Source organism: Cupressus sempervirens, chromosome 5 (genome assembly GCF_028749045.1).
Source record: "Cupressus sempervirens isolate cs-2001-9-10 chromosome 5, ASM2874904v1, whole genome shotgun sequence".
NCBI classification, from domain to species: Eukaryota; Viridiplantae; Streptophyta; class Pinopsida; order Cupressales; family Cupressaceae; genus Cupressus; species Cupressus sempervirens.
Window position 1 is genome coordinate 470,275,611 of NC_143122.1, and position 288,358 is coordinate 470,563,968.

The following is a 288,358-nucleotide window of genomic DNA, read 5'->3' on the forward strand; positions in this document are numbered from 1 at the left end:
CCTGATGACTATTAAGTTTAGCTTCATAGGAGGAGACAAAATCTTAGACAAAAAGACTTAGATGTCCAGGCATACACTGAGTAGTTTCAAAAGCTATGTTTGAGATCTAAGGTGGTTGAAGAGGGAAATATCAAGCTTGCAAGGTACTTGAATGACCTTGAGTGGTCTATTCAAGAAGAAATGAGTCTATTGAACTTCAAAACCATTCAAAAATGCTATAAAATGGCCTTGAAGATAGAAGAGAAAAGTAAAAGGAAACAAGAAACTTCTAAAGGTAAAGGTAAAGGAAAAGATAGTGGAGGTCAAATAGGTGGCTATGGTGGGAGAAGTTCTAAATCAAGGACTCAAGGAGACATGAAATTCAGTGAACAACAAGAAGGAAGCTCAAGTAGAGGTGGTAGAGGAAGAAAATCTAGCTCTAGAGGAAGGAATGGTGGACAAGGAGGAAGTGGTAATTACTTTTCCAATATGAACTGCTACCATTGCAATCAAATGGATCATCCTGCCTATAGATGCCTAGAAAAAGGTAAGAGAACTAACCTAGTCCAAGATGAGTCTAATGCAATAGAGAAACATGTTGAAGTACCATTGAATTTAGAGGAAGGAGAAAATATTATGATAAGGAGAACTTTGATCAAGGAGTTGGTGAAGGAAGAGCCAAGCCAAAGGAGGTCTTTGTTTAGGATAAAGTGCAAGATGATTGGTAAAGTGTGTAAAGTCATCATTGTCTTAGGGTCTACTAACAATATTGTGTTAGAGGAAGTAGTTAGGAAGCTAAAATTGACAAGAATACCGCACACCAATCCTTATAAGGTCACTTGACTCAATAAAGGCCAGCATGTGTTGGTAAATGGACAAGCATGGGTGGAGTTCTCAATTGGAAGGTACAAGGATAAAGTTTTGTGTGATGTGTTACCTATGGATGCATGTCACTTGCTCCTAGGTAGTCCATGGAAATTTGATCTCTAATATATCCATGATGGAGGAAAGAACTCCTATACTTTTAAGAAAGATAATGTGACTTTTAAAATTTAGTCACTGTTGGAAGATGTTGAAGTAAATATAGTAGGTCCAAATGTACTTATGGTGGGTGAAAATTAGTTCTTACAAACCATGAAAGAGATTGAAGGTGTAGGCTTTGCATTGGTGCTAAGACCAAGAGAGGGAAATGAAGACAAGGAGACTCAGAAGGCAGAGTAACCGAAGGAGATTCAAGGTATGCTGCAGACTTACCAAGGTATTGTAAGTGATGGACAACCATCAACCTTACCCCCTAAAAGAGACATAGGCCATAGGATAGACCTTACCCCAGGAGCTACCCTACCTAACAAAGCAACCTACAAGATGACCCCTCAACAAAATGAGGAAATGGAAAGACAAATACAAGAACTCCTAAACCAAGGCCTAATTAGAAAGAGTATTAGTCCATGTGTCATACCCATTGTACTTGCACCTAAGAAAGGAGGAACCTAGAGACTTTTCATTGATTCAAGGGCTATCAATAAGATAACCATAAGGTATAGGTTCCATATCCCTATAATTGAAGACCTAATGGATTTCATAAGTGAAGCTAAATACTTCATCAAGATATATTTGAAAAGTGGCTATCACCAAATAAGAATACATGGAGGAGATGAATGGAAAACAACCTTCAAGAAAAATGAAGGGCTCTATGAATGGCTTGCTATGCCATTTGGATTATCCAATGCCCCCTCAACATTTATGAGGCTCATGAATGAAGTTCTCAAAGACTACATAGGAAAGTTTTAGTTGTATATCTAGATGAGAGACTAATCTATAGCAAGACAAGGAGTGAGCACCTAGAACATCTTGACATTGTTTTCAAGAAGCTACATGATGAGAAGTTGATGATCAACTTGAAGAAGTATGAGTACCTCAAGATAGAACTAGTGTACCTTAGGTTTGTTCTAACACATGGAAAACTAAAAATGTATGAGAGTAAAGTGGAAGCCATACTCAATTGGCCTACTCCAAGGATAGAAACAAAGGTAAGAAGTTTTCATGGCCTTTCTCAATATTATAGGAAATTCATAAGGCAATTTAGTGAAATTTGTGCTCCTATGCTAGATACCATTAAAGGAGACATGAAGACTAAGTTTTTATGGAATGTGAATGCTAACAAGAGTTTTGAGTTGCTGAAGGAGAAGATAGCTACCCAACTTGTTTTAGTGTTGCCAAGCTTTGAGAAGCTTTTCACCATTGAGTGTGATGCTAGCAATGTAGTAACTGGGGCTGTACTAAGCCAAGAGGGTAAACTAGTGGCTTTTCATTTGGAGAAGTTACTTGTGAATCCAAGAAGAAGTAATCTTCATATGACCTTGAGATGTATGCATTGATGCAAGCTCTCAGGAAATCAAGGCATTACTTGCTTCCCAAGGAATTCATAGTGTATTCAAACAACCAAGAACTTAGTTTCCCAATTTTACAAGAAAATAGTCATAAGCACATGAAGTGGGTTGAGTACCTATAAGCTTATACTTTTAATATCAAGCACAAAAAAGGTGCCTTCAATAAAGTGGTAGATGCATTGTCTAGAAGAGATCTCACAATCCATGAAATTTAGTTGAAGAGCATGGGAATAGATCACTTCAAGGATCAATACAGTGATGATGAGGATTTTGCAGACATTTATAAGATATGTGTTGAATAAAAAAATCATTTTCATATTAGGTATGGTTATATTCTTTTCAAAGTGATCTCTTGTTTAAATGGAATCAATTATGTGTTCTTAGAGACTATATAAGAGAGAATTTGATACAAGAAAAGCATAGTGGTACTTTGAGTGGTCACTTTTGGATCACTAAGACCCAAGAACTTGTTAAAAGGTTCTATTATTGGCCAAGGATGAATCTTGATGTTAGGAGGTATGTGGAAAGTTGTGTTGTATGTCAAAAGGCCAAGGGAACTTTTTCAAATGCAAGTCTTTATCAACCATTACCTATTCCTACTAGGCCATGGGAATACTTGAGTATGGATTTTGTAGTTGGGTTACCCAAGACATGACAAGGCATGGATAATGTTTATGTGGTTGTAGATAGATTTAGTAAGATGGCTCACTTTGTGCCATGCAAGACCACTAATGATGCTAGTCAAATAGCCTCTCTCTTCTTCAAAGAGATAGTGAGAATCCATGGGTTACCTATCAACATTGTGTCAGATAGAGACACTAAATTCATGAATCATTTTTGGAAGATTCTTTGGAAAAGGTTAGGCACTAAATTTTCCTTTGGATCAACCTACCATCCCCAAAATGATGGTTAGATAGAGGTTTTAAATAGAAGCCTTGGAAATCTACTAAGGTTTTTGACTATGGAGTATGGTCAACAATGGGATTAGTTGATTGGCCAAGCTGAATATGCCTACAATAACACTATCAAATATAGAAAAGTCCATTTGAAATAGTGTACAGACTACATCCTAGAGGTGTTTATGAATTGAGATATTTCAAGGATGGAGTGAAAGGAAGTGGATATGCTTATTAATTTGTATATGCTATGCAAGAGATACATGAAACAGTAAGGAAAACCTTGATAGAGAATACCATGAAACACAAAGCCAAGGTGGATAAAAGTAGAAGAAATACTCAATTTAATGTTGGTGACTTGGTTATGTTGCATCTTAACAAGTCAAGACTTCAAAAGGGAGTCCCTCACAAGTTGTAAATGAGAAGGATAGGCCCCTATCCTATTTTGGCTAAGTATGGTGATATTGCATTTAAAGTTGGAATTCCAGAAGAGAGTGGGTTGTATCTTATTTTTAACATTGCAAATTTAGTCCATTACAAAGGACCACAACAAGATATAGATCAAATTCTTCATGAAGTTATTAGAGATGTGGAAGATCTACAATTACCTACTCCTACAATCATAGGAGCGAACAATGTATTGGACACTAGAGTCTAAAAATAGACTAGACATAAAGCCTACAAGGAACACTTGATAAAGAAGCATGGATAGATGGATGCTGATGTAGTATGGAAAAAGGAGTCAAAGTTCAAGAAGATGGGGATTGATCCAAGCATCATCAATCCAAGGGTGGATTGAAATTTTTACTTTGGGGAGGATGGTGTGGGAGCACACCTAGGCTAACATCTCTATGTCTAGTTATTTTGGCTTGTACTTGACTCTAGCAAAGTCAAGAAAGTAGATTAGTTTGTTTTAAGACCTTAGAAGGTCATTTTATATGTGGGCTAAGTGATTTAGTCACTAGGACTAATGCCACACAAATAACCAATGTTAGTTGCTAATAAATTTTCTTAGTGTTAGGAACTAAATTTGAGGTTAGCGTCTTAAATGTGTTGTAAACACAAAATGATAGTGCAAAGATGCCATAACGTCATTAATGGACTTAGATCATCAAAATGTTGGAGGCTAGTAGTCCTAAGAAATAGGATGATGGCAATTAAGAAAGATGCCATATGTTGTCAAGAATTTTTCATGACAACATTTGCAATTATTGCACAAATTTTGCATGTGTTAGATTGTGGTGACTGATCAAGAAAGTATTGTACATACTCCATAATTTTTTGGGGAAATTTTTTTTTGGGCCCTATTTTATCGAGATTTTGGGCCGACATGTAATTATTAATTATAACCCTAAAATGACATAAAATACTTGTATAGAAGGGTTTAGGGTTAGGTATTTAATTATTATGTTGTGATGCAAAATTGGTTCTTATGGCGGTATTGAGTTGTAAGGGATTATAGATTGTAATCAGGTTGTAATCACTCGATTGTAATAAGATCAGACTTTCTATTTGGTGGATGTAGCCCAGGGATTGGGTGAACCACATTAAATCTTGGTGCCTTGTGTCTATTTCTGTGTGATCTATTATTTTTCTATTATTGGTTATATTTGCATGTAGTTTTTATTTCTGTCCATGGTTTAATCCTAACAGCATGCAACTTGGAAACTTTGGATTCCCTTGTGGATAGGGAGTGGGAGATTAGACAATAGATCCTAGAATCATGGAGATGGCATCAAATACTACCTAAGAATTAAACCTAAAAGGAGAGAGTTATCATTGTAATAGTTTGTGAATATTGAATACAACTCTACAACACTGTTTCAAGGAAGAACTCGAGCTTTTGTGGTGATAGTGCCTTGAAATGGATTGAAAGTATCGATCTGGTGGTTGATTAGTGTTCTTTAATTAGTTCTATTTTTTTATCCAATAGGTAATTTTATTAGAGTATTTCTTGATTGTTGAATAAATTGTTTTTGTTCTAGTGACCTTGTTGGTTCTGTGCTGACCAATCTATACATTTATGGCTTCCCCATGAAATATAACCATGGAAAAAACCTAAGTGTAGATAGAAATTTTAGGGGAGTCATGAGTGTATATATGTTTAGGATTAGGAGTCATGAAATTTTGCGAAGGTATTTTTACTACTAAGCCCTAGGCGAGCAAACAACGCCCAGTTAGAGGTTTAGGATAGAAGAAAGAGAAGATTTCTTGAAGGGTAAATAGGTGTTGTATAAAAAAAAGTACAAATCTAGGTGAGATTTCATCATTCCTAATATGCTATGAGGATTGAGCCTATACCAATCCATTAGATCAAAATTTGAACGAAATTTCTAAAAATTTCAGTCATCCCTATAAACTAGGCATATTAGCCCTATTAGCGCTAGTTCATAGGAAGCTAGTGCATGAAGATTGTCAGACCCTAAAACCTATAGAATCTGTTAGGAAATCCAAAAAGGTACTCGAGTTTGGAATTAGTTTTCCAAGCTATTTAGAAAGTTTTGGCAAGAAAGTGGGAAAAGTCACTGTCAAGAGCTAATTGGAATTAAGCCTAAAAAGGCTTCCTAGAGATTAAATCTTAAAATCAATAGGAAAGAGACTTGAAGATCCTTCCAAATGGATCCAAGTGGGAGAAAATGGAATGTTTTCATGATGATAGATACCCATACAATAAAGAGTGGAGTTTGTGAGAAAGTAATACTTAGAGCTTTGTAAGTGAAGGTGAAGGATTATACGACCTAAGGTTGTTAGTCTTTCAAGGTTAAGCATAAAAGTTGAGAACTCTTTGAGAAGAGTTAGAATTCAACTTAGTTAATCACCTAAGTCAATTAGGACCTAGAGGAGAGTAGTTTCCTAGAAGAGAAAATCTAGGTCTCTTAGTAGTAGTCCAAGCAAGCCTTGGAACACTCACACCATGGTTCAATCCTAAAATTATAAAATTTCAATTTGCACCTATGAAATAGTATTAACTCTTTATTTTAAGACTAGTTAGTTAAATAGTATGTATTTAACTCTTAGATCAATAAATAGGTGTATCTTATTGATATGTACATAATTAATATTTTAGTAATAATAATAACTAAAAAAACTTTAAAATAAACTATACTATGAGAATGATTTTATTAACTTTTTCCTACTATTTAAAATGTATAATAAAGATTATTTTTGTTTTAATTGTATAAAACAAAGTAAAAGGATATTTCTTTTAATAGCTTGTCATTTTATGAAATATTAAAAATTTGTTTTTTAATTTTATTAAATAAAAATACATACAAACATTTGTTTTGTATTCATTATAATAAGAATATTACATTCTAATATTTCTTATCATTGCATAATTAATTTATAAATTAGATTCTAATTTTTTTTCTAATGAACAAATAAATCTTCTTCTTTTTCTTATTAAAATATAGAAATATCTCAATTAAAGGTTTTTAACTAATTTACAAAATAATGAGAATCAATGTCATATGATAAAATAAAAAGAATTGTATTATAAATTTTTACATGAACTTCATGATATTTAAATAAAATAGAACAAACAATAAAAATATCATTTTATTGATTAATTCAAATATAAAATAAAACATTTTTTTTAATCTATTATCATAAATAAATACAATTATACAAACATATGATTTGAAACCTTTTTTATAGAGAAATGTTATCCTTAGAGGTCAATATATATTTCACCATTATGAATAATGTAGAGAACATGGATGGGATGGTTCAGTATCATTAAATTATGAAAAGATGTAGCTAATAGAGTTTGCAGATGAATGAATATCAATTTTTTTTTGGAAAACTTCAATTAATTCAAACAATGAAGTTGTTGAGAGTAGAAATACTATCATTATGGTTACACTATGGACAAATCATTCTGCATTAAATCATGGACTAGACTATCCTCCCTACAAATTGATTAAATTTCAAAAAAATGAAAATACAATGATTTTTTTTTTTTTTGAAATTTTTAACATTTAATCTTCATGATATGTATGTTTTGTGATCGAAAACAACAAAATTTTTGAAAAAATTTCGGTGTGTTTTTCATGAATATGAAAAAAAATCATGTTTGAATTTTTTATTTATTTTTGGTACATTTTGTCTAGAGATTAGCCAATGCCTTAAATCACATACAATGGCTATCATGAAACTTCCACAATAGTGATTTGAAGGTGAGAAATCAATTTGACAGTCGATTATGATACTATATATGGCAAGTCAAATTTTTACACCAAATAATGCAACAATAGGAACAAGACTAGTCAAAAAATATGAGGTTATCAGTGAAGGTAATGCTCATTTAATACAATCACTCACTAGCAAGTAATGGTTTTCTTCGATCCATCATCTATATCATTCTTTCTTATTCGACATCATGTATATTATTTAATTCCAATACTAATGATTCCCTCTGTATAAATCTCTTTCAGTTCTTACTTTTAATCCTTAACTGTCGATGCTTTAAGCGGATTGATGGAGTTCTGTTGAATACAAACTATTGCCTATCTTTATCCCTTATTGAGTAGATATGATATGGGAAAGTGAATAAGAGAGAAGGATTCAATCTCAATCCTTATTTAAAAAAAATTAATTCCTCTTTTGCTTGTACCTTTTTAAGATTAAATAAAATGGTTACTAGTCTTATTATCAGTTTCTAAATTAGTTTGATTATATGTGGCTACCTTATAATCAATTTGAATTACTCATATTTAAGATATTGAGATACTCCAACATTTCAGGCATCCTAGAGTGGTGGCCAGAATGATAGAGGCATTCGCTATGATTTTATTAAACTCATTAAGCCTCTTTTTTAAATTTTGATTTGAAAAATCTCCTTATTGTGCTTGGACCATAAAAACCAAAGAACTTTACCAAATTAAATAGACCCAAATACAATGAGCTTATAATAAAAATAGTTAACAAACCTAGTTAATACTTCTATTGAAGACATATGAGGGGATGAGTTCTAAATAATAGGCTGACCCAAGAACAAGGATCCAACTATAATAGAAAAAAGGACTCAAAAAAAGAGGTGGGTAGCAATTTTAAGTAAATTACATAAAAAATAAGAGACCAATACAAGGCCCAAAGTAGACAACATACCACCATTAGCAACTTTATTGAGAAGGACCTGCAACCTAAGGGAAGTTTTTTGGGTTTAATAGTTCACTCTTTGACATCCTATATAACAGAAAATGCCACTTAGACTCGGGCCAAAGAAAACCCCAAGATGAATTAATTAATGCAATAATCTAGGAATAATCCTTCAACATTTGATAAATTTGTTTCACTTTGAAATCTTAAAAGATGTCTCATCTCTCCACTTTAATTGTTGAAGAAATTGGCCCACATTCATTATTTTTCCAAGCAAAAAAGAACCAACAACCTTGAAAATCAAAGAGAAAGTTTTCTTATGAGAACAAGGAATATCATATTTAGGGCACAAATCCTCCCAATAGAAGAGTTGATTTTTCACCATGATATCACCAATAGAAGCAAAGCTTGAAGAGTACCATGCTTTAGGTGAGAAACATTATGTAAGTGCAAGAGGCTTATTTTTGAACACCATCCCCACCATATTGACTATTAAAGATAAAATAGGTAAGGTTATGCCCAATGACATCTCTATGAGTCAATAAATGTCTTATCCATATCCATGCTTTCCAAAGTTGAGAAAAAGTTGGAGAGCAAAAAAATTTAACCTCAAAACTACCCATCAACATGTCACCAATGCCAATTTCTTTCTAAAACTTACCTTTCTTGGATCTAGAAAGATATATATTATTCATAACTAATGTTTTCCATGGCTCAATGCTAGAGAAATCTTACAAAAATTAGAAGCCAAGGCAACCCCTTGACCTTTCAAATCTCCTAGATGAAGCTCTCCCATGTGTTTAGGGACACAACACCAATCCAAGAAACATTGTCTTTTTTGGTTGCCAAGGCCATATGACTAAAGGAGTTCCCTACAAATATTTTATAATTTATTGATTTGGTAATTAGAACAAAATATGTAAAATAAATAGCACTGATGAGATAACATTTTTTACAACTTGAATCCTTCCAAATAGGGATAGTAGGTTGGTTTTCCATTTTGGGTGTTTCTTTTTAATCTTGACATATAACCAATTTAACATATCCATAATGGAGGGATTAATTTAAAAAATGATCTATAAGTACCTTTTGATTGTGTGTGGTGAGTCCACCCCCAATTTTTGTAACACAACCACCTAGGATGTGCCTCATCCCACCCTGTTGCAATAGATTTTTGGGGAGAAATCTAACTTCTAATGCTTTATAGGAAAATTGGGATCTATCAACAGTATGATCAAAATTATCCTCATCAATTTTAATAGATAGAGCAGTATCATCAACAAATTGAGCTTTGATTAGCTCATGTTTGTTAGGGAGTTTAATATCTCTAATTGGTGGACTAGTGAAAGTAGATCTTAGAATATAATACAATGCATTTGAAACTAGGATAAAAAAAGAAGTGGCTATTGGGAAGACTTCCATATCTCCTATATCTAATGAGCTCTAAGTGTTCCATTCATTCTCATGAGAGATTGGTTCTTGTGAACCACTACTCATGAAACATAGGTCAATGAGTTAGACTCAAAAACTACATAGTTGAATCCTGATAGCAATATCACAATTTGACTTGTGGAAAATATCTCCTACTTATCAATTAAAGAACTTAAGGAATTTTTAATCAATGGTTCATAAGGCACAACACTTGGTGAAATTTTTGCAAATGGAGTTGCAAGTAGAGTGTGTTTAACCATGGAGGAAACTCCATAGTTAAGTGCACTTGAGTTGGAGTAGTACATGGATGGGCAACCTCCTAAGAAGACCTTTTATTTCATCATTTTGAGCATCACCTAGATCCAATGAGTGTTATGTGTTCCATTCATTCCCATGAGAGATGGGTTTGTGTGAACTAGCTCTCATGAAACATGGATCAATAATTTTGACTCAAAAAATACATAGTGTAACCATGATAACAATATCACAATTTGACTTGTTGAGGAAAATATCTCAAGTAGAAATGTGGTCTATCCCAAAGGCTAGCGTACCATACACCTTATCAGTAAAATTCAAGATAACATTCTCATTACGGTTATTTGTTTTGGTCTTGATAGTGACAAGTATTTTTGGGATAGGTTTCACAAAGCTCATTTTGTGGCTTTTTTACATGTATCTTAGATAAATAAATTTACATCTCTTCCTGACAATCTATGAAAACTTCATCTTTATGCACCTAGTATAAAATTCTACAAAGATTGGGAACTATCTAGAGTTCATTGCTTTGGCATAATTACAAACAAAAAGTAATGCAAAGTTTTCTCATGATTGTAACTCAAACTTTTTATATAAAAAAATAGACTATATAGAAAACAATCTAAAGGAAAATTGTATTTGATTTTAAAAGTTATAAAATATTGAATAGTAGTTTGAATATTTTTAAAGGACTTTTAAATCTTTTGTCTATTTGATAAGATTAAAAATTAGTTTTCTACCATGTAATACAAGGTACTTTAGACAAGAATAGGGTTAAGGTAGTTATTTGTTCCTTTTATTTTGGATTGGTTTAGTTGGGGGGAATTATTTTATTTGGAGAAGAAATTTGATAGTAAGTACAAATTTTGGTTATTGTTAAGAATTTTGAGATGATTATTGTAAATGTCTAATGCTTTAATGTTGTGTTGGGATGGGTGATCTGTTGCTAATTCTTCACCTTTGTGAGCACCACCTAGATGAAATAAGTGCTAAGTGTTTCATTCATATTCTTTTGAAAGATGGGTTCTTCCTAACCATTACTCATGAAAGAAGAGCCAATGAATTTGACTTGACAAGGATCAATATAAGTATAAAAATATTAGAATTTTCTCATTGAAAAGAAATAAAGTTTGATCTTCTATAAGAATTCCTTATCATTCATAGCATAGTATGATTATATCTATTTATTTATGTAGATAATATTAGATATGCACATAGCTAACGAAAGATAATCTACCATGCATGTACCATAGTAAATATTAAGAAAATTATGTTTTAACCATATTATCATTTATATATATTTTAATTTATTATTAGTGGTAATGTAAAAAAAATAAGAAAAAGGTAAGGATCAAACTCCAACTTTCATAAATCATCCAAACAAAACTATGCATTGATTGGCTCAACACAAGCTTCCATGTCACTAAAGCAACCATGTAAGGTAAATCAAACAAGTAGTTCATTAATAGTCCATGTAAATCAGATTTATACATGTAAAACATGACATTATTTGCTTTCATGTTGGGATTTATATGTTGAAACTCATATTGATTCAAATGATAAATTAACTCTTTTATTTGGTCTACATGATATATATCTAAAAATAGAAATAGGGTATATTAGAATTATAGTTAAGATACACATGATACCCATGTTTATTATTTGAGTAGGAAAACAATGTAGAACATCAACCTTACCCTATTTGTAGCTACAAGAACATATTAAATATAATTTGGCTTGATTGAAGAAATCATGCCTAATGTCGAAAGAAAAATTACTATGTCTTAAGGTTTTGAATTATGTTGTATTTGGACGTTCACCCTCAAGTTCTTAAAATAATATTTTATGTGTAGAATTTTGAATGAGTCCTCATAGAATTTATCCTTAATTTAATATTCTTTAAACTCATTTTGAATCTAGAACTGAAAAATTAATCTCAGTTCAAATAGATGAGTTTTATCTTACACAGGTTGACGGTGGTTGATGACACAACCACAAAATTATTGGAAACCTAAAAGAAGGCAACTGGTTGTAATATATATATTTAAAAGAATCTCTTTCCCCAATTTCATTTGAATTATTTACTTAATCAACCTTTATATTTCATTTGTATCCATTTGTGACATGGTATTTGAGCAATTATATCCTTTCAATGCCTTCGATTGTCTACAATAAACTAAGTCTTCATGATGTTAAGAATAGTTCCAAACACACTAAAACAATTATAAAATCATCTTATGTAAATCTAATTTTTTTGGGGGTCATTATGAATGCTTCAATAAAAATCATGTTGATACTAAATCTATTTGATGATGTTGACCATAAACCTTACTAATAAGTAGCAGACTTTCCAAATAAGTCGTTCTAAATAATTTGGAGTGATTTGAAACCATTAAATAAGATTTTGAGAAGTATGAAATTAGGATTCTCAACTACTAGGTTATCTCCGTTTCCTAGTATTCTATCTTTAGCCTCATAGAAATTAAAACTAATTTCTTTCTTTCTTTCTTTACAAGAAAAATAAATAGGCCTAGACTAAATCTAAAGAGAATGTCAACTAAAATTTTATGCAATCTAGAGTTAAATCACTAGACAACCTTCATATAGAACCACCATTCTCCTTTGATCAATATTCAAGAATGAAAAGTAATCTATATACAATTATAAAAAGAAAGGAAGAGTCTTGATTGCAACAACTCTCAATGTGGTGTAGAAAAAAATACACAATCTCATTCTTTCTTTAATAATATATGACTCTATGTGTGTTCCTTCATCACTTTTTTATTGGCTACATTTAATCATTTCAATATCCTCCTTCCTTCTGAATAAAGTTTTTTTGTTGCAAGTATAGAGAGAAGATGCCCCTTATCGTGATGTAGATCATGTTTTTGCAAAGTCCATTTCTTCTTGTTCTAGAAACAATCTAAACATTACCTTGTCCTTCACACAATAGATTAAACTTTCAAACAAATTTTTTTTCTAAAAACATCTATTATTTTTCATCTAATATAGTTTTGTTTGTGGGAAAAATACATACCAATTGAACTATCTTTATTTTTTGTATTCCTCTTTTACATTTCTTTTAGTTTTATAAGAAATGTATATGAATTTAAGAAAATATAAATTGAACTACTTCAAATTAATAATGTTTTTTTTTTGAGCTTTTAAGCTTCCTTCACTTTATATTAAATGTCTTAAACAAATATATATGTGGACAACCATCTTATATAGAATTGCATCTTTTGTCACTATCGGTGTACCCCTTGCTCCTCTGAGTGCAAGTGCTAGTTAAAGTAATATGGAAGAAAGTTTCTTGGAAATGCTTCAATTAATAAACTACTGAGGTTATTGGTTCTCTATTTTTTTTAATATTCCTAAGACTTAGATATATATACATCAATAAATACTCAACTAGCAACATAGTGTTTAGAGAGTGAGATATGCCAAAACTAGTAGACCATTGGCTTGAGTCTTTTGAATGGAATTATTATTGCAAGAGTATATTAATGTTCATTTTAGAGTCCATTTACAAGGCATCAAAGTCTACACACTATCATCAGTATGTCAGCAAGGAAAATGAGTTATCAATGCAATGTAGGAGATTACCAACCATTTTGACTTATTGATTACATTCATTTGCAAACTACAAATTTGGAATAGAGAAGAAGTTATCTTTGTTATTTTATTATTTCTTCATATTACTAATATCTTTCTATAGTTCACAAGGTGACAGAAAAAGATAGGATGTTGGACATTGGCTATAGCAAACCAAGGGTATTAATAACTCTATTCATTAGATCAATCAAAGTTGCAATATAGTTGTTTTGTTTTGTTTTTGCAAAAATGTTTCTACTCAAATTATAGTTTCATTATAGATACTTGGTAATGAGATTATTTATCCATTTTTGTGATTACCAATTTTTTTCTTTATCAGAGTAATCTTGCCAACATTTAATATATTTGACATCTTGTATTTAACGAATTTCTTATGAATGGTGTCTTCTCTATACCATACCCTTAAAGCAACTAGAAGGATTGCAGGCCTATGATGATGGGTATTGATATTAGGCAAGATAAATGTACTATAAATAATTTCAATGGGTTAAATGAAAATATCATTTACTATATAAATTGGGAAATACTAATTGGTGAATGCATTCTATGGAAAATGTGAGGAGGAGATTGATTGTCACTAGAGGGTGCTTGCAAAACATGAAATTTGATATTAGAGTTACAAGGTTGAAGTTATGATGAAAAAATTTGTTACAAGCCATTGGGTTGAGAGTATATCATTAAACTACAATCTCAAACCAAAATAAAAATCTATACACTCTCATTTCTAGAAGAAAATAAAAATCAATAGCTGCCTTTTATTTTATTTTTATCATATGTCAATTCTAGTTTTCTTGTTGTTGACCTAGTTTGGATAAAGATGGATATTTTGAGTTCATATTTGAGATTTGAGCTGATAAACACAACATTTTGTATAAAAAATTAATAGCCACAATTTAGCTCATGTAAACTTAGTCAAATGAGAAAGATGGATTTTATTCTATTCCTATTTGCAATTTCATATTTGCATCTTTTTTTTTTCCCTCTTGTTTCCTTTGCACTTCTGAAATAATGCTTTGTTATTTTATTATTATTATTTACAAGATCTAGTTGTTTCATAATACAATTGTATAGTTATAAATTCATCAGAAATGGTTATGATTATGCTTAGATATATAACAAAAAAAGTATAAATATTTCTTTAAAAAAACAATAAAGGTAAAGTAAGTATGTGTGTGTGTGTGTGTAAAAGCTAGTTTATGTGATTGTAGGTTGCTAGAATTCATTTGTTTATTTATTTATTTCATACATATGTACTTGCATTATGATGAGGTAAATGGCACAATTTGATTATCACCTTTATCTAAATTATTCTCTAATTGTCTTCTTTAATAGGTCAAATGTATCTTCCCTGCTACACTCTTCTTTTTATTTGTGGAACCTCCTATAATAACATTGATAAACCTATTTTGGTTTGTGAGAATTGTCAAGGGCATGATAAAGACTTTGTCAAAAGGGCTAAACTTTTACTAATGCATAATTTATCATGCAACACTTTCATTTACTTTTTAGAATCTAGGGACCTTTGTCAACCTTCCCTTTGAAAACAATAGCATTATATATATATATATATATATATATATATATATATATATAACATAAGGTATATATTATTATTATAGAAAATAGTGCTATAATAATTGTATTATTATTATTATTTGTAATAATTTTATTATTAGCAGGCAAGAGCCTACAAACATTGGTAAATTAAGCTTCTCATCAAGGAGGTTTGGGTTTGAATCTACTTGAAATTAACACATAATAATAATTAATCTTAACAATAATAATAAATGTATAATAAATAATCTAGGCTTTGGTTGATTACCTATCAAAAATTAAAATAAAATAATAATAATAATAATTTTCTTATTCATTCATATTTAATAAAATTAATCAATGGATACCTAATTGCATTGAATAAATTTTATAAATCATTAGTTCTTTTTCTTGTATAAACCTGCAAAGAAACATAGTATTAAAATTGAACCTAATCTTTTACATTCCTTTTATTAAATACAACTTATTATGGAGCCAAACAATGTTCTACTCTTGCAAACCTAGATCTGATACCAAATGTAATGCCCAAAATTTTTAATGCAAAATGCACCTATAATTTTTTGTTTTTTTTTTACATATCCTTATAATGTTATGCATATAATACCAAATGAAAGAAAGCTTTTTATACAATTTTGTAAGTTTTTTTTTAAATTTTGAAATGTAAACAACATTTGAAACATATACATAAAATGATTACATAAACTCAAGCCTTTACTTATCTCAAATTTCACTTATAATACTTTTAATAAAATGCATAATACTTATGGGTAAATGTTACATTTACTAAATTTACAAATAGACATACTCTCAATTTGGCACACAAAAATCTGCACATATATTTTCTAATTTAGCTAGCCTATGGAAAAGGAATTAAAAATTCATATAAGGAGACTCCTCTCTACTTATTTACAAGTAACATAAATGGACATTATCATATTTACAAAAACATCCTTGGAATACCCTTATACAAAATATTTGGAACCAAGAACACATGCAAATATAGCTCCACACCTTTTTCCACACATTTATGAACCATCTCTTCACAAGACCCACAATAAAATAAAAACTCAACCATGGGATGCTCACCTCCAAATCTAGGCCTCTTATTACACCACATCCAGTCTAGGAGAACCAAGTTTGAAACAGGTGACTTACAAACTTACATACAACTAGATTTACAATAAGAAATAAATACACACAACTCCCACCCTACGCTTGTTCACAAAGGGTCTGTCAGAGGCCCAAAAGAGGGTGGAGAATGTCAATAAGATATAAAATAAAACATAATGACTTCAACAAGGCTCAAACATGATGAACAACTTTCTTCTTCCCTCATACAATTTATTCATTATCACCCGCAAAATCTCAAAAGAAAAATTGGCACATGGAGCCAATACATCTGTGCTTAATCCCTCTCCCACACATGGAGAGACTCTACACTTAGTGGGTTTTCAACCTCCCTCCATCACCAAGGTTAATCTACCCTTCCAAGGGTGAGCGTGTCTTGAATACCCAAAATAACAAAAAATAAAATTGGAGAACATAAATTCAATTACCAAAATATAACACAAGAGATTTCACATACTCACTTTTCAAATATAATAACAACATTTAACAAATTACATTATAGTTAGAATTTCAATAGTGTTTAATCCAAGCTACAAGAAAAGGAAGTTGTAGAAGAACTCCCTCCAAGTCTCCCACCAAGTTTCTCGGGACTTCTCCTATTTCTCTAATTCCTATCTATATCCAAAACTAGAGAGAGGGTGAATACCCAAAAGTGTCTCTAAACTTCCTCTAAAAAGGCTCGCCTACTTCTCCCAAATAACTCTCATAAATGAGTGTATGGTTTCCTACCTATAATAACTCCTCCTTGTCTCCCTCATAAGTAGGATGGTGATGTCCTACCTTCAATTTTTGTCAGTTCTCATAAGTACCCTTCTATTATGGGAACCTTTTTGACTAAAAATCACCCCCTAACACAAAGTACTATAAGTAGGATAGTTTATTTTAACCCTAACTACACCCTATGTCCCATCTAGCCCAGTAAAACCTCCCTTCAAGCTCACCTACAGGTTTACAAGATTTGACTCAACTTAAATGTCATCTAGCCATGTTATTTGCATAGGAAACAATAAGGGAAACTATTGTAGATTGGATTCCAACTCCTTAACCCTTGTATGGACATGTCATTGCCACCTCACATTACACATGTACAAATTGGAACCACAAAATCCACATCATGAGATACATTTGGCATATCCATCCAAGGTAGCAATAAATACAAAACAAAACAATAAATGCATAATAATCGTCCATCATTTTACATTTACAAATTAAACACAATACTACAAGGTTTTTTTCTCTTCATTAGATGAATCCTTGGCATAACTGATTCACATTGGTTCACTACAACATTTGGGGTCAATTGTGATGACAGTGTAATTTATGGTGATTTTCATATTTTTTTTTGCAATTGCCTCCAATGTCGTCGCAATACTAACTTTGACATCATAATTGTGATGCCTGCACAAGCATAAACAAAAAAGGAAAAGAAAACACAACATAAATCATTCACCATTTGTGTTTATTGTGGAGATCTACATGCAAAGAGGTGGAGAGCTCTGAATGAGGGTGGAGAGTTGTGAACATTGTCGTGTCCTTGTGATCGGTGCATTTCATTGGTGTGCCCTTGTGATCTTTGCATTTCATTGTCATGCCCTTGCTCTATGATTTCATTGACACATCATGCCCTTGTGATCTACGTGCCCTTTCTTTTTTATTTTCTTCAAGGGAAGGAAGAGGTACCTATTTAAATGTTCTTTAATTTCTTTTCTTTCTAAACATGTATGTTTTTATATTTCCTTCTAAACATGTATCTCTTTATATATTCAGAGAGATATTTTTTAAGGTGCTTATTACAGATCATCTCACAACAACAAAAATTGATCCAACTACATACATATTCCAAAATCAAAATAATAAAACAATAAAACTCACTCAACCCATGCTAAGTGACTTACCTCAAGATCCTATACAAAATTAATGCAGACAACAAAAAAAGGGTAGAGTTCACAATAAATTTTACAAAAACAAATCATAGGAGATATTTTTAGAAAGAAACAAGCCATAACCCAATTAAATTGGTCTAGTTACTTATTAGCTGAGTTGATTACAAATTCATGTAGAATTTTCATCAGATTAGGTACAATAAAATGAACAATTAGCCATTCCCAACTAGTAGGATCAAATACAGTTTTTGAAGGTGATTAAATTGCATATGGAAATGCATCACTTGCATGCTAGGAATGAAGTACATTCCCCAACTTATAATGAATGGGTGGATATAAAGGCTCCATACACTAGCCCAACAATGGAAGCCAAGAATGTAACCATGCATGTATTGGAGTCTCCCTATGAGGATCCCAAGTATCTATTGCTACCATTAAATTGGGCATTTTTATATGATCTAGAATGTTATGAAGTATTGAAGCTTGTAGTACCCTCTACCATGTCTCTAGAAAATGTAGCATAGGTTCAAGGTCCCTTGGCTCCCAGGAATTTGTAGCATCTATTGTCATTGTTGAAAGAATTACTTTAGTGAAGAGTTGAGTGTAAGGAGTTGAATAAGCAAGTTTTGCTTCTATACATAAATGCCATAATCACGAGGCTCATTCCATTGTAGGAGCCTCTTGCACAATGACATTATCTCTAAACCATGCAAAGGATGTTGAAGTGGTTCCCAACCTTGAAACACTCTTATAAGCAATGTCAAAGAAAATGTAGATGCAATACATGACAAATTGCACAACTTGTAGTCTTTATATATACAGAGAGATATTTTTGAAGGTGCATATTACATATTAGCACAAGATAAAATTGATCTAGTTGCATACATATTCTAGAATCCAAATAATAAACCAATAAAACTCACTCAACCTATGCTAAGTGACTTAGCTCAAGATCCTATACAAAAATAATGCAAACCACAAAAAATGGGCAGTGTTTGCAAGAAATTTTACAAAAATATATCATAGAATATATTTTTAGAAAGAAACAAGCCATAACCTAGTTAAATTGGCCTAGTTTCTAATTAGTTGGGTTGATTACAAATTCCTATAGGACTGTCATTATATTAGAAGCAATAAAATGAACAATCAGTTATTCCAAGCTAGCAAGATCAAATATAATTTTTCAAGATGATAAAATTGCATATGCAGATGCATCACTTGCATTCTAGGCATGAAGTGCATTCCCCAACTTATAATGAATGGTTGGATATAAAGGCTCCATATGATAGCCTGACAATGGAAGCCAAGGATGTAACCATGCATGTATTGGAATAGTCTCCCTGCGAGGATCCCAAGTATCTATTGCTGCTATTAATTTGGGCATCACTATATGATCTAGAATGTTGTCAAGTGTTGATTTTGATAATTACTTCTCCCATGTCTCTAGAAAATGTAGCATAGGTTTAGGGTCCCTTGGCTCCCAGGAATTTATAGCAGCTATTATCACTATTGAAAGAATAACTTTAGTGAAGAGTTGAGTGAAAGGAGTTAAAGAAGCAAGTTTTTCTTTTGTGTAAATGCCATAATAATGAGGCTCATTCCCTTGCAAAATCCTCTTCCATAATGACATTATCTCTAAACCATACAAAGGATGCTAAAGTGGTTCCCAACCTTGAAACACTCTTATAAGCAATAGCAAAGAAAATGTAGATGCAATACATGACAAATTCCAAGGTGATTAGATGCTCTTTCCAAGGTGATCATGAAAAATTCTAATATCTTAATATCTTAAATGCAATAAATTGGAGGGTAAGAATCTTGTGAGAAGTGTGTTTTCTTTAAAGATACAATGCACACAAACTTTTAAAGGAGAAACTAGATAAAGAATGTACACAAAAACCAACAAATGAATCTAACCATACCTCTCTCTAAGTAGAGAAAAACTTCATGAGCTAGCTAAGGGAAGGTAGCGCATATTACAATAGAATAATATATAAAAATCAAACGATAGACTTGAGACCAAGCTTACACATGTATTTTTCTCCTATCACGCATCTCTCTATATAGTCCTATTTTCTTAAAAAAATTGTAGATGAGAGAATGCAAAAGATTACCTTAAAAAGCTACCACTTTTAGGAATTTTAGCTATAAAAAATTGTGCAAAAAATGAAAATGATCCCCAAGAAATTACCCAATTCATTAGACATTGCAGAAACTTATGCAGCTATGTGCGTTGATATTTTTCTAATATTTTGAAATGGTGGATAGATGAGACGCTCCTTTAAATGATCTTTATTAACCTGTTGAGCTAAAGCTTTACCTGTTACATAATAAAATATCAATACCAATATGTATGTCATTCAGATGAGAAAGCTACAAAAAAGTCATGGTTAGAATTTATATAAAATGAAAAAAGGCTTACAAGGTGCCAATGACATATCATCATAGACACAGATTGTCCCTGCATGATCAAGCCCAAGCCAAATCCAAGAAAGAGCATTGTTTGACTACAAATAATTAGAGAACAAATATAAGCTCAAAAATTTCAAGAGAGTATGTTGACAATTAGTATGAATGAAAGTAGCAGTCAACTATAGAAGAAACTTATATAGTTGAGTTATTATACCCTCCAATTTATTGCATTTAAGATATTAGGATATGCTAGTTTAAGAAAATGTAGATGTTATTTCCAAGGTGATCATGACACAACAAGAAATAATGTAATTCCTACTATAGATTGGTCGAACAAAGATGAAGTTTTGATACAATAATGATTCATGTTCAAGAAAACAAGAAGGCCAAAACAAGAAGAAGAATGGAGGGAGTGACGAGTTACAAATAAGAGGAGTGAAGAGGAAGGGGATAGAGGAAAAGGGGCCACCTCAAAAAAAGCAAAGTTCACCCTTATGTCCAAGTAAGAAAGAGACAAATTCCTCCTCTAATGAAAGTAAAGAACAACATATTGAGAGACATTTTATTGTCAAGATTGAGGCCCTTTCAAATGATGATCAAATAGGGCCCTAAGGCACAAATGGCTTGGACATTAATTTGAGCACCCAAGATTGTGATTAAAGAATTCAAAGTCATAAGGATGAAGTAGGTGAGATCACCTCCTTAACATGGCTATCAAAGTAAATGTGATGGGGATAAATAATAATAGTCCAACCCATTAGGAGTTCGCAAGGTAGATCTAATATTTACCTTTGGATTTTGTTTTCTTCATGCAATGTTATTTACAACAAAACTTTCCTAGATTCTATCCAGTGCTCCCATAATATCCTCTATGTTGTCTAGTTGTTATTTGTGTTGTGTGGTCTCTTTCTGAAGCCACTCCTTCTCCTTTTGATATGTTGCCACATACTCTCTCTCATGCCTTAAATTTTGGTCAAACTTCTAAATATCTTCCTCCACCATATCTAAAATCAACTTCACATTGTGTTGTAACTATGGCATAGGTGTTTGATCCTCGATAGATTTTATTTCAGCATTCAAGTTTTCAATATTGGTCAACACCCTCACTTGCAAACCTCTCATGTCAAGCACTTTCTATACTATTTCAACACCATGTTCTTTCTTTTGAGCTAATAATTCTTCAGGTGCATTATCTTGTAAAACATTAATTTTTTTGAACAATTGTAAACTCTTAGAAAATGCATTCTTGTTTTCTATTACCATTGATGGGCTTCCCTTGAACAAAATCAAAATGAAGAGGCACAAATACACCAAATTTTTCTTTCAAAACCATATGTGCAGATATAAACATTAAGTACAACATGTCCAATATTTTTGTAGATATGCACATCAATTACACCAAATTTTTCTTTCAAAACCATATGTGAAAATAGAAATATTAAGTATAACATGTCCAATATTTTTGTAGATATGCACATTAATTACACCAAATTTTTCTTTCAAAACCATACGTGCAGATATAAACATTAAGTACGACCACTCAATAAGGGTACATGAATAAGTTATGCCTATGAAGAAGGATCATATCAGATAATACAAGGGAATTTGATCAAATTAGGGAGACAATTGCTAGATTTTTGTTTATCTTTCAAAGAGAAGGCAATGAAAAATGTTATTGTCCTTGCAAGAGTTGTAATGACTTAAAGAAAAGAAGAATCAAAACCAAAATAACTAAGAGATATTGTAGGGAGAATCGTCACACTGAAGGGGGGTTTTATTATCATCTATTGTTATGTTGTTTGTTATATTTGTTTTTGCAATTAATATACATATGAACCATGGAACGAGGGTTTGATCATCATCATTTTTATATAGGTCGATCTCCCTAGGATAGTACGTGATATGGATCACCACATCTCAAAGGAACATGGAGGTGTGAATATGGAGGAACATAGAGGAGAGTATTGAAGCAGAAGATCATGATCCCATGGAAGATGATGATCATGTTCCAGAAAATGCATTTAAAGATGATGGTAAAAATGCATTGATCCATGACACATTTGGTATTGATGTTGTCGTTGATGATGATGATGATTATGATGAGGATGAAATTGAGGCCATCCATGATATACCTATACTTGAGAAGGAAAACACAACCCTTTATGAAGGATCCCAATCAACTCTTCTCTCTATTGTATTATTGTTGGTGAATTTGAAGGTTATGAATGGTTTATCCAACATAACAATGTCATGTATGTGAAGGTTTGTGATATACATCATCATAGTCTATAAAAGGGGAAATATGTACCATTAAGATTGTTTATACTAACAACTTTTCTTTTCTTTTTTCTCTAGATTAATAGGTGACTATTTTTTACCACCATCAAATGTTCTCCCTCGCTCGTACCAAGAATTATGTGCCACTATGAAACATATTGGAATGGAGAATTAAGCAATAGATGCTTGTCTTGAAGATCATGTAATTTATCATTAAGAACATGAAAATGCAATAAAATGCCATATGAGTAGATATCAAGATGATCAAGTGACAAAAAAGGCACCTCTCAAGGTTCTTCATTACATCCCTATTATTCCATGTCTTAAATGATTATTTAGATGCAGTAGCTTGGCATAAATTATGGATTACCATGCATCCAATAGAAATTGAGATGACATTATTCAAATTCTTGTGGATGGTTCAACATTTATGAACATAGAGGTAAATTGGCCACACTTTAAAGAAGAACCTTAAAATCTCAGGCTTTCTTTGGCAATTGATGATGTCAATCCATTTGGAGAGATGAGATTTGTTTACTCAGTGTGGCCTATTTTGGTTATCAATAATAACCTTCCTCCATGAATATCAATAAAGAGGGAGCACATTATCTTGGAAATGATTGTTCAAGTTATTTTATTATTTTATTGTTACCTACATGTAATTATAAATTTTAGAGCGAAATGACCACAATAATTATCTAATGTTGTTCATTCAACTAGGTAAGTACCAAGTGAAAGATATGAATGTATATATTGTGCCTCTTATCGATGAGTTTTTGGTGTTATAGAATGGTTTCACTATATATGATATCTCTAGACCAATTGGACAAAAACAATTTCAATTCCATGCAATACTTGTGTGGACAATTCATGATGCCCTAGGGTTGACACATTTCTATGGTATGTTATGTTGAAATATGGTTGTAAGCGATAATACTAATTTAAAAAGTAAATATATTTAATCCAATTGTATTGTTATCTTGTAGGTCTTCAAACAAAGGGAAAATTTGGATGTCCAATGTGTGGTCCAAAAATGAAATCTCGTCATTCCAAAAGTTTAAGAAAATAGGTGTTTGATGAGAATAGGCACTTTCTCCACAAAAATTATAAGTATCAAAGTGGTGACACTAGTAAATTTGAGCCTATTTTTTGATGCGAGGTGGTTGAAAGTTCAACGCTTAAATGTAAGAAATGTAGCTAGAATTTTGTCAAAATTTTGATGAACTCCACAGCTGTGAATTTATCAATGGACAACTCTATCAAAAATCATTCCCATCTATGTCACATGGTCGCATTAGACAACTAGTTCAAAATGTCAAAATATCAACACTAGACATAGTTATTTAAATGAGTATCTCATACCATTGATAATAGGCCTTATCAAAATATCAACGACAACCAGAGTTGTTTCAACAAGTTTTTCATACCATCGACGTTAGGCCTTGTCAAAATAGCAACAAAAGCCAAAGATGATTCGAGGAATTTTTCATACCATCGACAACAGCCAGAGTTGTTTCGATGATTTTGTCATACCATCGATGTTAGGCCTTGTCAAAATATTGACAAAAGCTAGAGATGATTCGACCAGTTTGTCATACCATCGACAATAGACCTCATTGAAATATCAACAGTAGCTAGAGTTTATTAAAAAAAATCAAATAGTCTCACGATATATTAGGCTAATAATTGTCATTTGAAGTCAAGAACCCTTACTACATCCAAAAGTTTGCAAACTTGCTGGTATTTTCCTACTACCCAAACCAAAGGCTTCACAGATTTCCATTACAAAGAAGGCAAGAATATCAAAACTAAAGTGTCAGAGTTACCATTTCTATTGAAGGACTTTCTGGTTGTTTCATGTTATTTTTGCAATAAGTTTGTATTAGGGATACCAACAGTGATTAATCATTTTTCCATTCAACCAATGAAAGCGCCACAATTTCTCGCATGATTTTATTTTTCAAACCATGTTATGTATAACTTGCACATTTCTTATCTAAAATATTAATAGAATTATTTTGGAAATGTCTAATTGGTATTATAGATGGTTGATTCATAAATCAAACATATCAATGGAAGACAAGGCATGCATATTGAGATTTTTAGAAGCTCCGATGAACACTACAAGCCAATATTGAAGGTGCAAACACTTGTAAAGGTTTGGGCCATTTTTATTACCATTTTTACTATGTTGGCTACACATGAGCTTGCTACATGTCATACACAAGACTTTATCACCTAACTTATAGAGTCACATGTTAATTCTTGTTGGTTGTAAGTGACATCAATGCGTCTAATAACCAAGTCTTACATAATTTGCACCAATATTAGGAACAAGAAATGTTGAGAAATTATTACCTGTGTAGCTCCCTAATCATTTTTCCAACTCCCATAGTTGAGTTTTATATAGAGGCCATTGTTGGTATTTTGAGTTGTAATGATAATTCCGTACCATGGAAAATACAAATTCTTTAATATATTTATTTTCAAAAGTACAGATCAAGTGAAGGGATGAAAAGAGTTTGTATTCTAGTGAGATTAGAAGCTCAATTTCCCTTCCAATAATAGAATCATGGCATAGTAACCCACATTGTTGCCTAGATTTTTCATTCTAAATTATAGAAAGGAAATGAAATGGATTGGTTATTTTTATCTACTAATTTTGTGCACAATTTTATGTTGATCTTCCTTGGATAGCCATTAATCTAATAAAATCTCATTATGATTTCTCTAAATAGACAAGGTGAACAAATGAGTTATAATGTTTATAATATATAGTGTGCTTTGTTGCATTTGTTGGAAATCAACTATGTTCCTCTGCAATGTTCCTATCTTTGCTAAAATAAGACTATCTCTTTTGTAATGTTTTTCACTTATGTAAATAGGTTGCATTCAATTCTAGATTTAGAGTTTATTTTTTAACTGCATCCAAAGTCATATTGTTTAGTGTTAGAATGCAGACAGGTTTCCATTTGAGATGGTAAGAGATTTTGGAAGATTTTGCCAAGACAGGCCTTTTTTTATCAGTTGTTACATATTACTAGGCATTCTAGGTTGTTTATGAAAAAGATTTCCAAAATTTTGAACACAACACTCTTAAAAAAATTGAGCACTGCTCTATAGTGTATCAATGACCCTTTGAACAAATTTGGAAAGTTTGGTATTAATATTAGTATTATGTAGTGCCTACCCTCGTTCACATCTTTTTCTGGACATAATGTTGCTATTATTAGACTATGTTAGACTAGTTTTATGGTTGATGGATTAGTGGTTTCCTTTTGAGACTATCAGACATTATGTTATGGATTCAGTTGGTATATGATGAGATCATTTAGACTTTACATTTCATGTTGATGATTAGTTAGATGGTTTATTATCTCATGTGCTTTATTATGGATACTTACCCCATACTTGCATGTGTATGGTGTGCGTGTTTTCATATTGTATGGCGTTTCTGATGTGGTTAAGGAAGGGAGTCGTAGTCACCTGCTTAGTCAGGATCTACACGATGCACCACTTCTTGCCATTGTCTGTTTAGCTTAGCATTATATATATTGTATGTACATGCATGGTTTTTCTGCAGGTTGCAGGTACCGGGTATCGACTTCCCTGAATTGCCAGGATGAGCGTACCCTATTATACTATCTCAATGATAAGAGAAGGGAGATAAATTCTCAAGTCCAAATCCCAAACCCTTAAGCCAATTGTCCTAGTGAGGTAGGACAAGTATCTAGATATTTTACCCACCGAATGTGTTGGATGACATAATTCATGATTTTTAACCCTTTAGACTGATTTTGTGTGAATTGCTCTATGATGGGTTTTCATATTTTATCTTGGAGGTCTATGGTGAATTTTCTATTAATTAAGTCTTAATAAATAGATTTAATTAATTAATTAATTATTTGAGGAAATTAATATAAAAATCTCATAATCTTTGATATTTTGATTATAATTAATTAAATGAGAATTATTTGATAAAAAAGGTTTAAATAAAAGAAAATTAGAAATTAAAATTAATAATAATAAAGTAATAAATAAATAATAATAATAAAAGTTATAAAAATTAAAATGAAAGTTATAAATATTTAAATAGAAATTATATAAAAAGTAAATTGGAGTTATAAGCTTGCATGGGAGTTAACGCACCTTTTCATTTCTCATATGTCAACAACATGAGGGTTAGTGCATCAATTAAGCACATGGTGTCTACAACCCTATGATTCATCTAGAAGGTTGGAAAAGACACATGCTTAGTTGGTGACACCTTCTAGCTATTTCTAGAGGCATTATAGATGTTTCCTGAGAGCTCTTTATATTCAGGCATTCCTAGAAGCTTAGACACAACATTTGGAGTGCAATTGGAGCATTGGAGGATTCAAGAACTCTGAAGAAGGGAGCTTGCTCTGCGGGTTTTTTGAGGAAGATTGAATTAGCATCAGAATCTAGGTAGATTCTTGTAATTTTACTTATGCTATTTTCACATCTTGCATTCCCTGTCTTCTTCGTGTCTTCCATATGTCTTCTGAGGAATTTCATATTTTTATTGTATACATTCTCAATATGGGTAATTAATTTATTTGAAAATTTTATATGCATAGATCTTTAAAAAAAACACGGGGCTAGGGTTTAGATTCATAGTCAAACCCATTAGAGTAATTATTGGAAAATTTTTGAGATCAAGACTTATAGGAAAATTCTGAGAGTTGGAATTTATATATTGTGTATATATTTTTAAATCTGAATACATATATATATATATATATATATATATATATATATATATATATATATATATATATATATATATATATATATATATATATATATATATATATATATATATATATATATATATATATATATATATATATATATATATATATATATATATATATATATATTTTGAATGGGCGGGGGGAAACATATTTCCTCACCCCTGCCGACGGCCACATTAATGCAGACTGCGGTACCGCAGAGTACCTGTGACCGCAGTGTACCCTGCGATCCGCAGGTTATATATATAAACAATGTTGTATCGGCGGTTATTAAACTCGCCGTGTGTTGTCAAATAAAATGTTTTATTGATTCAATTTTTATGTAAATCATTTTGTAAGTTAATAATTATATATGTATATGTATTTATATATATATATATATTAATATATATATATATATATATATGTATAAATAATAAATAATTAATATATTAATATATGATTGGAATTTTAAAGAGTAATTCTTTAATAACAAGTTATTTTATATTGTTGAGCAATATAGGTTCAATATAAGCTCTTAATTTGGGAAGATGAATATGAAAAGAATTTTCAATTACTATTTGGAAAATGATGGGGGTCATTATCATCAAAATGTGTATATAAAAGACATTTAGAACATTTAGAAAATTGAGTCTAATGGTTTTTGGGGAGAAACTTTTATCTATCAATACATTACATGGGTTAGGTAAAACGTGAAATTTCTCCACTTGATATTTAAATTGGAAAACGTAAACTGAGACTTTTACATTTAAATTCAAGTTTGTGAACTTAGCAAAACCAAAACATGTGTTTGCATTGTGTATTCTTTATGCTATTGTTTTGGGTTTTGGGTTGACTAGTGTTGACCAGTTATAGGACGTCTACTAGAGGCTTGGGGGTTATGTGATTGTGATGTCATGATGATGTTTTAATCTTGATCTTTATAAATCCAACCATGGTTATGTGATGGAATGATCTATGTATTGGTTGTAATTACTGATTGTTATAGTTGAGGTTCTTATGTATGAGACACTTGACTTAACCATTTTTGGTCATCGATCAGTTATCCTGGGTTATTTTCTAGTCGCCATGATGAGACTGTAATGTGGATTTATTTTTGATGATGTCATGTTGTGACATGTTTAACTCAACCATTTTTGGAGTCTTTGATCAGTATGAATGAGATATATTTTGGTTATTGAGAACCATTGGATACTTTTGATTATCAGTGATACTTCAGTTGCCAATAGAGAGTTGTTGTGGTCATGATTTTCTATGGATGCTTGCTCATGGAGATTTGATGCTTTTGTGCATATTTGATGATTTTATTATGGATTATCTTTTGTTATTTTGATATTTATGATTCCATGAGCTTAGGGTAGGATATCTGCATGTAGTGTCGGGAAGTGGCTTGCAATGGGGGCCAGGGCCCTAAGAGGCTGCCAGGGTAACTCATTGTAAGTTGGATTAATAAGTGATAACATTCACACCTAATACTAACTAAATGAACCTAAAAATATAAGAGTTTTGGTTCTCGCCCATGCCTTGAGTGCTTGTATAGGCTAGGATGGGAGTAGTGAGAACGCATGGTTACGACCTTGCATTCCATAGTATGCCTTGTCAGTATGAGAGGATACTAGTGGCCGCATGAGATCAGTATGGACCCGTGGAGTTTAGCTAACTACTAGGGTAACTTGTACGTGATAAATGCGATGACACTTTCCCACTTGCATAGTAGGTTCCTACATGTCATTGTGTGCCTCTGGGATTAGATGTTGATTTTGTGTTTGGAACCTTTGAGTTAGTATACTTTAGGATTCCTGGACTTATAGAGATTTATGCTATGTGTTTTGGATAGCCTGTTTGGGTCTTGAGATTATCTCCTTAGCACGATGGGAGTGGACCACTTAGGTACCACGCGGTCGGGTGGTAGTGTATTTTCCACTCTTATCATTTGAGATTCATTGAGACATCGTGGCTGATGTACCCTTCATGATGGTGGATATGTATCCTTTCATTGATGATTAGTATATGTTGGATGATGTTATCTTATCCTTTTATTTGCATGTTAGATTAATTTTTGCATATGATATAGTATATGTTAGGAGTGACATTCCTACTATGTTAATATCGATGATCTCTTCGGTGATTTGGAATGTTACGCACAGAGGGATGGCTAGGATCCACGATGGTCTAATGATGCTATTAACGGTTGGCAGGAACCGTGCACTTAGTTTATTATGTTTGATCTTCTATGAGGATGTATCATGTATATCATGTGATTATCTTTATTTTGATGTATCATGGATTAGAATAGGATGATGTACCCTTATTCTACATATGTATATTCTTTTGAGCTTTTCATATCCTGTGGCATATACAGTGGATGATTGAGCATTTGGAAATGTAATGTATAAACATTGGACTTATCATTATTATTTCATTTGGATGTTGTACTAGATGGATTCATGTATGTTAAGTGTTTTAGATGTAATTCAGCATTAAGGGATCTTTAAAGAATGTAATATGTTATGTATGTTATGTTCACTTTTAGATGGATTTTGCTATTGCTTCCGTTATTGTGCATAAGTTATACATGGTATTTACTTTCATGTTAGAAAAAAAAAAAAAAAAATGCTACCAAACTTAGTGAAATTCTAGGTTAATTCTTTGGATCCCTTGGCGGGGCATTACATATTAGTAATGATTTATAAGGTAGAGTCATCAATTTATTTTTATATTGACATGTCTTTATTCTTAGTGAAGCAAAAATATTTGGAGTACTCATCAATACACCTATTTTGGTCAGAACTGAAGTTATGAAGCACTACCTATCTTGAAATGTGAAGAAAATCATGGAGAATTTGTCTATATTCTATTTTGTTTTAGTTGACATGTAAAAATGGAAAATGATGAAGGTTGTCTATGGCTGGTAATGGCTCACAATTATTGGAGTATGATCTTTGACATGACCATGCTCCAATGTTCTCCTTGTGCTTACATAAATCTTATCATGGCCAATATGAGATTAAGAATGACTTTTTTCCTTAACAGAAAATATTGAAAGTTCTTTGTTAAAATTACTAACTCTATCTTGATGTTTGCAGATTCTACTTCGACTTCAATACTAGAATTTGAATGAAAACTTATGCCTTCAACTTTGAGCTTGTGAGCTTCAGTTAACGACAAGGAATGAAGTAAAGAAGAGATCAATAAGAAGAGGGCTACAAATGAAGTATGAGGCAAAAAATTCTTCATCTTGCAACTAGAATTAATAAACATTAACAATGTAATAAAGCATGTAAAAATCCAATTTTCCTAATTAAAATTTCTCTATAGGTTTGTCTTATTTATAGTACCCACTCCTACTTTTTTCCATGCAACACTCTCCACTTTCTATCCATGCAACACTCTCTACTTTGCAATGAAAAATGTTTACTCTGAGTTTTCTTAGCCTTCTTAGCATTATAGTGGCATGAAGGCCAAAAATGGAGATTCTAAAGTGGCAAAGATGACTATTTTTTACAATGATCGTCAAGATCATTTATGTGTCATTCATTGTTTGTGTTATTAGTTAAAGTATTGAAAATCCTTCAGCATGAGCTTGTGTTATATGTTGGTGGCATTTTAGAGTTTGGGAGGTTTATTTCATAAATTTTTACATCAGTAACATATTACCTCTCCACCTCTGCATTTATCATTTATTAATATCTTATTACAACAACTTTTATATAGAACACTAATAACAATAGTAAAAATACTTTTTTAAAAGAATTAATTTAATTTAAAAAAACATAATCGAGAAGCTGCAAATTAATTATGTTTCTATACTTGGTATTTATTGAGATGGGCACTCCATGAAATAAATCCATGTCCCAAATCTTTGGTTTTCATACAACTCCTAATCAATAAAATATCAAAAAAATTATTGCTAGAGATTCTCATATAACATACAAAAATACAAAAATATATTAGAGAAGACTCCATGTGGGTTATCTTGTAAACTTGTTCTATTCTCACAAAAAGAAATAGAGATGCTAGTGGAGCTATTAGTAGACCATTATAAGTCCTTGCTCATTGTGTTGAAATCCCAAATTACCAATTAGTAGACCATGATTACCAGTTGTGTTGAAGTCCCAACTTATCAGTTATGTTGAAATCCCAACTTACTAGTTATGTTGAGAAGGTACAGATAAAAACAAAAACATAGTCTTAGAATCAAAGTTAAAAGGTAATTGATTTCTCAAAGACGTTTACACAATTTCCAAAACAAGTAAATTAGAAAAAATTATGATAAAAGCCTTTATACATTTAATGAGAATGGTATTATCCAACTACAAGAACTTATAATGGTCCACATTTATCCTTACACATGTTTTCCATGATGTTTCATAGAGAAAAAACAAAATATTGCCAAGAAAAAATTAAGAAGAAGAATCCTTCGAATGAAATATTTAAAAAATATTTGACTTAGGTAAGACAAAAAGATGGGAAGAAAGGAAGAAATGGAAGAAAAAATCAATACTTTCACTTCACTCATTCTATAGAATCAACAATTAGGAACATGAAATAATCTTTTGAAGTAATACTGTAGATTCAAATTGCAATACACAAAATAAGTCATATATCAATCTTTCATATTATATATAATATATAATATTTTTACATTTACCTTAGATGATCAAATCCAGAGTGGTGCCATTCTAATTATTTTGAGTCAAAAATATTTAGCAGCTCTATGTGCCATGCCCAAAAATACAGGGCAAAAATACACCAACAATTTTTTTAAATAATTAATTCACTATATAAAAGCATGCTACGCCAAAAGCCTTATGGAAAGTTTGACCAAGGATTAAAATGAGTTTCAAATACATGTCATAAAGATGTAGAGTCAGTATTCCAACATAATGCACAAGTTTGAAAACCTAAGTTCTAGTGTTATAGGAACACTTAGCTCGACTTGAACGAGTTGATCGATTAACATTTAGGTTCAATTTATAAGGGTACAACTTCCAATTCAAATTACATTTTAGGGTTTCCAAATTCATAAATCAACTATGAAGTTATCCCTTTTAACACTATACTAGATCAATCTCTAAGGGGGATCTAGTTCCATATTTAAGGTTAATCTATCATAACATACTAAAACTGAATTCCAAAGATGATCATAACCTATTTTAAACTAATGCAAGACATTAAATATTCATCATTAAAACAATTTCGACATACATTTACCTAGAAAAAATAATCCCATGCTACCCTCAAGTTGGTTATACAAGAACCCCTTCTATAACCCCTTCAAAACTATAACCTTAGTAGTTTGAATTAACTAAATCCATAATTAAATACAAAAATATTATAATAAGGCATTATTAAAGTTTTGTCCTAAATAAAATAATTTAATCTTACATAATATTTCGACCTTATAATAAAGCCAACCCATACACTTGCTTAAATCTTATTTACCTATATTTTCTAAAGATTCACTACTTACCCACTACTTCTATCTTAAACAGTTTAACGTTCATATTAAAAATAAATAATCATTTTCATTTAAAATCTAACTAATAACATTAAACATTCTTTACTAACCACAAAACTTTTTTAAAAAAATTTTATCTTAGACCAACTACTAATTTTAGTTTAACATTATTAAAACAAACTAATACTACATTATACTTACTATACCCTAAACCTTCATCAGCAAATACAATATATTTCAAACATAAAATCTCAACCTTATAATGAATAAATAAATTAAGCTCTAACATTCTTTCTTTATTCAAGAAAACTATCTACTAAACTTTCATTAACAACCACTAACTATAATACTAACTATGAACTATAAATTAACTATAAATTTAAATAAATAATACTTAAAAAAATTATTTAAACACTAACATCTAAAAATATTCTAACATTTAAAAATTAACAACAATTTTAACTTACTAACAATTAATTTAACTAAAACAATACTAATTTAACAAATACTAATTTAACAAAACAATTAAATTAAATAAATAACAACTAACAATCTAATTCTAAGCTATTTCCAAAAATTTTATTTTTATCAATTACTAAAATTAACTACCACTCATTACTAAAAATAATAATAAAATAAATATAAATATAAATACCAAGTCTTCTTATTTTAATTTCTCCTCCCCACAAAAATTCTCACCCATAAAACTTTAAGACATAACTCTTGAAGTTGACATGTTTAAATCAATAAAAAAAGGTAATAATTTTCACCTCCACATGTGATGACATCACCTTCTTCAATGCCTTGACTATGTGTAAAGTTATGGTTGTAAAGTTTATTAAGTAGAATTTAGGATAAGCTTAGGATATTTTATGTATTAATATTTTATTTATTTTTTTGAAAAAATTTGCTTCTCTTTTTTTTTAATAAAGATATTATATTAAATAAGTTAAAAAGAGAATATTAAAAGAATCTTTTATATTATGCTCTCTTCCAAAAAGAAGATTTATTTGCTTTCTCATACAAAAGACAGAATTAATTTGTCCCAAGGATGACCAATTTTTTTCAAGTCTTATATTTTTTTCTAAGTGTTAATTTTGATTGCAAATTATTTTTTTGACAATGGAGGTATATTTTTTTTCTAATTGGATTTATAGTGTATGGTTAAATGTAATGTCTTAGAATTCAAATAGGAATATTTAACTTCCTCATACTCATGAATAATTATGAAATTGAAGTACCAATCAAATACAAATTTTCTTTAGCATGGTTTGGTTTTGAAATTTCATAACTTTATATATTTCACCAGTTTGTCCAATGAACATTAATCAAATGAATACAATGTCAAAGTATATAAATGCCTTAGATAAAATATCATTACGTCAAAGTTCAAGTAAACATATGCAAAACTAAAATACGAGAATTTATAGGCAAGAATACTACTCAATTTTTTTATCAACATACATGGTCCAATCATTTTTCATTTATTTTATTGAACCACCTGTTTCAAAGGCTATGTCGGGAAAGAACCAGGAAGAAAATCTGACATTGTAGCCATTTCCACAATAAGTTTAAAATAACATATTTACACAAGAATATTATCCCGAGGAGAAATCTCCCAACATAATTGAATTTCAATAACAATTTTGAATTTTCTTCTTGGCTCCACAACAAGAAAACTATTATGAAGTCTACAACACATCACGATGATCATGGAGAGAACAAAAACTGACTGAGAGACAACCAATCTTAACATGAAGGCAATTTCAAACATTCACTCTCATCCAGGTTTGCACATCAGGTTCATCATTGAACTAGATGAGGGAGAAGGTGAATTTTTCCAATAGTAGACATCAGACACAACACCATAACAGTTGCCCTTTCGGGGCTATAGTCACAAGAACTTATGTCCTTTCATTTCTTAAATTCCAAAATTCAAAATATAGTTTGTGTTGATGAGTAGGGGCCCATAACACCTTACTCTCTCTCTCTCCTCACCCTGAGGAGAGACTCTGCATTGTCGGAGTCCAACTAAAGACCTCCTCCTATATATGACTATTTCTTCCCTATCCGAAGGTGAGTAATGCCAATACAACTAATACAATCCCTTCAAAAATCAAAGAAAAATACTAAAGAAAAAATATTTAAGAAAAATCCATTTCAATCTCTCCCAAACATACATATGCAAGAAAACTACTTAAGCATGAAACACATCATGAACAAAATGAGCTTGAGGGACTCCTACCTTCACAATAAGGTTATGACAACTAAACAATTTGAGATGAGCTTTCTTTCTTTCTTTTCTTCTCCTTCAATCCTAAATTGCTCTCTAAAACTAGAGGTTAGGTGAACACTCTTCCTCTCTCAAATTTGCCTCTAAATAGGATATTAACTCAACCACCTCTAAAATAAAATAACTCCCCCACTTGCCTAAAGGTTATAGAGTCTTCTAACTCAACTTGTTAGAAGACTAACCTTAAGGTGGAGTTTAACTTATCCAACTCATGGTGAAACATTCAATTTTCGCAATAAAGCAAAAATGAAATATTTGGGTAATCATAAAAGTCAACAAAAAAGGCTAGAGGGGTGGAAAATGCTCCCAACCCATACCTATACCCCTAAGGTACTTAGTTCTTATAAATTTTGGCCTCTAAGACTATTTAGAGACCTATCAAAAGGCTTGAAAATTTGGACTTCCTAACAACCCTCAAAAATATAAATTAATCACTAATCTTAATTAGAGTAATTAATCTCGATTACTAAATAATTAGCAAAAAAGTAACTAACCTAGTCCAACTTAGATCTTTAGGTTACTTGGTTAACCCTAACTATCAAGCTAAAATGCATATACGAGTCATGAGTGTCAAGTGACACTATAAAATCATTTTTATTCATTCAATTCATGATACAAATAAAATACAAACAATGATGTCTGCATCTTTTATTAGACTCAACCCTAGTTTTCACAAATGGTACATAGGGTCCAGTTTCGATTCTCCATTAGATTTCTTGGCTAATACATCCTGTACACTCATTTCACACATCAACAGCTCGAGAAAATCACATGCATATATTTAAAACTTATTTGGATAGTCGCATAAATCAAAATATAAATCTTTCATTTAAATAACCCTTTCTAATTTTGGCACACACATTTTGTCATCAATAATTACATAATAAATATAACATAACTTTATTCATTAATTCAGATTAAAATACTTGAATAATCATCATTAGGCTTGCATATATTTAAACATCATAAACATTGTCAATAGGGCATACTAAAATATCTCAATGCATATAACCTAATCATTAAGGTACCATAATCAATATCATCGTCATCAAGTAAAACACCTTGTATCATCATTAGTGCAAATTAATGTTTAAATAGTCAAGATAATGTAGTAGTTCTCGAATCACTAAGTATTTAAAGCATAAATATATATCAATTGATCTCAATTTTTATTAGGATATTTAAACCATAAAACGTTGCTTCACATCCATTACAATCTCTTATAATGGATTTAACAAAGAAATTCATATTTTTAAAAAGTACATGTTAGGAGGGACCTTACACTATGAATCAAACCTAGACTAGCAGATGTAAATATAGACAAAATATAGTTAGACCAATAAACATTACATAAAAATAAAAGATTCAAATAAAAACATAATGAATCAACAAAGAAAATGTTTTACAAATGCAATAGTGGTAGATTAAAATACTAATCTATGCATCAAAATGGGCAGTGATGACTTTGATTTAGATAAAATGTTTACAATGATGTAACATAAAAATTACACAATATAGTTAAATGATGTCCTACAATCAAAATATGAATGCTTGAATAGTAACATAACATGTCATATACAAATATAAGAAAAGTGCAAAAACATTGTTGCAGTTGTAAATAGTAAATTGCTAATTGCTAATATCAATACCAAAAGTAATATTACTTTCATTAAGTAGTTAATGTTTACACCTGAAAACATCTATCTCCATCCTTGTGTTTGAATAATGATAGCCAATCCTTTCAACATTCGATTTATTTGAGGTTCTACATTGAAGAGAAGTTGTATGGCCTTAACTAACTGACATTCTTTGTACCTAAGCATGACCTAGAATAATAATAATCAAAATGACATGATTCAAAAAGGATATAAACTTTGTGGCTTGAGATAAAGATCATTATTATAGATTTAAAATTTCAAAAGAATTATTCATGAATTTGGAAGTCAACCCATCCAAATTTTTTATATGTAGAATCAGATAAAATCATAAAAACATACCTGGAAATTTTATTTGACAACATCCACTAAATAGGTAAATGGTTGTCCTGGCAAACCCGTGAAGGCATGATAAGAAAGCTTCATTGAAATAGATGTTTAATGTTCCACAGACACATGCCTCTTAAGGTTTTAATATACATAAAATATTAGTTGTGCAAAATTTGATTTTGAAATCAAAATGAAATGTATTGCTGATATGGTACCAAGAAGATGTTTTTGATGATTATGAAGTTGATAAATGTGAAAGGTGCATAGTAGATGAACTTGGTGTCAATATGCTTACTGAGAATGTTCTTCCTTTAATGATCATGGACACAAATCTCAATGAAAGTGATGCATTAAGTATGAACAACCAAATCAAATTATTGTGAAGGTGGCAATTGATTATGACACTCCACTTTATGAATATTTACAAACAAACATGTTTAAATCTATAAACAAATTATTGTGATTTATAGTACTTATATAAAAAAATATTCTTCCTATTTGCATTTGCAATAAAGTTTTACTTCATATGATTGTAAAAAAGCCTAAAAACTTAGGGCAATTCCAGTCAAATAAAATAGGGCAATTATATAAATCAAGCTTTTCAAAGATATTATTTAGTAATGGTTATTTTAAAATGAAATTTTTATCTATAAACATTTTTGTTTTAAATTCTTAGATATTTTAAATTCAAATTAAAATGTTTAAAATATATGCTATACTTTTGTACAAAAGATTTTTTTTAAAAGCTATAAAAGCTCAGTTTTAAAGAGTGTTTATCCAAGTTTCAAAGTGGGAAGAAGTTTAGATTATGGCAAAAAGCTTCTAAATATTAATGACAATAGAAAACTGAAGGAAGCCAGACAATAAAATATTAAATCTGAAATTCAATTCATATAATATGCAGTTACAATTTTTTTTTTAAATTTGACGTTGAATATAGAATTGGAAAAAAAATGTAAGGCGAATATATGACCAGGACCGAGGTACAAGAAATTTTATTGTTCCACAAGAATGAGGAAGAAATTTTGAAGCAAATTCCTAGAGAGAAGTCGTGGCTTGTTTTAGTCTTTGTATACATTTTCTTCTTCATAACTAGATGTAAATTTCTTGAAGAAAATTAGTTATTGGAGAGATAATAATATGAACAAGGTGCCCTCCAAAATGTATACAAAATAATGTGAGTTTAAAGGACTATTTTAGGAACAACCATTAAAGAAACACCTTAATTGGATTGAAATCATTATTATCTAGTGAAGTTGTGATTTCTACACCTGCAATTTGAGTTGATATTCGTATATTACCTAGATAAGGTGTTGATAGTTTGTGGATGCTATCCACTTCTAGATTAGAAAATTTAAATTCCTCTAAAGATATTCATCATGGTTGTTTAGAAAAAAATTAAGATGCCAATGATAAGGTGTTGAAAGTGAAACCCTAGCTCAACATCAAACAATTTCATTACAAAAAAATCTCAAATCATCAACTTATTGTCTCTATACTCTAAAAAGCTATGTGCCAAATATTTGCAACAAACTTACACCACAAATTCAAAAAAGAGCTATCTAATGATAAATAAAAGGCATATAGATTAAATGCTAGGATTGCAGAGGGAGAGAATCAAATGGATTCCTATTACACAAATTGAGAAGGAATTAGAGAGAAAATTATGAAAAGAATAATGTAGACAAAGATTACCCTTTAAGGGCAATTAGAATCTTTTTGAATCTCATATTGTGTTACATGTAGGTGAGAGGTGGACTAATGTAGTTGAATATAATGTGCATCTTCAATCTCTAGTAAAAATATCAATCCCTAGAAATGAACATCCCAATAGCTTTATTGTGCCATCCTTGTCCTTTGCCTCCCCTATTCTCACTTGTGTAAGGACTCGCCTTGTACATACCTTTTAAATATGTTTTTCTCTGTGAAAACTGTTGTAGGAGATTGAAATGGATATGAAGTAATGTTTTATGTTGTGAAGGTCCTAATGAGATTAAGAGAAGTTGATACATCCATGTTTTAAATACTCAGTGATTCGAGAACTTCTACATTATCTCAACTATTTAAACATTGAAATTGCACTAACGATGATATGAGGTATTTTCACCTTATGATAAGGGTGTTGATTTCAGTGTTATGATGATTAAGTTTTATGTTACAAATAGTTCAGTATTTTTTTTTAATTGGTGTTGTTATGATGATTAGGTATATGCATGCCTAATGATGATTATTCTAGTAAGTTAATCTGAATTAACGAATAAGTTAAGATTTATTGATTTTGTGTTTACTAATGATTAAATGTGAGAAGAAATGAATTAAATGGTTAATTATATGAAGGATCCATTTTTTGATTTATGTAACTATATAGATAAGTTTTGAATGTATGCATGTGATTTTCTTGAGCTACTGATGTGTGCAATGAGTGTGTAGGATATTTTAGTCGAGAGATGTAATAGAGAAATGAAACTAAACCCTATGTATCAATTATGGAAACCAGGGTTAAATCTGATGAAAGATGCAAAACTATTGTTTGTATTTTATTGTATCGTGAGATGTAGGAATGTATCATTCTACAATCTTTAAATGTTAATGTTCATAACAGTATTTTTAAAGTGTCACTTGACACTTGTGAATTGTGTATGCATTCTAGCTTGAAGTTAGGGCCAACTGAATAACTTTAGGATCTAAGTCGGACTAGGTTAGTTACCTTTTTGCTAATCAGTTTATAATGGAGATCAATTACCACTAATTCGATTTAGTGTTTGTTTTGCATTTTAAGGGTTGTTATAGTCCTAAATTCTTTCTTAGCATTTGTTGGGTCCCTAACTAATCTTAAAAGCCTAAAATCACTAAATCTAAGTACCTAAGGGGTATGGGTATGGGTTGGAGACATTTTCCACCCCCTTAGCCCCTTTGGTTGACTTTTATGGTCACTCAAAAAGTCCATTTTTGCTTTAGTGCGAAAATTGATTGCTTCCTTCTTGAGTTGGTAACCTTGACTCCATCTTGGGGTTTACCTAATGTCTAGTTGAGTTAGGATGATATTTAGAGGCATCTTTGAGAAGTTTTGGTTGTTAACCAGTCTCTAGTTTTTAGAGAAAAGTTGAAGATTGAAGAAAAGGAAGGAAAAGCTCTTCTCAACTTGTCATTTTACCATAACTTTTTGTGAAGGTAGGGTTCTTCACTCTTTTGATCATGTTTCTCCTTATTGTTCATGCTTGATTCATGCATAAGGCATTGTGATGATATTTGTATTGCTTGTATGCGTGTTGAGGGTGTTTTGGGAGGGATCTTAACTTGTTCTTGGATGTCATTCTTATGCCTTGCTTTGAAATTTTGAAGGGATTTCATAGGGATTTTTTTGGCATTACTCACCCTTGGATAGGGAAGAAGTGGCCAAGTATGGGGGAAGGGCCTTAGTTGGACCTTAATAGTGTAGAGTCTCCTCTCATGGTGAGAAGGGGGAAAGAGGGTAGGGTGTATGGGCCCCTACTTTTCATCACATACCTTGTATGAAAATTTGAATTCTTTTAGAAGGGAAGGAATGAAAACTCCTTGTTGTATTGGCCTCGAAAGGGCATTTGTAGAAGAATGGAAGTTCTTGAATTTTAGCCCCGAAAGGGCTATGTTATGGTATGGTGATTGACGTCTCCTATTGAGAAAATCCACCTCCCCCCCTATTTTGGTTCAATTTTGAACCTATTGTGCAAAACTGAGTTGGGAATGCATGCTTGAATTGTTCATCATATATGTTGTTTTACCTCCGCGTCAGTTCTTGTCTTTCTCATGATTCCCTTGATGCATTAAAGATATTGGAAAAGACCTAGAAGAGAATTTAATTGAATTGTACTATTATGTAAAAATGTATTTTGAATTTTGATGTATTTGGAAAAGACGTCGGGTTTTCTTACTGGTTCTTTCCAGATGGAGCCTTGAACCAGGTTGATTAATAGAAAGAGAAAGATTTGTGTCATGCCTGACCACTACTTTGGGTTTTTCTGCAAATTAGGACTTTGCTATTTTAAGATTTCATTTTGAAGTTATGATTGATTTTTTGTAGAACTTGGTTATAATACTATTGTTGAATCATGAGACTAATGTTGAACGTATTTTTTGTGAAAAAACTATGTTTTAGCAATAAATGTGATTTATGATTTTATGAATTGAATTTGGCATATCTATGATTTCAAGTTGATAGATTAGTGATTATGTTATTATGTTTTTGACTCTTTGTTTACTGCATTTTGTTTCATGTTGTATGTAGACTTGATGTTGCAGATATATTTAAATGGTTATATGTTGTATTTATTCAGAATCCTTCTTTGTACTTTCATATATGTAACTAAACAAGGATTAAATATTTAGATCGTGTTAACCCTTAAGATGGTTTCGTTTCATGACTCATGTTGGATGGTTAATTGAGGGAACCATGGTTTGCATTTATATATAGTTATATAAGTGTTTTCTTATGATTAAAGGTCTAACTCCTTAGTGGAGGTTGGCATATACATTTGTATTTGTTTTAAAAAAAGAGTTAAATGACCTCTTAAGCAATTAGCATTGATGTGACCCTAAATGGGTATCGATTGCTATGAAGGAGGGTAACATTGTTATTTTGTTTGAGCCATATTCATGGCGGTGGACTTGGAACTGCCAAACTTATGGCACTGAAGTTGTAGTCGGCCATACCTTGATGTGAGTCAGGTTTTTGTTGATTATGGGCCGATTTCTAAGCCACATTGCTCTGTTGATTTTACATCTGTGGTTTTGTGCTGAGATATCGGCGTTTTAATGGAAGTTGGTTGGAAGATTAACTTGCTTATTGGGTATAATTCGATGGAGTTATTTCTCAGTAGTTGGCTGTTGTTGTTTATGGGGTTTCTGCTTCACTCCACTGTGAAGTCTTCTGCGAATTGTGTGAGTCGACATTGTAGAGTTTGCTCACCAGTGTTGGATTCAATTTTTGGGGTTTGTGCATCAGGTTGGATTGAGAAACAATCTTCCATCTTCAGTTGTTCAGGTAGGGGGCAATTTCTTACCCTACTCTTTCACTTTATTTGCGAATGCCATGTTACTTTCATTTTGCATAATGTAAAAGTTATCAGATTTGCATATTGTGAAATTTTACATTCAGAGATGAGTATATGCACTATGTGCGATGCAAAGTTTTGCATGTATTCACCTTTGAATGTGGAAGTTGTTGAGAGATATGACTGGAAGTTTCCTTATTTATGTTTATTTAGTTTCAACCCAAACATATGTTTCCCACCAAGTTGAGTTTTGTGAGAAACATATGGTTGCGGCAGTGAGCATGTTGGTTGTTGTGCTAATTTCGAGCAAGTTTTTGTGCTCCCTTTTGTATGAGCTTTGTGAGAACCATACCTCCAGCTTACTTGGTAATATATAACAAATTTTGAGAGGCTCGACCTCAGACTTGAGAATTTTTTTTTAAAATGGGCTCTTGTTTGCTGTCGAAGGCAGAGGCATTTTGTCAAATGGTTTGCGTGAAACCATAACAATGTTAAATTGTCATGGTAATTGCATGGTGTTTTATGGGTAACAAAATGTTTGAAATATCTTCATGATACATGGTCGTTATACAGTCTGAACATTGCTAGTCCGAATTTCTTATGACAGTTATCTTGTATTATGATATTGATGAGTAATTCGAGGGTTTTGTCATTATTTTTCTTTAGAAGTGTGTCAAATCCGATAAAATGATTAAATTATATATTGAAAATAGTAACTTAGTTAACAATTGATAATGGTTTTGGAAATGACAATTTGTCAAATGTTTTAAAAGGAAACTTGTTTCGAACAGAAACTCTGTGATAGTATAAATTTTCTTCATAATTTATGATGGAGATTAGAGTTATGAATAACTGTTGTTGTGGAATTGGTTGCAAATAAACAAGACATTATTTTGAGAGCATGGATATAGGAAGATGCTATTGTATCACCAAGGTCATTATGCGAACAGCTTGTGAGCATCTTACTATTTTTGGGATTTTGCATCTTATTCATTTTTGTTCATTGATGTAATGAAAGTTATATTACATATTTGTGAGTCGTATTTCAAATTTAATTCAGATAGTGTATTTTAAATGCTGATTGTGGTTATATCAGGGTGGTAGCTCACCATTAAATAGTGGTAAAACATTAGTAGACACTTAGATATTCAGTAACCTTGTAGGTTATCTTTTGTTCAACATTGACTGCACTTGGATTTAGTAATACTTGATTTTATTATGAAGTGTTTTAATAAGCATTTACAGATTGTTTTGAAATAAGATTTATTTCTATTCTTTGATCAAATGGAAAGTCGTTTTAAGATATGAGATAGATTATGAAATATGTTGGTGTGATGAAACAAGGGTATCATATGTACGTTGTATTAATATCTTGGCCAATTTGGAGGTTAAGCTTAGTTTGTTATAATAGTAGAGATAAGTAGTACAGTACTGCGACTGGTAAATATCATTCAACTGATGTAGCAGTTTAGTGATATTTACGAAATTGTAATATTGTAGTATTTACTTCTGTTATTAAAATAACCTAAGTTTACTTTCAAATTGACAGTAGAAGATGAAAGTTTTAAAAGATGAAGAATGTAATATCATGAGAAAATTGACTTGTTATTAGTTACATGTGCATTCTTAGAATATCTGTTTGATGTGTATGTTAAGGATAGCTGTAGTGAACATATATCGAGGTGGCTGAATATTGATTTATTCTATTCAGTTAATTAAATTCAATGATAATTTAAGATGAATTGAGAGGGTTAATTATAAATAAAAGATAATTGGCCTTACCTATGACTTAAACCAGTAAGGTTAAGTACGGAGAACAAGGCAGGTCTCTATGGCGTCATTTCACGAGTATTATAGAGAACCCCATTATGTGTTGTCTAAGGGCTTACCATATACGGATGCAATATCTTAGCACCATAGTGATGACACCTGAGTATATATATGGTTCATTAACTAGTTATTCTTAGTGCGAGTTTAATTTTGCATTGTTTAGAAGGTGTTACTTCTTGCATAGTAATATTAGAATTGCACTATGTTATGTGGTTAGATATCTGCTTTAAGGTTTTATATATATATGTTAATTCTGACATGTATGCAAGGGGACTACGCTTTTTAACTCAATGTGTATTGATCCCTCTGTGTGTTGTGATGCATGTTTGTGTTATTTTCAGGTGTTCAAGTTGAATATCTAGTGTGAAGGAAGACTGTTGAAGTTACTTCATGAAACTGAATTTGATACTTGTAAATTTCATTTGTGGGACCTAGGCATCTTGAATGATACTGTTCATTAATATTGTACTGAACTCATTATGTATAGACATCTTTATGGAAATATATTTTGATGATATATTCTTTTATGTTGAGGTTTATATTTCTAAGAATGATTCAATCTTTGTACTTGACCTTTAAATTTGATGATTAAATAAAAATTCCAAGGTTCTTTATGTTTGTTCATAGCTTAGTTTTATTTTTGTTTGTGGTGTGTTACAATTGAGTAATGTGTGTTTCTAACGGTCCTTCCATTGGATATATCTGGATATGGTCCTTCCACCACCCTTGTTCATGCTTACTATTGTACTGAAAGTAAATTCGATAGGAATATGTAAGGGAGATTTTGTTGTGATGATGTTGTCTCATCTATACTCATTCAGGAATTGTTGAAGAAGAATTGGTAATATGTTATACCTTGAAGAATGAACTGAATATTATCATTTAGTACCTTTAATTTCCCAAACTTCATGAAAATAATTTGGTTGGATTGGAATTTGGTAATATTCCTTGATATTGTGGTTAAATTATTTAATTGATTCAATTACGTATTGTAGATACTAGATTTGAAACTGAGTGCCAATAATGCATTTGATGCATAATGCTCCTGGTAATTTAGAATCAATGGATTTCATCCAAGGACATGTTAATGTATTTGTAAGTAGATCTATTGAAAATGATAGTGGTTTTATAATAGTTTGTTTACTTGTATGGATATTATAAAATAGAATATGATGTTGGAAGAATATCAACTCAAACTAAACTAATTGAGAGATACCATGAATGAAACTAGGTATGAAGTTAAACTTTGATAAAAACCTATAGAAGTATAAAAACTCTCTGGAAAATATATGGACAACCACAAAATAACCTCTCCCCATTATAGACATTAAAATATTTAAAAATTTATATAACTCTTAGATCACCATGTGGCCCAATACAACTTAAAAAGCATAGGTCACATTCGTAGTTATTCAAGAAATCATAAAATAGCCAAAAGAAAATATACTTATATTATTTTACTCAAGGAAGGTGAATGGGCATTAAATTGGTTTCAGGTTCTTGCTTTAAAAAAAGAAAGAAATAGTATTAAATTGAATTTTAAAAAATGGGATCTGCATATTATATGGGTTAAGTCACATCTTAACCCCCCCCCTTACCTGTATAGATTTATTAAGGAATGCAAGCTTAAAGGTTAAATTCAAACACCATTTAATGGAATCATCATCAATTTTATACCTCCACTCCATGTCAAATTCACCTTGGTCCTAGCGCTATACATGGAGTTTAGGGGACGTTGGAGTTGAGTTGGATTTTGTTTGAAACAAGTTAGCGCATGTAATGCAGGGACTTTGGGTAAATATGATTGGACAACCCCATGTCCGATTGGTTGGCGTGAGTAGCTTGGAAAGGAAATGCTTTGAAGAGGCCAATGCATGGGGGCTGCTTGGACAACGCGCAGTCCACTTGGGGTTAGCACCTAGCCTAGGGTGATAGGGGGAGTGGGTAGGTAGGATAGGTTAGTTGTGTTCTTATTAAGTTTTTTAAGAATTAAATAATATTTGGTTATTGTTAGCAAGTTAGTATGTGTTTCTTAATGATTAGTAAGTTTAAGAAATGGTTAATGTGTTTTGTTTTGTTAGTATTTAGTTTAAAATGTATATATAAGTTGTTTAGATAAAGCTTTGAATCCAATGCTTAAAATGGAGTAGTATAGGATAGTAAATAGTTGCTAAGTTATTAATTGGTTTTAATTTAAATGTTTAATTTAGAAATTAGTATTAGTAAAGTTATTCGTTGGTTTTAAATTTAATTTAGCGTTAGTCAAGTAAGTATGTTATTGTGCTTAAGTGCTTAAGTAAACTATATAGTAAAAATTGGTTAGTTAAATGTTCTAATTGATTTAAATATTATTACCATGTCAAAAGAAAGCCTTAGAGATATATGTTATTTTTGTTTTGATTATGTTACTTATTATTCAGTTAAATTGAGCTTATATAATTATCGTTCAATATTATTTGTATTTATTCATGTGGAAGTCCAAGGACAATAAATTTGTTCTAAATTAATGTTAGAATTGTTGTTTAAATTTTTAGTTAACTATATTGATTATTTCATAATGGTTCTGATTTAAAGATGTCTTGTCATGTTAGTATTAATAAGGTCTGAGTATTCGTACGTTAGGTGATTTTATTTAGTTAGTCGACCTTTGGTTTCAATGTATAGCAATCATTGAATTTATATTTATTTCAATTGTTTTTAGAAGAGTTCAACAATATTGGTTACCAATATTTCTATTAGTTAATGTTATAGTGGAAAACAGTAAGAGTTTTAAATCTTTTAGGGGGACCTCATATTTTGATATTAAGTTTGTCAAGAAAGGTTATAAAGTTAAATTAGTATTTAGTAAAGTCTTATGTTTTAGAAAAGTTAATATCATCTCATTGTCTAAGATAAGTTAGTTAGCTTATTAAAACCGTCAAAAAAATAATAATAATTGAGAATTATTGTAAGAGTACACTATTCTATAAAGCAAGTTAGTGTTATTTAATTCGCAAAATTTGAGTTTAGTAATGGTTATTAAGTTAAGTTGGATTTACGTCTTGTTTATTTTTATGTAGTTTTAAGCTATGCTAGTGCATATTATTAAATTCTAGAATCATTGAACTAAATTAGAATGTTTTATTAGTGGAATCTCGTAAAGATTATTGAAAGGAAAATGACAACAATAAATTGTTCTAAAATTAAAGTCATGATGGAACAAATGTCAGAATCAATTTAATATCGAATGTTCAAATTTAGTGATCTCATCTTACCCTTTTGGGTATAGATTGTTATAGAAGTGTCATGACATTGTTAGGAGATCATCGTACCTATTCCCTGTATACCTATACATTAACCTGTGCAAATTACATGTATCAAATGTAGTGGTGTTGTTAAATTTTTTTTTTAAAAATTGTTGGTGTGGTTTGCCCTAATTTCTCGGCATGACAACTTGGTAATCAAAAATGTCTCTGCATCAAGTTTTGACAATCTACAACCAGAATTCTATTGCTACTCCTTCTCTTTCCTAGGAATATACATAGCTTCTAAGAAAACTAGAATGCCTTTAATTTGGCCAATGGGAACCTGCCAGCTATCACATTTTATAGGCATTCATTAAAGTTTGATTGATTCTAAGTAATAAACATTGAATAATAATCAAAGAAAAGAAAATTTAAAAGATACTATTGGATTACGTCCTTTTAAAAGAATGACTTTATAAATGTGTATGACTTATATTTGGGTCAAATCCATTTGCATTGGTGTTATAAGGCATTCTCAAATGACTACATGGTTGGGGCGAGTGTTTAATTCCAAGAATCAATATTTTGTTGTCATGAATGTTATCCAAGATTGGTTGATGCAATTGATGAGTAAAAAAAAACTCATATATGATGGAAATATTGTTATAGAAGCCCTTAAAGGCTAGGGATGCATCTTCTTCCTGTTGGCATGAGAAGCATTCAAAGGTTGACAGTAGTCCTAAGTGCAAAAAGGAAATGTTGATGTGACTTTGAGGGATTTTCATGATCTAAGAGTGAAATTCCAATGTGTACAAGAAAACACTTCATTTTAGGAGGAATAGAGTTTGTAATGGGAATGTATTTCCTCATGAGCAACAATTTAAGTCACTATCTTATCTATGGGAGTTAGACATATAAATATGAAATCTAGGAGTTCATTTGAAGATCCAAATTTTTGATATAATTTGTATGATTAATTTAAATAGTTGTTTGGACCATTTATAAGAACATTGCAAAATGTAATAACATTCTAATTTTAAATGTCAGAGCTACAAAGGCTATTTCTAGGCATTCTAGAAAAATATGGGATCTATGTTGGGCATGGGAAGTTACTATAGTTTGCATTAAACTTAGAAACATAACATTCGATCATTGTAATCAAACACACATAAACTTGTGAATCTGAAATGCACATCCTTGCAAAAAAGGAGTACTTATGTTCTTAGAAACATGACAAAGGTCTTATGGTTAAAATAAGACAAAAGAAAAACTAGAAGCAATGCATATGGAAAGAAAAACACCCATTATAATTCTTATCAATTTATCTCCATGATAACACACAAGCTTCGGATAAAAGACTACAAAAAATAGGATTAAAAAAAATGTGGCTTACTTCTCAACATGTACAGTCCAAACTCCTGTATATAAATTCAACATATGATTACATAACTCTTGTTGTACACAACCAAAAATTAATAATGTCAATCAAAGTAACTTTACAATTTCAAAAAGATAATACAAGAACAAGTCTAAATATGCTTGATTATATCCATCTCTTCTCAAGCCTTATAAATTGTAAACCCATGACATAATAGACTCATTCTCAAATGACACAAAGAAGACAACTACTCATGATATATGTATAATCAAATACTTTCTCCTCCTTGGTGGAAAAGTGTGATACACAATCCATTGGTTAAGCCCACTGCATGTAATCTGAATCATTACAAATTGCCCCCTCCACATCATAGTGAGAAAATTATATGTTTTTAAGAATGGAAATAAACCATGATACACACACACACACACACACACACACACACACACACACACACACACACACACACACACACACACACACACACACACACACACACACATGCATGTACATATATATTTATATATATACCAATGAATTCTTGGAAGTACATGAATTCTAGAATTAGTTCCATTATGTTTTGAAGATTGGACTGCTAGACAACAACTAATGAATTTCATAATAGCTAGTGAGAGAAACAATGGAATGGTAGGCAAGCTAAGATAGTTGAGTAAGCCTTTGAATGTGTGTGTGTGTGTGTGTGTGTGTGTGCGTGTGTGCGTGTGTGCGTGTGAATTTGAATGGTAGCCACACTTTTAGTGCAACCACCATCCATTAACAACACTTTTCTAAAGAAGTTCACATGTCAAGATGAAGGAAAAAGATAGAAAACACATTCCTTATCAAGTATATAAAAATAACTGCTAAATAATTCCACATAGTCAATAACCTTTAGCATATAGACAATTTTTAATCATGACCCATTCTAGAAAATGTTGGGTATTGATCATCATGTGTTGCAATCATCCTTAACTACCCTAGCTAAGCTCAATCTCCAGACTAAACCATATATATCAAATTGAGAAGTGTCATTTATCCATGAACTGAGACATAGTAAAAGGGGTGAATATAAAGATAGAAAGTTGTGGATCAAATATAGACAAAGAAATATTGAAAAATGAAATAAAAGGAAGAGTGAAAGAGGAAGGAAGAAATATGAATGTAAAGAGAGAGGGGGGTGGACAAAGAGAGAGATATAAATAGAAATATAGAGAAAGAAAAAGAGTTTGGAAAGACAAAGAGGAAAGGAGATAAGTATATAGACTATAAGAAAAATAAATAGATAAAGAAGAAGATATCTATAGAAAGATATAAAGGAAGACGAAGAGTGAATGAGGGGGTCAATATTAGAGGAGAGGCTAATATGTTTGTAATTACAATTTTTGTATTAGTAGTCAACAAAACAATAATTTTATTCATATAAAATAATAGTCCAAAAGGCATAAAGGGCATATATGCAACTCTGTTAGTTCATTGTTCACAAATACATTTTTCTTAAATCTATTTTTTAATGTAACAAGCATTTCAAATTCAAACTTCTAAGTTATCAATAACTTAATAAGTAATTCATAGTACTTATGTAAAGGCTAGTTTAAGGCGTTCACCTGGAACCTACTATGTTCACCCACTAAAAGTAAGTTTATTCAAGTGTCAAGTTGGTAAGGCATTTGGGAAGAATTGATGGGACCATATATTGTTGTTTAATTTTGACAGGTTTAGTTTGAGCTTCACTTGGTTTCAAGAATCTTTTCATATTCTCTACTTAACAAGGCCAACCACATGAAGGTGGAAGCTCATTTGGCCTCCCTGTCCCCTTTAATAACTCTAAATTCCCCATTATCAACTAAGAAAATATTTCATTCATTCATTTTAGAAGTATATCATTGAATCATAATAATCACATAACATTCATTAACACAACATATAATTCATTAATCTCCTTGTTTTTTATTTTCATTTTGAACTATGTAACTTGTAGGTTCCAGGTCCTTGTAAAACTTGGTTGTATTTTTTGGCTACATTCTGTGGTTTTAAGTCCCTGTAAAACCTGATTTTGTGTTTTTTTTTTCAGTTTTTAGGAGTGTGTTCTCCTGGTGGATTTAGTTGAATATATTTTTTCTGTTGTTAAGGGTTTTAGGTCCCTTCAAAACCTACTTTCACCTTAATCTAAAACATATAATTCATTAATTCATCAATAATTCATGAACATGTCAATCATTATAATCACATAATAATATTCAATAACATGACATAAAATTCATTAATAAGCAATAATCATAAAAATTCATCAACACATTCATCATCAAATAAGGCTTTTAACATTCATTTCTTCTTTTGTTTTTTATTTTGTTGAAGATAAAGGCTAATAGGCACATCGTGACTATCTTTGGAATTCTCTTGTGGCTCTTGTGGTTTTGATCTTACGACATGAGGCTTCTTCTTCTTGTTTTGAGGACAAGTTTGATGGGCCCCTACAATAAGAAATAAATGAGTTTAATTCTAAACATTTTTTTAATGTTATAAGTATTTCATTAATCTAAAGAATACAACAAGGATTTTTCTTTACCTAATAGTGTCACATCATCTACTCTCACATTTTGTGCAACCCTAACCTCAACATGCTCAACACTAACATCACGCTCTACATACTCAAAAATTATCACATAAAGGTTACACAAATTGGAATTAATAATTACATAATTAATTTTTAATAGAAATTGAATATCTACTTGTATCATTATGATGCACATCAAGGACTTTGTCATGTGTAGGATCTATGACTTCGTCATCATGAGTAAGATCTGTGTTAGGAGTAGTAGGCTGCAGTGAAATGTCATGCACACATTGTTATCATTGTTCAAAATTAACATCAAATATATTATTTCTCATGAAGTTCTCAATTTTTTATTATTATTCATGAGGCCTATTTACATGTGTGTGAATCAGTGCACTAGAATCTTCTACATCTCTTTGGCCACTAATATCTATGCGATGGCGGGCAACCACTACATTATAGCCGTGCTTGAAGCCAATTTGTTTGTCCTCTTCTGTGGATGCTATATTAAATTCAATGCCCTAAATTTTTTTCATAATATCATCAATATTTAATGTATTTATTATTTGTAATTTTATATTAAAAAATTGACATGAAATTGGATTTACTGCTACATGAATTTTCATTTATCCACAAGAGCCAAGATGGTGTTGACCAACCTTCTCTTTCCTAGCTTGTGTAGCCTTTGATGTGTCCTATAGCTTGTATATGTAAAGTTTGAAATATGTTAGATTATATAAATCCACAATCACACTTCTAAAAATATCTACCAAAATCCACAATCCAAATAAACACACCATTGTTTCCATACTATGTTGATTTTAGGGTGGTACAAATATGGTGCAAATTGCATCTTGGAGTTTGTACTTAATGCTTCAAGCATATTGTAAGTGTCATAATGATATCTGATGATTGATAGCATTATAGAACTTTGCAAGGATCCAATCTACCATAAGTTTTAGCGTTTAAACAAATGATGTACTTCCAAATAGTTTTGTTAACATCTCGTGGTTGCCATCATATTTTAATCAATTCATTTTATGACATATTTGTCGTATTCCAAATGAATCATATTATTTTTGTTATTGTACAATCACGTGAGCATTCATTTGTGTTATTGATTAGCATCGGTCACAGACTACAGATTATATATGTATGTGTGTGTATATTTTACATACACTCACATACATATACAAATCAATATGATAATATATCAAGATTATATATGTATGTGCATGTATATTTTACATATACATACATTCGATAGGAAAACATGATGGTCTTATAGATTGATCCAATATGAATCTATAAATGAATAACATATTAACCACAATTAGTTAGTAGTAACTAACTAATCTGATCCTGTAGAAGATCAGATTTAGAAGAGTCAAGGCTTCACAGACACTCCAAGATAGTCTATTACATTTTTTCAGAATGTCTATATATTGACTTATTTTAAGAAACTACAATAGTTATTGTAATAAAGTCAAGCATTTTAATATAACTAGAGATCACTAATTTGTGCATAATTATTTTAATACTACCACATGCTTATTTTTGTTGGGTGGTGGGTTAATTCCTTTATCTCTTTGGCTCATCTCTTTTGCATCTTCAATGATTTCATTCCACTCCAACTGTGGAACCATAGGAGGAGACTTGTACTTTGGGTTGAGCTTTAGAGACCTTCTGTATTGGTCTCTCACAATCTTTAAATGTTTGCAAGCTTTTTTTAGAATTTGGACTATGTTCAAAATATTTTGACCAAAGAGCTCCTCCATAGTTTTTATGAGTTGATCTTTTAATTTAGAGCCTTTCTCATTCCACCTTTTAACAAAAACCTAAATTGTTAAATAAAAAAATTAGTTCAAGCTATGTACCTTGAATATATTATAACAATTGGATGAACAGAAAGATGTAGCAACTAGTTAAATCAAGCTACATACATTTTACTTAATTGGGCCCAAATATCTTCAATGTTAAATCATAAAAAGTTTCATAAAAAAGATTGTTTCCTACAAAATCATCATGGGATCATGAGTCAAAAATGAGTTATGAATAAGTAAACTACAATTACACTCTAAATAATTACAATTTTAAAGTACCCAGAAGCTTAGAAAATTTTAAGAGAATCATATCTTGCTCAGCCATCAACAATGATGCCTTCAATGATGTAGTAGAATTAACATAGGCTGCTCCAAGAAAGGCTAGTAAATTATCACCAGTATTGCTATCAGTTCTATTATCATGAGAAGGTGTACTTGTCCTTGCACAAAGTTAATCAATGTCATACTATAGTTAAATGAACAAGAAAGTACAAATCAAACCATATCTAACACATAACAAAATGTAGCAAAATAAGGATTTACCAGCTCTAGTTGTAGCAGGTGTGGATGTTTGAAAGCTCCTTGTTGTCGATCCCACAATCGGCAATCTCAGAGTGTTGGCTAGCTTCATGGAAGTAGGCATATGCACATCATCAACACCTAAAAAATAATCATACACACACACACACACACACACACACACACACACACACACACACACACACACATAATGTATTGTATTTTTAAAATATAGATTGCAAAAACATGACAACAATAATATAAATCTGTCAGTAATAATCATGAAGAAAATAATGTCCCTTCTGATGATTGAGAATTGAAATCACATACATGTATGAGGTACATTAGTACCCTTGTGAGGTGGAATAACTCAGTGTGGTCTCAAAAATTCCTATAAAAAAAATACATATTGTGGTTTATGATTCATAAATTAGTATAAAACATAAAACTTTATTGAACTATTGTTCTAGCAAAAGACTCATTGTTGTTTACTTCTAGACAACATGCTCTATGACAAAATTCATTTCTTGTGGCCTCTTTCTCTTCTATTGGATTTGGATCCATCACAAGCCTAAGAATTTTTAGATTGATGGTCTTGAGGGTCTTTTTACACATGGTTATAGGGTCATTACTATATGCAATGTCATCATCACATAATACTGTGGCTGCCATATCAGCAAGTAATTTTTGTTGTGTAATATGCTCTTTTCCATTTCCCTAAGCATCAAATTGTGACAAAAACATCAGTACAAAACAAGTCCAAAACCTTAACGAAAGTAACATAATAACATTTTGTAAAATTACAATTGCATATTTTTTTATGCAAAAGGTTTACCTATGTCAGAGAAGGGGTGGGAGCAACATCCCTAACTCTATCATCTGATAGATCGGCCATGTCACCCTATGACAAAGAATATATAAAAACATCAGCATAATGAAAGGAATAGTTGACTTAGCAAAAAAAATTATTAATAAAATGGTATATTGTATATTGGAGTTCTAATTGGAAATAATTAGTTTAAATATTGCATATATAGTACTTACAAGTCCCATGATAGTAACTTTCTTTATATCTATGCGATTCAAATTGTAATACATTAGCAACTCTTTTGCTAAACTTATTGATTTTATCACACATACAAAAACATGATTTCCCTCACACGCCTCAAAAATGCAATTGGGTTGCTTAATAGTTGACCCAAGATGCATACTATTTATAAAACCTGCAATGTTTTTTGTTACTTTTGGCCTTCCATCAATGTACAGAATAAGTCTTTTACTTTGATCATTTTCTTTCCATTGTAGATAATTTGTTGATAGTGCATACCTACACATACTTTTTTTATATTGAACTATCCACATCCAGTTATTGTAATTGTAACAAGGTCCTACATACTCTGTCAATTCAACAACTTTTTTATAACTACCCTTTATGTCATCCATGGAAAATAGGCCAAAACCATGTAATGATGATGGAGCTATGCGATATATCCTCTCATTAACACAAAATTTAGTCTTAATTGGAGGTAATTCCTTGAGTACCCATTCTTTCTCAAGATGTGTGTAACTCAAGGGAACCTTGGTGTCACCCTTAGTCTCATCATCATAAGAACATGAACCCCATGAGCAATGAAAAATTGCATGCATTTATTGAATTTTCTTCTAATATTTTGACCTCTAGTTTGTCTCTCTTTCATAGACCTACTACATTTCTCACTATCCTCTTCTGTACCCACATTTCCCTCACTCAAGGAAGACAAATCTAGCAGATACCTATTTGGTGGTACCTGTAACCCATCAAATGAGAGATATAGTTGGAGCAAAATATTTTTCTATAAAATGAGGCAAATATTGATGAAGTTTTCCTAAAGTTAATGTCGAACGTAAAGAGAAAGCAAGCATGTAATAAACTTATACCTCCTGATCCACGTCAATTTGTATGATCCTCGCATATGTAAATCATTTGTCTTAATTTAGTTACAAATTACATGATACTTATGCTACAAATTACATATAACATAACATGAACAATATGCATACATCACAAAAAATATAACATTGTATATTTTTTAATTGGTTACCTCTACACAAAACATATTATAAGTAATTAACACCAAGAATTAAGCATCACAACAAATATATAAACCTAATTAGCACCTAATACATTTCCATTGAACATGTCATTGATCATCTTCTTCGTCTATCTCATCATCATGATCATGATCATTATTTCTATCATCATCCAAATCATCAGAATGACCATCGTCAACATCATGATCATCACTATCATGACCATCATCGTCGTTGTCATCATCCTCATCATCACCATCACCACCACCATCATCTTCACCACCACTACCACCACTACCATCATCATCATCAATTACATCACCATCACCATGAACATCTTCTCCATCATCATCATCTACTTCATCTTTCACTTCTTTAGTATCTTCCTCTTTAATTGCATTATACTTTACAATCTTCCTCTTCGATCATTTCTAACAACAAATGACCAACCCAGTTTATGTGGAACACCATAGTAAAACACTTGCTCACATTAGCTTGGAAGAACATAGGGCTCATTTCCAACTAGCTCAAATGACCTTGTATTAATCATTTTATATCCATTATCATGTTTAATAATAGTTCTATCAGGATCATTTTGATTCAGTCGCAACTTGTACCATTTGACACCAAATAGAACTAGCTTGAAGGATTAAAGTTGCACTCAATTATATCATCCAAAATTCCATAGTATATGTTTTCAGATTGTTGAGGATGCATGTCATTTCTAGATGAAATATTGTTGACCTTGGAGACTACAATTATACAAAAATCACAAGTTCTCTCAGTCTTGTCCACCATTTTTATGCAAAATGTATGACCATTGTAGTACATAGCTTTGTGGTGCTTTACTTGTTATTTTTCAAACATTTCAAAATTATGCATCCATCTGTGAGTTGATATTAAATAAATGGGTCATGATAGATTAACTTATATGCACCTTTCCACCTCTTAAACTATTTGCTAGATCAATTACCATTGGCATAACATTTGGATCTCTATTACAATGGGCTTCTTTAACCATGAAGAAAAACCTTCCCATGTTAATGAGTGACCATTTTGTTGAGATCGTTCAATCTATACCATCGTCCAATCAAGATTATTTGCAATATACAAATAAAGTGCATCTCACTCATGAGAAACTATATAAAATAAATAGACCTGTTAGAAATAACTTATATTGATGATAGATAAGAATTAACTAACTGCAATAACATCTTATAATTACCTCTCAATTTCCTCAATCTACCTTTCCCCATCAAGTACTCCCCTTTAAATTTGTTAATGGAGTTGGGATCCCAAATGTGATCTACATGGATCTTTGATGCAAACTTGAGAAGATATTCACTAATGTACACCATGGTCTGGTAGACCATATATCCCTCGACCATGGAACCCTTAGGACATGCACTCTGTCGAACCAAGCCCTTCAAAAATTTCAAGTGCCTCTCAACCATCCACATTGACCTAGTTGGTATAGGTCCACACAATTTGATCTCCTTAACTAGATGTATGAGGTAGTGTTCTTGTGCATTGAAAAAAATTGAAGGTAGACACTTTTGCATCTCACACAAAAGCTAAAAAAAATTTCTCCTCCATTTCTTTATGTCTTTTTTATAAATTTCTTTAGATGACAACCACCTAGAAGATATTCATCACACAAAAACATACTAACAAGACTAATAACACTTCTATACAAAAAATATAACAAATAACACTTCTAACCTCATTTATTTCTCAAGATCAGATATAACATGTTTGACACTCATGTTGTCAAAGTTGTGTCGAAGAGATAGAGGTAGAATGTACTACAGTAATAATAAAATGATCTTTTCAATATATTATAATATAAAACAATCAAAAGTACATGATGTTTTACAAATTTATTGTAAATAGAGAAATAGATGACTTACCTTGACGAAGGTATGCCAATCATGCATTTTCAACCCTAACCTAAAATCATCTTTCTTTGAAATGAGATTTCTTATGTTTGCAGTAAATCCTATAGGAAATTTATTTATTTTATTGGCTTCATATATGGAATCAATTTGATTTTCATTGCTATTTAATTCAAGGAAAAACTTCAATGCATGATTGGATTCATCAATGTCATTACAAATTTTGACCAATTTTTATTTGTCATGCCTTCCATCCAATATTTTCCATAGTGTCTCTATTACATTCTTTCCAATATGTATAGTAGCAAACAAATGCATGATTGGGAGGTGCTCAAAATACGACAACCTACTAAATTGTCTAGGATATCTTTTAAGTCCTTTCGAAGTTGCTCATCGATTCCTCGATGACCTTCATGGACATCAAATTATATCATTACTTAAAAAAAAGATAGTATCAAAATTTAAATTTCATACAAAAACCTGCATCAAATGGAATGATATTACCTTGACGATTCATTCTATTATATTCCAACTTCCACATGTGAGGTGTCATTGTTCATGGCTTTGACGTTGTCTCTTCTTTCCCATTGAAAAGATGCTTTTTTGTCAATTTGATATTTATGATTTTTGTGGAGAAAGTATCTATGCTCATCAAACACCTGCTTTCCTAAACTTTTTGAATGACAAGATTTTATCTTTAGACCACAAATTGGACATGCAATTTCTTCCTTTTTCTAAAGACCTACAAGATCGTGTATAATTGGATGACATGTGTACTATAAGATTCATATTTCCAATTACCACACATAACTTAAACATACAAAAAAAATGTGTTAGCACTATTACATACCAAAAATATGTGTTAACAGTTTTACATACCACAAAAATGTGTTAGTCTAGGGGCATCATGTATTGTTCATACAAGCATTGCATGGAATTGAAATTTCCTTTCACCAATTGGTCTAGAGACGTTGTACATAGTGACCCCATTGCATAACTCCAACAACTCATAAATCAAGCACTCAATATATACATTTATATCTTTCACTTGCTACTTACCTAGTTGAATGCACATAAACAAAACATAATTATTACGACCATTTTGATATTGTGTTTATAAATTAATTTAGATAACTATTAAATAGAAAAATAATTGGTACAATAATTTCCAACATTATGTGCTCCCTCTTTACAGACATCCATGGAGGAATATTACTGTTAACAACAAAAATAGGCCAGACTGAGTAAACAGATCTCATCTCTCCAAATGGATTGATATCATCTTCTTCCAATGAAAGCTTAATATTACTAGGTTCTTCTTTAAATATTGGCCAACTATCTTCTATGTCTTTAAATGCAAAACCATTCATAGACATTCACATAATCTCATCTTGACTTCTATTGTGTGCATGGTAATCCATAAATTGTGCCAAGCTAGTACACCTAAATAATTGTTGTAGACTTGGAATAATGGGAATGTACCAAAGAACGTTGCAAGCACCTTTTTGATTATTTGATCTGATTGATATCTACCAATGTGACAATTAGAGCATTGTGTTCCAAATTCATGTTGTTTATGATATATAATATGATCATTGGGACATGCATGTATTGTTTAATACTCCATTCCAATATCTTTCATAATGGTCAATAATTCTCGATAAGAGCAAGGTAGAATGTTTGATGGTGGTAACAAACACTCATGCATCAACATATGGAAATAAGATGTTAATATAAAGAACATTAATGGTATGCTAACATACAAGATGAAAAAAATGACACTATACCTTAGCATACGTGAGATTGCTACATTGGATATACACCTGGAAGTTTACCAACAACAATACAAGAGAGAGAAGTATTGTTTGGGAGCCTTGGTATAGGGGCTCATATTTCTTTTCAATTACAGGTATATCAAGGCTCTCTTCATCATCATCCTTAGATGCACGACTATCATCATCTTTATCATCTTCATCAATTGTGCCAGTGACACCTTCTTCAATCCTATTCTCTGGCACATTATCAGTTGCACAAATACCAACATATCCAATTATGTTCTTTTCCTCAAGATCATCTTCTTCCATGGGAGCATTACCTTCTACTTTGATATTCACACCTCCATGTTCTACCAGTTTGAAATCCACATTCACCAAAGGATAAAAACCCTTTCCCCCTTCAATGTAATCATGTTGCCTACAATGTCTCTAAGTTTTTGTGATTAGAATTCTTTGATTCTTTAAGCCCTTGCATTTTTTTCAAGGACAATAACATTTTCCATCACCGTTTCTTTTGAACTGAGACCACAATCTAGCAATTTTTGCCTTATCTTTTTCTGGGTTCATATTGTTAGGCATGGACTTTCTTCACAAGAAAATATTTGGGCTATAAAATTATATCAAATATAAACATACAAGCATTAGTAGTATCTTTTATATAATCAATAATAATAAGAAAATTAAATATTATTATCTCTTCAGTAAAGATGACATCTAAACAAATCAAATGAATTATGCAATATAAATATTGGCATTGATTTTGAACAATATTATATATAGGCATTGATTTTGAACAAAATTTATTCGTTTATGTATCTTTTCACTTGAAATATGTTGCTACAACAAATATGAGTAAAGGTATGGATGGTTTTGGCAAGATTGGTAAGGATCAAGAAACATTGGATGGTGGGGTGAGGGGGCGTGAATAGGTGTTGTAGCTCTTTTGAACCAATCAATAATTTCTTAACTTAACCATAAATATCCACATAAAATTATATCAAAAAATAAATGATAGAACGGTAAAGAACTCATAACACAATGATTTATTTTCTAGGAAACCCTAGCTAAGTGAAAACCACAATGGGGTTGGTACCCAACTATGCACTAATATAAAAGTTCATTATGAAGAATTATGACCCAGCTCATATTTTTTTCCTTGTTACAAGACTTAACCTTGGTAGATTTCTCAACCCTCAAAGTAATTGTTTAACAAAAACAAAAGTGCACTTGCTTGATAAAGAACTCATTGTCCAATTACGATGAAAGTATACCAATGCCAAAAAAAACTATACTAACATGCCAATGCATGATTTGTTTGAAATGAAGCTTGCATATAATCTAATCTAGCATCAGGACTCACACATATAAAAAATAACATTGATCATAGGATCATAATGTATGCTCACATATAAAAACCAATCTTTATAGTCAACTAACAAAAACTCTTCACAAAATTTTTAGCACAAACTCTAATATGAAATATAAAATTATGCTACCCAAGGGTTAACATATGATATATCATCCCTATTATGCCAAGAAATTGAATTGATTAAACAATTCAATTAGATAGGCCAATTTTCCTAATCTCCAAAATTGTCCTGAACAACTACTATAGTCTATCATTTTTAACTCTATTCACCCAAAAATATGTGCTAATTAACACACTATTAATATTATAGATATAAAAAAATTGAGCTAGTTCTAAAAAGTATGATGTGCTTGCTAACCAAAACTATCTAACTATATACTTGTTCTTGCTCTATACTTAGGCATTTTTCGTGAATGAATTCCATTCAAAAGTTATTATCTAACCAAATGACCATACTAGTAATCTGTGTTTTCATCAATGAAAACATCTATAACTTCATCCTATGATCACATTCTTATATGTCAAGAGCAGAAGGAAAATGTATGTTAAAACTCAAAATAAAGGGTCATCCACATAACATTCAACAAGTATATTGGAATTGATGAAAATAATAAAGGAAAAACTTAAAATCATGTCAAAGTCCACTAGTGTACAAAGTCAAGGCATTTTAGTTGGCAATTCAATTCATAGGTTTCTATCATTGACATATGCGAAGACAATTACTTTCAAAGTGTCATCTCTGTAATTGTGAACTAGATGCAGACAAAGCCTCAGATTATGCCACTGTAGAAAATTTATTCACTATATATACTAGTCAATTGATTATAATAACATAGAATCTTTTGCGATATAGAAAATATATTAGAATGAATAATAGGCATCATGTCCTCTTCTCTACTAAAACCAACTTGTGATTACATATAGCCAAAAAGGCATTTTGACTTGATTGAGCATTAGCAAGCATTCCTATTTGTAAATGAAAAAATGTCAACTTGATTGAATTAGATTAAGTTTAGTAAGAAACTCTCAAAGAAAAGAAAATGGGCCTTTTGGGAAGGGCTCATAAATCTACTAGAGAACTAATCCTTATATAATGCATCAAGGGCCCCTATATTGACTATTCCTAGTCCCTCTCCCCCATTGATTTGAAAAAGAACAATTACCTTCTCAGCAGAAAGCATGTTAAAATCTAGCTCAATAATGTTTTTGATTCATTGACTTAGATCATGCCACTCTACTAAGCCATAGAAAAACATTATGCAACAATCCATTGCCTTCAATAAATCATACATAGAATGATCTAAAGTTTAATATGGGATTCCCTATGATAACTTTGTCAACAAGTATATTGGAACTGATTAAAGTAATAAAGGATTAACTTGAAATCATGTCAATGTCCATTAACTTGAAATCATGTCAATGTTCACTAGTGTACAAAATCAAGGCATCTCCATTGGAAATTCAATTCACTAGTTTCCATCATTGACATAAGCTAGGACAATTAATTTCAAAGTGTCATCTCTATGATTGCGAACCAGAATATTATTGATGGGGCAAAATAATAGACCTCTGCTATAAACATCGAATCCTCACACTAAATATCTAATATGTATTCAAAGCCCATCCACAAAAAAAAAATAGAAATGAATTAATCTGTCATCTACCTCTTCTTAACAAAAAAATATCATCAAAAAAATTCAATAGCCCATATCTTAATAAACCAATAAATTCGATATGCACGTTCAAAGAGAACATGCCTATTCTACATCAAATATACAAAATGACACTAAATATATATATCACTCAACCGAACACAAAATAACTATCCCTCTGCACAAAAATCCATCAATTAAAAATTAATAAAAATCCATCAACACATTGTAAAAGAGTCACCAATAAAGGTTGCATCCCCTATTTTAAAGATCAATTGTCTGCTTTCACTTGGCTTATAGCCTTAACTCATTCACACATCATGATTTTATATATATATATTTATATATATATATATATATATGGCTTCCCAAGTGAGATGAATTTATATACCTAGCCTTATTTGTATAGGCTCTTTAGAGATCTAAATATAAAGACCTATGCAGTGCATGGCTTGATTTTAAGAGTCATCATTTTTGTGCTTCTCCTCATTTCCTTGATTGTTATGTTAAGGAGCAAGACAACATCTAATGTTTTTGTTTCTACTAGTGATACTATTCAAGGATTGAAATATTGTTTCAATGACTTCAAGCCCTTTAGGTAAGCATATTATTTACTCTTTTTTTAATAATTCATTCTACTATTTAAACATCACAAACTAAGGCTTGATTTCTAAGCTTAAAGTACTAAATAATCAAAGTTGACTTACTTTCTAGATGTTTAATTTTTTTCCTTAATGTGTGATGTTTATAATCTTAGAATTTTTGTGTTGAATGATTTCATATGTTGCAGATTTGTTGTAGCTATCGACATGATAGGTTGTCTTTATTCCTTAGTTTGAGTTGTTCTTGTAATCAATGGAATCAATGGAGGACTTTACCCTCATCTCAACTACATCTTTGATGAGGCATGGCTTATTTTAGTAGCAGATTTTCTTAAGATTTTCCACTTTCTAAAAGTATACCATTCCATTAATTGTCTTTTGAGTGTGCAATTATATAAATGAAACTGCAAGTTGTGGCATATATAGCTTTATCTAGTGCCTCTATTGGCATAGGATGCATTATGATAACAAAGGAAGATAGTGGAAGATCATCTAACATTGACATATTGTGAAAATAATTAAGTTTTCCTCATCCTTTATTCCCTATGCAATTTCAAATAGTAGTTTGATGAAACAAGCACATGCATTTTCTATCTTTAATGGCTTCCCTATTGTGTGATGAACGCTTAACAACAATGGGGGTTTTTTCATTGTCACATATCCGTGCAAGAAATTATAAAAAGGTTTCTACTATTCTATAGGCCTCCTACTATTAAAGGGGCTTCAAAATGTATCATATCTCATTTAAGAGCGAGTAGAAGTAGTGATAGATTTAGCTCCATATCCATAACCCATTAGGAGATCCATTTTGAGATTGGTATTTCCAATGACACATCTAGTTTTTACAAGGGCCATTTTACCTCATTGAACCCTATACAACTACTCTAAAACTTTCACACTATAAATTAGGATCTAAAAATTTGCAATAAATCACAATATGAAAGTTGAATTCCTCTTTAAAAAATAAAACCTAGTAGTGTTTTAGAAGAAATAATAAGCATACTCTATTAAGGGGAAAAAAATTATGTTATTTCCAAAACAAATAACATTTTAGGTGCTCAAATACAACTTTCTAAAAGCTCAAATAACTTCTAGCCCTTATTTCGATCCTACGGTGATTATCGACAAGTATAGGGTTGCAAGATTAGTCACAAGGAGGAAGCAGAGCTATGCCTTTGTTTGTTGTCCATGAAAATATAATTCTACAATGGTCAAATGTTATGAGAGCTATGGCTATAAGTACTATGACAACTATAATGTTGATTACTATGACGAAGATTTGGATTTTGATTCTGATGGATATTGCAATGAGAATGTGAGTTCACTTTTCTATACCAACATTTTATATCTCTTTTTTTTGTTTTCTTATGTTATAGATATTGCTAGCATGCCACATTTATTGTTTTCCATAAACATAGACATTTCCATCAACATTTAAATATATTTGGGGTTTTGATGTTATGGATATTGTCAAATTTTGAGTTTTTGGTTATTGGGTGCCTTTATTTTGATATGGGGAATGGATTTGAACCTTTTTAATTTCATGTAGTCTAATTATGACCTGCTCATTTCTTATATCCATGGGTGGTGAAAGAAGAAAACTCAAGCCCATCACTTATGATGATGTCAAGAGAAACAAGAAGGTGTGGAGGATTTTGTGGAAGTGTGGGGTTACTAGTTACTTGAAATGCCCCCATGGTTCAAAATTCCAACCCAAAGAACCAAACTATTTTTGAAGGAGTGGAAAGATTGAACTCTCATGACCTATGGTAAGACTACGGAAATAAAAGAGAAACCCATTGCCCAAATGATTGGACTCTCAACTAAGGGGAGAAAATAAATTTAGGGACAAGAAATTACTAAAGACAATTGTCCAAAATTTCCTCAAATGCAAGGAAGGAAAGAGGTTGGTTAAGAAAAAAAGAGCATATATCAAGTTAAAACCCCAAAGGAGCTATGGGCTGAAGTGCTAAAGGTGATTCTAAATTATTTCACATTAGATGGAAGATTTACTACAGTCTTTGGTTTCCAGTTTTCCTTGTTGAATCACTTTAGGCACAAACAAAAAGTTTTTTTCCATAATGTTTGCTAGCTTCTCTTGAAATTGTGATTCAAGAACACAACAAACATGCAAGAAGCCCTCTTTTTCATGAGGTTTTAAACCTCCTCATTGTGGAATATGTCAAATACCTCCCAACCTGCTCCAATGATAAGAAGCAAGAGTGACTCCCCTATACTTGCAAAAGAGGAAGTTCCAGTGTTGAATCAGGATATGGGATAAGCATAAACTCTAATGATGAGAAATCCCAGGATGAAGAATGGGATACCACTAGTACATTTGAGACCATTTTTTGACCATTATTGGTCGAAATTTTTACCCAATTTTTTACCAAACTTTGACCAACTTCGACCAACCCATTGGTAAAAAAAAATTCGGTCAAAATTTTGACCATCCTTCTGGTTGGTCAAAATTTTGACCAATACGTTGGTCGAAAAACCTCCATAGCCATGGTGCAAGTTCTGCCAAGAATTGGTCAAAATTTTGACCAATGAAGGTAAAAAATTTCGACCAATAAAGGTAGAAATTTCGACCAAAGAAGGGAAAAAATTTGACCAATAAAGGTAGAAATTTCAACCAATGAAGGTAAAAAATTTTGACCAATAAAGGTAGAAATTTCGACCAATGAAGGTCAAAAATTTTGACCAATGAAGGTAGAAATTTTGACCAATGAAGGTCAAAAATTTTGACCAATGAAGGTAGAAATTTCGACTAATGAAGGTAGAAATTTCTACCAACAAGTAGGTGTAAGATTTTTTTTAGGCATTCTATAAAATAGTCACATGCCTTGCATATGATATGACATTTTGCATGCATCCTACACTCTCTCATCTGGCTGATGATGGATTACGGAGAGTGATCTGAAACCATGATGCTAAAAAACACACACAATCAAATCCAAAATGAACTTGCATTACAAATGGATTGTGGAAATCTAATATTGTTAATTTTGCATGCATGTCTACTAGGACAAATATATGTTTAAGTTGTGATTGTCCTGGTAGACATGCATGCAATTTTACCAATATCATATTTCCACAATCCATTTGTAGTGCAAGTTCATTTTGGATTTGATTGTTTTTTTTTTAGCATCATGGTTTCAGATCACTCTATGTAATCCATCATTAGCCAGATGAGAGAGAGTGCAGGATGCATGCAAAATGTCATATCATACGCAAGGCATGTGAACTGTTTTATAGAATTCCTAAAAAAAAATTGATAGTAACTAACATGAAAAATATATAATTAGTTATATGATTGAGACAAATCATGTACCAGTGATTTGGTCAAAATTTTGACCAGATAAATTTTGACCAATGGGTTGGTCAAATTTGGTCAAAAATTGGGTCAAAATTTTGATCAATGAAGGTAAAAAAATGAACCCAAATGCACTAGTGCAAGTATGCTCGCCAAGTTGACTCTTTGAGTTCGATCATCAAGTCACCCCACCAAAGTGCTTCATCAAGGTCAGTCTTTAGGTCCGCTCATCGAGCTTGCTCACCAAGTCAGCTCGTCATGTCATGTCTCTAAGTGGCCTCGCTAAGTCAGCTCGCCAACTTGCCCCACCAAGTTGCCACTTTAAGCCCACTCACCATGTTAGATTGCCAGGCCGACTCCCCAAGTCAACTCACCAAGCTAACAATTAAAGTACGCTCACCAAGTTGACTCTCTAAGTTTTCTCACCAAGTCTGCCCCCTAGGCCAACTCTCCAGGTCAGCTCACCAAGTCACCCCCACCCAGTCACCTCAACGAGTTGACTCATTAAGTTAGCTCACCAAGTCTACTATTCAAGTACGCATGCCAGGTCAGCTCGCTAAGCCATCCCACCAAGTCATGTCACCAACTCGATTGTTCGAGTATGCTCACAAAGTTGACTCTTTAAGTTCGCTCATTAAGTCACCCCACCAAAGCACCTCATCAAGGTCATTCTTTAAGTCCACTCACCAAGTCAGCTTGCCAAGTCGCCGCACCAAGTTTACTCACCTCTCAACCAAGTGGACTCGCTAAGTCGGCTCACCAACTTGCCCCATGAAGTTGACTATTCAAGTATGCTCGCAAAGTTGACTCTTTAAGTTTGATCATCAAGTCACCCCACCAAAGTGCCTCATCAAGGTCAGTCTTTAGGTCCTCTCATCGAGCTTTCTCACCAAGTCAGCTCGCCATGTCGCATCTCTAAGTGGCCTTGCTAATTTGGCTCGCCAACTTGCCCCACCAAGTTGCCACTTTAAGCCAACTCACCATGTTAGATTGCCAGGCCGGCTCCCCAAGTCAGCTAGCCAAGCTGACAATTGAAGTACGCTCACCAAGTCGACTCTCTAAGTTCGCTCACCAAGTTTGCCCCCTAGGCCAACTCTCTAGGTCAGCTCACCAAGTCACCCCCACCTAGTCACCTCAACGAGTTGACTCATTAAGTCAGCTCACCAAGTCTACTTATTATATTTTGTATCTCATAATGATCACTCTATAAGAGAGCATATTGCCTTTGGCACCCATTCAGTGCAGGCATATAAAGTCTACCATCAGAAACGACATCATCTTTGAGTATATTTATATTGTCATATCAGACAACTTATCACAATATTTAGAGCATAAATATAAAGTTATATCAGAGATGGCCTACATATTTGCAAATTCTTACTTGTATATCAGACACAACAAATAGTACAAGGTACTGAGAATTTCCTCATTCATTGCATGTAATTTCCTGTATATCAGAAATAGCAAATATATATCACCTTGATTGTTATGCAATCATAATTATTTTGATCTGAACCATACTATATATGCATTTGGAATTAAGAATCATTCAAATATTACTTTAATACAAGAAACTGTTTCTATATTCATTGAATTGTGAAGAATTCAAGTAGTATCTCGTAATCAGAAACATAAGGAAATTACAACCACCAAATTATGTGACTGAGAAGTGAGTCTGCAGAGTCTGCAATTGCTCATTTTACTATAGACAACATTTTCCTAAGAAGCTTTACCCCAGTCAAGAATTGATACTCCAATGACACATACTCACAACCACTAGTTTTCTGTCCACCAGGGTCCCTGCCAATATTTGAAGGTTGCATATGATGCATGACTACTACTAGGATTTTCTCCACAAAAAGAAATTCATGTTGTCATAAAAGCTATTGTCTAGTAACATCCTGCCAAATCTCGTGCCTCTAAAAATCTAATGATGTCTACATATGTCAGATCCCAATTGTGACGGTCGCAAATAACACATTACATATCTTCCTAGAATGTTCTTGATAGCAAGAGATCCCCTGTTTTAAAATAAGGCAAATCAGAGTCAATCCATTTAAAAGTCAGATATACAAATATAGATGGCACACAGTCTATTAGAAACTTAAGCTTCCACTCTACTTACCAAACATGAGAGTCACAGTTGTTGTTTTGATTATCGCCCATCACAAAAACACAGCCATGAGGCACATGCTGCAAATGGATATAACATGAAATATAGAGATTTTAGTTAACTTGTTTATTGATCGTGTAATCAATGAATAACAAAAGGATATGTGATGTGTGAAACCTCTATATTTATGGAACACATTCACACAATCAGCAAGGTTGGATTTTTAATCAGTTCAATGTTTACTTTGATATGAAATTTCAAAGTCTGGAAGGAATTACTCTGGTAAGAAGCAGAATTATGATTTGCTTGAGAACATCCACAATCAAAATTAGAACTACAAGGTTCTAGTGATGAATCTTTTGGTCCATCCAAGCTATATGGTGAAAAACTTGTATAGATGTCATAGATAAGCAACAGCATCCACTGCAATGTCATAGATGTCTGAGTAAATAATAGTTGATCCTGGCAGTGAGCTCTCCCAGTTGGAGAGAGCAGGTGCCCAGTTTCTGTTGAAGTAGAGTGATTCATCATTTATTCTTACATTGCATGGCCTCCCTGCCATAGCAAGAAATGTTCTATTTTAAGGTGAACATCCCAAGATCGACAGCCCTGCTACTATGAACTTTATGGCTCTAGCATTGTAGAGATTCTAGCACGATTACTATTAACATTTCCTATATTGAAGAAATAACTAACACCCCAATCAACGTTCCCTATAGCCAAGTACTAAAGCGCATTGCTTACAATACTCGAAGCATGCTTTGCCCCAACAATGGTTGTTATTCGAGATGTATATTCCCTAAAATATTGTACTTGCTTCCACAATGCTCATTTAACAATACCTACACCAATCAGCGAACACCAAAGAACCAGCAAATTCAGAGCCAGATGTTACAAACACATTGCAGAGCTAAGTCTTATATGACGAAGCATTATCTACAAAATTTGTGTTGGGTTCGTTTAACAAAATTTGGAAAGACTTTAGCAAGAATATGATAAGGACCAGACTTTTGCAAGAATGGGACCAGACTTTGGGCTTGCCAATGAAGAATTTGATAACATAGTACTCAACGAAAAATTCCTGCAAAATATATTCTTTCAAAAGAAATTTTGACCAGAAAGGCACCTGATAAGCTGAAGGTTCAAGACAAAATTTTGTAGGAAGATCAGAGCGGAAGGCACCACTTTCAAGACATTCAACATGGCCTCCAATATATGTTTCACTCTCAAGTAGATGCCCATTGTAAAACTTTTCTGGTTCAGATTGATGCTTGTTGGAACAAATGATGTTTGCCTTGAATGCCTGCAAAGGTTCATACATTAATAAAAATACAACAATAATACATGCATGTATCATATCCCTGTTGGATTCATGCATAGCATTAGATAAAAGCACCGTACTATTGTAAATATAGAATTGACTATTTGTTATATTGTATACCTTGTTATAATCCTCCAGCCAGACCTCCTCTTCACATGCAAATATCCATTTTTCAACTTTCTCAAGGATTTCCTTCCTGCTAAATGCCTCTTCTTTAGTCAAAGCAATATGTTCTTCAACAGTTTCAAGAAGTACTGATGGATCAACTAACCCTGAAAAAATTAAGAGATGAAACCAAAATCACATCAGTTGTCTGAGTGAAAATAGATATCTTTGGTTATATTCTAACATAAGAAGCCAAAAAAGCAGTGCCAAAAATGTACCAAAATCCAGGGAGGCAATTGCTTCATCCATAGCAATATTACTTTCTGAAAAAAGATGAGTTCTTCTACAAATTTCTTCCAACTCTGTTCGCTTCTTTAGAACAAGTTCCTCCATCTTGCTTCCTTTCAACTCCTCTAGCCTTGCAACCTCTACTTCAACCTGCAGAATCATAATCATATTACATATACAAAAAGAAAAAGTGAGCTTACATGCACAAGAATGACATCAATATCTGCAAACATCAAATTGGATATAGGTCAACCTGCATACATTTTCAATGAATTCCTCTGACAAAGAATTGGGAGAGCAAATTTCATGCTCTGAAGCTGCAATAGTGCAAGTAACACTCTGGAACATTAGTTGCTCTTCAACAGGTGTGTCCATTTAATTCCAGAGTTCAAGCATAGTAGTAGCCAAATCTTGAAGCTATAAACATCCACAGTAGAAGAGTTTTAGCACTGACACAGATCACAAAACACACAACTTGCACAAAACAATACAACAAAATAAAATAATTTGTGCAATTAAAACAAATGCCCTATTAAAGAACTTACCTTTTGCATTCTATTTCTTTTTTCTTCTTGCAATCTATGAATTGTCATTGCTAGTCTTTCAATAGTATCATCACTAATGCTCTTTGCCTATTCTAACTCATCCAAGCTTGGATGCACTTCTTTCACAGTGTATGAGAAATCTATGCCAAGGACCGAGCATAATTCATGAAGGGTATTACAATACTCAATTACTTTGAACAAGCGATTATTCTGGGGTAAAAATAAGTAAGAGTGAGAACAAGGAAATGTGGAACAGAGACAATGAATGTAATAAAGGTGTCAGGACACATTAAATGAAATGATGTGGTAATCAAGAAGAAGTTTACGGTAAATTAAGACAAAGCACAAGTAGGTTGACATATACAGTTTAAGAAATGGTATTTTGACACATCTTATGTTACTGGCCATCAAAATTCATCAAATGTTAGCAAAAAATAAATGAAAAACAATCAGTCTAGTGTCTGAAAAAAGCCCCTCATAAATGAAAAATAGACATCAATGACAACTACCTCATAATATGTTTTCAAGCTAGAATCAGATAAGAATAACTAGGGTCACATATTAGAACTTTATATGCAATCTAGAGAATAAATATTTTAAAAGGATCTCTACATATAAAATAAGACTTCAAACATTCAGTAAGATGGGAGAGTGAAGAAAGCATTAAAAGCCCCTTATAAATGAAAAATAGACATCAATGACAACTACCTCATAATATGTTTTCAAGCCAGAATCATACTAGAATAACTGGGGTCACATATTAGAATTTTATATGCAATCTAGAGAATAAATATTTTAAAAGGATCTCTACATATAAAACAAGACTTCAAACATTCAGTAAGATGGGAGAGTGAACAAAGCATTAAGATTAAAGCAACGTGTCGCTAAAAAGTAGGGAACTGTGAATTAACAACATGAAAAATTGATTGAACTGCAGTGATTACAATTTATCTCACGAGTAATAATATTACCCCATACTTGCAAACAATAATTCTATATCGCAGATTGGCCATTGGACTGAAGAAAGTTTGAATCCCTTAAAATCGCCGACATAACATAACAAAGCCTAGATGTTTAAGCAAAATATGAAATGAACCAGTCATAAAATCCTTACCTTCTCCTCTTGAAGTGCTTGGAGTTGCCTCTAGTATTCTTCAAGCTTTCTTATAGATAAATCGCTATAGTCTACACTAACAGTAGAAGGATTGAGCTGCATATATCCAGTAATTTCATTTGAAATCCTTTGAATTTGTGTCTTAACATCCACAATCTGCTTAATCTGATCTTCCTTTCTCTGTCGCATTCCTTCCAAGTGTGGAGTAATAGCTTCGAGTTGTTCCTTCAAGCTGCCTGGCTTTCTTTCTCCCTACATAATCAAAGTGTGTGCACATGTTCCACTTCAAAATTTTGACATAAAAGGTAATGATACAAAGACTCATAAATTCCATTAAGCCAGAGTGGTCTGAAGAGCCTCTCATAATGTGTTTAGGAGATTGTTTATCTATAATAATTAAGTAAGAAAAATTTTACTGAATCTTACAGCGAGTTATTACTGAACCTGCTTGAGAAGAGGGTGATCTCCAAGCGCTGAAATTATGGAAGCAAGCTCTGATTCATAATCTGCTATCATCTGATGAAGCTGAGCCCTCGATCAGTTTGCTTGATCCACTTTGCGTGTGTATACCTCCAAACACTCTTGTTCGAGCTGAAGCAACATTTTATCTCTTTCATCATGTGGTTCCCCTATTTCATCCCATATCAACTGAAATCAACCAACTGCTAGTTAATATCTCACCCAAATCTCTTTCAAGCTATTAAAACATTATGATTCATAAGCTTCATTATGTTATAATCATCACAGATATCATTAATACCCAGAAAAATAAACCCGTGTAAATCTGTGAATTCTTTTATCAAAAACATATTTCGGCTGAAAGGAAATAGACACAAAAAGTTAAAAGAAATTCAGCAAGGCCAACAAACTTTAAGATACAATTCCCTAGTGGGAAAACCAGCATGAATTCAACTAAAATAAGAACACAATTTATCCATTTTGTCAACAAAAAGAAAGAATCTCATATAAAACAATTTTACCTACAGCTCATATAGAAGAGAACCACAAGTTGTTTCCAAATGGTATAGTTGATCCCGTTGCATGCTTGACATTTTGAATACGCTACCAGGTGATTCCAAACTATTTTGTATCCGCCAACAATAGCAGCTTTATTAGATCAGGAATTTATGTAAAATAGATTTAAACATTTGTAAAATATGAAACCCTGCTTAATTTGATTTCCATGAAAAGATGCTTATTGTCAGGCCTAGACTTTCGGGTCTGGAAAAGATAAATGCTTGGTAATATTAATTTGCCACCAAATACTTGCATATTTCTGATTCGTTGTCTATAGCTTAAAACATGAATACATCTACTAAATAAAATACAAATCACTCAAAAAATTTGAATGTGGTAGAAGAGTGATCAACAACACAGTGAATCGAGTCTATAGGTTTGTGGCATTGACGACACTTGCTGGTTTGAGAAGAGATTCAAAAGGAGGCCTGGTTGAGGATGCATTTCAACAGCAAGCAAGAGCGAAGACATGATGCATGCATCACTCTGATGAAAAGACTGGCAACAAATAACATGCAAACATATGCTTATTTTATAAACTTCAATGAAATCTATTTTCTCCTTATCAGATCAAAAGACTGCAAGACATCACTCAAGGCATTCGCATCATGATCTTAGCCAAATTATAGGAAGTCTTTGTAATCAAATTACTTTCTTTCAATATAATGGGAGGAATCTCCTTTCACAACAATTCACCAAAAACAAAAAACTCAAAACATGTAGAAAACAAAAAGTAGAGAATGCCATTTAAAGAGCTTTTTCAGTGTGTTGAAGAAAGTTGGTAGGCAATACAGTACAGAACTACATATACCCACCATTTTAATCTCAAACAAGACATCCACTGAATTGTTATTGTTAGGATAAACCATGGACAGAAATAAAAACTACATGCAAATATAACCAATAATAGAAAATAATAGAACACACAAAAATGAACACAAGGCACCAAGATTTAACGTGGTTCACCCGATCCCTGGGCTACGTCCACCAAACAGCAAGTCCGATCTTATTACAATCCAGTGATTACAACCTGATTACAATCCGTAATCCCTTACAGCTCAATACCGCCGCAAGAACCAATTTTGTATCACCACATATAAAAAATACCCAACCCTAAGCCCTTTTTATACAAGTATTAAATCGCTTTAGGGTTATAACATGTCGTCCATATGTCGGCCATAATATGTCGGCTACCATGTCGGTTACTTCCCAAAAAAAAATTTTACCCCACTGTTTATGAAGTATGTATAGTACTTTCCTGATCAGTCGCCACAATCTAACAATCTCCCACTTGGAGACTGATCCTGTAGCAATACAACTACCGCATGGGGCTCCCACTGGATCAAACCACCCTGGACTCTGCTGTTCTTTTATTCTCATTTAGTCCAAAAGACCAACTGAAGGAAGAGGAGTTCAGCTTCTCCCTTGTTACAACCTTTGTCAACATATCTGCTGGATTTTCATTGGTATGTATCTTCTCTAGCTTTAACTGTCCATCCTCCAAAACTGACCGAATGAAATGGTACTGCAACTGTATGTGTTTGGTCTTAGAATGCAGAGCTGAATTCTTAGCAAGATGAATGGCACTCTGACTATCTGTGAACAAATAATTATCCTTCTGAGGATGTCCCAATTCTTCCAAGAAGAACTGAAGCCATATCATCTCTTTGGCTGCCTCTGTAGCAGCAACATACTCTGCCTCTGTAGTGGAGAGAGCATTAATCTTTTGTAGCCTAGAAACCCAGCTCACGGCTGCCCCACCAATAGTAAAGACATAACCTGTAGTACTCCGCCTAGTATCAATATCCCCAGCCAAATCTGAGTCAACATAGCCCTGTAAATCAATAGTAGAGCCCCCAAAGTGTAAACACTTATTGGATGTTCCTCTCAAATATCTGAGAATCCACTTGACAGCATTCCAATGCTCAAAACCTGGATGACTCATATACCTGCTAACGACTCCCACTGCATGTGCAATATCTGGCCTAGTGCATACCATAGCATACATCAAACTTCCTATAGCTGAAGCATAGGGTACCTTGGACATCTTATCCTCCTCTTCATGTGTCTTGGGACACATCTCCTTAGTCAATTTCAAATGACCAGGTAAAGGTGTGCTGACAGCTTTAGCATTCTCCATAGAGAAATGTTGCAACACCTTCTCAACATAATCAACTTGAGATAGCGTCAATGTTCTGTTCTTCCTATCTCTGCAAATCTTCATACCAAGGATTTATTTTGCGGCCCCCAAATCCTTCATAGCAAATGCATGTGCTAATTGGTATTTCAGCCCCTTAATATGATCCATGTTAGACCCAGCTATAAGCATATCATCAACATATAAACATAAAATAATGTAGCTATCATCATCCAACCTCTTAAAATAAACACAGTAATCTGAATGACACCTATTATATCCATGCTCATGCATAAAACTGTCAAATTTCAGATACCATTGCCGAGGTGCTTGCTTCAAGCCATATAAACTTTTCTTCAATTTGCACACTAAGTTCTCCTTACCTTTGACCTCAAAACCCTGTGGTTGAGCCATATATATTTCTTCATCCAAATCACCATGAAGAAAGGCTATTTTAACATCCATCTGCTCTAAATGCAAATCTTCAGTAGCCACAAGACTTAAAACAGTACGAATAGAAGTCATTTTAACAACAGGAGAAAATATCTCATCAAAATCAATTCCCTTTTTCTATGCAAATCCTTTTACAACTAACCTGGCCTTAAATATTTTCTTAACTCCTTCCTCTTCTTTCAACCTGTAAACCCATTTATTCTGTAAAGCCTTTTTACCTGCAGGCAACTTGCACAAATTCCATGTCTTATTTTTCAGCAAAGAGTCCATTTCATCTTTCATGGCAGACTCCCACTGAATCTTAGTATCCACCTGCACAGCTTCATCATAACTTTTAGGTTCACCAGCATCAGTAAGTAAAATAGAATACAAAGAGGGAGAAAACCTTTGTGGAGGTCTAATTGGCCTTGTTGACCGTCTAACATTCACTGGTGTGTGTGGTATTTGTTGTTGCAGTTGTTGCACATCATGAGGAATGGCTGGAACATCAGCTTTTGGAGTATCATCCAGCACTACATAATCATCTTCTTTCTTCTCATGTTGCTGCAACAGATCTTTGTACAACACTTTTTCATTGAATATGACATCCCGACTTCTTATAATTTTATGATTTTCAAAATCCCAAAGCCTATAGCCAAATTCATTAATACCATATCCAACAAAAACACATTTCTTTGATTTAGCTTCTAGCTTGGTTCTATTTTCAGAGTCTATATGAGTAAAAGCTTCACAACCGAAGGTCTTGAGAAAAGAATAACTCACCTTCTTAGCAGTCCATGCTTCCTCTGGAATACCACACCCCAAAAGAGTAGAGGGACCTCTATTAATCAAATATACTGCAGTATTGACAGCCTCTGCCCACATGTGTAAGGGCAACCCAGCATGCAACCTCATGCTCCTTGTGTGCTCCATTATAGTCCTGTTCATGCGTTCAGCCACTCCATTTTCCTGTGGAGTCCTTGGAACAGTTTTTTGTCTACAAATACCATTAGTGGAGCAATAATCTTCAAATTCATGACTACAATACTCACCACCATTATCAGATCTGAGACATTTTAATTTCTTACCAGTCTCATTTTCAACCAAGCATTTCCATTTCTTAAAAGTTTGAAATACATCATATTTTTGTCTAAGGAAATAAACCCATACTTTTCTAGTTGCATCATCAATAAATGTAACATAATAATGAGAGCCACCAAGGGAAGATACCTAAGCTGGTCCCCATACATCTGTATGCACAAGCTCTAATTTCTCATTTTTGTTTTCCTTCCCTGTCTTTACAAAACTCACTCTCTTTTGTTTTCCATACACACAACTTTCACAGAAATCCATATTCACACATTTTAGACCTGGTAAAACTTTCCTTGAATGAAGTACTTTCATACCTTTCTCACTCATGTGCCCAAGTCTATTGTGCCATAGCGCTGTATCAGAATCTACAACGGCTATTTGTTCTCCCTACTCAACTGCAGTAATTGTTCCTGAATATTCATTTTTCTCTGAAACAATCAAAGTAGAAGGAACAATATGACCTGTACAAAGATATAAGGTGCCTACTTTCACACCTTTTTCTACTACAAGGGAACCTTTTGAAACCTTCCAATTTTTATCATTAAAAGTAACTACACAACCCTCATCACCGAGTTGCCCTGCTGAAATTAAATTTCTACTTAGTTTTGGAACATGTCTTACCTCATGTAGTAGCCAATGATTCCCATTCTGCAACTTAATCTTAATTTTTCCCTTTCCAACAATCTGACAGGGTTCATTATCCCCCAAATAAACAAGCCCAAAATCCCCTTGGACATAATCAATGAAATAACCTCTATGAGGTGTAGCATGAAAAGAAGCACCAGAATCTAAAACCCATGAATCATCAACATTCTCTAAAGATAGAAGCAAAGAATCCTCTTCGGATTTGTTACTTACCACATTTGCCTCTTTGTCTCCATCTGATTTATCTCCTTCATTTTCCTTTCAAGTCCAGCAATCTTTCTTTTTGTGCCCTGGTTTCCCACAGTACCAGCAATCATTTGGTCCTCTCGATTGAGACCTCCTCCCCTTTGACTTTCCTCTTGATTTCCCACGATTTTCAGAGTTACTTCCTCTTTCAGTCGTTCTGCCCCTGCTTTGTGCATTTAAAGCACTTCCTGATGTAGATCCACCTGAGGATTTTCTACGAGTTTCCTCACTTAAAATAACACTGATCACATCATCATATTTTAGGGTACTAGATCCAGGAACAGAATTACTCACCGCCATTACCAAGCCATTCCAGCTTTCAGGCAAAGAACACAAAATCAAGAGAGCCCTAATTTCTTCATCAAAATTGATACGCACAGAAGATAATTGACTAGTAATAGTATTAAACTCATTTAAATGATCTGCAACAGATCCACCTTCTGCCATTTTCATATTAAATAAACGCTTCATGAGAAATACCTTATTTGAAGCGGAGGGCTTTTCATACAGTGTCGCTAGGGTTTTCATCAAATCTTCTGTCATCTTTGCTTTTGTAATATTAAATGCCACCGATGGTGCCAAGCATAACCAAATGCTTCTGAGTGCCTTTCTGTCCAAAAGATCCCATTCAGCCTCTGACATAGTTCCCTGATTCTTGGCTTTTCCTTCCAACGGCTTCCATAAATCTTTCTGATATAAATAGTCTTCCATTTGCATCTTCATAACTGAAAGTTCTGCCCATTAAACCTGTCAACCCTCAACTTACCCTCATTTGCCATCACTCCCACTCAACTGTGAGACTCCCACTTAACCGTGAGACTTTCCTGCAAAGGATAACTGAAAGACAACCTTGCTCTAATACCACTTGTTAGGATAAACCACGGACAGAAATAAAAACTACATGTAAATATAACCAATAATAGAAAATAATAGAACACACAGAAATGAACACAATGCACCAAGATTTAACGTGGTTCACCCGATCCCTGGGCTACGTCCACCAAACAGCAAGTTCGATCTTATTACAATCCAGTGATTACAACCTGATTACAATCCGTAATCCCTTACAGCTCAATACCGCTGCAAGAACCAATTTTGTATCACCACATATAAAAAATACCCAACCCTAAGCCCTTTTTATACAAGTATTAAACTGCTTTAGGGTTATAACATGTCGCCCACTATTTATGAAGTATGTGCAGTACTTTCCTGATCAGTCACCACAATCTAACAATTATCCTATCTTAAAACAAAATCAAGATTCATGAAACTACCAATTTAAAAGGTTCATAGTGCATTCTATCCATTAAGAAAAGTGCAACTTGAGATAAAATTGTTTGAAAAGTAACCTTCCAGAACACGTGTAAAATGAAACGTACACTTTCTGCCAAGTTTGGATCAGGGATGTTCTACTTCTAGATGAAGAGGTTCTGCAAGTCTAAAATAAAACTACAGCTCCAAAATCAATGACAATTTTTTTGTTTATAGTGTTACTGCTGCCACAAACATAGGAAATATACATAAGAATATGCCCACTATTTAGAAACATCAAGACAGTAAGACACGAGATCTTGAAGGGAAAAGAAGAGGAGGTTCATAGAATTAAAATTACAATTAACTAAAAAAAATCATTTTGGCATATATGTGAAAAAGAAAAACTCGCACAGTCTAAGCCAAGGATAAATTCCATTTAAATTTCAGGCTGGGCATAAAATGCATTCACCAAGCACAAATGATTAAATAATATCTGGAGCAAGTCTTGATCTATTTCTCTAATTTTAAACTCCTTCTAAACATAATATAGAAACTCTAACAAAAAGCTATGTAACTATTAGAAGTTACAGTGTTTTGATAGATAGAACTAGCACCTTCAGGCCCTGGCTACCTTGTGGTAGATAACTGTCACACTTGACCCAAGAAAAATAATATAGGTGGCATGCAAATTTAGCATGGCATTCACCTTGAATTTTATCACAATGGAAGCCAAGTTCCTACAGTCAACCAACAGTAATATCAGAATGATACAGTATCTTCACATAATGCAAACAACTTTAGGATAATGATTTACTGGAGATGAAAACTTATAAGCAGCCAAACACAAATTAACAAATCACTTTGATAGGGTCCAAGTGAGAAATTGCAAAACCTTCTCCGATTTGAAAACATAAATTAAACTTGAATTTTAAACTATATTAGTTTTCATGAATAAGGGGACTAGGTAAACAACATTAGAGTGCTAGTCTCAAATAACAATCAACTAGAAATGATATAGGAAGAGTTGTTCCTAGAGAAAGAGAATAAAATAAATCAAAAGAGAGAAATATACATACAACATTTTAAGTTTTAATTTTAATTTTAATTCTATCCAAACATAGGAAAAGTTAATTCTAAAGCTCGCACAAGTCCCAGTTAAAAATATTTTTTGTAAAATAGACTTAATTAATGGGGTCGTGAGACTGAAGCCTAAGAAGCATCAATGCATTCAAACCTAGACAAATGAGGTAAGAAAAGAGTAAAACATTCTAACCATAATTGCAAAACTTGTTTAGTACTCACAAGCCAAATTGCTACGCAAGTTGTTATTAAATTCATGGTGATTCTTCCCTATAAAACTGATTTGGCAGTAGGGAAAAACAATTTTTGTGCTAATACTTGTCCAAATCCACATTAAAACCTTTTTTTACCTACAATTTTTAAGAAAAACACTATTTTTCACTTCATTTCCAAACACAATTGGCAACTTAGTGTAATTAATCTTTCATATTTTACTTCATTTATTAATTTAAGTTATCTTGGCCGTGCATTTCATATTTTATATTTCAGTATGTCAGCAACAAAGGGTTTTTTATCAACAAAAGTATGAATAATATTTTGTCACATGCTTTTCCTAAGGTCAAATGGGATAAGTAATGGAATATACTTCTTTATACATAAGAACATAACAAACACTAATCTATTAAATAAAGAAATATCAACTTTCATAAATTTAAGATATTAAAATCTCAATTCTTATAATTTCAATTTCAATACATTGCTTACTTACAAATAATTTGTTTACTTTTAAATACTTTATAGAAATTATTAACTCCATTCAAAGTAAGAGATGCTTCTAACATGCACCATCCAATTTCAAATTTTAAATTGGGCAGCCATTATTCTTCCCATAAAATATGATTTCTATCAACTTTTAGTAGTTACTAAATTTGAATATAAAATCAAATGTCAATATGATACTTCCACATGTCAATTTCTAAGCTAAAACATGATTTCATAATGTTTTCCCCACTCAACCTATTGCTCAAACTTTTAGATCTTAAACTATAAGAAATCCACGAAAAGAGAAGCTCGGTGTAACCATGTGATTAGTTCAAATCATACTTTAAAATACATAATACTTTTTATAAATTGCAGGCCATGTAAACCTTGACATTCCAACTAATAAGTCAAAATCATTCTTCTCCATTGACAGAGCTTTCTATGTCTAGTCTTTTGGTTGGTTGTCAAAATAGTGGTTCTCCATTCTTATTTACAAATATATTTCTTCTTAGCTGTGACATCAGCCCACAGCTAAGTAGAATCTCTATAAATAAGAAAAACGTTTCCATCCATTCTCTGTTATCTATATAAAAGAGTGGTAGGGTTGCTAAACTCTTAAGACCCACATTTCTGGCTACATCATCATTCTATTCAACTTGTCTCTACCAATGGATGAAAAGAAGAATAAGGCATGTTTCACTGAAACACTCTTTTAACATTACCATATACATTGATCGACCCATATTTTGTAGACAATGAAGTTGATTAAATGATCTTGCTTGGTTTTTTGTATGTGCAGTATTCATGGCCAAAGTTGGTTGCCAGGAAATGGCTAAATATAAAGTCAAAACCTAAAAAGTTTCAAGTTGATGGATTTATTGAAGGTAATCCCATTCTCACAAGGAAGAATGTGCACCTGATTTTTATAACTGTGGTTCAGTTTGTCCTTTTTTTGGATGTTCATGGTCGTATTGCACTATTGCTTTTACTTTTGAAAACTTTCTAGCTTGCTTCAATGAAGTGTAGTTTATCTTAAGATATTTCAAATTTCTCAAGGAGACCTCTAATACTATAGATCAGTGCTCTTAAAAAAAGTTAATTTTTCTAGTATAAGGTCAAATATTTTGGTGCTCAAATCACTATTTTGAAAACAATGATAAGTTGGCTGTTAATTTGATAACTTACCAAAAGACATCAACTCATTGGGAACCACTCTTTCCTATCTTTCCATTGCTGTCAATTGTTATTAGATTTTCTAATGAGGGGAGGTCTATTTAGTGGCCAAGTAGAATTCAAGTTTTCAAGGTTTCATACTTGATACAAATAAAAATGATAAGTTGGTACAATTAGATTTTGAATCAGGTTCCATGATCCTATTTGTATATCTGAATTAGCACAGTTGTAATTCTTACTACTTTTCTCGAACATGACAGAAAATTTGGTGACCAGACCTACATATGACACACCAGAAAGACATGAGCCATATATGTCTCAGTATACAAACGTGCAAGATCTAAGGTATATCACTCATTAAAGTGGATTCAGATAAATTCAGCTGAGATTTGATAAGGTGTTACTGTTTTGTCACTGCCTATAAAATCTTTTCTTCTAAAATACTGAGCTATCAATTTAACCCATGTTGCATTACAAGAAAAATATGACTTCAATTTTTTTTTTTGGGGTTGCAGGGTATTTGTGGGAACATGGAATGTAGGAGATGAAGTACCCCACAGTGGCCTCAATTTGGATGAATGGGTATCATCAACTCCAGCAGATATCTATGTTTTTGGGTAAAAACAATATCCTCTCATCTCATTCCAATCAGTTGTATCACCAGAAAATGTGTTTACTCTTCTTTTTCTAGTCAATTGGGTTTCAATTCATGGGTAAGTCATTTTTTTAGGTGGATACAGGTAATCCTATTCCTATTGGGCCAGGGTGATTCCTCCTTTGGCTAAGTGTTCATCCAATCTTTTGATTTGCTTGGAAGTGGCCCTTGATCAACTATCTTCTAGAGATTATCAAGTGGAATCTCATCTCACTATCTTTAATTGCAGGTGTAGTATAACAACTGTGCCTGTGTAGTGTGCATTTGAGGTCTAAAAATAAACAGCTTTCATTTTACTTTTTTCAGTTTGATTACCCCAACATGCCAGTTAGTTGATTTTACTGCATGTTGACCATCAATAGCTAACAATAAACAAATCAAATACAAACTTCACAAGCATAGATAGCAGCTGCCAAAAGACTGAATTTCTTGGATAAAAACCTGAGTCAGACTAATCAAAAGCTTGGTGTCTAAACAAAAAAGATATCATGAATGAAGTGTATATTGAAAAATGTTGGCAATAGGAGCTGTATTAAATGTAATTAGCTTGCTGTCAATCAGTTTCAATTAGGAACAGCAGCTTTCTCCTACATAATATTCTGTTGCATTTTTTCTACTGTTCATTTTTATAGTTCAAAAAATAACTGCTTAAACTTAGAAAATTATAGATTGCACCGGCAAAACTAAGATCTCAATCTCAAAATCTGAACCTTTTTCTCAAAAACTTGGAATCTGAGCATTCAATACACTGATAGAGCAACCAATAAATTATGAAATTCCATGAACCTTAAGCAGTGTCTTCCATAATGGGAATCTTAGTCACATAAAGCCATCAATTTGTGGATAAAAAGGAAAAAGATAAAAGTCATGGTAATACTCTTAAAAAATGATACAAACATCACTGATCAAGGCTTCACAATCCCTGAATCCCATATTTTATAAAACCTCTCTTTCAAAAGTAAAGGATCCATTTAATTGCATTTAGTTACTACGTCATATACATACATAACTAAAACTTTCAAAAGATACTCATTTTAACATTTAATTATTAGTCTATTTATGCTTAATGCATTTGTTATCAAAATTAATTATTTTAATATAACTTATAATTTATATATAATGAATATATTTATATAATTAAAAATCAACTAACTAATTGTTCTCCCCAAACCACTGAAAGTGAAAGATATTCATCGAACATCAAAAAAGAAGTCTTCCCATGACCTTTTCATTTATTGATATTGATATTATCTCCTCTCAGAGAAGATGTTATATTCCTTAGTTTTAACCCCCTTTTTTGGATATCTCAATTGTTTTTGCAGGTTTCAGGAAATTATGCCATTAAATGCTGGGAACATATTGGGTATAGAAGACAATGGTCCCGCTACAAAATGGTTAGCCCTTATTCGCCATACATTGAACAAAGATAGAAATCAAAGCATCAGTTTTACATTTTGTAGAAAGGATGGGTCAATATCTTTAGAGGATCAAATTTACAGTTTTGATTCTAATTTTGAGGGTTCTCAAGGGCATAATAATTTTGCTCCATCTGGGTCACTTTCATTAGAAGATGAAAGTTCATTCAATGGGAGAGATTCACCATATTCTCTTTACCGTAGCCCAATCTCATACAGTTCTTCATCAGAAAGATCCTCATCCAACTTGGGTGAGATGAATTACAACTTTAATTCAAGTGGGCCAAATTATTGCTTGGCAGCTAGCAAACATATGGTTGGCATTTTTCTGTGTGTTTGGGTGTGTAGTGATCTGAGAAAACATGTCAGAGATATAAAAGGTTCTTGTGTTGGTTGTGGGCTAATGGGCTACCTTGGAAACAAGGTATAATTAGAAAACTTGTTTCATGTTTTCCACACTATTCAAATGAACTATTATTGTAGGGAATAGTTCATTTCAAGATTTTAAAAGTTGTTCAATATTCTTGTATCTAAGATTACTCATACTCTAGAGGAATACCTATTTAACAGATATTTTACTTGTTTACAGGGCTCTGTTTTGATCAGCATGCTATTCAATTAGACAAGCTTCTACTTTGTTTGTAGCCATTTGACATCAGGAGAGAAAGAAGGTGATGAGATATTGAGGAATTCTGATGTGAGGGAGATAATGAAGAAGACCCACTTTCGCCAAACAAACAAGATTCTCTCACAGAAAACCCCAGAGAGAATTTTGGAGCATGAGTAGGTTTTAATATTGTATCCTTATACTCCCAAATAGATATTGAATAACTCAATACCATTAAATTTTTAAAGAAAAAGCAAATGAGAAAACTTCATATGAGATCTTACAATTATCTATAATAATTTATGACAAAGGTTTAGGTAATATGTTGTCTGTCTGATTTGGTTCTATATTTTCTTTCCTTTTGCAGTCGAATTATTTGGCTTGGAGATTTGAATTATCGTCTTGCACTCCATTATTCTGATAATAAACAAATCATGGGAGAAAACAACTGGGAAACTCTATTCGGAAAAGATCAGGTAGATACATAATCTATGGCATTGGATTGAAATGCTAGGGTTTGGATTAATTTTATGACCCAAATCATAAAAAAATCATTCTTAATGAATAATTCTATGGAACATTCATAGATGTGCTAAGATTTTATTGAAACTTTTTTTCAAAAATATTTTTCTCTGTATATTCAGTGGGATCTGAATATCCAAGGGCGTGCAGTAAGGTGTCTTAGACTTGGCTCCTACTCATGGCCATGATGGATTTGATTTGAGGTAAGTCTTTCGAACCCAAACTATGGTCTTCGAGCACCAATATTTAAACAGGAGTTAACAGAAAGAAAAAAAAACTTTGAAAAATATAATGTTGCATTCTTCCTCCCCAAAATTTAAAGGCATCTATCGGTTCATTGGAAGAAACAGAAGTTTGAAGCTTAAAAAATGACAAACTAGGGCACGCCCACGGCTTCCACTGTTACAGCAAGTCATTCTTCCTCAATACTCCACCAATCGATCTCAGATCAAAAGGAAAATGGATGAATGAAGACAAGAGAAACTTAAAAAGAGCATCTATCGGTGTTTCATAGCAAGGAAAGATCTTTCTAAGGAGTTCAGAAGAGCGAAAACCATTTTTGCATGCAGCTCTGGCGCGCGGGCAAATGCATAACAATGAAATAGTGAAATCCCTCTTTCAGTTTAACATTATGAAGCCCGTGTTGGTTGAAATTTTGACCAACACAGAAATGGATTAAAAAAAAAAGATGTTTTTCCTTCCATATTTCGACCAATCTAAAACATTTTAATAGATGGTCAAAAATTTTGGTCGAAAAATAGGGTCAAATGTACTAGTGTACCACCATCCTCAACACCTCTAACACAATCACTCTAATTGATTTAAACCTTTTACCTTGAATAGTGCTGAACAAATCTTCATCACACCAGTGAACCCTCCAACCCACACTTTGTCGTGTGGATAAATGAAGTTTCACTTTCCTTTTTTTGTTTATATCCCCGACAACATCAAAATTTTGATGACAAACTTAAGTGGGACCAAAATTTTGATGTTATCAAGATTTTTTTTTTAAAAATGAATTTGACAAGCCAAATTGGCTTGTCATCGATAACATAGGTTGAAAATAGGACCCAAATGTACTAGTGTGAAAAACATATTTTCAATGAGAAAGAAGAGACTACATCAAAGCCACGAAGAATGACACCTCACCTATGAAAGTTGGAATATAATAGAATTTGAGGTCGTCAAGGCATCAATACTGACCACCTTCCAAAGGGACTAAAATGTTATCCCATAGAATTTAGTAGGTTTCCCTACTATGAGAAACTACAAATTGTGCATTTTTTTTGATACCATGCATATTGGAAAGAATGTAACAGAGACACTATGGAAAATATTGGATGGAAGGTGTGACAAAGAAAGACTTGCCAAAATTTGTGGTGACATTCATAATTCCAATCATGCAATGTAAAATATCATTGAATCAAAAAGCAATGGAGATCGGATGAATGCAAGTGTCCTTCCTTTGTTATTAACAGAGCAGCAAAGTGATGCCATAAAAGAAGTCATACAAACAATTTGATTTCCTACATGATTTTTTGTGAATATAAGAAATCTCATATCAAAGAAAAGTGAATTTGGCCAAGGGCTGAAAACACATGATTGACTTATTGTCATCAAGGTAAGTCACAGTCTTTCATATTTACAATATATTTGTGAAACTACATTCAATTTTCATTGTATTACATTAGGAAAAAATGAAATGACCAGTTGATAATTGTTGTAGTGTGTGTTACCCCTATCACTCCCAAATAACTTCGACAATAATATCAAACAAGTGATATATGATCTTGGAAAATACATGAGGTAAGCAGTGATTTTTTTCAATATATAAAACAAGTAATATATTGTAAAGTCTCGTATTTATATGTTTTTGTGGCTTGAATCCCTTGTAGGTGGTTGACATCAAAAGAAATCCATAAAGAAGATATAAAACATTGGAAGAAAAGAATTCGTCTACTAATGTGTGAAAAGAAAAAGTGTTTACCTTCAACTTTTTTCAATGCACAAGAACAATACCTCATACACCAAGTTGAGGAGACTGAATTTTGTGGACCTATACAGCCTAGATCAATGTGGATGGTTAAGAGACACTTGAAATTTTCTAAGGGTTTGGTTTGACAAAGAGCATGTATTGAGGGTTCTATGATTGAGGGATATATGGTATACCAGATGATGGTGTACTTTACTCAATATCTTCTTAATCTTGCAACACAAACCCATATAGATTGCATTTGGGATCTCAACTCCATTAAAAAAAATGATGGGGGTTACTTGGTAGAGAATCGTAGATTTGGGAAAGTGAAAGGTAATAAATTATGAGATTTTATTGTAGTTAATTAATAATTAATCTTCAAAATAAATTTGTTGCAAGTCATATATTTACTTTTGTACAACTGCTAAAGAGTGGGATGCAATATATTTGTTTATTGTAAACAATCAAGATTGGACGACGGTATGGATTAAACAATGTCAACATTCTAGTCATAGATTAAAATTGGAATTTGTATCTTTATTGGTCAAACAAGCTCATTGTAATAGAGATCCCAATGTTGCACAAAAGGAAATAGATTTAGTATATGGTTTAAGAGATCTCTAGGTACTTATAATTTTGTTAATCAACCATATGTTTTTGAACTCATGATGCAATAATTTATACATGTTTGACATTATTGTAGGTGAAACACCACAAGGCTATGTTATGCAATGGTTATAAATTTTGCTTTAAAGATTTAGATGACATGAAAAGAACTTGTGATTTTGGGATAAGTGCAGTCTTCCACGTGACCAATATTTCATCTAGAAATGACTTACATCCTCGAGAATCTCAAAATTGATATTATGGCATTTTTGTTGATATACTTGACTATGACTTTAGTTCCTTCGAATTAGTTCTCTTCATTTTCAAATGGTACACGCTACAACTCAATCAAAATGATCCTAATAGAACTATTATTGAGCATGAGAATAGATTTCCAATTATTAATACAAGGTTGTTTGAGCTAGTTTGGGATAAGTCATATGTTCTTTCAAGACAATGTAAGCAGCTCTTTTACTTAGAGGTTCCACATAGACTGGGTTGGTCATTTGTTGTTACACATGATCCAAGGGGAAGGCTAATAAAGTATAATGTGATGGAAGAAGAAGATACTAGGGAAGAGGAAGAAGTGGGTCATGGTAAAGAGTTGTTCAATGATGCTCTTGATGCTCCTGATGTTGCTACTGATCATGATGATGATGATGATGATGATGACGATGACAATGATGGCTAGGATAGTGGTGGTGATGATGTTGACGATGACGATGATCCTGATGATGATATGAATGAAGAATAGTATCAATGATGAGGGTTTTGATTAGCTAATATTAGATGTGGGGTTTTCTTATCAATGAGAAGAACAAAATTTACAGTTATGTGATCAATGTCTATGCTATTCAATATTTAGTTCTTGATAAATCAATGATTAATTTGATTCACTTGTCATGTACCTTGTACAATATATAATTCATATGTGATGTTGTAATTCAATGTAATTTTGAGTATATATATCATGAATTTTTTAGCTCATATAAGACAATTGATTTATTATTGTAGAAACTTGAAGCCATTTCATGTACATCCCACACAGTCTCATGGATCATTAGGTATAAGTCAGTACACCCCATAGAGATTAATGTATTTTACCATGTGTAAAATATCTCTATCATTGTCACCTATCTCTCCTATTTCATGGAGTGCAAGTACCAAAGAATAGGTAATTTTCAGATTTGTCTTCCTTGAGTGAGGAAAATGTAGGAGTGTAAGAAGAAAGTGAGACTTTTAGTATGTCTAAATCAAGGAGATTGACTCGAGGTCAAAATATAAGAAATAAATTCAATAAGCGCATGAAATATTTCCTTGCTCAAGGGGGATCATGTACTTATGATGATGAGAGTGAAGGCAACTCTAATGTGCCCTTTAGGTACAAAAATCTACAGAAACAATGGGTCCCTAATGAACTTCCTCCAATAAATACTAATTTTTGTGTTAGAGAGTAGATATATCATATAGCATCATCCCCATTACATGGTTTGGGCCTATTTTCCATGGATGGCATAAAGGTCTCTTACAACAAGGTTGTTGAATTGATGGAGTATGTCAGACCTTGCTATGATTATAGTAGTTGGATGTCAATTGTTAGATTAAAAAAAAGTATGTGTAGGTATGCACTCGTGGCAAATTATATACAACAAAAAGTTAGTGAACAAAGCAAAACAATAGCTATATACATTGACAAAAGACTAAAAGCATAAGGGAATATTATAGGTTTTATAAATAATACATGGCCTGCATCAACTAAGAAGTGACCCGATTGCATATTTGAGGCATGGGAGGGAAATCATGTATATGTATGTACGATAAAATCAATACATGGAGGCGAAGACCTTCTTATTGATTACAATTTGAATCTCACAGATACAAACAAAGACACCAACATGGGCGAGGTGGTATGTACTATGCACATTTAAAATCAACTACAATCAATGAATCCAACACACCATTAAATTTTTATATATTTTTTGCTAACATCGAATAATAACACATTTGTTTTAACATGTCTCAATAAATTTTGTTTTGAAATATAGGGCTATAGTATGGATCAACAACTACAGGATACACACAATGGCGATGGTTCTTCTTCCCAAAAAGTAAAACTCATTGTTGCTATACAAATTAGATACAAGAAAAATGTTAATTCTTTTTTTACTTATGTTTTATTCTTTACTACTCTTTTTGGATTGATTTTAAATATAGAGCTAATAACATTTCTCTTGTAAACGAGTGCTGATCGAGATAAGGGAAAGGAAAAAGTAGTCCACAAGAATGAGGAGCTACATGATGAGCTGGATGAATTTATTGTTAATTTTGCATCGGCCATTGATTTTGTGGTTTCAGTACAAAAGGTGATTCATGATATAGGAAGAAGGATAATGCAATTGGCATCAACTCAATCTCAGACTCCTAAATTAAAAAAGACGAAGGATAAGATGATGAACCTACTTTGTACATATATTATAAGTATTAATGTAGTTTTTAATTATAACAAAAATTCAATAAAAAAATTTCTAGTATACTCTTTTATTTATGTCATTAAATAAAATACATGTGTTATTTGTACAAAGGATGTTGAGGACGTAAAGGGGTGATGCCCCAGAGTGTGATACTTTAGGTGGTTCAAGTACATCACATATTGTATCCTACACTTGTGTTTTTTTTGAACAATATTTTTTTAATAGCTCTAAAAATATTGTTTTATTGTGCTCTAACAATCTCATTTTTTAGCTCCTACCATTGATTCTCTATTAAATACCCACCTGTTATAAGGAACATAACCGAAAAGGCACTGTTGATTGTGAATTTGGCAACACATACCATGATGATAGATATGGTGGCAACGCCTATTGGTAAGTATATTCTTCTTTTTCTCTCTCATTTTTCATGTGTTTATTTCACTTGACCTATTATTTCTTAGGGGGCATTTTGTAATATTGGATTCATTTTATGCAGGAGGCAGTAAGGACCTTCTGGGTGTACCTATGTTAGATGTACAAGAATAATAAATAATTGTGATCAATTGCTTGTTAGCAATGAAGATGGTCTTCCCCTAAAAGTAGCCCAACTTCCAGGTACTTTAAAGATTGTTCCTTTCTTTTACTATATAATCTTATACTCATAATCAAATTCACTTACCTCCCATGCAGTCCCTTGCAATAACTACTAATCCCATTATTATTTTGTAGTGACTAATCTATTTTATCAAAAACTTAATAATGAATGTTTGTGTATATTTGGGCCGACCATATGCATAGGCTATCATATTTTGATTTCATTGCTAGATCATGTTTCCTTTGACCAATTTCTTCAAGTAAATTAAAAGGTAACTTTAGTTTATTTACAATTTTTTCTTTTCTTAAAGGTGGAATTTGCAAATGAAAGAGTTAAAGGACCAACTCATTGATGCCATGAAAACACTTTATGGACCTAACATCTTTCAAAGACTTAGGCTCCTTGAGAAAGTGGGTCAAGCTTTGAAGTATATTAGGTACAACTAAAGGATCCAAATGAAAGAAAACCCCTTGTTATGAGTGTCCCCTATATTCCTATTATTGAGTAGGAGAATCTTAAAAAGGGTGTCACAGAGAAAAAAGTAATAGTTGATAGAGAAATGGTAACACTTGAGGAAAGAAGGTATGTCATAATATTAAAAATGAAATTATGTAATAATTACTCTTAATACTTATTTGATATAACATATTTCAAACTTCACATAGGCTTCCTGACACATCAAAGGAAACCAAAGGAAGAAAATAGAAGCACAGGCAACACAAGCTTGGCTTGGGTGGATATTCAAAACTTGTTGCATGAATTGTAAGTATAAGTAAATGAAAAATTATATCCAAATATTTATAACTTGTAAAAAATTTGGTATTGATGAAATTGATTACAAAAATAATTCATGGTAGCAAGCAAAAATGTATGCCATGAAATTTTTAAAAACTTCTCAAGAGGACAAGAAATTAGGCTACACAAAAGGCTATACAGTCATGGCTAAACAACTCCGAGCAATGAGTCCACAAGGTTCTTCTATTGGATCTTTCAATGAGATAAATAAGTCAATTGGTTTTTATTTCAAATTGAATACTTTAGTAATTACAGTATTTGATATTAAGTTCCAAAAATATAAGTCGTTATATTTGTTTTAAGTAAGGAAACAATGATTATATATTTGTTTAAAACTTTAAAGTGAATATATTATATGTATTAAAATGAATGATTAATATTTCTCAATATTTGTCTTGTATTTATATGTATATATCGTTGATAAATGTACTAATTATTTACATTGGATTGTAGCCTGTCGATCCTGATACATCAACCAAGCACTGTCGAGGTAGCGATTTGAATGTAGATCTTAATACTCAAGGTATATATTTTCTATTCAATTTTTTATTTTTGAATTATTAATACAAGTAAACTTTTTTAATTGAATTTGGTGTAGTAATACAAATTTAACTATAATACGTGTTGGGATTAAGAAAACATCTTGTATTGCAGTTGCAAGACATGCAAAGATTGTTCTTGATGAGGGTGTTGAGGTCCAAGCCAGCGGGCAAGATGATGTGGTTGGACAAGGTAAAGAGCGCTACAATGTTCTTTAAAATATTTAAAGTCTCAACTTTTTTTAAATTTAATCCTTTAATTTGTTATTGCAGAGGACTTTCCTTTGTAAAGGATAGTGAATGCATGCCCATGGGTGAGAAGAAATATCGATGACAACATGGATATGCCTCTACAACAATATAGGGAAGGATAAAAGAAGAAAAAAAGAAAAAAAAAATGATTCATGTGAACTTATGTAACTTATTTGATAATGACTGATGTTTACATTTAGATGTTTTATTTATGTTTTATTGAATGTTCTAATGAATCTTATGTTTTAATGTTAATGTGAATTTTCTAATGAAACTTATGTGTTAATGAATGTTATCATGTGATAATCTATGAATGTTATATTTTATTAATAGAATGAATGAATTTTAAATGTAATGGGGAATTTAGAGGTTGGGGGAGGGGAAAATGAGCTCCACCTTCACATGGTTGGTCTTGATTAGTAGAGAATATTAATCTATTCTTGAAACCAAGTGAAGCTCAACATTAGCCTATGATTGCATGATAACTAATTGTGTAAATCTCTTGGTTTCAAGCAATGCAGAAGGACGCCATAATCAAACTCATTGATTTATGAAATTTAGTTGCAATTTATGAAGTATTCAAAAGAATGATTTTCTATGGGATTGCCTCAAATTATTCCTCTCTACGATATTCTATTGTTTCTATTTATCTACAATCATGTTTGATTGCATTGTTATTTTTGCATCAATATTTTGGATCACATTCTATGATTCATCATATAAATAAGAGAAAGATATTAGAAAGCATGATCTAATGTAAATAACATAATTAAAGTATTTATCTTGATTTCTTCTTAATTGCTTACAAAATTGATGTTGTTGGGATTGCTCTCGCTTCTACTTACTATTGGGAAGACAAGAATTGCAAGGATTTGTATATCTATAGCTTAGGAGACTCTTTCCTTCCATGTCCAAAGAAGGAGGCCTCAAAAGAAGAAGAAGTTAGTAATATTGAGGAGACTAAAAAGTTTTCAATACATAGAAATCTCATGTTCATAGGCTCTCATGAAACACCATTAACGCAGAGGTTGGCAACAAATGGCATTGCAACTGGTCCTTGTTCTTCAAAGGTAGAATTTTTTTCTTGTATATTCATATTGAATGGAGCTATTTTTTCTAATGGAAAGAAAATTAAATGATCTTGTCCTTTGATATTTTGATGCAGGGGAAGGTTCCTCTTATATCACAAGATGGACTCCATCAACTACATATCTTCATTTTTGTATTGGCAGTTTCTCAAATCTTGTCTTGCATTCTCTTTATGACACTAGAATGGAAAAAGGTATGAGTCACTTGGCTTTCCTCCTCTTATTGTTATATGCAAAAGAAATTTGTGGTCATGGTTAAATGTTAGAATACCTTTGCAGATGAATAAATGGAAATCATGGGAGGAAGAGACTAAAATGTTGGATTATGAATTTGAATAGTGGAAAAAGATGATATTAGATCATTCTAAAGTATACATTGATTCGTGATATATATTTTTAATTTTTAAATAAATCTTGTCATACAAATTGACTTAATATGTTAGGAGGTAGTAGACTTAAAGGCCAAAAAAAATCTTCTAGGGTATATGAATACACCATTATTCATGTGCTTGTGCATTCTACTATTTCACAGTGTTCTCATGAACAATTCTCGTTATTTCTTTTGATTATGGTGCTATGTTGAATAATATTACAAGGAAGAAGCAGAGGATCCTAAATTCTGGTCAAAGATTTATCTTCAAAACATGGAAAAATTAGCAAAGGAGGCCACCACAATACGTAGTGTACTTGAACGTATGTTTCATTTTTTTGATAGTGGGAAACACTGGTCCCTTCAAAATGGACTCGCACTATGTGTTTTATATGGCATGCAATGCTTAATGGAGAAAGCTAGTAACATTTATAATTCCATAATTTATAATCCTTGTTACAAATTACAATATGAAAAAGTCAAACTTCAATGGCTACACTCTAGGTTTATATATGATATCTACTGATTTGACTTTTGAATTTTACTTTTAAAATACTTTGGTTAATTTATAATTTATACATGAATATTTTAGTTATTGTTTCCAAATGCCAAGTTCACCTTTTCATTTTAATATTTTATGATATTTCATGCCATTTTGTTGGTCAATTTGCAAGCCATTCTACTCATTTTCTGTTGTCCATGCTCATTAAACATCTTGATCACAAGAATGTGGTGCAACAACCTCAAATGCAGATTAATATCATTGAAATTTCTGTTATCCTTGCACAACAATCAAAATCACAAGCTTTTGTAGCAATGGTTGGTGCCATGTTTGATCTAGAAAGGCATTTTCACAGGAGCATGCATTGTACTTACAAGGCTTCCAATCTCAATGATGATATAAACAACTAGAACAAGTCTTTTTAGGCTGCAATTGAAGAGTGTCTAGTGCAATTTACAAAAAAGGTCATAAATTTAATAGTTCTTTTCCTTTCTTGAATGCACATGTTGTTAGACACATATGAAATTAGTATTAAATATCCACTAATATGTCAAGTTGGTCAATATAATTTCAAAGTTCAACTTGTTCAAATAGAATCCTAAAGAGTTGCCAAGAAATTGTTTGAAAGGATAATAAATGCCTATAGACAAGGAAAGTGGAATTTTTCCTAGAAAAAACATAAATGTTAGATAGTACAGGGGTTTCATCACAATAACTTCTTGCAATTTTTCTCTACACGAACCTACCATTACATCTTGGATTAACTTTTGGGTTTTCAGGTTGATGATGCTAGTCCAATTTTTGACATGATGGATGTCTCATTGGAGAATCTTTCTACAACCACTGTCATAGCCACAACAAAAAAAGGAACAATGTATCTTATTACACATATCATATCATCTATACCAAATCATTCATATTATAATAAGGCATGTCTTTGTTCCTTATATTCCTAGTTATTGCTAGCATCACTAGATAATTACTCAAATTTTTTAGCTTTTCTTTTTTTAGCATTTGAGGCACAAAGGTTCTCAAGACATAAGATCTCTCTTGTCCAAGCTTTTCCAGAGACTCTATTTCATCAATTACTGCAAGCTATGGCACATACAAATAATAAAACAAGGGTTGGAGCTCATCAAATTCTTTCAATTGTCTTTGTGTCATCTTCTACTTGTCCTCAGCCTGAGTCCTTTGTCAAGGTAATCTATGTTTTAACTTTTAAGTTATATGCCTAACTAGCTTTTTAATTGTGGAAATGCTTTGTTTAAGGAATATTGCTTACTTAAAATGCTTGTTTTTTCCTTTACAATTTATTGCATTAGTATATTGTGCATTTCTTTGCTTGGACATAAAAGTTGGATTATGGAAAATGATTTCCTTAGGAGTTACATTATTTATCACAAACTTGTAAAGGTAGGATCAAATTTGGCAAGTAGAAGCAAATGGATATCTATTTGTTTATGATAATTGATGGTAGATTCTAAATGTGTGACAATGATTACAATGGGTGGGATTCATCAATAAAGGTATACTTGTGTTCTTGTTGACCTATAATTTCAGTACAACATATATGTATAAGCTTGAAAAAGATATGCACAACATTGTACTTGTGCCCTTTCCATATGATAATTTAGACATTTTCAGTCCTTGGAATACCACTTTCTCCATTGGCACAATTAAGTACTGAAATAAGAGTATTACATTCTGTTTAATTTTTGTGATCTAATTTCAATTAATATTTGTTGAATATTAGTCTGATCTGTGTTCATTCACTAGGGAAAAGACATTTTTATATTTTCTTGATATGGTGTGGGTGTAGATGGAACTATTTTGCAGAGGGTAGATTCCTTGTTTTTCAATATGGCTCCTACATCTTGTCAATGATCCTTTTCAAAACTTACTAATTTAGAGATGGAATATACATGCTTGCTAAGTTCAATTCATAGTACACTAATTCAAAGTTTCCAACTTGCTTTCACATGAAGGAGCATTGCTCTTGATCATGAAAGTAAGTATTTATTTCTAAACTACTTTAGTTATTTGAGGACCTTCTATATGAGCCTAATACATGTCATTTCCAATGGACTTAATCAACAAAAATAATTTTATGTGATATGTTTGACATGTTTATCTCGAAATATGCCATCTAATAGTTTAGTGAACAGCAACAACATGCAACTCCAAATACATGTATGATCTATATATTAAATATATGTTTTTTAATTCAAACTAAACATACAAAAGTTATGTTTGGCCTTATTTGAGCAATCTTGTATTTTTAAGTGGTAGATAATGTGATCCAAAGGATGTAATCATTACACAAGTGTGGTCCTTATTTTTCTTAAGACTAAGTCACCTTTTCTTTTTAAAATTGTGATGTAATGTTGTTAGGCATTTTTTTAATCTCCAATATGATCCATATTGTTTCAATGACTTCAATCATGCTTTAAAAGATATTAAATGTTGATTCAAGGCTTGTCCTTTTGCCCATGGGTTGGAAGGAGATTTAGGGTGTGTCTACATGTATGGAGACCTCAATGAAGGTGGATAAAATGTAAGAGGTGGAAGGATATAACTTTATTCACTTTGCGCACTTTCCTACAATTTCACCTTGCATTTGAAATAAATGCTCGCAGGACAGTTTATCAAATGGTCCAGTGCCTTGTTCCTACAAAAAATAGAATGGAGAGAAGACATTTTAAGTGAGAGATCTACGTATGTTGCACACATGTTTTTTACATTTTCTACCAACTTCTTCATTTTTTCGCTACCAAAAATTTACAATTGAAGTCCACAATGATAGATGAAATAGGAAATTGAACCTATGTGGAAGTATGTTGAAGATGGTTGTGTCAATTTGGGGTATTCAGCTAAAATAGTATGCAAGTCAAATTTATGATTCCACATTTTGGATGAATTCCTATGAGAGCACAGTCATGAGGCATTGGCTCAAATAATTTACATATAATTTTTAAATGGCCACATTGATCATAGCTTTTCCATCCTAACCAGTGGGGTTATAGCCATTTGTAGAGCTCAGCGATACTTGGTCATTCATCCCATGTGCACATTCAAATCTTTCATCCATTGTTGATTGTACCTGCACATGCAAAGCATCCACTCTTTGTCTCAAGATGTCTATGCCTCTAGAGTTATCTACCATGGCATGAACTAACAATATAATACTGAAACTACAATTTTTTTTTAATAATTCAACAAGTCATTGCAATTGGGATGGTTTGTTTGACGGGAAGTCATCGCTCCAATAGCATTGTCATCACATACTGTCGTAGTTGCGACAACCACTTCCAATGGATGGTTGTCACTCCAACAACATTATCTTCACATACCATCATCGTTGTGATATTCTCATCCAATGGATGGTCATCATCCTCACAGCACAACCGTCACACTTGTGATGGTAGATTGAAAACGTAAGTCATTGTAATTGTGGCAGTAGACAGTTGCAAAGTATATGGCATGAAGAAGAACTCTTTCCCTTTCTTTCTTCCAAATTGTGATGGTAGGCATCCCAATTGTGACAGACAAGCTTGTCATCATAATTTATGACTGCAAAATTTTGATGCCCATCTAACAGGAGCCAATTTGTGGTACTATCGCTTGGGCGATGGGTGGCTATCACAATTGTGATCACCTACCTTCACAATTAGAGCCCAAATGTAGTAGTGGTTCAAACTTGACTCTTTGATTAAATATATTTCACACTAGGTCAAAGCATTAGTAGTTCAAGAAACACATAATTAAAATCAGCATGGATAACAACATGTATAATCACTTGCAAAGTGTCCATCAATATCAATCCAAAAAATTGTAAATAAATTTTCATATGCAAAACATGCATTTATAAAGTATATACGAAGTCAAAGCATTATGGTATCTTTGTTAAACGTTCATTTCATTCTAGAACCAAAATTCACTTGTGTAAAATAAGTACATCATGAAATTAATAATACAATTTCCCTCTACATAAAAATCATCTAAATCTATTAAGCATATAGAGTACATGAAGATAACCTAAATTAATCATTTAACTTCTAATTAACTTTCCACATAGTTGATCAATGTCTAACACACTATCTCAACATAATATCCTATGGAACTACTCGTACAATAGTTTACATTTAATACCTACCCTTAAGTTTCAATCCCCAACTTTTAAGAGTTTCCTTGAAATTAATTACCAAGATAGAACTCCAAAATAACCATTCAAATAAATTATCCATAGACTACGCACGAGATAACACTTTGACAACAACATTGAGTCAGAAATCATCATAATCCATAATATCAAATTCTTGTCAACAAAAATAAACTTTCATAATGTATCGACATACAATATCTAATTGAAAGTCCTTTATTAAGGAATTCAAAACTATAATGACCTAGGATATATGTTCACATACATTGACTTGGAAAAGGATACAAAATCCAAACATGAATTATATGAGTAATCAAAACCTTATTAGTTATTATTTCAAGATGCACTATCATTGAAATATAGTATGAGAAAAATATATGTGAGCACCATTCATATCAAATCTAACAAGAAACATGTTCCCTTTATAACACCTTATCTCACTCTTCTAAATCGCTCTAATCTCTTATAAGAAGACATGTTTGAAAGATAAAGATTTATTTAAGTGTTTGAGATGAGGGACATCACAATCCTTATCTTAAAGATGGCAGTGGGAAGTGTTTGATCTCTGAGATGGTTAACATTCTAGTTGTTGTGAGAGTAACCTCATACATCTTATATTTAAAATGTTTATATGATTTTAGAATCATGAACATGAGTTGAGTATATAAGAGCATATTGTTTATATGTATTAGTTACCAATAAAACAAAACTTGACCTTTTTGTACATAAAAGAATGGCAACTGAATTATTTTTTGGTTTGACTTTTACCATGATTCCAGTTAGTATTGTCTTAATCAAACACGGTAACCAAGTACTTCATTTATATGAGTTTCTAAACCCAATATGGATAGGGTTGACTCAATGCTCTGATACCAAAAATGATGCAGAGGGATTTTAAAACCTTTTCATAAATCAAAACACAACTTCATGTTTCACATGCATGCATGCAGATTCCATCAAACAAATAGAAATTTAATGAAATGAGGGTCAACACAAGAGGATGTTGCCCATTCAAATCTATATTAAAACTTGGTTTGCCTACAACATAGTATGAGAAAATAATAGAGAAACCAATAAATGGATGAAACTAAAGAGGATTGTCCAATGGCCGAAAAAGACCATTGGAGGATCTTTAGAAAACCTCCATGCAAAGGCCACTCTCAAAACAACAGAGAGATCTAGCTGATAGGAAATGAAAAATAAGAAAATGCTAAGTTATTAAGATCTAATTTTTAGATTTCTTCCAAAATGAAGATCTAAATACAAACAGAAAAATGCATGTAGAATACTACACAATCACATCCATACAACACTAGAAACTCAAGAAAATTACTAGAAAACTCAAGGACTTCATTCTATTCACTTTCTCCCCAAAAAAACTGTCCTAAAAAAATCTTTTTATAATATGCACTATTTTCTCCTTTTGAAAAATCCTTCTAATGTAACTCCCAAGAAGTCATCATAGCTTTATTGTGGCAGTTATATTTTGAATGCCAACACATGATGCTTTAGGAATATTTGTCATTTTCTACATTTTGATTTTTCCCCATAAAACATTTTTAAAATTAGAAACTTTTAACACACTCAAAATAAACTTCTCATACTATGTCCTAAGCGGATAATGTTGGTAGGCTTATAAGAATACCACCTAAACATTTCCACCACATGGAAACAAACTTTTATTTTTAAAACATAAAACTCTAAACTCACACACACACACACACACACACACACACACTAACATTTCAGATTTCGGATTTTAAACTCAAATCTTCCTTATTTTTGCTTTGTGTCATTGCATTTTTAGTCATATTGCATATTGTCTTCTTGTCAGCAATAGACTTCTTGTCGTAATACAATTCTACATTAATAATACTACATGATATCTTCCTATCACCACTAGACTTCCTGTCACAATACAATTTTGCATTAATAATGTTGCATGTTGTCTTCTTGTCAACCCTAGACTTCCTGTCGTAGACGTAGTCCTACGCTAAATTTTTTAGCTATAAAATTCTCAAGGTCCAAATTAAGGAAGGGAAAGGATTTTAAAATGGTATCAACATTAGAGACAAATGAGAAATATAGTCCTACAAACATTTAATTACATCAACAGATGGACTTTGAAAAACATCAAATAAATTAAGGCTTAAGGATTTTGAAACGAATGAAATTGTGCAAAGTCATAGAAACATATAATTACATCCAATTATGAACTTTAATAAAAATCAAATCCTTTGCATAAATTGCTTCATTGAAGACACTACTCATTTTCATGTATGGCTCTAGGGTCATGTTTGTGAACCTGTATAGGGCCAGTGTAGGAGGAATGTAATTCATTTTTCTTTTCTAATTGTGCATCCTCCTAAGAACTATATCTTTGGAATTTATGTTTTTTATATAATTTTGTGGCACTTCTAGCATAGGATCGATGTATGCAAGTTGGATAGTTAACATCACCCAAGAGCCATACATGACCCCATTTTGGACAAGGGCGAAGTGTCAGGGTGATAGAAGAAGTCAAAATTGAAAGGGAAGAATCTAACAATTGTAAATCACTTGTATGAAATGACCCAAGTGCTAGACAAGGATTTTACAAACAACCCTAGTAAGCCTTGGTCCAATTTGGTGGGTCTATGCTAAAATGTAGCTTGAACATGAATCGAGAATAGAGAGAGAGAAAGCATAACTTACCAATTAGTAGAGCTTCCCCTGCATGTACACTTGAGCATGAAGAAAGAAAAAACAGAGAAAGAATTTGTTTCCTATGGAATGTGTCTATTGTTGCCACTCGTCCACAATGATGCTTATAAAATATATGATGGATTTTTTTTTAAATGTAATTAAATTGTTCCCAACATCATCAAAATTATGATGCACTCGGATGTGATTTTTAGAAAAAGGAAAATTCACACAAAATGCCTTTTCTTCTTCGAAATTTTTTGTCAAAAATCTAGACTAAATGTATTAGTGTTTGTACAATCTACACAGTTTGGGACTTTTGGAATTGATACCATATTTAATAGAGTTGTCCATAATTATGGCATGGTTTGAAGGAAGACATTGATTTTCACAGGAATCTCTATCTACATAATTTGCCTTAATATGTTTAATTTGCCTTAATATGTTTTTCTCGGCTTGACTTCTTAGTGAAGTACCCACCATGTCATGTGTCTCCCTCCTCTCAACCATCATTTCCTTCTCAATAACTGTTTTTGCTTCTTGTACCCTCTACTTCAATGTAGGGGGATGCAGATATGTGGCCAACTTTTCTTACCCACGGGTGACTACCAACACCCCTTCCTTTGTACCTTCCTTTTCAATGTTTAACAAATTTACACTAGAACTCAAACAATTTGCATCCTAGTGGTCCCTCAAACCACACCATCTACAAAGAAATTATGTTTTTTCCTCCCTCAGGCAATCTCTACCAAAATGTCCCCATTGGCTACATCTACGACATTGTATTATTAGTTTTCCTTTTGCATCATATTGAATGTCATTCCAACCATTATTATTGTTATTATTATTTTTTCTACCCTACCAATTGTTCTGATAGCTACCAAATGATGTTGTAGTGTTAGTCGATTGTGTGTTCATCTTTTGTTGGATTGGACAATTATTGTGTCAACAAGACCTGTTGGCTCTATAGCTTCATATTATATGGGCATTCCTTGGTGGAATGTCCTATAATCAAGGAAATTTTGCAAAACATTTTCTTCGGGCATGCCCCTTGGTGTGGCCCTCCTTACATTTTGTATACTATAATTAGCAATCCTCATTTTAACTAGGGCTACCCTTCATTTTTTTGAACTCTCACATCATTTGTAGCATGTTTGTTTGGACAACTTGTATTTTTGTTATTAGATATGTCGTCACTGCTCTCACTTGAAGAATTGTCATCATTGGAAGATATTTTTTTTCTTTTCTTCAATTTTTTATTCACTTTCTAGATCCATCACCATGTTGTATGCATTTGTGTACATTGGTGGGGGCACAATCTTCATCTTTCCCCCAAGGGAGGGTTTCAATCCATCAATAAACTAGCACTTTTCAAGTCATATGTCAGTTTGCTCTCCCATCTTTCCTACCAACTCCTTTAACCGTTGATTATAAGCTCGAACAATTTCATCCTTCCATGTTTAGTGTTGTAGATTTCAGCTACAAACTCATTGTCATCTCAAAGCAGTCAAAATTCAGTCTAGAATTAATTTTTGAGATATATACATGTAGAAATTTTTGTTTGATCAACATCAAAGTACTTGTTTATAGCCACTACACGTAATGTCATTAGAAACTGCTTCGTCCATTCATCCTTATATGTTACCCTATTAGCATTCCAGATGGTTTTACATGTTTAATACAATGATATGGAATCCTCTCTCAACGCATGTAAACTTAGGCAACTTTTTCTTTTATGACAACAGTTTTTGTTAGCACTAGTGTTGGTGTCCTTGAGCTAGGTATCCCTAAACTAGAAGTATTTAAGTTGGATAGAATCTTTTGATTCTCAGACCCTTGTGTCTCCATGACACTCGTGGTTGCACTAGTATCCCTCACTCTCCCTCATACCTTTGGGATTTCCTCACCTCTGTGCATGGGCTAAGAGTTAACTTTTGAAACTTGCATCTATTGTCTTCAATCATATCCTTCCCTTCGTACACCTAACAATGGTCCTCTCTATCAAACTCCTTCGTGTGTTGCTCTTGACAAAACTCCTCACGTTCTTCTCTACCAAACTCCTCAATTTCCATGACACCAATTTGATTATAATCTACAACCTCTTCTGGTAGTCCCTTGGCAAGTCTCTTCAACCATTGTCTTCATTCAACCTAATGTTGTAACGATAATGCTCTCTAGATAGCCTAACTCTTTTTTATATGTTCTTTTTTTCTTTTAAATTTATTTAACAAATTTGGCATAGGTTCATTGTGTGCAGGCAAATAAAACAACTCATGATATAAATAAGAACACTATATTGATTCATTATTGAGTACATGTCACCCACATGACATAATCATAACACTCATGTTCTCTTTAATTTTTATTTCCCTTTGGAAGGTTTAGTTCTTGTATTGTTTCCAATGGGTTTAATCATGTTCCTCTTCTTCTCTTTAGTGGTGATAGTCTCAGAGAATTTGTTGTCTTTTGTTTTCATTTTTGACCTTCTCACGATGGTTCTGGAAGGCAAGGAAGTTTGCACCAATAATCAAGGGAGATGGCACATCAACCCGTACATTACAAGACTCACTTTGAAGACACTCCACATGACATTCTCTAGCACTTATTTTGCAGCTTCCTTCTGGATGTGAGTTTCAATGGATGCTTGTAGTAGCACAACAAAGTCTAAAGCCAACATCCATTCACCTTCAAAGAGTTATGGGTTTTCCTCCTTGTGCTCTTGGCAGCTACTTTCATTGTAGTCTATTGGTTGGCCTGTGATTTGCCCTTCACCTTCAACACTCTATCACTTCCCAAGATCCTCGTTGACAACACCATATGTTTACCACTATGGGAAAAGTGAATTAATACATAATACAAATAGAAAGAAATGTAACATAGACAATAAAGAACAATGTAATATTAGAGAAGTATCATTTCTTTCACTAATGTCAATCAAGTTTACATCTAACTATGACTCCATATATAATGATAATCATGATGTCCAGACATTTTATCTGAGAGAGTACATATAAACCTTGAGGGGGTGCAAGGTGAGCCATCGTAATCCATAACTACCTACCCCTTGGGTATACTTATGATTGACAACACACATAACAACATGTTGTTCTCTCATAAAGCACACCCCATTTCTCCTAGAAATGGGAACCCCCTAGTAAAGATTTTTCCAACTAGACTCCTACTTTGAAGTCTGGGTCACTTTTGGACTCCCCTAGCTATTAGATTATGGTGACTAATCAGGAAAGTACTATACATACTTCATAAATTCTTTGGGGCCCAGGGCATTTCCTCGAAAATAAATTTTGGGCCCTATTTTATCGAGATTTTGGGCTAACATGTAATTATTAATTATAACCCTAAAGCAATACTAGTATAAAAAGAGCTTAGGGTTAGGGATTGTTTTATATAGTTGTGATGTGAAATTGGTTCTTGCATTGATATTGAGCTATAAGGGATTATGGATTGTAATCAGGTTGTAATTATTGGATCGTATTAATATCGAACTTGCTGTTTGGTGGACGTAGCATAGGGATTGGGTGAACCATGTTAAATCTTGGTGCCTTGTGTTCTTTTCTGTGTGATTTATTATTTTCTATTATTGGTTATATTTGCATGTAATTGTTATTTTTTTCTATCCGTGGCTTAATCCTAACACTAGGAGTCTATGTCAAACACTGGTATCTGAATGGGGAAGTCTAAAGAATCAAAGTCTATAGGAAAAAGAAAGTTTTTGTGCTACAAGTGCTATAAGTGTGCAATAGCGCACTTGCACACAGTGTGCTTGTGTGCATTGCATCTCCTTCCAAAGATGCACACATTTGCAACTGTGCATGTGCACACCTATGAAGGTACACACCCACGAAGATGCACACTAAGTCAGGGTCTATATAAAACCTTGAGCCCCCTAGCACTTCTCATTAGTTCCTTACCTCCTCCTTTGCATGCCCCTCTGCACCCTTTTAATTTTGCTCCCTACTTGATCTCCTCGTGCACTTAACAACGAAAAAAGGTTAGCACCTACATGAAGGTGTGCACATGCACACCTCTACAAGGTGCGCACATGTGCACCTTCCCAAAACCTTTGCAAACATAAGACAACCTAAAAAATCTAACTTAAGCAATATAAAGGTGTGCATGTGCACACCTTCCCTCACAAACTCAAACAAGTAAAACAAAACAAATGTTAAATTGCAAGGCACTAAGGAAGTGCACACATGCGCACCTCCTCAAGGTGTGCATGTGTGCACTTTTTTGCTCATTGTAAAAACAAAACACTAGCTTAAGTCTCTCCCCCCCTAACTTTGTCATGAACTACATACAAAATGTCATATATGGGCTAAATTAGCACACATGTAAGGGTTCGCTAGATGTGCTAAAGTGCACAGTAGGGTATTTTGGGGGGATTGACTAGTTTTGATTGTATTCTCACTATTTGTTGTCCTATTTTTGGGGTCAATTAGGGTTTGTTTAGGTCAAATTTTAGCTTTTCAATTAATGTTGTCTTTATTGTGCAAATAAGATGGCATCATCATCCTCTTCAATGGTAGAAAAGATATCTCCAAAACTAGCAGTATTCAAGTACCAAGGGGCACCAAGAAAATCCTAGTTTCAAGATGGGCATGCTGAAATCAGAGACACAAAACTTGGGCATATAGACTGGAATGAATTCCTTACAATTTGTAACAAACCTAAAGAATGATCTGCAATGGTGTCAGCACTTATCTGGTAAGGTCCTATAAATGTGGTATCACATCCAGCATATGTTTAGTCCTCAAAACTCATAACGACTCTTGCAGAAAACTATGTCATTAAAGAGAAGGTCATTAAGAGTGTTATAGGAGAGATAGTCCTAGACCTCTAGCCTATAAACATTGAGAAGGTATTTCTTCCCAGTGCTAACCAATATTTGAAGATAACATATGACAAGGCAGAGAGCTGGTATCAAGAGAATGAAAAAGAGGCCAAAGAAATAATTCAATCCTTTTTCTTGATCGATCAAACACCAGTGGGTCGCAGAGTTGGCAAAGTGGATATGACAAGGAGATGTATGAAGGATGACATTAGATATGCAATTTTTCTTTTGAGTAGAATCATGAGACTTCTTGCAACAGGACACCTTCAAACCTAGATGGTCCACTTTATAGAATCCATTAGGATGACAAAGATGCAGATTGATTGATGAAAACACAACCCAAGAAAAAAATGAATGCAACAGGAAAAGGGGAATATTATTATCAAAAGTGATATGCTACTACATTCATTGCAATTAAAATAGACCCCAAGACGTGCCCTATAGGCTTACAATGTTGTATGATCCTAGAGAAAAACCTTCCTCCAATACCTTCTCCCATACTCCACCAAAAACTACCTTTACAATGCCAGAAATGTCCTTAAGTAAACCAAATTAAGTTTACAATTAGGAATACATTTTAGAATATGTCATTTGGCATCCACCTCCAAAATAGAAGGTTCTAGAAAACATGTCAAAAGTCGGTGTAAAATTAGAAGAATCCAAAAATGCATGGTAGTCCAACTTCCGGTAGGCATAACTTTTGATCTGGGACTCTGATTGATGAACCATTTACATTTCTGGAAAGCTCTCCAAGCTCTCTATAGACCTTTGGACCAGCTTTGCTTGTCCCCCAATTTTCAAGCCCATACAAGGCCATTTGGTGCCTCAAATCTGACTTTGAAGTGCTCTTAGGAGGTCTCCAAGCAATTTAAAGATGCAATAACTTTCAAACCATAAAGCCTTTTGACCTGATTCTTTTTCTGGAGTGCTTTAAATTAAAAGTATAATAATCCTTCCAACTTAGACACTCTAACTCATAATAATTATGGCTCAATTACAAAATAACCTATTTTTTTCATTAGCACATATCCTAAGGTGCTCAAAAATTCTAACCCAAAAAACAATAGTGGAGCTATGAGAGTTGGAATCTTTATTTGACCCAAATGGGTATCCAAAAATGAAAACACTTTAAACAAAAACTAACACTAATAATATATTTTTGGGTGATATAGCATTGCCCTTACACCACTGGATGCTCCTACATCAGACACCCAGGGTAGATTGAAAAGTGACCCTATCACTTTATAGTTGGTAGAGGAAAACCCAAATGGGAAACCTCCATTGTGGATATCCAAGTTGAGTCTTCTATTGGTCGTCCTTTCAACTTCACCAAGTATTCTTCATACTGCTTGTTTCTAGTACTTTGGCCCACACGACTATCCAAAATTTCTTCAATCTCTTCCTTCACAAAAGTAAGAATTGGACATGGCTCCAGCATCAACTCCTCATCTACACTATCATCATGATATTATGTTAAGTTTGCAATATTGAAAATAGGATAAATGTGAACCCATCTAGTAACTCCACCTCATATGTATTCCCTAAATCATGTTTCTTCAAAATTTTGCAGGGGCAAATTTCTTCATCTTCAGCTTGTTGTAGGTACCCACTAGAAATCATTCCTTCCTCAAATATATCATAACTTGATCTCCAACTTGGAACTCCTTATTTCTCCTCTTATAATCTACTCTAGCTTTATAATGTAGGTTCATCTTGGTAATATGTACTTGCACCTCCTCATTTAAGTTCTTGATATGTTCAGCAAAGTCTTCTGCCTTAGCACTTGTCCTCTCCCCTTGCTCCATCTTCCTCAGCTCTGGTGTAGTCCTTGGACTACTCCCATACACAATTTGGAATGGTGATCTACCAGTACTCCTATTTATAGAATTATTGTAAGAAATTTCTTCTTGTGGTAGAATCAAATCCCATCCCTTGGGTTTGTCTCCTACGAAACACCTTAGCAAATTGCCCAGACTTCTATTTGTTGGGTGATGCGACGCACTCCCCTGCCCACAGGTGGTTAATTATGTGGTGTTCCATGTTCACTAACAGTCATGGCTTTTGGTGCAACGGCAAATGGGCCTTACAAGTGGTATCAGAGTTATGGTTTTATTATTGTAACCCTAGATTGAATCCATGGGAATGCATGAGAGGATAAAAGAAAGGGCAAGATATATGAATGATTTATTGCAGATCTAAGGGTTTTGGGTTTGCTGTTATGATGGGATGTTAAAAGATTTGGGCATGTGAAATTGTTGGACAAAAGGATTTTTTTGGATGTTTCATTTAAATGAGGGTTTTGGGGGGTAGCTTGCATAAATGACCTCCTTGGTAAAAACAGACCTCACCATTGGATCTAGGTCGACATTTCCATAAATTTTGATATATAATATGCTCTAGTTTGGCCATGTTCAGAGGAAATGAAAGAGTTTTTTAGTTTCAGCCCATGATGGCCGTCAAATTTAATCTTGTCGGAATTTTCGTCACTGAAGAAAATTAAAAATGAAAAATCGTACTGAAAATGGTAAAAAGACTATCTTAGTAAAACGGCCATAACTTTCTCTCAGAATATCAGATTTCAGAGTTCTTACAAGCGTTAGAAAGCTAATTCAGAGCACTACAACATGGTGTAGGTTTGGTTCTATGATTTTAAAATTTTGTCAGGTTTTCAGAGCCTAGGTTTGGCTTGGTCATGGGTTCAAATCTCCCCGGTGCCTTCCCGACCCGCGTAAGTGTCTGATATGCGCGTCGAGGGGGAGATTGTTGGGTGATGCGACGCGATCCCCTGCCCACAGGTGGTTAATTATGTGGTGTTCCATGTTCACTAACAGTCATGGCTTTTGGTGCAACGGCAAATGGGCCCCACAATTGGTATCAGAGCCTGGTTTTGGCCTGGTCATGGGTTCAAATCTCCCCGGTGCCTTCCCGACCCGCGTAAGCACCTGGTATGCGCGTCAAGGGGAAGATTGTTGGGTGATGCGACACGCTCCCCTGCCCACAGGTGGTTAATTATGTGGTGTTCCATGTTCACTAACAGTCATGGCTTTTGGTGCAACGGCAAATGGGCCCTACACTATTTACTACTTCTGTTTGTCCATCATTCTATGGATGATGTGTAGAACTAAACTTCAATTCTATCTTCAACTTCTTCCACAAATTCCTTCAGGAACACCCCACAAATTTAGTATCTCTGTCATAAACAACACTTTTTTGGTAGACCATGCAGCCTCACCACCTCTCTAAAAAACAAGTCTACAATATGCACTGTGTCATGAGTCTTGTGGCACCGAATGAATCCTATCAACCACCATAAATACTGAGGCATTACCCCTTTTTGTTCTTGGCAATCCAAGAACAAAATCCATACTTATGTCGTCCCAAGGCTTCGATGGAACAGGCAATGGTTGATAGAGTCTAGTGTTTTGACTAAATCCATTGATTTTTTGACATACTTGACAACTCTACACAAACTTCTTCACATCCTGTGACAATTGAGGCCAAAAATAATGTTCTCTAATTATGGCAATGGTCTTATCTTGATCAAAGTGTCCTACAATCCCTCCATTGTGCTTCTCCTTGATCAAGTTCTCCCTCATGGAACTCCTTGGAATATACAATTGACTTCCCTTGAACAACATACCATCCTGAATCATGTAATCTAGCCACCCGATCCTATCTAGAGTAACAAGTTCTTTACAAGCCTTCCAAACCTCTACAAAGGTAAGATCCTCAGGGTACAAATTCTTGAGTTCATCAAACCCAACCACTTCAACCTATGTTACTATTAGCAACAATTGCCTCCTACTTAATGCATTTGCAACCCTATTATACCTTTCACTTCTATGTTTTAATACAAATGTATAGCTTTGCATGAACTCTATCCATTTTAAATGTCTCTAATTCAATTTACCTTGGCTATTTAGGTTCTACAATTTCTGGTGATCAGTATAAGAAACAAATTCTTTTTCCAACAAATAATGCCTCCATTTCTTTAAGGCCTGAACTATTGCATAAAATTCCTTATCATAAATAGAATACTTCTTCTTTGCATCATTCAAATTTTCACTAAAATAGGCGATAGGCTTACCTTCTTGGCTCAACATAGCCCCAATAGCACTGCCACTAGCATCACAATCCACTTGGAATACTTCATTGAAATTAGGAAGTGCCAACACAGGTTGCTCTATCACCTTCTTCTTTAGCAGGTCAAAACTCCTTATAGCTCCTATAGTCCACTTGAACTCTTTTCTATCCCCCTTACTATTTCAGTTAGAGGTGCACATATACTACTGAAATTTCTAATCAACTTATTGTAAAAACTAGCCAAACCATGGAATGACCTCACCTTAGTGGCAAACCTTAGAGTAGGCCATTCCAAGATGATCTTCACCTTCTTTGGGTCCATTTTGAGACCCTCAACTGATACAACAAACCCCAAATAGACTAACTCCCTTTTGACAAAGCTACACTTCTTCAAATTAATCAACAATTTCTCTTCCCTCAACCTTTCAAGGACACTACAAATGTGCAACAAATGTTCATCCAAAGATTTACTGAAAATCAAAATATCATCCAGATAGACAATAACATATTTTCCCAAAAATTTCTTTAGTACCTCATTCATAAGCTGCATGAAGGTGCTTGGTGCATTAGTCAATTCAAAGGGCATGACTAACCACTCATATAGACCCTCTTTAGTCCTGAATGCAGTCTTCCACTCATCTCCCTCTTGTATCTATATCTAGTGATAACCACTTTTGAGATCTATCTTTGTGAAGTACTGAGCTCCACTCAAACAATCCATAAGATCATCCATTCTTGGCAAAGGAAACCAATACTTGATGGTTATTCTATTTATGGCCCTAGAGTCTATACACATTCTCCACTCTCCATCCTTCTTTGGTGCCAGTACTACAGGTACTACACATGGACTCTGGCTCTCTCAAATCAAACATTTCCTCAATAGCTCCTGAACTTGTTTGTTTAGCTCCTCAGTCTCATTAGGAGTCATCCTATGAGAAGCCTTGTTAAGCAAACTAGCTCCAGGCACTAAATCTATTTGATGACTAAATTGCCTTATTAGTGGCAACCCTTCTGGAATATTATCAAAGATGACATCTCCATACTCACTTAATAGACCTTAAACTTCAAGTGAAATTTCACTACTACCTTCCTTGTCTTTTCTAGGAATTAAAGCATAACACATATGCTAATGTTTAATGCCATCCATAAATTTTCTTCCATCAACAAGACATACCCTAGCACTACTACATACCTTTTCACTCTCCTTTATTAAGGGCTTCAATTTGTGATGAACTCCATCCTTTGTCAGAGAGTATGTATTTGCATGACCATCATGTATAGCATGCCTATCAAACTACCACAACCTTCCCAACAATAAATGGCAGACATCCACTGGAATGATGTCACAGAGAGCCTCGTCATGGTAACTCCCAATCTTGAACTTTACCAAACACTGCTCACTAACCAATACCTTATGATCATCCTGCACCCAAGCAATCCAATAGGGTTGGGGATGTTTCTCTCTCTTGAGCTTTAGCTTTGAGACCATCTCCTCTGACACCAAGTTGTCAGTGCTTCTACCATCAACAATCACATCACAACATTTACCCTCGTAGTTGCACCTAGTACGAAAAAAACTCTTCCTTTGTCTAGGTTTAACCTCACCACTCAGTAAGACCCTTTCATTAACTAGAACCTCTCCTCTTTCTACATACTTTGAATGTGATGACTTTGCATCATCATCCATGCGAGAAACCCTTTCTTGACCATTAGCTATCCTCTCTATCTTCTCTTGGCGTTTATGGCATTCAAAGGCATGATGACCTTCTTCATTACAATGAAAATAGGTACCACGGAAGCCTCCTCTTCCTGAACCTTGTCCATGTCCTCTATCTCTTCCTCTCTGATCTCCAAAGTTTTGATCATAGGAGCGGTAGAAACCCTCATTTCTCTAATTCGGCTAGTACCCACATCTTCATTTTTCTTCTAGTTTTTATTTTGGCCTCCAAATGACTTGCCACCACCCCTTCCTCCTTGACTATGCTCTCTTTTCCTTCCATCAAACCTTTTGTTTAGCTTCTCCTCAACTCGCAAGGCAAACTGGTATGCCTCTTCAATGCTAGTCATTCTAACCAAACTTAACTCCTCTTGAATGCTAGGTCTTAACCCACTAAGGTAACATGAAAACTTCTCCTTGTTTGCTTCTACATACCCCACCCTAATAAGGACTCGATAAAATTCCTCTGTGTATTCCTAGACAAATTTTCCCACTTGCTTTAACCCTTGCATCTTTTTAAAAAAATCAAGCTTGTAATCAACAAGAATGCACTACTTCTTTAGTTTTTCCACCATGCGACCCCATCTTATGATTTTCTCCTTCCCTCTTCTATTTCTTTCCAATTGAACATCTTGCCACCATATTTTGGCATGGCCTTTCATTTTGGCTTTCACAAACTTAACCCTATCAGGGTCCCCAATATCCTCATACTCGAAACATTCCTCCAGCTCATTGATCCAATCGATCAACTCATCCGGGTTTAGATTTCCCAAAAACATGCCGACATCAATGTTGGGTTTTTTTCCAAGTTTGGCAATGGCCCTAAAAAGATTATCCTCTTCCTAGTTTAGGACTTCTTCATCTCCTTCCCCTTCCTACCCAAAATTTCCTTCTTCTTCATTTTCTTCCTCACTCTTGTTGCCTATGGCCACATTCATCCCTCTACGGATCTCCTCCTACAATGCTTGGACTTGTCTTTGGAGGGCTCTAACCTCAGGAGTAACAACTCTGACCCTTCCACCATGGTCCCTTCATGGAGGCATCTTCTTGTATCAAAACCCACAACCACATAGTCTTGGTGCAAACTACCTCGTAGTCGACACTCTATCTACACACTTAGAAAAACTCGATCTAATACGACTTGATGAAAACACAACCCAAAACAAAAATGAACGCAACAGGAAAAGGGGAATATTATTATCAAAAGTGATCTGCTACTACATTCAACACAATGAAAATAGACCCAAAGACATCCCTATAGGCTTACAATGTTGTATGATCTTGGAGAAAAACCCTCCTCCAGTACCTTCTCCCGAACTCCACCAAAAACTACCTTTACAATGCCAGAAATGTCCGTAAGTAAACCAAATTAGGTTTAGGGTTAGGATTATATTTTAGAATATGCCATTTTGCATCCACCTCCACAATAGAAGGTTCTAGAAAACATGTCAGAAGTCAATGTAAAATTAGAAGAATTCAGAAATGGTAGTCCAACTTCCAAGAGGCATAACTTTTGATCCAAAACTCCGATTGACGAACCGTTTACATTTTCGAAAAGCTCTCCAAGCGCTCTATAGCCCTATGAACCAGCTTCCCTCATCTCCCAATTTTTTAGGCCTGTATGAGGCTACTTAGTGCCTCAAATCTGACTTTGAAGTGCTCTTAGGAGGTATCCAAACAACTTAAAACTACAATAACTTTCAAACCATAAAGCCTTTTGACCAAATTCTTTTTCTAGAGCGCTTTAAATTACAACTATAATCATACCTCCAACTTACACCCTCTAACTCATTATAATTATGGCTTAGTTACAAAATAACCTATTTTTTACATTGGCATGTATCCCAAGGTGCTCAAAAACTCTAACCTAGAAAACCAATAGTGGATCTATGAGAGTTGGAATCTTTATTTGACCCAAATAGGTATCCAAAAATGAAAACACTTTAAATAGAAACTAACATTAAGCATATATTTTTGGGTGATACAGGATTTCCCTTACCCCATTGGATGCTCCTACATCATTGATTGGGCTACTATCCTTAGTGATAATTTGCATGAGCAACTTGTAGCCGTAAAAGATGATCCACGATTCTACATGACATCATATATGGTGTATTTACTAGTGGCAAGAACCACAAATTACCCAGGCCTCTACAGGAAAGGGAGTATGCAGGATGCTAATGCTTGGCCCTATGTAGTATATCCATAATTGGTGAAGAAGAAACACTCATAGAAGAGTGTGGAATATAGGGTGGTGAATGATGGCTTCATCTTCGCACTCATCATATTCATAGAAGGTGATTATGCAAAAATGATGTCAGCAGAAGCAACGGCCAAGATCATAGAGATCGGCATTTACTACATTATGTTTAAAACATTCGCCTATCTTAGGATAGCCGACACTCTAGAAAACCAAAAGAAGCTCCCAAGATATCCATCTGATAGGCTAATCTTGCTGGAGATTGCACACCAACTCACTTCTACATATGACAGTGAGAAAACAACATAAGAAGACATGTGTCTGGCCCATCACAATTGGTGCTTTTGAGGTGAAACAAAAGCAGGATATTATGACTTTTGATTCTAAATGAGATCAATATCCCTTGTAAGAGTACAACTCCCCTCGCCCCTACTTTGAAAACATTAGGATGGTACAACACTTGGCAAGGAAGCAGTTCGTACATGAGGATGCATTAAAAGATCATTAGATGAATGCAATATATGACTATGATATCTAGTTAAGAGATTATTGTAGGATGACTCTATATTTGGTAGAAAATTTGTTGAAGATAAAAATCCATCTAAAGGTTGTGGAAAAGGAAATTGAAGATATCTTGGATCCTTTATATAATAGGGACAAGATCTATGACCGGTCGATAATGAATGCAGAAATTGGAAGGGATGAGGATGCAGATATAAATCATTGGGCTAGGCATATAGTCCAATTGACAAAGGAATGGATCAAGAAGCCTTTCAAAATGGATCTAGTTCCTTAGGCTACTCCCCTACAACCCATTGCAAGGCCGATCAAAGGAAAAGTTGTATTAGTCATAGTGCCAACCTTCCCTGCTCAATCCCCGGTAAGGTCGGAAATGATACACCAACATGAGAGGAAGGTTGAGTACTTTAGGGCTAATAAGGGTACCAACAAAAGGAAAAGAGTACCTACAAAGGCAAAGAAGCATATGGCTCAAGCACAAGCCCCTCAACAAGAATAGGTATGGCCTAAAAAAGTTGAGCCTAAAGTACAAGAGCCACCAGTGCCTCCACAAATAGAACCAGTAGAGGAAGAACAGTGAGAGGAATAGAGTGTGCCACCAATGGCTACATAAGAGGAAGAAGCTTCCCCCTCGATTCCCAAAAGGGCAAGGGTTGAATCAATTGTGTTGGGAATAGAAAGCAGAAGATTAAAGAAGAACACTCTGTTTGCACAAGTGCCTAAGACAATTCTGGAAGCGAAGGCAGAAGAAGAAGGGGAGCAGATTAAATATGTCCCCCTAAGCCAAAGGTCTCGTTCAGCAAGGACAACGGAGGAGAGGAGAAGAAGTTCAACAATGAAACCTCCATCTGCTCCAAAAGAGCCTATCTAGGTATCAACATCAAAGAATGAACAACATAAATGGATAGCTAACATGGAGGGTCAAGAAACTGATGTCTTGGACTTCTCTGAATTTGACTTCATGCTAGTGGGCACTGAGATGGTGGGAGAGAAGATAAGAGATACTCCCATGAGTGAATCCTTAGGAGAGGATTGGAATCAATTCCGCCTCTACCTTAAGGACTTTTGGACATTTTGCCACCACCATCTCAGGATTTGACATTTTTGGATAAAGGCTCGGTGACTCCACTTCCCCAGGCTACAAAAACAAAAGAACAAGTGGTAGAGGAAGCAAAGCCTTAACAAATGCATGTTGATGAAGTATCCAAGGGAAAATTCCTAAAAAGCCTCAACAAACTCTTCATGATACAGAGGCTAAGATCTTAGCCCAACCAAATACAAAGACTCTGACTATAGATTTTTTTTCAATGAGAAAACACTCCAGAGAGGACTAATAAGGGGAAGGGGCCTGCAGTAGAAACAACCTCTTCAGCAAAATACATGTCTCCCATGGGTACCACACCGACATGGTTGAAAAGAGAGGTCATGTTCCATCAAAAAAGGCAACTGGACCTGATTGTTGAGGAGGGAATGAGAGAATTGGTGAAAGCAATCAAGAAGTGTGAGCCACCTACAGGTGATGCACAAACACTAGCCTTCATAATGAAGAACCAAGATCAGGACTTGCTTGCACATATAGTCATTCCTCCCCCATATGTTGACATTAAATGACTCCTAAGGACTATCAAATCAAGGAGCTCATGTTGGGGAGACCCACAGTAGACACTTGCAAAAGTGATGATCACTACAGGGATGGAGTTGTTCAAACATATGGACCAAGACGAGTCTACAGAAACAAAGTGAGCTTTTAAGAAGTTATTTGTATGAGGTTGTTGGCCCTATTGACCTAGATAATCCAGAGATCACTCTCGCTACAGCATTAGAGACGAAAGGCATGAGAATAACACAGTTAGACCCATTTTTGGAAGCATGTTAGCAATGGTGTGACAATTTTGAAGATAAATGAGTGCAGATAATACAGGGTAACTTATACCTGTTACACCACATCTAGTTGAATGCAGACAAGTTGGTTTACATAGTGAACCAAGATTTTGGGTTAACGAATGAAGTACATACCTAGGCAAGACTTACAAGCGTTGACATCAATAAAAGGTCGAAGGTATCGTATGTTGATGAAGGTATATACTATTGAGGAGTTAAACAAGCTCGATGATTGGATTGAGAAGATATCAATAGACAATAAAGTCATGGAGGGACTACATGTAGATATTTAGAGAATAAGAGATCAAATTCAAGAGCGAATTTTGGAAGTGGAGAGATACTACAACGTCGCTTGCCTTGAGATTTTCGATGATGAGTCTGAAACCAAGCTCATTCCTACACAATCAATAGTCCAACAATTCCAAAGAACAGTCGAGGATGCTTCATCAAATGAAGGCATAAGACAAGCATTTAAGATTGAAGAAGTATTGTTGGAGTTGGACACTAAACTTGAGGATTTTGTAGCAACTTGAATAGAAGTCAATAACTACCTGCAATTAGTAAAGGATAAATATGGAGCTTTAGATTCACTAAAAGCTACCCAAGTGGTAGATATTATAGATAAATTCAAGAGCAAACATCCAAACATCGTTTTGGTACAAAGGGGAAGAAAACTCAGATGCTAGAAATTTCATTTTGACACTTGGAAGAAATTTTGATTTTTTAGAACTTGTCACCAATGTGCGCAGGTGCACTTTTCACAAAGGTGCACCAACAGTTTTGAAGAAGAAGCATTGTGCTGACAGTTAATTACCAGTAAATAATTTAGAGCCTTCCATGCACCGAAAATACATTTTGATGACAACTCAACTCCTAGAAACATCTAGAGAAGGTTGAGCTTCCATTTTTAGAGCTTCTGAAAACTTCTAGATCATTTTGCAACTGCATTCTTCTTATCTTCTCATTCTTTTACTCTTTTTGTTATGTAAAGGCTCATGCACCCATCAATAAATATAAACAAGGGTGAAGACCTACTTAGCACCATTTAGAGAGTCAGTTTGTATATAATTAAATTTGTTTTATTAGTTTTTAGCATGTGTTTTCATTTTAAGAAGTCTCACTCCTAACACAAAGGGAAGAGATGATTTCTTATAAATACATGGATGTAATATGTACTCCAGGCCATTATTTGAGGCAATAATATATGTTATTGGTGTTCCCATTCTAAGTGTAGTTATTCTTGCCAGAGTGTGTTATTTTGTGAATGCATGTTCATGAATAATAATGGAGGCAATGGTTTTATTGTGTTGTTGTGATTGTGTGATCTTTTAGTCCTGTTGTTTGTCTCGTGTTAACGAATTTCGTTGACATAACAAATTGGAGAAAAGATCACCTATTGTTCTTGCATAGCATCTTGTCTCGCATGAGCGCACTTTCCATGGCCTTGCAGTTTGATGAATCGTGAAACATCTTTCAGTTATTATTGACTTCTCATCGACAATTGCATCAGTGGAATTGAGGAAGCATTGCTCCTATTTTCATTGGTTTTCTACCCAATCTTTTTGACGATCTTTTTGACAATTTAATTCGCAGATGTGTTGTTATCGTGGTTTATGTCCATTAAGAATTTCTCTTTCAAGTTATTTGCTTTAATCTCTCATTACCTTATCTTTGTTATTTGTTTTATTAACACTTGGTTAAAATAGGAATTCATTTAGTTACATCGACAAATTGCATTCATCATAAAACAAAAAATACCAAAAATACATCTCTTTTGTGGTTACTTTTTCAAACAACAATAGATTTTTCGAATTGTTCTAAACCAACGAAGGTCTCCTCGTGAACACACACATTTATCTTCAATTGAGCGGATTTCAGTAGGTTGCAAGATCGCCCGGAACCTTGGAGTTGATCCTCGATTAACTTTTCAAGAGAGTTCAAAAGAATTATTGTCATTCAGCATCATGCAAAATGACAGCTCAACACAACCTAGCCCATATTTGACAACAATATAATTATTCCTAACAATTTAATTCATCAATGCAATTGAAATTTGATGGGACCCAAATTCAAGTAGACAAATAAACACAACCCCGAACCAGATTAGTGTACATAACAAGAATAATATAATAGAAATTAAACCATGCAACCCTATCCATAAAAAGCAAAATTTAAAAATATATTCTCTAGAAATATAGATAAGAAGATTACAAAGAAAAAGAAAGAGAGCTCCCCACACGTCCAGTCATACCATACATGATTACCACTCAATGGGGTGTGCCAAATAAACAATCGTCAACCAATTGTAGTGGATACATAGTCCCTACCATCACTAATCTGAAAAATTAAATAGCACCCACATAGAAACATATGATTGGTCAGGAACATATTCTAAATTACTTAGTTGACATGGTTAACTAGAGCAAACTCATTGCTCAGGTTAAAAGCGTTTTACCTTAATCAATACATGAGTACCAAGATGACGCATACAAAACTCTAATTAATCACGATGTTGAAATTAATGCTCATTGGCCCAATTTGTTATTTACAATATTCCATATCTGATACATTATTAGTCTATAATAGAAAATTCCATTTCAAGTTTCATTCATATGCAAAATCAAGCTTTATTTCATAATGCAGTGACACGCCTTCGGCCCTTCTATTAGACACATTGAATTATAGATCAAACAAAAATTCAAAAATTTCTTGCACCCAAGCAAAAATCACAAGAAACAATACATTTGAAAAACACGGATCAACTATTTATTACTAGAGGCATATGATCGAATATACAATATGATATTTCATCATGATAACAAATACTGGGTTGCTGTTAAATTTGTTTCATACATTGTCATAAATAAGGAAACAGTTATTTCAACCAATAAATATTTACCATATGCTACAGCCAACTGTACACCTACATTCTGTAGTAGAAATGTCAACTAGAGAAAACCTGGCGATTATAGTTGTCGCTCTAAATATCGGTTATCAAGTTTTGATGTATCTACTTCTGGTTTAATATTAAACATCTTCAGAATTTACTTATGATGATGAAGTGAGCAATTGATACCCTTAACTTACAGTAGTTAAAAACTCCCATGTACTACTGATGATCTACCAATCATCCTCAAAATGCTTTTAAGGGAAGGTTGATCTCCAACTCATTTTCCAAAGGTACAGGTAAAATACAATTACTATAAGTGAAACCTTTGAACTCCAAAATTTCTGTGAAAAATGGCACAGATAACAATCTGTCAAAGTGCTTCAGGAGCGGCACGTGCCATTTTTCAAAGAGCTGCACCTGGTCCCCCAGAGGCCATGTAACACAATGGATTTAATAATTCAAACTTCTGTAGAGTGGTCTATGTCTGTTTCGACAGCTTTCTACACTCGTCCATAATCTTTTGAAGAGCTAATTTTGCCTCTTCCAAAGTCTCCACCTCATGGACACCTACAAATGATAGACGTTGGACATTGAACTGCACCCATAAGAAGATACCTTGACATGATTAAATGTTTCAAAAATCATTCAGCCCATAATCTGTGTATTATAAATCAACAAAAAGCATGCGTCACACTAATAAATCACCTGTGCTCCCTGACGAACACGAATGTCAGTGCCCTTGCTATCAATTGAAATGAAGGCTGCATCATCCACCTCAGTTTCTCTTGATAATAGCTCTTTCAATGGCTTTGAAAACATTGCATTCAGTTCCTAGTGAAGCAAAGAAAAACATGTGGTGAGTTACAGTTCTCTTTACACGAGCAAATGAATAATAAATATAAACTGCTAAGATTAAGTGAAATAGAAGCATGGATTTGAGAAAAAGAAAAGAAATGAGAATAAAATTAAAATGAACATAAAGACAAACAAAATGGCATTTTACAAAGATCTTCTATGGTATTCCTCTCATAGATCCCAAGTAAAACAAGAAAATAACCCGGTCATTTCCAACCATTATTAAGGATAGCAAATGAACCTTCAAATTTTGCTCTCCACCATCTACTGCAATTTTGTCAGGCTGTACATTTTCATACTCTTGAACATCAACCCATGCCACAGTCCCAAATCCTCCAATGAAGTAAACATCACTGCACTCAATCCAAAACAAAAATTAAGAAACAGTCATAATATCCTTTGGTGTATCATGCATATCACAATGTTTTAACTGATGCTTTGGTCCTCAATTGGTCATATTGTAATACTAGTAGTTCTAAGCTTGCCAAGCCAGTAAGTTGAAGTAATTGATGCATAAAATTTAATATCTTCTGCTGAAGCTTAAGTCCCAATATATGTTTCCTTCAATGCATAATAATTTTGCAACTGTTGATTTTGGAGTACCAAGCTGAAGTAAATTCATCTATATGCACTTTTAGCCTTTCAAACTCACAACTCAGCCTTTACTTCATTACTTACCAACTATAAGTAAAATATACTTCAGAAATGCAATAAACCCTTAGTGTCAAATAGCCCTCGCGTCTAGCTTACTGTTAAATGCTCTTGGTGATGTATAACTAATGAAAATTTGAACAAAAGTTGATTTGGAACAAACATAAATCAAATTGCATCAATGTTTTGATATATATCATGCATATACAACAGCAATATAAATAAAATGTTGCTTTATGAAATGTCCTTCAAAATCTAAATGACACAATGGATGCCTAAGGGAACACCTATATAACAAGTCATTATATCTTAAATATAGGATGTTATTATATAACAAGGGTGCATCTTAAAGAAGTGAATGTTAGCTCCTCCCAACCTCTTCTCTTGGCATTGCCAATACCACCGATAATGATGTCGAAGCAATTGTATTAAGTCTGGATCTTTGTTGTGTTTTACAAACAAATTTGAAAATTATTTTTATTGATGACGACTCCAAGGTCATAAAGTATGTTAACCATGTTTGCTACAAACCATGGAAAAATCCAGACCAATCTGGACCTATCCAAGCAACTCAGTCAAGGGGCGTCCAAGATGTACCCAAGCAGAATGGCTGAGCTTGGACAACACCTTGGGTAATCCTGAGAATCCACAAAGTTCCAAAAGAATGCATTTTGCAAATTATCAGCAGTGTTCCCAATTTTTGCCTAATCATGATTATTTTTATGCACACACACTTGCATACATATATACTCAGTGGACCCATTCTTACTGAACCCACGGAAAGAGAAAAATAATTAGCAAACCTCCAAACTCAGAAGCTGAACTCAATCCAGAGACAGATTATAACAAACAAAGTGCTATATACACACGTGTAATATTGGCACCTCCAAGTCTTGCAAGGAAGGCTTTTTCCATTTTTAATCAATTCCCAGTCATTCATTTTGGTCACATCTACCATAAAGCAAATAATCCTGAGGTCTTTCTTGCAAATTATGGATTAGATCTCGTTGTTCCTAGAGAAACTTGTGAGGTTATACCTCAGGGCACCCATGGAGATATCTCCCCATTTAAGATGTGAATCGATTTATCAAGAGGGGAAACCTCCTAACTATGACTCCAAGGTCATAAAGTATGTTAACCATGTTTTGCCAGAAACCATGGACAAATCCAGACCAATCTGACCCTATCCAAGCCACTCGGTCAAGGAGTGTCCAAGAGGTACCCAAGCAGAATGGCCGGGCCTGGACAACACCCTTGGATAATCCAGGTATATATCTATTAGCCTTATTTTTATTGATGACAATTCCAAGGTCATAAAGCATGTTAACCATTTTTGCCAGAAACCATGGAAAAACCCAGACCAATCTGGCCCTATCCAAGCCACTCAGCCACGTGGTGTCCAACATGTGCCCAAGCAGAATGGCCGGGAAATACTGAGGAGAACCTACAAAGCTCCAAAAGAATGCATTTTATAAATTTTGCACATTTTTGCCTAATCAAGATTATTTTTATGCACACACAATTGCATACATATACACTCAGAGGAACCCCAAGGAAAGAGAAAAATAAACAGCAAACCTCCGAACTCAAAAGCTGAACTCAATCCAGAAACAAAGATTATAACAAACAAAGTGTTATATACACACGTGTAATATTGGCACCTCCAAGTCTTGTAAGCAAGACCTTTTCCATGTTTAATCACTTCCCAGTCATTTATTTTGGTCATATCTACCATAAAGCAAATAATGCTGCAGATTTTCTTGCAAATTATGGATTAGATATTGTTGTTCCCTGAGAAACTTGTGAAGTTATACCTCAGAACATCCATGGAGATATAAAATGTCCCCATTTAAAATGTGAATTGATTTATCAAGGTGGGGGGGGGCGGGGGGGAGCGGGCTCTTAACTATGCCTCCAAGGTCATAAATTATGTTCACCATGGTTGCCAGAAACTATGGACAAATCCAGACCAATCTGGCCCTATCCAAGCTACTCAGCCAAGGTGTGTCCAAGATTTACCCAAACAGAATGGCTGGGCCTGGACAACACCCTGGGTAATCTGAGTATTATCCTGTTAGCTTAATTTTAGAGATGACAACTCCAAGGTCATAAAGTATGTTAATCGTGTATGCCAGAAACCATGGACAAATCCAGACCAATCGGGCCCTATCCAAGCCACTCAGCCAAGGGGTGTCCAACATGTACCCAAGCGGAATGGCCGGGCCTAGACAACACCCCTGGGTAATCCTGAGGAGAACCCACAAAGTTCTAAAAGAATGCATTTTGTAAATTATCAGCAGTGTTCCCAATTTTGTATTCAATTTTGTACATTTTTGCCTAATCATGATTATTTTCATGCACACACACTTGACTACATATATAATCAGTGGAACCCATTCTTATTGAACCTAGGGAAAGAGAAAAATAATCAGCAAACCTCCAATCTCAAAAATTGAACACAATCCAGAAACAAAGATTATAACAAAGAAAGTTCTATACACACGTGTAATATTGGCATGTCCAGGTCTTGCAAGCAAGACCTTTTCAATTCTTAATCAATTCCGAGTCATTCATTTTGGTCACATCTACCATAAAGAAAATAATTCTGCGTATTTTCTAGCAAATTATGGATTGGATCTTGTTGGTCCCTGAGAAACGTGTGAAGTTCTCAGGGCATCCATGGAGATATAAAATCTCACCATTTAAGATGTGAATTGATTTATCAAGAGGGGGGCCTCTTAAGTATGAAATTTATTGTAAAGTTACTTGATTTTTAGCTATTAAAACAGATATTTAAGGAAAAAAATCAAATATATATCTATTAGCTTTATCAATCAAGCAGTGGTATCCTGATGACTTGTTATTACAGAAACATCTTTTATTTAAGTGGAAAATATAATAGTTCTAACTGGGAAGGACACACTAATTCCACTGGTTATTCTAAATTGGACATTATATTAGCATTTTCTAAATTAATTCACCCAATACGATAAGGAAAGCTTTGTGAAAATTGAGAAAAACAGAAGTTCAGAATATATGCACTGACAGCAGGCATGCAGATTATGATAAGTAGATCTGGCCAGAATTTCAGCTAATAAAACAAAAGGGAGAAAGAAATCTGCAGTTTTTGAGCTTTGGTTTTGAGTTTAACTAAAAAAATTCTTTGAAAAAATAATACTTAAACTGGAAGATGGATCTTATTGGAGAAAACACAAGTACAAACTATGAACTAAATAATCCAAAAGCTACAATACCAACATCTAGTTACACAAAAAATTGCCCCATTGCTTTGACAGCCCCAGCTTCTTATATGGCTTGAACTATTGAGGCAGTTAAGTGATTTGTAAAGCTGCAACCTGCAAATCGAGTTCACTCAAGCTTAACACATAATAATAATAATTAATCTAGGCTTTGGTCAATTACTAGAAGAAAAAAAAAAACCTGCAAGCTGCAAATAAAATATATCTTTGTCCATTGTTCCTTAACAGCCTAAAAGCTCTGTTTAGCTACTGGAAACCATTAATAGCTTTTTCTTTGATCAACGCAGTGAAAAAAAACTTTGCATAAAAAGCTTTATCATATGCTAGCTCTCAACTGACACCAATTGTCCTCTACATGTAATTCTCCTTTAACACCAAATGGATCCCATGCAAAATCAACTGAAATACAGTATAATGATTTTCTTTTATGGGTAATGATTTTTTTATTGTTGCTGATGACTACTTGCAGCTAAGATTGCATTTTGATGGGAAAGTGCTTGCAAATCTTCATTCCATTCATTTTACAATAAACTAGCAAAAGACTAAAAGGGCCCATCAACATACAAACAGATTTAAAAGATAAAGGTAGTTTAAACTTCAGCAGCTTCTGTATTCCTCCCTCCATTTTACTGAATCAGTCAATTGCTTGGTCCAATAAAGCTTGTGGATACTTCAACAAAGTTTGTTTTCTTCTGTGGGCAATATAACTTGAGTAAATGTTCATGTCAGTTATTCCAATTGCAAACAGGTTCTTATTGGTCATCTCACAAACTGACTCCAAAATTTTGCTTGCATGATCTTCCCTGGCTGTTATTTTTGTTGTGTCTTTATTTATGCTGCCTCATCACCTATTAATATTGTTTCAAATGAACCAACGCATTCCCTTTCATGTGTCAGCTTGTGAATGTCTACTAATTCCTCATCCTGCCTCTTAACCTTTGTAGGGCATAATAAAACAATGATGTAATTAGAGATAGATAGTATTGGGATTGGGTAATTAGGTAGCAAGGGGATGTGTCGATTGGTCTTCCTAACCAACTCACCACTATTTAAGAACATTGGAATATGAATGATGTACTTGTTTTTGGTAATCAATAAAAAATATTGGTTTCCCTCGCCAACATTGGTATGCTTATCATTGGTAGAAAATGTTTATGTTGATATTGGTAAAGTGAACTCGTGTTTTAATATTTTATCCGGTAACCATTCTACATTTTGGCATTGTTGCCTAAGTTCAATCTTGGAGGTTATATACTAGACGGGATGGAGTAATGCAAAGACCAATTTTACCACAAGTACAGGTCACAAACAGTAACAAAGAAGAGAAGGAAATAAAAAAGGAAGATCGTGTGACACGAGACCCGATGGTAGCTTGAGAAGTTTTTGTTGACCAATACGAGAAAAGGGAAGCCTGAGAGAGAGTGGTTCCAAAGAGCACAATATGGGACAAACTTTCTATTCCACCAGCAATATATGACCTTGGACAAATACCTCAATTGTTGGCTAGAAACCAGGTATAGGTGGAGGAAGAAAGAGCTGAAGTACAAAGAGAGCGGAGAAGGCAACAAGTACTCCAACAATTTGCTTAAAGAAGCACTCAAAAACTTCAGGAGCGTGAAAATCCAAGGAGGACAGCCAGGCAATAAAATAATTCATACCCCTAATACCAAATAAGGACCCAAGGCAAGTACGGGAAGAAGAAATTGCATTGCAGCAGATTCTACATAATATAGAATAGGAAGAAAGACACTGTCACTTAAGAGAACTCGTTGATCAATCCTAAGGTTCAAACCAAATTGAACAAAATTTAATTGAAAACATAATAAAGGGCATAGTCGATTTGACAATCTCAGAAGGGTTGGATGTTGAATTCTAGGATCATTTCTACAAATGTAGAATCATAGCCATTGTTATTGATGATCACCAAATGCAGATTTGGATCTCATATAAATATGAGAGGAGACATGTCTCTATGATGTAAACATCATTTAAATAATATTATATTAACATGAATGATAATAATATGTATAACAACACACACACACACACACACACATATATGTATGTATTATATACGATAATATCTATTATTAAATGGATAAGTATATATAGGAAATGATGATTACCAATAACAATAATGTATATCTCATCGAATTAATCTAACTGAAGCTACAACTTTAACACTCCCTCTTAGTTAGGGAGGATTGATATAGAACACATTATGTTATCAAGTAGATGAAGAGATATCATCTCACCTATAAAAAAATTCATAACTTTAATATAAGATTAAACACCACCTTAAGTGTGGTCCATAATAGTAACTATGTCATGGTGTCCGACAAGATTCGGCCCAAAGAACCATAACAAGTTAGTTATCATGGTGTCCGACAAAATCCGACCCAAAGAACCATGATTTTGTCGACCCAAAGAACCATGATGAGTTGGTTATCATGGTGTCCGGCAAAATCCGGCCCAAAGAACCATGATGAGTTGGTTATCATGGTGTCCGACGAAATCTAGCCCAAAGAACCATGATAACAGGTCTACCATTTATAAAATTGCCACCTTACAATGGTTACCTTCTGTTTGTTCATTATCATGACTTCCAACACTATGGAAAAACAATTTAATGAAGTCTATCATGATAATAGGTCCAGTTATTGATAAGATCGTCACCTTTCAATAGCTCCCCTCTTAATATATACATCAATGAAAGATCATCACCTTTCATGACATAATCACAACAACATCATGAAATAACTTACATGATATCCACCATGACCCAAGTCAGAGGGTGGACCCAACATAGCTGCTACTAGAGGGTGGAACAAGGGTTTTTACCTCAGACTTCTCTCTCATAGAGGAGAGCACATTACAAAGAATTTCACTTAGAACTTCTCCTCATAGAGAAGGTATCATCCACAAAGGATTGCATCTCAAAATTTCTCCCTCTGAATAATGATCTTGGGAAGTCAGGTCATGTAGTTACTCCCTTTGAGACTCTCTTCACCCAAGGATGCCTCTCGGACTCTCTCTGAATCTGATATTAATCTTTCAATCTTTAGGTGACAAATCATTACTTTCTCATGATGTATACTGGAGTAGGCCCATAAAAAAATTATGCAATCACATAGAGTATTTTTAGACTCCCTCTAAATATCAATCTTCTGAACTCCTACGTTGCCTTTGAAGAAGTGTCAGACTCCCTCTTAATAAAGGAATACTCATAATCTCAATCATCAAGAATATTCAATTCAAGAACCTCATTGATCATCAGATGACTAATGAATTTTAGATCACAGTTTCTTTCGAGCTATAGTCATAAGATTGAGTCTGCACAATATTAGGTAGCATATGTAAGGTACCAACCTTCTTTTCGTGTAAGAATATCCTTAGACATAAAGGAGAAGATCAAAGCAAATAACCCTTATAGTATATATAGAATTACAAATAAGAGAGAGACTACAAAGAGTAAACAAATGTAAAAGATAAAAATACTTATCTGCATATGAAGATTCAGAAATTGTCTTTTTAGATTATTTGAGAATGAAGCATCTCCCCTCTAAATAAGGTTCAAGCTGGAAATGGAACATTGACTATTATTTCCCACACAATGTAAACTTTCCACTCATTCTTGTATTGTTGAACAATTTTGTATCAAATATGACAACTCCTTTCCGAGTTCCATCTTGCCTTTTTCATCCATTGAAGGTCCAAAATTTCATTTAGCTTAACAATAGTAGCAAACATGTCCTTCCGTTTTGTCAACTCATCCACAATTTGCCAATATCTTGATTGAGTATGATTGTGCCACATGAATGAATATACTTCTCATACGTTGAGTTTCATTCATCAAAGAGAGACTCGTAGATGGTTCAAATGAATTCTTCGAAGAGTCATTAACTTCTCACAACTCAAATTTCATTTGTTCATGCACAGGTGTTTGTTTGATCTTTTGATTAAACCTATATTATGCACATCTTGCGATCTATGTATTCCAAATTTATATCATTAGTGAATCTATCACAATGTGGTTTACTCCCTCTGAATTAATATGATCAAGATAACCAAAGGTTGACTAAATCATATCCTCTATCTCGCTCCCTCTCTTTGAAGGTTGCCCATAATGAAATGTCAATCTCCCTCTACCTGCAATAACATTCTCAAAGGAAAAGATCAAACCATATAGCTCTTATAGTACGTATACAAATACAAAAGAGTGTGACTACTATAATACTAAAGGATAATGATTATATTAGGAATAACAAGATATTCATAATAATTATAATAGTGTAATATTATTCCATCAAAATAACATAATTTCTCTATTCAAGATGACATCTTATTAACTATTCATTATTTTCCTTGTTTATATTTATATTTCATTATATTTAATAAAAGTATTAGTAATTGGACATAATACTAATAAATTCTATTGTATAACGTATTTTATATTACCAATTCCATTATATGTAACAATAATACATATATTATTATTACATATATTTAAAACCTTCCTATTATTTATAAAAAATATCATCTCATAAAGATTATTATTTAAGAAAGTATAACATACCTTTATATTTACTGTGTTGGGAAGGTACCAAAGGATATCACTATACTTGCGATTTGACTCACCTGGGGTTAATTCACCAATAATAATTCACTCATTGCTTCTAAAGTGAAATAAGGTGATAGTGCTTTTAACTCCTTTCATCACCTGTATGGCTGTCAGATAATGTATCACGTGGATGGCTTTTATTTGAATACCTTCCCTGTCGCTTGTCTTATGTCTTCTTCAGATACATGGGTCTCCTATCAGTACAAACAGGTGTAGTACACATTTCTCTAAACAATACCACACCTGTCTCTAGGGCTGAGATTAGTGCACAATCTCCATGTAAGAATCATCCTCTCCCACAATGTGCTCAAATGGTGACAAAGAAACCAACATTGGATGTAATGTCCCTAATTTTGGCAGGGCTACATAATGGACGAAGTTAGCTCATCATAGCGACTCTTGTGAGCTGATAGAGTGTTTTGGGGCTCTCAGTTGTGGAATTACTATTTTTAGTAAATATATTTTCAACAGTTGCTATTTTTGGCAGGGCAGTGGGTGGCTTCAGCGGTTGGTTGTCACCTATAGTTAATAATGTAATAAATTGCATGAGCTCTATTTATTTATTAATCATTGAGTTGCATTATTATTATAATGTTTATATTATTAATTTATTATAATAATGACTTGAAGAGATATTTCTTAAAAGCGAGTTGGAAAGTTTCCAGTGTTGAGTTCTTTTGGGAAACTTCCACAATTTCTGAAGTGGGGTTTTAAGGAAACTTTGGCCAACAAAAGCTTATGAATGGGAGCTCATTTCAGTGGGAAAGACACGCTTGAATATATATTTGCTTTTGTGCCTTTGTGGTTTTTTCCTGAGTTCTGAATTGTGAGCCCTTGCTGAAGTATACAATTGGCCAACATCTCCTACTGTTTTTTCTGTAGCTAGGGAGAAATTTTGAGTATTGCAAATCATTGCTGAGGTATAACGATATGCATTCTCCTATTGTTCATACTGTGCCTTGGAGATTGGTTTAAAATTATTGCCTGGATTGTGGAAAGAATTGAACTTGCTCATCCATACTGGTGACTGCAATCTGGAAATTTGATTTGTGGTGTCAAAGGACTGTCTATTGACATCTAGTGGCAGCATTTCATATAGTAATAGCTACTGGGCCAGTTTTGAGCTGAAGTCACCTACCAAAGAGCTAGACGGCATTATTTACAAAACCTGTGATTTACTACTAATCGTGTGGGAACTCAACCTTCAGCCATGTGGGCAATTTGCAGACCTGCAGTTAATGTTTATGAATCTGCCGTAGCTATCAGGTGTATGCGATTTGCTTGGATGGATCGGCTTGGCTTTTAAACCACCTGCATTTTTCTTTTGGGGGTTGTTGTGCACACTTGGCATCATTGCAGGCTCCTTACTGGATTACGTTCAGCATAATTGAGGATATCAATTTCAGCGTTTGAGCTCAAGACATGATCAAACAAAAGAATACTGCAATGCACGTTCAAAATCAGGTTCATCTGAATTTGTTCATTCCTTGGTTTGTGCCAGCAATAAATAAAATCATTTGATGTTTCTATTACCTGTGGTGTGAATTTCTGATTGAAGTAATTATTTTCTTTTAAGTAATTTCTTTATTCAAATTTGCAAAAATCATCAAAAAGAATTTTAATATAAATATTATAAATCAAGAAATCAGTCTTCACTTCAGTATCACAGCCAGAGACTAGTTTGGGTTTTCACATTAGATGATTGTTGTCCTTAGATTAAATGATTCCCCCTATATGCTCCTTTGTAAATTGCCACTGTATGATCTCTCTAAGATCTCTTCTAACAATGTCAGGTATATGCTCACTCCTACTGTCTATCTTGAATTCCTTACTCTCTGGAAATGAATGGTTGATTATTGTCTATGTGGCTACCATTCTCCACATCACCTTGACTGGTCGTACTTCCCTGAATCCTTTTCTTACTTTGGTCTGTGGTGATTATCTTATACATCATACCGATCATTTGTTACGATTGTCGGTCATCTTGTCTCTTTTGATATCCTAGAAAATTTGATGGATATGTCGTCTATGTAATTATTCATGTATGCAGCCTCATAACAATCCAATTTTACAATGTCTAATGTTTGTCTGATATTTCATTTACTCTATATATTCAATGTATATTTGTTCCACAATAATGCCCACCTTAGTGTTCCAAAATTTAGTTTACTTGAATCTATTTTATACGTCCATAATGAAGTCTACATTATCATTGCTTCCCACAAGATACTGAACAATTTCCTCTACTCTATTAGTGGGACATTTGATTGCCCTTTTTTTTTTAATATATAGTATGCCAAAACATTTTATTGACTGCATTTATTTCTATGAAACAGACCATGCTCAGTTGGCTTGACGATATTGATATCGATATGTCTTATGGATGCCGCTTGATATAAACCTCCGGTCAATGTATATCGATTTTGCCTCAATTTGAAATAATACAACTAAGATTCTCCCTTATATCATTGTTAACAATTCCTACGGGAAGTGATAATTCCAACAGACAATATCGCCCCTCCACTTGGAATATCTGAGTGTGATCAGGCAAAATCCAGTTGTGAATGGAGGGACTTTTCTAAGAGTTTCCATCTACCATGGAGACACATGAACAATCCCAGCGTAGAACATAGAAAGAAGGAAGCAAAGAAATCATCTTGAGTGCATGGTAAGGGATGATTGAAGGTAGAAAAATGCCTGCCAAACGATTTAGTCTGTGCCCAAGGTGAAAGTGAATTAAGAAGACAATATTGTACGTATTCTAAAATGTGTTCCAGCAAAAAATTAAGTGAGGGAAATCCCTATCCAAATAGAAAATCTAAACACCACCCATTTTGTGCTCCCAAGGCAAGTCAACAAAATCAAAGGGAGTTTTCCAAAACTTAAAAAATCTGCCACACCCTAAAAAATGAACTCAAGCACAAATTGACGTAAGTCAAGGAATGTTTAATGTTAAAATGTGATGCCTCCTAGTCTTTCATTGCAACATTGCTCACATTTATCCTTCGCTCGCTGCCTGCTACAATGCATCTATATATATTTTAACATTGATTATAGTATATTTTGTTGAAGAAGCCTCTGCATTTTTTATTTTTTTATTCTTACATTTGTAGTTGGCTCTAATACCATGTTGAATTCTAGGATCGTTTCTGCAAATGTAGAATCATAGCCATTGTTATTAATAATCACCAAATGCAGATTTGGATCTAATATAAATATGAGAGGAGACATGTCTCTATGGTGTAAACATCATTTAAATAATATTATATTAACATGAATAATAATAATATGTATAACAACATATATATATATATATATAAATTAACATGGATCAGTATATATAGGAAATAATGATTACCAATACAAGACAAGGGAAAAATGAATCTGTAAGAGCATAAAGTAGGAGGCTAAAGGAGTTAATAGGGAAATTGGATAACAAACCCATAGATGGGCTGAAAAAAAGGTGGTTTATTGAAGGGTTAATCCAATTGCTACGGAGAAAAATGAAAAGTATTCCCCCATCATCATTTGTCAAGGCTTGTACACACGTCATGGATATAGAGACCGAAAGAAAAAGCTCTAAAGGAAGGAGGCATAGAAGTGGGAGCGAGAGCTCTGAAGAAAGTGGAGAGAAGTCTAAAACCATCCAGGCATTGCGAAACGACATGATGAGGATGATGAAAGAAATAACAAGAAGCAAGGAGTAGAAAAGAGAAGGAAAAGAACTATGGTGTACAGACTGTGAAAAGGAAGGACACACAAAAAATACTTGCACCAGAAAGGCACTCTATGACATATGTCAGGTATTGGGACACTCCATCGAGGACTGTCCCTACAATTTGAAAGCATGTAATGCCCGGGTATTGTTTACTTAAGGAGAACAATCCACACCTCCTACTCCCTCATGCAACACAAACATGGATCCAACTTGGAGGGTACCGAAACAACAAGAGGGGTAGCAACAACAATAGTAATATCAACACACCAAGGAGCCAAATTCAGTACGACTCCAGGGGACGCCACATGATACAATGTAGAAGATGTGACGAATGGGACACTTTGCTTGTGGCTATCAAAGTGGACAGAATGGAGGGATGCTTTGCAAGTGGTGCGGACCTAATAATCATGAGGATGTCAACTGCCCAAACAAAAAAGTGTGAACATGCTTGAGGTGGCAAAATCAGAGGAGGAAGTATTAGCCATCACCCAGATGTAGGCTAAATAACTCACATACCCTAATCTAGGTACAAAAAAGGAGAGGTTGGAAGACATCACAAAACAAATCCAAGATTTCAAGGAGAAGGAAGGATAGGTTAGTACTTCTAAACCTTCCTCCACTAAGTCCACACTACAAACCAACATTATGAAGCGAGTCTTGGAGGCCATTGTACCAGTAAAGATTGGGGATCTATTGGAATTGCTACTGCACTTAAGGGTGGCAATAGCACAGGGAAACAATACTAATTAGGAACCACTGAAGGAAGAAGTAAAAGTAGGGTAGGATAATAACATTGCATTTACCATAGGGATGGGAAGGACATCGACGATGGTAGAAATGGAGATAATGGGGTGCAAATTGACCAATACTACTTAGGATGGAGGCTCGGGGGTTAATGTTCTCCCTGAAGAAACATGGAAGGCACTCAGAAAACCAATTCTTTGGCCACCCACTTTCCAATTGGTAGGTGCAGATCAACATGGGATCAAGCCCATAGGGACCTTGGGACAAAAAGTAGCGATTGGGACACAACAATTCTTCTTAGATTTTATGATGATTGCCCAAAAGAAGAAGGGTTACAATGCATTATTAGGGAGAGGATGGTTAGTCACAATAAAGGAAAACTACAAGTGGAAGAAAAATACCCTTTCCATCGAAGTAGACAGTCGGAAGCATGCAATTGACTTAAGGAGTCAATCCGTAAGTCACGAACTTGCATCAAATTTTGAGGTCAGGGCAGAAGATGGCAATGGAGTTGAGCCAGATGAATAAGACGTTCTACGGCTAGGAGAATGTTCAAAAGATGAAACAAGTTCCCTCAATGGCCTATTCGAATAGCAAATGGGGGACTATGAAGTGTTTCAACCAGATTGGAGAGATGGAATCTGAAGAAGAATATCCAGGGTGTTATAAGGAGCACAAAGAGGGTACAACCACAATTGATGACATCCCAACGCACACATTCCATAAGGGTAAAAAAATAGAGTACGAGCAGACTAAGCTAGAGAATATGAACCTAGGAGAAGAGGACCATCCTCAAGAAATTTTCATAGGAGATGATTGGAATCCCATATTGAAAGCGACAACATTTAGAATCTTCCTTGAGTATAAGGATGGGTTTCCATGGATGTACAAGGACATAAAAGAAGCGCCACCAAAACTGTGCGTCCATCGAATACCTCTAGTACCTGGAGCAAGACTAGTATGCAAGAGGCCTTATCGATGAATAAGAACTATGCAGCCAAAGTTCAGGAGGAGATCACTAAGATGCTTGATGCAGGCATTATGTTCAAAGTACAAACCAGTGAGTGGGTGTCATCCAGAGTTATATCCTTGAAAAAGGATGGGAATTAAATCCAGATTTGCGTAGCTAGAGTGCTTCCCGGGTGCTTGGGTGCGCAAGTGCTTCCCGGGTGCTCACAAGGTGCTCCCCAGATGCTTGCGGGGTGCTCTAAGAAGATGGCCGAAAAAAGTCAAAAATAAAGTGTTTTTGCATTTTTTTGGGTTTTGTTTTTTTAACATGCTAACCCTAATTAAGTGTGGGTCCCATGTGGTCTATTTGAAGGTTTAATAAGACCAATAGACGACGATTCCATCCTCATTATTGAAATTTTGTCATTTTGTTGATTGTACTCACTTTGATATGGCTATGATACATTATTATTATTTCACTGTTTCATGCTATTCGGCTCATTGTCATAATGAGCATCTATATGATATATGATATTCATAGAATCATATTTGGACAATAAATTTTGAATCTTGCATCTTGAACTACATTAATTTGTTAAATGGTCATCAATAATGGTTATGAAGTTTCAAGTTTCAAGTTTGAACTTATTAAATATTTATGGTTTGTGAATCACATTTCAATTTTCTCTATTCATTGTATTCAACTATATTTGGTATGTTAATGTTATATAATATATTAAAGTGTCATTTCATAATTAGCATTTTCAGTCATATTTATTATATATATACTATGCAACCCCCTCCCCCCCGCTCCCCTACCACCGCACCCCCGCCATCCCTCCACCATCCCCAAATTGAAGCCATTTTTTTCCTGCACCCGAAACTCGTCCCGACATCCCCCCGCACTGCCGCACCCCCGCGCCAGGGTAACACTGATTAATTGTTGATCCATACTTTCATCAGCAATCTCAAATGTTTCTAGACCAATACAATCCTACGGAACAGTGAACTTGACAATAAAATGTAGTTCTATAATGCGTCGCCCGAAGATCCTTGGAAACAAGGATAAATATAAGCCAAGATTAAAAAAAAATTACAAGTATGAATGCACACGGCATACAACATACGAGGATCACAACGATGGCAACGGAAGACTAACCAAACATCCTGACACCAACGGATCTCCAAACGCCACTACTTACCAAAATGATTGACAATGGAAGACGCATAACTGAATTTGAATCGAAACATTTCAAATTCAAAATGCGACACCAAACGATTGAAGAACACATAAGAGGGTACCTTAAACACTTCCAGAAAAGTTCAGGTCTTACCGAAAAGTTCCCGTTGTCCACCTAAACAGGTTTTCGCAAATACCAAGTGATACTTTAAATCAACACTGGGCGATACTTTCCATTATAGCACAATATTTCTAAAGAAGCAAGGTGACACTTTCAGGGATAGGGTGATACTTCTTTCAAGGGCATACGACACTTCTTCAAAGGGGATGAGATACTAGAAAGTATTGTACGACATTCCCATAAAAGGCGTGTGACACAATCAGGGAACACACAATAGAATCCTAATGGACGTGCGACATAAAAATTTATCGCTCCATGCTAACACATGGTCACCCAAGAAAAGCAAGAAAAACACTTAAGGGCAACCAAAAGGTTAAAATTGAGTTCGCAACCTCCACACCGGAGAGTACTAGATCCACAATTCAAGACACGAACACTCAAACACACTATTGAAAGACGTAAACACAATCTAACCATTTAACAAGCAGTGAAGGGAAAATACGAAAGGAAACATCGCAAAGTACTAAAGCAAAATCGCAATAACAGAAATAACATCACAATGAATAGTACAACCAAACTAAGTACGAGGTTCCTCCTAACCATAATAGCATCATAAGGCCATCGCAGACCCTAGTCATCCCCCGCATGTAACATCCCAAGCTACCGATCAGATCATCAATACTATCATATAAGGATGTCACTACTAAAACATGTTACAACATAAGCATTGTTACATCCCAAATTTTCCCCTTAGTTTTAAATTGATCATAGCCGTTGGTTTAATGAATTATTTCTTTCCTAATCATGTGAAACAAGTTAATTAATTATAGAAGCTGTATTATATTATTTCCTTCTTGATCATGTGAAACAAGTTAGTTAATGATAGACGTTGTATCAATTTATTTCTTTCCTAATCATGTGAAGTGAGTTAGTTAATTATATACATTGTATCAACTGATAATGAGTTATTTCATTCATGATCATGTGAAATGAGTTAGTTATTATAGATGATGAAATCTATAACTATCATTAGATGATCGACAATTGTTTTGAATTAACGATTAATATATCTTTGAATTAATGTCTTGGTGAGAATGTTTTGTAGGAAGAAGACTGAAGAGAGGGGAAGCATTGCTAAATGGGATCATTGGAAGGGAATGGTCGATTGGTCTAGTCATCAGGATCGACAGGTATGACTTAAGACTACCTTGGAAAGGATATGGAGACTTGACAACATGTTGCATTATGGGACCGCATGAGCTATTAGAAAAACAATATAATAAAAACTTAAATAATATAAATTAAAAATATAATTCATACCTTTGAAGATTTATTATTTGAATTTATTATTTAATCATTATTATACACCCTCAAATATGAACACATGCATATAAAAATGAGGTGAAACCAATAAATTATAAGTTTATAACCTAATGATGTCACTTCATCAATACGTACACATGAACGTTTATAAGAGTGAATAATAATAATAAAATAAAAAATTAACTCTTCAACTTCTTATTCTTCCCTCTTTATTTCTTTCTTTTAAAAATTCGACTTGAGAGGCATTTGAATGGCCTTTGTAACTGAGGGTAGCCAAAGAGCCAAGCAACCATTTTAATAGAGTCTCATTGGTTGTATTTGCCATAAACCTATCTCTCTGCATTTCAGTGGCTCTTCTTTTATCTACTTATACGTTTGAACAAAGGGAGGAGATTCAGAAAAATATACCAACTTCATTAACTCATCCCCATTTTCATTTCACCTTCACGGCTTCTTCCATCTGCGGGATCAATGCAAGGAAGTGCGAAGTCCATCTTTCCCGACCATGGAAGCTAGGAGCAGTCTGTATAAATCACGTAAGATATACAGAGTTCTACCGAAACATGTTATAAATCCATTAATTATTTTTATTCATAATGCTATGCCAATTGGTGTCCTGCTATATTCATCTTTCCATGTAGAAATAAATACTATTGCCAAATTAAATATAGACTAGATGGAGTATGCATATATATAGCTTTCTAGTCAGAATTCATAGGGTCTATTTTCGTGTCACCTATTGTTCTTTAAACATGAGATTGTCTCAACCATGAATATGGGAGATGAAATTATAATGATAACCATGAACTAATGATCCTGCCCGAATTTATTTCTTTTCTTTTATATATGATACTGAGATGAGAGTAATATCATGAAGTCTAAACACCGAAGAATTCACCGGCAAGGATGCCATCAAGGGTGAAGAGGTGTAAATCAAAATAAAGTGGATATCATCTCTCAAGCACCTAGGAATCACCGGCATGGTAGCCTTAAATGGTGAGGAGGTGTAGATAACCTGCACAATTCAAGAATGAAATCAGTTAACGAAGTAATAGAAAAATACTTAATAGCTCATGCACGTTCCGGTAATGAAATACGTTGTCAAGTTGAGTGCTAGAGATCATGTTTACAAACCCAATTTGAAATCCTTGGCTAGGGTAGAAATAGGCAGATGTGCCGATCATGTAATCTTTTTTCTTTGTCCAAATGCTTCAGTTATTTGGGAAATAACTGATGGGACACTCAAACCACCAGATTACTCAGATGGCTAGACCTAAGAGCATCCCAAGCCCGATCCCGAGGTAGGGAGGGTTGTTCTATTAAGTTAGGATGTGTGGGGATAAATATGGTCTGTGGTTGGGAGGTTAAGCCTATGTCAATGCTTCTCCTCTCACCAATGCCAAAGCTTGAACAATAAGACAAAGAAAATTCTCCATCATATCTATATGTTCTTTTACATTTTTACTTTGGAATCATGGAAGCATAAATAGATAGTGTAGAATAAATGCGTGAATTTATTAGAAGTTTTAAAATGGTAGTTGCTACTTTATCTTTCAGTTGAACATGTTAAATTGATTTAAATAATATTAAAATAATCAATTATTTATTTCCCTTACATTTGCTGCTTTTAAAATGCAATTAGATTAGGTAGCAGTTACTTATTTCTAGTTGTAATTAGATAATGGAAATCATTGTCATGTGAATGGGATTAGTTGATAGTCAAATACTATTTTTAAATTGGTTAGGAAAATTTGTATGTTACATATGGTATTAGAGCGCTAGGTTCGACACTGAACCTAGGGCACCCTACCTTCGTGAAACCTGAAAGATTCTGGACTGACTATGCAAATACGTAAAACACCCCGCAAGAAGACTCAACACCCCATCTTTCCCTATCTCATTAAAAACATGACTAAATATGATTACACCTGTTGTTCTATACCCTGAGATAATGAAACTCTGAATTAGGCAATTCAACAGATGAAGAAAGAAAGAGTCAAGTGGACTCCTACTAGCAAAGCAGCATATAGAAACAAGCTAATTCAAAGCTGAAACGCTCGGCAGAGCAATCCTCTCTTACAGTTTCATAGATCCTGGATGGTGTGGGATATGTACCAAGCTGAACCAAAATTAAGTGTTGCAAAGCAAGAGTAAATGTGATGTTGATGTAAACATCCTTGATAGAGGAAATTTTGTAAGTAAGGTTGCTTTAAGTGAAGCAACGAAATAATAAATTAAATTAAGTTATTTGAAATCATTTGTTTGTGAGATTTTTTCTTTTTTGTAAAAGATCTCTACTTTTCACATAATTGACACAATTGTAAATTAATAGGTGGGAACTATAAACATAAAAATGAACAGCAACGAAAACATTGTAAATCAAGACATAATATGTGAGAACCCTCAATTTGCAAATGAATTGCTACTCAAGATCTTACAGGAAATACAACTAAAGCTAGAAACCATGGAAAAAAGAATGAGTGAAATGGCAGCCCAGCTAGGGCAAAACCGTGAGGAAACTCAAACCTCACCACCAACTACAGCTAAGACAGAAGTCTCAGAGCATAACAAAACTCCCTCTCCCAAGCAATCGAAGAAACAAAAGAAGAAAGAGATAGTGATTGATTTATCAGCAAATATTAAAAAAATAAAACCACTTAAGTTTTTCGGTTCCGAGTCCAGGGAGGAAGCAGAAGCATGGTTAACTGAGGTGGAACAATATTTTGAGATTAAAAATTTCTCTGAAACCTCTAAGGCAATTTGGGGAATATATCATTTTTCCAAAGAAGCTACAACCTGATGGGGAAACACCAAGGTTGAACAAAACATAAGAACCACAGAGATCACCTAGGAAAAATTTGTGAACATATTCCAGATACGTTGGCTGCCACAAACCTTTTATGATCAAAAACTCTTAGACTTCCAAAACTTAAAACAAGGAGACATGTCAGTACATAAGTACTGGGAGAGGTTCACTCGATTGCTAAAATACACGCCACCTTATTAGCAAGACACCAATTTAAAGTTGAGGAAATTCATCATGGGAATGAACAATAGGATAAGAAGAGCTATTGATGTTCTCGCTTCCCGAACCATGGAAGAGGCCCTAGAGAAAGTTGTTCGGCAAGAACACATGATCAGAAAGGATGACTCCATCCGAGAACAAAAGGAAGACAAACTAGAATTCAGATAGTGCCGATTTCAAGCCTCAAAAAACACAATTTAAGGACTACAAAAACAGCAAACCAGAATTAATGGGCAATGGGGCTAATGCCAAAAGAAATTATTATATTAATAAAAACAACAGGAATAATGAAAAGAAAGGACCAACAGGAGGATGTTTTAACTGTGGAGGAGATCATTATGTAAAACAGTGTCCCAGTAAATCCAACATCAGCCACCCACAACGACCACCTTTACCACAACAACAGCAAGTCTTTCAGCAGAAGATTCACACAACTCTGGATAATAGGCAGGCAGAATAACAGATAGGCCCCATTGAAACTCCAGGTAAGATCTACGGAGACCCTGTGTCCTTATTAATTGATACTGGAGCATCTGAATGTTTCATAATTCATATCACCTAGACTGTTAAGTAGGTTTATGAAAAGATCTAAATTATGGCAAAACCATGGACAGTCGAGTATGCGAACCAGTCAAAGGCTAAGCTAAAGCAATGCCTATTTGAAGCTTAGGTTGACTTCCCGAATTTTTCAGTGCAACTAAACTTATATGTTGCACCCCTTGGGTCATACGATATTATCATAGGAATTAATTGGCTCAGTGAACATAAGGCCAAAGTAGATTGTCTTGCCAAAACTGTAAACTATGTGGATGATCAAGGTAGACCAACAAGCATTTCAAGGATTAAGCATGAAATTAGATCAAAACAGATTTTCGCAATGCAACTTAAAAGATATGGGAGAAAGGTTTGTGAGATTTTTGTAGTTAGGATTGAGGATACAAAGGAACCTAAATTCACCACTTATGGAGATGACTATATTTATGAAGACGGGGAAATCAGGCAAAAGTTAAAAGAGTCCTTCAAAGAAAAATACCCTTATTTGAAGAATTATCAAGATGTGTTTCTTGAAGAACTTCCTGGACTACCTCCTTCTCAAGCATTTGATTTCACCATAGACTTGTTACCAGGAGCAGAACCCATATCCCAAGCCCCATTTAGAATGACAACTACAGAATTAATGGAATTGCAGAGCCAACTTCAAGATATGCTAGATAAGAAGTTGATTCGGCCTAGTGTCTCACCATGGGGAGCCCCAGTGGTGTTTGTGAGGAAGAAGGATCGAACCATGAGATTATGCATAGATTATAGGATGCTTAATAAAGCCACCATCAAAAATTGGTACCCATTGCCGAGGATAGGTGATCTTTTTGATCAAATGAAGGGTGCAACAGTATTTTCAAAAATTGACTTAAGGTCAGGATACCATCAACTTCGAATAAAGGATGAAGATATACATAAGACCGCATTCAAAACCAGGTATGGACATTACGAGTTTACAGTGTTGCCTTTCAAGTTAACCAATGCCCCAACAGCTTTCATGAATCTAATGAACAGCATATTTCAAGATTGTCTGGACAAGCTTGTATTGGTCTTTATAGATGACATCTTAATATATTCTAAGAACGAGGAAGAACATCAAAGGCATTTAGAAATAGTTCTGCAAAGATTAAGGGAACACAAACTATATGGGAAATTATTTAAGTGCGCTTTTTACCGAAAGGAAATTCAGTATCTAAGGCACATTATATCGGCTCAGGGTATAGCAGTAGATCTGTCAAAGATAAAAGCAATCAAGGAATGGCCCATACCTAGGAATGTATCCGAAGTTAGGAGTTTTATAGGGTTAGCAGGGTTTTATAGAAAGTTTTTCAGAAATTTCTCAAGGATAGCCTATTTGATCACTTCACTACAGAGGAAGGAAAAGAAATTTATCTGGACAGAGAAGTGTCAATCAACCTTCAAATTTTTGAAAAAAAAATTGACTACAACACCTATTCTAAGGGTACCTAATCCACAAAAGCAATTTGTGGTTATAACAAATGCATCCGAAGAAGGATTAGGGGGTGTGTTAATGCAAGATGAACAAGTTATTGCTTATGAATCTAGGAAATTGAAAAACTATGAACAGAATTATGCACCCCATGATCTTGAATTAGCAGCAATTGTGCATGCCTTGCAAATATGGAGACATTACTTAATCGAAAAACCTTTTGAGCTTAGATCTAATCATCATAGTTTGAAGTATATTTTCACCCAACTGAATCTTAACACTAGACAGAGGAGGTGGCTGAAATTCTTAGCAGATTACGAGTTCGACATAAGTTATATTAAAGGTAAGGAAAACAAGGTGGCAAATGCCCTAAGCTGGAGACAACACATCTCGGCGATAACTACTGTAAACTTTAGGTTAAGGGACCAAATTTTACGAGACTTGGAGCGTGATGAGTTTTATACAGAAATCAGCTTAGCTCTTATCAGAGACCTGCAAGATCCTAAGTATTCAGACTTTAGCTTAGAAGAGGACGGATTATTAAGGTATCACCACAGAATCTATGTACCCAATGACCCTAAACTCCGAACACTGATTTTAGGTGAATTTCATTCAACCACATATTTGGGACATCCGAGAGTAGCAAAAATGTTATCTAATATAAAACCTCTATATTTCTAGAAGGGGATGAAAAGGGAGATAATTGAGTTTGTGGCAGGATGTTTGGAATGCCAGAGAGTAAAAGCAGAACATCGGTACCCCGCAAGCCTGTTGCACCCAAATGAAGTACCCGAGTGGAAATGGTAGGTAATATCCATAGATTTCGTACAAGGGTTACCTATGACACATAATCGACACAACACTATTTTGGTCGTGGTTGACAGATTGACAAAGGTTGCTCATTTTATACAAGGGAATTTAACTGATGGAGCACTCGAGATTGCCCATAAGTTCATAAAAGAGATTTTTAGGTTACATGGAATTCCGAAGAAAATTATTTCAGATAGGGATGCCAGGATAACTTCTAGATTCTGGCAAACATTATTTACAGCTTTGGGTACCAAGTTAAACATTAGTTTAGCCTATCATCCTGAGACAGATGGTCAAACAGAATGGATAAATCAAGTATTAGAGGATCTTCTCAAAGTGTAATGTATGGACCGATAGTATCAATGGGAAACATACTTACCCCTGGTATAATTTGCCTATAATAACTCCTATCAGTCCACCATTAGAATGGCTCCTTTTGAGGCCTTGTACGGTCGTAAATGCAGAACTCTGTTGAGTTGGAATCGGTTGGAAGATAGAATCATTATTGGGCCTAAAATGCTTCAGGAGATGAAGGAACAAGTAATTCAAATTCGTCAAAGGTTAAAGGACGCAAATGACAGACAGAAAAGTTATGTTGATGCCAAAAGAAAGTTATGTTGATGCCAAAAGAACACCTAGAGAATTCTCAATAGGGGACAAGGTGTTACTAAGGGTTAAGCCTCGAGTACCATCAAGTTTGGCAAAAATGCAACGCTAGCCCGGAGATATGTGAGACCCTTTGAAATTCTGGAAGTTGTGAACCCAGTAGCTTACAAGATTGTTTTACCACCAGCCCTTGCTAGGATGCATGACATCTTCCATGTGTCATATCTTAAAAAGTATATTAGTCACCATGAACATATGATTGATTGGAAATTATTGCAGGTGCAACAACCAAGGGTGGTAGAGGTAAAAACACTCAGAATACTCGAGGTACGTAAGCTACACTTACGAAATCAGGAAGTGACTCAGTGCAAGGTTCAGTGGGACCAATATGTTGAGGATAATGCCACCTGGGAGGATTATCATGACATTTTTCAAAAATACCCCGATCTTTTCTTTGAAATATTGCTTAAACTTTGTTGTTATGTTCCTCAAGGAGGATGAAAAATCTAAGGGAGTGGGTATGTTACATCCCAAATTTTGCCCTAAGTTTTAAATTGATCATAACCGTTGGTTTAACGAATTATTTCTTTCCTGATCATGTGAAACAAGTTAGTTAATTATAGACGTATCAAATTATTTTCTTCTTGATCATGTGAAACAAGTTAGTTAATGATAGATGTTGTATCAATTTATTTCTTTCCTAATCATGTGGAGTGAGTTAGATAATTATATTTGTTGTATCAACTGATAATGAGTTATTCCGTTCATGATCATGTGAAGTGAGTTAGTTATTATAAACATTGATGAAATCTATAACTGTCATTAGATGATCAACAATTGTTTTGAATTAACGATTAATATATCTTTGAATTAATGTCTTGGCAAAGAATGTTTTGCAGGAAGAAGACTGAAGAGAGGGGAAGCATTGCTAAATGGGATCATCGGAAGGGGATGGTTGATTGGTCCAATCATCCGAATCAACAGGTATGACCTAAGACTACCTTGGAAAGGATAAAGAGACTTGACAACGTGTTGCATTATGGGACCGCATGAGCTATTAGAAAAACAATATAATAAAACTTAAATAATATAAATTAAAAATATAATTCATACCTTTGAAGATTTATTATTTGAATTTATTATTTAATCATTATTATACACCTTCAAATACGAACACATGTATATAAAATCAGGTGACATGAATAAATTATAAGTTTATAACCTACTGATGTCACTTCATCAATACGTACACATGAATGTTTATAAGAGTGCATAATAATAATAAAATAAAAATTAAACTCTTCAACTTCTTATTCTTCCCTCTTCATTTCTTTCTTTTAAAAATTCGATTTGAGAGGCATTCGAATGGCCTTCTTTGTAACTAAAGGTAGCCAAAGAGCCAAGCAACCATTTTAATAGAGTCTCATTGATTGTATTTGCCATAAACCTATTTCTCTCTGCATTTCGGTGGCTCTTCTTTTATCTGCTTATACGTTTGAACAAAGGGAGGAGATTCAGAAAAATATACCAGCTTCATTAACTCATCCCCGTTTTCATTTCACCTTCACGGCTTCTTCCGTCCACGGGATCAGTGCAAGGAAGTGCAGAGTCCATCTTTCCCATCCATGGAAGCTAGGAGCAGTCTATATAAATCACATAAGATATACTGAGTTCTACCGAAACATGTTACAAATCCATTAATTCTTTTTATTCATAATGCTATGCCAATTGCTGTCCTGCTATATTCATCTTTCCATGTAGAAATAAATACTGTTGCCAAATTAAATACAGACTAGATGGAGTATGCATATATATAGCTTTCTAGTCAGAATTCATAGGATTTGTTTTCATGTCACCTATTGTTCTTTAACCATGAGATTGTGTAAACCATGAATATGAGAGATGAAATTATAATGATAACCATGAACTAATGATCCTGCCCGAATTTATTTCTTTTCTTTTATATATCATATAGAGATGAGAGTAATATCATGAAGTCCAAACACCGAGGAATTCACTAGCAAGGATGCCATCAAGGGTGAAGAGGAGTAAATCAAAATAAAGTGGATATAATCTCTCAAGCACCTAGGAATCACTGGCATGGTAGCCTTAAATGGTGAGGAGGTGTAGATAAGCTGTACAAATCAAGAATGAAATCAGTTAACTAAGTAATAGAAAAATACTTAATAGCTCATGCCCGTTTCGGTAATGAAATACGTTGTCAAGTCGAGTGGTGGAAATTAGGTTTATGAACCCAATTTAAGATCCTTGGCCAAGGTAGAAATAGGCAGATGTGCCGATCATGTGAGCTTTTTTGTTTGTTCAGATGCTTCAGTTATTTGAGAAATAACTTGATGGGACAGATTACTCAGATGGCTGGACCTAAGAACATCCCAAGCCCAATCCCGAGGTAGGGAGGGTCGTTCTATTAAGTTAGGATATATGGGAATAGTATGGTCTATGGTTGAGAGGTTAAGCCTACGTCAATGCTTCTCCTCTCACCAATGCCGAGGCTTGAACAAAAGGACAAAGAGAATTCTCCATCATTTTTTTATGTTCTTTTACACTTTTACTTTGAAATCATGGAAGCATATATAGATAGTGTAAAATAAATGCATGAATATATTAGAAGTTTTAAAATGGTAGTTGCTACTTTATCTTTCAGTTGAACATGTTAGATTGATTTAAATAATATCAAAATAATCAATTATTTATTTCCCTTACATTCGCTGATTTTAAAATGCAATTAGATTAGGTAGCAGTTACTTGTTTCTAGTTGTAATTAGATAATGGAAATCATTGTCATGTGAATGGGATTAGTTGAAGGTCAAATACTATTTTTGAATCGGTTAGGAAAATTCGTATGTTACAAGCATAAAGAAATCCAACATGCTAGGGGTAAAGCATAAGATAATCCTACAAATCCAAAGAACATTATCTATCATATGCTAATCATCATAATAAGAAAATGCGTCAATAACTAACATCATCTAAACATGATATACAAGCATTCCAATGAAAGCATAAATCACAAGAAAGCATACTCCAGAACTCGAAGTACCAAGTGAGAACATCCAACAACGGTTGCGCTAGGACAAGAAACCATCTCTGTACACTGGTCCCTAGCAGTGATATGGGTAGCTACGCCTCCAAACCACATGGCACCCGTAGGTCCACTCCCACCGTGCGGATGGAGATAATGGTCCAACCACAAACACACGCAAAGCAAACATCCATGGCTAACACACACGCCAAACAGTATGATGACTAAAACCAAGACATAGACAATGCATAATTACAGATCCTAGTCAAACACTCAATGGGCTACTAAGTAGGAGCTGACATCATGGAGAGTTGCTTGGCATCGACAAACCCAAGCTAGTATTGGCAGCTACTCTCCCCAACGGAAGGCGCACAATCCAGTTTTAACTATCTTAAATTTATTACCACCCAATATTTTTATTTAGTTATCACTTATATAAAACTTTCTATGCCAGTCGGGAAACGCACACCAGGCTGTGAGATAGAAACCCCTTCATATGCTACCCTACCCTACCCATGCTCATCCAATGATGAGTGCCTGTAGGCATGCAAATTCCCAACCCAACCCCAATAATCTTATTTCCGGAAGTACCACAATAATCTTATTTCTGAAAGTACCACAAAATATCAGGACTCGCAAGTCACTCGATAAATGTACGCGCACGAACTCATGTGTGGCGCACCACCATCACAAAGATCATAACACAAAGATTGGATGAGATCACAAAGTAGAAAGTCAATTGAAAATCGAATCGCGATGACGGATGCAGCATGCATCCCAATGCAACATAAAAGTGCACCAGTGGTCGAACTGACATCCAAATGGATCATCGAAGTCCACGACCCACATTGTGCCAAGAAAACCCGAGAAAACAAGTTGGCACACAAAACGAGGTAAAAACCCCAAAAATTGGAAAACTTCAAAATTAATACCCCATTTGACCTTTGGGTACAAAACCCTCGAAAATCCAATAATATTTGGGTTCAGATACCGTATGCAAAAACATCCAGCATAATGGAACGAAACCCTAAACCCCCATCCCAAAAAAGGGAAAATGTTCATACCCGACCAACCAGACAAAACCAGCAAATAGAAATAGAGGGGAACACTAGTTCTCAACCTCTAGCCAAATAGCTACCAAAAAGAAAAACCTCGAACGAAGCAGAAACAATAAAACGGGAAGGCCCTACCTGATAACAAAAGGGGCAGAAACCGAAACCCACACAATAAAATAAAACACCCGCCGAAGTAGCTGAAAATCATAGCAAAGCAAGGTCTACCCGAGCCGGATCCAACAAGACCAACCTCGTGAAGATCCCACGCTCACAACTCCCAGAACGAACAGAAATCCAATCCTTCAAGAAGAGGATTTCAGAAAGGCTCTCAAGATTTCTATTTTCAAAAAATGAGAAGTGACTAATAAAATCCCTTTTTCAATACTTATTCACTTTTCGAGTGAATAGTCAATTAGGGCAAATAGCTAATTATACTAGCTAGACTCCGAATCAACCCAAACGAAAACAGGTTATTCCTCATTACGAGAATTCACCTAAGGCAAAGCTGTCAAAAATTAAATTCGAAAAGATTTAAAGCCCAAAAACCCAAAATCACAGAAATCACTAAACAACTTCCACGACAATGCGAACCTCACTCATTGGTCTAATCACATAATGCAGATGAGTTCGGATTTAATAATCACCAAAAATTTTTACTTTAAACAATTTAAATAAGGATACGTCGACCATACAAGGACGACATTGGTAAATATGAATAGCTGAATCACTAATTCCATGAGCCACTACCAGGGATTTAATTCCTACACACTAAAACACACAATCAAGTGCAATTGCATATAATATCATAGCCGAAGCAAAATGCATTGAATACCTAAATAATCCATTTACATCACTCACATTCGCATAAAGCATAAAGAGACAAGAATGAGGTAAATCACCATAGCATAAAAATCTATCACATAACATAATCAGAAAAGATGTCCAACTACTAGATAATCCGATATCCTCATAGATCAACTGTCATCTCAAAATGGCATCAACATGCAAATATGATAAACTGAACAGCATAGCAGTAAAGCATCTATGGTACTAAATCAAAGTAAAACATTTGACCCTTAGGTCATCTCAAAGTACATAAAATAAGAGTATCAAGTAACTCTAGGATCAAAATAGACAAGGTACACACTGCAAACACGAGAGGCACTGCATATTCCCTCCTAGCCCTGTCATTGGGAGGATACCTTTGACTTGCTGCTGTTTCAACTCTATTATCAACATCATTTCCAGCTGAATAGAAAAAATTCTAGCATTATAGAGCCAGCCATACATCTCCAAACATCAGCCATACCAGTTAACCTCTATTTGTTGTTTACAATCATTGCAATGTCTGACCTAAATATAACTGGCATCTTTTCAGCAGGGGACAAAATTCTATGACAGCATATCTTATAAAATTTTGTTTTTTCCTTTCAAGCATCTTTGTTCATTATTTTCAGTGGCTATACTGTTCAAATAAATCGTTTTGGAAGATTATTTGGGTACCTTAATTCAGAATTGGCTTCATCGAACATTCAAGGGTTTTTATGACATAAATCAGAAAAGTTTGATGTTGTTTATTGCAATCATTGATTGCTTATCAGTAATTTCAGAGTATTCAAAAGCATCATCAGAATTTGCACTTATTCCCTCTCAAAAATATCGGAAAAATAAATAAAATGCAGAAGGGGACATTGCACTATTCTTTGACCCTAAAGACACTGATTTAAACTTTCTTTATTTGCTTGAATAATATGAAAATAGCTCTATTTAGGCATTTCTGGTTAAAACTCTCTCTGGAATACAAGTAAATAAAAGCAATTATTTTCGTGCATGAATAACTCAAAAATAATTCAGTTCACTTGCATACAAATGCAGGTATGTAATTGTATATGCAAAAACAAACTTTATTTACTTGATGTTTTTGAATACATGTATTCCGCTCGCTATCTTTAACAACACTTCTATCATTTATACATAAAACATACCCTTTCAAAGACTCTTGTTGATAAAATTTTCATTCTGTCAAGTTAAAGATGCCTTAAAATGCATTCAGCACTAAATAATAATAAACCATCCATGAACTTTGTGTACATATGTTCTACTCAAGATGAGTAGTCTTTATCATGCCATCTCTTCTAGAGTAAAATCAAAGAAACTAATCCGCAAAATTTACCAAACAATGCATTATCACTCCACAAAAGTGTATTTGAACCAGTGTTACCAGCCTCGGACTTGGTCAGGCCAAAATTGGCCTCAGATTCAGACTCGGTAGCCAGACTCAGCAAATTAAAAGACCCATGAAATTCAAATTTCAAGGATTTTAAGTTTTTTTCATACATCATTTAGCCAATTAACATCAAATACACAATAATCATGATCATCAGAGTCAATTCCATCAGTCTCGGCCTCAGGGTACTACACTGGGTCTCCTTGTGCTCTAGCCTCCTCCATTGCCATCGCCACTGTCAGATCCCAAAACCCCAATACTCTTCCCTCAACTCTTCTTTCTCTATTCTTTGTGTTTGCAAGTGATAGAATGACCTTTTTAGGTCTTACTCATGCTTCACATACCCAAAAAAACAAAAAACAAAAACATTTAAAACTTCTTTTTTTGTCTTATCTAGGAGGTCATGGGCTTGAATCTGCTTGAGCTTAACACATCATAATAATTAATTTCAACAAATAATAATAAATAAATAATAAATATTCAAGGCTTTGGCCCATTACCTGTATATATATATATAAACACATCATAATAATTAATTTCAACAAATAATAATAAATAAATAATAAATATTCAAGGCTTTGGCCCATTACCTATATATATATATATATATATATATATATATATATATATATATATATATATATATATATATATAACACAACTAGGAAAGCATAAAGCAATTAAAATGAGGAGGGAAGGGGCCAAAAACATTAATAGTTCAAGTGTATTTTGATCCAATGTTTCCTTATAACGTATTGCAAACAAAACATGGACTATAATCAATATTCAATACACAAAAGCCTTTTGAGGTCATCAAAAGACTTGTTTTATAATTTGAATCTAAAACAAAAGCCAAGAGAACCAGTATAGAGGCAAACCTGATCAACTCCATCCTATAGTAATAAAAGTTGCCCCACTGTTGAGATGCCCCTTGTTGGTGTTTTGCAATGTAATATGCATGTGCCCAATCCTACGAAAGCAAAGCATAAAGATAGCATAAATCTAACAAGCTTGTATAATTTAGATACTATAACATGTAAATTAAACATGCATGCACGCGCACACACACACACACACAGATTTGTATTAGTGTGCTTCCATGCACATGTGGACCTGCATGTAGGACTTCACTTTGTCATGCAATAGCTTACTGCATTCGCAAGCACCATCAGAACCAAGACAAGGATGGTGGTCTCCTTGCTATCCTGCAAAAGTGCCTGACTAACTGCTGATTGCCACCTATTCTACTCATCACTATACTCTTAATGCTTATTAATACAATATGAAATATGTTGTTCAAGAACAAAGTAAAAACTAAAACTAATTCTCTTGCACAGTACAACTTATAAAGTTGAATAATAAGAAGGTTTTCAAAATAAAACATCAGCATTAAAATAGTCCATAGCAACTTCTAAATGCAAGCAATTAACAGTCTCGTCTCGTTGAATAATAAAATGAACATTCAAAGTCAAAACTTTTCTAACGTAGCAGCAAATACTGTAACACTTTGTGGTCCATCCTTTATTCTGTAATTTTGTGGATTATTTGGAAGGCTTGTAATAATGATGTGCTTGCAGAGAAGGACAGGAATCTTACTTAGTCTCTACAGAGACTCATTTATCTTGATGTTGCATTGCAGGTCACTACTGTGATTAAAATGAAGGAGAGCAAATTCCTACAGATCCTAAGAGAAGGAAAGGCAACAGTTGATAAAAGGGACATTGCATATGGATATACCACCATGAAGGCTAAAGAAGAGATTTAACTTTGAAGTTACCCTTGCAGAATTCATTCAGCAGCTGAAGCAGACTGGGCAGTGGAGACCAAAAGCTGAATGAGCAGAGGACCTGGGATTCAGAGATTATGAGGTCATTGGACATAATGTAGTTTCACCCGACTCCAATAACACAGATACAGACCATGAAATGCCGTCAGACTGGGATGATCATCTCCTAGACTAGTTTGAGCTGCTGGTTTTTTGTTTAAGTATTTCATAGTATAATCGTGTTTCATCTGCTGCAGTAAGGCAGCATTACTGTACTTTTTGTTTGTACTCCTGATAGATCTTGGACAGCTTCTTTGCTGAACTCTTGAGCTCTCTTTTTTGATACTATATCTCTGATGTAAGAATCTTTTGATATTAATTGATAAGCAATAGAAAAAATAAACTTTTCTAAACATATTCCCTATAAATCTCATTGAAAAAAATGAGCTACAGTAAGTCATTGTCATTATTCATTGTTGTTGTCAGACACTTTCTGAAGTGTTTGTGTTCCAAATGGAATATATGATTAACAGAATCATTATTCAGAAATTTGTCATCCAGTTGATGCAAGTGTAAATGCTATATTTCAACATTTAAATCTACTCAGACACTACAATTTGGGAAATTTCAGAAGCTAAATAATTTCCTTAGTTATTGGTGTATTGGAAAGGGTTTACACCAGAGAAATAATAATCTACGAAAAACTGCAATTACACTTAATTAAATATGAGTCATGGAGCCAGCCGATTCTTTCCCTGAAAAATCTTAATTCGTTAAAAAAATCCAGATTCATGAAAAAGTTAGGCTCATTTTCAATGATTTTTCCATTTAAATCATCTTAAAGTCATGTTAAAATTTTAAAAACAGAAAAAGAAGTGAAAAATCGTTGCAATAAGCCGTGAATCCCTACAAAAACTCACAAAATTACTGAATCACTCAGAAATAGAGGCAATCTTGGTACGGAATCAAAGTCAATGTGGAATCAGCATAGATGAGATAAGATAAGATAATATTATTAATGTCCACGAAAAACCAACACGGTTTATGGGACTGAGCATACAAACAGAAAAGCCAGCCAAAGCAGAAGCACCAAACGGTGATTGAGAAGAAACAAAAGCAAGAGACAAACAAGAAAGAAGACAAAGTAAGGACTAAGGGTCCTTCCTTGTCACAAAGAAATCAGTAATAGAGAGGTACACCCGTGAATGATCCATAGCCTTAGAATGCCGTGAAGAACCGCTATAGGACTATTGCTGCCTGGAGAGACGGGTGCAATGTCTAACCGATCTGGAATGAGAAGTAGTGGAAGGCCTTTTCAAACCCCGTGGAGGAGACAAGGGAGAGAAAAAGGTGGTAATAAGCTGATTTGAAGTACACCCTTGAGGTATAAAAGACTGCAGGGTAATCTCTCAAAGATGAGTGGCCTCCTGAAGATAAAGTGCAAGACACCGTTGATCAATATAGTTGAAGAACATCGAAAGAGAAGAACAGTCTCTGAAAAGGCAATAAAATCTCCCTCTGATCTCATAGTAAAGAGGACAACGAAATATGAAGTGGATCTCAGTCTCAACCTCTGCCAAAGTACATAACTGACATAATTGATCAGCTCAATCCATATCGTGGTCAGTCTAAGCCCTAAGGCAATGAGAACCTACTCTAAAAGAGCCTAAAGAAAACCATAAGGCATGATTTCAGCGCTGATAGAGATAAGTAGGGCGAACAACAATACCATCCTAAATCTCAAGAAAATGCTCAACATAGAAGGCCATCCTAGGTCATAGACCCCTCGAGGGATTACTCCAGGTAGTGGTAATGTACTGTCTATAAATATCTTGTCTAACGTGCTCATTCAAATCCTGACGTGAGGGGAGAAGATGAGCAGGAGCATCCAGCAAAAACTGATAAGGAGGAAGACAATCAATCTCAATCCCGATCGAATCCAACAAAGAGGTGGCTAGAGCGTACCAGCATCGAGACCTAGCAAATGTGTCGGATCTCATAATCTCCACCGAAGAACAGTATGCTAGATAAGAGTATCTATGCTGGTCAACATATGTCTCCATAAAACCACGAAGCCAATAAAGAAACCAAATCAAGTCAAAAATGACGACAAGTTTGAGAGGATGAGCACCATACTTAGCCAAGGCAATGTTGTGGGGGGTGAGTCTATGACATCTAATGATATATCATAACAGCAAAGTCTGAACCCAAAATAATTTGTTATTTTCTCCTTTAATTTTCTTCCCAATCTCTGGAAAACCCTAAATTGTGACTTTGATAAGAACCTAGCTCTCTACATGGCCTGCCCCATGGATTCTGATGTGAACAAATATATAATTAGTATATGGCACTTCGACAAAAAATAAGTAAACCCCTATAGTTTGTAATTAATTTTCTTTTTAACCTCTATAGTTTATAATTAATTTTTATTCATTTTTTAAATCAATGCTTTTAAGTCTAGATGCTCCATTCTTTTTAAAACTCACTTCTATCATTGGTCTAGTTTTGATCTTCTAAGAATGAGTCTTCATAAGGGGTATGGTTGCTTGAAGTCCATAACAAAGTGTATTTCTCTCTTCCTAGCTTGGAAGTAATGATTTGACGGTTCATATCTTGCTTGAAGGGTCCCATATGCTTCATCCAAGGTAGTCCTAATATGAGGTCTGTGTTTCCAAGTTCCAATATGTGTAATTGAGTTGTATATGAGTGTTCTCCAAGTGCTAACTTGAGGGGGTTTTGAGTATTACAAAACTAACTTTGTGTCTTGAGTATTCCAATTTTAGCCCCTTTGGTTGCGAGATAGGGCTCTCTCATTTAATTGTTTTGGCTTCGTTTTAGCTTCCGTTTTTTATTGCAATTTGGTTGGAGGTTGAGAACTAGTGTTCCCCTCAGTTTTGTTATGCTAGTTCAACCCGATTGGGTGGGAATGAACATATGAGGGTTTTTGAGTGTTTTAATTTGAAGTTTTGTAATGTTTTAATGGGTTTTGATTTTGTCGAATTTTGACGACTTTGATTTTTAGGCAATTTTTGCATTGCCTTATTTTGCGCACCACCCAGATTTCTCAAGTATTCTTGGCACTAGTTTTTGGTCATATGCCTAGGTGAGTAAATTTTACACTTGTTATTTCTGGTCATTTCTCATCCAACCCTTATTAGTTATTGATTTCGTGATGTTGGTCGTGCCCACACACGAGCACATGCGTGTGCGTATGACGATATCTTGTGAAACCCGATCTCCCAGATTTAGATTGGTTGAGATGTGATACATTTGGTGTTGGGTTGGGAAATTGCATGCCTATGGGCACTCATCACGTAATAAGCATGGGTATGTGGGGTAAACGTGTGGAGTGGCTTTTCTCGTGTACCCCGGGTCTAGAAGTGGTCCAACAAGGTAACTTGAAGAGGTTCTAATAAATGATAATCATAAATAAATAAATGGGGTATAAAACTTAATGATAAGATAAGAGAGCACCAATACAGTTGGCATGCAGGTTCGAGGGTGTGTGCCTGTCGGGTTGGCCTGCGAATCCAAGGGCATGGTGCATGGCCTCCTGATTGGAGTTGAGATACCACACAAACTAGCTTGAGCTTCGCAATGCCAAGCGACCTACACTCCACTAAGTCCCTGCATAGTTATCACATAGAGTGTCTAACCATGACCTATTGTACTGCATTGTCTCATAATCTTGGTTTCAATCCTTGTTCTATGTGGTGTGAGTTAATGCCTTGAATGATTGTTCCTGTGTTTGTGGACAAATCACTATCCCCATCAGCATGGCAGGAGTGGGCCTATGGGTACCACATGGCTGGTAGGCATAGCTACCTATACCACTGGTGGGGACTAGTATACAGAGTTGGCCTTCTTCCAGTCTAGACCGTAGTTTGGTGCTTCACTTGGATTCTTAAAGGATTTTGAAGTATGTTCCCCTTGTGATTTACTCTTTTCGTTGATGCCTTATTATCATGTTTAGAGATAGCATCTTGTTGTTCTTTACTTCATTTCACTGGGATATTGCTTATGTACAACTTGTTTATCAATAATGTTGTTTAAATGATTAGATGTTTCTGTGATCTATATGTTAGCATGTTAGGGTGTTCAGATTCCTTTCTTGCTCTCAAGCGTTCACTCCTTGAGTTTGGTGGTTCCAATACTCCCTGGTGTGGAGGTTCTGAACCTATCTGCTTTCCATTTTAGCTTTTGGCCTTTCTCCCTAGTCTGGGCAACATTAGGACAACTAGTTGGGACGATACTAGCAAAATATCGCCTGGCTATATTGAAAAATATCGCCTCAACTAGAAGAATATCGCCTAGGTTTTCTAGGAAAACCTGTTGTGCCAAACAGCAGGCACTTCCCAACTTGTCTGATGGATCCCGATGGGTAATTTGGATACCCTTTTGGAAGTTCTTGCTCCCTAGACTTTGGCAATTCGCTTTTGTGAAGTGTGATGTTTGGAGGTTAGTATTTGGTTATCTTATTGACGTGTTAAAGGTAACTTGACTTGTATGGATTAAAAACTTTGGAACTTTGGATTTGGGTTTAAAATGAACACTTTTATTGAATGCTAGTAGATGGAAATGAACTTGTATCTCTAATTCACATATGTTAGTTTTGCGTTTTTTGGTTAGTAGCGACATTTGAAGATCTTTGGGTTTGTTCATTCTTGTTAGTCTTCCATTGCAAGCTTGTGTGATCGATTGTTTAAATAAATAAATAAAATATATATTGGCTTATGTTTATCCTAGTTCCAAGGATCTTTGGGCTGGGCATTACATCTGGTATTAGAACCCATGTTTCAACATTGGGATCTTTGTGATATGCTCCCACTATGATAGTAGATATTGAATTGCTTATATATTGATATCGTACTTAACAGTTTGTGACTTGATATTCTTGTATGCTTTTGTTGAAGGGATACTCGACAAAATAATCATAGAGAAGAACAAAATGAAGAGCACCATGAGGAAGAACGTGAGGACGAAGGGGAAGGACGGGAAAACAATCAAGGTGGAGTTGAGGCGTTGGTGCCTTTTCTACAAGAGCTTATAGCTCAATTGGGACCTCGGGTTGAGGATTCCAACAAGATGGTAGATGAGGAGAGGGATCACAGAGTGCAGAGTCCCACATGTCAAAGCACGAGAATAGGGAGGAGCGAGTGCACAAGCATGAGCGTAAGCGCACACTGCTTGGTGGTAGAGGGTACCATAGGAGAGCCTACGGTGAGGGATGCAGATAGATCACATTGAGTTTTTGTGGTGGTTGACAATCGTCAAGCTAAGCATTAGGGTACCGTAGTAAAAACTACAGGTATGTTGGCTTTTCCACCACAATACTTTTCGATTCTAGTGCTTAAAAATTCTTTATTCCACCATCCCTTGTTCAATGATGTGGGCTAGTGGCATCACGACAGGTAGATAGGTGGCAGGTTGAGTTAGCCACAAGATTCAAAGTGTCTGCAGATTCCTTGTTTAGTGGCGGTGTGTTGGTCTTGTGCACCTTCACCACAATAGTCAATCTTTGCATCCTACCCTTAGGATCTTACGGCATCGTGTTGGGTATGGATTGGTATGGATTGGTCGGCCTCCTATTAGGTGAGTATTGATTGCCTACGTAAGTAGGTTCAATGTGCTAATGACACAAGTGGGTAGATTGAGCTTGTAGGGGTCCAGAGGCCAATCTCACTTCCAATGATTTCAGCTAAGCAGCTGAAACAGAGTGTGTGACATGGGCAACAAATGTTCGTAGTCTCTATTAGTGACCTAGAAGAGGTTAAGAGTCGAGAGGCATTGCTTGAAAATCACCCACTCCTCCACGAGTATGGAGATGTGTTTTCTAATGAGATATTGAGTATGCCGCCGCAACCCGACATTGACTTTTGTATTAATCTCATCCTAGGAGGAGAGCCTATTTCTTGGGCACCTTACTGCAACGGCATAACTACCCATAAGTTGAGTGAGGTTCAATTGCAATTAGAGGGATTATTGGCCAAGGGCCATATTCATCCTAGTGTATCCCCATGGCGTGCACCAGTCATCTTCGTAAAGGACGGATCATTGCAATTATTCATTGACTACCAGCAGTTGAATAAGGTGATGGTGAAGAATTGATATCCCTTGTCAAGGATTGATAACTTGTTTGATCGAATAAAGGGAGTGAGAGTGTTCTCGAAGATTGATCTTAAGTTGGGATACCATCAACTTCAAATCCATGTGGTTGATATTCATCAGACAACTTTTTTGTACATGTTATGGGCATTATGAGTTCATGGTTGTACCCTTTGGGTTGACCAATGTGCCATCAGTGTTCATGAGTTTGATGAACGAAGTGTTTCGCACTTACCTCGATTGGTTTGTCCATGTATTCCTAGATGAAATATTGATCTACTCAAAAACTGTGGAGGAGCATTAGGTTCATTTGCGTCGGGTATTGCAATGCTTACATGATCATCAGTTGTATGGCAACTTGTGCAAGTGTGAATTCATCCAGTCTGAGGTGAAGTATTTGAGACACATCATTACGGGTAATGGTATTGCAGTAGATCCAACTAAGATTCAAGTTATTATGGATTGGTCAGCACCCACTAGTGTTCCTGAAGTTCGTAGCTTCATGGAGTTGGCAGGTTACTACTGTCGATTCGTGAAGGGTTTCTCACGTGTGACTCAACCTATCACATCTCTTCAAGGGAAAGGGAAGAAATATATCTGGACCGATCAGTGTGAGTTAGCCTTTGAGGCTCTTAAAAAGCGATTGACCAGTGTGATTGTCCTTGTAGTGCCCAATCCTGCGAGTGATTTCATGGTGTGCACGCATGCGCCGTTAGAGGCAGTGGGGGCAGTGTTCATGCAAGACGGTCGAGTGATTGCATGAGTCTAGACTCTAGAAAGCTCAAGGACCATTAGTTGGCTACTGAACTACCCCTCATGATTTGGACTTAGCGATCGTTGTGCATGCGCTTTTGTGCTAGATACATTTTCTTTTAGGACACAAATTTAAATTGCATAGTGATAATCGTAGCTTGCAATATATTTTTACTTAGCCAAACCTAAATGCACAACAGCGTCGTTGGATGGATTTATGTGAGTACGATTTTGATGTTCATTACATCAAGCGTAAGGAGAACATTGTCGCTTGTTCTCGCATGCCTTGAGTAGAGGGCATGAGATATCAGTGTGTCATTGGGGGGTGGATTTGCACAGTTATATTCTAGAGGCCTTCCCTAGTGAAACATGGTATCAGGAGGTTAGAGCAAAGATTGAGTCCGGACGTACCCTTGAGGGGCAATTTTCTAACTATTACTTAGAGTCTGATGGGCTATTGTGACACTTAATGCGCATATATGTGCTAGTGTTAGGAGATCTTTGCTCCTTAGTTTTGTCAAAGGCACATTGTGCATCGTATTTGCCACATCCTAGTGTCACAAATATGTATGCCGACCTTAGACAATTGGACTTTTGGGCAAGGATGAGATGTGATGTTGCTGATTTTGTTGCTCGATGTCCTGAGTGCCAGAGGGTAAAGGCAAAGCATTCGCATCCTACGGGTCTTTTGTAGCTACATTCTATTCCAAAGTGGAAGTGGGACACAATATCTATTGATTTCATCATAGGGTTGCCTATGTCATCACGTTGTCACGATGCTATTATGGTGACAATGGACAAATTGTCCAAGGGAGCATACTTTTCACCCATGAGAGCATCCTATATAGTTGCCTCGGTGGCTCATGTTTTCTTGGAAAAGGATGTTCACTTGCACAAGTTCCGTCATAGGATCATTTTAGATAGAGATTCTATGTTTACTTCAGCATTGTGGACATCTCTCTAGCATGCTTCGGGCCCACAACTCAATTTTAGTTCGGCTTATCGCCTAGAGACAAATGGTCAATGAATCAGGTTCTAGAGGACATGCTTCGCATGTATGTGATGGATCGAGAGACAAGGTGGGAGAACTATTTGTACTTGGTAGAGTTTTCTTACAACAATGGGTATCATAGTTCTCTTGGCATGTCACCTTTCCAAGCCTTGTACAATAGACCATGTTGTACTTCGTTGAGTTGGGATCGTTTAGAGAACCGAGTAGTTTTGGGTCCAAAGATGCTTTAGGATATGGAGCAGCACATTGTTCGTATTAGAGAGCATTTGGCCACCATCTGTTATGGGAAACGCTCCAAAGTGTCACATTTTGTTGGACCTTTTGAGATCCTAGAGCAGATCAGTCCTATTGCTTATCGTCTAGCATTGCCACCTAGCCTATCGCGCACCCATGTTGTTTTCCATGTTCCTGTTATGAAACAATATATTCCCAACATGACCCATGTACTTGATTGGGATGCTTTATAGGTCGAGGACTAGCAACTTTCTTTGGGGCTCATTTGCATCCTTCAGCATCAGAGGCTGACCCTTAGAGGTCAAGACATAGAGCAAGTAAGGGTCCAATGGGATTCGAGCGATGAGACTTCAACTACTTGGGAGGATACCACACGATTGCGAGAGATGCACCCCTATCTTTTTGCAGGCTTCCAAGAGTAAGCCCATACCTAGTGGGGGAGGATGTCGTGCCTCCCGCATTTGCATTCTCTACCATCACCTATTTTGATTCGAGAAATACTTTATGATATTCATGTATATGTGCATTGAGACGCTTTGATGATTTGACATTTTTTTGATTGTCAATATCATAGCTGATAGATATTAGATGCTATACTATTCACTTTGACGTTATCTGCATGATGATGCTAGCGATGTGACATGATGCTTTATGATGATATCTGGTTGTTTTTGTATTTGGTTATGAACTCTATTTATGGATATGATAGACAAAATTTGATTTTTGGCTGATGTGCTTGTGCTACAAATATTTGCCTTGTTCTTGCAATAGACTCTTATTATGATGCAAATGAATGATTTAAATGGAGTATTTTGATGAATTTAATTCAATGATTATTTCATGATGCTGCGCACTATTGCTTAGACTATATTATTTATTGTGCATCTATACTTGATCAGGTTGTTTACTGGGCAAGACTTACATCCCTGGTAGTGCCACATGGAGTTAGTGATTTGGCTATCATACTAAACAAATGTCATCCCTGTATGGGCGATGTATATGCTTTAATTAAATAATAAACCCTCTGGTTAATTGGTCATATTCATTATTCATTTGTGTCTAGACCTGTGAGCGTGTTTGTGGATTTAGGAGTCCACAATGGTCAGAAAATTTGAAAAATCAATGTGATGTAAATGTTTAAGGGAAATTTTATATTTGATTTAACTTATTTTAAATCCTGACTAATTTGTCATAGCTGAATTCCATTTAATTAGAATTACCTGATTTTATTTGGGTTAAAGGGGAATTAGTTTGTTTGTTTTAATTTATTTTTCCCTTTTATGTCACTTTGCAAAAGTGCATATCTTGGCCAAAAAGTGAGTTTCACTCACTTCTCACATTTTAATTCATAGTTTTTGGAGCAAATTCTCCAAAACCTTCTTGTGAGCATTTGGTTTTTTGTTCGTTGCAAAAGTTGTGCTCATGTGATCATTGCGAGACTAGACTCATTGGAATCAAAGCGGGGAACTTGTCCTTTGTCAAGCGTTTCATTGCTTTCCGCAGTCCCATTATTTTGTGGCGTCTATTCCTCTTTTTGCCCCTTTAGCTGCAAGGTAGGGCTCTCTCATTTAATTGTTTTGGCTTCGTTTTAACCTTTGTTTTCAATTGCAACTTGGTTGGAGGTTCAGACTAATATTCTCCATTTTGGTATGCTAGTTCAACGCGGTTGGGCAAGAATGAACATATGAGGGTTTTTGAGTGTTTTAATTTGAAGTTTTGTTAGTGTTTTGCTGCTCGATTTTGCATATGAGCTTGAAACTCGAATTTCATTTCATTATTAGGTGTTTGACCCCCATTTGGGAAATGGGTTTTAATTTTGTCAAATTTTGACAACTATGATTTTTAAGCAATTATAACATTGCCTCATTTTGCGTGCCACCCAGATTTCTCAGACATTTCTTGGCATTGGTTTTGGTCATGGATTTACCTTGTATTCATTGGGATTTGTGTTGAATCCGTACTCCCAACAATATGTGCGATTTACACTTGTTATTTCTTGTCATTTCTCATCCAACCCCTGTTAGTTCTTGATTTCGTGATGTTGGTTGTGCCCACACACAAGCACGTGCGCGTGCATATGACAGGATCTTGCAAGACTTGAACTCCCGGATTTAGGCCAGTTGAGATATTATTCAATTGGGGTTGGGTTGGAAAATTGCATGCCTACGGACACTCATCGCATGATGAGCATGGGTATGTAGGGTAGATGTGTGGAGTGGCTTCCCTTGTATACCCCGAGTCTAGAAGTGATCTAACAAGGTAACATGAAGAGGTTCTAATAAGTGATGATCATAAATAAATATAGGGGTAATAAAACTTAATGATAAGATAAGAGAGCACCTATACAGTTGGCCTGTGGGTCCGAAGGTGCGTGCCTATACGATTGGCCCACAGGTCTGAGGGCATTGTGTGTGGCCTCCTCATTGGAGTTGAGATACCACACAAACTTGCTTGGGCTTCCCGATGCCAAGCGACCTACACTCTACTAGGTCCTTGCATAGTGTGTGACCATGACCTATTGTATTGCATTGTCTCATAATCTTGGTTTCAATAACTTGTTCTGTGTGGCGTGAGTGTTAGCCTTGGATGATTGTTCTTGTGTTTTTGGACAAGTCACAATATCCATAAGCAAGAGGGGAGTAGGCCTGTAGGTACCACATGGTTGGGAGGCATAGCTACCTATACTAGCGTTGGGGACCAGTGTACAGAGTTGGCCTTCTTCTAGTATTGATCGGACTTTGATGCTTCCCTTGGATTCTTCAACGATTCTGGAGTATGTTTCCCTTGTGATTTATGCTTTTGGTTGATGCCTTATTATCATGTTTAGAGATAGCATCTTGTGGTTCTTTATTTCATTTCACTGTGATGTTTCTTATATACATCTTGTTTATCGATGATGTTTAAATGGTTAGATGTTACCATGATCTATATGTTAGCATGTTAGGGTGTTTAGATTCCTTTCTTGCTCCCAAGTGTTCACTCCTCAAGTTTGGTGGTTTTGGTACTCCCCGGTGTGGAGGTTCTAACCCTATCTGCTTTCCGTTTTAGCTTTTGGCCTTGCTCCCTTGGAGGTTCTAACCCTATGTGGTGCTCATGCATGCATGTATGTATGTGCAAGTGTACATTTATGTAGATAAATATGCACGCATCTGTCTATGTATATGCAGAGATGTATATATGTAGACATGTATGTATGTGAGTATGCATGCATATATGTATGTAGATGCATGGGTATGAGTAGATGTATGGATGTTCGTGTGTGTGAGGATGCATCATGGGTGAGTATACAATCGACGATGCCTAAGAATGCAAAGGCAAATAATGTCGCAGTAGGTGCTATATACATGACAAGGTATGTTTTTATTTCCCTACCTTAATTACATTTTTGTTTTAGAAAGCTTAAATTCGCTATAGAAAAGCCTTGAACCAGGCAATCAAGGTTTGAGGTGAAGGTCTACCCGCCTAGGTGTAGCAAAGCCTAAAGTGCAAGGGAATCAAGGTGATTCTTGTTCGTTGGCTAGAATTGATTGTCGAATCCTACCGGAGAAGTGACAGGCTCTTGGATTTCCAATCTGCAGATTTAGGAACCAACACATCCTTCCTCCAACTTGCTAGTATGACCCTACAAATTCCTCTTGTTCATACGACCTTCCTCCATCTTACTCGTATGTTTGCAAAGTTCTTCATGCTTGTACAACCCTCGTCCAACTTGTTCTACATCCATACAGTGAATCCCTTCTGCTACTACTCGTACAGACATACGATGCACTCTCCATGTTACCTTTTGTACATTTGTATGGTGAACTTCAACTCGTATGTCCATATGAGATGTTTGTCTTCGTGTATTCCGACCTTGGTCTATACAGTTTGTGCCTTGCCTTGCTTTGGTGTCTAGCCTAGTGTACGTCGGCTCTTTTCCACCTCTCTCCATATTAGCTAATGGCCTTAGATGTTGTCCTCCTTCCCTAGTGATTCTTCTTTCCGCTTGACAGTTGTTATGTTCCTTATCCTTCTCATCACTAATTCATTACTTGTCCATTCCAGGGTTAGGTTTCCTTTAGTGTTTTTTCTTCAGTTACCTTTCCCTCTATTTCTTTTTTTCACTTGTCCATTTATCAACTTCCTTGATGAGATTTATATCCTATATATTTCTTTAATTTGCTTAAGTGTCTTACCTCATTTTGCTTTGTAGTCCCAATTTCTTTCCTCGATTTCTTCTCAAGTCCTTCCTCATGTATATGCCTTTATTTCTTCCCTATTTCTTTTGTGTATCTAACTTTTACCTCAGATGCCTACTGCCACATACAAGTAGTCAAATATGTCTAATAACATTTGTTTTCACAGCATGTTCCTAGATACTCTAGGTCGAAGATTTATCCACCAAGGGGGCAATTCCCACGCCTTTGTAGTTACCATCTACATACCTTCCTATTTATTTTTGATACCATATGGCCTTCTATCCTTTTACTGTTGGTGGTCCTATCGGGTTAGGAATAACCCCCCATAATGCATTGGGTCTCTTTTTGTAGGGTGCTTCCTCTCCATCTCTTTGGCATTTTTCAATTACTTTGGTTACACAGCCATCCCCTTCACAAATGAATAGGTCATCCATTTTAACTATCACCTTGAAGGGTGGTCCTAGTGCTGCATCGTACTCTTCTAGGTCAATTTCTTCAGCATCTTCCTCATTTACATCCTTTACTAGTGGTTGTAGCTTCTTTATCGATGCCATAGGCCACGAATCCTTCCCTTCTCCCTTCATAAGGTGCTTTTAGTTTCCAGCAGTCATTAATCCTTACCCAGAGCGTCGGTGGGCCAAACAAAGCATTTCTCAAGTGCTTGTGAATCCTCGGAATTGCTATTCCTTCTACTTTTTTTCTAGCCATTCGTTCTTCTGGATTCATCATGGGTTTGGTCCAGTTGTTGTCGGGTCTAAGCTTATCAAGGAAGAGTTTAAGGAACTTGACAGCATACAAACGACTTATGATTTGCATAACTGTCCCAAAAGAACAAGGAATAAATTTTGGACAAGCCAAAACCGAAACATGAGTTGAGAGTAAAGGATAATGAGTAGTTTGATTTTGTGCACTTGCAGACTTTAGGGCAGCTAGTTACGGGACATCCTTTGAGCACAACTAAATTATTCTTCATGTCCACTTGGAAGAATTTTGGTTATTGTGGTCATTTCATAAAATTATGTGTGCTTCTAGATGATGATGGGTTGATTGTAATGAGTTGGATCGTTGGGATATTTGACTTCCCTATGGTACCACTTGCAAGCTATCTGTCAATGTCATGTTTTCAAAGTCTAACCACAGAAGTAATACTTGGTTATTTGATTTTACAGTTGGTTATGCTGACTTCTAGTGCAGTCCCTTGATGGTGACAAATCAGATTGTTGTTTGAATCTGCGTGAGGGGAGATACTAAGGTTTTTACTTTTTGGTTCAATGGATTATTCATTATGTTACCCAAGATTGTGATTGGCAAGGAGTTTGTTGATGTGATCTATCTTGAGTTGCCTTGGCAAGATACATTACATAGCATTCATTGCAGCCCGCTTCGAGTATTCAGACCTATGGGAGTTGTTCTAGTTTACACCAACTTAGGATGGACTGATATGACTTTTTGTATGGGTGTTTTGCATTTCCATGGAGAATCATTTGGAGTTGGAGTTGGAGTTGTTCGGTGTTGACAGCTCCTTGAGATACTTTTCTCTCCTTATAATTGATAATTGTAATTGTGTGATGATTTGGGATCCTGGCACTGACGTGTTTGGTGCCTTACTTTAGTGGGATCTTGATGAGATGCTTCACAATTCTGACTATGGTGATGTTCATGTCGGAGAAGTGCAGCAGATTGGTGAAGCAACATTCCCATGGTCAATATGGAATCCAAGCATTTAATTTCAGCATGCAGGTGTGGTTTGTTGGAAGGCAAGCGATCTCTGCGAAGGGCAGGCTGTAATATCCCCTTTTTAAACAATAGAAGTAAATTAAATAATTAAATTTTCAGTTGTCAATATATATCAAACTTAATGACAACTTAATTTAATTCTTTTATTAAGTATTAAAATGACTTAATGACAAATAAAAGGAAATGAAAAGGCAAGAGGAAATGGAAGGCCAAGAAACATTCAGAAATTATAAAAGAGCATTGAGAGGATTGTTGGGGATGACGTTGAGTTTATTCATTTCAAGATTATAACCTTGTGGGTTCTAGAGATTTGGACTTTGTCCATCTCAGCATCCTAAGGACGGAATCCATCTTGAAGAAGACTAGCTACAGTAGCGAAAGATCTGTTCTGGCTAGCGCGTGCTAAAGATAATAAATAGATCTGCTAATTGTATATGGTTTACCAATCCTTTTGTACATCCTGTATCTATGATTGAGAAGTTCTTTGTGCATCCAATCTTTTTGTAAGTTTTATGGCGATGATTGGATGATATTTCTGATGTTATTTTGCTGAAAATTGTAATGATTTATCTATTTGAAGGCAATATTCATATTTAATTTCAGATCTCTATTTCAGTCTGATATTATATAATTTCTTCTATAATTTGTTGAATGAATAGAAATTACTTCTCATGCAAATTTGTTGTTTAATTCCTGTGAGACCTTTTGTAAAATTTGGTGCAAATATCCATATGGGATATTTCATTCTAAAACTAGAATTTTCAAAACATTTAGAATTGTTCCAGGAGTATCTCTAGCAAGCGATGAATCCAGCAACCGGTTGCTAAATCTTTAGCTAATAATTCTCAATTAAACTTATAATTTTCTCTTTACAACGAGATATGTCCTTCCCCTTATTTCTCCTTCAATTGCTATTTCTTTGAGTTCCATGGTTCCTAAGCCCTTGGCCCAGGGAACAAAGTGGCCCTCTTGCCACTCTTTGGAACATACTAGGTCCATGAAACCTCGCAGAAGCTATAACCAGCAGCACCATGTGACTCCCAGCAGTTCTTCGGGATGGCCCAAGGCTCACCCTTGCCCTAGGCTGTACCCCTCAGTTCTGGACTACTTCTCGCCTGTGAGTAGTTAGTTGGTTGTCTCTCTTTATTTCTTGTTCTTTTGCTTTCTCGTCTTGTCTTGTTCTTTTTGTGGACACCATTTGGTGCTCCTGCTGCTGATGGTTTCTTCTTTGTATGCCTTTCAGTCCCTTAGACCCCCGTGGACTCTTGTTGGACACTAATACATTTATCTTATCTATACATTAAATTTAGTGTTCTTTAAAAGTTTAGGAAAATTGGTCCCTGCCCATTTTCCACTTTGTAAAAATTTAAAACAACACAATCAGCATAATAGCAGTATACGAAATTCAATTGCAGTGCAAAACAGTGATCTGGAAGGGCTAATCTATCAATTTATGGAGCTTTCCAAATATAAAATTTATGTGGGGTGTTAACAGAATTGGGTAGAACATTAAAAATCAACATATCTTTGTAATTTTAGCACCCAGCTGCTTCCACAACTAGTTCAGACATCACTTTGCTTATGAAAAAGACATGCTTGAGAAAGAAATCATCCTATGGTCAGCAAATTGAATTATTACATGTCGCGCAATTCATTTTGTTGGAAGTGGATGTCATCATATAGTTCCATCTAAGTGAAGAAACTTCAATTCAGTCCACAAATTTACATAGCATCACCCTAGAATATAGGAGCTTTGAAGCATGTACAAGTTAAGTACCTGTTGATCATTTGGAAGAGGATAAACATCCCCAAATATTGTCACTCTTGCATTTGATAGACCACTCCATCCAGGTATCTATGTCAGAAACCAAATCCTACTAAGTTTAAACGAACATTCCCAAATCTAGCTGGGTATTAAGAACTGCTTCCTCTAAAAACGCAACTAACCCAACAACAAAGCATTCCTTAAAGAAAGTAAAAAGTTTCAGATATAATAACATTACCTGCACAACAAGAGAGCACCTTGGATCAGCTAGCAAATTCCTTGTGTGGATAGCTAATGGTGAGAAAGAGAAAATTGGATCTGCATTGAACAAGACATAATACTGAACACACAAATGAACTTCTGGTAATTCAGCTTGCTTCTAGATAATCCAACAGTAGTAAAAAATGTTGCACACTGAAGATATGTAACTTACGTCCCATGGAATCAGAAGCAAAATCAACTAGTGAACCAAAAGGATATCCTTTTCGACGATGATGCATCCGAGACATCACAGTGCACAAATGTGCAAAGCGAGCCTGCTTGTCCACAAATCAGTTTATCAAATTAAACAGCTAAAATAATGTATAAGAAGTAAAAAACAAAACACAGATGGATTATCAAATTGAGTGAATTACTTTAAGTATCAAAGAGGAAGTATATTTCTAAGTGAGCAATAATTAGAGATGTTTGCAAAACTTAATGACTTTTTCAGCTGCACTATTTTTCGTCTTTATTGATATAATATTGAACTGACAGAGTTCAAAGTTATGCTCAAGAGTAGAATTTACAAAACAATGATTATGGATTTTAATGCTTTTCACCTGCTCCATGAGGTTACGAACTGCTAAGGCAGGACGAGGCAAGCCATGGGCTGAAGTTGCACTTTGAACACCACCTGAAATCGGAGTACGGAAAAGCCCTGTTCGACTGCCTCCACTTTGTCCACCTATCAGTGTACTCATGATAATTGAACTTTCACTTTTCTTATTTTCCTTACCAGGCACTTCACTTGAGTTCATCATCTAAAATAGAAAATAAAACATGTATAAAAAATCACGATACCTCACAAAATTGAATTGTTGCCAAAAAACAAAAATAAATTTGGGAAGAAACTTTCCTACTTGAGTATACAAGGAACCAAAACATGGGACTTTTGAAATGAACAAATATTCCAAACAAAATCTGTTCCTAGAATATTAAAAGCTAGAAATTTTGGATATAATCCACTCTTTCCTCCATGCATCTCCCTGCAAATGACATTCACTTAATAATAAAAGCTCATATTTCCATGTAGGTTTTCATCAAAATGTATTTATCTGAGGAAAAAGCCAAAGAATCATCTTTAATTAGATAATGCTCAATATCCTTGTGATGTTCCAAAGCATAATATCTCCACTTGAAAAGACATTACAAAAGCAGAAACTAATATATATATATTAGTTTTTGCTTATAAAATGTCACAGGAAAACATTTTTGTAACAATGATCCAAAATATTATTCATAGAAGGGAGGCGTGGCCCAACGTGTCATGGCACGGCTCCCCATGCATTAAACAATAGAAACTTGAAGTATTTCAGTGACTGCCTCTCAATAGAAACTTCTGCCCCAATCACTGGAGGACTTCCATCCTTTAACCACAAGGACATTTTTATGCAAACTAAAGGTATTTATCCTTCGCTATAGGCTTGTATCAACAAGGTAAAGCCAAATGCGCCACCAACAGAGACATTTCTGGGATATCCCTTTGAAGAGATTTATCATGGCCATCATCGCTATTATAGAGAGCCTCCATGGAACCACACTTTAGTAAAAATGCACACCTTCTCTTCACATTAATAGGTTCTTCAATTCTACCCAAAAATGGGTGCCTCTCTACTACAACATTTTGGAAAGTCACTATGAGATGGAGGAGGCCTACTTGATCTCTTCCCTTTCTTTAAAGGACGGTTTGTGCCACGAGAATCTGTTGCATCGGCTTCCTCTTGCTCTCTAACATATCCTGCTATTTGTTGAGGTGCTAATCCATTACCATCCTCTCCTAGACATGATTTGATACCCTGTTGGGAATTGCACAAAGATGAGCTTCTGCGCGACTATATGAACTTTTCTACCTCACATTACAAAAATTGCATATTCAAACAAGTGTTTCACTCCTTTCACTTGTTCTATCATTGGACATATTTCCATAAAGGTGAATTTGGATCGATTTTGAAGGTTTGAGAGCTACATTAGTTGTCATTGTCCTATTAACAACAATTTTTTTCTATTAAGATAGAGTATTAAACTGAGAGAGTAGAATCAACATGGCATAATAAAGCAAGTTCAGTGGCCAAACTGAGCAAAGTCCCGAACCTAGGAGGTACCAACCCAACCACCCAAAAGAAAGGATCATTACATCACATATACAGAGATATACATGAAGTTCAGATTCAAAAACCAGCATCAGCTAATGGAAACAGTTGGATTAATCCCAAGCTCCAATGATGTTATTACTAACATCAGCTTTGTCGATCTCAAATGTCCCCAGAATAGGTTCCACAGCAGGCCCAACAGGAATAGGGTCTTCCCAAGACGGTGCTTTCTTGGCTCTTTCTTCAGCAATTCTCTGATTTCCAGCATGAATATCAATGCCCTTGCTACTAGTGAACTCCTTGAGCGACTCCAGCTCCTCTTGATTAAGCATGTCTTTGTAGACATTAAAGTAACTGGCAAATTAGACGTCTTATTTATAGATCAGCATTGCTCCCTCTCTAACCAATATCATGAATCTGCCTTTGGGAATGTCTAGCACCAAGGAAACCTAAGACATGATATGAAAATGAATGAGTTTAGCATTAAACTCAATAAGGATTCTCCTACTGTTTTGGAAGATCTCTTCATTTCTCCTCAACCATAAGTACCATAAGATCTCAGACGAAAGAGCAAACCAGAATTTGTTAAGATGCAAACCAAAAGTATCACAAAGACTAGTTAAGGCATCAACCATAGACAAACCTGGCTTATCTTTCCAATCATTAATACAAGGAAAAAATAAAGACCATACTCTTTTATAGCATAAATGCAATCAAAAAACAGGTGTTGAAAAAAATTAGGACAGTTACAAATAGAACAGGAAATGGCTTTGACACCAACAAAAGACAACACAGACCCAATTGCAAGCTTTTGCAACAAAACAAACCAAATAAAACATAACTTCTTAGCTTCCACATGTAAGTGCAAAATTAACGTAACAAATCCATCTACAACTAGGCCAATCCATTTTCCACACACTGTTAATCCTATCAATAATACAGTTATCTTTTTTAAGCATGTTTAGATCTTCTTAGTAGAAATAGCATTAAAAACTTCCCCATCATTCCACTTGAGCTGCAAAATGAAGTTATCGCAATTAAAGATGCTGCCAGAAAACCAAGGCCCCACAGCTTTAGAAATAAGAGAGTAGGTTTTCTTATGAGTGGCAGGAATAGAATACTTACCCCTGATTTCTTCCCAGGAACCCAGCTGGTTGTTGAGAAGAATGTCTCTTACAAGGACAACCCCCAAATCAGCCCATTTCCTGGTTGAGCAGGACTACATAAGTGCAAGAGGCTTGGAATTAAGATAAGTCCACCACCATAGATAACGATCCAAAACAAAGTAGGAGAGCCACCTACAGCATACATGGAGCAAATAAGATTCCTCACTTGAACCCAAGCTTTCCAAATGGAGCAGAATGCTTTGGATCCAAAAGTCTTAACTTTGATAGGGATATCTTTCCACCTTTTACCTTTGTGAATAGGGAAAAGCTGAATATTATTCCTTATCAGCACATTCCAAGACTCATTTCCCACTAAAGCATTGAAAACCTATTTGGAAGCCAAAGCAATGCCCTGTTGCTTAAGATCCTTGAGGCCAAATCCTCCATCCTGCCTAGGAATAGTACACCAGCCTCATTTAACACAATGCCTAGGAATAGTACACCAGCCTCATTTAACACTAATAATTGGAAAAAAGCCAAGCAGAGGAATAGTACAAAGCATGCAAGGAGAGAAATTTTTGAACAACCTGAAATCTACCCCCAAGAGAAAACATATGGGTCTGTCATTTGAGATGCTTGATATTAATATTAGAGAGGACCCTTCCACATGTCCTTAGCAGAGGGGTCAACAACAAAGCGGATGCCCAGATATCTCATAATATGGTTCAGACCAGCCTAGGGCCAATTTTTTGCCACAAGCCAGTAAGGACTAGCATCAAACCAACCAAGAATGATAGACTTCTGAGGTGCAATTTTTGCACCAGATGTAGAGCAAAAGAAATGGATCCTATTAATAGCACTGTCGAAATTGGCCTCAGAAATCTCAACAAATAAGTGGAGGGAGGCCTATTAGGGGAGGACCAAGACTGGTATCCCTCAAAATGTAGTGGAGGGCATCAGCAGCAATGACAAAGAGAGCAGGGGCAATAGAACAATCCTGTCTGATCGATCTCTTAAGCAAGATGGGCTCAAAAGTTCCCCATTGTCTTCAATCGCAGTGGAAGAATCTTGGAACAGAATAGAGACCTGATTGCAAAAGTACCGAGGAGATCCAAAGGCTTTTAAAACACCAATGACAAATGACCATTCAACCAGATCATATGCTTTTTCAAAATCAAGCAACATCATTCCAATTTGCTACCCAGAATACTTGGCCCAATTCATGCCTTCTCAGCTCATAGTGAGATTCTCAAGAATATATTTGCCTTAAATAAAACCAGTCTGAGTCATAGCCACCACCTTGTTAAGAAAAGGGGAGAGCCTTCTAGCAAGAAGTTTGACAATGATTTTATAGGACAGATTTAAAAAGGTGATGGGTCTCCAATGTTTCACCATTTTTTTATCACCACGCTTAAGCAACCATTTAACTACGCCTCTATTAATGTCCTTTCCTAGGGTGCCGTTCTCATATGCATCTTCATAGAGGTCTAACAATTCATAGGCAATCCAGTCAATATTCTTTTTATAAAATTCCACAGGGATACCATCAAGGCTCGCGGACTTACCATTACTCATATCTCTGATAGCATCTTCAATTTCACTGATAGAAATCTTCCTGTTCAAAAATTTAGCATTTTCTTATCAATTTTCCTAGGGATTGGCTGCAAGCATTTATTAAAGACATCCTCATCATGAGAGAGCAAAGTAGGGAAGAAAAGATCCCTATAGAACTTGAAGAATGCATTAGCAATATCATTTTGTTAGGAACATGTGCCATTATCATTCTGAATCTCATCAATCCTCTCTCTAGCCTATTTCAACCTGATAAAGTTGAAGAAATATCTTGATCCTTTATCTCCTTCATTCAGCCAGTTCATTCTGGCCTTTATTTTCTGCCCTTGAATCTTATGCATCTGGATTTTCCTGAGATCATTCTTGGTTCTAATTAACATGTTTTCTAACTTAATATCAACACCATTTTCCACCAGATGCCACTCAATATTTTTCAACGCGGACTATAAAGAATATTCATTCATGGCCCCTATCTAAGGCATGCTTTTTACCCACAATTTGAAAAACTTTTCTCCAAGCTTGAATCAGATTACTCCATTTCTCCTGAGGGATGCAACTCTTACTACAAAACTTAGATAAAGAGGTGGCGCATCTGATGGCTTCTAAAGTATCCTCGTCATCAAGGACAGAGACATTAAGCTTACAAGAATTATTAGGCCGAGCCAAGCGCTTGGTGGAGTGATCTGAAGATAATGCCAGAGAAACAGAGATGGGAGAATGATCCAAAATAGAGGCCAGGAGAACCAAAATACAGGAGACTTCATTTAAAGAGAAAAAGGAGGAATTGAAATAGATCCTATCAAGTCTGCAATACACCCTTTTCTTCCCTGGCTGGTTGTTACACCAAGTGAACCAGACATTTTGATAATCCTTTCTTTTACCTTCAAGGGGATCAATAAGATTAAGCTTACTTTTAAATCTAACCCAAAAAAAGAACTCATTCCCTTTCCAACTGTGGCCATTGCCCCCACACTTATCAGCAGGGTGTTCCACCATGTTGAAATCTCCAGTGAAGATCCAATGAGCCTTAGGTAGATGGGCATCAAGCCATTCCCAAAATCCATCCCTTTTTCTATAATCATTTGAGGCATAAACATTGCAGAGCCCCAATATATCATCATGAATTTTAACAAGAACCAAGGTTGCACAGGTACGGGGGTACTTGGGGTGCTTAGGGTATGGGTATGGCTACAACTATTTTTCATAATAGGGGACAGGGGTACTTAGGTATGTCAAACTTTATTTTCAATTATACTTCTATATTTATAGAAAATCTGAAATTATTAGTCATGATAATGGTTTTTCAAAACAAGAACAATGATAAAGTTTGCAAATGCAATGTATCATTTTCAGTTTCAGATTTGCCATGTGTTTGTAATAATAATATATGATAAATGTTCAGATGCATAACAGATAAGGCAGACTTTAGACATGAACAACAAGATCATAAATCAAATGACAATGACATATTGAAAATGATAAACTTCTGACTTGACCAGTGATAAAGTTTATTGTTAATCAATATAGTATCAAAGTTTCAAACTAGTTAGGTATTGAATTAAGCTCGATAAACAACAAGCTGATACACAAACCAAAAACCAAGAAAAAAATCAGAAATCTTACTCAAGGTCCTTAGCTATGATGCTCTCCCTCGAGTACCTGGTACTTGGAATACGTGTACACAATACTTGGGTGCGTGGGTACAAGTACCAAGGGTGTGGGTACTCATGCAACCTTGACAAGAACCCAAAGAACTTTGTGACAAGGGGAGGAACCATTAACAGTAATACTATGACTGAATTTAGGCCCATCAAGAGTGGCAATACCCCCTTTACCACTATCATGGTTAGACCAAAAGGCCTTGGCCTTGTCATAGACAAGACTAAGGTTAGAAGCAGCTCGCTTGCCAACCACTTTGATCTCTTGTAAACAAATAAAATCCTTGTTTTTAAGGGAGTTCCACCATTTTCTCACCAAATATTTCCTGTCAGCCATTTCCATGCCTCTAACATTCCAACTATGAATATTAAAAGGTTCATCATCATGAGGTAGATTTATTATTCTTATACAGCTTGTTAAAACATTCAGGCACTTGTGGGGTCTTGTGCTTAACCGCATTTGTTTCTCCTTTAGAAATAGAGGGTCAATCAAAAGTTTTCTTTTCCTTTTAGCCACATCTTGGAACTAACCACCCTCCTCACTAGGTTGGATGGTGCCTTCAAAAGGATCAGCAGCAGGGGAAGATTTAGGCAGGGGTTCAATTTGCACCAAACATGTTGCATTAGCATTACTAATATTTTCAGCCCTCGCAGCAATAGTTTCAAGGGCAATTTGCTATGCATCCTTCCTAGGTAGAGGAGCTATCAGACCAAGGGGGGTCTTAGGGGAACAACCAGCAAGGCTCTAGGGAATACAAATAGGGGAAGATCCTGCTTGAATAACATCATACTCCTCTTCATAGAGTGGGTTAGCAAGTGAGCCAAACCCAAAAACTACAAGTGAGTTCTCTGAAGGAGACTCTTTAGGGATACTTTGATTAATTGGGCTAGCACTAGCCTCAAGAGGGCGCACAGTCGACTCTGTAGGAGAATCTTTTGACTCATGGTTAACTGAAAACTTGAATGTTCTTCAAGGCCAAGCAATCCTCCTTATTCTGGCCATTAAGTTTTCAATGAAAACAAGCTGCAAGATTTCCAAGAAGGGAAATTTTCCAAGTGAAGAATTCATTTTCCAATTCTACTTGAATTTGGTCCCGTATATCAACTTCTGGGTGAAGAGCAATTAAAACTCTAGCATTAAGGTGAGAAAGAGTTACTCTGTATTCTTCAACTTGCAAAATGGAACCAATGGGCTTAAGAATCTGGGGGAAGAAAAGGCCAAAATTCCAATTGCAAGTTCTTAACTTCCAACCAATTAGGAGAAGACCTAGCCAAAACTTGTTTGAAATTTCCTTTAAGGTTCCACTGGAAGGCCCTAAAAATTGCCTGACCAACATTCCAATTTCCCTTCTTGAGGGTCTTTTCTTGCATAGCATGGTTCTTAAGAAAGACAACAAAAAAACCCCTTTGAATCATTCGGCTGAAACTCACATGAGTTCCACGTTTAGGCCCCCACACATTGTTTATCCAATCATCAAGAACGTGCAAGAAGAGATTTATTATCCATACAAGCAAAAAAAATAGCAACACTTTTCAATCTAGATTACTCATTCTTGCTAGCTCTTACCATATCACCGTTGGGAGAGAGTTTTCAAACCAACAAGATGACCCTTAACCTCTTCTCTTTTGGAACCTACATCTTCAACATTGCACTCAACGCCCATTCCACGTCCATCGGTTCCAACACCCAACTCTTTGCTTGTTTCCAAATTTGTATCTCTAGTGATTCTGCCATCAAATGAAGACGAAAGTGGGCACACTAGGACGACAATGTCAGCAACAAGTGTTTTGTAGGAAAGTTTCTCTGTTGCAGGAATGTTTGAAGGATTTTGTGCAGTTAGATTGGCATTAATACCTTTATTGTCCCCATTTTTTGATGGTGTTGTACCCTCATTAACTGCCATAAAAGATTAAACGTGAGGGAGAACCAAAAATGCCAAACTCCAGACGGCACTCACAAAAGAAAATAAATGGCACATACACACGAAGCAAACAACAATAGCACACAAAAAACAAAAACTGACCTTGAAGACAAAAAACAAAACCCAGGGGGCCGATATAAATGCAAAGACCACCAAGTAAAAACATATTAGAAATATTAATCTTTCCTTAGATGTATTTTATTTGAAATATTCCAAGGATCCCTACTTAGATGTATTTTATTTGAAATATTCCAAGGATCCCTACTTGTAGTTTGTCCTCTAGTCCACATGTGAAGGGCATGTCATTTACATGTCCTCTAGTCCACATGTGAGGACAACTCATTTTGTAATTCCTTGTATAAAGGAAATTAGTTTATCCTTAAAAGGATCTTGACACTTTGCACACACTTATTATGAATGTGGCATTCATAGATGTTGGAGTTACAAATGTGACTCCTTTCTCATCTTTATAAAAGAAATGCCTCCTCATTCTTTTCTACATATCACATTGATGTTATTGTAATGAGCTATTTTGCTCTGCCATTCTCTCTCTCTCTTCTCTAGGCCTTCGCCTTCATTCATTATATTCACAAGGGGTTTTCTTTGCTTTCCCCTTTCAAAATCTTTGTCGCCTTTGTTTCTCTACATTGGTGTACGCTCTTGGAAGTTGTTTATTTCATTGTAACATTTCTTCTCACTTAATTCACTTGGATTGATTCAGTTTTCCTTGCTCTAATTTATATTTCTTGCATGGTATCAGAGCATAGGTGCTAATCCTTGTTTTGAGTTCTTGTGTTGAAGGTTGCCACTCATTAGGGGCTCACCTTACTTGGAGACTCTTTGAGAGACGAGTTTTTTATTTGTAGTTTCATTAAGCTCGTTCTAACATCTTGTGTGTGCAGGTATTATTGTATTTAGATTAGTATTTTCATCTAACCCCTTGTGGAATGTTTCTTTTATTGTAAGTTTCACTACACTAATCTTCTCAAGATATTGACCTCTTCTCTAACAATTGTTGTGCAGGCTACCTATTTCTTAAATTTAAATATTTCAATGTCAAATAATTCAATATTGTTCCTTTATTCATTTTTCTCTAAGATCATTAATCAAATTTTAATCTTTTTATATATAAAACATTCTATATTGCAATTTTATTTTTTGCAATATTTATATATTTGAATATGTCGCTCTATTTAACTAACTTATAATAGAAAAAAATTAAATCCAAACTTAGATATCTATGCTCTTTCTCTATTTGTTTGAGCTTGTCTCTCTTTTGCACATTCTTTTTGGCCTTCATTCCACCTTGGCATTCTTTGTTTAGCGATTGCACTGCCTTTTTACTTCATATCCCTTACATCTAGCGTCGTAGGTTTTTTTCTCTATGCCTCCTCACCATCTTTATCGCCCTATTCAATCTTTTTCTTGTCCAAAGTACCTCTTCATCACAGTAATAGCTCATGCAAGCATTTTTTTTGGTACGTTCCTCATTGTATGAAGTTTATCCTATTTTCCTCAATGTCATTTATTTTGTTTGGTTGAGTCTCTCTGAGTGTTTCCTTTAATCATTTTTTCTACTGCATTCATTTTTTACTATTCCTACACTTTATCTTTTATATTCCTTCAGCTGTGTGGCAGTGTTTCTCTCTACCCTGCGATAGGTTTGCCAATTAAGGCTGAAATTTCAACCGGTCATTTCATTTGGAGTTTCTTTTTATTGCATTGACATTTAGATTGTGTGTTGTTCTCTTTTCCTAAGCCTTGTCAAAAGTGTTTCACCTTCTCTGGCTCTATGTTATTTTGTCTCCAATCTACGGGTCCCTATGATGGGCGCGTTCACCTTGGGATGGTCTCTTCATTTAGCGTGCATTTCCATTTCCAGCGTTGTGTCTAGCAAGCTCTTGTTTTTTCTTCGCATTCATTGTAGGTCATTTGTTTAAGTTTGTGGGCCATTGTGTCTAGTGTTTGTATGTTGAGCTCCTATTTATCCCCTTTGGAGCCCCTCACTGCACTTTCTTCTTTGCATAATTCGTTCGAGCCTCCTCCATTAACCACGTGTCTTGTCTTTTCTATTTGCGCTTCCAGGATTACTTATTCCATTCATGTCTGACGATTACATTATTTGAGTCATTTTTTTCTCATTGAGTTCATTCATCATAGCCATCTTATTCTGTTGGATATTCTTTGTTTGCAGGACTCGGAAGAATTAAGTGTTTCATCTGTGCATTGTCAGTATCGTGCTCTCTCGCTCCTTCTCGCTTGTTGGTTTCTTATCCTTATTCCTTCATTTTGTTTTTGCATTCTCATTAGTAGGTTCACTATTATTTTATTCCTTCTATCATTCCCTCCAAAGACATTTATTGTCAAAGATTTTTTTATTATTCCTTTACTCTTCCTTCATTGGGTGAGTCTCTTTGTCATATTCTATGGGTCGGTTCTCATTAAAACCTGAGCTAAATTTAATCATTGTTTTTCTCACTTGATTTGGTTTTGATTGTTTAAAACCTGAGCTAAATTTGAGTTCAGTTTATAACATTTTTTTCTCCACTAACAATTCAATAGCATAATTCTTGGTTCTTCATTTATTTAAATAATCTTTTTAATACATTTATATTAAAAAAATTTCTTTATCCATTCTTGTTTATTAAAATAAGGGGGATAATTTGTTTAATTATGTCAACTTTAATACCAGAAATTAAACTTTAACAGTTCTAATTATCATTCATGGAAAATGCATATTTCATTTATTTTCCGTTTCACACATTTATTGGATGTTGCAACTACTACTTCTGTTGAGACCGCTGCTTCTGCCTCCCAAGATGAACAAGATGCTTGGAAAACTAAAAATGAAGAGACTTTAGGTTTGATTGGCCTTTCAATTCTTCCTGATTTATATGTTTTGATTGCAAATTGCTCTAAAGCTCATGAAGCATAGGCAATTTCGCAAACTACTTATGATAGTGCAGATGAATCCTACAAAATTCAATTGCAGGACCAACTCAAGAATCTTAGGTATACGGATTTCAAAACCATGGATAAATTCCTTTTAAAGTCTGATGCTCTTAAAAGTCATTTGATTGGTTTAGGTGTTCAATTAGCTAATATCTGTTCGATTCATAGTATCCTTATAAAGTGTCTTCCTAGACAATTTCAGCAATTTATTACTAATATTCATGCTCAACTTGTGATTCCTAGTTTACCTTCTCAATTGAATTATGTTATTTTTCAAAACTTATTGTGTCAAGAAGAAGCTAAACTCATTCAATTTGGCACTCTTAAATCAACTGAACATGCTTTCGTATCTAGGAATTCAAATAACAACTTCAGATCTAATCATAACAATCATCATAATAACCAATATCATAATCATAATAACTCTAATCATTCAAATAATAAATTGCATGTCAAGTCTCATAATTATAATAATAATCATCATAATTCAAACCATAATAATAATCAATGGAATAATTCCAATTCCAAAACCACATTGTACTTATTGTGGCAAAGATGGTCATGTGATTAATAATTGTTTCAAAAAGAAAAATGCTAAAAAAACCCATGAAGAACAATAATCAACATCAAAAATCAAATCATAAAAAATGTAATTGTAATGGTTCTAATTCTCGTCATGCTTTTACTTGTAGTTATAGTATTTCTAGACCATTAGAATGGATTGTGGATAGTGGTGCTTCTCAACATGTTACTTCTCATAAGGACGTTTTTGATTCTTTGCAACCCGATTTGACTAACATTCCCATTCAATTAGCTAATAATAACACTTGTAAAGTTGAAGGGTTAGGTGATGTAAGTGTTCGTAATGGAAAATTGCATGATGTCCTTTATGTTCCTGATTTGAAAACTAATCTTCTTTTTGTTTCTAAGTTATGTCAAGATTATAAAGTTGAATTTTATAAGGATATGTGTTAGTTTAAGGTATTCTTTACATACCACTATTGATTTCAATATATGGCATGAAAGACTTGGCCATTTAAATTATGATTATATTACTTTAATGCAAAAAGAAAATATGGTTGATGGATTGCCTCATATTATTCCATCCAAAGTTGTTTGCATTGGTTGCATGAGTGGTAAGATGCATAGGAAGCCCTTTCCAAATGGTAAATCATGGAGGGAAACTCATAAGTTGTTCTTAGTCCATAGTGACCTATTGGGCCCCATAAAGAATAACTCCATCCAAGGTTCACGATATGCACTTACTTTTGTTAATGATTTTTCAAGGAGAACTTGGATCTATTTTTTGCATAGGAAGAATCAAGTTCTTGATACTTTTATTGAATTTCATTTATATGTTGAGAGGCAATCTGGTTTTAAACTAAAGATTCTTCGAACTGATAATGGGAGGAATGTGTCAATAATGCTTTTCATTCTTATTTGAAATCATGTGGAATTAAACATGAGCTTACTATTCCTTATACACCACAACAAAATGGTGTAGCAGAAAGAAAGCATAGGACCATTATTAGCATAAGACGATTGTTGAAATGGCTAGATGTATGTTACATGCTAAGAATATGCATTATAAATTTTGGGCTGAAACTGTGTCTTGTGCCACTTATCTTCTTGATAGGATTCCAACCAAACCTCTTAAGGATGTAACTCCCAAAGAAGCTTGGTCCGGTAGGAAGTCCGATCTACATTACTTAAGGATTTTTTGATCTATTGCTTATGTTCATAATGCTAAACAAAAAAGGCATAAATTAGATGCTAAGTCTTCTCCTTATATTTTTGTTGGGTATGATGAAAATACTAAGAGTTATAGAGTTTATGATTCTACTACGAACAAAGTGCAAGTTGCAAGGGATGTTTGTATTGCAGAAATTGGACTTCATGATTGCTCTAATGTGCAAGATGCGGAACTTAGTGGCACTAAAATAGTGCTAGTGGAGGACCAATCTCCTTCTCTAAACCCTACTCCCACTCTTAACCCTCCTTCTCAAGCCCCTTCTTGTATTCCTCCTATTTCTTCTAATGGACTCTATTACTACTAAGAGAAAACCTAAATGGGCTCAACGCTTACTTAATGAAAGTGATGATTATCTTATTAGATTTGGTTGACTTAAGGCTAGGAGGATTAATTATTGCAATTATGCCTTAATGACTTCAATTATGAATTCTAATGATCCTAAGTCTTTTGAACAAGCTAACTCTCAACCTCATTGGCAAAAGGTCATGCAAGAGGAATATGATTCTTTAATTGCTAATCAAACTTGAGATTTAGTTACTTTACCTCATGGTAAGAATTTAGTTTTGTGCAAATGGTTATATAAAACCAAGTTGAATGTCAATAATGAAATTTGTAAGTTTAAAGCTAGATTAGTTGCTAGAGGCTTTTTTCAAATTGAAGGATTAGATTATAATGAAATTTTTTCCGCCGTTGCTAAAATGTCTACTATCAAACTTGTTCTTGCTTTAGCTTCTAAAAGGAATTGGCCTATTCATCAAATGGATGTTAAAAGTGTTTTCTTAAATGGTGATTTACATGAAGAGATCTATATGACTCAAACCCCCCGGTTTTGTTAAAAAAGGTAGTGAAAATTTAGTTTGCAAGTTAAAAAAATCTATCTATGGGCTCAAACAATCACCTAGGGAATGGTAATCAAAGATAAATTCCTTCTTTATTTCTCAAGGATTTACTTGAAATAAAAATGATCTAACTTATATATTAAGCATACTCAAGATGATATTATCATTGTTATTCTTTATGTGGATAATTTGATTCTTACTTAAAGTTCAAATGCTTTAATTTTTGATATTAAGTTTCAACTTAATCAAAAATTTCAAATGACAGATTTTGGTATTTTACATTATTTCTTAGGCATGCAAATTTAGCAAACACCTGAGGGTACTTTTCATTCTCAAAGCAAGTATGCTCATGATCTTTTGGAAAAGTTTAAGATGAATGATTCAACCCATGTTTTCAATTGCATGTGAATTAGGAACCAAATTAATGGCTAATACAAATACTCCTATTGTTGATGAAACTTTCTATAGGCAACTAGTAGGAAGTTTGAATTATTTAACTCTTACTAGACCCAATACTGCTTATGATGTTGGTTTACTTTCAAAGTTTATGTCTAAACCTCAACAAACACACTTCAAAGTTGCTAAAAGAATATTAAGCTATATCAAAGGAACAATTAATACGGGATTATTTTATGATGCAAATTCTGATTATACTATACAAGGCTTTACTGATTCGGATCTAGGCCTTTGCCTTCATAATATTCACAAAGGGTTTTTTTTGCTTTCCCCTTTCAAAATCTTTGTCTCCTTTGTTGCTCTACATTGGGGTATGCTCTTGAAAGTTGTTTATTTCATGGTAACATTTCTTCTCACTCAACTCACTTGGATTGATTCAATTTTCCTTGCTCTAATTTACATTTCTTACAAAAAAAAGCCACGAAGATTGCCCAGGGGATGCCAACAAGGTAGTTCTTAAAGTTCCAAGGTGTAGGAAAGTGTCCTTGAAACAACCACTTGCACTTTCCTCTCTTGTTAACAACAAATTCATAAATCAATTATTAAATAATGAAGGTCAAAAATTTGATCAACTATAAAAAATTAATTTTAAAAATTATAAATATAAAACTATAAGTTATATTTTAATAACAAATTTATAATATTATTTATTTAATATTTCTATTATTGATTATTTAGTATTTTATTATTTAATTAATACATTTATATACAATATACTGATCTAATTATAGTTTTTTAACTAAATATTAGAATTAATTTATATTTCTATATATTATAAATTTAACATTGTTAAATTCTAATATATGAAAATAAATTAATTTCAGGATATTTTTAGTAATATAATAATATTTAAATTTTTTACTTAATTTTTCCTATATGAAAACATCAAAATTTTAAAATACATTAATACTAAGTCTAACCACAAAACTATTAAATATACAATAAATGTTTGTACACTTCCAAATAGAAATAATAAAAATAATATTGATCAATTTTATATCCCGTTTTGTAAACAAATATCAAATATATATAAGTAAAATTGTAAACATTTTAATAAATAAATAATCTGAAATTTTCAGATTTATTAAACATATTAATAATTATAAATATATGACATTAGAAACTATAGTCTAATCTCATATTTGAAGAAATACTTAGGAAACGGAAACACAAATACAAATCTAGAAGAATGAATTTCCATGCCTCGTTGATCCTATGCATCTGCAAAAATATGTATAAACAGGGTCGTTTGTTCTCCAGCCTCCACTAATTTTTCTTCCTCCTACTTGTAGTGTTTGCCTCTGCTTGTCCTCTGCAGAAGCGTCAACAAATGCTTGCAGTGATTGCCTCCGCCTGTTGTTCGTCCTATGCAGAAACATCTACAAATGCTTGCAGTGTTGTGTCAAACAAGAAGAATTTTCCTCTTTTTATTCTTGCAAATCGTGCATATGAAACAAAAGGTTTCCTATTTTTTACGGCAAACAAAATGGGAAAAACATTCCTAAAATCATGCAATCCACAAATCATAAAAAAACATTCCTACAAACATGAAAAATCTCTCAAATTCGTTTTAGGAATTTTCGATAGAAGTTGGATTTGACCAAATAATATGATCTCAAAATTTGAAAAAATGTAGAGAACTGTAAACTTGTATACATTTGATAATATGATACTTCAGCATTGATCAATACCAAATGCCAATATGATAATGATAAAGATAAATATTAAATGCCAATTGATAGTTAAAAATCTCAATATCATCATTGTTTTCTTCAAGATCGAAATCATTTAAATCCAAGGCAATGGTACTCCCACTAGGTGTACAAGGGGTTGAGTATGAGAAAAACTCAATGATATAGGCGGTGTGGGGGAAAATTACCCTGTAGTCCAAAAATGAGGGTTCGAAGCTATGCTCGTGAAAAGGAATAGAGAAAATGTGAAAAGACAAAGTGAATAGAGCAAAACAATATCAAGTGAAATGATGCCTTTGAGGGCATTTTACAATTTGATGCAAAAAAAAAGTTAAAAAAATGTTTTTTAATTTTGTTTTGACCACTCTCTGGCTCTCAAACCCACGAGTTCACCCCAAGTACATGCAAGGTGTGCCCTAGATGGCCCTATACCAACAACGAACTCAATTTGTTTGATGCCTACCTTGGGTAATGTAGGCAAAACTAGTGTGGGTGTGGAGACCTTGACACACATGCCCTACAACTTGAACTTTTGAAAACATACCACCATGAGGCCACATGAACAGAAGCACCGGAATTCATTACCCACAAATCAATTGTAGTTTCAATTGTTGACAAGACTAATGCAAGTTCATTCTCTTCATATGTGGTGTTAACTTCATTGTCATCTAACTGATTTTGCACCTTTTAATATGACCAGCAATTCTTCTTGGTGTGTCTTTTGAGACAAAGCAGGCAACCTCCATTTATACCTCTAGACTTAAGATCTCTTGGTAGATTTTGATCCTCTCCTATTATTATTTTTGCATCTTTCTTGAGGTCTCCCTTTATTGCCAAAAATCAAACACTGCCCAATGATTTTCCTGGATTTTTCCTTCTCATGTCTTTACTATGAGGGGAAAACTCACAAAATCATCAAAATTTTGTAGTCTTTTACCCGACACTGAATTGTTAATTGTCATTACTACTCTTTTCCAGCTATAAGTTAGAGAGCACAACAATAAGATTCTTTGATTTTGTCATTTAGATTTATATCCATGACAATCAATTGGCTAATTATTGCATTGAATTCATTTACATGATTTGATATGTTGCCCCATCCCTTCATCTTTAAATTTATTAGACTATTTTTAGTATCTTAGATTCTTGCTATTTTTAGCCTATTTTTGGAATCATGGTTTAATGGTCATTTAGCCTCTATTTTTTAATCATCTTAATCTGTTATATTTCAGATGTCATCTTTATTTAGACAACTTTACCTTTTTGTTGACATTTTTTATAGTGTTTGTAAACTCTATATATTCGATGTATTGTTAATAGAAATTCATTCTGTTTTTTGGAGTTTCATTGTATCAAAGCAAGTGACAAAGCATTAAAATTATTTGTGCATTTCTACCTGGATATAATTTCCAAAATGTTTAAAGAGGTTTTTTTATGAAAATTCCATGGAGCAATTTTTTGGACAATTTTCTACTTGCACAAGGTTTTTGTGTTATCTAAGGTTTTAACAAAACCATGGTTTTCTACCCACGTGAAGCTTGTTTTATGCCGCATAGTAGTTTTGTCATTTTCCGGGTTTTGCTGATAATTCTCTTGCAAACTAGGGCTTGCAAAAAAATAAAAAATAAAAATGGATTTTCAATAAACTGTGGTTTCTGTTTTTTGCATGATTTTGGAGAAAAATCAATCTGTTTTCTGCAAGGGTTTTTATAATTTTAGACCCTTGAAAATTTTATTTTTGGGTTTTGCCAAAATAAAAAATTATTTTGTGTGGGTTTATAATTTTTTCCCACTGAAAATTTATTTTGTAGGTTTTTCATAATTTTCTATCCTTAGAAATTTTGAGGTTTTCATAGTTTTTTCACTTAAACTCTAGGAGGGTTTTATAATTAAAAGAAATTACTGTAAGGTTTTAAAATATTTCCCTAAAAAATTATTTGTTTCAATGTATGTCTGGTTTCAATCAATTTTTCACCTCAAAAATTGTGTTTGGTTTTTTCACTTTTTCCTCCTTGAAAATCATTTCCACGATTCATGATTTGTGAGGATGTTTGTTCGTATAGGAGTTTACATCAAGAGTTCCTATTTGAGGTTTTTTACCATTTTTTCCTCTAAAAAAATGCTATATAAACTTCAACTCTAAGGTTCTGTCAGTTTTCCCCACAAAAATTGTGGCTTCTTGCAATCAGTTTTGATTCACAATGCTCATCTGCAAAAAGTTCATGGAAATTCTGCTTTGGGGCATCCTTTCTCATCTGCAAAAGTTTGAAAGGTTTGTCGATTTTTCTTAAAAATTGTGGCAATTGCTCTCAATGTATATTTGGCTATAGGGAGGGACAACTCTGTTATCCAACATCAAGTTGGACATTTTGCAATGATTTTTTGTAATAAGTTTTGCAAATATTGAGAGGATTAGTGACAAACTCATTTTGTTAAATTTTGAACTAGATGATAGAACAAATAAACAAAACTAAGATAGACAGAGCAAATTTTACCCTAGAAAAAAACCCTTCTCACCGAGGGAAACAACCCAACCCCACAAAAGCAAACTTTATTTATCTTTTAGAGAAATTTTAAGTCTCGAGACTTTCGGTTCGAGCTTCATATACATTGATATAACTTAATAACGTATTTTCAATAAATCTTCTGAGAAGCACAAATAATACACAAACTCAGGTCTACAAAACTTAGAAAATATAATGTCTCAACTTCCATATGATATAGATATCACAAAGCCTCCACTAAGATATGATAAACACACAATCTTTGCACACCAAAATAGAAACGCACACAATCCCAATAACAAAGGAATTTCACAATCTCCGGTAACAAAAAAAATCGTAGAGACTTGAACTAGAAGGCAACTTGAACACTGAAGAAGAGAATTGCATCTCCTTAAGATAGAAAACCTTAGATGAAATTAATCAGAAGGATGCCCAAATATTCACTACAATTATCTCAGAACAAGAACACGCCACTATAAGTTGAAGACGCTAAAGAAGCACACAAGCCACACTGAATTCCTTAGACAGTGAAGAGAAAACAAGAGAAGGGATGTCCACTCATTTGCCAATAATAACAAACCATTGCATGAGAGAAATGATTCAATTTAATTTCTGCCACGTTGAGAAACAACCCATAGAAGAAGAATGGTAACGGAAGATACACTTGCCGCTAAGGATATTTCCACAACATACAAACTAACAAGAATAATCCACGGTGGAATAAAATAAGGATAATAAAGCACACGTAGGTGACTGAAGTCAAACCAAACAAAAAATAATGACTCCCACCTGAAACGAGAGCTATGATGAAGATATTCTCAAAACAGAACCTGCTGAAAGAAGACAAAACACTAAGCAGCTTGAATAATAAGTGAAGTGCCAGAGGAGCAGAATATCATGTCTGAAATAGATAGGTAGAAAGGTCTCCTTCGAAGCTATAAACATCAACACATATTAGTGACAAAGTCAATGGCAAGCTCTTTTCTCTTGTTGCAAAGCATTTTGAGAAGGGGCACACTCTTTTCTTTTTTGTTTTCAAGACGAATTTTGGCTTCTCTTGGTCATTGACATGTTGCAGATCTAGGGAGGGTCTTAACAACAAAAAAAACCTTCTGTAGATTTTATGACCTCAAGAGATGTATAGTCTTTAGAAAGGTAGTTGATAGAATGACCATTAAGGGAGATTATTAGACTATTTTTAGTACCATAAAGTTTTGCTAACTCTAAGGATCTTGGTTTAATGCTCATTTAGGTTCTATTTTTGAATTGTCATAATCTATTCTATTTTCAAACATGATCTTTATTTAGATGACTTTGTTTTTGTTAGTGCTTGTTTACAGCATCTATAAACTCCATATATTCGATGTATCATTTATACCAATTCATTCAGTTTTTAAGTTTCAAAATTGGATATCTCTTAATGAGAAAAACTGTGTAAAGTGAAAACCATCTCATGCATATCAAACAATTTATCACACAATGCTTTCACTATCTTTTTCATTGCAACATTAAATAATGCATAATTGGATAGAAAGGACAATGTTCTCTCTTGCATTCTTATCCAATTTCTCCCACTCCTCATCAATCATCATAGTTGACTTCTAGGCTTTTCCTTCTAGCCAGATTGAGAGGTCTCTTTGAATCAACAACAATTCCATTTGCATCTTCCACATTCTAAAATTCTACCTTGAGAATCTTTTGATTCTCCATTTACTAGCCTCTTCCATATCCTTCAAAAAAATTACAAATTTCAACTAAGCTTCTTGACCAAGCTTCAATACCAATCATTGATTCGAAGTGTAGATAAATAAACTAAAAATAAACAAGATGCAAGATTAAACAAACAAAAAACACATAATTGAGATGGTTCAGCAATTTAGTTACATCTACAAAAAGAAAAGGAAATCTCTTTATTATATAATTTTTTCTAAATTTACAGATACAACAGCTAACATGCTTCATCTATAATATATAAGAAATGATTACATTATTCACTCTTACATAAATCTTCAAAGAAGTGAAACAGGAAATCGATGGAGAGAAAATAATGGGCAGTGGAAAATATTTGTGCTGTGTATGTTCATTAACCAATTATCTTGCCTTGTTAATTCATTATTTATCTGCACTTTAAAAAAATTAACAATTGTTATGAAAGCTCGATGAATAAGCTGATTGGGGATTTGTGAAAAAAATCCAAGATGGAAGAAACAGATAAATCGAGAATTGAAAATTATCAAGGCAGAATTTTGGATTATGGAAGATGCAAATGGAATTGTTGCTGAATAAAAAAGACATCACACTCACCTTGGAAAGTCAAGCCAAGAGCAACCATCATCCTCTCTCTATTCAATAATGCTTTAATTTATTGTTTCATCATTAAAGACGTTGAAAGGATTGTGGGACAAATTGTCTGATACATATGAGATGGTTTTTGTGTCCAACAAGGTTTTCCTCATAAAGAAGTTGTATAATATGAAGATGGAGGAGGCATGTCCAAAAGTAATGTCTACCATAGGGCATGTCCTCAAGTATCGCATTATGGCTTCTATAAGATATCTACCATCATGGATTTAAATGTCTCCAAAAGTAATGTCTATCATTAAGGCATGTCCTCGAATATCCCATTATGTGATAGCTACCAATATGGGTATCTTTAAACATTACTTCATGATACATCAACCATCATTGCAAGATCATCACCTTAGAATGAAGGTAACAATATACAAGTGTCTTATTGTTGTGAGATCGTCACCTCACAAAGATATTCATTTCGCATGTACAAGAAGAAAATCACCATTGATTCTTTCACATGGTGTTGTCATGGCATTCTTGTAGTTGTTTGGATCCGAGGTATGCCCAGCCTTGTGAATCAGGTGGTTGATGTGCTGAGAATAAGAGGAGGGGAAACCAATGAAAATCACACTATTAAACAACTCTATGTGGAAAGAACTCAGCACCCTGATACCATACTTGAAGAGTTTCTCCAAGAGCCCTTCCTCATTTGCAACCATACTGCTATTCAGACACTTGACTGTCCAATGATGTTGTTTACCATGAGAAGGTGGCAGTGGGAGGGAGCGGTTGCAATAATGGAGGACTAACCTAGAATGCCGTAAAGGGTGGAGGTATTGGAAACCAATGAGTCAAGGTATAAGGCAGTAGAGGAGGGGGATTTGCAAGGGAAAGGGGTGTGCTAGAAGTCCTTGGGGGAATGAAGGAGCAAGGCCTGAAAGGGACTAACTACTAAGTGAAATGTGGAGGACCAACAGGTGCAAGATAAGTTGATGAACTTCATGTGGAAGAGTTAGCACATATATTATTTGATTGCAGCCATGAGATTATTGCCTTAGCAAATGTGACGTGTGAGCGTGATGTTGATTGTAATGCACGGTGGAGGAAACTTTATATCTCATTGACAATGATGATGGGGAAGCACATCAAGAGTTTAAACTATTGAAAGTGGAGGAGAAAGATTCATAGGGAAGTGCAACTTGCAACCATGAGGAAATGCCTTTAAGAGGGAATACATTGGATTTTGATAAGGTTACACCTCTTGTAGCTACTCTTGAGGACAAGTACTCAACGGGGGATGAAGTTCCACAACCTTTAGCTTGTTTTAATATCAAAGATAAATCCCTTAAACAGCTCACCTAGATAGTTCACTCTGATGAGAGAAAAAATGGGCCTAAGGATGGAGTCTTAGTATCAAGCTTGCAAGTAATTAGACAAGCACTTGAAGTGATAGAAATCATATTACTTGCAACTGCTTTCAGGCAGAGACTTTGGGATCATCTTCAAGTATATGAAGCATTTGGAGGGAAAGAAGCACCAAGAACTTACTTCAGGGGCTATAAAGATTTAACAAATTAATGACAGAGTTTATGATGTTGGGAGTAATGAAATATCTATGGGCAGCAATGTTTCCACTATCCCTGAGGCTATACATGATGATAGCATAAGGGTAAAGGAAGGTGAGTGTTATTCAGTTGGGCTTAGTAAGCAGATTGTGCATGGTGATGAAAGTTATTCACTCCATGCTCTAAATGGCAAGACTCCTATTTCACACAGTGAGATATGGAATCCTAGTATTGATTCAAGACTTTTATCCGAGTCTATTAATGCATTTCAATAAGATTACACCATAAGATATGCATATTCTTTTTCATTCAGCCCATATATTGATGACTTGATGTTCCAAATAATACATAAGACTAGAGTGGATGACTAGTATGAGGTGCTTCTTTTTAAAAGTAAGGAACCAAATCTTGCAAGCCTTCCTATTTGCTTCTCTGGGATGGTCTCTATTTTGGGACACAAAATAGGGAGGTTGTGTTGTGGCAAATTGGCATTTCACTTGTGCCCATTGTAGAGCAGCATGAGTTATCAGATATTAGGGAAGGTGGACAACCAATTTTTCTATGGGATCCAAGAGGAGTGCTTCTGTGGGAGGTTAGGATATAGGGTGACTTTAGCACATGAAGATACTCCCTTTGGTTGATTTATTCAAGTATATTCAATGATAATTATATCAAAATGTTGATGTGGATCGACTAAGCAGTATCTCTGAGATTGCTATGGGATCTTTATACTCTATAACATTTTGTTTGGTATGCAGATGTGGGTTGCTTGAGAGCAAGCAAATTTGAGGAAGAGCAGACTATAATGCCCCCATTTTTGTGCCTTCCCAAACATCAGTTATTTTCAGGGCTGGCCTATTATCAATGGTCCCCGTATGCTAGTGTGGTGACTTGGAGCTTTTTGAAGGTGATGCAAAATTATTTGGTTGACCCTTTGAGTGCCTATTCAATGCATCAATTTCTCTGCAGTTTGCCTTCCAAAGGTCTTTCGGGCTTCATTTAAAAACACTATTTTTAGTAAATCACTTGGACATTTTGGTCCATACTATTTATGGTAAGTCGTTTGGATGGTTAGAGGACACCATGGTTATATCTGAAAAGTTGGCAAGATAACTTGTTATTTTGAGATTTGGCACTTAATGAAGTTTAATGATTCAATTTAATTAATTAAAGTCTAATCTGAAATTGACTTTAATATAATATTATAATTAATTAAAGTAACTATATTAATGATTAAAGGGGATATAAGGGGTCAAGTATGCATTTAATATATTTATACCATAAAAATGTTGGATTATTATGCCAAATGGGGCATCAACATATAGAGGTATAAGGCCATTGAAGTGAATTTATATTAATGAAGAAATTATATGACAGGTTACTTTATTATTATTTACCAAATGCAAAGTTGAATATTAAAATATTAAAAGCGGAAAATTTAAATAGGGTTTCTGGGAACTTCGTGAGGGGATTCTAAAAGGAGATTTGATTAAGTCATTTGACATACGTGGCTTATTTTATTTCTCTCTAAGAAGCTTGAGAGCTTTGGCTTTCATTTACAAGAAATCTAAGGATGGAAACCCCTAGAGTTTCTCGATGGTTTGGAGGGAAACCCAAATCCATCTTTGATTCATCGAGAATTCATCATTGTGCTTCATCATTAGACTGTTGGGGGTTTTGGCTGGAAATCTCGCTGGAGGATTTGACAGGCAAATTTGTGAAGTGTACAGGCAAGACAAAACCCTCATTTTTGCTCATACCTCTTCGGTCATCGCCTATATCGTTCTAGGTATCTATGCATATGAGTTCCATAGCTGGACGATGGAGATTGATATATAATATGCAGATCAAAGTGCTTCTTAAATTTATCTAAAGAGCTGTTAGGCAAGGTAATATACGGAAGCCATGCTATGAAATAGGGTTTGTGCTGGTTGAGTTAGTGATCATTTAAGGCACTGGGCAGTTTCTGATATTGGATGTTTAAGATTGGAGCATTATCTTCAGCTTTTGGTTGATTTAAAGTGGGAGAAAGCATGGATGTAGTATTTCTCATTGTTGCCGATCAGCGTGTAAAGAAACTACAGGGGTATTCAGTTTACATTTTCAGATCATCCCAAGCCTTTCTAGCACCTAGTTTACATGGTGTAGAACTTTATGGTGTCATTTTCAGTTTGAACAAAGAATGGCATGCATTTGTTGGTGTTTGGTTGTGACTGAAACTAAATTGCGGACCTGTTGAAGATATTTTAAAAACTTTTGAAGGTGATTTTGGTATATTCTCAGACCTGTAGCAGAAAGGATCTAAACACACTCTTGTTTGGTTTGAATATGACGTATTGGAAATTCTGCAGTAAGAAATATTTTTTCAGAGAGATTAATATTCAAATTTCAATAGGGAAAAATGAATCATACTGCAGTTATCATTTTAAACTTGATTGCATGTGAATGTTCATTAGTGCAGGAGCACCTTCCCTAAGCTATGGTTGATCAAGGATCAACCCCCTTTTGTCTTCTTTGCATTGTAATAAGGCATTTGCCAAGATCTTGTAACATGGTTGTGACCTAATTATTGTAATGTCCTCATTATGCCTACTTGAGCAATGACGGTCAACTTTGGTCAAACCATGCCTAGAAGGCACAAGGGTCCTAGGATGTCATTTTATTTAATAAATAAAGGTTTTGAGTTGATTAGAAGGTAAAGTTGCACGAATTGCTCCGAGATGCAAAAAGTTGTCATGATGTTGCAAAGTTGTCAAAGTGCAACTTTGACTACTTTTGCAGAATGGGCATTAGTTTTCTTCCAACAGTCAATCAGTTCAAATATTGGTTGGAACAAATTAAGTAAGGCATGTTTAAGCCTTCGGATCGATTTCATGGTATAACATGGAATTTGGAATGCAATTCAAAGATTTTTGGTGATGTTCAATAAGATTTTCTATTGTTTTCTGCTGTTCAACATAGTTGTACAGACTGGTCTGCATTGAATATCTGAATCTATGTTCATGAGTAGATAGTCACATGAATTAGTTTTCCATTGCATTTGGTTTGAACGCATTTGATTTATTGTGGAGGAAGATATAAGGAATTTAGTGCAGACTGGTCTGATGAAGCACTCACAGCGAGGGTTTCTAAAATCCATGGTATTTCCCTGACATTCCACTGTGGGTATTTGATGATTCTTGGGGTAATGTTGGACCACCCTGTATACTAAAAAATGCCCTTGGTTTCAGAACAGTATCATCAAACCCTGATTTTTTCCGTGATGCCCTAGGCTTGGCATTTGGATGTGACAAGCCAGTTTGAAGGAGAATTTTGATGTTGCAGAACAATCCAGTGTGTGTGGATGTTAGACAATTGTTGGTTTGGGGTTCTTAAACATGTGTAAGAATAGAAACATGTGTAAGAATAGATTAAATGCCATTTCACACTAATCAATCCATTTAATAATAGTTTGAACAAACCCTCATTGCTTAAGGGTTTATGAGCCTTTGCGGCCCTATTATAGTTGACCCAGTTAACAGCAAAACCCACATCCCAAACTGTGAAGTTTCTTTCTTGACCCAAAAGGGTTTCAGGATCTGTGGTTTGATTCAGGCTTGTTAAGTTTAAATTTGGGAGAAAGATCAGTTTTTCTCAATTAGGAGGGCTAATTGTTTTAGGTATCTTTTAGGCCTAATTACACCAAACATTGTTGTGGGTCTTTCTATATGCCATCAAGTGGATCAAGGGGGATAGAATGGTTCAAGGAGAGTATGAAGGACACTCACACACATCCTATTTGTTGAGGAGATCCTAGGCTACTGGAAAAGGGGGTTGTCAGAGAAAGTCTTAGGGAAAGTGGTTTGGTGTAAGGGATTTGGAACCCAAGTGTAAGGTCAGATGACTCTAGTGAAGAAAGGTTTGTAGAGGGTGCATGGGAGTAAGGCAGAAGGAGAACTCAACCTTGGAAGGGTTGGATAGAAATAGGAAAAAGTTTGGTGCATAAGAGCAAACGAAATAGCAAAGCCCTCAAGATTCTTGTGGAACACCCTTGCACTCTGCATCATTCATGAATCATTATATTGTGCATTACATAATCCTGTACTAGATTGGATTACAAACCTGCAATAAGATATACCAATCTTCATTGAAAACATCAATCAGATCAGTCAAGCAAACTGTTTGACAAAATTACACAAAAGACAAATTTTGTATCACAACATTTGATGTGAGATATTACACTAAGCAACACTTCACCAAATGTGAATGTTATTTGTGTATCTATACAAGATATTGGGCAATGGTGAGTTTGTTTTATTGCCGCTATATGTTGATGCTATGCTAAGGACTGACACTAGCATGAGCATTATCCAATTTTTGAAGCAACAATTTGTTCACAAGTTTGCAATGAAGGATTTAGGAGTAGTGAAGAGGATTCTTGGTATGACCATAATCCAGGATAGACAGAAAAGAGAAATCGGATTGTCACAAGAGAAATACATTGACAAGGTCTTGGACAGGTTCAACGTGAAGAGTGTTAAGGCTCTAAGCACTCAACTTGCTGATCACTTGCATTTTTCCTCCGAAATGTGTACCAAAACACAAGAAGACCAAAAAGAAATGAAAGGTATTCTGTATTCATCAGCTATAAGAAGCCTCATGTATGCTATGGTTTGTACTCGTCCTAACATTACCCATACAGTGAAAGTAGTGAGCACATTTATGAGTAAGCTGGGTAAAACTCATTGGCAAGCAGTCCAGTGGATCCTACAGTATTTGAAGGGCACTTCACATTATGCTTTGTGTTTCAAAGGGAAAGATACATAGCTGCAAGATTTCATTGATTCCAATACAGCTGGCGAATTGGACAAATAAAGATCAACTACAAGTTATGGTTTTAAATTCGTCCAAGAAGCAATCAGTTAGGTTTCTACATTGCAACAAGTCATTACACTCTCTGTTAATGTTTAGCCCAGAAATAGTGTTAAACAGCAATAAACAAAATAGGCACAAAAGACACGAACTTATCCTAGGAAAACTCTTCAACTTGAAGGGAAAAAGCTCAACCACACCAGAAAAATATCTCTTTTATTGATAATCTAATATATGATCAAGTACAATGTTTTCCACTTGATACTATATCTTACACACAAAGCAATCACATGTATATAGAACTAAGACTCTTCATAATACAACCAAAGGAATCGTCAATTTCTAAAAAGAAAATCTCTCCATATTTCAAAATGCATGACTCTTCACATGACATATGTCTCTTCATATACTATTATCATAAATATCTTCTCCAGCCATTGATACAATATTATCTCTGTTTCAAAAGATCTCTATCACAGCTACAATCTTCAACACTCCCCTCTTCGCAAAAGAGAACTTTAGTATAGCAAGTACACATAGTTACAACTATAAATTTTCATAAAAAACATGTTATCTCAGCATAACATAATTCACCATAGCTACAACCATGCCTACTCACACAAGGTGGTCTACCATTCGTACTCATAGAGGGTGGAATGAGGACTTTCACCTCAAACTTCTCTCAAAGAAGAATACATTTCCAACATGCCTACTCGCAAAGGGTGATCCACCATACCTACTCACACAGGATGGAACAAGGGCTTTCACCTCAGACTTCTCTCAGAGAAGAATGCATTTCCACCATGCCTACTCACAAAGGGTGGAACAAGGAATTTCACCTCAAACTTCTCTCATAGAGAAGTACTTGTTAACAAGGAGTTTCACCTCGAACTTCTTCTTCACAAAGAAGAACTCACTAACAACATGTATAAGAATGGCTGAGATTCTCTCTCTACAAATACTCTCTCTCAGCAGGGACAGCTTTGATCACCACAATAGAATAGTTGATAACAATTTGAACTAATAGAGAGCTTTAGAAATTACACTACCACATAAACATGCAAAGAATTAGATGCAACCTCCCTTTGAATCTAAATAGTCACCCTCTTAATATCATTTCCTATATGTGATCTTTCTCTTTTTATAAATGTATGCATCATCAAATTCAATCCAAGACTGCAAGTAGCAGCCTCACACAGTATACATTACTTTTTATATAATCTCTCATCATCCATTACTACAATTAGATAGACAGAAATATAACAGTTACATGCAAATATAACCAATATCACAAAGGAATAAAGCACACATAAATGAACAGAAGACACAAAGATTTAATGTATTTCACCCAATTTGATGCAGGAGCATCTTGCATGGCAAAATTTATATTTTAGAAAAAATGGAGGAGAGAGAAAGTGACGAAAATTTAACGAAAGGAGAAAAAAGGAATTTCTATTTTTGAGATGCATAGGCGGCGTAAATAGAAAAACAAATAAAAATAGTTGTCATTCCATTTATCGAGATGTGTAGGTGGAATTCTAGAAGTTTGTGGACATTTTAATAAATCATGCATTTAATATTTGTTGGGTCACGTGGTGGTGCTTAGTTGTATTTGGGTGGGAATTAAATATTTGTTGAAAGGTAGTTGTATTTACCTTTTATCCCACATTGGTTGTGTTGGTAACATCTTGGGTGGAAAGTGCCTATTTGAGCAAGGCATATGAGCATTTCTAATCAAGCTTCAAGGTGTGATCTCTTCTTAGTAGAAGCTTGGAGAGAAGGAGGATGCAGAGGGGCGAGTTTTCCTAAGTCTGTGGACAGAGCACCGAATGTGAGGCAATTTACAGCAGGATTGTGGTGTTGTGAGTGTGTGAACAGAGTGTCGAATGTGAGGCAGTTTACACTTGGATCTTGGATAAAGTTTGTGAGAAGAGCTAGTGGCTGCAATTTAGAAACAAGGAGGTTGCTTGGTGGCTTGCGAGCAAAAGTTGAGATCTTGGAGGTTTCTACCATTGTGTGGATCTGGACTAGCTAGTGTTTGGGTTGGATCTTGAGGGATCTTGCAGAACTGTTATTGTAATTGCTTTGTATTTGGCCGTAACTGGGAAGGCCTTACAACCTGGCACATTGCATGGAACAGTTATTTTATGAATAAAGAGTTGTGATTTGATATCAAATCTTGCATTGTTGTTGTGTTTCCGCTGTGTGGTTATTTGTTGGGGGACTAGGACATCTCCTTTGGGGATTCTCCTGCCTTGCATTGCGTCAGGTGGTATTAGAGCTTGGTTGTTCCTAAGTGTACAAACAGATCACCGAAGTGTGAGGCAATTTGTACCAGGACCTTGGTTAGATGAAATTTATCAAAGCACAGTTGTTCCTAAGCGTGTAGACAGATCGCCGAAGTTGTGGCAGTTTGCACCAAGACTTGAGTTGGAGAAGTAGATATGAGTTGATCTTGATCTGGTGGTGGATTTTCTTTTTGGAGTCCTAGATCTCTTGGTTGCGACGTGGCAGATCGTGGTTTTAACTTGCAATTGCAGAGGGCTTGCAGATAGATCAATGGATGCGAAGATGGAAGACTAATCTTGTTGAGGCATGATCGTAGAGAGTTTGTGTATTGCAGATCCGTGGTCCTAGACTTGTGATTTGGTTCCTAATTGTTCATGCAAGGTGGTAGGTTGCAATCTGACTTGCAAACAATTCAAGGTTGTCACAAGGAGCGTGGGAAGGATTTGTTGCAGAGGGTTTACAAAGATCTTGGGAGATGGCTCCGAGAGGATTAGACCCTGAGATGATTGCGAATCTCCATGATGTGGTGGAGAGGAGGTTTTCTGAGATGTTTGCTCCGTTTGAAGCTAGCTTAGCTGATCGAGTTAAAGATGGGGTAAGGAAAGCATTTCGTAGATGTCTATGGAGCTGGAGTTTACCGATCCGAAATCAAGTTGTTTGGTCGGTTAAGAGACTTGTTTGAGAAAGAAGATGGCATAACAAGGTCGAGGTGGAAGAGGTTGGTTTTGTTGATCAGTTTGTGGAGTCTAATACAGAACCTATAGAGCAACTTGAGGTTGTTGTTGAGGATATTTCTAACCTTGTTGATGTTGCGATGGAGATTGGTTTTCATGATCAATTGGTAGGGTCTGACATGAAAATTGTGGAGCACTTGGTCGTGGATGATCTGGTTGTTGTTGGTGGTGACTTGTATGTTGCAGACCATCTTGTTGTAAGCAATAAGATTGATGGTGTTGTGAGTTTTGCATATGTTGCTAAGGAGTTACATATTGTTGCTGATATCGAGTTTGATGTTGCTGGTGTGGATTCACTAGTTGTTGAAATGGATGATGGTTTGCTAATGAAGCATTATGTTTAGTTTGTTCCTGAGAGTGAGCATGCTGATTGGATGGTTGATATTCTGGTGTTTGACAGAGTGATGCATATGTGGATGATGTGCAGATTGGTTTTCTTGTACTTGTTGAGGTGGAAACCTTTGGTGAAAATGAAGATGGTTGTAGATCTTTCTTTTGGCATCAAAGTGTGAGACACTTTTTTTTGTCTACCTGGGGAGTCTGATGCAGGAGCATCGTGTATGGAAAAATTTATATTAAAAAAAAAAATTGGAGGAGAGAGTGACAAAAATTAGAGGAGAAATAAAAAAATTTAAAGAAAGGAGAAAAAAGGAATTTCTATTTTCAAAGTGCATAGGTGGCGTAAATAGATAAATAAATAAAAATAGTTGTCACTCCATTTATCGAGGTCTGTAGGTGGAATTCTAGAAGTTTGTGGACATTTTAATAAATCATGTATTTAATATTTGTTGGGTCATGTGGTGGTGCTTAGTTGTATTTGGGTGGGAATTAAATATTTGTTGAAAGGTAGTTGTATTTACCTTTTATCCCACATTGGTTGTGTTGGTAACATCTTGGGTGGAAAGTGTCTATTTAAGCAAGGCATATGAGCATTTCTAATCAAGCTTCAAGGTGTGAAAGCTTCAAGGTGTGATCTCTTCTTAGTAGAAGCTTGGAGAGAAGGAGGATGCAAAGGGGCGAGTTTTCCTGAGTCTGTGGAGAAAGCGCCGAATGTGAGGCAGTTTACAGCAGGATTGTGGTGGAGTTGTGAGTGTGTGGACAGAGCGTCGAATGTGAGGCAGTTTACACTTGGATCTTGGATAAAGTTTGTGAGAAGAGCTAGTGGCTACAATTTAGAAACAAGGAGGTTGCTTGGTGGCTTGCGAGCGCAAGTTGAGATCTTGGAGGTTTCTACCAAAGTGTGGATCTGGACTAGCTAGTGTTTGGGTTGGATCTTGAGGGATCTTGCAGAACTGTTATTGTAATTGCTTTGTATTTGGCCATAACCGGGAAGACCTTACAACCCGAGACATTGCATGTAACAGTTATTTTATGAATAAAGAGTTGTGATTTGATATCAGATCTTGCATTGTTATTGTGTTTCCGCTGAGTGGTTATTTGTTGGGGGCTAGGACATCTCCTTTGGGGATTCTCCTACCTTGCACTATGTCACGATTGCATCCACCAAAAGCGAGTTCAAGATTATTATCTATAAACTCAACCTGATTACAATCTACAAACCCTTGCAACTCAATATTGTTACAAGAAGCTACTAAATCATTCAATTACAAAATCCCTAACCCTAAGCCATTTTAACAAGACTCTTGACGGTTACAAAATTTGGGCTAGAATATGTCGTCCAATAGAAAAAATACTCCTGATACCTTTAATAATATTAATGTCATTTTTGGCCTCGAAAGCGCCACAACTTGATCCCATCCTATATCGCAACAGGAAGCACGCTTGGGACTCTGCCCCAAGACCCCGCCTAGGGTACTACCCCTATCGAAGGAAGTGAGGAAAAAGTAACCTATGAGTCTGACTAGGCTCCACATAACAACAATCTCCCACTTGGAGACTAATTAGACTCCACAACAATACACCCATCTGATATGTCCTGCAACCAAGAAAGATTAATAATAACTGATAAGGTCAACCTATCATAAAGATCAATGCAAAAGCATACACTATTTCCAATTATATAACAAAAAATTCATAATAATAGAATACTTATCTCTTTGTAGTGAGATCTATGAAAGGAAATTGTTTGCTTATATTTGAAATGCAGACTTCTATTTAGGCCTAGCAGCAATGACATCAAATCATCGATGTAAAATCCAGGAAGGTAGAAATATATTAGAACAAAAATAATGAAATTTCTGCCAGAAGACTATAGAAGATCACTGAGAACATACAAAACACGGCTAAGAAGCCACCCACACTTATACCAAATCAGCACCATACACCAAACTGAATGTTCTTACTAACAACAGCAAAATGCTGAAAGTAAAAACAACTCTTGTAACCGTAATGAATGATAAAAGGACAAAAAATATACAAAAGACTGACTCCAAAGAGACAGAGTCTCTTTATATACCATCTGAGAGATGTTATACAGAATCATCGCTCTGAGACTTTTCAAAGTCACACGTGACAATAAAATCCCAATCAAACATCACACAAGATAATAGCCAAAACAGTACAGAGACAATGAGAATGATGGTTACAAATCTAAATGGCTAATAATAAATGAACTGGTGCACAGAAGGTAGAATTAGAGACAACACTAAATGGATCACCACACACAAAAAGAAACCAATAGCTCCAAAAAACATATGCACAATGCCAAGAAATAATACTGACGCAAGACTGCCAGCAAATACAAGGAATGGAGCCTGGGTCCATGTCAACAAAGACAACATAAATACATGAGTGAAGAGGTGAGAATGGAGACAACGTAGAGAGATTTCGCACACGATAACATAACAAAAATTGAAGAAAGCAAACTGCTGCTATGAGGACTATAGAAATTACTGCAAACTAGGAACTAACAAATTAGAAGGGAAAGAGCCTCTAATTGAAGAGGATAACACCACAAACTAAATGACAAACCCTAGCTAAAGTTTTGACTATGATAATAATAAAGGGAATCAATGCCTCCAAAACTGAAATTGTTAATTAAACGCCAAGCATCAGCAGTTACTAACCACACATGGCAACTAATAATATAAGAACCGCTAACTCCATGAGGTGAATGGTTGAGCTCCATAAATGAAATGATCACCTTCAAAACTATCGGCATAAACATTGACCCACGCATGGTGTCGTCTCAGCTTACACACAATGTTGGTGTGAGACATGCACAATAGGCGGATAGAATTAAAATTGCACAATACCAAAATAATAAACATTAAGATAATAGAACTGCTACAACTTGGGCCCAGAAGAGAAGTAGACGGAAACATAAAGAAGTAAAAAAGACTATTGAACGACACTTTGACACAGAACAGAAACAAGCATCATTATCACAATGAAACTCTAAGAATGCAAGTATGAACTTCAACATTCCTATATTGTTATTATCTAACCTTGCTCTGATACCATATTACTGTATAGCCCAGAAATAGTGATAAACGGCAATAAACAAAATAAGTACAAAAGGCACAAAAACTTATCCTGAGAAAACCATTCAACTTGAAGGGAAAAACCCAACCACACCAGGAAAATATCTCTTTTATTAATATAATAAATGTTCAAGTACAATGCTTTCCACTTGATACCATATCTTACACACAAATCAGTCACAAATGTAGGTGGTAAGCAGGTAACGGCACAGTGGGACCAGGACATCACACCGGAGCATTACAGTGGGACCAGGCAACAGACACAATACCAGACAGGCTCGTTTCCAAGGGAAAAATGACGACTGGGCCCAGCCCATAGCAAGATAGTGGTAGGCTTTTAAGCCAGGGGTTTCAAGGTGCACTTTCTGATTTTTTTTTTTGTTTTATATATTTGCTCTTGTTAGTTTTGTTTTGTCCTTCTTTCCTTTGATCAATGGAAAAACAAATTGTGGATACACAAACAATGGGAAAACAAACGGTGGATATGCAAGCTATGGGAAAACAAACCATATCATTGGTAAAAAACGGTCAAGAAATTCTGGTGCACTTTGAAACTAACCATTTAGGTCAAGTCATAATGGCATCACTCGGCAAGACAGGGAAATATATTTGGGTCAACATTAAACAGTTCAAGGGCATTTAAAAACGTAGACTTGCTCGCTTGAAAGGGTCACATGAAAAGCAGAAACACAGGCAGAGATTGCATAAACTAGAGGAGAAACAGAAAGATGTTGTCAAAATGCATCCTCCTCCACACTTAGATGGTGACAGTCATTTGTGTGGTAGCAGCAACTTTGTTGATTCTGTCACTTACAGCCCTACCTCCACACCTCTCGCTTGGTGCCCAGATCTTTATGTGCAAGAACTATTGAGGGCCAAGAGGAGGTTGGAACTCCTAGAGGCTAAGGAACAAGAAAGTTACCGTAATATGCAGGTGTTAATTGCAGCAAATAAAACTCTTGCAGATAATAACAACATTTTAAAAGCTCAAATCTCAACGCTGCAAGAAACACTTTTAGCAAGGAAGCTTGAATGGCAGAACATGAAGGATGAATGGAAAAATCTGAATGCTACATTGGAAACAAACAAGGTCACAGCAAATACCGAGTCATCCCATTATAAGGAGAGAACAATTCTTCACACTAATTCGTTGGGAAAGGCAGGGGTTGAAGAGGAGAGGAGAAGTTTTTCAGAAGTCACCAAAACTTGGGACAAAAACAGCAAACACCTTGATATAGCAAGAGAAGAGGCAAAGATTCGTGTGAATACACAAGACGGAGAGGTCAAGGAAAGGCAGCATAGGGCATCCAATATAATTATCAAAGGGATAAAAGACTATGGGGAAGGCGAACACACCCTCGACTTAACGAGGGATTTCCTACAAGATGTGTTGTTGTGGCAAGGACAAATCTGTCAAGCTTGGAGGGTTGGCAAACCACACGCTGAGAGAAATAGGCCAATCAAGGTAGTCATGCCCAGCATTAGCGACAAACAAAATCTACTTAACAAAAAACAGCTCTTGAGGGGTTCTCGCTTCGTTGCAGAGGAGGATTTAACCATGAGACAGCAAGTAGAAATAAGAATGGAAATGGAAAAAATCAGAACAGCTAGAAATGAAGGCAAAAGAGCTTGGATGTTCAAGGGAAAAGCAATTATTGCTCATTTTGGCCATCGCTCCAATGAAGGGCAGCAAGAAGGCAACAAAGATGTGACAACAAACACATTAGCATGCAGCGATACAACAAGATCAGCAATCACACTTAGCGATAATAACTCAACTTCGAGTCTTTCACATCAAAACAAATAGCAATCAAGCTTAACCCAGGCGTCCTTAAGTTTAGTTTGTTGGAATTGCAGAGGTTATCCATGGAGACGTGGGCCTGGGTTAGGACCTATTGCGGAAGGCAAAGACATTATTTGTCTCATAGAGACGCATGAGCATGAGGGATGCAAGACCCCATTGTTTGAAGGCTACTGGAAGATGGCAGTGTGGAATGAGGCAGCGGGAAATGGTAAAGGTCATGGAGGTATAATGGTTCTAGTAAAAGAAAGGGAAGGTCATGCCATTCAGTTGGAAAAGACCGATTCTAATAAACAATTTATATGGCTCAAAATCGTGGAAAATAACACTCTTATCAGAATTGCAGCATGTTACTTTGCTCCACAAGTATCTAAAACTTATAAAAAGTGTGGCTTAGATCATAATGACCCCTATGCTGCGTTAAAAAAGGATGTTGCTATTTTTTCGCAGTGTGGAGATGTTCTTCTTGTTAGAGATTTCAATGCTAGGACAGCAAATTGGCAAGCAAGTATTTTCAGCTCCAAAGTAAATGATAACCCTATTTGGCTCACAGAAGAAAGAAATCATCAATGGGAAAGAATATTCAAAGATGCTAAAGGCTGCAATCATTTTGGGAAAAAATTGATCACTCTATGTGGCACATTTGATCTCATAATTTGTAATGGTTTGGTTAGATGGGCTGAGTCAGGCACTTTCACTTGCAACACATACAACGGGGCAAGTGTGGTAGATTATGTAATTTGTTCGCAAAATTTGTATGAAAATATTGAAGAAGTTGAAATTGGAGAGCACATTTGGGATCTCAAATCAGATCATAGACCGTTGTACGTAAATTTGTATTGGGCAAAGGATAGGCGGATTGGAGCAAAAACCCAAGGCCCTCAATACCCCCCTTCTCAGGGCAAAATTTTGTTAACTTCAGAAAACAGTAACACTTTCAGAGCTACTCTTAACGAACTTTGTATGGGACACACTATGTATAAACATGGTGTTAACAGTTATGATTTATCAAATCTTATTCATGAGGTTCTGTCAAAATGCAAGAGAGCAAAAAATAGAAAATCTGAAACTAATTGTTTTCCAGCGAATGCTTGGTTTGATAAGGAATGCAAGAGGGCTAGGAGGAATGTAAGGGAGTCAAATAAAACTAACCTTGACATTCAGGCCTACAAACAAATCCTAAAGAAGAAAAAAACTGATTTTATGTTCACAAGGAGAGAGGAGCTAATTTTCTTGGGCAGAAATAACCCCAAACGTTTTTGGAAAGAACTCCAACCAAGGAGAAAACAAATTGAAAATAATAATATTACTGCCACCCAATGGTTTGAATATGCGAAGAAACTTTATGAACAAGAGGGTGGAGTGGGACAGCCACCTTTGGTCAATAATGATACAAATCTTTTCACTGTACAAGAGATAGAGGCAGGGATTAAGAAGTTAGGTGGAGGTAAAGCAAAAGACCTTGTTGCGCTCCAAGCAGAATATTTGAAGTGGGGTATGAAAACTCTTGCACCGCACATCACTGAAATTTTCAACAAAATTTGCCAAGAAGGGTTTCCAAAAGATTGGACAATCAGCCTTACAATACCACTTTTTAAGAGTGGTGATGTTAACAATCCCTCCAATTACAGGACTATAATGATCAATCCCCTCTTCGCTAAACTTTTTGGCAGCATGATAGAAACTAGGATTAGCAAATGGGCAGAAGAAAACCATAAACGTGCTAAAGGGCAAGCTGGTTTTAGGCCAAAACACTCGACAGTGGATCACTGTGTCACTTTGAGACACATTATTGAAAAAGAGTGGGAAAAAAAGGAAGAGGTATTTTGTTGCTTTGTCGACTTTAAAAAGGCTTTTGACACCGTTCCGAGAGACAAGCTTTGGTTTAGGATGGAAGAATTGGGGATTCCTATGCATCTCAAAGCTGCTGTTCATAGGATGTACGAAGAGGTGAAAGTTAAAATCAGAACTTCAGATGGCATTTCAGAATGTTTTAGGAGCAATATCGGGGTCAAACAGGGCTGCCCTTTATCTCCCACTTTGTTTGGTTTATATATTGACAAAGTGGAAGAGTGGTTAAACATGCAAAAGGGTGAAGGCATTCAGCTAGGTGAATTTGTTATAAAGCTGCTCCTATATGCAGACGATCTCATTTTAATTGCCAAATCTGCCTGTGGTTTGCAAGATCATCTATCTTCTCTTGAGCGCTTTTGCGAAATGGTGGGGATGCAGGTCAATATCAGCAAGACTAAGGTTATGATTTTCTCTAATAATAAAAAACAGCACCAACATGAATTTTATTACAATGGAAGTGTTCTTGAAGAAGTTGCGGAGTATAAATACCTTGGCATTGATTTCACCAAAAAACTAAGCTGGTCTAGCTGCAGGTATAAAAGGATATTAGGTGGATGGAAGGCTTTCTATGCTCTTCAGAATAGGTGCCGTGAAGCAGAGTTGTGGGATTGGAAAACTATTCAAACCTTGTTCGGTCTTCTTGTGCTGCCAGTTGTTCTTTACGGGTGTGAATTATGGGCCAGCAACACTACTATAGCACAATGGAAACAAATCGAAGGAATCCAAAAGCGCTTGATCACAAGCAAGTTTAAAATCAAAAGCACTGTTCCATATGATATCATGCTAAGTGAAATGGGGGCTGCTCCTATTGAGGCACTTGCTATGGTTCGCCTTCTAAGCTATCTAAAAAGAATCGAAAAAATGGAAGAGGATAGATCGCCTAAAGTGGTCTTTAGTGACACACTATGTAAGCGAAAAAGGACATGGATGCAACAAAACATCAAATGGATGAGTAAATAGAATATTCAATTCAATATGTGCCCCACAAATAATAAAGAAATAAAGGTCTTTGTCATGGAGAAATTTTACAAGAGAAATTGGGGAATCGAGATCGGAAGGAAGAAATTATATTATATAAATGAGTTATAGAAATTATATTATTGCTCAACTGAGAACCAACTCTCACCAACTCCATTGTGAGACCGGACGTTGGAAGAGGCCAAAAGAGGCTTGGGAAGAGAGAATTTGCAGATTCTACAATTCTGGGAAAGTGGAAACTGAACAGCACTTTATTTTAAAATGTGAAGCCTACAAGAGTAGTAGAGATAAATTTGCGGACACTATATGTGATAGTTCTTGGCATAACCTATTCAACGAAGAGTACATTGCGCAATTGGGTGGACTTATCATCATCCTGCACAAGCAGCGAACATTGCTACTTAAATCTGTTTGAGTTGTCTTGCTGTCCCATAGGCTATTTTTAGTCTCGTGGACGTTAAAATTTTATCTATCTATCTATCTATAGAGAAATGAGAAATTCTTCATATCACAACAGAAGTTCTCTTCAATTTCCAAAAACAAATCTCTTCGTATTTCCAAATGCATGACTCTTCACATGACACAGGCCTCTTCATATAATATTATCTCAAATAGTATCATAAATATCTTCTCCAGCTGTTGACACAGTATTATCTCTATTTCAAAAGATCTCTATCGCAGCTACAATCTTCAACACACTCCACTATTGAGGTTAAATATATTGTTCTCATCGAAGGTGCAAATAAAATGATATGGTTGCAGCAATTATTGGATAAATTGGGATGCGAACATCATGTTTTCTCTCTCTTTTGTGAAAACAACAGCACTATTCACTTGGCAAAGTATCCTGCATTTCACAACCAAGCATTTGCATCGCACTTTCATTTCATTTGGAGTGTTCTTGAGGAGAGCAATCTCAAAGAAGCCAAGATTCATACCAAGGTGAGTCCCGCTGACGCATTGACAATAGTAATCTAAACAAAGAAGCTCTAATTTTGCAGGGCTTCTCTTCACATTGTCAAGCTGCGATAATAAGTCTATACTCGGGCAGCATCTCTAAGCAGCTTTCTTGTGGCAGTGGTTGAACTTCAAGAGGGAGGTTGTTGATTAGTAAACTATATGATAATGTGATAATCATTCATTGTTAAAGCATACTACGGTGCCGTGGATAACCAAGATATCCACAAAGAGTTGTTCCCCGCTCTCTCTGAACCACAAAAGTACTTGTGTTGTGTGCGCTCATTAACTGTTTATCTTGCATATTTAATTCTGCAAATATAATTACTTATCTGCATTTAATATTTAACATTCCCAAGGCAGCAAAAATGAGAATAACTCACACCGTGAGTAATCGAGAATTGCAATTTAATAGTAAATTTTCTGTATTGACAAGAAAACCTCTCTGGAAATCGCGACATTAAAAATAGTATAAATTTAATAACAAAGAAGGAAAAGCGCGCGCCAAGTTTTTTCAAATAATTCCTAAGTTTTTCCAGATTCGCTCAATAACTTTTTATCTTGCGGTTTGCCAGTCAAACTCGGATACGAAAAGTTTGTTAATATATATGTATGTGTATTTTTCTTTTATCGGTAATATATATGTATGTGCATTATGCATACATACAGCAGTCCTAAAAATTGGCTTTCCGCACTGCCATCCCATGATGTCGTCATGCGACAAATGACACTGAACATAGAATTTGTACTTAAAATAAATACTTCTAAGGGGTAAAGAACATGGAAAACCGAACGAAAATAATAACAATAGTAAACTGGAATTCCTAGTGAAGTGAATGATAAATTAGAATGGATATTGAACCCGTAAATTGCAGCAATTCATTCATTTGCTTCTTTCTCTGAACAGCGAGAGTAAAAAAAGACATTTTTATATTGTACCTGAGGCAAACTATCAGTTTGCAGAAGAAAGGGAGATCCATTATCTGACACGTTATTTTCATTCTCCTCCTCATTTTCATGGCTATCAGACACAGCTCTCGCACGAATGAGAGAAAAATCGGCGACGTGTGCAGTAAAATTCGAGGAATTGAGAATAAATACTGGACGGTCTTTAAACGAACACCTCCCAAGTTCAGTGACTTGTAAAATCCCGCTTTTGCAACCGGAATTTTCTACTGAAAGATTTCTCCTTTGCACAACTGAGTTCTTTGTATTATCAAACACGCATATGGAGGAAGCAGCAACATTCATAGACATTAGTTTACAGGTAGCCATTGCTTACATGCGAAATCAAGGCGATGACGGTTTGATAACAATTAGTCGCAGAGATCGAGGACCGCTGGGCTCGAGTATAGGCAAATGTTTCGATCAGCAGAAATTGGGGTTTCTTGGATTTTTCTGTAGGGCGCCCGCCTTTTAAAAGGGAAAGAAGAAACAGAGTTTTTCTAACATCTGGTTAAATTTTGAAAAGTATCAGACCGTCGCAGTGACGACCTTGAAGTCAGTTCGAAATTTTGTACAAACTATTTTTAATATAGTACTCGCATGCTTGTGCTTCAGTGCGCTGTAATATATATTTTTTATTTTTTAAAAACATTATATATATATATAGATGATTATTCTCATATTTATCTCAATTTTAACTCACTTCAATTTTAACTCCAATTTTTTATAAACAATTTTTATCTCACTCCAATTTTAACTTTTTTTTTTACTATTTATTTAATTTAATCAGCTTTTATTACAGTGTTAACTCTTTTTTTTCTTATTTATTTATTTATTTCCACTTTAAACTCTTGAATTTAATTTATAAATTAATTTATCTATACTTTTAACTATTTTTATCTATTTATTTAGAAAATTAATTAGTTGTTATGTCCACTTTTAACTCATGTTTTTCTTTCTTTTATTTAATTTTGATTTTTAAAATTGATTGAGTTTTAGTTTTTAAATTATTTTAGTTAGTTTAGTTTTTTTTACTTTATATTAATTTTTAGTTTAGCCAATAGAAAAATTGTGGGAGAAGTCCCTTTTTTTTTACTATATTTTTTTATATTTTTCATATTAATTTTTGAAGATTTTTTAAAATAATTATTTTATTCATATATTTAAGCCAATAGACTTTAAATTAGTTAAGTTTTTAATTTTTATAATTATTCATTTAAAATTAAGGTTTTAATTTGTTTAGTTTTTCACTTTAAATATTGTTTTTGAGTTTAGCAATTAGGATATTTGTATGATTGAAGTTTTAGTTTTTAAATTATTTTTATTTATTTATTTATGATATTTGTGGTAGTTGTTATTTTTTAGCTGATAGTCTATTTATGGGAACTTTGTTCTTGAAAATTGAATTTTTAATGGAAAAGTTGTCAGTTGGTCGAAAAAGTTGTCTGTTTGACCGGTAAATTGCAAATCCTTCCCGTAAATTATTTATCAGTCATTTTTTATCTCACTCCACTTTTAACTATTCATTTATATTTATTAGTTATTATCTCCACTAGTATTGTTTTTCCTTTTATATTTATTTTTAAAAATAATTACTTATCATCTCCACATTAGCTCATGTTGTGATCTCTGTTTATTTAAGTTTTGATTTTTGAAATTGCTCTAGATTTTAGTTTTTAAATTATTTTAATTTATTTTTTAGCCGATAGGCTATATGTGGGAAGTTTGTTCCCATATAATTACTTTTTTTGCCAGAAAATTGTCAACCCGAAAAATTGTCAGCCCTTATTGTTAATAATTTTCCAGCCAATTTTCGTTTCACTCCACTTTTAACTTCTTTTTTAATTTATTTAATTTAATTAGTTATCATCTACACTATTAGATTTTTTCTTTTCTTATTTATTTAACTATAAAATAACTATAAAATTATAACTATTAAATTTATTTAGTTATCATCTACACTATTAAATTATAACTATAAAATAATAAGATGTGTCATACATTATTTAAATATTTATATTTATTTAGCTTAATTAGCTATTATCTCTACTATTATTTTTTATTTTTTATTTTATTATTTAACTTAATTAGTTATTATTGGTTGTTTATTTTTTTTAAATATATTTTATTTTAAATAAAAATTATTTATAATTTAGGTAAGAGCCTACAACACAATGGTAAATTGTGAACCTCTTATCGAAGAGGTCTTAGGTTCAACTCTACTCAAGCTTAACAAATAATAATAATTAACATAATAATTAATCTTGGCTTCGGCCTCTTACCAATCAAAAAAAATTATTTATAATTTAATTTATTGAGATGAGATTTTATTTTATTTTAAATTTTTCTCCAATTTTAATTCTCTTATTTTCATATTTATTTAGAAACTTATTTATTTGTTATCTCCACTTTTAACTCACATTTTTCTTCCTTTTATTTAACTTTTGATTTTAGAATTGATTGAAGTTTTATTTTTTTAATTATTTTATTTTATTTTTAAAATTAGTTTAGCTAATAAGATATTTGTGGGATGAGTTGTTTTTTTAATATCTTTTTATATTTTTCATAATAAATTTTGAGATGGAGATTTTTTTAAATGATTATTAATTTATATATTTAAGCTGACAGTCTTTAAATTAGTTTAGGTTTTAGTTTTTATAATTCTTTTAGTTTATTTTTAAGTATCCACTTTATACTTTTTTTTAGATGATAATTTATTAATATATGATAAATTAAATAAATAAATAATATTTATTTAGTTTATTAAAAGAAGTAAATTTTATTTTACTTCAATTTTTTTTTAAAAATTATACACATTAAATTATAGTTTTAAAAAATATTAGTAAACACCTATCGGCTAATCGTTGTAAGCACAAAAGCTTGGAACTACTAGTTTAATATTTTTTTGTAATATTTTTCATATTAATTTTTCATAATAGTTTTTTATATGGAGATAGTTTTTAAATGATTTTTTTCATAGATTTAAGTTGGTAGATTTTAAATTAGTTTAGTTTTTAATATTTTGTAAGTGATTTTATTCATATATTTAAGCTAATAGACTTTAAATTAATAAATAGGAGATATTTTTCCACAACAAGTTATATTGTGATATTGTTATAGGGTTTAACCATGTAATTTTTGAGTCAAACTCATTGACTCATGTTTAATGAGTAGTGATTTACAAGAATCCATCACTCATGATAATAAATAGAGCACTTAGTAGTCATTGGATCTAGGTGATGCTCTCATAGGCAAAGCACTAAAACTTCCTTTTTTTTATGGGAATATTTTGTAGATGATAATTTATTAGTATATAATAAATTAAATAAGTAAATATTATTTATTTAATTTATTATAAAATTAAATTTTATTTTACTTAAAGTAAATACCTATCAGCTCATCGTTGCAAGCACAAAAGCTTGTGACTGCTAGTTAATTACATTCAAATTAATTAAGAATGTAAGAATTCTTATCATACTAAATTTTGACAAATATGTTTATAAATGGAAGTAAAAAATTGTATAAACAAAGATTTTTTAAGACTGAAATAGAAAAAAACATTTTGAAGTATTTCAAATTAGCAAATATGAATGAGCAAAGAGAGGGCAAAAAGAGATATGTACAATATATATTAATTAAGTATCAATTTATCAAACATTAAAAATTAAAATAGTTTGCATGAATCCAATACGAAAAAACATATTAGAATTAAAACAAATTCAAACACAAGAAAAAGTGCACCTCACTTTGAATGACTCCAATTTTACTCATTAATCAAAACACTATTCTTCTCACATTCAACTTCACTGATCCATATGTTAGTTCCATCCACAACTATCATTCATGAGGATTTTCACATCCTTAAGGACTATTAATTCAAATTATACCAACTAATCTATTAAATAACTTCTTCTATCTAAAAAAAACTTGTATCCAAATTATTGAATACATATTTGTATTTCTTTAAAATCTTTCTATACTAGCTATTCAACTTAAATGAGTACACATTAAATATATATATATATATATATATATATATATATATATATATATATATATATATATATATATATATATATATATATATATATATATATATATATATATATATATATATATATATATATATATATATATATATATGAATTAAAAAATTCAAAATATTTTATTTTAAAACACCCCATTTTATTTATTGGATGCATGGTTGACTTTAAATATCTATTAATTGAAATCTTGACCAATACTTTGATTTTTAATGAATAAATATTTATAGTCAAATGCTTTTGACTTCTACTTTTGACTTGGAGCTGAGCTTTTTAGTGCTTTGTTATATTTAGTTGAAATGTAAATTGTCATCATAGTAAAGACATGTTCTTGACCATTAGAATTACTATGGTATAGACTGGGAAGTTGCAAAGGAAGAGCAAGGCAACCATAACTCTAGCAATAATAGAATAGAATTTGCAAAGCAAAACTTGAAAATGAGATATTTATCTTAAATTCGTCAATCTTAAATTTGACAATTAATAAAAGAATTTGTAGAATAGAACTTAGAAATGAGATTTCACCTTAAATCTATGAATTACATGAAAGAATTTGCAAAACAAAATTTATGAAATGGGATATTAACCTAAAATTATCAAATATAGAATAGAATTTATAGAATAAAATTAATGAAAATAAAATATTTATTAAAATCCATCCACCAACTAATAGAATTTGTTGAACAAAAATTATATATGTGATATTTATTAGAATCAAGAACTTATAGAAACGAAAATAAGATATTTATCAAAATCACCACTCAAACACATAAAAAACTCACAATAAGCTTACACTAAAATGTATTAGTGCTCCCAAAATAAAAAATAAAAGCAATCTTTCATATAAACAAGCACTTAAATTTGTGCATGCAAATAAAAATTTAACATTTTCTTTAGACCGATGGCTTTTAAAGAAAAAACATAAAGTTGTCAACAAAATTAATTCCAAAGCTCCCACAAATAACCTATTAGATAAATAAACTAGATAACATTTTTTAATTGGTTTTTCTAAAATATAATCTTATACAAACTTTAAAATATATATTAATGTATCTATTAGATAAATCATCTCATGGAAATGGAGCATATCAAATCCTTGAGATTGTTAAGCATGTTAATGGTAAAGGTGATTTGATTGACATTAACAATTGATTTAGAGAGGAGAATAGGGATTCTTGGACGTTCATGTCACTTTTCTCAAATTTTATTGTGTAAGAAAATTTTAATATCAACATTTCATATAACATACAGTGATCCATCATTAGAATGAAGTTAATGCTTCAATTAATATCACACATAGTGAATCATCCTTGGACAATTGATAATCTTATTAATGCTTCAATTAATATCATATAAACCTTTGAGAGATGCTACATCTCTTATGCATATAGGCAAGTTAATATTGTTGTTGATTGTCTTGCTAATTTGAGTATGAAGTCTAACTCTAGAGGAACATAATATGGGGAGGACATGTTGATGGTTATGTTAAAGCCCTCATATCTTAGAACAGAACATATGGTAAAAATACCCATTTATTAATTAACTTCAATGACGACCCCTATTGATAATGTGATTAACAAAGATCATGACAACTCTCTAAAAGTTCATGAAATAATTGATATCACTTATGCTTCGCACACTTTCTAGGTGGTTCTTGGTGTTTTTGGTTTACTACTCTTTTGAAGGATATCTAATTTTCATTTATCTCTAGGTGCATTTTTGCAAAATGGGAGGAGAAAGACACACAGTCAAGCCTATTAACTATGATAGCTAGAGAAGTAGTACTACCGTTTAGCATCATTTGCAAATAGGTGGGGCGACACCTCACCTAAAAAGGCTTTATGAGTATGATTAGAGAGTTACAAAGATTTTTGTCTAGGAATGGAAAATGGGAAGCTAAATTTGTTTAGTAAGTCAGTCTATGAGACCCTTGTTGTAGAGGTTACTAGCCTCTCAATGGAGGGCATTAAGTTTTGTAGGGATTCATAGGGATAAGAAGCTCTCAAATGAGGTTGTGAAGAAGTTTCCCAAGACAAATAAGGAGGAGTAATTAGGGAAGGTTAACAAGTCTGCCTTCAGGCTAATGAAGATAAAGCCTATTTGGAGGGAACTTCTCAAAGTAATTATAGAATTCTTCACTGTGGATGATAGGTTTATGAGGGTTTATCAGTACCACTTTGTTACACTTAATCATTTAAGACACAAGGTGAAATTTTCCTTCCCCTTCTACTGCTTTTGTCTTTAGATGCCAATTTTATTAATCAAAAAGATAGTCCCCATAACAACCGTATTTTGCATCAAGGGTTATTTCCTCATATATGAATATTTTATAACTAAGGTCTCTAAGAACCCTGCTAAGCTATTTTAGTTTCAAATAATGACAAGGAAAAAGGAGGTAGTTATGGGGGGGAGGGTTGGTGCATTGATAATGAGGAGGTAGAGGCTTCTCTTCCCCATCCTAAAAAAGATAAAAGAGCTATGAAGATGTTGACTGGTGGGACCAAAAGTGGCATGAGTTCCCTTTTGTGGGTCTTACTAAATCAGTGAAGAAGGTGAGAGGGAAAGGGAAAGATACAACTATTGAGGCCTCTAACAACTCCTGAGATTATAATCTTCATATCTCTTCCTCTAATCTAAGGATTCTCATTCTCCTCGTGGTTAGGAGGAGAAATCTCAATCGTCTATAGATTTGAACCTATAGAAATTTCAACCCAAACTAGCAATGACTTTTGGGATGTTGAAAATGGCCAAATATACCTCGATGTACTTATATACATTGATGAGATGGGATTGTCTTTAAGATTAAAAGTGTTAACCTTAAATAAACATCTATTTCTTCTAAGTTTGAAGAGTTAAAGTTTGAGGAGGACACGAGGGATAAATTGTAGGTTACTTCAATAACTTTTCCTTCTAATGGTGGTAAGGAGATGCCTCAAGGGCCCCACATTAGTGCCCTTTGGATTGGGTAAGAGAAGAACATTATGGTGGATTTATTAAAGAAGAATGTATTAGCTATTGAGAAGGTGAAGGATAAGTATGATAATAAGTTTGGGGAAGCGAACCAAAGGATTAATAAATGTGAGACTACTTTGCATAAAATCATGGAACATAGCCATAAAGTAGTTAAATCTTCAACTAAAAATATGACTACCTTGGTGACTAAGCTTGAGAAATTTTACCAAGATAGGGGAGTGGTTGATCTAGAGTAAGAAAAAGATAGAAATGAGGATAATTTAGGTTTGAGAAAGAGGACAAGGGCTAACATGAAGAATAAGACTCCCAATCTACCTTACAATATTTTGAAATTGAAGGTGGCAACCCAAAAGATGAATCAACTTGAAGTTGAAGTCATTAAGACTTTAAATAATCTAGATTAGTGCTATTTTTGTTGATGATTATGTTGTGTTACTTTGATAGATTTTAGCTAGCTTTCTATTGGTGGTGGGTTGACATTTTCTCTATTTGTCTTATGTATTATTGGTCTAGTTATCTTTATTTTATGTCTTGTGTTGATGGACTTATTGGTACATCTTATTAATCATTTTGTAAAGGGTTTTAGATCCCTTCAAAACTTATTTTTTCCTCAATAAAAAACATATCAGGTAAGATATTACCCACATAATTATGACATCATTTTGTACATACCATATAATATTATAACTCTTTAAAATGTCTCCCACTCCAAACTATCTTGCCCACCCAATAACTTCTTCAACTAGTGTTGGGGACATCGTTGGAGTTGAGTTATTGTTGGCTAAGTGTGGTTTCTCACAATTTGTGGCATGCTTTGTTGCCACTTCTACTTTGGGCACTACGAGGAAGTTTGTGTCATGTTTGGGTGTCTCTTTTGACCTAGGTGCTATGGATATTTTTGCTCCCTATAGCATTCAAGAGCTCCTATTTTTAGTGTTTCCATTGGGCAAGGGGGTTCTTTTTCTTCTTCTCTTCCTTTTGGTAAACATAAAGTTTCTTCTATTACTTTTAAACTTAGGTCAGAGGTTGTTACTTACACTCTTGTCACAAGTGGCTATGACATCTTTACGTCTAGTATTATCAAGGACAGGTCTCCCCCTCCCAAGTCTAGTATTAAATGTCAAATAATCTATGCTTGTGTTTCCAAATTTAATTATATCCTCCCTCCAAAGGTGAAAGATCAACTTGTTTCTTGTGTCAAGACCTCCCTTATGGTAGTTTATGTCTTAGATGTAGTGGCCAATGTAGATTTCTACCAAAGTCATGAGTTGGTCTAAAGATTTGTGAGCCTTTGTCCCTCTCTTCCAGATTTTCATTTATAGGTAACTAGTTCTTTGTGACCCTAAATATTTAGTAACAATGAATTCTTGCTTTGTGCAAAGATTTTTTTTAGTTTGCTTCATTTTTTTCTTTTAAAGAATGTTATTTTTTGTGGAACGAGTTGCAAGTTTGGGGAATCAATTCCATCTTGCCAAACCCTAGACAATCTCCTTTGACCCTCTTACTGAACCACTCAATGTGTGTTTACCTTGCCAATACCTCACTCTATTTCTCCAATATGTCTTTTTTTGAGTCCATTAAAAACTATTTTAGTTATTTCCTAAAGGTGGACAAAGCTATGGTTGCAATAGCCCACTCTACTTTTCCCCATATTTTCATTGACATGGATATGTCCACACTACTTCTAAGGGATGTGGTGCTTATGGTTGGGGGGAGTCCATTGACTCAAGCATTGGATTATGAGGGTCACTCCTTCTATTGTTGACATTGCTTCTCTACTAGGCATATGCCTACAAACTTCTCTCTTTTACATTAAAGGGATATTACTACATGGTGCAAGGATGAAAATGAGGAGCATTTGATCATTTGTGCTTCTAACTATTCCTCCAAAGACTTCTCACAAACCTTCCCAAACTTGTTTATAGATCAATTCCAAGGTTAAATTTAAAAACAATAGGAATGCTTCCAAGCATCAAAGGGTTGAAATAAACAAGTTTTCATACTAAGTTTGGAAATTATACCATGAAATTTTATTTTTCTAAAAAAAATGAGTTTATTCCTTATCCTCAAGGCTAATGGGTCCTAATTACAGACATGCTTGGAGTGATTCAAGTATACACTTAAAATTTGTCAACTCAATTAATTAAATATTTATAATGTTTTATTTATTTATTTATTTTTGATTGGTAAGAGGTCGAAGCCAAGATTAACTATTATGTATTATTATTAATTATTATTTTATTAAGCATAGGTAGATTCAAACCCAAGACCTCTTCGATAAGAGGCTCACAATTTACTGTTGTGTTGTAAGCTCTTGCCTATATTTATAATGTTTAATTATTCTATTAACTTTGATAAATTATTTAATTTGTTAAGTTAATTCACTTTTTTCAAAAAAAAATTATGTTTAATTAATATTATTCTTCTATTAGCTTTAATAAATTATTCAATTTATTAAGTTAATTCACCTTGATTTATCTACATTATCCTAAGTCCGCCAATTATCCCTATTAAGTTATTTATTAAAATTACTTAATTATACACTCGCATAAGTGATTAAGTCTCATGTTCCACCTATCTAGTCCATGTCACATGACACATAACCTTTGCACAAACAATTAATTTTAATTAATTATTAACTAACTTTGTTTATCATCATCCATGTCCCCTATTCTTATGGTGTCCAAAATGGGTATGTGTCCTCAAAGAATGAGTCATGTGAACACTTTTCCTCATGTGATTGGTATCTGGGACACATGTCTTTGGGTGACAAATTCTTTCCCAGCTTCACTATCCCACAAGAGTTAGTCAATCCACCTCATAGGTCAAAGATGACTCATGAGACTATTAGAAATTTTTTCAACACTCCCATTGGGATTCATGACAAGGGCTTAATTGCCTCCTATGTACTATAATTGGAGTAGTTGTATCGAAAATTGATAGATTGGTCTTTTGGTGCAACAACAACCCCACTCTAACAAGTGGTATCAGAGCTTGGTCATAGGTTCGAATCCTCAGACCATCGGGTAACACTGAGGGGGAGATTGTTAGAAATTTGTTCAACACTCCCCTCAAGATTTGTGACAAGGGCTTGACTGGCTCATGTGTACTATAATTTGAGTGGTTGTATTGGGCATTAATAGATCAGTCTTTTGGTGCAATGACATCCCCACTCTAACGGAGTCACTTTTCCAAGAGTCCTCTTTGAAGGAAGGGTCTTCTCAAGGGGCTTGATGAGACATGCACCGTGTGTCTCTCCTTCTCCTATCAAATACCTTCATGACCATGTGAGAAGAACATATTCCCTAGTTTTTCCCTTACATTATAACTAAGACCTTCTTTCTCTCAACTTCCTTAATCGAGTCAATATCATCCCTACACTTGTCCTACATTTTATCTCCATCATCAAATGTCACCACCTAGGCTAGGGTCTTCCCCAAATCTATAAAAGGAACCCTCATTCCCTCACATAAAGGTAATAAGAAATCCTAGCAATTAGCAATCTTTGTGAACTAGCACTCAAGCAATAGGCATTCAAGCACCCTTTAGAAATCAAGCAATTATCTAGAAATTTTATATAATTATCATGGATTTATTAGGATGGTAGTTTTCATCCATTTGCATTCATCATTTCATCTAGTTCATAGAGGATTCTAGGTTTATTTGCATTAGAATTTCACTAGAGTTCATAATTCTCCAATGCCTTGAAGAATCTATAAGGAAAAAGATGGTTTAAATCTAAGAGCTCATAAATTCAAGAACTCAAAGCTAGGAGGACAATGGAGGCACATTGTTTTTGGTAAGTAAAGGAAAAGGTTACATTTTTAGCATATTTTATTTTTAACCCTTCATTGGGCGTGCTTTAATTTATTAGATTAGTTTTTTCATAATCTTTCCTGCATTGTCACATAATTTTACATACAATTCCAAGCCCATTCACAAGCCAAGAAGGTTTTGAAGCATATATTGTCCTTATACTTAAATCTAAAAGTTGTTAGTGTAATTAAATATTCACTAATAAAACTTTACTCTAGATTACTTAGGATAGTGCATTGCATAGCAGCTTTTCATTGAGACAATAATTTTTCATTGGGACACCTAGGAGTTTGCATCTCAATTAAGCACATGATGTTGGATAATTCCACTCTATGCAGTGATAGTTCTTATCTCATTCCACTTGATGTGTTATATCCACCTCTAGTACACATATCACATTATTATCCTCATCATGGCACATACCTCATTTTATAATGGAGACTGGTTTACTTTTGGTGGACATGTGATTCTACCTTGCATAGGTGACAGGTTATCTTCTCTTTATAATTCTCTTATTTCCTTGCCTATACATGCAAGAATATTACATACAGTTTAATCATTTTAATGTATGTCTATTCATGTTCATTATCAATAATACCATGCTTGCATCTTAATGCAATTTTTTGCAATTTTCTTGTGGAAGTTATCTTGATCTTTCATTTGACCATGAGGGTGTTGTAAAGTCACCTAAAACTCTAATATGGTATCAAAGCAATTATAACATGGTATTAGAACTCTCAATGTGTTAATTTAGTTGTGCATGCAAAATTTAATAATTTGGGCATCATTCTTGCATAATGTATTTAGAGGAATTTCGAGATTTTGTATTTTGTGGTTTTCTATTGCAAGTTAAAATTAGAGCTTATCGATAAATGTAGAGGTTGGCATCATAATAAGGAGGTCCAAAATCTCCTAAATTGACTTTTAGTTCATGCTAGAGGAAAAATATAGAGCGATTTAAATTTTGGAGGAGTTGCATCGACGATTCAAAGAACATAATTTTGGAGGATTTTTCCAAGCAACAACATCTCACTCATTTGGACTCCTTTTTAAAAAAAATTACTTTTGTTTTGGGTATAATTCCATAATCTACATAGTGGTGCGGGTAATCTTCAATCTTAGTTATTGAGTTTTTTTTTTAAAATTGCAAATCCTAATTTTTTCAACTTTCAAGGTCTCTTTTGGGATCATATGAACTCCTTTTTAGGTGCAATTTATTTTTGAAGTGCATTATTTTATATATTTTATAGATCTGGTATCAAATTACAGTGCCTATGATTATAAATTGTACTTTCATAATTTGGTTTAGTTTTGTAACTATAATACATAGGCCTTTGTTTGGTCATTTGCATAGTCATCTAAGTCTATTATAATCTAATTGTGAGGTATAATGATTTGTGATCTCAATTTGTAACATGAGAGATGTATCATTGATGTAATTATGGGCTATGGTAGATATTTTACTGTAGTATCTTTGACTAGGGATAATTATGAGTCATGGGCAAAAGGAATCATCGCACATTATAGATGGCCTAATCTCTTGCCTTATCTTTATGAACTTATACTTGAGACAATGGAAAAGTGGATGAGAATGGTTTGGGAGCACAGAAAATAGTCATATTAGAGGATTTATTTGTTGGAAATATTCAAGACTATGCTAGGTTACTGAGAGGGGAGGGGTGAATCAGTAACCTTAAAAACTTAACCAAATTCATATCTTAATTGCAATAATCCAATTACCATTTAATTCATTAAATCAGATCTAATTGCAGGCATGAAAAACTGAAAACATAAAACATTCATAACACTTGAACACAATAATTTGGTGACCCAAAAACCTTCCAAATAGAAAGTAAAACTAGGGTGGGGATAATACCCACAAAACTTCAATATTGCAGCATAAAGTTGGCTTGTTAAGGCTTACAATGATCACTTCTAATGATCTGCCCTGTTAGGAGCAATTAAGACTACTAGGTCCACCTTGTTAGAGGTTTTACAAACACACAATGAAGTATGCACTCTGTTAAGAGATTTGAGAAAAGATTGTTAAGTCTACCTTGTTAAAGGATTTGGATTGGTTCGTCTATTAGGATGAAACAGTTGATCCCTGACTTACAACTCGATTGTTGATAGAGATTCTTTGAAGCATTGATCACCTTTATGTGATAGATATGACACTGGTGCTCCTTTTCTGATATGGCCTTCAATACACTTTGTTTGCTACTAATTTACATTCGCATGCATCTATTTCACATTATTATCACACTTCCATATATATATCCAATTTACATAATTACAAAGTTGGCCAATATACAAGTTAACACCAATATTACAAAGTTGGCCCAAATGTAGATATTTGGGTTCTGAAGACTGACTTGGTGAAGTTCTGATACTTAGTGTCCACTGTCACTACTTGGCATTGTCATGCATTTGATAGAAGTAGAAGCTTAGTCCATACTAATCATCTCAGAGTAGTCTTGAACTCGATCTGCACTGGTGACTCGGTAGATACTGTGTAACTTGGTATAAACTGAGTTACTCATTTACCATGACTACACTTGGTAAACACTAATCATCACATAGCTCAGTTAACACTAACTTTTCTTTACATGAACTGCTAGCTCGGTAGAAACTGCAAAGCTTGGTAACCACTGAAATGCTCAGGTTGAACTGTTGGACTTCACAACGCCTAATTCTGTTCAATTTGAACTGTAGAGCTCGGTGGCTACTGAATTACATAGCAAACACTGTAGATTGTTCAATGAGCTTGGTAGCCATACAAAATCTAAATAAGTGTTGTCACTAATAACAAACTTGATTGAATCTCAACATTATTGGTATGAGTGCCATTTCATATTTACACCATTCATTCCACTCCAAAATCAAGGATATTTATTGCCCATACATAATTTGGACCATTATTTGGGAGTATGTCGCATATCCACATGTTCCTCCATTCCTAGATGATCATGTTGCAAGCTATCTCATTCCACTTGATGATGCAAATAATATTCCCTATGATGCATTAGATGAGTTTGAATATAATGTGTATATTGAAGTTGAGGAAAATTTAGTGACTCTACTTGTAGCTCTTTATTTTCTAGATGAGATCACACATTCATCTCTTGCCAATGATTCTAGTGAATCATTGCAAGAGACATGTTGTAGATTCATCATACTTCATATGGATTTCACTTTCCAGTTCATATGTAGAATGGGAAGATGCACCAAAATTTTCACCCTATACTAAACTACATAAGTTCAGTAATCTTGGCATAAAATGAGATTCACTTCTATGTAGGACAATAAAAATGAAGTGAGACCTTTCGGTCTAGGTCATCTCTTATTTGGATAATTACCTAAATGTGCTCAATATATTCTAAAAACTTGAAGGGAAAAGGATACAAATAAACTAATTTAAGGGAAACTTTGTAGAAGATAAATTGGCTACTAATAACTATTAAGGTGATACATTGATGTTGTGATGATATCTAATGAACAATAGAACATAAAAGTGTATGGTAATAATACTGAGTGCAAAAACACAACTTTGGTATAGAAGTAACCTTATATATAATTATTTCATAGGAAGGAATAAAACAACTTTAACCTTAGACTAATAGGAAAATGATTTTTTTAGAACTAATCCAAGATTCTTGACTAAGAACCTTCACAACTTGTAACCTATCAAACTGCAAAAATATCACACAACGATGTAGATTCAAGACATAACATGTAGGACTTCTAAAAATCACAACATGAAAACATCAAATTGAAACATGAGAATACACTCTTTAGCCCAACTGATAATGTAATTAATGATGCTATGGATATATGTAGAAGATGCATATCAGTTGCTACGTGTTCATTGATGTCAAAGTATTAGTTGGCTAGACATTATGCTAAATCAGTAGAGTGCTATATAAGTTAATTGATGAAGAGTGTTACCCATGAATGGTCCACGTTTTTCTTTTGCATGGTCATGGTATTTTAAAGTCGTTAGAAAAAGAAGGTCTCTTATCAAAGACCCCATTGTGAATATCGATTAGTTTGACATACTTTGTTTTAAAGTTTCTGGTCAAACAAATCTCTAAACTTGAACATTGAACATTTTGTTCAAGGTTCAAGGTTCATAAGTTCATCAGTTTTCCTTGGTCAAGATAGTTTAAATTCAAAAAAGTCATTTGTCCCAAATGATACTTTTTCTCATCATTGAAGTTGAACATGAACATTGAACACTTTGTTCAAGGTTCAAATTTTATGAGTCCACCTTTGTGTCTATTCCTTGTCATCAAGAGCATAGTTTCCAATATATCTTGACTTTTGAACTTGAACATTGAACTATTTTCATATTTTAATGGTTCATGTTTGCTTGGTTAGAAAGGTTGATACCATAGGTGTCACGTATCCAGGTAGGCGGCTCAACAAAAATGCAACTTTTTACTGAGATATAAGGAAAGATATGTATTAATTGGGAGTTAATGGTAATGATGGCAAGGCATGTCGTGGCATATGCAAAGTCTAAATGAGTTTTTAATGATAGAAAGTACTTGTCCCATCATCAGTCTTGTCATCCATTTGCATGCTCTTGATCCAAGTTTTATGTTTTAAAAGAAACTACCTCGTTTTCATTCATTTATCCATTGTTGTTTTTAGTAAAAGATTGGTTCATTCTTGTCTGGAGATACGCAAAGGTAGCTTAAGCATTTCTTTTAGTAAAGCTTGCATGCACTCGACATGGTGAGTCTCTTGCCCTTCATTATCAAGCGTTATTTCTTTTCACGAATTATCTTAAGTGTTGTCAATTCTTTTTGTTTTGTTTTGTTCTAGTTAACCTCCTTGCCATGGTTGCCACATTTCACCCTAAGTTACCCAATAAAGCTAAGGAGTTTGTTATAAGTAGTGTCCTCCCTAATATTGAAGACACATTCCTTGCAAAAGAAGACATGGGTAAATTATCAGCTAGATTTGCAAACCCAAAACTAGGTTCTATATCCCAAAAGGTCTCAGATAGTGGGTTGTTGCAAGAATCTACTTTCCCTGAAGCTTTCCACTACCTTGAATTGGTCCTAGCATGTAGAGATAAGTATGATGTAGCTGACAAGTGTATATGTGCCTTTAATGGTGAAGTTCTAGTGTATGTTAACCGAGTTGTTGTAATGGGTGCACTAAGGATTCCTCTGCATGAAATCTATGAGGACTGGACTATTAGTTCTTCCTACACACAATTCTCTATTGATGTCACTAAATTTAATAGTACCATTGCAAAAGGTTGGCTTTTCAAATCCAAGAGAGGAGGTTCCTACCTTTCGCGTCCACTAACCAGAGAACATATGAACCCTGAGATTAAAGACATCATTAAACTATTGAATAGAGTGAAAGGGAACTCACATGCCTTTCATTGGGAGAACTGGATGTACTTTTTATCCAAACAATATTGGGAGAAGATAGATTTATCGACTAAGTAGATGTCATATCTACTAGGTTGCAAGAAGAACTTTCTCAAGTTTCTGGAATTTCTAGTTTTTATATGTCTTCCTATTTGTTTTATATCTTGGATTTTGGAAGAGAATGGAAGGGTTTACCATACTTAGACTCGAATAAAATTATGTCAATTTATGAATACTATCCTCTCTTGCAGAAGAGTAAAAACCTAGAAGGTTTCAAAGTAGTTCAAGACACTTTCCTAGCTAAATTAGTGTTTGAATTGCAAGGGAAAGAGAATGTGAGGATAATAGGGGAATCTTCTAAATTGGTTGATATTTATGGTAGTTTCTTTACTCAATTTCCAAATTTCACCTACCTCAAGGTCGAAGGACATGAAGGAAAGCCTCTAAGGTTACCTTGGCACTGCCTAGATAGTTTTGTGTTGATTGAAATATGTAGACAATTAGCAGAGGTCAAAAAGAGTTGTAAAAATAAAAAAGGCTCTAGCTGCACCTTCCCTATTGAACTCGAGCATTACAAATGCAAGACAATCAAAGATTCCCTTAAGCTTAGAGCTGAAATTAAATCCATGAACTTGTTAACTTATTTTGCTAGACCTAACTTTGACAATCAGAAATTTTCCCTAAGGTAATCCAAGCTAGGTTCCTTTGCTCTCCATGTTCCCCGCTTAGGAGATTTTTGGGCTAACTATTAAGATGATTTTGAGGTTAGGCAGAGGTTATGGTCTAGATTATCACTAGCATAGATCAAGGATTTTGATCTCCCGCTAGATTCCTCTGGAGTAATTGAAGGAGAAAATAAGGAAATTGTTGACCCATCTTACAATGAGCAAGTGGAAGCTTACTCATTGCCAAAAATTGATTGGACAATACCACGAGAGGATGCCCTGCATATAAGAACCTTGCATGTCCTAACCAAAACAAAACAATGGCTCATAGACAAAAGATAGTCAAAATTAGTGGCTCATAGTATTCCAAAGGTTCATGCTAGCTCCGATTCACCCATAGTTGTTCTTGGTATTAATGAAGTTGCTCCTTCTCCCACTGCAGGAAAACTAATGTCAAGAGTTGAACCTAAACTCTTTGTTCAAGGTTCAAGTCATCTTCCTCCTTCTGTCAAGTGGAATTTCTCTCATAGCAAAAAGAAATAGGAATAGATGAGTGGCTTGAAGGATACTTGTGGTAAGTTAGTAATAATTGATCTTGATTTAAGAGAAGAAACTTTTGTTGGATCCCCAAGTGGTAAGATGGAACAAGGGAATCAACAAGTAATAAAGGGAACTAATACCTTAAGTTCAATGGCACTCAGTTGATCAACCGTACTACAAATCCCTCCTCCTAAAGAGAATCCTTCTACTCTTAATTAGTTTGAGTTGTCAATGAGTAAGAAAAAGAGCATAGTACTAGCAACTCTTCTAGCAAATGATATGGTGAGAAAATATCTTGGGAAGACTCCCAAAGCTAAAAAGGTGAAAATTGAGACTATACTGAATATTGATGAGAATGCTAGACAGTGGGTAGCCAAAGTGATGAAACCAATGATTGTTAAGGGTGTAGATGAAATACTTCCCCAAGATTATACAATTGAGAAAATGGTCCTTAGTCTTGCTTCTAGGGCAACAAATATGAAGATATCGACTACAAGGAACTCTAATATTTCCCATCGCATATGGAAGGATGAGAGGGATAAATAGGAGCTTAAGAAATCACTATGCAACATGGTAGAATATATTCATGAAATCCAGAACCCAAATGCAAAACCTCTTCCTACTACCATTTCTGTCATCGATGTTGAATCTCCCTTAAATGAGAGTTTTATTGAATAGGTCAAGAGAGATCATTCCATTTCCCAAGCCTATGGTGAGTTGTTGAATGTAATTCATGCCCAGGAAACCAACTATTTCTCTCACTTTATAAATACTAATGCAAGAGCTGATAAATTGATGATTGCCCTAGAATTAGAGATGAACGCCTGGGAATTTGAAAAGTTTAAGTGGGATGAATATGTCATCGACATTTCAGATGTTCAAGAATACAACATAGGCAGATTCCCAACTAAAAATTTAGAAGCTAAGTTTGATGTTGATTTGTAGTTCATCGCCAGAGCTAACCTAGAATGGAGGAATATAGTGATTGAACAAGGATTAGAAGAATGCTCTAAACTACTAAAATAAGTGGGGTGTCTAAAAGAAATCCTAGCATCTGATATTAAATGCATTGACATCAAAATTATGGAAAAAAAATATCAGAATAGAAAACTCCCGAAAGAGGTGGAAACAACCTTTTTCTCTAAGGTCAAGTTGTTGAAGGAAATGAGTGAAATCTCTGTCAAGGACTTAACCATTGTCGCCAAAGAAGATTCTATGATGATCATCTGCACCAACCATCTAGATGTGCATGATAAAAAGCTTGATCATATCTACAAGATTATGAAGATGTGGAAGCTTTGCCTCGAGTAGCTTGGCATCCTGCAATGATAGGAATTGATTAGTTTTCTTGCTATACACAAGGCTTGGAAAGAAAGTGGTGGTAGTTGTTCTAACTCCTAAGTCCCTCATGCTAATGTCAGTGATATAGCTAGAGCTTAGGAAATGATCGAGGGGCCACCTGTCTTATTTTCCTATTTTAGTTAGCTTTGCTTTAAAACTCAATTCCTTTTAAATAGTTGGCAACTCCTTAAGGAGTTATTTTTTAAAATTAATTAAACACATACCCACTTGAGTTCACTTTACTATAGTTGTGGTCACCTCAACATCACTTGAGTTGACCATGTTGTAGGATATTCTATTTCATATTCCTATCATACTCATGTAGACACTCACCATATCATTAGTTTGATTCCCATATTGATATTTTCATATAAGAAAATTTTCATGGTTTAATAACTAAGAGTAAGATAAGTAAAAATTGGAATTCCTCAAATAGCAATTTCTAGATCATAACTTGATCACAAATTTAAAGTCACTTATACATACCATCTGGCATATGGTACTCACTAATGAGTAGATCGTCCTTCACAAATCACCTGAAAAGCATTAGTGGATGTGTGCTTTTTCATTTATGTAACCTTCGCCTTCATGCCCATCTTATCACAATAACATTTCATTAGAATAATCATCTCATGATAGAATATACTCTTCGTCTCCAAAACAATATACAACAGCTTAGTATGTGTTGGTGTTTGAAAACTCTAGAGGGTTTTCAATTATCCCCATGAGAATATGACACATCTAGGGGCAGCTAACTCCCATTATCAACATATCATTCTAGACACAGGGCCAACTATAAGGCATGACCCTTCTTCTACTTCAAGCTCTACAAAACCTAGGTGGGTAGACCTCAAATTCAATTAATACTGAACCAGTGCAAAACATATCATGAATCTATTTACTGCAGATTGAGACCCCTTATATCTCCTAATGACTTCATACAATGACAGAGATCTACAACAGCTGAATGGAAATCAATGAAATACAGAAGGTGAGTGAGGGTCAAACTTTTTATAGCTCTTTCAACATAAAAGGGAAAAACAATTGAATAATAATGTTGATTTTCAACAAATCCTCAAACATGCAGCAATATAACAAGTGATCCTACAACTAATCAGTGCCTAATCCATTGGGCAATCCCATGAATCCAAAACATACATCTGTGACATTAGGACATATTATGTATACCCAGACATCAGATCTATCTAATCACCTTGTGATTCAGACATCAATGCTCATTCAGATCTCATTCTCACAAAATATCCTTCTCAACATAACCAGTAACCTTGTCAAACACATTAAGCATTTACTTGGCACTTTGTTCCAACAACAAAATATATCAGACATACAACCTGAAGGGGAAGCAAATGGATCTCAGCTCTTTGTTCCAAGACCACATAAGACTACATATTACTAAGACAGGAGATGAGAAACATAATGAAACTAGTGAAATTATTGCTCATATGTATTCATTTTCTTTGAAAATATACATTCAGGTGCATGAAATCAAAACATGAAACAACCTAACATCTCAGAACTATCTGTATTATCTTTACACTTGCTGTTCACATGAGAGAAAATGCTGAAGAATGAAGGTGGAATCACAGATCTGGATCCAACAAAGTGGTCTCACAGAATGACTGCAAATTTCCTACCAACAATGGTTTCTCAGTAACAAAAATTGGAACCCTTCAAATGGAAGAAAGAAAGAATAATATAGCAAGGAGATGAATTCTCGAATTGAAACTGAAGAGGACAAGTGTCCACTGGGAATTCAATCTCTCTCAACTAAATCACCTCTTTCATCTCTCTACCCATCTGATATGATCTTGTTTCATCATTACACTCTAACTGATTAGAAAATATCTCTGTTCAAATGATGAAAGCTTTTGATTCACTAAAATATCTTATTTGCCTCATGAAATGCTAGTAAAATTTGAGATTTTACTAAGTGAACACTATCAGAATTTGACCCAAACTGCATTTCAACTGCCTTTTAACCATATTTAAGTCATTACCTTGTTAGAAATCAAATTTGAACTTCCTGGTCTGAATACAATTTCAATTTAGGTACCTAAGAAAAATCCTCCTGTAGCTCAAACATATTGCTACCTATGCAAAAACTAACCTCATATTTGGAAAATTTAGATCTTCCCGATTCTGGCAGTATATTGGAGTACATATCTAGCCTCCCGGAAACGCCTAGAAAGTCGATTCAAAAAATGCTCCTCTGCTAGAAGTATTCAAGTCTGAACTTTAAATTTTAAAATATCTAGAGTTTAAACTTTATAACAAATGCCTCGTTTTGCATTTTAAAATCTAAACGGGCATATCCACTTTAGAAAAATAATCAAAATTATTTTTTAACTCTTCAAACTTTTCCTCTATTTTTCAGATCCGGGGTCAACCCAAGTTTGACCGGTGCCACGTGGCACTATTTAATTCGTTGAGCCCTCTACATCATCTGACATGGCAGCGCCACCGAGACCTGTTCCATATGTCACAATCTCACTTTCTTGCATTTTTTAAATCCCTCGCATCTCCATAATGCGAGATTGCATCGTTCGTCAGATCGTGACACGTGTCACGATCTGGTGCATCCTCTCAAGTTGCTCCTGATCTTCGCCAACTCATTGCCCACTGGGACTTGTCGCCACGTGGTGATAGCTTGCTTTCCCAAATTATTTAACTTCCTCGCATCTTAATAATGCAGGGAAGCGGGCACTGTCGGATCCGGACACTTGTCGCGATCTAAGCCTACCTCTACCACATCAGCATTTTTGCATCTTTGTTTAAAATTATACTTACTTCTCACTGACATCATCAGGTCAGGTCCCACCTCCATGGTCTAGCACTTCCAAAAGCCTCTCTCTTCGATTCATTGTAGACTATGACTATTGTTATATTTAAAGAACAAAGGTTACCCATATACTGACAATATGGGATAAATCCTTGAATGCATTCCCCTGCAAAAGGTGCCTCCATTATACACTGTGGCTTACATTCATGGCGCGGGGTCTTCCTTATAAGTTGCATGGGTTTCCTAGTCTTTGGCGACTTCCATCAGCAGGTTCTTTGTTTAATGATTGGCGTCTTTCATCCTTTCCCCATTTTTTGGTGTTGATTGCTGTCGTGGGCCTCTATTGATGCGGCTTTCTCATGCTTCTTGTTGATGTGGATGGTCTTGCTATGTGTTATTTGAACTGGCACTGACTGTTGTATTAATGATGCATTGGACAACTCTTTTCTATCATATTGCGTGGATTTCATAGTGAGTTGTCTTTACCTTCATGTGGGGTATCCTCCTCTATCAAATTTTGTGCTAAATGTTTTTTCCTTGACTTACATGGACTATGGTTTGCTTTGCATGGGTGGGGTGGCTTCATGCTTGTTTAGTACCCGTTGGATGTCCCCTGCCAGGCGTGGATGGTGTTCTTTAGCTTTGGTTTTCTTTTCTTTGTCTGCCATGTTGGATGGCGTCCTCCATTGGGTGTGATCTTCCTTTGAAAACGTTGGTTCTTACTAATATATATTTTTTTACTTGAGGTGGCTCCTGCCTTCACTGAGCTCCCCTGCCTATGCCTTTTTATTGTTTGTGTGGATTCCCATAGTTTTATGTTGAAATAATCATTCCAATTCAAGCCCACATAGCCAAAGGCCTCCTCAAGAAACTCCTCAACAGTATGGCTGTCATCAGTGGCAACAACATAGTCATCAGGCTCATCTCATGTTGTTGCAGCACGAGCCACATTGCCTCCACATAATCTCCAAAGAAGCCCCAATTTTGATCTGCCCTACAACTATATTGATCTTTCGGGTCACAAAATTTTCCCCACGTCGAGGAGACTCATGATTGAATAGGATGTCATTGCAGGCAAATAAGCCATAAGCTTCCTTGTAAGTAACAATGTACCAGTGAGCAGCCACTTTAGATGTAACATAAGGGTTTCTTGGATGAAAACACTGCCCTCAAAACTTGGCCTTAAGCTCTAGACTAAGATGAACCTCTAAAGTTACAAATATAGGATACTCCGATGCAACAAATGCGTTGTCTTTTATTGATTGAATGCATTTAGTAAACTTTACAACATTAGTCAATGTCCTTCCATGAAGAACATTTATGTTATCTTTATTTGAATTAGGCCAAATGTCCAATTCAATTGCATGCACTCCTTTTATACTGGCTTTAGCATTGACTAATGTTTTGGTCTCCTTTTATTGTCTATGGCTTTCTCTGCAGGTTGGCTAAAATATGTTTCAGATGCCCAATCAGTTCCAAGAGGAACGACTTGAATGAAGACACATGCGGGAAGCATGAACAAAAAATGAGTCGATATTGCATCATGAAAACCAAATAGCACATGACTGGAGTTGAGAAGCTTGTATGTTTTCTTCAATTCAGTGATTTAATGAATTTAGTTGGGCCCCAAAGTGGGTCTCGCTTTAAAAAAAAATTCGTTTCCAAACAAGTAAATTCTCAAACTGATCCACTAACCTTCTCAGACTTATTTGAAACAATTTTGATCATAGATTGATCGTTAAAAACTCAATTTGTCACTTTCTGCCAACTGTGAATCTAATGCCAGGAGGTCTATTGACTGCCTTTAAAAATTGACTCGAACACCTGATCAGAATCTGAAAATTGACACACTGAATCTTTTATATGCATACTTCTACCCTGTCAGATCTCTTCTCATGATGGATTTCCAGTCAAAAGATGTTGACTATCAAAGTTGACCTCTCAGAATTACCTGCACAAAAATCATGTCAGAATACCACAAACTGGGTTTGGATTTGGCTTGGAAAACTAGGTAAATGGGCACATGAAGTTCTGAAAACTGGGACACTGGTACTTTTCCATGAGGAAAGTATGATTCTATAGTTTCGGCTCATGATGAATCAATAGGTAAATTTGGCAAGGACGCAAAGTTGACTATCTGGATTTGCAGGACATAGGACATTAGTGAAATATCACTTTTTACGAATGGAATGACCCTGGAAAAGTGTGAAGACGGATTTGTCAAGGCTTAAAAATTGACATACTTATAGTATTTTCAGAGGACAACACAGGGGTCCAATCCATTCAACTTGACCTATCACGGATCAAGAGATATTACATCACGAATAGGGGTTCCAATCAGTCTGCAAATACTGACACCAGTAAAACTTTAGAAATTCCATTTGGAATAGTGTTTGAAAACTGAAACAGATTCGTCAAGAGTTGAAACTTGAAACATGACAAATCTCTGATGTTTACAATGCAACACAAAAGGAATTTCAACATTTGGATCAACTGGGTCAAAGTTATAACACGTCAAACAGGGTTTCCTAGAAAAGTGATCAAAGTGCAAGTGCATGAAAATAGTAACTGACCAACTTTGAGTGATTCAAAACCTAGTCAAACGGATTCGAATGACTCAGTATCTAAAACATAGGTTATTAGGTATGGATATTTAGGTGCAAACACAGCCTCCTATCACTGTCTGACACTAATGTGAAAATGCAAATTTGGAAATAGCTCAAAATAGGACTTCGCGGAACATGATGTTTTAACTTCATGGAACATGTGGACATGCTAAATGGAGGGTGCTAGAAACATTGAACACATCTGGGGCCTTATAGGTATAGCCAAGTACATTTGCATTTATGGGGCTTTCATAGGCTTGACTTGATTCAAAATTTTAAAATGGACGCTCAAAATGAGAAAGCAATTTTGAGCTCCAACAGTATGTAAAGTCAACATTGCATGTGTATTATACATGTATATCAGTATATCAAAAGGAAGAAACATGATATATTATGAAAGATCACTAATCAAAATCATAGAGGTTATGTTTAACAAGGTACCACACCATATGTGTCCCAATCTCTTAGCACTTGGAATACATGTCCACACACAATTCCTGAGACGGGGTATAGTTTAAATGTTTTCTCTACCATATTTTGTTTGTGGTTTAGACTCTAAGTCCACAAAACTCTTATATTACCATGGAACTCTATCTTTCATGCTGAATTTTTCTTAGCTCAACCCATCCTTGGTCATGAATTGATCATAAGGATCTAAAACAAATTCTCATAAGATTCTTATCAAGTAGCTCATCTAAGCATGCTCATCATTCGCTTGTAAATATTTGGAAGTTTATCTATTCCATTTATGTGACCTAGACTTTCACGCCCATCTTGTCAGTGTAATGTTTCAAGGAAAAACTCAAGTCAAACAAAAATTTACATCTATAAATAAGCATTAATAGTTTCAGTTATGGAAGTGTGTTTACTCCATACTGGAGCACAAAATGGCCTTCTTGTCATTTAATCAACATCAAAAAGGATTATCATTATTAAAATCAAAAGAGTTCTCAAAATCATGGTTCACAATTTTCTTTTTCCTTCAGTTCAAGTTCAAAATAGATAACAAAATATTATTACCATTTCATATAAACAGGAATATAATTGCATAAAGTAAATGCTGGAACATTTGACCGAAAAGAAATATTTAGTCACCATCAGGGTTTTAGATAACATTTCATCAAGGTTATAGTAGCTGGTTTGTATTGTGTAAGCCTCAGCATTTGGACCCAGTTTAATCTTCTCATTCTTTACTAAGAATAGCCCTCCCTCTGGGGATAAGGCACATGTACCATTTTGGTCCTGTCACCTGAGCATCCTAGTGTTAGAGTGTCCACTCAGTAATAGTCAAGGTTGAGGATACACTTCTGCCAACCCATCATTCTATCAGTTGGCATCACTAACCTCTGAGTGATCTATTTTAGGCAAGCATGCCTTTAATCTACCTTGGCCAAGGATTTAAATGGGCTAATAAACAACCCAATCATCACTGCTTGACTTGCCAATCATGTCATTTTCTTAGTCTTATTTCATCTTTATGATATTGCAGTTTATCAATTTGTCTATTTCATATGCACCACACCATCATCTCAACCCTTTTTGGCTATTCTAGATGATTTCCTGGTGTGATTTTCCAATTTGATTGTACTATCTAGTTATGCAAAATAAATCTTTTTCAACATTAAATTCTCAGTTTCTCAAAAATAGTATTGGGCCCAAGGTTTTAGCGTTAGAACCTGGCTCTAATACCATATGTAACAACCACTTTTCCTAGGTCTTAATTAACAACTAACATCTCAAAGAAATATAATTATTACTTCATTTTCATAGGAAGACAATTATATCAGTTATGTTCATGTGAATGAGATTAACAATTACAAATACTTAAATGGAAAACTCGTAACTAACATCTGAAAACACCATCAATGAATTTACTGTGGACATTAAAATCTACATACCATGGAATTCGAACCAAAATTCAATGTAGGGATGCTTCTGCAATCACCCAGATTAGTCCACAAATATCACTTAGGATCAATTGGTGATTAACATCAAATACCACTATATCATTTAGGGCATCACATACCACTATATCAATTAGGGCATCAATTACCATTGGATTATTTAGGGCATCAGATGCCACTGTATCATTTAAGTTTTTAGATACCACTATATCATTTAGGGCATCAATTTCCATTGGGTCATTTAGGGCATCATATACCACTGTATCATTTGGGGTGGCAATACCACTGTATCAATTAGGGCATCAATTACCTTTAGATCATTTAGGGCATCAGATACCACTATATCATTTAGGGCTTTAGATACCACTGTATCATTTCTTTTTCTTCTAATTGCTTAATTGTGGCAATAACATAAGATTAGAAGACATGCTCGTAATCATTATTCTTATAAATGAAGGACTGAAATAACAATCCATTAGATAAATTTATCTCTCACAAATAAATATATTCCATGTTCAGTTAGAAGATCAACTGATCTAACTGGTTGCCAATTATATTGACGATAAGAGTTTCTTTCATTTAAAGAAATAACTGTAATGATGATACAACTCAATTAATCTTACCTTCTACTTGAATGTACATCATAAAAGTAAAAATAAATGTTTTCAACAAACGTTTGAATGCATAACTTATCTTTACCTTGTGCACATTTGACATCTTGTGGAGAGGGGAAACATTGTCAGGGGTTTAACCACCCTACCTCAGACCATAACTTATCCCCACACAATCTCTAACAAGAAAGGCCCTCCCTACTCGGAATAGACATGGAACACCTTGTCAGCCACTGAATGTCCTAGTATCTAATCACACCACTCGACTTGACAATAGGATAATACAATAAACATGATCATGCATGAGCTATTAAATGATTCCTTTAAAAATTTATAAACATTGTTATGTCACATCTTATTATGTTTCATGTTATTGTAGATTCTTTTCTCTCACCTCTTTGCCCTTTTCCTGGGCTATACAACTAGGTGAGTCCTAGGTGTTTGAATCTTAGAGTAACCAACTCTTTATGTTGATTCTCAATTGTTTCATGAATAATATATGTTCCAGCTTATCATAATCTATGATTTGAAGAATGTGTTCTTAAAGACTTGCAAAAAATATCATTTGAATTATAATCTTCAATGTCACAATAAATCATGATTTCATAACATGGTTACTTGGCTTTTAATTGCCATAAACAAATCTAATTTAGAGAAGGTCTATTTTATGATATCAATCAAGATATTTTGCATCATGATATAAGTTGTGGCTCATTGCTATATAAATAGGATTTGTTGTAACAATTGAATAAGAAATTCATATTGCAATGTTTTGGATTTTGGATATCCACATAACTTGAAATAATCTGAAAAGGAATGGGGTCTTGTTGGATGCTCAACAACCTTTCTCACTTTTGACTATGAAGATCTTGAATGCTAATCTAGTGTGAAGACAACTCATGATTTGGACAGAATAATAGTATAATAAATAATTCATGGGAAGGAACAATGGAATGATTATAATTTGATAACAACAGAGTTATTGATGCTATGAAAAAGTAATTGGTAATATGGAGGAAGACAAGAATGATCACAGAAGTTGGATGCTTGGAAATAATAAAAGTCAGGTGTTTGAAAGAATAGATGTCTTTCCTTTTTACTCTTGATTTCTTAAATAAAAGGTAACATGATTCCTTGGCTTCCAAGAAGCCATGACATAAAGGAAATGAATTGGATCTTGGCCGCAAATAAATGTGCCAAATGTTAAATCAGTTTCAAATAAGAAAAAGAATAAAAAGGATGGAAGAAGATTTGAAGGTTATAATTTGAAAAATATTATGGTTTATATCTATCTATGTACATGTAGATATATTTGTGAGGTGTCATCATTTTATTATAAATAAAATAATATTAAGGTGTCACTTTATTCTATATCTATGTGTACGTACATAGGTATATATTATAATAATATAGTGAAAGATCAATCAAAACCTTTGAGGTATGCACTATATTTTAATTAAGTTAATTAATGTTTTAAATTGTTTATTTAATATCTCATGTGGTTCCATCGATTGTATCCTAATGTTAAGTCACTAGGTCCTCAACCATGGTGATTCACGATTCATACCCATTTGCCTAGTGATGGTGATGCTCCTATGCCCAATTCTTTTTTTACAATGCTTCCACCCCTTCAACGTACTTCCTACAAGGAAATTCTCTACAGTTAAATCATATTACCATAACAAGTTATTTAATCATAAATAATCATAATGGCTAACCACCTTTTTAATTCCATGAATTCATGATAAATAATCAACTAGCATGTTATCTTCACATGAAATTATAATGACTAACCATCTTACCATTTCGCAGGATTATAAAAAATTTAATTATCAACTGACTTCAACGGCTATATGAACATTTAAATTAGATCAAAAATTGAGATGTAACATTTATGAAGTTTGTTTGGTACTAAAATTGTTTGAAGGGACTGTAGGATAACTGAACATAATTGATTCACCCCCCCACGCTCGGTTATCTAAAAATTGGTATCACAGCATAGTACTTGGAAAAAAAAAGTTTAAAGGGACTTGAGAAAAAGATCACAAGATGCATAAGAGAGAGGTACCAAAGTTGAACAAGGAAAATTTTCATAATGGAAAGCAAGACAAAATGATGTTAGGCCTATTTAGAATTGGAGATAATATTACTCACTGGTTGGATGTTGCACCTCCTACTCCTATGACACGAGAACAAATAAATGAAAGGAGGAACTAGAATAGTTTGATGATTGAGATTGTATCTACACTTAATGATATTGAGTTTGATGATATCAAAAATTACACAAACTTTAAATAGATGTGCGACAAATCAGCACTTGTACATGGTGGAGATCCAAATGTATTAAGAGCTAAAGCTAAAAGTCTTAGAGGAAAATATGATGACATGAGGATGAAATAAGGTGAAAATGTTGCATACTATGCGAACCGAATCAAAGAAGTTGTAAGTGCAATCAGAGTTGTTGGAGGAATTGTTAGTGATAATGAAATTTTAAGTAAAGTTCTTAGAACTCTTTTGCATATTTATTCTATCAAAGTTTTTGCAATTCAAGAAGTGAGATCATGCCTGGTAATGTTTTAACACTTGACAATTTGGTTGGTCAACCAACTACATTTGAATTGAGAATTTTTGATAATAGTATGGTTACAATTGGAAATGATTTTAAATATTCACTAACCATTGGAAATAACAAGAAAGAAAAGAAAAGGAAGAAAATGAACCAAAATCTTAGGATGATCTGGATGAACTTGAAGCATTGCTTGTAAGAAGGTTTCAGGAGGTAAAGGTGAATTGCCCCTAATTTGTTTCATGTGTAATGAAGTTGATCATTTTGCTACTAAGTGTCCTAATAGAAGCAAGAGTATCACAAATGACAAGAAAGATTACAAGTATAAGAAGATCAAGGATTACAAAGACAAAGGGAAGAAATCATGTTACATTGTTGAAGAAGAGCACACCGAGTCTAGCATTGATGAAGAGAAGGAAGTAGTTGAGATGCTATATGTTGCAATTAAGGAAGATCCCAATTGTGAAAGGTATGAAAGTGAAACTTCCCTTATTTCACATGTTGGCAAGATTTTTTCATGGATTATATATAGTGCATTCTCACATCACATGACTATTGATCTAACTAAGTTTGATAAGTTTGAAGAAATTGATAATGGTGAAACTATTAAGCTTGGTAACAATATTCCATGTCATGTGAAAGGTAAAGGGTCACTAATGTTGAATGATAAGATCAAAGGTGATGATGCATACTAGGTACAAGGACTAAAGTATAATCTTTTGAGTATTTCTTAGTTGAATAATTCAAGTCATACACTAGAATTTCATAACAAAAAAGTCAAGATATATGACGATGAAGGTAATATGATTGGAATTGGGATGCAAACAATAGGTAACTTATTTTTATCTTGATCCTACTATTGAGACATGCTTATTTTCTATAGTTGAGGATGTCTGGTTGTGTCATAAAAGGCTATGTCATGTAAACTTTGAGAGTATAGTGAATGAAGGTCGGTAGAAAGAAAAGAGTTAGAGGCTATGTGTAAAGAATGTCAGATTGGTAGGATGAAAAAATCTAGTTTTTCAAGAAAAATACAAACTTCAAATGATATCCTAGAACTAGTGCATATTGATCTATTTGGACCAATAGGTGTCGATAGTTATTATGGTGGAATATACTTCATATTGTTTGTTGATGACTATTTTAGAATGATGATTGTTATGTTCATGAAGGTCAAGTCACATGCTTTTGATATGTTCAAGTTATATAAACATAGAGTTGAGAAAGAAACTGGTGAATCTTTGAAATGTTTAAGATCTCATAGAGGTGGTGAGTTCGTGTTTGTTGAATTCACTAATTTTTATGCTTAGAATGGTATTGAGAGACAATTATCTACATTGAGGACACTACAAGAGAATGAAATCGCTGAGAGAAGAAATGGATCAATTGTGAATTGTGCAAGGACATTTATGATTGAAAGAGAGGTTGATCATATATTCTAGAGAGAATTTGTTAGCACTGCTATTTATAGTCTTAACCAAGTTCAGTTAAAGAAAGGAACAAATAAGATACCTTGTGAATTTTGGTATGGTCATACACTGAATGTAAATTATTTCAAAAAAAATTGGAAGTAGGTGTTATATTCAAATGGATGTATGAAATGGTAAATTTTATTTTAAAGAGATGAAGGTATATTCCTTAGTTATTAATCTAAGAGAAAATCTTATAAATGTTTGTACAAAGCTACTAACAAAATGATTAAAAGTGCAAATGTAAGGATGGATGTGTTTACAAAGAAGAACAATGGTTAAAGAAAGAAGGAACTTGGAGATTACAACAAGTTTGTGTATCCATATGAAGAGGTGCCAAACACTCTACCTGAGTTATAATAGAGAACCACCAAGCACTAGAAAATATCACCCGAGTTACAAAATGTTTTACTTGAGCACCAAATAGTACAACCCAAGCATGAAGCTGAACTCCTACAGAGTGGAGAAATTGTTGGAATTCAAAGAATTAAGCTTGTATTAGCCAAATATGTGAGAAAGAATCATTTCCCTAAATAAATAATTGGAGATGAAAGCATTGGAGTACATATAAGAAGTAAGTTAAGAGACATTACTTGTTTGATTTTTTATTTTGAACCAAGAATAGTTAATGTTGCAATATTGGATAATGAGGATTGGATAAATGCTATGAATGAAGAGATTGGTTTGATAGAATAAAACAATACATGGACATTAGTACCCAAACTTGCAGATAAGAATGTGATTGGAACCAAATGAACTTTTAGAAATAAGCTAAATAAAAATAGAGAAGTGGCAAGAAATAAGGAAAGACTAGTTTGCAAAGGTTATGCACAAGAAGAGGGAATAGATTATGGAGAAACTTTTGTATTGTGGCAAGATTACAAAGTGAAAGAACATTATTAGCCTATGCCACATACAAGAATTTCAAAGTTTATCGAATGGATGTCAAATTTGCATGTATGAATGAAATACTTGAAGAGAAAGGCTATATTGAACAACCTAAAGGATTCATTACACCTGATAAGAGGAGCACAATTTGCAAATTGAACAAGGCATTGTATGGAGCGAAACAAGCATCGAGAGAATGGTATGAAAGGTTACGCTCATATTTATTTAAGATTGGATTTTGTAGAATAAGCTCGAACATTAATTTGTATTTGAAATTTGAATCTCAAATTATGGTTTTGATTGCTAAAATATTTGTCGGTGAAATTATATTTGGAGGAAATGACATGTTGTGCAAGACATTTTCTGATCAAATGAGTACAGGATTTGAGATGTCAATTTTTGGTGAGATCAATTTTTTTATTGGATTACAAGTTCATCAAACAAGGAAAGGTATATATGTGACTCAATCTAAGTATGTTAAAGAAATCTTGAAGACTTTTGGGATGAATAAGTCTAAGATAGTTGTTACACCTATGGTGACTGGAGTGAATTTATCAAAGGAAAACACTACTGGAGAGGTAAATGAAACACAATATAGATCTATGAGTGGAAAAATACACTATGTTATACATAGTAGATCAGATGTTGCACATGTTGTTGGTATAGTTGCAAGGTTTTTCCTCTAATCCAAAGAAGACACATGAGTGTTGTGAATAGGATACTCGAATTTCTTAAAGGAACTGAAGATTATGGCCTGTAGTACAAACAAGATGATGACTTTAATCTTAAATTCTACACTGATGCTAATTGGGCTAGTAATGTGGATGATAGAAAAAGCACAAGTGGTGGAGCCTTATTTTTAGGAGAAAGATTGATTACATGGATAAGCAAGAAAAAAAGTTGTAGTTCACAATCTACTACTGAAGTTGAGTATGTTGTTGTTGCAATTAATTATTCAAAGATTATATGGATTAAGCAATTACTAGAAGGTATACAAGAAGAGATAACCAATCCCATTACTATTTATTGTGATAACACTAGTGTAATAAATATTTCAAAGAATTTGGTGATGCATGCAAAAACAAAGCACATATCAATCAAGTATCATTATTTGAGGGAGAAAGTACAAGAGAAAAAAGTAAGGTTTGAATATGTTAGGTCTAAAGAGAAAATTGTAGATATAATTACTAAGTCATTCCCTCATTATGCTTTCGAGTATCTAAGAGGTAAATTAGGGGTCCTACCCCTATCCAAAACCACTAGGAGAAGATGCATGCTTTATCAATTCATAGAGTGATAGAAATTTGTTTGTGGAGTTGATGCAAGAGTTCACACTTTAGGAACATTTATAAACTTGTGAATTATTTTTTAATGAAAATGGTGTATAATTTGCATACTAGGTACAAGGATAACTACAAGGTTTTGTAAGCTTTGTATTGAAATTTATAATGACCTTTGGCATTGTTGTCAAAGGGGGAGAGACCCAGTAAAGAAGATAGATCTAGTAGGGAGAGAATTAAGAAAGCGGGGAAAAGATTACCCAAGGAAGAGAAGTGTCCCAAAGGGGAAGAAAATATCAGTAAGGAAAAGATAAATCAAAGGGAGAGGTTCTAAAAATGTTATGAAAAGGGAGAGTAGACATCAAAGTGAACTTGAACATAAAACATAACAAGATCATATCCTAAGGGGGAGAAATGTTGATGAATATTGTTGCTACTTTAGATACAAACAAATTTATAAAGAACCTATTGATGAAGTCAAAGAGATGAAAAGATATTTTTTTGTCAATGCATACATTTTATTTTCTTATGTAATATATTATAATGTAAAATCATATGTGTTGCCATCAATGCCAAATGTGGAGATTGTTAGCCCCAAGTGATAATATAATTAATGATGCTATGAATGTATGTAAAAGAGTATTGTTATGTTTTCATCGATATCAAAGCCTTATTTGGCTAGAAATTATGCTAACTCAATAGAGTTCTATATCAAGCTGATTGATGAAGAGGATTTGAAGAAAGTATGTTGAAGACAAAGTTAATAAATATGGTATTCAATGAGCACTTAAATGAGTTGGACAATGATAATGTAATGTTGGTTTTATTGTCTTAAACTCATGAAATATTATAGTGTATTGAGCTATACAAGCTAACCAAGTGACAAGGTTAAAGAAGGAAGACAATATTCACTGAGTGATTATAGTGTTCACTCAACGGTTAGAAAAGTAAAGTGGAAGTTTAGTATTGCCCGAGCGAGTTCAATATTAACCGAGTGTTATATTTATTTAGTCAAATGTTATATTCACCAAGTAATAACAAAAAGAACAAATTTGAAAAGATGGAATCTGAGGCCAAATTTTGATGGAATTCAAAAATGTTTGAGAAGTTTAAGGGACAAGTCAAAGGTTGTTACAAGATCAATGACTAGGAAAATGCAAGAAAGATTTGATGATGGAAATTAAAGGACTAGGATGGACACAAAATTATATGGAAGTTATACTTTTTGAGTATCTAGATTCATTACATGAAGTATTACTCTAAGATCGATGATCATGATTAAGCAATAATAATTGGAAGAATTTGGAAGCATTGAGATGACTATTTAGGGAGGCATTGAGCAAGTTTTTTGGTAGTTGACAAGGTCATTGATTATGTTGATAGTTAGATGTCTTTAAAATTATAAGGAGAAGATCAAAGTGAAAAGTTGAGCTAGGTGAACCAAGCAAATTTGAAAGGAAGGACAAAGATAGAAGGAGTAAATCAACCAATCAAGAGAATAGAGTAAAGATATCAAAGGATAGAGACCAGAAAGAGACTTAGCAGAAAGGAGATCTAAAACAAGCAAGATATTGCTATACCTAACATATCATCTATATTGTTAATTTGTAATCATTGTAGCAAAAAAACTCTTAATTGAGTGGACCTAAAAAGTCTATGAAATCCTATATGGTAGAATCGATTAGTGGTGTTAATAAGTCCTTTAGAGCAGGCCACTGTTTAAACAAGATCAAGGAGTGATAAGCTCTCGATGATCTTTTGGTGTAAATACTCTAACAAGGTCACATTAGCAATGTCTATGTAAACCTTTAACAGGGTTGGCTCCTAGCAGAGCTCACTTTAGAAGAGTGAAAATTTTGGGTTGTTGGTCCCAGGTATTTTTTCCCTTTATAAGGTTCCCACATTAAACATCTTGGTGTTAAATGTGTAAATATTGTTATGTTTCAGTTTATTTTCATGTTATTTAACTTGGTAACAACTAAGTTAATGGTTGATAATAACTAAGTTATATTGTTGTCAGTCAATTATAAGAGAACAATGAATGAACAGTCCAGAGTAAAGTGATTGAATGAATTTGATTGATTAGTTGAATGAGTATATCGAGTGAATTCTTATGATGTTTATGATTTTTTTTGGTAATGAAATTGTTTGAAGGGACTATAGGATAACTAAAAATACTTGATTCAACCTCCCTCTCAGTTATCTAACAAGAATAACCTCCAAAATTGGTCTCCAAGATTTGTCTATTATTATGTCAATTGTAAGAATGTATCCAAAATATCATGAGTTGCAACTGTAATAAAGCATAAAAAGTTTGGTACTGAAAAGTATGTAAAATATTTTTCATACAATGAAGAAGAATTGATAAAATAATGAGCTTGAAAATTCATACATACAAAGTCTCAACCACTCAGGGTCAAATGTAGCAATGTAGGCAACCAAAATTGAATTCAAAACCCCTTAAAACTAGGAGAAATGGTTGAATAAATACCTTTTGACCCTATAGGTAGGTGCCCCTTGTCTAAATTTACCCTCTGCTCATTGAAAAGAGTCAAGATAACACTTAAATGACTATAACAAGGATCAAATTCGAGTTCATAAAGCTTACCGCATGACTCCTATAATTTCTCATTATGTACTCCAACCAACTCCAACCTCCTAGAGAAAAGTCTTAAAGGAATTTAAAATCACCTTATCCTTAATAACTTCATTAATCATTAAACACTCTCAAGCATAAGTCAATGCACATATAAGTCTTTCATTATCTTAGTGGACTTAGAATTTAATATTAACTAATTGATTTATAAAAAAACATCAATTAGATAATGCTAATCACATTTAACAAATAGGAAATAGGAAAATAATTATACAAATACCATATCTTTTTTTTAAAGAATGATGCCTTACACATATTGAGCTTAAATATCATTTAATAAAATCATGTGGAAATAACCACAACAACATGGAAACTAATGTAGAGGACTTAGGTATCCTAAGATTCCTTCACTCCAAATGATCCTTTTTTTCTCTAACCATCCAATGGTTTAGGTTTTCTTCTTAATTGGGATCTCCAAGATCCTTGGGATCAACTTCTCCTCTAAGGTATAGTTTATCTTTGTAAGACTCCAATCTTACAAGGTTAAACTAGTCCAACTAGTCCTCAATACCTAGTCTCCTTTGTTAGACTTCCCTCCTAGAATGCCCAATCTTCTGCCTAGGATCTCTCCACGTTTCCTTAGACTCTTACTAGTCTATTCAACCATTCAGGATCCCTCTGAACTGCCACACTCACTTCTGGCCCCCTTACCAATCTAATTAGTTTCAAATTCACTAGGAGACCTAATTGCTCCAAGGCCTATTAGGCCTATTTTCACTTTTTGATGATAAAAGTCCCAATTTCTCCAAATGACCCAACACAAGACCCTAATAATCTGTAAGGTACTTGTGAACACTATGAGATTCCAAAATCTTGACTCTTGATTGCACCCACAACCCCAATTTCAACTAGGCCCTAGTTTTAAGTTTGTTAATTAGGCCTCTAGACGAGTGAACACAAACAATTGTCAAAATGCTCCTCAAATTTAATTTCTACTTCTTTCACCTCTAGAAAGTGTTAGGGAACCATCTAGGGCTTCCAAAAATACCATTTAACCTTTTCCACAAGGCTATGGGTGCATGCACCAAAGCACTATTGTCCTTGTCCTAGCTCACCTGTTCTCAATAGTCAGCCATAAGGCTTCCAATTTGGCCAAGGAAAACCATTACAAAAACAAAAACAAAAAACCATTATTTAGAAGCTCTAACCCTTCTTCCCTGATGGTTTCAATCATTTCCACCGGTGGGTTCTTAGGTTAGAGCCATTTCTTTACAAACAACATTGTGATTGCTTTATACAAATAGCAAGCTTCCAAAACTCCTAGCTCTACACACCTACAACTTGAAAGAAAACTATTTGACTTAAATGAAAGTTAGTAAAATCCTCTACACATCCATGATTCCAAATCTACCACACCAATATGTACAATTTGTACAACATCAAAGAAAAAATATAGTTCTAGGGTAACACAGTCCCAACAATCCGTAGAGAAATGTATAAAACATGAAATGCAATAAAAACTTCCATTAACCTTCTCCAAGCATAAAATCCATGCTTATATCCCAAGCATGGGTGATTATAACCGATCCAACCAAAAAGTTGCTCCATTCTTGCAAAGTTGTCAAAGTTGCTTGAGCAACTTTTCAAAATTGCTTAGCAACTTTTGCACAATGAGCATTTTAGCCCATTTTGACAACTCGATGGTTGAGTTTGAGCACCTTGACCCTAGAAAAGGTATCTAGAGTCCTAAATCACCCCTCAAACCCATCCTACCTCAAAATAACATTGTTTCCCTATTCCAAACCAAAATGGAAACTTTTAGCAACTTTTCCCCTAATGAGCACTATAGGCTCTTACAACATATGGTTGATCCACCATAGATCTAAACCCATTTTAATTTATTCAACACACCTGATGACACCTAAAAACATCTAAACCAACCCCAAGAACACCTAAAATCATCAAAAAGGGAGGTGCATTGCACCGACAAGTTATGATCCATGCAACACTAAGGTATCAACCCTAAGAAAGAAAATATATTTTATTTCACCACCATTTTAATTCTCAGGAAGGTTTTGGATTAAGGAAAAAATAGGTTTCGAGGGGACCCAAAATCCCTTATAATAAGTAGATTAGGAACCCCGGGTTTTACAAGAACTTGAAACCTAAGTTCACAAAAGCAACATAAAACCAGGTTTTATAGAGACTTGGAACCACCAAAAGAAACTAATCAAAGTTCAAAAATAGGTTTTAAAAGGACCTAGAACCTAAAGTAAACAACAAAAAAAAGCTAGAAATGAAACAAAATAGGGAAACTAGGATGAGCTAACCAGTCAAAGACTAGAACTAGCAACTAAATTAGTTCTTTAATAACCTTAGCTAAATTTGTGCCAGCCTCCATAGTACCTTGTAGGATGTCATCAACAATAGATCCAGGGGCCTCAACCGCAACTTTCTTTGTGCTTTGTCCTATTCTTTTACCAGGGCCACCCAGAATCTTGACAGCAGCAACAACAGGGGACATAATCTCCTCATTGCTCCTTTTACCTAAACTTGCAGCAACCACACATAAATTGGAAGTCACCATGTCCATTATTTTCCCACTATCTTTTAATAGTTGTTGAAGTTCCATTTCATAGGCCTTTAGCTTCTCAGGGATTTTCCCAACCTAATTCTCCAGCTGGACTCTCTTCATTTTTTCTTCATCCAGTTCTCTCTGGATTTCTCCCATTTTTTTCTTTAGAAAAGTAATTTCATTATAGAGCCAAGAGTTGATCTGGAGAGAGGCATGAACTTTCAACTTATCCTTGTGGAGAAAAGATAGCTTCACCATATTATATTAATCTCTGGTCTCATCATCATACCTTTTCTCCAAATTAGTTGTCACTTCTTGGGTTTCCTTAAGATGTAACTAATTTTCATTATTTAAACCCTTTTGATCCATCATCTCCTTCTAGTTATCCTTATTTGGACTATGATCTTTAATGACAAGGGCTTTTACCTCTTCATTCTTCTCCTTGTTAGAGTCCACCAAGATCTTGACATTAGTTATTTCCTTTTTAGTGGGTATAGGCCTTTCGCTTTGGTTCAAAATTTTCTCCTTCTGCCCCAAAGGTTCTGAAATTGATTTTGACTCCAAACTCCCCTCTTTACTACTTTCCCCATCATTTTAAACTGTAGAGATACCTCAACAACTAGAATACCTATCCAGGTTAGAACTAAGATCCCCATTTTCCATTTCATCCTCTTCATCTACACTTCTCTCAGAATTCATAGCTTCCTCATTATCTTTCTTATTTATCTCCACCTTAATCTCCTTCTTTTTGCCCTTATTATCACTACATCCCTCCTCAGTTTTAACAGTATTATTTTTTATTTCCTTAGCTCATCTTTTGATGAGGCTCATTACCAATCAATTTTCTCTTCTTTTCCACAACAAGTGAAAGCTTCACTACATTTTTTCTATAGTAATTTTCAATTAACAAAGTAAGTCCTTCATGGAGCACGGGCTTGGTTTCCTTCTTTCTATGGACCCAAAGACTATTTAGCAGAGAAAATTTCAAGTGGCAAGCGAAGGACAACCTATCCTTATATAAAAAATGGTTTAAAAACACAAAATAGAATTTATGAACCCTTTTCGATCTACCATCCAAAATAAAATACTCACAGACACAAGATAAAACATCTTGTCAGATTACCTTAATTTGGTCCAGGTCATAGAAGTCCCCATTCTTCACAAGTCTTTTTTATTTCTCTTCATTTTCAAGAAATTTCTTGAAAGAAACATTTGATGTATTGGTTTCCTTTCTAAATTTTAAGCCCTCCATAGGAAGACCAGTTATCTCTACTATAAACTTCTTAGTCAAATCCACTCTTACCCCATGAAGAGTAACCTTTTCCTCAATCAAGTTCTTGTAGAAGTAGTCAGTAATGTGGGGTTTGTAGCCATGCAGATTCTCAATGTACATTGTCACTTTACCCTTCTTGAGAATCTCCCACACCACACTTTTCAATTTCCATTCTTTGCAGCTAAACAACTCTTGTTTCCTCGGCTCCCCACCCATAGTGAAACTAGCTCTATAAATTCTATAAAAAATAGTAACTTTCACAGGAGACAAAGTATGTTTAACCTCAAATAAGCTTTTCACCCTAAAAATGTGCCAAGTCTTTTTGATGATGACACAAAAGCACCTCCTCAAAATATGATTATATTCCATAATAAAACCACCACTTTTCCTAATAAATTGCAAAACATCACATAATATTTCCTTCAATTGCATTAGTCATGTCATAATTAATGACATGACAACTTTTCATCCCTGTAGATAGCTCTATTAGCTATCCAGTCAGCCACTTTATTTCCTTCTCAAAAATTATGAGTTATGATAACTTTATCAAACTTTTTTTATCAACTTTTTAATTTTCATAACACTTCCATCAATATTCCACGTAATCATGTTCTTATTATACAACATATTAACTATGTTTAAAGAATCCCCTTTCAACCATAAGTTCCTATAACCAGTTTCCACTGCCATCCTGACAATATAAAGAGAAGCAATAGCCTCAACTTTATGACTATTCGAGTGACCATTAGGGATAGCCACAACATCTACTACTCTATTATTATGGTCTCTCAGGACTCCACCACACCCAGCTCTTCCAGGTTTCCCTTTAGTAGAACCATCGAAATTAGCTTTCAACCAACCCAGAGGAGGGGATCTCTATATTACACCCTGTCTCTGATCATTATGCTTTAAACTGGTTCCTATCATTTTCATTGGATTTCTTATACGCACATCATCACTATTTTATTTTGAGATATAAAATTCTCTTTGATAGCCCTGATAATTTTTTGACCCACCACCCATTAAGGAGTTTCTTTATTTCTGGATATTTTGTTATTCCTTTCTTTCCAAAGACCCCAACAAAGATGGGGGAGTGACATATTCCAAATAAATCCAATTTTGGATCCTATGATAGGACATTTCCAATTTTGAAAACACTCAACAATATTACTAGGTTGAACCCACAAAATACTTCAATATTGAAGGAGGGATCCCCAAGCATTCTAGTTGTATTTATAATTCAAAAAAAGGTGATTCATGTCTTCAATTTCCATCTTACATAGGGAACATTTGTTCACTATATAAATACTTTTTTTTTGAAGATTATCTAGAGTTAAAATTTTATTTTGAAGCATAGTCCAAAAGAAGATATTAATTTTTCCGATAAGACCCTTAATCCAAGCTCTATCCTATAGAAAGGGACTAACCTTCTCCTCATATCTAAACACAAATGAAACCTTAAAATAACCATAGGGTTCAATCCCCCACACCATAGTATCCTCCTTGTTAGGATAAAATGCTACATGAATTAAGGGAAATTTGAATACTAGAAAAACTTTGGGAAAACTCATCAATAATAACTAATCCATTGATAGTCTAGTAGTTCCCCACAAACTCTCCAAAAACCTTTTTGCATCTTTCTATAGGAGAGATGCCATCAAAATCATCCAAAAAAGGATGATCCAAAAGCCACTCATCTTCCAAAAATCTGACCTTTCTTCCATCCCCAACTTTCCACTTACAATCTTTATTCAGAATATGTTTAGACCCTCGAACAACTCCCCAAATAGTAGAGGAACTAGAGATAATAGGGTAGGACAAAAAGTTATAAATAGAAGGAGCATTATAAGGGTACCAATTTCAGTTGAAGAAAGATACATATCAAACATCATATGAATTATGGTATGGTTATAAACCTAATGTCTGTTATTTCAAAGTATTTGGAAGCAAATGATATATCCTAAAAGAAATAAGAAAAGGAAAATTTGATGTGAAAAGTGATGAAGGAATATTCCTAGGATAATCCAACAAAAGGAAAGCATACAAATGTTTGAAGCTTACTACTCACAAGGTTATAGAAAGTGCACATGTAAAAATTGATGAGTTTGTAGAAAAGAGTGAAGAACAAAGCAAAAAAGAACCTGAAAACTACATAAACTTTGTCTACTTTGAACCTAATACTTTACCTTAAATTCAAGAAAAAGCAATTGGAAAACAATAGTGTTCACCACCCAAGTCTCCTAAATCCCCAGTTCAACCCAAGTTGCAACTAGTGCAACCCGAGTCACAGTCTGAAGGACCTAAGTCTCAGTCAAAAGGACTCGAGTTACATATAGTGGGACCCAAGCATGATTTAGAAGATCATTTTTAGCATGGTGAATCAAGTCCAAAATCTAGAAAGAAGGAACCCGTACTTGCTAGATATGCACCTAATAAAATCATTGGAGATCAGTCAGAAGGCACAATGACAAGGAACAAACTAAAAGGTACATGTTTTCTTACTAAGTTTGAACCTAGAACTGTTAAAGATGCATTAGAAAATGAAAGTTGGATTGAGGCAATGAATGAAGTGATTGAACAAATTGAAAGATACAAAACTTGGACTCTTGTTCCTAGACCCAAGGACAAAAATGTAATTGGCACAAAATGGGTATTTAGAAATAAGTTGAATGAAAATGGAGAAGTATTAAGGAACAAGACAAGGTTAGTATGTGCTCAAGAAGAAGATATTGATTATGGAGAAATATTTTCTCCTGTTCCAAGATTAGAAGGTGTTAGAACACTACTTTCTTATGTTGCATATAAAGGATTCAAAGCATATTATATGGATGTAAAGTTAGCCTTCTTGAATGGAATCATAGAAGAAGAAGTCTACATTGAGCAACCTGAAGGTTTCATAGATCCTAACAAAAGGGATATGGTTTACAGATTACACAAAGCTCTATATGGTCTCAAACAAGCCCCTAGAGCATGGTATGAAAGATTGCATAGTTATCTGGTAAGAATTGGTTTTCAAAGACAAATGACAACAATAGCCTATACATCAAGGAAGCACCAGAAAAGAAGATATTGCTAGCAAATTTTTTTGTAGATGATATATTATTCACTAGACATGACGGCTTATGAAAATCCTTTTTTGAAGAAATGAGTAAAGAATTTTAAATATCAATGTTTGGAGAAGTTAAATTCTTTGTTGGCCTGCAAATGCAATAGAAGAAGGATGACATTTGCATTACTCAATCAAAGTACATCAAGGAGATATTGAAGAAATTTGGAATGAAGGATTCTAGACCAGTTGGAACACTTATGTCTACTAGACATAAGCTTTCCAAAAACGGTGATTCCAAAGAGGTAGACTAGACTACATATAGATCAATGATTGGAAAACTTCAGTATGTAGTACACACAAGACCTGATATTGCATTAGCAGTTGGTATGGTGGCAGGATTTTCTACTAATCCAAAAGAAAATCATATGGTGACAATAAAAATAATTATGAGGTATCTAAAAGGTACTGAAGATTATGGTTTGTGGTATAAGAAAGGAGGCAACTTTGAATTAAAAGCCTTCACTAGTGCTGATTGGGCAGGAAGCATTGATGACAGGAAAAGCACTAGTGGTGGAGCATTCTTTCTTGGAAAGAGGTTAGTGTCTTGGACAAGCAAGAAACATAATTTCATCTCTCAGTCTACAACATAAGCAATATATGTTGCAGCAATAGTCAAATTGTTCCAACATCATTTGGTTCAAACAACTCTTGTCAGGTATGAAGGAAGAAATCAAGGATCCAGTAGTTATCTTCTGTGATAACACCAATGCAATTAACATATCCAAAAATCCAATGATCCATACCAAGAAAAATCACATTGCATTAAAGTATCATTTTCTAGGAGGATTAGTGTAAGACAAAGAGGTGAGATTGGAATATATCAACACAAAAGAGAAAATTGCAAACATATTCACCAAGCCATTACTTAAGGATGCATTTTTTAATCTAAGAGGTAAGCTAGGGATCATCCCACTATATGAAGCTCACAAAACAAAGATTAGTGATGGATAAACCAAGCATTTGAAGATCAATCAAGTTGATGTAGTATTGCTAGAGTAGATTGCATATCAATCAGTACATCAAGTACATGGAAAATCCATTGAGTCTTGTCTTTGGAATAAGATGTCAAAGAGGAAGAGTTTGTTGACATATCAAAGAAATTTGTATCAGCAAGTTCATATCAAAGATCAACAAGTCAGAGGGAGAGATTGCAGTCACAATAAATCATTCTAGAGGGAGAGATTGATGTCAAAGGGAGTTCTCACTAATAGAGGGAGCTCTCATGGATGAGAATAAAAATGAAATGAAGGATATTATCCTTACTTTTATTTTTCTCTAAAATTTCTTTATATTGTGACATGTTGTGTTGCCATCAATGACAAAGAGGGAAATTGTTGAAAATAGTTATTCAATTGTATATTGTCTTTGATGTTACACAAAATTTCAAGCCTTTACCAAGCAGTCAGTGATAGTCAAGCTCACTCGAGCATCAAAGATAGTTTCCTGTATATACTGAGCATTCAGTTATAACCAAGTTTAGAGACAGTATTGACTGAGCTTGATTGTTAATGAAGTGAAGTCTGTATTGACCGAGTTTAGTCAGTTATCAAAGGGAAGTCAGCATGAAGTCAGTATTGACTGAGTTGGGTCAGTTAATATTAGAATTTTTATGTTAATCGAGTACTCAATTCTGTATTAGCCGACTGTCAACATATTAAGTTTGATAAATTTATTGGTTAATACAAGATTACTTAAGGGATGATAATTGTTTGATTAAAAGAGTATTCAAGCTGACTTGACAAGGTGAATCATATAAATGAAAGGTCAAGTTGAGAATTGAAATGTGGAATTGAAGAAGATGAAAGAGGAAGTGAGTTTGGAAGGATATCTGTAAGAGGACAGAGTATCTGAGTTGACCGAGCTACAAAGAACATTATGATCAAGGAGGATCAAGTAATCAAGCCACAACTAATATCTGAATCAACAAAATTAGTTGCATCAGTAATCAAGTCAAGTCATTGTTACTCTCTAATAATTGTAGCAGTGAATCAAATCTCCTAACAGAGTTAGCCTAATAGCTATTTAGCAAATCCTCTAACAAGGTGGCATTTCTAGATTGAAGTGTTTGAAGACCTCTAAAAAGGTCACTCCTAATAGAGTGAATTAAATCCTTTAATAGGGTCACACCTAATAGTGTGTTTTGTAACCTTTAACAGGGTTGGCTCCTAATAGGGCTCACTTCAGAAGAGTGAAAAACTGTAACTAGTTGCAATTAATGATTTTCCCAAATTGGGTTTCCATGTTAAATCTTGGTGTCTCTTGTGTTCATTTTATTTCCTTTATTCTTTTGCAAATAAATTATTTATGGTTAAACACATTAAATATCTTAAGATCTAACTATCTATGTGCTAACCGAGTGACAATATTAAATCCAGTGTTAACTGAGTTACAACAAAAAATGTAGTGTTAATCGAGTATTAGTAAGGATTTGGTTTAAAGTTTTGTTAACATCTTAAGGGACTTGGATTTGTTTTTGTGGTAATTGATTCAACCTCCCCTCTCAATTACTCCTCATTTCTAGCAGGTAGAATATTCTGGATGAAATTTGTGTGATAAACCTTGGGGTCATACAATAAAACTATGTAAAGAAGGCAATGCAAGAATATGTAAGCGCATATTTTTGGAACATTTGATCCAAACAGGACCATTTGACTTGTTGTTTCAAAGGTTGACTATGTTGGATTGATTTTGATAGTGTTTAGGATTAGTTTGGACAATGTTTGTAGTAGATTTTGTTTGCAAAGTACTCATATAAGACACAAAGTTGTTTACTCACCTATCAATGATAATTTGATTTTTTTAATGTGAATTTGTTTCCCTTATTTGAGGTTGGCCTCTCTTCCTATAGTTTGAAGACACAATGTAAACAATATTGTAAACAATGGCTGCAAACGATCCAACCAAGGACAAAGCAACTTGGAAGGACAATGGTGACAAGGGGACTCAACATGAATGAAAGTTACAAACAAGTCCTATTCCTATAAAGAAAATGATTTGGTAATAAAAAACCTTGTCAACACAAAGTATCTAATGAGCAATGATATGTTTGGGCATGAGAGAACCTCACATTCAAAGAAACCCCATGCATTTCTACATGCCGTGGAATACCAATGGTGAATGTAAATGTCTTTAGACAATCCAAGTAATCCACTTGGATTGGTCCTTGCACAAGGATTATATCACCTTTAAAGGTGAACCAAAAAAAAAAAAAAACTAGAAGTGTCTAGTAAGGGTTTTAATTCACACCAATGCCTAATAGTCTAGATATGAGATTGAGGCCTCATGACCCTATTGGCACTTGAAAGTGTACACCCTTTGCAAGAAAGGTTGGGAGTAGATCTACACAGTACAAAAGACAAGGTACTATCAAGATATGCAATGAATCTTGAATCTAGAGAGTAAAGTAAATGTGTTTTTGGAGTCTTCGGACTCTACAAAGAATATTTATTAACATAGGGTAGAATCACTAGTAAAAAAACATGTTCTCACATGGGTTGTTCCCAAAGGTTTATCCCTAAAAGAAATAGACCCAACGTGTAATGTCCCCCACTTAGCCAGTTTGGAGGTATGTTGTCGTTAGCCCATTCTTGTATGGTCCTGAGGGCTAACCAGGACTTCAAAAGGGATCCTGAGGTTATTTGGCCTAGTCAAATTTAATTACAAGCCAAACGGAGTTTGTTTGTTGGGTTTTCGAAAAGACTTACTATTTTTAGTAAGCCAATAGGGGGATGTAGTGCCTTCAATTTTCAGTTACAGGATGAGATGCATTTTGTTGGGCTCTTTCTGATGAGCTATTATATGTGGGATTTCAAGTTTATTTGGTATATTATTTTAATGTTCGAAGTTACAACGGTAAAGTGACTATTTAAATTAAATATTATAATGTTTCATAAAGTCACTTTATAAAAAATCAAGAGTCCCCCTTTTGAGTACATACATGGACTTTGTAAAAGGAAAAAAAGAAGTAATATTAAAACTCATGTATTATCCCACATTGGCAAGACGAAAGCATGGAGCAAGTGAGGAAGGGATTAAAAGGAAGAGGATAGCTCTCATTTATTCATGGTTGGAAATATCAAAGAAATTGGGAAATTTTCTGGTTATTATGTCTTAATAGTTTGAAGGACGAAATCCCTTCAAGATGGAAATCTTGACGCCATTGAAAGATATGGTCTTGAGATTCAACAGGGTAGCAGTCCGAAAAAGCAGGTTGAAAAAGCAATCCGTAAAAATAGTTCAAAAAGTAGATCCGAAAAAGCAGTCGAAAAAGCAAATCGAAAAAGCAAAGCAGAAGGGGCAGCATTGAAGGAAATTATCATTTTGTAATCCATGTGAATGCCAAAAGTCTTGTTAGTATTGTTTTTTAGGGTGCTATAAGTTTCAGCTGTAAGTGTGCATTATACCAGCATTATCATTTTGTAATCCATGTGAATGCCAAAAGTCTTGGCCATATTTCATGAGCATTGTATTAGAAATTTCATTGCAAATTAAGAAGATAATAGTTGTTGGTGTCATTTAAGCAATTCAATATCATTATTTATCAGCTAGTTAGTTTGCATACCAATTGTTTGTAAAAATGTCAGTTGGTTGTAGGTGTTCATTTCTCATGCTTAGATCATATGTATGCATTGAATAATGTCAAAATTAGTAGCACACTCATGTTAGGCCATTGTGTAGTCCATTTGGAGTCTTCTAGCACAAGATTCTCATTGATGCAAATTGAAAAAGAGTCATTTAAAGCTAGCTGAAATACTATATCAGTCATACGTCCCTTGCATGTGAATTGTTTGATGAAATTCCTTGAGCTTTCATCAGCATTTTTTGAGAGCAGATTTGAGGAGGGTCATTACAGTGGTATCAGAGCTATAAGTCTTGCCATCCTGTGGAGGTCTTATAGGGAATTTGGAACAGCTGAATAGAAGGGAAAGTATTTGATGAAATGTCAAAACACTAAAATCGGAGCATTTATGTTTGAGCATGCGACAAGGGCCTTATAATTTCTGCAATACCAGAGCAAGACAAAATAGGATTTCAGACCTGCAGAGCGAACAGTCTAGTTCATCCGTGCAGGTGGACATAGAATCCAGTCATACAGACACAGAGGAGGTATTCTTTCATCAAGACATCAGTATTGGTGACCGAGATGATAGGAATGCTCAGGATCCTAGAGAGGAAAGATTCTTACAGTTATTAGAGACCTTGGCATAGGGACAGCGATTAGTAGAACAGAGGGCACAGGAACAAAATCAGAGAATGGAGCTTATGATGCAGATGATGGCTCATCAAATGGGGTTGAACGCTAACATAGGTGGAGGAAATAATCAGAATGGTAACAATCAGAATGGGAATAATCAGGATGGGACAAATAATGGAGGTGAATAAGTTGGGAACAATTTCGGTCATGCACCCCAGCAAGCTAGGACAGTGAGTTCAAGGCCCATGATTCCCACATTTCCTCCTAGAGCTCCAGAGCAGCCCGTACCAGAGCCCCAGATCACTGATATACAGGACCAGTTGAGGAGAGATTAGGAAGCTGGAGGTCCAGATTTTACTGCTGCAATTACCTTTAGGGAGTATATGGATGTGCAGATGAAACATATGCCACGTGGACATGACAGGAACCATAGCTATGAGCTACGGAAGAAAGTAGGGAAACTTCATTTACCATATTATGATGGCTCGAGGAAGTCTACAGAAAGAGCTTGGATTCAAAAGCTTGACACATACTTTCAATTGAACCCTATGCCTGAGGAAGAAGCTATTAAGTATGCAGCAATTCATCTGGATGGGTTAGCACACGAGTGGTGGCATCATGGTATGGTCACTATGGGTCATGCACACATTACCTCATATGTGAAGTTTATAGAGAGACTGATTGAACATTTTGACAGGAAGGATCCAAAACTCCATTTCAAGGAGTTAGCTCAGCTTAAACAATGGGGATCATTGGAAACATATATTTCAGAATTTCAGAAACTTGCAGTGTTAGTAACAGATGTATCTGAACAGAGGATACTAGTTCTATTTATGGATGGGTTAGCTGATCCGTTGAGAGGGTAGATTAAAGCTCTCAACCCTCTCACTTTGCAAGAGGCCATTAAGAAAGCTCATGAGATGGATTCCTCTTTAGCTTCTAAAAATAAATTCTAGGCAAAGAGTTTCCCTTCGAGGAAAGATAAGGACAATAAACCTTTTCATAGAGAGGCATAGCCACCTAAGGAGTAAAGCAAGAGGTTGGACAATGAGACACTTAATGATCTTAGGAAGAAGAAGCTTTGTTTTCATTGCAGGGAGCCTTGGGATTTGTCACATAAGTGTCCATTGAAAGCAAAAGCTAAGCAGATGGAGTACTTTTCAACCAAAGAGTCAGTGGATGGAGATTCAGAGTAGTCATCAGAATCAGATGGAGATGATAATTCTTCACATGAGGAAGCACATAGTGATAACACGACAGCTCAGTTGTCCAGTATACAAGAGGCTGTCACTTTCAGAGTTAGGGGAACTTTGGATGGACAAAGATTTGTGGCACTCATTGATACAGGGGCAACACATAACTTCATTGATGAAAAGTTTGTGTCACACAAAGGGCTAAATACAGAAGAGCATAAGGAATTTAAGGTGATGGTTACCGACGACTTCAAAATTGACTGTACCAAGAAAATCTCCAACTTGCAGCTTCGTTTGGGAGATTATGACATGGTGCGAGATTTCTTTGTTGTCAACATTGGTGATCAGGATATGGTGCTTGGGATGAATTGGATGAAATCTCTGGAAGAGTTTACATTTAACCTCCAGAAAATGGAAATGAGGTTTGAGGCAAATGGTAAGAAGATAGTGCTCAGAGGTTTGTCAGATGGGAGACTTCGAGTGATGTCACTCAAGCAGATGCAGAGTTTCTTCAGACACGACCAGGTGCAGTGGACAGTAGAGTTTAGAGTAATGCTTGAGGTGATAGAGCAACATAAACAGGAGTATCCACCTGATGTACAAAAAATAATAACCAAACATACTAAGGTGTTTGGTGAGATACCTCCAGGGAGACCCCCGGATAGGGGAATCGAGCATGTTATTAAGTTAGAGGAAGGGGCTAAGCCAGTCATCATCACACCCTACCGCCATCCAAAGAGATATAAGGATGAAATAGAAAAGGCAATCAAGGAGTTGATTGACATGGGGCACATATGGCCAAGCAAGAGTCCTTTCACTTCTTCAGTAGTATTGGTAAAGAAGAAGGATGGTACAATGAGGATGTGCATTGATTATAGGGAGCTAAACAAGAAGACAATCAAAAATTGATACCCTATTCTGTGCATCGATGAGCTTATTGATGAATTGCATGGTGCATGCTACTTCTCTAAGATTGATTTGAGATCTGACTACCACCAAATACGGGTTAGAGAGGTGGATGTGGAGAAGACAACTTTTAGATGCCACTACAGACATTTTGAGTTCTTAGTCATGCCCTTTGGGTTGACTAATGCCCCCGCCACTTTCCAATCCTGTATGAATAGAATATTCAGAGATCAGTTGAGGAAGTTTGTGTTGATCTTTTTTTATGATATATTGATATACAGTCATACTTGGGAGGAACATTTGAAGCATATTGATGCAGTGCTCAGCATTCAAGAGAGGGAGTCATTATATGCCAAGATGAGTAAATTTGAGTTCGGGATGACAGAGTTGCTTTATCTAGGGCATATTATTAGTGCAAGAAGTGTTCGGGTTGACCCAGACAAGATTAGGGCCATTCTGGATTGGCCACCGCCAAGGAACACTTCACAACTCAAGGGATTTCTTGGGCTTTGTGGGTTCTACCGCAGATTTTTGAAGGGATTTTCACAGATAGCAGCACCACTTACAGATTTAACACAGAGAGACAGTTTCAAGTGGTCAGAGAGGGCTCAGGATTGTTTTGATAGGTTCAAGGAGCTGATGAGTACATGTCCTATTTTAGCCATTCCAGATTTCACCAAGCCTTTTGAGCTACAATGTGATGCCTTAGGAGAGGGCGTAGGAGCTGTCCTCATGCAGGACAAACATCCCATTGCATATGAGAGAAGGAAATTATGAGGTGTTGAGAGAACTTACAACATCTATGACAAGGAAATGCTAGGAATCATGCACGCGCTAGCTAAGTTCAGGAAATACTTAGCAGGGAGCCGATTCACAGTAAAAACAGATCATAATAGCTTGAAACATTTCCTTGGACAGAAGGATCTTAATGACAGGCAACAGAAATGGGTGACTAAGTTATAGGCTTATGATTTTGACATAGTCTATGTCAAAGGGAAGAAAAATATTGTCGTAGATGCTTTATCCAGAAGGCCTCATTTGCTTCCTGTTGGGATAGTCATGGATGATTGGAGAGAGTTGATCTTGGATGAGTATGCCAAGGATAGTTGGGCATCTAGTGTTATTGAAGGAACTATTCAGGATAGTCGATACACTGTTGTAAATGATCTGATCATCTATAAGGAGAGGATTTATTTAGTACTCGAGTCTGCTATGAAGCAGAAGATTTTAAAGGCATTTCATGATTCACCATTGGCAAGACATCCTGGATTTTTTAAGACATATCGGTAGGTGAGAGAGTGCTTCACTTGGAAAGGACTCAAAACAGAAGTGCTTCAGTTTGTTAGGGACTGCCAAGTATGTCAGCAAAACAAACAGGAACATTCCTTTCCAGGTGGTTTACTATAGCCCCTACCCATACCAGAGAAGAAGTGGGATAGCATTTCCATGGATTTCATCACAGGCCTCCCCAAGGCATAGGGTCGGGATTGTATTTTTGTTGTGGTAGACAGATTGACAAAATTTACACATTTCTTTGCAATTTCATCTACGTATTCAGCAGCACAAACAGCGGAACTATTTTTTTGAGAGGTATTCAGACTACATGGGATACCAAAAAGCATAGTCAATGACAGAGACATCAGATTTATGAGCCACTTTTGGCAGGAGTTGTTCAAGTTATGTGGAACAGAGCTCACTCCGAGTACCAGTTATCACCCCCAAACTGATGAGCAAACAGAGATAGTGAACAAGTGGGTTGAGGGATATCTTTGAAACTACATTGCAGGGCAGCAGAGGGCTTGGGTGAAGTGGCTACATCTAGGGGAGTACTGCTATAATACCTCTTTCCATATGTCTATTCAAATGTCCCCTTTCATGGCACTGTACGGGTATGATGCTCCTAATTTTCTAGATTTTTTATTTGGGGACAGTAGGGTGCCTAAGGCCAAGGATATTTTGCAGGAGTGTCAGGACATTATGCGATCCTTGAAGGAAAAATTGTAAAAGGCACAAAATTAGCAGAAGCAATATGCTGATCAACACAGGGTTGAAAGGTCTTTTGAGGTAGGAGACATGGCGTACCTCATGTTACAGCCGTATAGACACTCCTCTCTCAAGAAGAGTGGAGCAAAGAAATTGAAACCATACTACTATGGACCGTTCAAAGTAATCATGAGAGTGGGCGAAGTAGCTTATGAGTTGGAGTTGCCTGCAGATAGTAAAGTGCATAATGTGTTACATGTGTCACACCTTAAGAAGGCATTGGGCAACAATGTGGTGCTTTTAGTAGTATTGCCACCTCTTGATGATGAGGGAAAGCTTATCTTGGTTCCTGAGGCTATACTTGACTCTAGGGAGAGGGTGCTTCGCAGGCGGACTATCAAGGAGTACCTAGTAAAGTGGAGGAACCTACCAGTTGAGGATGTGACATGGGAGGCAGAGGAGATTATTCAGCATCCTGAGTTGAGATTGCTTGGGGACAAGCAATTTCAAGAGGGGCGGACTGTAATGTCCCCCACTTAGCCAGTTTGGAGTTATGTTGTCGTTAGCCCATTCTTGTATGGTCCCGAGGGCTAACCAGGACTTCAAAAGGGATTCTGAGGTTATTTGGCCTAGTCAAATTTAATTACAGACCAAACGAAGTTCGTTTGTTGGGTTTTCGAAAAGACTTACTATTTTTAGTAAGCCAATAGGGGGATGAGTGCCTTCAATTTTCAATGACAGGATGAGATGCATTTTTTTGGGCTCTTTATGATGAGCTATTATATGTGGAATTTTGAGTTTATTTGGTATATTATTTTAATGTTCAAAGTTACAACGATAAAGTGACTATTTCAATTAAATATTATAATGTTTCATAAAGTCACTTTATAAAAAATCAAGAGTCCCCCTTTTGAGTACATACATGGACTTTGTAAAAGGAAAAAAAGAAGTAATATTAAAACTCATGTATTATCCCACATTGGCAAGACGGAAGTGTGGAGCAAGTGAGGAAGGGATTAAAAGGAAGAGGATAGCTCTTATTTATTCATGGTTGGAAATATCAAAGAAATTGGGAAATTTTCTGGTGATTATGTCTCAATATTTTGAAGGATGAAATCCCTTCAAGCTGGAAATCTTGACGCCATTGAAAGATATGGTCTTGAGATTGAACAGGGTAGCAGTCCGAAAAAGCAGATACGAAAAAGCAGCCCGAAAAAGCGGAACCAAAAAAGTAGGCTGAAAAAGCAATCCGTAAAAGCAATTCAAAAAGCAGATCCAAAAAAGTAGTCGAAAAAAAGCAGTCGAAAAAGCAAATCGAAAAAACAAAGCAGAAGGGGCAACATTGAAGGAAATTATCACAGCCATCTACAACCAGGTTCCTTTGTTAGTATTGTTTTTTAGGGTGTTATAAGTTTCAGCTGTAAGTGTGCATTATATGAGCATTATCATTTTGTAATCCATGTGAATGCCAAAAGTCTTGGCCATATTTCATAAGCATTGTATTAGAAATTTCATTGCAAATTAAGAAGATAATAGTTGCTGGTGTCATTTAAGCAATTCAATATCATTATTTATCAGCTAGTTAGTTTGCATACCAACTGTTTGTAAAAATGCTAGTTGGATGTAGGTGTTCATTTCTCATGCTTAGATCATATATATGCATTGAATATTGTCATAATTAGTAGCACACTCATGTTAGGCCATTGTGTAGTCCATTTGGAGTCTTCTAGCACAAGATTCTCATTGATGCAAATTGAAAAAGAGTCATTTAAAGCTAGCTGAAATACTATATCAGTCATACGTCCCTTGCATGTGAATTGTTTGATGAAATTCCTTGAGCTTTCATCAGCATTTTTTGAGAGTAGATTTGAGGAGGGTCATTACACAACGATAGGTGACTCAATTGATTATGGATCAGGTCTAAGGGTCCATGTTTCTGATTCTCCTAAAAGCAGAAGAAAATACTCCTCTAACCTCTTCACTTGACCCAAACACACCAAACATGTTCATTGTCGAGTTAGATGTTATCTCCACAAGTACACAAACTTCTAGGTTTTTTAAAAGAGAGAACATACCTCCCTGTTGGAGTTGAGGAAAGCCAACTCCGAAGACGCCAAGATCACCTGCATGCGAAACCTGTCAAAGAGAAGCCATAGAAGGTAAGAGCATGGAGCACGGGCAAAAACCCTAAACGGACATGAGAGCCAAAAATGCAAACACAATAAGAAATGTATTTACAATAAGAAATGGCTTTCGATGATATGTTGTTGTTACAATGAGAGAGAGCCCGAATATAAAGAGCTCATGGAAGCTTGTAGAACAAGCTGGAAGGAGGTAGAAGATAAGGATGACAACAAGAAGGGAACAAACTCCCGTGTTGTCAACAACTAACCACTACATGCATTAAATACGAAATATTAAATAAATGCATGACCTAAGTAAACTTAAGCAATAGAATAAATAATTAAATATTAATTATTTACTCTAACACCCCCCCTTAAGTGCAACTTAGGGAAATGCCTTAAGCTCACAAAGCTAAGATGAAATGCATAATGGGTCTCGGCAACAAGGCCATTTTAGGTACCCAAGTACAATGCAAAAAAAATGCAACCTCTATAAATGGGGAAAGAGAGAAAACCACATGGGAAAAACCCTCCCCTAAAAAGAGGTAAGAACCCAGTGAAGAGCTGAAGAAGTCTCCAACTAGGGAAATTGTCCCCTAAAACAGGAACAAGGAATGATCATGAAGAAGCAGCATCACTGAAGCATGAAGAGCCGCAAATCTGTCAAACTGCTGATCTGAAGAAACCTCCATGGAAGAAGAAGGCACGAGCCGAGCATGTCTATATGGTAGATGATCCATCTCACCGAAATGCATAGGTAGCCAGCCACTGCAATCGCCTTGTATGTAGGATCAACCACTGAATACATAGTTCACACTATCGAACCATCGAACCATGGATGCATTAGAACACAGCATAACCCCCCCTTAATGCAGACGGGGTGTGATGACAGGCAACTGAGAAGGTGAGCCAAAATCTCCTGCAACCGAACCAAGAACGAGGAGAGAGGAAAAGAAGTACAAACACTGATAAAGACACGGTCTAACTGACTCTGCATGGGGCTAATGTCGTGGAAGGGACACTCACTTGACAAAGGGAGAATGCCTAAAACAGCAAACAAATAATCCCCCCCATGGTGCTTTATGAAAATAGTGCAAGTACACCTGACTCAAAACAACGTTCATGACTCCCAGAAGACAAAAGTGACAGTTTATCTCAGTGCGAAAATAAAAAATGCTTCAAAAAGATAGCTACAATGATCAGAACTGAAAAGGAGCTGAACCAAAAGAAAGTACAGCCGAAAATAAAGCAAACCATGCCAGGAAAACGATCCTTGGGCCTAAAACACTCAAAATATCCACCATAGAGCAAAAACGCCAAAACTATGATAGAAAGAGCAGAGGCCAAAAAAGAAGAAAAAAGACAATAGTTCTGAAAAGTACACAGAACCAGCTTTCCAGAAATATAAAGTTTTCCAAAAACTGACATGGGACGCAAAAGATATGCATGCCGGAGTCAAAAACAGGACTTCGGACTTTAACTAAAAAAACAAGCAATAAAAATGCATCAAAACCTAAAAATACCTGCACCAAAATCTCTGTCTTGGAACCAGCTTTCCGGCGCTTCTTTCGGATCGGAAAAATACCTCCGTATGCAAGAGTTATGGCCAAAAAACCACAAGTAGGTCCAAAACCAAATCAGGAGAGGTGCAAGCAAGGATGATGACATAGGGATGACGTCAGCAAGTCATGCAATTAAATTTGACGGCTTGGAGGCCGTCGCCGCAAAAAAGAAGTGCCACGTGGCAGTACGGACGATGACGTGGCAGGGGCCACGTGGCAATGTGCCACGTGGCACACCTGCCACGTGTCACGCACAAACTGGTGCTGACTGTGCTGCAGAGTTGGCTGAGCGGCGCTGACGGGCGGAGGCGGCTGCAGGGGCGGCAGAACTGGCGGAGGTGGCCGCAGGGGCGGCGGAGGCGGAGGAGCCGCCGGCGGAGGGCGGCGGACAGGCGGAGGCCGGGAGGAGGCCGGGCCGCGGCGGAGCGCGGGCGGCGCTGCCTGCTGCGACCGCTGCGGGCGGCGCGCGGGTGGCGCGGCGGCGGCGTTGCCAAAAACCCTTTTTTTAAAAAAAAAATTTGTGCTTTGCGTCCGTACGACCGTACGGCAGACTCCTGGAGGCCTCAAAAATTCGCCAAAATTGCCCTGTGTCCGAAATCGAAAAGTTTTATATGAATCCTGACTACAAACGGCCTTCCGGATCCAATGGTGATGTCTGTTTGGGCCCAAAGTGCTCCGTAAAATCGCTGATCCCCTGATTTGAAGAAAAAATGCACAAACAAACTAGGGTTTGTGACTTCAAATCACGGCTTCAAAATTTCTTCAACGAAGCAGCAGCAGGAAGGCTCTGATACCATGTTGGAGTTGAGGAAAGCCAACTCCGAAGACGCCAAGATCACCTGCATGCGAACCTGTCAAAGAGAAGCCAAGAAGGGGAAAAGCATGGAGCATGGGCAAAACCCTTAAACGGACATGAGAGCCAAAAATGCAAACACAATAAGAAATGTATTTACAATAAGAAATGGCTTCCGATGATATGTTGTTGTTACAATGAGAGAGAGCCCGAATATAAAGAGCTCATGGAAGCTTGTAGAACAAGCTGGAAGGAGGTAGAAGATAAGGATGACAACAAGAAGGGAACAAACTCCCGTGTTGTCAACAACTAACCACTACATGCATTAAATACGAAATATTAAATAAATGCATGACCTAAGTAAACTTAAGCAAATTGAAAAAGAGTCATTTAAAGCTAGCTGAAATACTATATCAGTCATACGTCCCTTGCATGTGAATTGTTTGATGAAATTCCTTGAGCTTTCATCAGCATTTTTTGAGAGTAGATTTGAGGAGGGTCATTACACAACGATAGGTGACTCAATTGATTATGGATCAGGTCTAAGGGTCCATGTTTCTGATTCTCCTAAAAGCAGAAGAAAATACTCCTCTAACCTCTTCACTTGACCCAAACACACCAAACATGTTCATTGTCGAGTTAGATGTTATCTCCACAAGTACACAAACTTCTAGGTTTTTTAAAAGAGAGAACATACCTCCCCTCACCTATAAACAAGTGGTGAAACAAGTTATGTTTTCTTGCTCCCAAAAGTGTTTATCATCTAGCAAGTTCTAGGTTTATGATTCTCATGAGGAAACAAGAGCATACTTCCCTAACTCACTATCAAGAGACTAAAATAATTTTAATGAGGCCTAATTAGCTATGTTCCTATAAAAAGAGACTAATGAAATCACAATATTTAGTTGGTTCAATTAGGGAACTTGCAACCAAAAAATTATTAATAGTATTTTCTTTCTTTGTCTTTAACCAATGAAATCTTGCAAGTTAGCATTATATAAAGATCTTTGACTAGCGAAGCTGCAAGTTAGGGGATGTAATATCAAAATAAAACAAGTAAACCCACAAAGCTAGCTTGTTATGATGATATAAACCTATTGTGAAAAAACAAAAAGATGAAAATAATAAGATAAATGCAAAAAACCATTGTTAGAGAATCAAGAATAGCTTGCTAGAATACATAATGGTAAAGAAGACTTCACTAAGATATTGTACGATAGACTTCTAGAAATCATATGATAAAAATAAACGATAGAAGCCTAAGAACAAAACAATGAAACCCAGCAAGCCGAATGATAATCTAGATAAGATCAGTATGACATACTACTAAAAAATACTCTAGCCTGCAAACCAGAGTTTAGTCGCACACAAAACAAAGCTCTATCGTACAAAATCTATGCCTGCACACTTTAAACAATGATCATTTTTGTGATTATATGGATTGTACCACAATCATAACAATAAGAAACATCCAAAGATTGTTAGAAGCATATGTTAACAAGTGGTGGGTTTTGGGGACAACTATTTATCTTCCTCTACTTCTAGATGTATATATTTTTGGCCTTTTCTCATTAAAATAACTAAGAGGGTAAAAAAATATGAAACAAAGTTGTATGATGAATTTTTTGATTAAATTCTTTTATAAAATAGTTAAACATTAAAACGAAAAGTAATAATTTTATTATATTTCTTTAATATTAGGTATGTTTATTATTATTATTATTAAGTCATTATGCTAGGTTGGATTGTTGAAGGAATTTTAGAATTGCTAGTAAAATGAAGTGAATTTTTAAATGATTTTATGAGTTGATTATTTAAATTTATTAACTATGAACATTTTAGGTTGGATTCACACAAATATTGATTTTTTTACATTATTTATTATTGATATAATATGTAAATTTATTATTAAAATTATATTTTTTTGAATTTAATAATTTATGATAAATTTTGTAGAGTGGGAAGTTCACAAACATAAATAATAATATAAGAGTAATATTTTAAATAAAAATTATTAACTAAAATTTAACTCTGACAATAAGATATGTTAGAATAAAATCTTGTTTTAGGAAAAATTGAACATCAAATGTGAGTATACTACTTTTCTTATATTGGATTTTAGGCTACTTATTATTTTCATCATTGTGAATTTTAATAGACAAATTCAAATTTTAGTTTTAAAAGAAATATTTTTTTTTTAATATTTTGTTCGAATTATGATTTTTAATTTTAAAAATTTAATTTATTGAAGAATTTAACTATATTTAGCTTCACTTTTATAATATTTCGTACTTTCCAATATTGAATTTATCTTTATTAATATAAAAAGCAGTGTTCTTCGAATAAATTATAGGAGTATATATTATTCTTGATAAAGTAAAAAATTAGTTTCACCTTCTTATTTAATTATTAATCAAATTAATAAGTTTTCTATGTATTTTTTCAATTTATTCTTATTATCTAAAGTTGAAATTACTTTTTATTAAATTAATAAGTTGTTGATGCATTTTTAAATTATTCCTATTATTACAAATAAAATTAATTTTATAACTCCTTGTTTATTTATGTGGATCCATTCCCTCACCCCTCTTATTCTATGTTTCTATCATCCTCTATTTTCACCTTTATCCCCATCTTTCTCTCTCACACTCTGTCATGTCCCCTTTTCAAATAATTAAAAAATAATAATCTTTGCTAAGGCAGGCAGGCCCAAGAAAGTGAAGTTTCGGAAAAAGGGGGTTAATCTTTGGAAACTGTTGGACTAATAAATGAAAATTATTATTAAAATATGTTTCATTAACCTCTCTTGGACGTGAGTTACGGTTATGCCCTCTTTTAAGGGGTTTGGAGGCATTTTGGGTTGATTCCAGAAGTTGATTTTTGCTCATTCTTTGTTATTCTTCAGAGGCTGCCAAACCTGTGGAGAAGGAGACCCAAGAACGGGAGTTTGCAGGTTTCCAGGGAGACCCAAGAACGGGAGTTTGCAGGTTTCCAGGAAGGCTAAGGATGGGAGTTTGAAGCCATTCCATGTGCATGCTCATACAGAGTTTGCCTTTGTGCTGAACAGTGCAGATTTGTGGGTTTTCGGGTGTGTTTTTTGTATGAGTTTGGTGTTTTCAGTTGAGTATTTCATATCAGTTTGGGTTGCTGTTGTATTTCAGACTTTAAGGTGTTAAAATAGAGCTGAATATATGTATTGGGACGTGATTAAACTTTTGAGATAGATTATTAGTGTTTTTGTGGTGTTTCCAGGCATTTTTGTGTTAATTTCGGGAGCCCAATGAACATAGTTTTTGTCCTACATTTGAGAACTGTTGTGTAAAGGCTATACGGATCTGGAAATGTCATTTTGTAGGCTGTTATGCTGCTGAAATTTCTGTAAAAATGTCCACTTTCAGATTTATTAATAATAGGTGAAGCTGTGAAGCTTTTGGCACAATTTCTGGCATACCCGATTTGGGGTTTCTTGAGAAATTTGGTGGATCTTTGTGATATTAGTTGTTTGATCTTGAAAATCTGATTAGAGGTTGGAAATATCATACAAAACCAGTAAAGGGACATTTCACACTCTATCTCTAAATATGTTATCCCCATCCTCCCATATTATCTCTATCTACTTTACACCTTCAATTTTTTCAAAAAAAAAGAGTTTGCAATATTTGCGACCAATTCAATCCACAAGCAACAATATTTGTAATAGAAACTCTTTGATGGATGCCTAAGTGAATTTTTTATTATTCCAATTTCATATACCCATCTTTGATCCTATAGAAGGCTACAAATGGTTCAGAAATTATAAAAAACTTCAGTTTGTAGCTTAAGTTTTCAATGTCAAATCTCAAAGGGTAAAATCAAGTATCCATATTTGGACCCTCTATTCATATGATCATGAACCTTTGATAGACCATGAAATTGTTCTACTCCAGCCAAATATGTTACTCCATTTCTTTCATTTATAACCTTCTCTAATTGTAAGAATTCACTAAAAAATTATCGAAAAAAAGAGAATAACCGTCACATTGATGATACAATTGAAATCTAAGGTTGGTATGGTGAAATTTCCTAAGCTTTGGAGCGTAGTTGTTGATTCCATAAAGCTATGAGAGAACCCTTCAACACTCATATATAACTCCTCTAGCTCTTTCATTCTTTTGCATTTATTCGCTCATTCGTGCTTCATTATTTATACTCAATATTTTCTAATTTAATGTTAACAGAGAGGTTATTTGAAACATTTAATCCAAGTTCACATACCCATTTTTTTCTATTGAATATCATTAGGTTGGAACTAGAGTTCAAATCATCAATAAAGAGTTATCAAAAAATAACAAAGTATAATAGAGCGAATAGTAGATCAACAAAGTTTTAGTACATATCAAAATATAATAGGAAGTCTAAAATAACACATATACATTATTGAGGGGAGTCATCATCTAGGTTTTCATTGTCATAATTAAGATGCTTTTCCTAATCAAAGTCTAAATAATTAGTGTCTAGTTGAGAGTATCTGAAGTCATAATCCATTGGTCCATCAACTGTGAGGATCCTGGAGCCATAACAACCTCTTTCCTCCATTGTCCCTTTTGTTTCAATTATTGGATGAATTTTATTAGTGAGATCTTGAATGCATCTTGTCTTGAACTGTAGTATACCCATAAGAGATCTCTTTATTTTCCATTGTGGTTCTTCCTTCTCTAAGAATCCATAGAAACTTACTTTGTTTCATCTTGATTATTGTTGTGACCTATAGGTTAACATCAACATAAATGAGTGTTTGTAGAGGCTTGATAAGGTTTCTAGCCCTCCTTGCAAAAATATTGTTATTCATAACTTTTCAAATAATCTGTCACAATATAGAAGAAGAAATAGACTAGAAAATCTTACAATATTTGTTGCAAGTAGTAATGTTCCGAGATACATCATTTTGTAGTGAAAACTCTCTATTAATAGCCATACCAAACATATTCCATATTTCCTTTATGAAAGAGCAAACAAAGAACACATGGAAAACTAACTTTGGGAGTTTGCAAATAGAATAGATATTAAGCTCCCCCTAGCTTTTTGCAAGGCAATTTGTAAGGAAACAAGCTACCTTGGGATCAATAGGGAGGGACCAAAGATCAAATAGGTACTTACTCCAAACAGCTAGCAAAAGGTTCAAATGCCACTTGCAATTAAGGTGCTCAAAGATATCATGGTTATGAGTAAGCATGGAGTATATCTACTTAGCTCTGACAAGGTGACAAGGGGTCTGATCCAACCATCTGAGAAGAAAGGAGCACTGGTCAAGAGGAATACGGGTAAGGGGAAGGCCAAGCTTTGAAATGGCATAAGAGAGAATAACATAAGTCCTCCAATGAGCATCAAGAATGCCCAAGTCATTCTTGAGAGTGTCCCAAGGAATCAACTTGTCATCACTGATAACATTTTGAAAAGTTCTAATTCCTTGTTCAACCCATTTCTTGGAAGAGTAGACTTGTACTAGAGAAATATATTTATCACCATATTTCAAGTTCCATCAGATTAATTTAAGGCCACAAAGAAAGTATTTCCCTTTAGTGCCTCCAACCTCTTTGAAGAAATGCCTAATATATTTCTACCTTTTCCAGATAGATTTAAAACCATTAGAACCCAACACTGACACATTATAGTCCATGGCTAAGAAATTTGAAAAGTTATGCCCCCTCCAATTTTTAGCTTTGTAAGGTTGGCCAGAAGAAATATTGTGTCTTATTAGGGCCTTCTATGGTTCTCCCCCTTGACTAGCTTTAACCACCCATTTTACTACTAGGGCTATACCTTGAATCCTTAAATCTTTATGTCCCAAGCCTCCTAGCTCCTTGCTTCTAACGCACCAATCCTAATAGACAACATGGGTTTTTTTATTCCCTTTGTCATTAGATCAAAGGAAATCTCTAATGATTTGTTGTATAAAGTCGAATTGGCTTTGGTTGAATAAGCAAAGGAGAAATATATGGAGTATGAAGAAAATATCTTTTTACAGACTTGTACTCGCCCTACAAAAGAGAGGAAGTTGTCGATCCATTTGTTTTGCTTCTTAATTATCTTCTCTCTAATTTTGAACCACACATCATTTATGTTGGGATTATATCTGACAATATGATTAGGTCCCTCCCATGAAACACCAAATCTATCCATCCAATTAGAAGGGTTATCTTCCCAACCTAGCAAAACAGAATTTGAGAAGGAAATCTTGCTACCCAAGGACAGAAAAAACAACTCCAATTTCCCCATAAGATGATCCATATCATCCTCCTCTAGGGTAATTAGAATAGTCATGTCATCTGCAAATTGAATATTGGAAATTTCTTCCTTGTTTGGAAATAAGATGCCATGTACTCTAGGGGATAAAGTATCATCGCTCAAAAGATATTGTAAGGAATTTGTTGCAATCACAAACAAGGATGGGGCAAGAGGACAACCTTGCCTGATTGACCTTGTCAGCTCAAAGAATTCAGTCCTTGCCCTAATGAATTCAATAGCTACCCTAGCACCAAGAAGAAATGTGGAGACTATTTCAAAAAATGGAGGCAAACCCATTACATTCAACATATCAAGAATAAAACCCCATTCAATTTTGTCATAGGCTTTTTAATTGTTTATAAGCAACATTCCTCCTTTTTGCCTAGAAGCTTTGGCCCAATCTAGTGTCTCCCAGAAAGAGATTAGGCTCTCAAGAATGTATCTTCCTTTCAAAAAGCCAATTTGAGTTGGGTTGACGATCTTAGGAAGTAAGTTTTCAATTTTGAGGGCCAAGGATTTAGCTAAAATCTTATATAAAACATTTAGAAGGGTAATAGGTCTCCAATTTTTTATGAGATTTGTCGCCTTCCTTGGGAGTCAATTTGATTAGCCCAACATTAATGTTTGCTCCTAGGAACCCATTCTGGAAAGCTTCATTGTACACACTCAACAAACCCTCTCTAATCCAATCAATGTTCTTTTTATAGAATTCAACTGAGAGCCCACGCGGTCCCAAAGCTTTCTCATTATTGAGTTTTGAGATAACCCATTTGATCTCATCCACTATCAGTTCAAAACTTATAGTTTTAGCCTCCTCTGCAAAAATATTTTTAGGAATAATACTTCTGATTTTGCTTCTTGAAAATTCCATCCAAACTCCATTATCTTCCAAAGAAAATAGTTTACTGTAGAAATTATAGAAAGTCTTGAGAATATACTCTTGGGAACTAAGGTTATTACCCTCCTCACAAATACAAGAAATTTGTCTCTAGCCTCTTTCATTTTAAGTGCATGAAAAATAAACTTGGATCCTTTTTCTCCCAAGTTCATCCAATTGATCCTTGACTTTACCCTAGCCTCTTTAATCTTCCTACCCTAGATTATTTTGAGAGAGTTTCTAATGCATGCTACTTTGTTAATCAGTTCATGATTTGCAAGGTTGTTTTGAGCATCTTCCTTTGCTACTCAAAGGGAATTCAACAAGTTGCTATCATCTATCTTGGCGTCCTTGGCCTTCTTCTTATCGACTGCCTTAAACATATTTTGTCAAGACTTGGTATTTTGAATCCACCTATCCACCTCATTGCGGTGTTTCACGATATGCTTGTTATACCAAGAAATAATATTTACAACACATCTTCATCATGCAACAGGGAAGCATTGAGAGACAAACATGGTTCTTATTGAGGCCATCCTCTTGACTGGGAATCAAGAAAATACTAGTTCACATAGTCATTTCAAATAAGGCTTACACAATTTCAATGTGTAGACTTATAGATCATAATAATGTTTTTCAATCTTGTTTCATTCTATATTAATTTGACTATAACTAACCCAAATTAAAAATAAAATAAAATAAGATAGAAGACAAATTAATTTAACTATAACTATATATTGGATGGGTTAGATGATCATATTTGGATGTGATTTAGAGGACCTATCACTATAAAGGAACACATGCATTGTATGAGTCAAAACTTCACAATGAGCATATTAGATAGTTAAAACTATTATAAAAAAAATTAGAGTGGTTTATGCATTTAACACAATGAATTTTCAACTTAGTTGGATTTGATACAGATTATACTAAAATAGTCCACCTCTTTACTTGGCTCTAACTGACTATTAATTTGAAATTTGAATAAATATAGGTTTGTAACTAGAATTATTTTCTCTCTCATTTCACTTAAGTTGCATGTTTCCTACTTATGAATTTTGTTGTTACTAAAGGTTAAAGTGACTTCTTTACTTCATCATTTTGCTTTTACTTATTTGTTTTATCACTTGAAGTCTCAAACATGACAATAAATTTATGTGATTATATTTAGTATTGTATGATTGAGATAGGTTTAGTGTTCTCGTCTCTATAGAGCTACATTCTTCCTTAAAGAGATTTTTTTCATTATAAAGCTACATTATTTGAACTTTTGGAATGTCTTCTCACTCATGTAAAATAGAAAAATTATTGAGTACTAGAGTAGTATGTCATTAAATGACCATGGAGATTAGGTAGCCCACCAACTACATGTCAAGTTTGTGATTCCATTTCATCAACAGAGCATATAAACTATTACCTCAATATTGATTGACTTTTTTGGTGGGGTTTGAAAGCTTGATTCAACTCCAATTTGCAATGGCTTTAGTTGTGAAGCATGAGACAAGATCAAGCTAGATGTCCATTCTTACAAGATTTAAATTTATTTTGCAAATATCACCCTCTTGGTCAATATGAGCATACCCACTTGATCTTGCAATAAGTCCAATATGTGAAGTTACTTGTACACCCACTTTTTGAGTACTACAATTTAAATCATTTCCTTCCTTCAATTCATAAAATTGTGTTGCTTGTCACTCATATCATCTTATCTACTATACATTCACACTTGATCAAAAAGAGGAAACAAAGAAAAATTATAGTTATATTTTTAATATGTTTTCATGCATTTGAATGATATTTCTTTAGAGAGTCTAAGAAAACATAATAGAACACTAATGTAGCCTTAATTCATCCAAAATAGATGCTATTATGTAGAAGACTGCCTTCTAAAATGATAAATGTTTGCAAAATTAACAATTATATACATTTTTTTAATATGTATAAACTTTATGCAAGCCTTAAAATCAAACACTTACTGACTTAATCATTAGACTTTCTTTAAATACAAATACTAGTATATATCATTATTACATGTATCCAATGATACAATATTCTAATGAAAAGTTAAATTGTTATTGAATATCAATGTACATACTCTAACAAACCTTAGTAGTTTCTGCATCATCATTATATACATTTGATAATGCAATGTTCCTAACATTTATGTGAACAGTGATTTCAAACATATACTAATGAAAGATTAATACATGAACCCTCAGAAACAGATTACTGATCAGATCATTGGAAAAACATCGACTAAATACAATTCATTAAAAATATAAGTTTATAATGAAACTCTATAAATCCAATGAAAGATTACTTCAAGTGCTGAGAGGTGTATCAATGATCAGACCATGTTAAAAACAAATATGAGACTAGCAAGCTCAAACTCTCTAAATCCACAACACATCAATGAAAGACAGTTTATTCAAATGAAGATTATTATCATGAACACATCAATGAAAGACAGTTTATTCAAATGAAGATTATTATCATGAATGCTGATACTTGACTTCACAAATTCTGCCAGATATTTGACTCCTCTATTCAACATGAATACATAATTAAAAACTTAAATTTATGATATTTGTTTCTCTGTAAAAAACGTTACATTTTGGAATCAATCTACAAACCCAACTTTCAGAGCCTCTCTCACTTCACTCACAACCAATGTGCCTCCAAACAATTCTTGCTTGTTGGATGCAACCATAACTACATTTGCCTGGTAAATGTAGCGAGTGAGTGCGAAGCATATCATTAGGCACAAATTTTAACAGCTTATCTAGCACTGAAGACAGGGGTCGCATCTGCAGTTGGTTGAGTTTTTCTTGTGTACTTTATTAGTAAACCTTCAGCAGTGAGACCAGGCACCCGCAAATCCCTATCATATCAAATGTATAATTGTTTTGATCAGATGAGATTGTTTTTGGATTAAACCGTATTTGCTTCTCTGACAAAATTCAGATCATATTTTTAAAAATATATACTTTATAATCACACTCTCTCTTTCTGATTGTAAATCGATGAATGTGGTCAGATATATCAATTTAAAAACAAACAACTCGATCAATAAAATCTTATCTGAACTGTATAAACTCATGCTACGAAACAAAAAAAAAGCTTCAGATTCGAAAGCGTGTATTCAAGAACAATACAATTCACTAAAATTGCAAACATTTCATTTTCATTAACGAAGCGCTAAAAGAGAAGCTATATAGTAATGGAATGTAGCCTGACATTCAACATTGGAAACGGCATATATTGTGTACCATCAGTTAAGAAGTAGTTAAACTTGCAAATAAGATTTATCAACAGAGAATTTAGACAATGCAGTTTGAACAATAAATTTGGAAACAGTAGAACTTTCAAACGTGGAACTTGGAAACTCATAACATTTATGTTCTAGATTTGTGCTTTATGTCTAAGCGTAAACCCTTATGTTTCTGATGGATTCTGAGATGTCGTTCTTATGTTTGTGTATTGTAGAAGAGATGGTTTCTAGGTCTGAATCTATTTCAGTAATTGTTAAATAGATGAAGGCTTTGCAAATGGGGTTGCGAGCAGAGTAGGTTTAACTATGGAGGAAACTCCATAGTTAAGAGTGTTCGAGCTGGAGTAGTACTGGGATGGGTCCCAGTGCTACACATTTGTGAGGGCGCCGCGAGAATGCACCGTTCCATAGTGTAAATACAATGCACTTATACTAAAAACAAGCAGATAGGGTGCATATATGTTGCCCCTTAGCCAAGGCCCTTTATGAGCATCACCTAGATTCAATGAGTACTAAGTGTTCCATTTATTCTCATAATAAATTGATTCACATTAAATCACAACTCATCAAACATAGGTCAACGAGTTTGACTCAAAAACTACATAGTTATATCCTGATAGGGAGAGATGAATGTTAGATCAATGTGATTTTTGATTTAGTATTGATTTGACATTGTGGGCACTTTTTGACCATTAACTACCCTAGTCGTAGTAGCAAACTTTTAGTAAAGCAGTAGATCGCAAGGTAAATACAAAAATTCCTAATTTATCCTCGAATACTTTTGAAACTTGCAATGAATTAGACTGAGAGGACAACATACCGGATGTAGGGCTCTAAATCTTGCCATTCCCACCTTGGTCTTTCTCTGAAAAGAGCAGCAAATCGTTCTGAAGGAGTTGTGGGTAGAAGAGAGACACTAAATGGATGAACCCACATCTCTGCACCAAATCTCTCAAACAAGGCTTCACCCCTGAGCATCTCCATCTGGGCATGCATTCCTGAAGGCAAGTTCTGCATCCAAGCTTCCATAAAGTCATCTAACTTCCATCTCCCAGCATTCAGGAGCTGTTTGGCATAGTGCAAACACACAAGCCTCTCATTCAGAGCCCAAGTTGTATCCCCTTCCCCATTTTCTGCAGATCGGCCATTGGAATCCACTCTGCTTCCAAAGGTCTCCAAGCAATGCAGGGCAAGTTTATTGGAATACCCATCTTGCTCAAGCACGGGAAGAACAACATCAGCCTTCAATGCATTGAGAGACCAATCGTGCTGGACGGAATTGAGAATGAGTACATCCAGAAGACAGCCCATGAATGCCTCATCCACTATTCTCCAGTAACCCTCAATTTCAACCGCTGCCAGAGATTTCAAACCCTCCCTCAATTCCTCTTCGCTTGCCTGAACATTCTCTAGGAGATCTTCCCACCTGTATAAGCCCTCCGAGTTCCCCACTTCCGATTCAATGTCTTCTTTATAAGGCCTCTTTCTGAGAAGGAATCTGAGATTCTCAAGCCTAGGCGCGACATGGTTAAGCTCCAAATGACCTGGAGCTAGTTGAATGGCGGCGGCAATGGCCTTTTCAGGCTCACCGTGTGGATCGCCCTCTTCAGACTGAAAGTTTTGAGGGGGAACCAAGAAAACAGAGTTTGTGGTGGAAACAAATTTGATGGCATAAGTTTTGGAGGAAGTACAGAGAAGAGCTTCCTCATCAGGACTTCCTCGAATAGTCACCCTGCCAAGACGCGAACAATTCAAAACATAAATACTCATTTTGATCCTGGCTATAACCTAAAACATAGGAAATGCAGAATGAAAGGCTGTTGAAGGAGAAATAAGGGTACCTGTTATCCAAAATTTGGTCGAAGACAGCATCGTCGACCTCAAGCAGAGTGAGATCGTGGTGGGTTCCGAAGGATTTACCGTACTCTATTGCAATGGATGAATGGGGTTGTACATTCAACAGCTCTTCTGCTCCTCCTCCCATTGCATCTCAACTTCTCCTTTCAATTCCACCCCAAATTATATCTTTCCTCTGTATTTAGCATTTTGGCGCCAAAAACACCGCGGTCAGGTTTTTGCAACTGCTCTGCGTTCAGCGTCAACAGCCTTCCAAATTACTCGTGGCCCTTGAGTTTGGCCTTGGCTAATTTCTAACAAAATGTATTAAATTTAATTTTTTTTTACAGCGTTGTCAACAAATGCTGATTTTTTTAAATATTTTAAGTATTTTAAAATTTGATAGTGGCCTCTCTTGATTTTGCTTTTGCCTACATTACCTAAGATGAGGTTTTGTGGAAGAGGTTCCCAAATATATTTTTAGAGGAGCCTTTGAGAGGTTTTAGGAATATATTAAATCTAGCAGCTCAGCTTAATAATTTTAAGCTCCAAGATTTAAAAAGTTGATAATACAAATAAGATCATCTAGATTTCAAACCTGTAAAAAAAATTATAAACAGTAACATTTGAATATTCTTAATAATTTTTAGTATTTTATTATTAAAAAAAAAAAATCTTAAAATATATTTAAAAGAAAAAAAACCATCATAAAAAAGATAAAAGTATAAAGTAAAACAAATTATTAAATAAAAGTCCTTATCAATGTACTTAATACATAAAATAAATTTTAAAAAGATAAGCTTGATTTACTTTTGAAATTTGGTTTGGATGAGATTTTTTTTTTGTTAGACTCTGTGGGGCAAATTTATTAATCTTTAGTTTAGAGGTAGTTTAGGGTAGTTTGATTATTGTTCCCATTTTATTTTCACCTAAAATAGTGCCCAAATATCCTAGTTATTGTTTCGATAATTTTCACTTGTCAAATCCTTATAAATCTTCGATTTGTTTGTAATAGGGGTTGAGTTTTCTTTATGTAAACACAAAAAATAAGTAGTGTTGCAATCTTAGTGTTTTGAGGTGTTCACAAAAAAATTCAGATTTAAGATTCATTTATGTGTTTTCTAGGTTTACTCAATTGACCTTGTTAGTTGGTGGTGATTATCAAATATTAATTTATTGTGCCTGATAACTTGGTTGGATCGTTTATGTGCTTGATGAAGGATTTGTCTCTAGACAATGACCTTTTGATTTTGATGAATTATGACAGATTTGTTGTTAAATGAATTCCTTAGTTTACTGGATCATTCTAAATATGAATTGTAAAATATTTCTAGTTTATATTTTCATGGTTTATTGATCCAATCTAATCATCTATATGAACAAGTGTGTGTTTGAAAAATCATTGTCTAGAATTCAGTTTCATTTACATTTGGTTTCTTGCATCCCTAATTAATTTGCAATTTCTTCAAAAATCATGGTTAGAGTAATTGTACATTAGCTTAGAATTTAGAGTTTTTTATCTTTACTTTCTAATCATTGTAAGTATATAATCTTCAAAAGCCAAAAAAATAGAGTTTTACTCTCAAAGAGAAAATTAAGTTTGCTAAAATCTAGTATTTTTACTTCATTGCCAAGGTTTCCTTGTAACATTCCACATAATTTATGTTGATCCATCTAACACAAAAGCGCACTAGCCTTTTGGAACTCTGGGGTGGTAATGATCTAATTTTGATTTCTCAAGATTTCAGCATGACTTTAGTGACATGATCACACTGTAATGGAGTAGCAGTGGATGGATTCAATTCGGTAGCATGAATATGTTAAACAGCTTGAGAGATGTCCAATAACAAAGGAAAATAGGGTCGCAACAATTCCACATTAGAAAATTGGTGTAATCCCAAAAACTGTGGCAGATTAAGTTCAAAAGCATTCTCACCAACTTGTTTCTTAATGGTATATGGTCCATACCTAATAGGATGAAGCTTTCTATAAGGTCCTTGGAGGCGCTCCTTCTAAAGATGTAGCCATACCTTGTCACCAACCTATACATGACGAGGAGTTCTATGTTGATCATGATTTTCCTTATACTTCTTATTGCTCTACTCTAAAATATCATGAACTTCTTGTTGTAACTATTTGATCTTTTCAATACATTTGTCTGCTTTATCTGCTTCCTTTTCAATATTGAGTGGTTGTCTGGATTGCAAGATGGGTAAAGGTGCCAATGGTTGATACCCAAGACAAACCTCAAATGGACTATGTCCTATAGTTGTGTGGAGTGCATGGTTGTAGCTATCTTGCACACAAGGCAAGCTCTCATCCCATGTACATTGGTGTTTGGAGTGGTACATTCGAAGGATATGGATAATCATTCTATTGACTACCTCTATTTGACCATCTATTTGAGGATGAAATGTTGTAGACTTTATCAACTTCATGTCCATTCTAGCCCATAATGAAGACTAAAAATTATTGAGGAACCTGTTATCCCTATCTGAAATAATACTTTTTGGTAGCCCAAAGTGAATGCAAACATGTTCAAAAAATAGCTTGGCAGCCTCCTCTGCTAAAATCATTTTTTTACAACTCACCATAATAGCCATCTTAGAAAATCTATCTACTACCACATATATACAACCGTTTCCCCTTCTACTACTTGGGAGCCTAGACATAAAATCCATTAAAATAGAATGCCATGGTTTATCAGGGATAGGTAATGGTAGATAGAGACCCAAATTACAGTTTGAAGGCTTCGCAATTGCACATGCAACACAAGATTGTATATATAAAATAACATCATGTTTCATTTTTGGTCGATAGAAATACTTTTGGAGAATTGCAGTAGTCTTACCAATGCCAAAATGCCCTGCCACCCAGCTATAGTGTGCTTCCCATATCAAATTTTGTCTTTCTTCACTGGGGACACATATGTGACCAATATGACAAAGTAACCCATCCTATATATAAAATTCAAGAACATGCTTCCCTTCTAAGACTGCATTGTACACATTACAAAAATCAAGATCATTATCTTATAGTTGAGCCCGAGTTTTTGTTTGATGGCCACAGGAATCCAACACCATTGTCAAACCTATGATTGGAGGCCTACTCAAATAGTCTACTACTTTATTAGTATTGCCCTTTTTATGACGAATGTTGAGGTGAAATTGTTGCAAATAAGTTGACCACCTCTTATGTCTATCATTTTGCAACTTCCCTTGTGTTTGCAAGAATTAAAGAGGTTTATGATTTGTATGTATCACAGTTTCCTTTCCCAAAATATAGTGCTTCCACTATTTACAGGCCTAAGCAATGGCATACAACTCCTTGTCATAGGTGGGGTACCTTTGAGCTATTTCAAAAAATATCTCACTATGATATGCAATAGGATGCCCATGTTGCATGAGTACAGTGCCAAGAGCGTAATCTGATGCATTTGTTTCTATTTCAAATGATTGTTGCAAATCTGGAAGGACCAATACTGAAGTTGAACATAATCTGTGTTTTAATTCCTCAAATTTTTTTTGTTTGTTCTTTATCCTCTGTCCACAAAAAATTTGTTTGTGTTCCACCTTTGACTAACTGATCAAGAGGCCATGATAAATGTGAAAAACCAAATACAAATCTACGATAGAAGTTGGCTAGACCCAAGAAATTTCAAAGTGCTATGAAATTTTTAGGAGGTGGCCAATCTCTAATTATTTGTATCTTTGTAGGGTCCACATGAACACCCTCACAATTAATTATGTACCCTAAGTACTGGATGCTTTGCATACCAAAAGAGCACATGTTTATGTTGGCATAGAGTTCATGTTTTTGCAAACTCAAGAGTACTTATTCAACATGTTGCAAATGTTCAAACCAAGTTTTACTAAAAATGAGGATATCATCCAAATAAACAACTACAAAACAATCAATGAATGGTCTAAGCACATCATTCATCAACCTCATAAATGTAGTGGGATCATTTGTAAGGCCAAAAGGCATAACTAACCATTCAAACAAACCTTCCTTGGACTTGAATGCAGTCTTCCATACATCCGATGGATCAATTGGTACTTGATGATATCCATATTTCAAATCAAATTTTGTAAAGAACTTAGCCGCTTAAGTTGATCCAAAAGATCATCAATTCGAGGAATTGGATATCTATTTTTCACAGTAATTTTGTTAAGTTCCCTATAATCAATACAAAGTCTCCATGTCCCATCTTTCTTTCTTGCCAAAATAATAGGGCTACCACAAGGTGAAGCACTTAGCCTAATATGTCCCTTTTCAATCAATTCTTGAATCTATCTCTTAATTTCATCATTTTCTATAACTGACCTCCTATATAGTGGCTCATGTGGTAATGATGTTCTTGGAACTAAATCAATAGAATGCTTGACTTGACAGTGTGTTGGGACCCCTTTTGGTGATTTAAACACACTATGGTATTCTGTCAAGATTTTATCCATCTCCTTTTGCTAGTCTATTGTTGTGGCTAACTCAGTGTGTGTGTTGAGGACAACTAACCTTGTTTTCTCAGAACAAATCATGAGAAGTACAAAAGTTTTAGTTTGCGAAATTAAACATTTACATTGTTTAGCATTAATTCAAGAAGCAACTTGAGTTGGGCATACCTCTGGTATTCTATATTTCTTTTCACCAAGCTTGATTGTGACATTGCATGGTTTGGATTCATATACCTCATGCCTTTGATACATGTATGGCTGGCCCAACAAAACATCAGTTACATTTGAAGGTGCTACATCACAAATTACTTCATCCTTGAATGGTTTGATTGAGTATGATAGGCGATACTATTGATTTATTTGAATATATTTTCCTTCATTAACCCATCCCATAGAGTATGGTTGTGGGTGTCTTGTCATCTTTAAACTTAATATATTGGTTGTTTACATAGAAATTAAGTTCTTTTGGCTACCACTCTCTTCATCTTCATGTGGAACTACTTTCGATGTTGCAACTATGGCATGCGGGTTTGCTTCTATCACTGAATCATTGTTAGGAGTTTCTATTGGTGTGGATTTAGGCTCAGCTTCATCTCCTCATATTTCTATCATCAAGTTTTCAATTCTTCGACACTCCTTTGTGTTATGAGTTGAACTCTTATGTATCTCACACCACATGCCTATATTTTTTTGTGTCTTTTTAGTAGCCCACCAGGTATTCTTGGGGGGATTTGAGGGAGGGTCCTTCCCCATTGGTTTTCCTCCAAATTTTTTACTGCCTTCACCCCTTGGCTTATTATTTTAAAAAAATATTTTTTTCCTTTCTGTTTGGGTTCAATTTTTGTAGCATATTTGTAAGTAGTTGCCAATGTTTCAATATTCAAGAATTCCATTTCATCTTGAATGTATCTATGAAGCCCACTATAATATTTCAAAATTTGATGCTTCTTTGAATCTTCTATACCAAGTTTTGTAGAGAGTGCATGGAATGTATTGGTGTAATCTTGTACAGATTGGTCCCTCTTTTGTCAAAGCAACTACCATTCTATATATTTTTGTTCATATGCATCTTCAGGAAAGTATGCTTCTTTTATGTATTCCACAAATTCTCCCCAAGTGGGTTTATTATTAGAGAGTATTTCCAACTCTTCTCCAGCTTCGCTTTCCTTATTCAATAATTTTGTTTCCCATGCTAGTTTGACATGGGTTTCAAGAGGGCAAATATTATTTTTTCTCCATCAAAAAATTTGTTTACAAGAAGTATCATTCTAACTTGGATAACCAATTATCAACAGCATCAGCATCAACTTTTCCTTCAAAATTTTAGATATCAAGATTCACCTGTACTTTAAAAGGGGTGTTCCCATGGAATGGTGCTACTGAATTGGGCACTTGTTGGGTCTTCAAAATTTCTGAAAACTTACTCATCATATCTTCTCATTGCCTAGTCAAAGCCTCTTCCACCATCTTCTTCACAGAGTCTGCCAAATTATTTGACATCTTTGGTTTTGTGTGCTGCAAAGGAAGGTATTCTAACAAATTTCTCATGGTCAATCCTAATATTTTATTGGAATTTCCTATGTTAGTTGGTATATAGGAGTGCTCCCTCTCTTATACCATTGATTTGAATTTACGAAATGGGTTGCAAACATGATATTTGGTGAATCAAAATGTAAGAATTTGCCTTAGGGAAAAATGACACCAAGATCAAGAAGCTCATGAACAAAGCACAATATGGACCAAATGATGTATGATCATAATAACAATATGAGAATGAATTAATGCACATGTACACTAGAAGTACTTATATACAAAGGCCTCTAGAATGGCTAGGAGTTAGCAAAATGATAAGCCTCACAACTAAGCACATGTCCACCAAGAGTGGATTATCCTCCATTGAGCATAGGAGTTTGTGTCATGATGAGAGGATAAGCTTGCATAGGTGTGTCACATAAAAAGATATTGTAGACACCATCTGCTTAATTAGAGTGCAAACAACTATGTTGTCTACATGACAACTCAGTTGAATATGCAAACTCCTATGTTGTAGACACCATGTGCTAAAATGAGTTGCTAAATTTTGTGTTGTCAACAAGACAACTCGTATGAGTATGCATACTCCTAGGTGTCTACATAACAACTAATAAAATAATACATTTAACCTAAGTAAACTTAAGTAAAGCCTAAATAGTAATTCATTATTTACACTAACACCCCACCTTTAGTGAAACTCAGGGGAATGCACTTAAGCTCACAAAAGCTATGATGAAAGTGTATGATGGGTCCTGGCTACTAGGTCATGTTAGGTACCCATGTACAAATGCAATGATGTACATACAATGCAATACAATCCACTGCAATGAAATGAAATCTCTTTGAAAATGGAGAAAGAGGGAAAAGCTCATAAGAAAAACCCTCCCCCAAAAAGAGAGATAAATACAATAAAGAAGAGAAGAGTCATATGACCCCCCTGGTGAAAAATCCTGCAACCCCAAGAGATCTCTCAAATGAAGATACTTGACCTCAGTGAAGGGCTTGGTGAAGATGTTGACAATCTGCTGCTTTGTAGGACAATACTGTAATGCAATGACTTTCTCATGAATCAACTCTCTGATATAGTGCATATGAAGCTCAATGTGTTTTGTCTGTTGATGTTGCACTGAATGTTTTGAGATTTCAATGGCACTCTGATTATCACAATGTATGACTATAGGTCTAGGTATGTCAAAACCAAATTGTTGGAAATAATCAAGACTTGCTAAGTTACTAAGAGGGAAGGGGTGAATCAATAACTTCAAAAACTTTAAATTAATTCAACACTTAATCCATTCACCATTCATTCATTTAATCTACTGCATGCATGAGAAAAGATAAAATTTCATGACACATGAACACAATATTTGGTGACCCAGAAACCTTCCAAATAGAAAGTAAAACTGGGGTGGGGATGATACCCACAAAACTTCACTACTGCAATATAAAGTTGGCTTGTTAAGACTTACATTGACCACTTTTGATGATCTGCCCTATTAAGAGCAATTTGGATTGCTAGATCCACCTTGTTAGAGCTTTTACAAACATACAATGAAGTATGCACTCTATTAAGAGATTTAAAGAAAGACTGTTAAGTCTAACATGTTAAAGGATTTAGAAAACTGATTCACCTGTTAGGATGAAACAATGGATCTGACTTACAACTTGATTGCTAATTAGATCCTTGAAGTACATATCACCGCTTGTGATTGATATAACTTTATTGCTCCTTGTAGACCTTGCTGAATACTCTACTCTATTCATGATTCACATTTACTCTTCTCAAAATATTACATTTCCATCCATACACTCATGCATATATTGCAAATGATACAATACATTACATATATATACCATTCCAATATTTACAATTACAAGGTTGGCTAAAACACAAGTGAACAAAATATTATTGAGTCGGCCAAATAGTAGAAACTCGGGTTCTGTAAGCTGACTTGGTGAACTTTTGATACTCAGCGTCTACTACATTACTCAGCATCATCATGCACTTGGTAGAAGTAGAGGCATGTTCCATACTAATCACACAACGTAGCTTTGAACTCAGTGACCATTGGAGACTCGGTAGATATAATGTTACTTGGTAGATATTGAATACTTTTTTTACCTTGCTTGCACTTGGTAAGCATTGCTCATTCCATCACTCAGTAGACATTGGCTTCTCATCACACAAATTGATGACTTAGTAGACACTATGAAGCTTGGTGACCACTATTTGCTCAGTGAACACTGTTGGACTGCACACTGTCTATATTCACTCAGTAGCTTCAGGAATGCTTGGTGTGAACTGTGAAACTTGGTTATCACTGGATTGCTTGGTAAACACTGGAGACTGAGTGATGAGCTTGGTAACCATATAGAATTGAATAAGTATTGTCACTAATGACAACTACAACATAATGCCAACAATCTCCCCCTTTGGCATTAGTGACAAAAATACTTATAAGCCAAGACTTATATACACTAACATACTGATTATGATTTTTCAAAATTTATCTTTGTAAAGTTGTTGTATATACATTTTCACATATCTCCCCCATACATATGACATAATATATACATAGTCTTTCTCTTCCTTTTATTCTACATATATCAATCTATTTTCTCTCCCATTATCTTCACATGTCTCTTATCATCTCTTATCCACATGTCTCTTACTCCCCCTTTTTGACAATAATGCCAAAGAATTATGCAATACATTCAAATAGAGACACCAAAATGTGAGAGAAACTCGGAGTGTACATTGAGAATAAGAGCCAATGTCTTATCCCAGTTGTCTTGCAACATTTTGCAGGTGGAGAGTGCCACTTGAACTTCTACTAAAAGTTCAATCATATGATCTGCAATAGAGAAATTGTTATCCTAGACCAGTGTCTTTGAATATGCAATATGTTTCTGCATTGTGTCCATAACTAGAAGGATCATGTTTTGTATATCTATCAAAGTGGACCTGATCTTGGCTTCTTCTTTTAGCAATTCTGCCTGCACATCTGACAAAAATCTCACCTTAATGTGATGAGTTGAGCTTAAGTTGGGGTCAAGCTATAGCCTTTGAGCACTAGCCTTCATATCTATATCAATCTTATTCAATTTCTCCTTTATCTCCTTGGTGAATTTGGTAACATCACATAACTTAGCAAAAAGTGATGTCACATTGGAAAAAGAATGTTCAAGATTGCCCAAAATTGAGGATAGTTCTACCTAGTTTATGGCAATGTGTTGAGCAATGTGCTCAAGCACCTTATTATAAAACTTTTTCTCTACCTTCTCAATTAGCTTTTCTTGACTAGATGTGTCCTCATTGAACTTATTGACTGCTTCTTCCAATTGTAACAAAATGTGTTGAGATGAATCCACATCAACACCTATAGCCTTTGTTATTATATTCTTTGCATTTTCAATTATCATGAACTCTCTATCTCTTTCTTCTCTTAGTTGCTTCTGCCTTGCCTTTTGTTCCAAAATCTGACTGACCAGTCTCATTTCATCAACTTGAGCAGTATCTAGATGCAACTTGGGAATTACAATTTCTTTGTCCAAATCAATATCTTCATCAATTTCCTTACTAGTAAGCAAAAGTTTTAGGGGCATCCTTGGTTCTACTTCTGACCTTATTGCCTTGGACTTAGAAATAGAAACAATTGTAGAGATAGTTGGATTTGTAGTGAAAACTTGAATAAGTCCAATTGAAGAGATGCTTGCAAGTGTGCTAAAAGAATCCAAAACTGATGTACTATCCAAAATTAAAGTAACAATAGGTGGAGCACAAACTAGAATACTTACAAAAGAAGAACTAACTAGAACAAAAATTGGTGCTAACAAAGCTGTAGTAGTCAAAACTGTAGAACATGATGATAAACTTACTACACATGCTACTGATGAAGTTGACAAAATTTTAGAATAGGATGCTTCACATACTATTGATGTAGATGACTCAATCATTGATGAAGAGGGTTGCAGCTCGGTAGATGAAGTGGTAGACACTTCCATTATTGATACCTCGAGCTAAGAGGTAGCAAATAGTGACTTAACAGATGATGTGTCTGTTGTAGTTGCAATCACATTTGCTAAAGTTGTCTCTAACCTAGATGATGTAGTAGTCTTTGGTGGAGAATGTGGAAGGGAGGCAATGACTTGTGCTACTATTCTCATTGGATCATTCTCTTCATCTCCTTCCTTGTCTTCCTCTTCAGCTTCTTCCTCTTTCTCTTCTTCATCATCTTTCAACAACTCTTGACATTCCTCAGCATCAATGGTAACACATGGAGTGTTGTCTTCTTCTTCATTGTTACTATCATCATCATCATCCTTAATCTCTACCAGATCTTCACTGGGCTTGTGTAGATGATAGATATTTTTCCACGTGTTTGTAGCATCTCTAACCACATGCTCAATGTCTTTGATCAAAATTAAACATGTATGGAATCTAATCGTCATTTTATCTTTATTCTTTTTCATTGCTGCCTTAACTTCTGCATCAGTGAGACTCGGTAGCAATTGCTTAAGTGATTGCACATATATGTCTTTTGTTGTCTATTTAGTTGATTCCCAACTTGGTTTTAATCTTCCCAACAATTCATTTGAAATTTGAGGGGCAATTTGATCAGGGGAATATTTCAATTTTCCCATCTCATTGAGTACTAGCTCCTCAATCTACATCTTCTCAGCATCTGTTCTTGTTTCAAATTTTAGTGCCTTGAAGTTTGTGATGCCTGCACCTTCTTCCATCTGTTTCAACCTTTCTTGGAAGGTAAGTGGGGGTTTGTTGAACACAACTTTTCTCACACCTTTCCTTTTAGATCTCCTTGTAAATACAGTCGTGGAGGCCTTGGGTAGCTTGGTAATAATTACCCTACCCTTCTTTTTCACTGGCTCTACCTCCTTCTTAGATTCCTACTCTTCTTCTTCATCCTCTCCTTTTCCCTCGGTAAGCATGAGAGGGGCACTTGTAATTTTCAACTTGGCTACCTTCCTCTTGCCTTTGCTTATAGCATGGGGTAGCTTGATTTCAAGCTCAATTCTAACTTTGGCTTCTTCATAGGTTCTAAAAATAGGTAGCTTTGGATCTACTGGTTCATTCACTAGGGCTTCAATGATATCTTTGGTTTCATCAATGTTAACCTCATATGGAAGAGGTTTCACCCATGCAATTCTAGGGCTGACTGCCTAGATATACACTTTATCACAATCAACCATAAACATACATCATCCTTATAATCCTCAACTAGCTTGGGAGGAATCCTAAACCTATTGTTCATCTTTTCCTCGAAAGCTTCAAAATAATTATCCATAATGCTATCAAAATTTTTACCCATTTCAATAATAAATTCATTAATCTGATACAAAATAGGAATATCTTTCCTCCATACCATTGAACCTTTTGCTGGGAAAAATTTTTGAACATAAAAGAAAAGACATGTTAACAAAGAATGAAATTTATAGGGGTTGTTCTTTGATGTTTTGATGCTATCCATGTTTTTATTCAGCTACTTCAATAATAACTTTGACAAATCAAAATCCAAATTCTTCTTTACAACCTTATACGCCAGATCAACTACCTCACACAACACACTGTTCAAATGACTGGAGCTATAAATCTTGTGTGCAATGAGGTGAATGCCAAACCTTAATTCTACATTAGAAATTGTGCTAATCTTTAGACCTCTACCATCCCACTCGACTAGGGTTTTCTTCTAAAGCTCTTCCCAACCTAGGGTTTTGGACTTGCTCAACATAGGGAGACCCATGATCTTATGAATCATTTTCTTTGTGATCAACACAAGCTGTTCTAACCACAATTGACCATTATACACATGACTGAGAATATACCTAATCCACTTAATTTAAAAGCTCCTTGGAATATGTGGGATATGGGTTAATCCTTTGACTTCTAAATGCTTATGCTCGGGTTTCAACGAACCATCAGCACACATTTCTCCTAGGGCTCTATCCATCTCTAGGGTTCTAATTTCTTGAACATAACACTTAAAATGAGTGTGAATATCATTAATGAGAAGTACCTTTGGAGGAATTTGTGATTGAGCTCCATTAGGGTCCAATGACTCTACAACTGCTGGTACTAACTTGAAGTTTGGCACTTTCCACTCCACACTTTTTACCAATATTTCAAAACCTCTTTTTGCCTTGCTACTATTGCTGCTCCTAGATGCCATGGTTGCTTAGTAAATGAGAGAAATTCTTCAAAAAATTCTTTGCTGCAAATTCACTCGAGATTTCTTGGATGCACCAGGAGATTGCTCTGCTCTATGTATTCTGAAGTCGCGGTGAAAAATGAAGTCAAATTCTACCCTTTTTGATGAAAATTCTCCATTAATGTTTGGTACCATAATGACATAGTGCATGACAGACTATCATCCACTCACTCTGCTTGGTAGAAGCTTGTGACTCGGCGATCAAACAAAACTTTTATTACTCCTGACCTAGCTTGGTTGAATCTATGACCAACCTTGCTCAGTGAATGCTGATTTCATGTGATCCCTTTGTATCTGAAATATTGATTTTGGATCTTCTACTTTCTTTCATTTGGAACTACTTGA

The 288,358-nt window shown here is 34.5% G+C and overlaps 2 protein-coding genes and 2 pseudogenes across 3 annotated transcripts; 1 reads left to right on the top strand and 3 right to left on the bottom strand.

Annotated features, from left to right (window-relative positions):
- Positions 1 to 68,401: 68,401 nt before the first annotated feature.
- LOC149556794 (65-kDa microtubule-associated protein 3-like) lies at positions 68,402 to 73,012 on the bottom strand (annotated as a pseudogene).
- Positions 73,013 to 81,991: 8,979 nt separating this feature from the next.
- LOC149556795 (type I inositol polyphosphate 5-phosphatase 4-like) lies at positions 81,992 to 119,553 on the top strand (annotated as a pseudogene).
- On the bottom strand, positions 118,967 to 207,952 carry LOC149556796 (uncharacterized). Of its 2 annotated transcripts, none has more exons than XM_089831337.1 (9): positions 207,347 to 207,952; positions 167,661 to 167,861; positions 167,273 to 167,375; positions 167,078 to 167,157; positions 166,852 to 166,929; positions 150,169 to 150,260; positions 120,210 to 120,321; positions 119,819 to 119,944; positions 118,967 to 119,708 (listed from the first exon to the last, which is right to left on the bottom strand). In XM_089831337.1, the coding sequence occupies exons 1-9, from the start codon at positions 207,680 to 207,682 to the stop codon at positions 119,592 to 119,594; spliced, it is 1,245 nt and encodes a 414-aa protein (XP_089687463.1). In that variant the 5' UTR covers positions 207,683 to 207,952; the 3' UTR covers positions 118,967 to 119,591. The 2 variants fall into 2 exon arrangements, with proteins under 2 accessions (XP_089687463.1, XP_089687464.1); XM_089831338.1 differs by having other exon boundaries at positions 118,967 to 119,680; positions 207,347 to 207,913.
- Positions 207,953 to 273,101: 65,149 nt separating this feature from the next.
- LOC149556797 (zinc ion binding protein) lies at positions 273,102 to 276,083 on the bottom strand. The gene is made up of 3 exons (XM_089831339.1): positions 275,805 to 276,083; positions 274,784 to 275,695; positions 273,102 to 273,573 (listed from the first exon to the last, which is right to left on the bottom strand). The coding sequence occupies exons 1-3, from the start codon at positions 275,945 to 275,947 to the stop codon at positions 273,471 to 273,473; spliced, it is 1,158 nt and encodes a 385-aa protein (XP_089687465.1). The 5' UTR covers positions 275,948 to 276,083; the 3' UTR covers positions 273,102 to 273,470.
- Positions 276,084 to 288,358: the final 12,275 nt, after the last annotated feature.

Coding starts and splice junctions, on each gene's coding strand:
- LOC149556797 (XM_089831339.1), bottom strand. CDS start 275,947: ATGGGAGGAGGAGCAGAAGAGCTGTTGAATGTACAACCCCATTCATCC. Junction 275,696..275,804: donor GACCAAATTTTGGATAACAG/GTACCCTTATTT, acceptor GCGTCTTGGCAG/GGTGACTATTCGAGGAAGTC. Junction 273,574..274,783: donor GATTTAGAGCCCTACATCCG/GTATGTTGTCCT, acceptor TTGATATGATAG/GGATTTGCGGGTGCCTGGTC.
- LOC149556796 (XM_089831337.1), bottom strand. CDS start 207,682: ATGGCTACCTGTAAACTAATGTCTATGAATGTTGCTGCTTCCTCCATA. Junction 167,862..207,346: donor AAACTGATAGTTTGCCTCAG/GTACAATATAAA, acceptor TTTCTATTTTAG/ATGATGAACTCAAGTGAAGT. Junction 119,709..119,818: donor GTGTTCGTCAGGGAGCACAG/GTGATTTATTAG, acceptor TTATGGGTGCAG/TTCAATGTCCAACGTCTATC.